The sequence below is a fragment of the Onthophagus taurus genome, chromosome 3 (assembly GCF_036711975.1).
Source record: "Onthophagus taurus isolate NC chromosome 3, IU_Otau_3.0, whole genome shotgun sequence".
In the NCBI taxonomy this organism is placed as follows: domain Eukaryota; kingdom Metazoa; phylum Arthropoda; class Insecta; order Coleoptera; family Scarabaeidae; genus Onthophagus; species Onthophagus taurus.
In genome coordinates this window covers 29661313-29949670 of record NC_091968.1, presented here as the reverse complement: position 1 = coordinate 29949670, position 288358 = coordinate 29661313, and the positions used below count along the sequence as shown (strand labels likewise).

General features: G+C 33.9%; 17 protein-coding genes and 3 long non-coding RNA genes across 35 annotated transcripts; 11 read left to right on the top strand and 9 right to left on the bottom strand.

Annotated features, from left to right (window-relative positions):
- Positions 1 to 14696: 14696 nt before the first annotated feature.
- On the top strand, positions 14697 to 21184 carry LOC111421687 (pancreatic triacylglycerol lipase-like). Its single transcript, XM_071194778.1, has 4 exons — positions 14697 to 14813; positions 14942 to 15697; positions 15752 to 20876; positions 20930 to 21184. The coding sequence occupies exons 1-3, from the start codon at positions 14762 to 14764 to the stop codon at positions 15904 to 15906; spliced, it is 963 nt and encodes a 320-aa protein (XP_071050879.1). The 5' UTR covers positions 14697 to 14761; the 3' UTR covers positions 15907 to 20876; positions 20930 to 21184.
- Positions 21185 to 52599: 31415 nt separating this feature from the next.
- LOC111420022 (acid sphingomyelinase-like phosphodiesterase 3b) lies at positions 52600 to 200526 on the top strand. Its single transcript, XM_071194777.1, has 8 exons — positions 52600 to 52887; positions 141044 to 141112; positions 153120 to 153276; positions 171753 to 171955; positions 172866 to 173020; positions 199198 to 199393; positions 199628 to 199931; positions 199985 to 200526. The coding sequence occupies exons 1-8, from the start codon at positions 52788 to 52790 to the stop codon at positions 200214 to 200216; spliced, it is 1416 nt and encodes a 471-aa protein (XP_071050878.1). The 5' UTR covers positions 52600 to 52787; the 3' UTR covers positions 200217 to 200526.
- On the top strand, positions 191455 to 192746 carry LOC111420018 (isoaspartyl peptidase/L-asparaginase-like). Its single transcript, XM_023052921.2, has one exon. The coding sequence runs from the start codon at positions 191720 to 191722 to the stop codon at positions 192713 to 192715; it is 996 nt and encodes a 331-aa protein (XP_022908689.2). The 5' UTR covers positions 191455 to 191719; the 3' UTR covers positions 192716 to 192746.
- Positions 200527 to 200793: 267 nt separating the features above from the next.
- On the bottom strand, positions 200794 to 201936 carry LOC139429242 (uncharacterized). The gene is made up of 2 exons (XR_011639907.1): positions 201575 to 201936; positions 200794 to 201452 (listed from the first exon to the last, which is right to left on the bottom strand). It is a non-coding gene; the product is annotated as an uncharacterized lncRNA (long non-coding RNA).
- A 2135-nt stretch (positions 201937 to 204071) lies between these two features.
- On the top strand, positions 204072 to 213602 carry LOC111424303 (extracellular matrix-binding protein EbhA-like). The gene is made up of 4 exons (XM_071194776.1): positions 204072 to 204270; positions 207556 to 207864; positions 207927 to 208016; positions 208075 to 213602. The coding sequence occupies exons 2-4, from the start codon at positions 207844 to 207846 to the stop codon at positions 213295 to 213297; spliced, it is 5334 nt and encodes a 1777-aa protein (XP_071050877.1). The 5' UTR covers positions 204072 to 204270; positions 207556 to 207843; the 3' UTR covers positions 213298 to 213602.
- Positions 206233 to 207125, bottom strand: LOC111418458 (peptide deformylase, mitochondrial-like). Its single transcript, XM_023051001.2, has 3 exons — positions 206686 to 207125; positions 206518 to 206638; positions 206233 to 206462 (listed from the first exon to the last, which is right to left on the bottom strand). Exons 1-3 carry the CDS (start codon positions 207067 to 207069, stop codon positions 206269 to 206271), a joined length of 699 nt encoding a protein of 232 aa, XP_022906769.1. The 5' UTR covers positions 207070 to 207125; the 3' UTR covers positions 206233 to 206268.
- On the bottom strand, positions 213346 to 221986 carry LOC111418457 (dual specificity mitogen-activated protein kinase kinase 7-like). The gene is made up of 6 exons (XM_023051000.2): positions 221817 to 221986; positions 221496 to 221758; positions 221213 to 221440; positions 220971 to 221150; positions 214198 to 215267; positions 213346 to 214144 (listed from the first exon to the last, which is right to left on the bottom strand). The coding sequence occupies exons 1-6, from the start codon at positions 221971 to 221973 to the stop codon at positions 214000 to 214002; spliced, it is 2043 nt and encodes a 680-aa protein (XP_022906768.1). The 5' UTR covers positions 221974 to 221986; the 3' UTR covers positions 213346 to 213999.
- Positions 221987 to 222164: 178 nt separating this feature from the next.
- On the top strand, positions 222165 to 223160 carry LOC111418455 (DDRGK domain containing 1). The gene is made up of 2 exons (XM_023050998.2): positions 222165 to 222321; positions 222373 to 223160. Exons 1-2 carry the CDS (start codon positions 222237 to 222239, stop codon positions 223134 to 223136), a joined length of 849 nt encoding a protein of 282 aa, XP_022906766.2. The 5' UTR covers positions 222165 to 222236; the 3' UTR covers positions 223137 to 223160.
- Positions 223161 to 228391: 5231 nt separating this feature from the next.
- LOC111416105 (Sterile20-like kinase) lies at positions 228392 to 249943 on the bottom strand. 3 transcript variants are annotated; one of them, XM_071194764.1, is made up of 11 exons: positions 249798 to 249943; positions 248858 to 249453; positions 242683 to 243137; positions 242570 to 242615; positions 242445 to 242482; positions 242254 to 242329; positions 242100 to 242203; positions 241451 to 242044; positions 238678 to 240483; positions 233722 to 233961; positions 228392 to 229094 (listed from the first exon to the last, which is right to left on the bottom strand). In XM_071194764.1, exons 2-11 carry the CDS (start codon positions 249378 to 249380, stop codon positions 228942 to 228944), a joined length of 4035 nt encoding a protein of 1344 aa, XP_071050865.1. In that variant the 5' UTR covers positions 249381 to 249453; positions 249798 to 249943; the 3' UTR covers positions 228392 to 228941. The 3 variants fall into 3 exon arrangements, with proteins under 3 accessions (XP_071050865.1, XP_071050863.1, XP_071050864.1); XM_071194762.1 differs by lacking the exon at positions 228392 to 229094 and adding an exon at positions 229449 to 233467; XM_071194763.1 differs by lacking the exons at positions 228392 to 229094; positions 242445 to 242482; positions 242570 to 242615 and adding an exon at positions 229449 to 233467.
- Positions 249944 to 250153: 210 nt separating this feature from the next.
- Positions 250154 to 250645, top strand: LOC111416073 (NADH dehydrogenase [ubiquinone] 1 alpha subcomplex assembly factor 2). Its single transcript, XM_023048016.2, has one exon. It carries the CDS (start codon positions 250154 to 250156, stop codon positions 250577 to 250579), a length of 426 nt encoding a protein of 141 aa, XP_022903784.1. The 3' UTR covers positions 250580 to 250645.
- On the bottom strand, positions 250594 to 259239 carry LOC139429240 (Poly(U)-binding-splicing factor hfp). 8 transcript variants are annotated; one of them, XM_071194767.1, is made up of 8 exons: positions 259075 to 259239; positions 258959 to 259022; positions 258150 to 258209; positions 253478 to 253641; positions 253280 to 253326; positions 252077 to 252421; positions 250933 to 251876; positions 250594 to 250876 (listed from the first exon to the last, which is right to left on the bottom strand). In XM_071194767.1, exons 1-8 carry the CDS (start codon positions 259123 to 259125, stop codon positions 250767 to 250769), a joined length of 1785 nt encoding a protein of 594 aa, XP_071050868.1. In that variant the 5' UTR covers positions 259126 to 259239; the 3' UTR covers positions 250594 to 250766. The 8 variants fall into 8 exon arrangements, with proteins under 8 accessions (XP_071050868.1, XP_071050866.1, XP_071050869.1 ...); XM_071194765.1 differs by lacking the exon at positions 253280 to 253326 and adding an exon at positions 252992 to 253050; XM_071194768.1 differs by having other exon boundaries at positions 253478 to 253638.
- A 138-nt stretch (positions 259240 to 259377) lies between these two features.
- On the top strand, positions 259378 to 260443 carry LOC111416076 (ATP synthase mitochondrial F1 complex assembly factor 1). The gene is made up of 2 exons (XM_023048020.2): positions 259378 to 260067; positions 260122 to 260443. The coding sequence occupies exons 1-2, from the start codon at positions 259492 to 259494 to the stop codon at positions 260386 to 260388; spliced, it is 843 nt and encodes a 280-aa protein (XP_022903788.1). The 5' UTR covers positions 259378 to 259491; the 3' UTR covers positions 260389 to 260443.
- On the bottom strand, positions 260375 to 262206 carry LOC111416077 (lipocalin/cytosolic fatty acid-binding protein Karl). Of its 2 annotated transcripts, XM_071194775.1 has the most exons (4): positions 262131 to 262206; positions 261243 to 262082; positions 260935 to 261163; positions 260375 to 260775 (listed from the first exon to the last, which is right to left on the bottom strand). In XM_071194775.1, exons 2-4 carry the CDS (start codon positions 261420 to 261422, stop codon positions 260456 to 260458), a joined length of 729 nt encoding a protein of 242 aa, XP_071050876.1. In that variant the 5' UTR covers positions 261423 to 262082; positions 262131 to 262206; the 3' UTR covers positions 260375 to 260455. The 2 variants fall into 2 exon arrangements, with proteins under 2 accessions (XP_071050876.1, XP_022903789.2); XM_023048021.2 differs by having other exon boundaries at positions 261243 to 262206.
- Positions 262207 to 263451: 1245 nt separating this feature from the next.
- LOC111416075 (transmembrane protein dusky) lies at positions 263452 to 267780 on the top strand. Of its 2 annotated transcripts, none has more exons than XM_023048018.2 (4): positions 263452 to 263646; positions 263712 to 263776; positions 265030 to 265483; positions 266121 to 267780. In XM_023048018.2, exons 2-4 carry the CDS (start codon positions 263732 to 263734, stop codon positions 267257 to 267259), a joined length of 1638 nt encoding a protein of 545 aa, XP_022903786.1. In that variant the 5' UTR covers positions 263452 to 263646; positions 263712 to 263731; the 3' UTR covers positions 267260 to 267780. The 2 variants fall into 2 exon arrangements, with proteins under 2 accessions (XP_022903786.1, XP_022903787.1); XM_023048019.2 differs by having other exon boundaries at positions 263700 to 263776.
- A 6-nt stretch (positions 267781 to 267786) lies between these two features.
- On the bottom strand, positions 267787 to 273379 carry LOC111416093 (zona pellucida domain-containing protein miniature). Of its 2 annotated transcripts, XR_002706478.2 has the most exons (5): positions 273298 to 273379; positions 270117 to 270537; positions 269749 to 269871; positions 268424 to 269685; positions 267787 to 268349 (listed from the first exon to the last, which is right to left on the bottom strand). XR_002706478.2 is itself a non-coding variant. In XM_023048040.2 (4 exons), exons 1-4 carry the CDS (start codon positions 273373 to 273375, stop codon positions 268631 to 268633), a joined length of 1677 nt encoding a protein of 558 aa, XP_022903808.1. In that variant the 5' UTR covers positions 273376 to 273379; the 3' UTR covers positions 267787 to 268630. The 2 variants fall into 2 exon arrangements, 1 of the variants encoding a protein (XP_022903808.1); XM_023048040.2 differs by having other exon boundaries at positions 267787 to 269685.
- Positions 271772 to 274994, top strand: LOC139429241 (uncharacterized). 3 transcript variants are annotated; one of them, XR_011639906.1, is made up of 4 exons: positions 271772 to 271932; positions 272153 to 272375; positions 272479 to 274069; positions 274126 to 274994. It is a non-coding gene; the product is annotated as an uncharacterized lncRNA (long non-coding RNA). The 3 variants fall into 3 exon arrangements; XR_011639905.1 differs by lacking the exon at positions 271772 to 271932 and having other exon boundaries at positions 271939 to 272375; positions 272479 to 273422; positions 273481 to 274069; XR_011639904.1 differs by lacking the exon at positions 271772 to 271932 and having other exon boundaries at positions 271939 to 272375.
- A 502-nt stretch (positions 274995 to 275496) lies between these two features.
- LOC111416089 (methionine aminopeptidase 1) lies at positions 275497 to 277060 on the top strand. Of its 2 annotated transcripts, none has more exons than XM_023048036.2 (3): positions 275497 to 275851; positions 275949 to 276689; positions 276743 to 277060. In XM_023048036.2, the coding sequence occupies exons 1-3, from the start codon at positions 275692 to 275694 to the stop codon at positions 276973 to 276975; spliced, it is 1134 nt and encodes a 377-aa protein (XP_022903804.2). In that variant the 5' UTR covers positions 275497 to 275691; the 3' UTR covers positions 276976 to 277060. The 2 variants fall into 2 exon arrangements, with proteins under 2 accessions (XP_022903804.2, XP_022903805.2); XM_023048037.2 differs by having other exon boundaries at positions 275715 to 275897.
- A 102-nt stretch (positions 277061 to 277162) lies between these two features.
- Positions 277163 to 279429, bottom strand: LOC111416088 (uncharacterized). The gene is made up of 4 exons (XM_023048035.2): positions 279319 to 279429; positions 278470 to 279269; positions 277740 to 278229; positions 277163 to 277680 (listed from the first exon to the last, which is right to left on the bottom strand). Exons 1-4 carry the CDS (start codon positions 279350 to 279352, stop codon positions 277262 to 277264), a joined length of 1743 nt encoding a protein of 580 aa, XP_022903803.2. The 5' UTR covers positions 279353 to 279429; the 3' UTR covers positions 277163 to 277261.
- On the top strand, positions 277624 to 284000 carry LOC139429239 (uncharacterized). The gene is made up of 2 exons (XR_011639903.1): positions 277624 to 277711; positions 283374 to 284000. It is a non-coding gene; the product is annotated as an uncharacterized lncRNA (long non-coding RNA).
- Positions 284001 to 286651: 2651 nt separating this feature from the next.
- On the bottom strand, positions 286652 to 287934 carry LOC111416084 (beta Hydroxy acid dehydrogenase 1). The gene is made up of 2 exons (XM_023048031.2): positions 287647 to 287934; positions 286652 to 287591 (listed from the first exon to the last, which is right to left on the bottom strand). Exons 1-2 carry the CDS (start codon positions 287682 to 287684, stop codon positions 286670 to 286672), a joined length of 960 nt encoding a protein of 319 aa, XP_022903799.2. The 5' UTR covers positions 287685 to 287934; the 3' UTR covers positions 286652 to 286669.
- Positions 287935 to 288358: the final 424 nt, after the last annotated feature.

Sequence of the window (288358 nt, the reverse complement as noted above, 5' to 3'; positions counted from 1 at the left end):
GAAATTATGTTAGTTAGAGGGAAAAATATGAAATAAGAGACCCGCGACCGCAGCGCCTTTCAGGTCACGTGTACCAATTGAAACGTGTCCAGCATTCGAACAGAAGTCGCTCGAGGCGACGACGACGAGTACGACGACTACGAAAGGCTTCAGCATTGGGATCGCCTGCAACGCGAAAGTTGTTCCTCTTGTTGTGTGCAAGTGAATTTCTGGGCTCTTTTTTAAACAACACGTTGCTTCCGGGCTTTCTCGTATCATCGAAAATCACGTTACGAAAGGGATTTTTACCGAATCGACGTCGCCATCCGCTAACTCTCTCCGGTAGCGATCATTCAATACGTCTATCTGATAAATTATTCATGATATCATCTAACAAACCAATGCACAATCAGGGTATACAAATATGCCATCGATTTGTTATCTTGTTAGAATAATTCTGTGTTGATTCATAATTCTGATTCGAAAGAATTTTAATAATCCATGTTCAAGAATGGGTTAAAAAAATTATGATCAATTATGACTTTGATGTTTAAGAATCCGAGCTGATAAATTTTTAATTTCCTTGAGAACAGTATGATATACTATGACTTGCTTGAGATTCGGTTTCCATAATACATTACTAGATATTACTTAGAAAAGAGTATGTAATTGCTGTGAGAAAATTGCTTGCAAAATATAGCATATTGCTTTCAGGAGGCACGATACTGCTGGCAGAAAATTGGATATCGTTTGCAGATGAGTATTTATTAATTTCAGAAGACAAGATGCTGCTGGTAAGAGACTACATACTGTTGGCAAAGGGTTAGATACTGTTTTCAGACTTCTATTTACTGCTTCCAGAAGAGCAGACACTATTGGAAAGACTAAATACCGCTTAGATTCTATTTGTAGTCGACTATGTACTGCTTTTAGATGACTACATACTGTTGGCAGAAGACTAGATTCATCTAACACATTCTCAGTGATTACAACAAAGTTTACCGCAATGCTTTTTATAGAGCGGTGGCGAAGATATCGTTAGATGCTGCTAACAGAAGATTACATGCTGCTGCAAGAAAACTGACACTGCTGGAATAAGACTAAATACTGCCCAAAGAAAAATATAGAATATTAATGAAAAAATAGATAGCATTGTCAAAGGAGGCGATATTGCTAGGATAGGACTAAATAATGATTACAGAAAAGAGAATCCTCGCTTTTGGTCCATAATCTTGCACGGGCTATAGGAAGAGACTGATTTTAGAGAAGAAATGGAACTTTCTTCCCATTCAAAACCAGATGATCAAGTGTATTCTAATTAATAAAAAAAAATGTAATTACGTTTTAAATAAGTCCATTATACGACAATAATAACAGTTACAACTTCTGTATACAATTCCACTTTAGAAACGTTTGAATCCGAAACCGGAGGGTCTTAGTAATCTTGGTGAATCGCATCGGAGGGTGCCGCTGCTATTCATATTTGGGTATTAAGCTTAGCTCACACTCAATTTAGTCGTCATTGTACGGCCGAATGGGCGTTAAATAGTGACTGCCCTTTGCCGCATAACTTCGCCTGTTAAATTTCACTTGAATTCATAACCCTTCACACATACATATATGTATACATACAGAAATTTTTCTTTTAGTTATTATTAAGAGTTTATTGTATACAGTAATTGTTTACAATTCTTTACATTATTCAAATATTACTTTCACTCTCTACCCTCTTCCTCCATTTCCACGCCCTCGGCTCCTCGGCCCAATCATCCCCTCACCCATCCCTTTGTCTCCTCACCCCCATCACCATTCTCATCCATCGTTTCCCCTTTCCCCCCTCTCCTAAGATCTGCCTTCGGTCCATCTCCTCCTCCCTCACCTCACTGCACCCATTCAGCATGTGTTCTAACGTTTCCCATTCCTCCCTGCACAGCCTACACCACCTCTCCTCATCGGCCATCCAGTATTTGTTGGCTCTCTCCTCGTTTCCACAACGGAACCTAGCCACCAACTTTTTCCCTTCCTCATCTCTTTCCAATAACAAGTATCTAGGCAGCTCCCCCGTAATTATGTCCCTGTGTCTTTCGTTATACCTTCCCTCTTTTATTTGTGTCCTTCTTTCCTGTCTCTGCACATCTCGGTCCCTGTCTCTCAACTCCCTCCACATCTCCCTACCCACCCTTCGTCTACTATTTATCTCCGTTACCGAGTAGCCCGCTCGTCTATAATAGTTGTCTCTGTGTCCTTTCCCATATCTGACCTTTCCCTCTCTAATTTCCCTCCAACACTCCCCCAGGATCCCGCAGCTTGGCCTCCCTTCTATTCTTTCTTCATATTTGACTGCCCTCCTGCCCGCCTCCACCCTGACCTTATCCACCTTTACCTCTTCCCTCACTATATACCCCGGTGTTTCTCTCGCCACCCCAAGCACCCATCTCCAATATCTACCCTGCACGTCCTCCAGCGGTCCCTGCTCCCTCCATCCCCATACATCTGCCCCATACATCATCACACTGCTAACCAGACCTTCAAACATAATCTTCCTCGCTGCCACATTCCTTCCAAAGACTGTCTTCCCCCAACCCCATACTTGTCCCATCACCTTATTCGCCTTTTTTGCCATAGCTATCACATGCGACCCCTCCCTGTTATCCTCCCTAAACACATCCCCCAAGTAAGTATACTCCCTAACCTCCTCGATCTCCTTTCCCTCCCATCTCCAGTTTTCTGTTCTTTTTTTATAAATGTTAAAAATTAATTGTTAATTTTTCTTTTAGTTAATATTTTGAGTGTATAAAAAAATGTAATCGAAATATTTCAATATTTGAATAGAGACCAATTTGGACATCGTAAAAGTGTGTAAAAGAGAAACGGATTGATTGCAATTTTAGTTGTTTGTAAAAACTAAAAAAAAAGTGGTCACTAAGCAGTTATTAAAACGTCACAACGTTGGTGGGTTTCCGATTTTTTTTGTTTTCGATTCGTTTCGAAATGGGACGTCAGCACGGGGTAATGGGAATGTCTGAAATAATCAACGGGCCTTGGTGATGAATAACCAGCCCTAAGGGTGGAACGTGCACGAACGCGAACGTCGACCCTATCATAACGGAATTTTCGGCCTTTCGGTATGTACATGTTAATTCGATTTAGATGCAAATTGGAAGGACCGATTCAATTTCACTCCTTAAACGCGCACCTCGAAAACGTGCTAAAACGACTTTTTGGTTCCCTTTAATTTAATGCTAACCTATCTCTATATACTCTATTAGCTTTTAGTACACCTCTATATCTAAAGCGAACATGAAGCAATAATTTCAAAACGATAAATCCCATCGGATGTTAACGCGTTCGAAGCTAACGGCAATTAATTTCTGACACCGTTTTCCGAATTCTATTACCGAACGAACACGAAATACGCAGAAATGGAGAATATCGAACGCAGCGGATACTAAATTAAACAACGTCGGCGTCGGCGGGAGGGAAAACGAATAGGCGCGTGCGAGTCGCGAAGAAATCGCACCGACAGTCGACACCGATAACGTATTTCACATATTTATTGCGAATCCTATCTTCAACACCACCGACATAGATAGCGAAATTGCGTTTTCCGCTTGCAAATATCAGATACGGATTTAATGGATTTTCTCGTGTTACTACAACACACAAATAGATTACAATAAGAATTGAATTATTATTTTTTACTCGATGACTCTGTATATATATTTTAGAGATTATGCCTTGAACTAGGTCTTAAATCAAAAAATGTTTCAAACAATATTTGTTCAAAACTGGATTGGGAACAATTTTTATTAATAAATTTGTTTGATATCTTGCATAGGAGGCGCTGTGTACTGGTATAAAAGCCATACAGGGTGATTCACCTCACGAAATACTACTTATATCAAATTAATTATTAACAAAATTTCTTTAATTATTTCGCGAAATATTAATTATATCAAAAATTGTTTTAAACAATAATTGTTTCAAATTAAATTTAAAAGAAATAGAAATTGAAATTGAAGCTTAATATTTTCGCGTATAACTCGAAAACAGTCAATGTTATCAAAATTTTCAAACAGTGATAAAAGTTTCTAAAATAAATTTTCTATTAAAAAGTACAAAAATAAATGTAGGGTTACGAGCGAACAAAAAAGTTCTGAGCAAACAAATTTTAGGGACAGCCTGTATAGCATGGTTGCCGCCGCCCGATCAAAGTCAAAATTGGTTCAATGATTTTGCTTGATATTTGTTTACCCTCTACCAAATTTCAACGCTCTACCATAAATGGTATTGAAAATATTTAGAAAAATGTGTTAAAATTTCTGAACTTTGATGGCCCATATCTTGGCCATTGGAAGACTTTTATAATATTTTTTTTTCACGAATCGTCATCATTTTTGCTCTATTATATGAGGTTAATTTTATGCCCCGAGTCACCGGAACAGCCTGTATATAGGTATAAAAGTGAATATTTTTGAGGTTATGTTTTTAATTAAGCTTTTAATCAAAAAATGTTTCAAACAATATTTATTCAAAATTAAATTATAAATAATTTTTGTTAATAAAATTTTTTGATGTCTTTTATAGGAGACGCTGTGTACTGCTATAAAAAGCATACAGGGTGATTCATAATTTAAAACAATTTTCTTTAATTATCTCGCGAAATATTAATTATATTAAAAATTGTTTTAAGCAATAATTGTTTAAAATTAAATTTAAAAGAAATTATTTTAATGAAAAAATTAAAAATTTTTGATAGATGTCGCTGTGTATAGATACAAAAATTAATATTTTTGCGATTATGTCTTTAATTAAATGTTGAATCAAAAAGTGTTTCAAACGATATTTATTCGAAATTAAATTATAAACAATTTTTATTAATATAATTTTTTGATATCTTCGATAGGGGACGCTGTGTACTGGTATAAAAGCCATACAGGGTGATTCACCTCGCGAAATACTAGTTATATCAAAAATTGTTTTAAACAATAATTGTTTAAAATTAAATTTAAAAGAAATTATTTTAATGAAAAAATTAAAAATTTTTGATAGATGTCACTATATATAGGTATAAAAGTGAATATTTTTGAGGTTATGTCTTTAATTAAGCTTTTAATCAAAAAGTATTTCAAACAATATTTATTCAAAATTAAATTATAAATAATTTTTGTTAATAAAGTTTTTTGATGTCTTTTATAGGAGACGCTGTGTACTGCTATAAAAAGCATACAGGGTGATTCATAATTTAAAACAATTTTCTTTAATTATCTCGCGAAATATTAATTATATTAAAAATTGTTTTAAGCAATAATTGTTTAAAATTAAATTTAAAAGAAATTATTTTAATGAAAAAATTAAAAATTTTTGATAGATGTCGCTGTGTATAGGTACAAAAATCAATATTTTTGCGATTATGTCTTTAATTAAATGTTGAATCAAAAAGTGTTTCAAACGATATTTATTCGAAATTAAATTATAAACAATTTTTATTAATATAATTTTTTGATATCTTCGATAGGGGACGCTGTGTACTGGTATAAAAAGCACACAGGGTGTTTCAAATATTAAAATATTTTTTTAATTACTTCGCGAAATATCATGATCTCAAACAATAAGTCTTTAGATTTAATGTTTAAGTATATTTTTTTAATAAAAATATTTATTTATTTATTTAAAAAACATATTTTTTTCTTTAAATGCACGTTTTCCCTTTATAAAAAGAACTGCTCAAAAAAGATACATAATATATAACGGATTTGAGTTATTTAGTATTCAAGTGAAGGAACGGCCGCGGGCTTGCAAAATCTTATTGCTGGGCAGAGAGTTTACTGTCGGATTTATTGTTGTTTGAACTCGTTCGAAATTAAAATCAAGCCCGGCATGCGTAATGTGCCCGAAGATGGATATTTGACGGTTTGTTCGTTTTTTTTTTATTTTATTCGTCTAAAATAAATCTCCATTCGAAAGCGATTTTGAACGCGACGAAATTGCGTCTGCGGAACTACCGCACTGTCGAAAACTCAGCCCTCCTCTCCCCTAAAAAGAGATCCAACTCTGTGTTTAAAATTCCACGCGCGACACTCGAAATGAAATTTCGCGTAATGGCACATCAAGAGAATTACATTATGATGTTAATATGATCGCGGGTATGAAACGCGGCGCGAATTTTTATAAGAAGAAAAATATTTCCCGCCCGCCGGTTAGAATCGGTAATTGTATTTGTTAAATTGATTTTTTCGAACCGAAACGATGGTAAACAACAGGGTTTGTAACTATAAATCACGGCTGGACCCAGCGTGCGATACGGATAAAAAGACAAAAGGGCCGCTTAAACCGATTCTAATCAATTCTGATTGTCGATCACGTGGGCAAAACGGGAATAAATATCGAGGGCGGAGTGACGTCGAAAAAGAACTACGTAAACCTCCGAAAGCCGGCTCTGCACTATTAATAACGGACCCGGAGTGAAATAAAAAGAATAAAAAATCCACTACGGGAAAGAGAAAGAGGACGAAATCCATTTATCATTTTGACGAATTATTTGCGTCACCCTGTGTTTTGTCATAACTTTTTCCAAACCAACTCTTTTACGAAAAAACACAAAAGTTTTATGTTTTTAGATAAAATCTAATTTTCTTAAAGAAATTGCGGGATTTCCCAGTTTTTAACTTTTATTCTTTTTCGATGTAGATGGCGCTGCGAATAGTTGTATTTTTATTTTTTGGTAATATAAGAAATAAAAATATCTGCACTTAATAAGAGCAATAAAAAATTTTCTCCTCTCTCTAGAAACGGAATTTTCGAGAGGAAAGCAAGAGAAAATAAAAGTAAAGGAAACAAAATACTCGACCGGCGTTAACGAAGCTTGTTCGAGCTTGCACCTTTTTCACCTGGACGTTTCGTCGGTTTTCGTAGCGGCGTCGACCGCCAACGGAGGCGTCGCGATGCTGCCATTCCCTAATGGCAACCGGAGCAGTCGTGGAAAAAGGAGCACCGAATTGAACCCAACCCAACTGATTATAATTTCAAGCGTATAAGCGTACCTTTAATTAATACCTCTCCGAATACTGTTTCAAGTGCTTCTTTAATTAGAACGGGACAATTATAGGTTTTTCCTCTCCAACTCCACCTCTTCTCTTTCAATTTCTTACAATTAAAGATGTTAAAATCTTAAAAGAAATTGAACATCTATTTTTAATTTTTAATCTAATTAATACAACTTGCGATTGTAAAATTAATATTAATTTAATCGAGATTTTCGTAATCCTCGTAAAAAATCCTTTCAAATGAGACCAAACACGATGGGGTTATCTCAAAAAATAAGCGGGATATTAATATTTGATATGTTGCTAACTTCAGGTTAGTAATGAATTAATTTTTTGTTATAACTTTCTTGTTTTTAGAGATAATATTGTCGTGTTTCGACTCAATTTAAATGTTTTTTTATAAAGATTAATAATATTACAAAATTAAAGTTGACGTTTATAACCGGAAGTTGACCATATCTTAGCCATTTTTAATGTTGGATATATCATGTTTGTACTCATTTTAAAGGATTTTTAATGGAGATTGCGAATCTTGAACTCAAATTAAAGGTTTTTTTATAACGATTAATAATATGTTGATGTTTATAACCGTAGGAATTACTTATTTCTTTTCAAACTAGTAAACACATTATTTCTTAACTCCTAAAAGTAAATGTCTAAGATATTTTTGAACGTATGCAATATTTTTTAATTAATTTTAGTTTTTGGTACCATATTTTTAATTAAAAATTTTTTTTTGAACACTATTCATAAAGTTTTAATGGAAAACTATAGATATACAAATACATTGGTAGTTTTTAACTTGAAATAAACCACGCAGGCGTCGCGGCGCCACCACCAAAGGCCCCACGGTCATAACCGAAGTTGAATTATATCGTGTGGGGTGGGCGGAATGGAAAAACGAGGGGCGTCGCGTACGGAATGAGATTATTACGGATGGTTTGCGGCCCAACTTTGAGCCGAGACCTTCTATAAATATACCTCGTATCCCAATGCAAATATTTACGGCTCGGTCCGTCCCTGTTTTTCTCAATTTTCATTCGCACGCAGATTGAATTATTAATTTCCACGAAACGCTTTGGCGATATTTACCAGGAAATGTGATTTTTGTGAAAAACGATCAATAAATTCAAGAAATACATTATTTTTAATTTCGAAGAATTAATATTATTAAAACCATACTGTATATGAAATGTTTCAAATAAAAGTTTTTTGGAATTAGAATTCTTTTCAATTAGATTTTAAAATACGTCACGAATCAATTTCTATGAGTATAGTTATGATAATTTCATGATATACAGGGTGTCTCAGCGAGACCGGTCATTAGACGTTTCTGGGGTTCTGGCCAAACAAAAAATTTGAGAATGCAGACTTAAGTATTATCAATTACGTTCTCTTCATCTAAAATATTTTCAGATTTCTAGCACTTCCGGTTATACCGGAAGTCGCCACCTACTTTATTTTTTTAAATGGAACACCCTGTATATTTTTACATATTTGGATTTGTCTGTTTTGAAGGTTTATAAATAACTTTACTTTTTGCAATTTGAACCAGCAATTCTCGAGTTATTCGAATTTTTCTAGAAAAATTTGCTCCAGCGGACATTTGTTCAAAAAATCATAGAACACTCAATTTTTGAGATATCAATTTAAGATTCAGAACATGCTTAAACAACATGATGGAGTATGTTTTGGTGCCGAGAACGGCTGTCTAGATCGTTTGGTTACTTTACTATGATACGTTAACTTTTCGAAATTTGGAAGCACCATAACTTCATTTTTTTAAATGGCACCCCCCATATTTTATTACTTAGTCGTCTTCGGCGTCTCATTTTACATCTTTTATATTCCATATGTCCTATGCCTAACATTAATAGTTTGAGAAATAATTAGGGTTTTTTGAAAAATGCTCACATATCATATGGATATTAACCTAGTGTGCCATGGAAAACAAATGTTTAATGACTTATTGATAAACGTCAAAGTCTAATTTAGGTTGTTTGATGCTTGTGAGTCTAAAACCAGTTAAAATCGATATTAATAACGTAAATAATGTTTATACAAATGAAGAAATCCATAATTTATTTTTGTGCATGAAAAGTGCGACAAAGTTCTTAGTAGAACTTGCAGAATGTTTAATGAAAATTATCCACATTTATCTCCGATGACAAAAGGTAAATTTAGAGGAATAGAAGCAAATTTTTTGCATTTTGGACGAATTAATTACGTGTTAAACTGACCAAAAAATGGACATATATTAAGATTAGCTGTCCCTCTTAAAAATCGATGAATTTTTTTTTAATCGGTAGGAAATGACTCAAAAGATGTGTTAATGATAAAAAAAAGTGCGGAAAAGTGTAGTACTTACCGAAAAATCACTTTAAAGTTGCGATTTGACGTTTCTTTTTGGAAGTTAAAAGCAATGTTAAAATTACATTTTCGTATTAAATTCTAACCTGAAATTGTTTAATTTATACCCACGCACAAAATAAAAAGTTATTTTCACTAAACTTGTTGAGATTACAACATATTTTCGGATGAAAACCTTGTTTCTTAGGCTATCGATGCAGAACGACAATTAAATGGCGTTAGATAGAATTGTTTCTACCAAATGTGTATTAATAGACTTTGTGTTAATGGAATGTGTATCAATTGATCTGTCAAATGACTGAAAGCTCTTTGCAATCTTTATGTTGTAAATATAAATGATAAATAAGTATAGTAGCTTATTTAATAGTAGTTTAGTTAAATTAAAATAGTTATTAAAAAAGACATGGTTACAAAATAAAAATAAATAAATAGCCCGTGTGACGATAGCAACAAACTGTGTATTTAACCAAATGACAATTACAACTGACAACACAAGCAATGTTAACCATGTATTTTCTCGTATTAAATCCTAACCTCAAATTGTTTAATTTATACCCACGCACTAAATAAAAAGTAATTTTCACTAAACTTGTTGAGATTACAACATAATTATTCATAATGACACCTATGTGAAGTTAGTCCCCAATTAAACAGAATTTTACATGTATAGTATTTTAATTATAACATGAGAACCAGTGAACCGATTTCGATAAACAATGTCTCATTCGAAAGCTTAATCCTTGGCCAATACGAAAGTAGAAATGCCCGATTGACGATGTGACGATAGCAACGATAGCAACAAACCTTCCAACAACAAATTTTTATCCGCAATTTCCTATCTATTTTATTAGCTGATATCTTTCTTATTATTAGATATAGCAGAACACTAAATGCACCATATGAAAGCTTGATTCTTTCTTTATGAAATCGTCGGTCCTCGTTTGCCGATATGTTAATATTAAAATCAATAAAAGATGAAGAACACCGCTCTGTACGTAAAATAGCTTAATATTACCAAACTTCAAGCCCTTGTGCAATTATTATCAAACCGAATTTTAAAAAACTGTGTTCACAATCAGAAAGAACGCTCCTTCAAATATCTTAATCCGGGTTTTTGTTGGTCAATATCAATTAGCATCATGGTTAAATCACCTTTAATATACATCTCTATATACAGAAACGTTTAATTGCTCTACCTCTAAACAACTTTCTTACATATTTGATATGAGGAAAACTATAGAAGTATATCATGAAGTTATAGACTTACACAAGGACGTTTTTGGTCAAAAAATTACCAAATTCACACGTTTTAGCTACTTTTAAACATTGTTGGGATCAATAACTTTCTTATATTACCAGGAAAAAACTCTATAACCAAGCAGCGATAGCCGCGTGTTATACACCATTAGAAAGAGCAGCAAATTGTAGATAAAATAGATCTATACTTCTATAGTTTTCCCAATATCAAATAAGAAACTTGTTTAAAGGAATAGTAATTAAACGTTTTTGCGTATAGGGATGTATATTAAGGGCGATTTAAGCATGACGCCGATAGACCCATTTACCAACGAAACCCCGGGTTAAGATATAATGAATTTAAAGAGCGCTCTTTCCGAGTGTGATAATAGTTTTCTAAACATCGGTTTGATAACAATTGCACAAAGGCTTGAAGTTTTGTAATTTTAAGCTATTTAATCTAAGTACAGAGCCACCGCTTTGTAGTTTAAGTACAGATTGATCTTAGTATTAACTTATCGACAGACAAAGACCGGTTTTAGATAGAGAAAGAATCTCTAATTATTATCTCGAATTATCTCTAATAATAAGAAAGATATCAGCTAAGAAAGTAGATAAAAAATTACGGATACAAGTTTGTTGCTATCGGACAAATGTGGAGGAGGCTGAAAACTAGAAACATAAAACTAAAGAAAATTCCAATATTTTTTAGCACCACATAAAGACTGAACATAATATAAATTATGGAGGAGTTGAGCTTTTTCATTCGTGTAACAAATTATAAAGATAATAATAACTATCTACTTATGAATGAACAAGTTTAACTTTCTCATAAACCCATCTTACGTCATACACCCTACGTTATGAACTTTTGATGTTAAAACTTTGTAACTACGAAAGGGATTTTCATCAATAATATGTGTTATTAAGTTCCAAAATAACGTTAAACTAACCAATAATTATCCTAATTATAATATTTAAGTGGTTTGAAGTCTTTTAATAACAAATTTTTATTTAACTCTCATGCTCTCTATTTAAATGCGATAACAGATTATAAACATTTCAAAGAGATTTTTAGAATCTATTTGTATCTTATATTCTATTCAATTTCTTTTTTCGAATCTATCTTTGCTCCTATCTGGCGACGCTCTTGTACACAGTTAATAGACACACAGTCTATGTAACGATTGTAACTAAATTTTGAAATCGGGCATTTCCACCTTCGCATTCATTGCAGATCATACTTTCGACCGAGATTTTGATGACTAAAATTGGTCAATTAGTTACGGAGATAATTGATGTGTTTAATTAATTCGTTTGTTGTGTTTTAATCAAAATCCTTAAATATTTCGAATCGGGCATTTCGACAACAGCATTCAGCCAGACACAAACTTTCGATTGAGATATAAAACATTAAAATCCGTCAAACTGTTCTCTAATTATAGTCGATTTAGTTTAAATTAAAAATTAATTAATAGCACGAGCGTTCACACGTGCATAAACAACGAGCCGAAGATGGTGTCATTCCGAGGGCTGTATAAACTTAGCGGGAGAGAATTGAAATCAAGCATTTTGCGATTTCGATAGAAGACACTATGACGAATCGAGTGACGTATAGATTTTGATCATCGGGTACATCGTTTACGAGTTATCACCACTTAAAGAAGGTCAATTTTGTGTTATTTTCGTGTATCTTCGCATTATTTTGACGTTTTAGCGAAATTCGAAAGAGTTTTCAAATTTTCACGGGCATTTCCACTTTCGTATTGGCCAAGGATTAAGCTTTCGAATGAGACATTATTTATCGAAATCGGTTCACTGGTTTTCATGTTATAATCAAAATACTATACATGTAAAATGCTATTTAGTTGGGGGCTAACTTCACATAAGTGTTATTATGAATAATTATGTTGTAATCTCAACAAGTTTAGTGAAAATAACTTCTTATTTAGTGCGTGTGTATAAATTAAACAATTTGAGGTTAGGATTTAATACGAAAATACATGGTTAACATTGCTTGTGTTGTCAGTTGTAATTGTCATTTGGTTAAATGCACAGTTTGTTGCTATCGTCACACGGGTTATTTATTTATTTTTATTTTGTAACCATGTATACACATGTCTTTTTTAATAACTATTTTAATTTAAGCAAACTATTATTAAATAAGCTACTATACTTATTTATCATTGATATTTACAATTTAAAGATATTTTAGTCGTTTGACAGATCAATTGATACACAATCTATTAACATAAAGTCTATTAACACACATTTGGTAGAAACAATTCTATCTAACGACAGGTAATTGTCGTTATGCATTGATAGCCTAAGAAATAAGGTTTTCATCCGTAAATATGTTGTAATCTCAATAAGTTTAGTGAAAATAACATTTTATTTTGTGCGCGGGTATAAATTAAACAATTTCAGGTTAGGATTTAATACGAAAATGCATATTTAACATTGCTTTGAACTTCCAAAAAGAAACGTCAAATCGCAACTTTAAAGTGATTTTTCGGTAAGTACTACACTTTTCCGCACTTTTTTTTTATCATTAACACATCTTTTGAGTCATTTTCTACCGATTAAAAAAAAATCATCGATTTTTAAGTGGGACAGGTATTCTTTAATTATTCCAAAAAATGTAGTAGATAATGCAACGGAAGAGGTGAATACCTTGGTTTATTTCGAGCCCAGTCCCAACACCTCAATTCGAGCTGCCAAAGAAGATCTGGGAATTATACTACGAAATTTGTCGCGCTTTTCGTGCAAAAAAAAATTAATTAAGAATTTCTTGATTTATGTAAATATTACTTTCGTTATTGTTATCGATTTTAACTCGTTTCAGTACTAATATTAAGGGACATAACAGATAATTATTAGCTCACATGCATCAAGTGACGTAAACAAGTGAGTCTTTGACAAGAACTCATTGAGAAGGCTTGTTTTTCATGGCACACTACGCTAAATATCCATATGATATGTGTGCATTTTTCAAAAAACCCTAATTATCTCCCAAACTATTAATATTAGGTATGGGCCGTATGGGATATAAAAGATGTAGAATGAGACACCGAAGACGACTAAAAAATAAAATATGGGGGGTGCCATTTAAAAAAATGAAGTTATGGTGCTTCCAAATTTCGAAAAGTTAACGTATTATAGTAAAGTGACCAAACGATCTAGACAGCCGTTCTCGGCACCAAAACATACTCCATCATGTTGCTTAAGCATGTTCTCAATCCTAAATTGATATCCCAAAAATTGAGTGTTTTCTGATTTTTTGAACAAATGTCTGCTGGAGCAGATTTTTCTAGAAAAGTTCGAATAACTCGAGAACGACCGAATCAAATTGCAAAACGTAAAGTTATTTATAAACCTTGAAAACAGACAAATCCAAATGTGTAAAAATATACAGGGTGTTCCATTTAACAAAATAAAGTTGGTGGCGACTTCCGGTATAACCGAAAGTGCAAGAAATCTGAAAATATTTTAGACGAAGAGATTGTAATTAATAATACATAAGTCTGAATTCTCAAATTTTTATTTTCGCCAGAACCCCAGAAACGTCTAATGACCGGTCTCGCTGAGACACCCTGTATAAAGAAAATTACCTATCTATTTTATCATGGTGAAATCCCAATTTGAAAATTTTAACTACATTCAGAGATAAAAAAAATTTAAACATAATCATACAATTTGAGGTTTCTGATTCAATTACTCTGAAAGTTGGTCTACTTATTAAGAAAAGTGTCATCTTTTTAATGGTAAAACCCGTTTTTGAAAATTACTTTTAGTTTTTGAGTTACAATTTTTTTTAATTTAATTTAAACATATTAATTAATTATTTAACATTAAAGATTACTTTAATGTTAAAGCTAACCTTGATAATCGAAAGTTATATCCCTGTTATTGTTATAAATGAATCTGTCTTGTTTGTGCTCGTTTCAAAGAAAATTTTGTGGGTCATTTAAAACAGGTATTATTTATAAATTATTTTATGCACTTTGAACCGACAACCACATATATATCCATTCCTAATTTTTACGTCACCCGTTGGCCTTCCCCATCTCACCACGATATTTGAATTCAAACAATTTTCATGTCATATCAATTTTGTACCTTAAATAAAAATGTTGGTTTTGTGTTTAACAGTGATTTCAATCAATTTCTACATTTTAAACGGTAATTAACTGCAATTAATTTTTTCTTAAACATTTATTTATAAAAAATAAAAAGAGGATTTTAAAATGACTTTAAACAATTAAATCTAAAATTAACCGAGGTTAATTTTATAATAATCTTTATTTTAGTTGATTCATATAATTTTTCTAAAGAAACGTGTCAAGATGATTTAAATAAACTTTTAACGGAGTTATTAAACCCTTTAAATTTTATACAAGGTGTTGACGTTTACTCAGACGATTTAGAATACATTTTATTTACAAACAACAACCCAAACGAAGAAATTGTTATAAACGAAACAACAAGGCATTTAATTGATCCTACGATTGAAACGAAAATTTTTATATCCGGCTGGCTGGAGGGATATAATATTAAATGGATCCTCGAAATGCGAGACATTTACTTAAAAAAGTCTCGTTACAACATTATAGTGTTCAATTGGGACCAATACTCGTACATGCACTATATTTTCAGTACGGAACTCTGTCGGGAATTGGGTAAGAACTTGGGGGATTTTATTTCCGATTTAGTAATAACCCTTGAGCTCGATTTGAACAAAATTCACATTATCGGGCACTCGCTTGGCGCTCAAATCGCCGGATTTACCGGCCAAAGAGTTATGAAGAGGTTGTATCGTCGAATCGGAAGGATATCCGCTTTAGACGCGGCGGGACCCATATTTAACTTTAACACCGAATCTTATAGATTGGATAGAAACGATGCCAATTTCGTTGATGCTATACACACAAACAATTTTTTTTTTGGTTATTACGGACCGTGTGGTACTGTTGATGTTTTCGTAAACAACGGTATTTTTCAAGAGGGGTGCCCAACTATATACGATATAATGCGATCGATGCGATGCGAAGATATCCATCGATTTTGTAAGTTTACAATTTAAACAATATTAGAGAAAATAATTTAAAAAAATCTTTTAGTGTTTTGTAGTCATTCAAAAAGTATTGAAGTTTGGAAAAGGAGTATTAATGAAAATTTGATAGGAAGACATTTAGTAACAGGTTATCCCATTGTAATAGGGGAAAATGTTAATTTACGTTCGGACGGTTTTTATTATTTACGAATTAATTTTTAAAAATATTAAAAAAATCTTTAATTATTATTAATTAAATAAATCACCCTGTATGTGTTTCTATACTATACTCTGTTTTTAAATCAGGAGGAGTATTTTAAATTTGTCACCAGATTGACCTTGCACGTGATTGGTTGAATGCGAGGAAGGTTCACACACAGGCAATTTTGATTTTGAATTTGAAGGTTAGGTAATTGATAATTCGACAGTTTCGTGTCATTATTGTATATTTTGTGTTCTTAAACCCTTTTTTATTATATTTTGAAATAAATACACTCATAACTTCAATGTTAATTTGTATGTATAGTGTTGACGATAACAAACGAAAATAAATACAATAATAAGTAAATAAATAACTAATAATTATTAATTTAAATTTACCGCCAAAATATCTAGTGATATTTTCTGGTGATTTTTCCCAGTGTAAATCTGACTTTCGCGTTTACTCCTCCTGGTTTAAAAACAGAGTATAGTTCTAGTGCAAGTGTTAGTTCTAGTTTTAATTGTTATTCAGCGCTAAGTTGTATATTTTTAAGTTTCGGGTTTAGGCCTGTGTCTTCAGATGTTGAATGTTAGGTAAGGTTAGTTTTGTTTACAAACATTAATTATACCATGAAGTATTCTTTGGCAATTAGTAATGGCAATTATAGCGTGAAGTTTTCTTTTGTAATGTCAATTATAGCGTGAAGGAATGTTCGGTAAGGTTAGTTTTGTTTACAAACATTAATTATACCATGAAGTTTTCTTTGGAAATTAGTAATGGCAATTATAGCGTGAAGTTTTCTTTTGTAATGTCAATTATAGCGTGAAGGAATGTTTGGTAAGGTTAGTTTTGTTTACAAACATTAATTATACCATGAAGTATTCTTTGGCAATTAGTAATGGCAATTATAGCGTGAAGTTTTGTTTTGTAATGTCAATTATAGCGTGAAGGAATGTGAAGTAAGGTTAGTTTTGTTTACAAACATTAATTATACCATGAAGTTTTCTTTGGCAATTAGTAATGGCAATTATAGCGTGAAGTTTTCTTTTGTAATGTCAATTATAGCGTGAAGGGATGTTAGGTAAGGTTAGTTTTGTTTACAAACATTAATTATACCTTGAAGTTTTCTTTGGCAATTATACTCTGTTTTTAAACCAAGAGGAGTATTTTAAATTTGTCACCAGATTGACCTTGCACGTGATTGGTTGAATGCGAGGAAGGTTCACACACAGGCAATTTTGAATTTGAAGGTTAGGTTATTGACAATTCGACAGTTTCGTGTCATTATTGTAAATTTTGTGTTCTTAAACCCTTCTTTATTAAGTCAATTTAAATAAAACAAAATTTTCCTCTTTCTTGCTATTTATTTTATTATGCTTCTAAATCGATTTCGAGGAAACAATCCTCATCTTCAGTAGAATTGTCAGTTTAGTTGAAAAAATATATTAATCATCAAATTTAACACATCCTCCAAAGTTAACTTCATCTTTTTTATTACTTGAAAATTTCTTACTTTAATAATTGAACAAATATAATAGAATATCAAATTGACAAAAGATTTTTGCCTGCACCTTGGCTGAGTGATGAGATAAGATCTCTTATGCGCCTGCGTAACCGTACAAAGTCCGTAGTTAAACGTACACCCTCTAGTGCTAATCGGGAAAATTATCGAATTTTACGCAATCGCTGTAATCATAAATGCAAGTATGCTAAGAGATCTTATTTCTACCAGAGGCTGTCTGGAGTCGCGCCCAGAACATTTTGGAGGACTATGAGGTCTCTCGGAGTGATTGATTCTCCGTCTGTCCAGATGGATCTTGATTGTGAGTCGATGGCAAACTTTTTTGCAGAGCCTCCCCTGATCATCGATGACGTAACTAAGGCGGCTACAATTAATGAAATTCTTACTTCTCTTAAATCTTGCTCCTTCTCTCTTACGCTTGTGACCGCGATCGAAGTAGGCGATGCTTTGACTTATTCGAAGTCCCCTTGCGCGGGTTCTGATGGTATCGGTCTCAACCTTCTTCTTCCTATCCTGGATATAGTGCTTCCTCCCTTAACTCATATCTTCAACTTTTCTTTTGAGCGGTCTTTATTTCCCTCTGTCTGGAAGGTTGCTCATGTCGTTCCCATACCCAAATCCAAGTCCTCTTCATGTAACACTGATTTCCGTCCGATTTCAATTTTATCCGTACTATCAAAAGCTCTTGAACGCTTAGTTTATTTACAAGTCCAAGGATTTCTAGAGAGGTTTAATTTACACAATGCGTTGCAATCGGGTTTTCGCAGTGGGCATAGCACAACTACTGCTCTCATTAAAGTTACTGATGATATTAGGTATGCCTGCGACAACAGATGTGCTACTGTGTTGGTACTGCTCGATTTCAGCAAGGCTTTTGATTCTGTCGACCACAGCCTTCTTTTAGCGTCTCTTTCTGCCTACGGATTCACTCCCCCCTGTGTTTCTTGGTTTCAATCCTACCTTTCCCATCGCTCCTTGTGCGTACGCGCTAACTCTTCAATTTCTTCTGCTTGTGCAATCAAATGTGGTGTTCCTTAGGGCAGTGTATTGGGTCCGTTATTTTTTTCTTTGTTCGTTAATAGTGTTACTAATTATATCTCGTGTAATTATCATTTGTATGCCGACGACCTGCAGATATATACTACTACTACTGTTGCTGAATTTCCGCCAGCTATTGTGCGACTTAATAACGATCTATCTAACGTCTTGAACTGGTCTCGGAGATACGGACTTAAGTTGAACTCAGTTAAAACGCAAGCTATTGTGTTTGGAACTCGTCAATTACTTGGTAAGATTAATCCATCTGCCTGCAGTGATCTGATGCTGGATGGTTATGTCATACGGTTTTCTAACACACTTGAAAATCTTGGAGTCCTTATGGATTCTGCACTGTCTTGGAAACCGCAAATTCAACATGTTTGCAGAAAAGTCTATGCTTGCTTCCACTCTTTAAAAAGACTTCGCTGCTCTCTTCCTCCTGTGGTGCGTCGTAATCTTTGTTACTCTCTTATATTTCCTCACTTTGACTATGCGGACGCGGTTTATCCCGATCTCTCGGTGACTCTTCTGAGTAAATTGCAGCGGCTACAAAATAATTGTATCCGGTTCATATTTGACCTAAATAGATTTGAGCATGTAACGCCGTATCGCAATTACATTCAGATGTTAACCTGTGAGAGACGTAGATCCTTTCGTTTATTAACCATTTTATTTAAAATCCTTCATAACTGCACCCCAAAGTACTTATCAGATAGATTCCAGCAATTATCAACTCATGAGCTTGCTACTCGTTCACGTTCTGAAATTTATCATAGATCATTTACAGTACAGTCGATTGCGCTGTGGAATGGACTGCCTTCTGAAATTCGTAATATTTCTAGAATTACTAATTTTAGACATGTTTTAAAGAGCCACTTGCTTGCCCTTCAACTGGCTGTTTCCTGATTCTTTGTTCTTTGTCTTTCTCTTTTTTTCCTCTCTTCAACTGCTCTCACTTGTTGGCAACTGATATCCGGCAGATTCTTTTAGTTTCTTTTAGTCGCTCTCTATCTCTCTTTTTGTGTCTTTTCTTTATTTTTCTCTTTGTTTTTCTTTTCTTGCTTAATCTTATTTGGTGATGTTAATAATATCTAATTGTCACTACTTGCCATATTCAGCAAATACTATTTTTATTTTTGTTTGTTCTGTTGGGTCATTTGGCAGAGATCGCTTGTGCGATAACATGATCCATTTGCTGATACTGTTTAAGTTAAGTGTATCTTATGTAATTTTGTATTTTTGTCTGTGGCAATAAATATGATAAAATGTTAAAATGTTAAATTTTTCGCATCTTTTGCAAATGTAAACGCGTGTTTTGTTTTACATATATTATTTTGGATTTTGTTTTAAGTGTATTTTAACTTTTGGTTTTGAATTTGATAATCTATTATATTTGTTCAATTATTAAAGTAAGAAATTTTCAAGTTTGGATAAAAAAGATGAAGTTAACTTTGGAGGATGTGTTAAATTTGATGATTAATATATTTTTTCAACTAAACTGACAATTCTACTGAAGATGAGGATTGTTTCCTCGAAATCGATTTAGAAGCATAATAAAATAAATAGCAAGAAAGAGGAAAATTTTGTTTTATTTAAATTGACTTAAACAAAGCTTGCTAATGGATAATTTAATCAATGAAGAAAAAACCTTCTTTATTATATTTTGAAATAAATACACTCATAACTTCAATGTTAATTTGTATGTTTAGTGTTGACGATAACAAACGAAAATAAATACAATAATAAGTAAATAAATAAATAATAATAATTATTAATTTAAATTTACCGCCAAAATATCTAGTGATATTTTCTGGTGATTTTTCCTAGTGTAAATCTGACTTTCACGTTTACTCCTCCTGGTTTAAAAACAGAGTATAGTATACAGCGACCTCCATTAAAGTTATTAAAAAATGTTATATAGGAAAATTATTCAAAATAACAAAGAAACTTTTTTTTTACAACAATTATTAGCATAACCTTAAAAACATTGTCTTCTTACCTCTAACCTATTCAAAAATCGAGTTTTTTATGATCTTTTTATTGATGAAAGTGTGTTTGGGGATGTAAAGAAACAATTTCAGTTGATATTGTAACATGTAAAAACAATGTTTTAAAATTATATGATGGAAACTAATAAAAAAATTGTAATGTTAGGTATATTAATTTTATAACTAGTTTTATTTCAACTATCATAACATGTTTTAAATTACCACAAAACCGTAAAAGAGTCATTAAAAAAGGTATTTTTTTATAGTTACCAATAAATTTTTGTCATAACTTAGTTTACTATATATAAAAGAAATTTTCTTTGCCAAACAAATCAGTTTTTATCTACTTCAACTAAGATGTTCATTCGTGGAGTTCTTCTTCTCACAATAATAATGGTAATGGTGTGTGCTGCTTGGTCTCAATTACCTGATTTTGGGAATAGTAAGCGTTTTATTTTAAATTTGGTTTAAAATGTAACAAAAACATAATTTTAGATCTTAATAAGTTCTGCAACCCGTTCAATATAACCAATCGTAGCTGCCCTCCAGGTTGCAAAGGATACGTTTCGATGGATAAATTTTGTAATTACCAAAGGCAATGTGTTTGTAATTAAAAAAAAACTGTTTCAAATTAATCCAAAATAAAATTCTAAATGTATACAAATAATGACCGAGTACTTTATTCGTAATTATTTAAATGACGAGACCATCGGGATCATTGTCACACGAGCAATTACCTTATAACGACGAAAATTACTTTGAAACCATTAGCGACATATCGAAATTGACACGTACGCGTCGGCGTCATCGTGAGAACACACAGTTTAGAAACACGCATTTGAGTAATTACTCGAATGGTTCATAGCTTATTTTTTACTACCTCTTTTTCGTATAATTAAATATGAAATATCGATTAATAAAAATGTTTTGTTTATATTTTGCTTGAGATATTATTAAAGTAAGTCTATTAAAATGCCTTAGCATCGTTCCGTTATTATTAAAACCGTAGGAAAAATGGAGTAAAACAAGTTTCGTTTCTCGGTTGGGCTCCATAAATTTTTCCTGATTATCGGGGATAATAAAACGGCGAGGCAGTAGCCAAGGGAGAATTTATACATATAATTAAAACTCTGACCGGAACGGAGATGCCGGTAATCCGGTCTTCGTCGTCTACGTCGCTGATAAACTCCTACTTCTCAGATACACCCCAGGATCACTCGTTTTCCTGTCTTGTTTCAACCCCATCGATTCTCTAGTCACGTACTTAATTGCTTATTGGCTTTTTCGGAAGATTCTTAGTCTAAATCCACACCGTTAAATTCGAATTCTTCACCAAAACTATTTGTCAAAATTCGTTGATATAAATTAAACCATTTCATTAATCTGAGATAACTTAATAAAGTGTTGTCATTGTAACTTGGGATGATCGGATGAATTTGGGCGTTTAAACAATAACGTTCAAATATATATATCACTACTATCCGTGCAAAAAGTCAAGGCCCCTCACTTTAGAGATCGATATCTTCGCAACCGCTCCATAAAAAAAATTGCAACAAAGTTTGTTGTAATCACTGAACATTTCTACGTAACTTATGTTAATCTGAAAATTTTCGGATACACGGTTTTCTTGTTACCGCGAGTTAAATGAAAAATGTACCCGATTTTTTTTCTCGAAAACTATCGTACGAAAAAATATTAATTTTGAACAGGTGGTAGTCTGATGTGTTCTCAATGACTGGCATGTTTTATTTTTTCGATATTTCATACAGTTTCGCGGAAAATCGCGGTTTAGTAAGACGCCGTTATGTCGAAAACGGTTGGGTGGATTTCTTCGCGAATTTGACCAAAATATGTCAAATAATGTTAGTTGTCGGATTCCGTTATCAGTTTTTCAATATTAAGGCTCTCTATTTTTTTAAGAGCGATTTAATGGAATTACAAATTAAAAAGAAACAGAAATAAGCTCTGCGGGGTGACGAGGGTTCCGGCCAATCGGAATAGATGGTGCGTCCCAGACAGGACGTCGCGCCTTATTTCTTTATGTAGGCAAGATAAAGGCGCGACGTACTGTATATGTATTATATATTATTATGTATTATTATTTTTCGAAATAACCGCATCCTACTAAACCGCGATTTTCCGCGAAACTATATGGAATATCGAAAAAATAAAATATGCCCCATATTAAGAACACATCGGTTTACCACCAGTTCAAATTTGAAATTTTTTCGTCAAATAGTTTTGAAGAGAAAAAATCGCAAAGTAGACAAAGTTGCTGGCACTCTCAAAAATCGGGTACTTTTTTCACTTAACTCGCGCTAAAAGTAAAACCGCGGACCCGAAAATTTCCAAATTAACATGTGATACGCAGAAATGTTCACTGATTACAATAAACTTTACAGCAATTTTTTCTATCTAGCGGTTACGAAGATATCGATCTCTAAAGTGAGGGGCCTTGACTTTATGCACGGATAGTAGTAATATTCACTATTTTCTCGATGTTCTTTTCGTTTGCGGTCCTCGCCAACTAAACTACCATAAAAATTCTTCTTTAAACACACTTGATCTTACTATTATTAATTATATCGATGTATATCCAATCTCTATTTGTAGTGATTGGTTACCGAAGACAGTGCGCACTCACTCTTGAGTTTTCATGCACAATTCATTTTGCTCGTTCATTACCTACACGTCATGGTGATGCTTTTTGTTTTAGAAAAGCCTGGTTTCCTGAACTAAATGAGTAGGTACTTTAACGAAATTGAATGGGAATCAGAACTTGGTGGTCGTGATATCAACGACGCGGTTTTTCAATTCTAAGTATCTAATCCATGTTAATTATATGGAGTATGTTAGAAGAGCTGAAAGCAATATCCAATCAGACCCAAAGGTGTTTTGGGCTTAGTCTAAAAAGCGTGCGGATGTCATTCCTTCTACGATGTCATAGAAGTGTTCGCTGATTTCTTTTCTTCGGTTTTTGTTGATCCTTCTCTAATCCAGCAGAATGTGGATTGTGCGAAAACGGATGCCCTTCCTTTGAGTTAGATGCAGTTTGAAAGGTTTGAGGTTGAGGAGGCTCCGGTGGTCATCAGGATTCATTTCAACAATTTTTTATCAACGAATGTTCACACTCTCTGTTCTTTCCTTTAACTATTTTATCTAACGCTTCATTAGTAATGGGTGTCTCTAGTAAAACTTGTATCGGAAGCTTTATTACAATACATACATCAATTACATTACACAATAGTACTAAATCTTACTAAAGACTAAAACTTATCAATCTCTATGACAAGCATGCCCCACTCAGACGACGTAGGGCGAGACATCCGCCCGCATCCTGGTTAAGTGATGAGATAAGATCACTGATGAGGAAGCGTAATCGTAAGCTATTATTTAAACGTATTCCAAATACTATTAATCGTGAAAACTATAGGATCTTGCGTAACCGTTGCAATCACCAATGTAGAAATGCCAAAAAATTGTATTTCTACCGGAGACTATCCAATGCTAATCCGAGGACGTTTTGGAGGTTGATGCGTTCCTTAGGGGCGGTTGAGTCTCCCTCTGTTCGGGCTGCTTGTGATGTGGATTCATTGGCGAGGTGTTTTGCTGACCCACCTCTGCTCATTAGTGGTGGGACTAGGATGACAACTATTTCTGAAATTCTTGCCTCATCTAAATCCTCCTCTTTCTCCTTTGTCCTGGTCACAGCGTCAGAAGTCCGCGATGCCTTGAATCACTCGAGGTCTACGAGTGTGGGAGCTGATGGAGTTGGTCTCAAACTTCTTCTTCCTATATTGGATATATATTTGTCCCTATACCTAAATCCAAGAGTTCCTCAAGTTTAAATGATTTTCGCCCTATCTCCATTTTATCTGTTCTATCTAAAGCTCTCGAGCGCCTTGTTTATCTACAAGTTCAAGAGTATTTACAAGAATTTAACTTGCACAACGACTTTCAATCGGGTTTTCGTAAGGGTCGTAGCACGACAACAGCGCTTATTAAGATTACAGATGATATTAGGTAAATTGCGACAAACGTTGTGTTACCATCCTTGTATTACTTGATTTCAGCAAGGCGTTCGATTCGGTTGATCACGATCTTTTGTACGTGCTGATTCTGCGCTCTCGTCTGCTTGTGATATTAACTGTGGTGTACCCCAGGGTAGTGTGTTTTCGATTTTTATTAATGCCGTCACCCACTGTATTTCTTGTAATTATCATGTGTATGCTGATGACCTCCAAATTTACACTACGACAACTATTGATGATTTTCCGGAAGCAATTGCACGTCTTAATCATGACCTTTCCAATATTTCGGATTGGTCCAAACGTTATGGCCTTAAATTAAATACTGCTAAAACTCAAGCAATTGCGTTTGGCAGTCGACCTTTACTGGCAAAGCTGAATAATTTTTCATCCATTCACTTAATGCTTGACGAAGACATTATTCAGCTGTCAGACACGGTTAGAAACCTTGGGGTGGTTATGGATTCTACAATGTCCTGGAAACCTCAAATTCAATCCGTCTGCAGAAAGGTCTATCATTGTTTCCACTCGCTGAAAAGTCTCCGTTGCTTCCTTCCTCCCATGATCCGTCGTAATCTTTGTTTTTCCCTGATTTTCCCCCATATTGATTATGCTGACACGGCATATCCTGATCTTTCGGTAACACTACGAAACAAACTGCAAAGACTTCAAAACAACTGCATACGGTATATCTTTGATCTCGAGAGATCTCAACACAAAACCCCATACCGCAATTATTTGCAGATATTAAGCTGTCAGAACCGTAGATCGTTTCGTATATTAACTATGTTATATACGCCTGACGGTAGTTTTACGGACTCTAGCAGAGCCTCGTTGGAGCTTCTCATGCAGACTCACTTCCCAGGAAGCCTGATGATGAGGGCCGATAATGCCACAGCGGGCTATTCCTGCAAGGCAAAGCGCCCCTCAAATACGGATTGGAGTGTGGCTAGAAAAGTCGTCACTTACACATCCGTGGACCAGGCAATTCAAACGTTTAAGCCGTTCAAATCGCCTTGAGAAGACAATATCTTTCCTGCTTTGTTACAGCAGGGGAGGTCTTTGTTGTTGCCAATTTTGGTAAAAATTTTCGGAGCGAGTGTCGCCTGGAAATATGTGCCGGCAGAATGGACTAAGGTACGGGTATCTTACATACCCAAAGCGGGCCGTTCGGTCCCTACTCCTAATGCCTTTCGACCCATCAGCCTAACGTCATTTCTGCTGAAAACCCTTGAAAAAGTTCTGGAACGGTATATCCGTACGGTGCCATTGGTATCTGGTCCACTGAGTCGCCACCAGTATGCTTATCAAGCGGGAAAATCAGCAGAATTGGCTCTACACAACTTAGTTGGTAGAGTATCCAGGACGCTGCAGGATAAAGAAATGTTGGTTTGTGCGTTTCTGGATATAGAGGGAGCGTTCAACAACGCAATACCACAATCTCTTGAAAGAGCTGCTCTTGACAGGGGAGTGGAAGCAACTATAGCGGGTTGGATCCGCAATATGCTAGATAGTAGAATAGTTTCTACTTCACTCAACGGTGATACGATACGCTTCAGGCCGGGAGGTGGCTGCCCGCAGGGAGGGGTGTTATCTCCCCTGCTTTGGTCCCTCCTAGTTGACGATCTGATTGCGATAGTCGAAGCCGTTGGTGTGGAAATACAAGCTTATGCTGATGACATTGTCGTTATGGTCAAAGGAACCTGTTTGCCGAGGATATCTAAAGTCCTCCAGGTGACCCTAGATACCATTTGCGCTTGGTGTAAGGGAGAGAACCTCTCAATAAACCCGCAAAAGACAATTGTTGTGCCCTTCACCAGGAAGCGAAAGTTGGATGGACTAATCCGCCTAACTATCCAAGGTGAAGAAATTCCTTTCTCAAAGGAAGTCAAATATCTAGGAGTAATCATAGACAAAACCCTGTCATGGAATGGACATTTGCAGGAAGTTTTGCACAAAGCTAGACTATCCTTGTGGACTTGTCGCAGTCTTTGTGGAAAAAGTTGGGGTCTTACCCCTGAAAGACTGTACTGGCTCTATGTGACTGTGGTTAGACCTATGATCACATACGGAGCAGCAGCCTGGTATAGGAAAGTCCGACTGACCTCAGTTATCAGTAAACTTTCACGAATTCAACGAGTAGCTGGATTGGCAATCTCTGGTGCGATAGGCACAACGCCAACTCTAGCAATGGAGGTTCTGCTTGGCCTATCTCCTCTGCATTTGCATATAGAGAAAGTGGCTAGAACAACCATTTACAGATTTAAGCAATATGCTCAAAACTGTTCCGACATGTCCTACCAATGGGCTGCGGAAGACATTATAAGCACTGATACTGTGCTATCAATGCCGTCACATTTGGCGGTATCACTATCAGTGATTAATGCTCGATACCAGATTGTACTGCCTGAGCGGCAGTCCTGGATCGAAAATGAAAATTCTCTAGTTCGGGCAGACATTTGCTTGTACACAGATGGATCAAAAACGCCTGAAGGGGTAGGAGCAGGAGTATACTGCCAGACACCTCGAATTAAGCAAGCCTACAGCCTGGGTACGTACTGTACTGTATTCCAGGCGGAAGTATTTGCTATTGACATGGGTACTAAAATCCTTCTTGAAAGAGGGGTGAAGAACATGACAGTACGAATTTTTTCAGACAGTCAAGCCGCTCTCCAGGCGCTGCAAGCCGTGAAAACGGTGTCGACTCTGGTTAATGATTGTAAGAGAACATTAGACACACTGAGTTGTGATAACAGAGTCTCTCTGATCTGGGTCCCGGGTCACTCTGGGGTTGCTGGCAATGAAGCGGCAGATAAGCTAGCACGAGATGGCAGCGCTGAAGCGTTTGTGGGACCGGAACCAGCAGTTGGTCTATCATTTGCGATGGCCAAATATAGGATTGGACTGTGAGCTGAAGAGAGACTTCGCCTACTGTGGACCAGTTCTCCTGGAATGAGACCCGGGAATATTTTAGGACTTGCCCGTAGTAGCATAAAAGTTCTAATGGGTGTTTTTACTGGGCACTGCCGATTAAAAGCACACCTCAACTTGTTGGGTTTAGCCGACGATGTTGAATGCCGACTATGTGCGGAGGAAGCAGAGACGGTTGAGCTTGTTCTTTTCAGTGCCGTTAACCGTATCAGATTCTCGATTTTTGGGTCGCAGTTTATCTCCTCAAAAGATCTGAATGACCTTTCGCCGAGCAAGGTATTAATGTTCGTTAAGAGCATTGGACTGCACGGTGAAATTTGATAATGATATCTATCGGGGTACAATAGATCCTTAGGGTCGCGGTGCAAGGTTGGTTGGTCCGCCTACCCGATATGTATTCCATGTAATGTAATGTAATGTAATGTTATATACTGTTCTTCACAATCAAACCCCAAGGTATTTGTATTGTATATTTCAACGCTTGTCGTTGCATGGTTTACCTACTAAATCTCAGTTAGATTCTGTGCTTATGTTCCCGACCCATAGTACCGAGATTTACCATAAATCGTTTGCTGTGCAGGCTGTACCCCTTTGGAATAGTCTGCCTACTGAGATCCGTAATATTCCTCACCTTGTAACATTTAAAAACCACCTCAAACGTCATTTATTGGCTCTCCAAGTATCTTCCTGAAAACTTTTTCTTCTCTCTTTTCTTCTCTTCTTCTACTTTTCTTTTCTTCTCTTCTTCTTTTATTCCAGCAACTATCATTATGCACCGTTTTTGGTGACCATAAGTTTAGCATAGCAGCTTGCCGTTCATTTATTGTGTTTCTATATAACTTAGTATACTGCTGATTGATTGGGTTGTTTGGAAGATATCGCTTATTAAGTTAAATGTATACATTTTCTTTAATTTGTATTTTTTGTTTCTTATTATGGCAATAAATTTATTTATTATTTATTATTATTAAAACACAGACTTTGTTGGAGCAGTTTACTAATTAAGGTTATGTTTTATCATACTTATTGTGTATTTTAGGTTATCTAACGTAATGGTTTTACAATATTAAACGTTAAATATAAAAAGAATTTAATGAAATTAACGTTGTACGTTTAATAAGTTTCGCCCCAATGGAATCAATGTCCTAAAAGTTTTCCCTCAAAGTATTCGCTCTACAGGTAGGGTTGTAACAGGAACAGGAACTGGGTTAAACTGGGTTAGACTTTACGGCTTTCTCGGGACCCCATTCTCAATACGGCACTGTTATATTTCGTTTTCAGAATAATAAATTCGTTTTTTTTTATTTCCTTCAAGAAAAATGTCTTTTTATTTCTTTATTTTATAAATTTATAAACAAAAAAAATTTAGAGATACCGGGAAAACCTAAAACCTCCACGTTAAAATTTCAAACGAAACAAAGCCACTTTGTATGGAAAGGTGGAAAAGAAACCGCAAAGAAATAAATAAGTAAAAACATCGAAGACGAAAAAGATATTTCTAGAGTCAATTTGGAAGATTTCTTCTTCGTCTCAAATAAAGTCGTGTCCGCCTCGGTCGGAAAAGATTGCCAATAAATTCTTGGTGCCCCCCGCTGTAATGGTTTTCTTACTTCGGCACATTAACCCACCCCTCTGAGCCCGCTGCTGAAGCCGTTTTTGTGAGACTAGCACATTGTTTCACTCCACCGACGACGCCCTATATTATTCGTCTCGTAAACCATCGGGTTGCGATTTTATCACGGTCCTTTTGCTTTTACAACCTCCCGCGTTATAGTTATTGGTGTGTTGTGCCTCCGTGTAATTCTCGGTTTTTACTAGTTTTTCCAAACACCCGGTACACCACAACAAAATAATTTTATTAATTTTATCATGTTGTGCAATAATTTTAGTGTTTTTCTTAGAGATTTTGAGGGTGACCATAAAGTGGTGATTTACCGTGCGAATTATTAACAAAACTTTCACGAGGCGACACCTGCGCCAGCAACGCGCTATAATTAATTGTGACCTGCAATGAATAACTTCGGGGGGTATACGAAACACGCGTGCTGAAACAACGGCAAAGATAAATAGTACATTAGAAAGGCTTTTACTTTGATAAATTTAGACGTCTGCCAGAGTGTTGTCATTTTAAATTTGTCACATGAAAGATTGGAGTCATTTAAAATTTTTGATTTCTTTCTCTTCGCCCACTCGCATTCATTTCCTTCGGGAAACTACAGCATAACTCGTTCCCTCCTAATCGATTTTTGATTCGAATGTAATACAACATTTATAGTTGTTTAATTTGACAACTAAATGTATCTTCAGACGGAAAAATAATAAAAAGGGCAACTCCGGAAGTTGGCGTCAACGCGAAATTGGAAAATACCTTTCGCGTTTGACGGGTAAATTGAGGTTCGGTTGGGTTGACAAGACAGGATTGCCGTTGCTGGTGAATTTGTGGATTTTAATAAACAGGTCATAAATAAAGCGTTCCTCGTCGACGACACAACGGTCCCTCGTGCCCCTTTTTCCGACGGCTTATTTTGTCGTCCCCTTCTGAACGATTGCTTGTCGAACTGTTGTTGAACGTCTCCTGCCATCGATAAAGTCGACTTTTCAAATTGCAAATAAGCAAATAAAACGATATACGAAGACAGCTTGAAAATTTAACATTTTAGAAAATGTAGATATTGAAAACTTAAAGTCTACTTAAGTACAGCTCGCAATAGGGTAAACGCACCAGTGTTTGACCTGTTAAGGATTTTTTAATGTCAGTGTGTGGCCGAGCCATATTATTTTTCTTGTAGATCCCTCTGCCTTTACATAAAATGATCAAAATATGATCAAATACACATCTGATTCATTTAAAGTTACTTACCCTACATATAAAATATAACATCATCATGTAATATTTTTTAAAAATTAAAAAGGAAACCAGTATTTCGCATTTAGTGTTTGACCACTTTGATTACATTACTTGACCAATAATATCTAGTCTTTGACCTTAAAACAGTCAATGTTTGACCGATTCTTAATATAATATTCATTTTAATTATTTTTTCATACTATTTTGTTCACAAAAAAATGTTTATATTTTTTGACTCTTCAAGAACATCTTTTAAAACAGGAGCAAAATGCTCTTGACTTAACTTTTCACCCAAATTTTGTGTTTTCCAACTTGGTTTTTGAAACAGGAAAACCCCTATTTGCTAAATGAAACAACCATTCAACCAGCAGTTTTTCTTCATCAGAACTTAAAAATGCTGGTGGGCCCATTTTCCTCTACACTGGTGTTTTTCCTTTTTCTTTATAAATAAAATTTTACTTTGGAACGTTAAACATCTTGGCTGCTTTTTCATAAGATAAACCCCTACTTCTTACATCGAGAGTCTTTTGAAGATCTTCTTCACTATTTTTAATCTTAGGATTCGTTGTCATATTGGTACTGAAGAAATGTTAACCTGATTCATATTTGCTAAATTTTCCATATAGATTTTCCATTTTTTGATAATTGACCACTATAAGAGTCAGCGTTTGACCAACCTTTTATCCTTTTAATTTTACAGACTCATTACTGCTTAAGTGCGGTCAATTACTTTTATTGTTATAAAAAAGGTTTAAAGAAATAGAAAAGTATCAAACATTTACACTTATATTTATATTACGCTTAAATATTTATAAAATTTAAAATCAGTTAAAAAACTCAGTTTTGAGTGTTTGTGTCCTATAAATGACCAAAAGAGGAACCAGTAATTGACCGCATATTTAAACTGTATTTCACTTTTAAAGTATAAAAGTTTTGGTCAAATACTAAACAACTTAAACGGGAAGATATAAGTTTTAAAAACAGGTATTACACATTTTTCCATTTTATTAATCTAATATAAATCCTTGCGAGAGTATAAAACAACCAATTCGTCTAGTGTTTAAATTTAGAACTACCAGTCATTGACCAGCTGTATTTCATCAAACAATTAATTAAAGCGGTATTTTTTAATATAACCAGTAGAAAACATTATTAGATCACTGGCAAACAAAAAAAAACATCATACATGCAAGTACGGCTGAATAGTACTACCCTGTTTGGACGAATTTCTAAACATAAAAATTACGCTTTTTAGCACGATGCGAATAGTTAGCGCGAAATTAAACAATAAATACTCAAGAACGGTATGGTCGTGGACTTTTTGCGTACTAGGGAGTGGAGAGGAGACTGGTGGCTATTTATGGATATATTTATATTTTTTTAGATATTCCTTGGATCCTTATTTTTTACATTGTTTTACAAAAACGGTCAAACACTGACCAACGGTCAATTACTGGCGTTTTACCTTACACTACTGTTGAAATCCGTCCAACTATTTTTATATTTCAAATAATTGTTTAATACTGCAAAACTAAGAATCCTCCAACAAAGCATATTCTTTAATACTCTCCTGATACATAATTGATATTTCATTTAATAGATTTAATGAATATAAATATCTTTTATTATTATAAATACACCACATAGTGTTAGGTGTAAAAGAATAAGTTGAAACACGAAGAAGAAAATAGATTGGTTCAAACCAGTGATAAAAAAAATACTTAAACAATAATTTAAAATATATTTATAGGCATCTAAAAAAGCAACTTAAGAAGGAATATATAGTTCGTTTTTTTTCTATAATACTTGTCAATGTAAATTTTTTAGTGTTTCTGTTGGTATTATCATCTTATAAAATTTATGTTGTTTTCCTGATTTTTAGTAACATTTTCAGTAACTAAATAGTTGAGGTTAAAATACTAATAAATTTTTAGATAAATACAATTTTAACGAAGTACATATTTGTTGTAAAAACGTGCTACAAGGTAATTAAATAGAACAAAACACCTTTTCTAGGTAAATAAATGGCAAACAAACACTCCACATTTTTTATGCACCTTTTCTTTTTGAATAACGAAAGCTGAAACGTCAGTGTGACATATTTATTTCAAAACTTGATAAAACAAAACTCCCTGTTAATTTTGCCAATTTTACAACAATTTGGCAAGTATTATAGAAAGAAAATGAACTATAGTGTTTAATCGATTTAAATTTTACCAATCAGAATCATGAAAAAATTTTTGACCGATATTTTACCGATTTAAGAAAACCAGCACAATACTATAACTTTGAAACACATTAATCAAACATAGAATAATATTAAGAATAAAGAATGTTACCACATTGGATTTAGTAAGAGTCGTAGAGTTTTTTCGAACACATGAAACTAGCACGAGACAACTAAAAGTGATATTTTATGACCACATGTTGATAGAAAATATATCAAAAAGGATGAATTAAAAGAAATTTTGTGGAATTGAAGACAAAAATTGAATATGGAAGCAGATGTTAAAGTGATTCCATAGAAAATGGAAATAATCCGATTTTAATTTCAAAAACATGCATACAATTGAAATAAATTATATTGATAGAAGCGTCTCTGAAACTAAATAGTGTTATATTCATAATATTCATTTTTGTTTTCTTTTCACCTGGGTAATTCAATTAAATAAATTTTGCACTTAAAGGTGAAATGTGTTTATTATCACTCTACCGGTTTCGCTCTTTTCGGAGCATCTTCAGGAGTTCCTAAAGTTATTAATTTTACAACACTTTCTATTATTATATAATTTTACATTTTAACTTACGTCAATTTTTTAAACAACTAAACATGTATGTGATACTTTATTGAATTAATTCACTATTAAAATGTTAATTTCTAAACATGTGCTATTATACATTACTTTTTTATTATATTTTAGGTTATGTTGAAACTGTCAATGGTGTATTTTCTATTTTAATGTTGGTAATCTGTCAAATGTGATTGTCGTGTATTGAATTTAAACTTTCTTGTTTTGAATAGGTTGATTTTCAACAGGTTAAAATGAGGTATTACAACATAAACATATTAACTCCCTACATCAAATACACTGAAAAATATAATGGTACAGAGAGAGCAGCTATTTTTAGAGTTCGGGAGGTTTTCGTGGAGGTGTGTATGGTTGTTTGAGATAGGTATATAGTGGTCTTCTTGTAGGTATAATTTGTTCGTTTAGGCATGTTACATCAGGGCAGTTGTTGAGGAATTTATTAATTTCATAGTTTTCCATTATTTCTAAATAGTAACTTTTATTGATATGATGAAGTATTCTGGAATTTTTATCTTCGTTAAATTCATGTTTTGAGTTAAATGTTAAGTGATTTCCGAAGTTGGAGTTATTTTTGTGTTTATGTTCTCTTATACTTTTTCTAAGGCTTCTGCCTGTTTCTCCAATGTACGCTGTTTTACAAGTGTCGCACTCTAGTATGTACACACCATTGTCGTCCAGTTTATTTATTTTGTCCTTATTGTTTATAAGCATTCTTTCTAATGTTTTATTTGGTTTGAAATTAAGATTTATATTATATTGTTTTAAACTCTGTTTTATTTTATTGGATATGTTGCCTTGGAATGTTATAGCTCTATAATAAATACTTTGATCTTCATTGTGTTGATTCTTTAGAGTGGTACAATTAATCATTTTTTGTTTTTTCTGTTGTTTGTTTATAATATTATTTATTATGTAAGTTGGGAAGTTATTATTTTTCGTAACTTGGTAGATTGTATTTATTTCGGTGGTAAGGTTTTCTGTGTTCATTTTTGAATTGTATGCTCTATGTATGTGTGATCTAAAAGCAGCTAGTTTATGTGCGTTACAGTGATATAAGTCGTAGGGTATGACTGCATCTGTTTGTGTTGGTTTTCTGTATGTGTTAAATATAAAACCGTTATCCTGTGTTCTTTTTATGTTTATGTCTTGGTAGTTTATTTCGTTATTTTTCTCTTGTTCTATCGTAAATTGTATCTTGCTGTGTATTGAGTTAATATATTTATGAATCTTGTTTATAGTGTTGTTGTCTTTAGTATTAACAATGACTAGTATGTCATCTACATACCTTTTCCAAAATTTTATGTTTTCAAAATATGGATTATTATCTTTATTAATTATAAGTTTAGTTTCCATCTCATTTAGAAATATGTCAGAGATCAAACTGCTCAAAGGAGACCCCATTGGTAAACCCTCTTCGTATGAATATATATTATTATTGAATTTGCAGAAATTTTGTTGTAAACTGATCTCGAATAGGTTGAAAATGTTATTACGATCATTTAGGTCTGTTATGTTATGTGATAGAATGTCTTTAATAATGTTCAATGTTTGTTTGGTGAGGATGTTGGTATACAGGTTGACGATGTCGAAGGATAGAATAGTAAAATCTTTTGGCAGTGACATTGTGCTCAGTTCTGTTATTATTTCTGATCTATTCTGAATAGTGTGTGTTGGTTGGAATTTAATATTTGTTTTGAAAATGTCTATTAGAAATTTTGATATTTTGTAAGTACTTGAGTCGATGCTGGTTATTATTGGTCTTATGGGCATGTTCTGTTTATGCAGCTTAGGCAATGCATACAATCTAGGTATTTTCGGGTTCATTGGGATGATTGATCTTACATTTCTGCCATATTTCGTTAAAGTAGTTTTACTATTGTTTATTATTTTCTTGACTTTTTCATGGAAGGAGTTAGTAGGATTTTTTAGGGTTTTTATGAAATTGTTATCGTTAAGGAATTCTTCGGTTTTTTCTATATAATTTGTCTTATCCAAAATGACTAAACCTGCACTTTTATCGCCCTTAGTAAAGATTAAATCATTTTTTTCTATTTTCTCTTTGATGGTTTTCAATGTCTTTTCTTCATTTTTCCTTTTCTTTTCTGTTTTTTCGTTGTTCTTTTTCTTCCTTTTTGTTATTTTAGTTTCTTCTTTCATTAGTATTTGTTGTAAGGTTGTGTGTATTTCTTCTTCTTTTGGCAGTCCTCTCGTAGCTGCTTCTAGTTCTAATGCTGTTTTTCTGAGGTTGGTTGTTTTATATATGGAATATTTCAGTCCTTTTTCTAGTAAATTCATTTCGTTTTGATTAAACGGTGTCTTTGACATATTTGTAACTTTTTTATGAAATTTATGTGTTGTTAAATTCTCTCTTGTTGATGTCGTATTCCTATTCTTCTCCATTCTTTGTTCTTCTCGAAGTTGTTTCAATTTTTTGTCTTTCTTTTCCCATTCTCGGAACAACTTCTCCTTCTGTGTTTGTTCTATGTTTACCATTATTTCTTCTATTTCTTCGAAGTGTAAAGTGATAGTTAATTCTTGGTATGTATAGTATAGTTGGATATTGATGTCGTTAATTATAGAATAATGTTTTTTTATTTCTGTTTTTATATCTTTTGTCATGATTTTCTGAATCAAATCTGTTTTTAGATGTTTTGGAAATTTATGTCTAGCAAATTTTGGTTTCAGTTCTTCTTCTAAACATGTTCGTAGGAATAGTATGTGTTGGAGTTGTTGTTTTAATTTTAGTTTAGTTCTTCGGTACTCTATGATGTTGTTGGTCGTACTAACCATTGTATTAATATTCATTTTTGTTTTCTTTTCACCTGGGTAATTCAATTAAATAATATTATTATATATTATTATATTTATATTCATAAATCTAATAAAATTGCCGCTTAAAGACCGAATTCATTTAAGAAAAAGGCTTTATAGAAAAAAAAGGTAGTATTAAAAGTAAATGAGTGAGAACTAATTAATAAGACAATTTTTATTGTTTTAGTATGAAAGATGACGATTTAGCAACATCATTCAACTCGATTTGGTCTAACAAAAAGAAGTATCTCCGAAAATATTCCAAAAAGAAAATGTGAATATATTTGGTGACATTTCGACGATTTTATTATATCAAGTAAGAACACAATATAGCTTTTAATAAAGTACCTAATAGAAAAAAATTATAAAATGAAATGTCAAAATTAACAAAGAAAAACTAGAAAAACGCAATGTACAGCTAACAAAAGTTGAATGAGCATCCTTTATTATTATAAATGTACCACAATTATTGCTCGAAAAAAGCTCTTTTGGGATCCCATAACGAGTTTTGTGTAAAGCTTGATACCAACGATTATAGCCGTGTGATCTTAGTTTATCCGGCTTCATTACACGTTGCCAAGTCTTGGTGATGTGATTCAATGAAACGACGTCGCTTAATTACCCGCAACACGGGAACGGACTTAATTTTATTACACTCACGCCGGATATATGCGAGAAAGTTTGGTCATTTCTTTTCATTCCAAACGGTGTCCCAACGGGTCGGGGTCACCGCAGCGCCGACCAAAACCCGTTTATTCTGCATATTATTCTGCATAACGTGAATTATGTCGCCAAGTTTATTCATAAAAACGAACCAAAACGAAACGAATGTGAGATGTGTGTGTAACGAAGAGCGAATTTAAACGAATTTCGAAATCCGAGTGCCGACCGTTGTTCTATGATAATCCCAAACTTAAATATTCATCTGTTTCGAATTATAAATTATAAATTTTGGTTCGCTGTCGGAAACTATTCTGGGGCACGATTTTTAGTGATGCTATGAGAAACGTTGATTTAGTTTAACGATTATGTTCCTTAATGAAATCCCACCTACCGACACGCCTTCTCTTTCCCGTAAATCGGTTTACATATACCTACCCGGGGCATTCTAATTTCATTATACGGAAGCTACAGGGTTCTTATTAATACTGAACGAAGCGGGTGGTCCACCCCTTATTTTCAATTTTAATAAACACCTATTTTACGTTCACTATTAAAATGGAATACGGAATAAAAACTTTCATACGAAAATAATTTACTTTCCTTAAATCATTAAATTTCAAACAGTTTTTGATTATAATAAATTTTGATGTCTTTTGAGAAGAATCTTTTATGTTGTTGATGTTTGTGGAGCTTTAATGTCCATTAACGGGGGATATAAAAGCTGCTGAAAAAAAAGGGTGGGCCGTTTCATTACTAAATTGCCGAGATATCGGCGTCCGATTTCCGACTGGCAGCGGCCACACGCACTTTTTGCAAGCCGGCCAGCTTTCGATTGATTTATTCGCACCTATTTCACGGATTCGCGAGCAATTTTCCCGCGTAGCAAATCCGGCGCGCAAACAACGTACCCCCTGCCCCCTTTTTACCTCTCCGAAAACGGGGCAGCTTTAAATTACGATTTTCGATCCTGTTGACCTGCGAATTTTATCACCCTTGCTATTTTTTCTCTGCCTCTTTTGTATTTTGAATCCGATTTCTATTTCGAATTAAAAAAAAAATGTTGAAAAATAACAATACCGGCGCCTCCGCCAATTTTCTCCATCAATTTTTCTCGATGATTTGTTTTAAAAATTGATTTTTTAATTTTTCATCGCTCTTTAAATTATAGCAAATTTAATCTTCTTTAACATCGCTCTCTTTTATTTTTGCTCTACTAGGCTTAGGAGCCGATTTTGGCAGAACGAAATGTTAACAATATGCCACAGAAATCGGAAAATATAACTCGCACAGAAAACGTGTATTAATAAAAGTTGTAGCAAATTTAATCTTCTTTAATATCGCTCTCTTTTGTTTTTGCTCTGTGAAGCTTAGGAACATAGATATTGTGCAAAAAGTACTAAGCCGGTTTTGGCAGAACGAGATGTTAAGAACATGCCACAGAAATTGGAAAATATAACTCGCACAGAAAACATCTTATAATAAAAGTTGTAGTAAACTTGAACCTCTACAACTTTGCTGTCCTCCCTTTAAGCTCTGCGAAGATTCGGATCATAGATATTGTGGAAGAAGTACTAATCTGCTTTTGGAAGAACGAGATGTTAAGAACATGCCACAGAAATCGGAAAATACAACTCGCACAGAAAACATGTATTAATAAAAGTTGTAGCAAATTTAATCTTCTTTAACATCGCTCTCTTTTGTTTTTGCTCTGTGGAGCTTAGGAACATAGATACTGTGCAAAAAGTACTAAGCCGATTTTGGCAGAACGAGATGTTAAGAACATGCCACAGAAATTGGAAAATATAACTCGCACAGAAAACATCTTATAATAAAAGTTGTAGTAAATTTGAACCTCTACAACTTTGCTGTCTTTTCTTTATGCTCTGTGAGGATTCGGAACATAGATATTGTGGAAAAAGTACTAATCTGATTTTGGAAGAACGAGATGTTAAGAACATGCCACAGAAATCAGAAAATACAACTCGCACAGAAAACATATATCAATAAAAGTTGTAGCAAATTTAATCTTCTTTAACATCGCTTTCTGTTGTTTTTGCTCTGCGAGGCTTAGGAACATAGATATTGTGCAAAAAGTACTAAGCCGATTTTGGCAGAACGAGATGTTAAGAACATGCCACAGAAATCGGAAAATACAATTCGCACAGAAAACATGTATTAATAAAAGTTGTAGCAAATTTAATCTTCTTCAACATCGCTCTCTTTTGTTTTTGCCCTACGAGGCTTAGGAACATAGATATTGGGGAAAAAGTACTAAGCCGATTTTGGCAGAACGAGATGTTAAGAACATGCCACAGAAATTGGAAAATATAACTCGCACAGAAAACATATATCAATAAAAGTTGTAGCAAATTTAATCTTCTTTAACATCGCTCTCTTTTGTTTTTGCTCTGCGAGGCTTAGGAACATAGATATTGTGGAAAGAGTACTAAGCCGATTTTGGCAGAACGAGATGTTAAGAACATGCCACAGAAATTGGAAAATATAACTCGCACAGAAAACATGTATTAATAAAAGTTGTAGCAAATTTAATCTTCTTTAACATCGCTCTCTTTTGTTTTTGCTCTGCGAGGCTTAGGAACATAGATATTGTGCAAAAAGTACTAACAATAAGCCGATTTTGGCAGAACGAGATGTTAAGAACATGCCACAGAAATTGGAAAATATAACTCGCACAGAAAACATATATCAATAAAAATTGTAGCAAATTTAATCTTCTTTAACATCGCTCTGTTTTGTTTTTGCTCTGCGAGGCTTCGGAACATAGATATTGTGCAAAATGTACTAAGCCGATTTTGGCAGAACGAGATGTTAAGAACATGCCACAGAAATTGGAAAATATAACTCGCACAGAAAACATATATCAATAAAAGTTGTAGCAAATTTAATCTTCTTTAACATCGCTCTCTTTTATTTTTGCTCTGCGAGGCTTAGGAACATAGATATTGTGTAAAAAGTACTAAGCCGATTTTGGCAGAACGAGATGTTAAGAACATGCCACAGAAATTGGAAAATATAACTCGCACAGAAAACATCTTATAATAAAAGTTGTAGTAAACTTGAACCTCTACAACTTTGCTGTCCTCCCTTTAAGCTCTGCGAAGATTCGGAACATAGATATTGTGGAAAAAGTACTAATCTGATTTTGGAAGAACGAGATGTTAAGAACATGCCACAGAAATCGGAAAATACAACTCGCACAGAAAACATGTATTAATAAAAGTTGTAGCAAATTTAATCTTCTTTAACATCGCTCTCTTTTGTTTTTGCTCTGTGAAGCTTAGGAACATAAATATTGTGCAAAAAGTACTAAGCCGATTTTGGCAGAACGAGATGTTAAGAACATGCCACAGAAATTGGAAAATATAACTCGCACAGAAAACATCTTATAATAAAAGTTGTAGTAAACTTGAACCTCTACAACTTTGCTGTCCTCCCTTTAAGCTCTGCGAAGATTCGGAACATAGATATTGTGGAAAAAGTACTAATCTGATTTTGGAAGAACGAGATGTTAAGAACATGCCACAGAAATCGAAAAATACAACTCGCACAGAAAACATGTATTAATAAAAGTTATAGCAAATTTAATCTTCTTTAACATCGCTCTCTTTTGTTTTTGCTCTGCGAGGCTTAGGAACATAGATATTGTGCAAAAAGTACTAAGCCGATTTTGGCAGAACGAGATGTTAAGAACATGCCACAGAAATTGGAAAATATAACTCGCACAGAAAACATATATCAATAAAAGTTGTAGCAAATTTAATCTTCTTTAACATCGCTCTCTTTTGTTTTTGCTCTGCGAGGCTTAGGAACATAGATATTGTGCAAAAAGTACTAAGCCGATTTTGGCAGAACGAGATGTTAAGAACATGCCACAGAAATTGGAAAATATAACTCGCACAGAAAAGATCTTATAATAAAAGTTGTAGCAAATTTAATCTTCTTTAACATCGCTCTCTTTTGTTTTTGCTCTGCGAGGCTTAGGAACATAGATATTGTGTAAAAAGTACTAAGCCGATTTTGGCAGAACGAGATGTTAAGAACATGCCACAGAAATTGGAAAATATAACTCGCACAGAAAAGATCTTATAATAAAAGTTGTAGCAAATTTAATCTTCTTTAACATCGCTCTCTTTTGTTTTTGCTCTGCGAGGCTTAGGAACATAGATATTGTGTAAAAAGTACTAAGCCGATTTTGGCAGAACGAGATGTTAAGAACATGCCACAGAAATTGGAAAATATAACTCGCACAGAAAAGATCTTATAATAAAAGTTGTAGCAAATTTAATCTTCTTTAACATCGCTCTCTTTTGTTTTTGCTCTGCGAGGCTTAGGAACATAGATATTGTGCAAAAAGTACTAATCTGATTTTGGAAGAACGAGATGTTAAGAACATGCCACAAAAATCGGAAAATACAACTCGCACAGAAAACATGTATTAATAAAAGTTGTAGCAAATTTAATCTTCTTTAACATCGCTCTCTTTTGTTTTTGCTCTGTGAAGCTTAGGAACATAGATATTGTGTTTGGTATCAAATTAAAGCAATTTCTTATCGCGATTTGTTTTAAAAATCAATTTTTAAACTTTTAATTTCTTTAAATCTCATTAAAATAATTCACAAATGTTTTGTATTCACAATTCTTGTCTTGTTGTCTTGGTATGCTGTTAAGTTTGTAAACGCAAGTTCTGGTTTCTTCGTCAGAGAGACGCTATACTAATCAGCAACGGTTTAACTCGATTTGTGGGCCCCGCCGGAAGTGCGACCGCCACCCTAAGTTGATATTAATCAACGTTTCGTTCCGGGCAACGCGCGGAACTCCTCAGCCGCAATTAGCCGCTGTTTGTTTTATTCCGGGCCGTTTTAATACTCTCATTTAATCGAATTTGTATCGCGGGATTTCACGGTTTTGCAACTTGAATTCATGATGAAACTCGTGATGTGCTCAATTTTTGTTATTTTATAAAAAAGGAAAATGTATGTAAGGAGGAAAAGAAAAATGCTTATTTGTATGTAGTGGAGGAAACCGATTGCGATTCAAAAGGAAAGTGCGCGCCTTTCAGGGGTCCTTATGCGCGCTTTCAAAAAGGGTGCTCCCAATGCAAGGATATGAAATCCTATTAGAGGGTGCCCGCCCAAGAGCGACTTGGCGTTATTTTTGCCTTCTGGGCAACCGCACAGCGGGATTTTAGCTCTTTGTCCCATCCGGAAACTGTTTTCCCAGCCCTGATATTTCCCTTTTCCGTGGGACCAATTGATTTTTCCGCGTCGGGCTCTTCTCTCTACACCGGAAACGATGCTGAATAGTTTGCAGCACTTTGCTGTTTACTTTTAATTAAGCAGTGCTAATACTAAACCCCAACTCGGACTCCAGCGAAATCTAAAACACACCCACTCCTTCACATCGAAATTTAACGAAAGATTTTTATAAAATTTATTACAAAATCTTTTTATCTGAATTAAATTTTAATAAAAATTTAGGGCAACTAAAAATAAAAAAACCTTCTTTGTAACCACTTCCCTAACATACATAATACATTATTCCTGAAAACTATTCATTTATTCCGTGTACAGCACAATTCACCACGACCATAAAAGTCACCCCGGGATTTAAAGACCCGCACTTGTTGTCTCCTTGTTCCGTTGAATAATTTAGCAGAGTTTAGAAACGGCAAACTCCGGCTCCACGTTTTTGCTTTAGAACTCTTTTGTAAAACCAACTGCTCCTAGTACTCTCGGAAAACGCGTATATATAGTTATAATAGTATTAAGCGTGAGTTGCGTCCGCCACAAATCGTTTGATGTTCCACAAGCATCGCTGGTTTTCCAAAGATATTCAAACGCACCCCGTCTATGACATTCTAAAACATTCCTCCTTTCATATTATAATTATACAAAACAGAAATTCAAGAAAAGAAAATAAATGCGCTTAAATCTGAAAATTTCACGAAATGGTATAGTTTTAGGAAAGAGAAGACGAGAAACCATTAATGCTTCTAGACACTCGGAATGGAAGGTGAGGGTGCTTTTATTTCTCGATTTCTCCAAGACTAGAGATGTCTGTGAAGTCGGAAGCTGAGCTATGAAATTTTTATTCGCGGGCATTACGAGTTAAAGGCTGAGGGAAACGGTGGGTGAAGGAAGTCGGGGGTTTCTTCAATTGCGTTCTAAATAAATTTTAAAGGGGGGTGAGTTTTGGTTGGTCGTCGAGTTCTTAGGAGTAATGTAAAGATTTGTCTCCACTCGATAAAATAACTTTAATTTTTTTTTTAGATTTTTAAGTGAGTACTATAACGAATAATAATTGTTCTTTTACGATTCTTTATAATATTCCACTTGAAAAATAGCTGTAGTTTTGCGAAAACCCTTATCAAAAAGTTTCCTTCTCCGGAACGCAGTAAAAAACTTCCGGTCCGCTAAGAGTGATAAATCTAGACCTCCAAACACGATTCGAAACTTTTATAGTTGTACAAGTTGTAAAAATATCTAATTCGTACTTAAAACATAAATATATTATTTTCGATTTAAGTCGATTATCCCTTATAAATCGGAAAATATAAGTCGTACATAAAATATGCAATAATAAAAGTTATCGTAAATTTAATCCTCTCCAATTTCGCTCTCTTTTATTTTTGTTCTCTGAGGGTTAGGAATATAAATATTGTTGAAAAAACAGTAAGCCGATTTTGGCAAAACGAGATGTTAACAATATGCCGCAGAAATCGGAAAATATAACTTGCACAGAAAACATATATTCATGAAAGTTACAGCAAATTTAATCTTCTTTAACATCGCTCTCTTTTGTTTTTGCCCTACGAGGCTTAGGAACATAGATATTGGGGAAAAAGTACTAAGCCGATTTTGGCAGAACGAGATATTAAGAACATACCACAGAAATCTGAAAGTATAACTCGCACAGAAATAATGTATTAATAAAAGTTATAGCAAAGTTAATCTTCTTTAACATCGCTCTCTTTTGTTTTTGCCCTACGAGGCTTAGGAACATATATATTGGGGAAAAAGTACTAAGCCGATTTTGGCAGAACGAGATATTAAGAACATACCACAGAAATCTGTAAGTATAACTCGCACAGTAATAATGTATTAATAAAAGTTATAGCAAATTTAATCTTCTTTAACATCGCTCTCTTTTGTTTTTGCCCTACGAGGCTTAGGAACATAGATATTGGGGAAAAAGTACTAAGCCGATTTTGGCAGAACGAGATATTAAGAACATACCACAGAAACTGAAAGTATAACTCGCACAGAAATAATGTATTAATAAAAGTTATAGCAAATTTAATCTTCTTTAACATCGCTCTCTTTTGTTTTTGCCCTACGAGGCTTAGGAACATAGATATTGGGGAAAAAGTACTAAGCCGATTTTGGCAGAACGAGATATTAAGAACATACCACAGAAATCTGAAAGTATAACTCGCACAGAAATAATGTGTTAATAAAAGTTATAGCAAATTTAATCTTCTTTAACATCGCTCTCTTTTGTTTTTGCCCTACGAGGCTTAGGAACATAGATATTGGGGAAAAAGTACTAAGCCGATTTTGGCAGAACGAGATATTAAGAACATACCACAGAAATCTGAAAGTATAACTCGCACAGAAATAATGTATTAATAAAAGTTATAGCAAATTTAATCTTCTTTAACATCGCTCTCTTTTGTTTTTGCCCTACGAGGCTTAGGAACATAGATATTGGGGAAAAAGTACTAAGCCGATTTTGGCAGAACGAGATATTAAGAACATATCACAAAAATCTGAAAGTATAACTCGCACAAAAATAATGTATTAATAAAAGTTATAGCAAATTTAATCTTCTTTAACATCGCTCTCTTTTGTTTTTGCCCTACGAGGCTTAGGAACATAAATATTGGGGAAAAAGTACTAAGCCGATTTTGGCAGAACGAAATATTAAGAACATACCACAGAAATCTGAAAGTATAACTCGCACAGAAATAATGTATTAATAAAAGTTATAGCAAATTTAATCTTCTTTAACATCGCTCTCTTTTGTTTTTGCTCTACGAGGCTTAGGAACATAGATATTGGGGAAAAAGTACTAAGCCGATTTTGGCAGAACGAGATATTAAGAACATACTACAGAAATCTGAAAGTATAACTCGCACAGAAATAATGTATTAATAAAAGTTATAGCAAATTTAATCTACGAAACAATCGAAATTCGATCATTTTAATAATTATGATTCTCAATTGTTTTTTAGGTTATATCTGTTATTTTTAAAGATAACATAGTCGTGTTTGGTATCAAATTAAAGCATTTTTTATCGTGGTTACAATTTTGTAATGTTATTAATTAATTAAATATTATTGTAGTTGCTTTGATTTAACTCTCAGTGTCCGTTTACAAATTTAAATGGGAAATTGTAGAAGAAACATAATACTTCTGTTGAAATTTCGCTTCGCACCAAAGAAATATCCTTCCTTTTTGCAAAATGCACAATCATGTCGTAAATCTGGTGTTGCTTTGTGTGACAGCGACGAGGTCCGGCGACAAATTTTTTTTTCCTCCCTTCCATGGCTCACAAAGCCGTGGCAGCTCTACTACTGAGCTTCGAAAACGGCCGGCAAATGTAACCACTTGTGCAAGAGCGTATTTTGCACTCTTTGTGTCGATCCATTCGTGTGTAAGTACACGCGCGCGTGAACGCGCACGTTTCGTCCGCTTTTCCGTTCCGGATGTCGCTGGAAAAACCAGGGTTTATCGTGAATTTACCAACACAGATGGATCCACGTCCATCCATTTTCCGTATGTCCGGCCGCAAGAGGACTGCAGTTTTCTCTAAAAACCATATTTTCTCGAACGCGTTACAACTTGTCTTCGATTCCGACGAACTTGTTCGGTATTTCACCGAAACACGTCGATTCTTTAACATCTTCCCAATGCGGGAGAGTTGAGGGAGGACAGAAGAGGAGCGTAATGTGCCCCCTGCGACACTCCTAAGACTTCCACGTGCCCTCCGTAATTTGGATTTATTACGCCATCCTGAGTCGCCCGCGCCGTTCCGCTGCGAACTTTGATATACGACACGTTTAAATGTAATAATGGAACAAGTTCAGATGCGTGATTTATAACATTCGAAATTTTCTTTTTCCCCGTCTTAATTTTATGCTTTCCGATGGAAAAATCGAGTTGATTCCTTTTAACGCACGTTTTATGTTTCGAGGAAATTTCTTTTTGATAAAAGCGAAACCGTACCGTCTGTAACTAATGTCTTTAACTAAGTGGTTATAGTCGTTCGCTGCTGGGCGTTAAAATAAAAATTATTAACTACCCTGTTTACATAATTCAAGGGGGATATTAATACGCCGGCGCCGCGGCTATATCTCCTAGAAAAGTAATTTTCCTGAGGGGTGTTCGTCAGACACCCAACGGGATTACCCCGGTGTTTGGATCTCCTCCGCCACCAGGACGACGAAACGACGAGAGAGAGGGATCCTTCGCCTGTAATTCCTTCGGAGCCGAAGTCGTTAAAATGCAAATTTCAGTTAGTTCTAAATTAATTCGTTGCCTCTCAAAGTTTGACAGGGAGTTTTTTTCGTGTAAAATTACTGAATCCCGGACATTCTCTTTAACATTCGCTTTAACATTCTCGTGGGGTGACTTCGAAAATCGACCTAGAATGGTCTCCTCCAGACAGGAAGACGTCCCGGTTGTAGTTACACACGTGTACCAACCCTATAATAATAGTAGTGCGAGGAGGGTGGTTTTGAGGGTGTTAAGTGCCCGTTTTCGTACATTAAAATTTATCGACATCCCGCGTAATTGCTTTAGGTACAACGTTAGTGGTTCACGGAGTGACCTCGTTAAACTTTAACCGTTTGAATTTTTAAACCGTTAATAAATCGATATTACAACCACATTAAACTACCCTATAAACAGGCTGACCACACATTGTTGAAGTTAATTGTAATGTTTTTAGCGATAGTAAATGAAATTTATTGCAATCATAACGACGCAGGTTATTTCATATTTATTTATTTACATAAAAAAATACATATAAATTTAATAGAGATCAGAAAAAGTTATATTTGTTCGCGCCGATGTCACCCCTAGTTTTGTATCTAGATGAAATTTGATCCTAATAAGAAACTTTCGGTGAAACAGGAAAACTTAGTTTGTCTGTTTCGGGATGTATACGTCGTTGTGATATGAATTATTCAAACAAAACTGGATTAAACAAAGGATTTAGTTTGAAAACACATATTATTAAAATAATATCGTATAAATCGTTTGTTTACGTTATTTATTCATGTTTTAATTCGAATATAAAACAGTTATTTGCATCCCATTCTCGGTAATCTCGATTGCACCGCCTCGACCACAAAGGACTAGTTAAAATCGATGGCCAAAAAGATCTTATACAATTATTATAATAATTATTATTAATGATGTAAATTTAGATTTTGCTATTTAATTAACTTCGTATACACTATACACGAGGAAGGAAAAATAGAAATTAAAAATGTATATCTCAAGGACGAAGTAAGATATATATATACAGGGTGTCTCACGTAACTGGTTCGTTAGAACTTTTTTAGGTTCCACTATGCGTAGAGTATGCACAACTTCGTTATTTTAAATGGAATGCTATAGTTTTTATTACACCTTTCAATTATACATAAAAAAATGTGTTGACTTTGATAAAAGTTGTTGGTACCTACCATTTTTTGTTTTCGAGTTATTTTGATTTTAAGCTTTTTTTGGCAAATTTCACCATGCTCTTTAAAAGCCTATATCTCAGTTAACGTTCATTAAAAAAACCTCTAAATTGGCACGATTACTCTTCAGATGTTGCCAAATAGATTGTCATTTCTTGTATCAGAGTATCTTATACAGGGTGGTCAAAAACTTAAATTACCGTTTCTCCACATTCAATAGCTAGAAAGTCGAAAATTTTAAATGGAACGCCCCGTATTTTTTTACCCTATCAGAAAGGGAATTTAATTCTCTACAAATTATCTATAAACATTCCTATACCTATTTATTGTAGTTTTCCTGATATTGGGACATTAATCAAAGCATGCACGGAATGCGAGAAAACGTTTGATGTTTTTATTAGAAGGCAATGGAATTTTAACAGTTTTTGGTCCATATTTGTGTTATTGTTATTGTTACTTACTTTTGATCACGAGTGAAAGTCATTGTATATCATGGCAAATTATTCCAACGCCGATATTTTAAATTTGTTTTATATTCATGGCAATGGCCTCCACGATCTCCAGATTTAACACCATTGGATTTTTATTTGTGGGGTCACTTAAAAAAACCAAGTGTACAATTCACCGATCAACACACAACAAGAGTTGCGTGATAGAGTGATGCGTGCACTACGTACTATTGATGGCGACCAACTTCTACGGGCCACAACCGTTGAAGTCGAAAGAAGAGTTGAAAAATGTTTAATGGTGAATGGTCAGCATATCGAACAGTTTTAATTTTTTTATAATTTTAAGTTTTTGTTGTTTTATATGTTATTCATTCTAATTTCTGTTATTAAATTGTTGTTTTTCATTGTTTCATTTATTCGTTTTTCTGTTGGTTACTTTTGGTAAATAAAAGCGAGCAAGCTAAAAGTTATTCAACCATAGTTAATTGTAGAAATAATACCAATAATAATTTAAATAAATTAAACGATGAACTGTCAAAATGTCTTGGCCTGCTAACAAAAACACAAACGGGGTTTGGGATTCTAAGTCTGATTTTGATTAATTTTCCAATATCAAGGAAACTACAATAAATAGGTATAGGAATGTTTATAGATAATTTGTAGAGAATTAAATTCCCTTTCTGATAGCGTAAAGAAATATGGGGTGTTCCATTTAAAATTTTCGACTATCTCGCAATTGAATATTGAGAAACGATAATTCAATTTTTGACCAGCCTGTATAAGATTCTCTGATACAACAAATGACAATCTATTTGGCAGCATCTGTAGAGTAGTCGTGCCAATGCAGAGCTTTTTTGAATGATCGTTAGCTGAGATATGGGCTTTTAAAGACCATGGTGAAATTTGTCAAAAAACACTTAAAATCAAAATAACTCGAAAACAAAAAACGCTAGGTACCAACAACTTTTATCAAAGTCAACATATTTTTTTACGTATAATTGAAAGGTGTAATAAAAACTATAGCATTCCATTTAAAATAACGACGTTGTGGTCTACTTCCGGTAGACCGGAAGGGGTGGCCATCTTGAAAATATTTTAGATCGAAAGTTTAGAATGAACAACCCATGCTACCAAAATTTCAAACCACTACGAATAGTGGAACCTTAAAAAGTTCTAACGAACCAGTTACGTGAGACACCCTGTATATATATATAATATATAATAATTTGAACGATGAAAGTTGTAAATTTAATCCTCTATCTCTATAACAACGCTCTCTTTTGTTTTATTCTGCGAAACTTAGGAATATAGATATTGTTCAAAATGTAGTAAATCGACGTTGACAGAACGGGATGTTAACAACATCCCTTAGATATCGGAAAATATAACTCACGATGAAAACATCTAAGGATGAAACTTGTAGTAAATTTAATCTACTATAATATCGCTCTCTTTTGTTTTTGGTCTGCGAATCTTAGGAACATAGATATTGTGCAAAAAGTAGAGAGCCGATTTTGACAGAACGAGATGTTAACAATATGCTACAGAAATCGGAAAATATAACTTGCACTGAAATCATGTATTAATAGAAGTAGCAAATTTAATCTTCTTTAACATCGCTCTCTTTTATTTATGCTCTGCGAAGCTTAGGAACATAGATATTGTGGAAAGAGTACTAAGCCGATTTTGGCAGAACGAGATGTTAAGATCATGCCACAGAAATCGGAAAATATAACTCGCAGAAAAAGCTTCTAATTATAAAAGTTGTAGTAAATTTGAACCTCTACAACTTCGCTGTCTTTTCTTTTTGCTCTGCGAGGCTTAGGAACATAGATATTGCTGAAAAAGTAGTAAGCCGATTTTGGCGGAATGAAAGGTTAATAACATACCGGAGAAATCGGAAAATATAACTCGCTCAGAAAACATGTATTAATAAAAGTTATAGCAAATTTAATCTTCTTTAACATCGCCCTCTTTTATTTATGCTCTGCGAAGCTTAGGAACATAGATATTGTGGAAAGAGTACTAAGCCGATTTTGGCAGAACGAGATGTTAAGATCATGCCACAGAAATCGGAAAATATAACTCGCAGAAAAAGCTTCTAATTATAAAAGTTGTAGTAAATTTGAACCTCTACAACTTCGCTGTCTTTTCTTTTTACTCTGCGAGGCTTAGGAACATAGATATTGCTGAAAAAGTAGTAAGCCGATTTTGGCGGAATGAAAGGTTAATAACATACCGGAGAAATCGGAAAATATAACTCGCTCCGAAAACATGTATTAATAAAAGTTATAGCAAATTTAATCTTCTTTAACATCGCTCTCTTTTATTTATGCTCTGCGAAGCTTAGGAACATAGATATTGTGGAAAGAGTACTAAGCCGATTTTGGCAGAACGAGATGTTAAGATCATGCCACAGAAATCGGAAAATATAACTCGCAGAAAAAGCTTCTAATTATAAAAGTTGTAGTAAATTTGAACCTCTACAACTTCGCTGTCTTTTCTTTTTGCTCTGCGAGGCTTAGGAACATAGATATTGCTGAAAAAGTAGTAAGCCGATTTTGGCGGAATGAAAGGTTAATAACATACCGGAGAAATCGGAAAATATAACTCGCTCAGAAAACATGTATTAATAAAAGTTATAGCAAATTTAATCTTCTTTAACATCGCCCTCTTTTATTTATGCTCTGCGAAGCTTAGGAACATAGATATTGTGGAAAGAGTACTAAGCCGATTTTGGCAGAACGAGATGTTAAGATCATGCCACAGAAATCGGAAAATATAACTCGCACAAAAAGCTTCTAATTATAAAAGTTGTAGTAAATTTGAACCTCTACAACTTCGCTGTCTTTTCTTTTTGCTCTGCGAGGCTTAGGAACATAGATATTGCTGAAAAAGTAGTAAACCGATTTTGGCGGAATGAAAGGTTAATAACATACCGGAGAAATCGGAAAATATAACTCGCTCCGAAAACATGTATTAATAAAAGTTATAGCAAATTTAATCTTCTTTAACATCGCTCTCTTTTATTTATGCTCTGCGAAGCTTAGGAACATAGATATTGTGGAAAGAGTACTAAGCCGATTTTGGCAGAACGAGATGTTAAGATCATGCCACAGAAATCGGAAAATATAACTCGCACAAAAAGCTTCTAATTATAAAAGTTGTAGTAAATTTGAACCTCTACAACTTCGCTGTCTTTTCTTTTTACTCTGCGAGGCTTAGGAACATAGATATTGCTGAAAAAGTAGTAAGCCGATTTTGGCGGAATGAAAGGTTAATAACATACCGGAGAAATCGGAAAATATAACTCGCTCAGAAAACATGTATTAATAAAAGTTGTAGCAAATTTAATCTTCTTTAACATCGCTCTCTTTTGTTTCTGCTCTGTGAAGCTTAGGAACATAGATATTGTGGAAAGAGTACTAAGCCGATTTTGGCAGAACGAGATGTTAAGATCATGCCACAGAAATCGGAAAATATAACTCGCACAAAAAGCTTCTAATTATAAAAGTTGTAGTAAATTTGAACCTCTACAACTTCGCTGTCTTTTCTTTTTGCTCTGCGAGGCTTAGGAACATAGATATTGCTGAAAAAGTAGTAAGCCGATTTTGGCGGAATGAAAGGTTAATAACATACCGGAGAAATCGGAAAATATAACTCGCCCAGAAAACATGTATTAATAAAAGTTATAGCAAATTTAATCTTCTTTAACTTCGCTCTCTTTTGTGTTTGTTCTGCGCGGCTTAGTAACATAGATATTGTTCAAAAAGCAATAAGTCGATTTTAACAACGTAAAGACCCTTCGTATACAATTAGTTCTTAAACTATTTCCGGTTTTGTTTTTTTTTAAATATGTACACTGAAATTGTCGTATTAACTGAAACGATGGAGGTAGGTTATTAAATCGGCTATCGCCTCGTTTTATTGGTCCCAGTGTTCTCTTCTACTTCCCCTTCATCGCCGTCGTCGTCTAGAATTTTACGATGACGCCGTAAAACCGAAAAGCGAAATGCCCCCGCCGTTACCGTTATTATTATCCGAATATATATGGTGAGGGCGTGGTCCCAATAGGACGTGTACCTCAAGAAACTCTTTAACAGCTACGAAATAACTATAACTGTAAATTTTTACCGTTTTACGTTTTATCGATTATGAGTCAGGCGAAGATAAAAATTGGAACAGCAAAAAAATGTTATGAAAAGGGTATTAATAAAGATCTTTTCTCATTTTTCTTTTCGTTTTTTTTTTTATTTTCGGTTCGGTTATAATCATTACATTATCTGGTACCCTCGAGCGTAACAAAAATCCCCTCTTTTTTTTTCAGTAAATAAAGTTTCTTGGCGAGGTGAAGGAGGTGAAGAAGGTGAGGGATGAGAAACTCCTCGTACGTCATGGTCTCTTCTCCTTCCTGGCGAAACAGAGGGAGGAAGCGAGGTTTTATGTTTTATGGGGATCCATAAAGTATCTTTTGTTGGGTTGCTCTCGCATGATTACCAACTGATAGAGCTTTTATCCACGTTTTTTCCTCTTTTTTTTGCTCGTTTTTCCTTGTTATTTACACCTTTTAGGTATCTTACTAAAGTTATTAACACAGAAAAGAAGTTGGAAATATAAATACAAAAAGAAATCAATAGGAAGCGGTTAAAAAGAAAAGATAGAGGAAATCAGAAATATCTTAATTGAACGAATGAGCACTTCTTTTATTCCGATTAAATTCCCCCGACGTAATCGTGAACAAGCCACCGACGTTATTTTACAAAGGGATAAGGAAGAGAATAAGCGTGCACACGCGAAATACTTGCACATAGAAAAGAATAGACGCGAAAAAGAGAAGGAAAATCGCGATTCTATGGCACAAGCGCAATAACTTCGGACCGGATGGAAATGGAATTTCCACACGCCAGTTGCGTCGCGACGTTCTCCATCAGCACGACGTCCTAGAAGACCGGAAGTTCCCTCGTACCATAGCGTTATCGTCTAGCTACAACAACAAAATAAAGCAATACAAGAAAATTAAGATCATTTATAAACTAGAAAAATTTTAACAATGATTTTAGTGGTTTAATTTAAATATTAAGAATTAAAGAAAAACTTAAAAATGTGTATGAAAAATCGAAATAACTGTAACATGATGTGGATTTTCCTACTGATGTTTAGTATATTAGATAGTTATTGTGCACTTTCTTATGAGATGATTGGTAAGTGATTAAGTGATTTAAGTAAAGTTAAAAAGATTAAAGTTAAAGTAAAAAATTAAGATTGAAATTAAAAAGTTTTGAGTGTAGATAGAAAAAAATAACTTTTTCTCTATTGAAAGTAGTTGGAGGGAACGGGTAAAAGAAGGTTTCTCTGAGAGAGCGTCAAATTAAAAGTTAATGACGAGACGACAGTTCGCTGGACCTAGAACCGCCCCCTTTTACTCCCCCGAGATTTAATTGCAGCTGGCAAAAACCGGGTAAAAGTGTCCTGCAATTAAAATTACTTGGGAAGTATGCGCTAGAGATTTTTTCATAATGAGATTTTAATCGATCAATTTTATTTTAGACTAAAAAAAATTATTCTATGAATACATTAATCACCCTGTATTACATTGATGGCGGTACGCAGCGTCTTCTGAAAATTTTATTTGAAACATATTTTGAGAAATAATATTTATTAAGAAAAATCATTCGTAATCTAATTCTAAGTAAATATTGGTTGAAAAGTTTTTTGATAAGACACATAATTATTGATATAACCTCAAAAACATTAATGTGCGTACCTATACACAATGATATCTACCGGAGATTTTCAAAATTTCTAATTGAAAAAATTATTTAAAATATAATTCTAAACAATTATTATTTGAAACAATTTTCAATTTAACCATTATTTAGCAAGTTAATGTATAAAATTACGAATCACCCTGTATTTCGTTTTATACCAGTGTACAGCCTTCCCTAGCGAAGACATCAAAAAATTTTATTAAGATAAATCATTCGCAACCTAATTCTAAGTAAATATTGTTTCAAAAGTTTTATGATACAACTCATAATTATTGACATAACCTCAAAAATATTGATTTTTATACCTATACATAACGATATCTAGCGGAGATTTTCAAAATTTCTATTTCAAAAAATTATTTAAAATGTTATTCTAAACAATTATTATTAGAAACAATTTTTAGTATAATTCGTATTTATCAAGTTAAAGTACAAAATTGCGAATCACCCTGTATTTCGTTTTATACCAGTGTACAGCCTTCCCTAGCGAAGATATCAAAAAAATTTATTAAGATAAATCATTCGCAACCTAATTCTAAGTAAATATTGTTTCAAAAGTTTTATGATACAACTCATATTTATTGACATAACCTCAAAAATATTGATTTTTATACCTATACATAACGATATGTAGCGGAGATTTTCAAAATTTCTATTTGAAAAAATTATTTCAAATGTTATTCTAAACAACTATTATTAGAAACAATTTTTAGTATAATCAGTATTTATCAAGGTAAAGTACAAAATTGGGAATCACCCTGTATTTCGTTTTATACCAGTGTACAGCCTTCCCTAGCGAAGATATCAAAAAATTTTATTAAGATAAATCATTCGCAACCTAATTCTAAGTAAATATTGTTTAAAATGTTTTATGATACAACTCATAATTATTGACATAACCTCAAAAATATTGATTTTTATACCTATACATAACGATATCTAGCGGAGATTTTCAAAATTTCTATTTGAAAAAATTATTTAAAATGTTATTCTAAACAACTATTATTAGAAACAATTTTTAGTATAATCAGTATTTATCAAGTTAATGTATAAAATTACGAATCACCCTGTATTTCGTTTTATACCAGTGTACAGCCTTCCCTAGCGAAGATATCAAAAAATTTTATTAAGATAAATCATTCGCAACCTAATTCTAAGTAAATATTGTTTAAAATGTTTTATGATACAACTCATAATTATTGACATAACCTCAAAAATATTGATTTTTATACCTATACATAACGATATCTAGCGGAGATTTTCAAAAATTCTATTTGAAAAAATTATTTAAAATGTTATTCTAAACAACTACTATTAGAAACAATTTTTAGTATAATCAGTATTTATCAAGTTAAAGTACAAAATTGCGAATCACCCTGTATTTCGTTTTATACCAGTGTACAGCCTTCCCTAGCGAAGATATCAAAAAATTTTATTAAGATAAATCATTCGTAACCTAATTCTAAGTAAATATTGTTTAAAATGTTTTATGATACAACTCATAATTATTGACATAACCTCAAAAATATTGATTTTTATACCTATACATAACGATATCTAGCGGAGATTTTCAAAATTTCTATTTGAAAAAATTATTTAAAATGTTATTCTAAACAACTATTATTAGAAACAATTTTTAGTATAATCAGTATTTATCAAGTTAAAGTACAAACTTGCGAATCACCCTGTATTTCGTGTTACACTAGTGTATTAACCAGTGTACCAGTCTATTAAAAAAAAATTACTTCTAATTCAATTTTGAGCACCTATTATTTAAACATTTTTTTAATAGAATCATATATTAACAATAATTATCGAAATAATCACAAGAATAGCTTTTTTAACGTACAATTCAACTGAGAAGTTTCTTGAATATGAACTAAGAGATGTAGAGGATCTCGACAAATCTGAAAGTTCTTAAACAATCCCTAGAATTTGGCGACCGGCATTGTTAGGGAAACACAGTGGCTGTTCAAAGTTCGCTCCGGCAAAGCCGGTCAACAAAGGGGTTCGCGGACGAACCTTATGAATAAATTATAAATTTGCAAAATCCAGGACGGAAAGGGTCATTAACTCCGCCCACAATTACCGAAGGCGGTAGAATGTAAAATCATATTCTAAACCTCTCTGTTTTCCCTCCCTTCTCACCTGATGTGATTAAGTGTCTCTTCGACTTCCGGAAGAGGGGAAACCCAGCGAAAGCTATGTAAAACCTCGAAAGCTGTGTTAATGACTGCCGAATTAAAACGTTTTTTCGTCCGTGATTAAGTCTTTGATTACGTAGGCGCCGCTTTGTGTTAATGAATCCCGAAAAGGAATAAATATGAAATCGAAACGAAACTGAATTTAAATTTTGTGAAAGCAGTGCTAATTAAAAAGCGAGATAACCCAAACGCAAATAATGCAAGTTTTAACATTTTAATCTGGACGTTATTTGTTTTTGGAACCGTGATTATCAGGTCCAAAAACAGAATAAACTGGTAAACATGTTAAGCTGTTACAGGATTTTAGAGTCAGAGTAAATACAATTTCCGAAATTATTTTATGCTGTTTGTGATGTTTAAACCAAGTTTTCTAAAAGCTCATTTAATTAACGATCGGATTTTGAATTAAAATGGTTCTCTATAGTCGATAAATCCATCAATACTATTTTACAAATATTAAAACTTACAAGGTGAATATCTTAAAAATGGGGGTTGATACGAAAAAACATTATTCTTCTTTTTCGATTTAAAAATAATTTTTCTATGTGATCAATTAATTCGTTTTTCTTTTAATATCTTATATGTTAACAGAACATAATAAATACTATTTTTTATACCAGTGTACAGCGCCATCTAGGAAAGATATCAAAAAAAATTATTAAAATAATAATTTTTAAATTTAATTCTAATCAATTATTATATGAAACATTTTTTGATATTCCCAATACTTTTTGGGTAAATCCTTAAAGAATTATTTTTTTGGTACAGTTCCATGCAAAAGTTTTAAAAATCATTTCTTTTTTGTTGCAACTGAATTTATTTAAAATTTAAATACAAATTTACGGAAATAAAAGATATTGATTTATTTATTTAAACTGTTACAATTTTTTTTTGAACGATTTTTTTATAACCGACTGCTGTAAATCTGTAAACTCAAAAACCCGTCGACTGGTTTAACCGAATCAGTTCGAAAACCCTTTCAGTCTTTTACATTATTCGTTTCGTAACAATTACAATGACAATTCAAATGTGAGAGAAAAACAATGATAAAAAAAGGTCGCAAAAAAAGGTTAGAAAAAATATTGATTCTATAAAAAAAGAAATATGGAAAACGTATTTTGTTGATGCAAATTTCATATAAACCCGCCCACCGATTGACGGTTTTATTTTGCATTTTTAAATGCTAATTGGAATTTCACATGGAAGTTATAAACAATACATCGATTTTGAATGTATATATATAATATTTTTTATTGTTAACCGTTTTAACTGGAGAATCGAAATAAATTATCGGGATACATACCGGGAATTTCATAATTCTAGTTTTCGTTCAGTAAAAATATACCACAATCTAACGCTGAATAACAATTAAAACTAGAACTAACACTAGAACTGGAACTAGAAACTTTCTAGTTTTAGGTCTAGTGTTAGTTCTAGTTCAATAAAAATATTTTTTGTAATTCGCGACGGTAATGAAAGCTATTACAGTACTCAAACGGGTGCTGTAATGACACTCTTTACAGCATCCGATGCTGTAATGAGATTTTAGTAACATTTTATGGAACCAGTTCAAGTTGGTGACATTGGGTCATTTTTCTAGTTGTCAATGTGACAATTTTTGTCTATGGATGTTTAAACACGTTCTTAGCATCAAATACAAGGTCCACAATGATGAGGACATGGACTCTGAGCAATTTCTCTTATTTTGGGAGGTGTACAGGGTGGTTCAAATTCGATGTCCGAATAGGCTAACTCGGAAACTATAAGAGTTAGAAAAAAAGTAGCTTCCATGTCATGATCTCGTTTTTCGAGAAACTGCTAATGCCGAAAACCTCATAGCGCTATCGTCTTTTGTTTTTCCCCTAGAGGCCAAAATTGAAAATATCGTAAAACCAGCAAGTGCAATTATCTTCGTTATTATTCTAGGTGGAGTATTATAACTAAGACATTATATGGACACTTTTTTACAGAGAATTTGATGATGTAGACAAAAAAATTTTTAAGGTTTTAGATTTTGAGATATCATGACAATTTTCATTTTTTTAAATGGAAACAACCACTGATTATTCGTTTATTAAATTCTTTACTTTTTTCTGATTACAAAAATATAGGGTTCGAAAGGTCTATTTCTTATTGTTTTAGAATAAAGCTAAAAATAAACTTTTTTTATAAAATTTCCATCTAGTGTCGTCGACGAAATTAAATTTACAGTTTCCTGTAAATTACGGTATTATAACTAAAAATTATTCTACTAAAAATTTATATAAAATTTACTTTATTTTCTAATATGTAACATTCTAATATGTTAAACTTTTCGTAATCCATCTTAAAAAACAGGATTTTTAAAGTGACACTTCAGAAAATTTTTGTATACAAATGTTGCTGTTTATTTGAATTAAGAAAAAACATATGGCGCCATCTATCAATAATTTATTAAGTCATTTAAGAATAATATTAAATATTAATAAAAAATGTGAAATAATGCAATCTATTTCAACTTTTGCATAATTACATATATAAATTAAATAGTTCAACAAATATATTTGTTTCAAATATCAGAAATATGTTTTTTTTTTTCATTTTTAATTATAGTACCGTAATTTACAGGAAACTGTAAATTTAATTTTTTGGAAGACACTAAAAGAAAAGTAAATTTTTAGCTTTATTCTAAAACAATAAGAAATAGACCTTTCGAACCCTATATTTTTGTAATCAGAAAAAAATAACGAATTTAATAAGCGAATAATCAGTGGTTGTTTCCATTTAAAAAAACGAACATTGTGATAATATCTCAAAATCTAAAACCAAAAAAATTTTTTTGACTACGTCATCAAATTCTCTGTAAAAAAGTGTCCATATAATGTTTTAGTTATAATACTCCAGCTATAATAATAACCAAGATAATTGCGCTTGCTGGTTTTACGATATTTTCAATTTTAGCCTCTAGCGGAAAAACAAAAGACGATAGCGCTATGAGGTTTTCGGCATTAGCAGTTTCTCGAAAAACGAGATCATGACATGTAAGCTACTTTTTTTCTAACTCTTATAGTTTCCGAGTTAGCCTATTCGGACATCGAATTTGAACCACCCTGTACATCAAACATTTTTTTCAGATGAATATATTTTGTTTTAACAGTTTCTATTTTCAAGTGTTCCGGTGTTACCAACTGCTACATACCTGTTTCCCTACATTGCCAAAATTTACTTTATTTTTGTTAAAAAAAAGTATAAAAACGCGAATTACAAAAAATAGCATAAAAAACACGTTTCATAAGACTTAAAGCACTCATTCATTAAAAATTCAAGTACTCATTCAAATTGAATTCGTGCATTTCAAGCGTGTCTTACGAAACTTGTTTTTTAATATACTATTATGCTAACTCGCGCTACCTACCACCTACCAGCCGTCTTAAGAGAGGTACGGCTAAACGGAATGTTTCAAGTTGTAGGTCGAGTGTTAGTTCTAGTGCTAGTGTTAGTCTAATTTTATTTGTTATTCAGCGCTAGATTGTTGTATATTTTTATTGAGCTGTAACGGACACTGCGTTATCAATACGGGCATATTGATCCGTTATATCGAGGTTTTACTGTAATGTTAAATTATATTGACATGTTGCTTTTTATATGGGACAAAGTAAGTAGGTACGCCCTGGTTTTTATGGAAATATATTTTTGTATAGTGCATCTTAAGCGAAAGTCACTACTGTATTGATTCCTGCTTAATTTATCTTTGTGTCACAAAGTTTAAAAAATCTTTTAAAAATTGCATTTACGATTGAGTAATTTTTCAGTTTATAACACGATAAGCTTCAAACTCCAGATGTCTGAATTTAAATTAACGCCCCCAGATCACGCTACGATCGTGCCATTTACTTGTTAGTGAGTTAAGTTATACCATGTAGGGAGCCGCAAAAATTGTGTATCGAGCATTTTCAAGATCGTAAATTTTCCGTCTTGAAGAAGGTGACTTCGTTTCATCGCCCGTCGTATCTAAAACGTCTCCTCGTATATCTTACTGTGTACATCGTCGTAACGTTAAACTGACACATACACAGCGTTTTACGTTTTTTACTTAACATCAAACGATAACGTAACGTACAAACTTATGGTTTCAATGTTTTCAACGTCTTTTAATAAGAATATTGAAGTACTCGTGTTAAAAGTTTGTGAATTGGGGCTAAAAAACTTCGTACGCATCTTCAAGGGGGGATGTTTAAGCGAGTTAAAGCCCTTAAGGGAGAACTCATCCTTCCCTCTACATCCAAGTTTTGGAAACTTCCGGAAATAAATACAATTTTAGGGAGTGGTAGTATTTCGTTGTTAAATCGAGGGGTTGGTAAATGGAGCTTTTATGTTTAAATTTTTTAAATATATTTATTAATAAATTTAAAATAATTATTTCATTAAAAATCTGTTTAATATCGTACAATTAAAAAGTTGTTTTGTTCAATTTACCAATTATTTTTAAACTGATTTTTCGATTTATAAACGTACACACATCGGTTGTATGATCGTTAGTACATCGAATAAAATATCATCGAAAACCCCCCTTAACAAATCCAACCGGCAAAGCTAATTAATAAATAATTGGCAGGGCGTAAATTAAATTTAAATTGGATTTGTGCGATGCGGATTTATTATTAACTCTGTTCGGGTTTGGCGGTATCCTGGGTTTAACATGTAATTTTTTTTTACACAAAGTACAAATTATATTATTAATGCATCCGATTTGCATAAAGTCATATATTTATACCAACATAAAGCATTTTTAATGTATTTATCTATTCAAAGAATAAATCTTTATTCAAACAGAAATTTTGAAAATTGCTAACGTCGCTGTTTCAACTATAAATTTATGTATTTGAGGTTATATCAATAATTATGGGTTGTATCAGAAAAATTTTCAAACAATATTTATTTAAAATTTAGTCACGAATGATTTATCTCTATAACATTTTTTGACATCTTTACTAGGGAAGGCTGTATAGGGTGGTTCAAATTCGATGTCCGAATAGGCTAACTCGAAAACTATAAGAGTTAGAAAAAAAGTAGCTGACATGTCATGATCTCGTTTTTCGAGAAACTGCTAATGCCGAAAACCTCATAGCGCTATCGTCTTTTGTTTTTCCCCTAGAGGCCAAAATTGCCAATAAGTGCAATTATCTTTGTTATTATTATAGGTGGATTATTATAACTACGACATTATATGGACACTTTTTTACAGAGAATTTCATGACATAGTCAAAAAAAAATGTTCGGTTTTAGATTTTGAGATATAAGGAGAATTTTCGTTTTTTTAAATGGAAACAACCACTGATTATTAGTTTATTAAATTCGTTATTTTTTTCTGATTACAAAAATTTAGGGTTCGACAGGTCTATTTCTTATTGTTTTAGAATAAAGCTAAAAATAAACTTTTTTTATAAAATTTCCATCTAGTGTCGTCGAGGAAATTAAATTTACAGTTTCCTGTAAGTTACGGGGCGGTAGGTAAAATCTAAAAAGTTAACAATTAAATACGAAGATAACTTCTAGTATTTAAAAACAAATAATTTTCTAATATGTAACATTCTAACATGTCAAACTTTTCAAAATTTTCGTAATTGATCTTAAAAACAGGATTTTTAAAGTGACACTTCAGAAAATTTTCGAATACAAACAAATGTTGCTATGTTTATTTGAATAAAAAAAAACATATCAGCGCCATCTATCGATAATTTATTAAGTCATTTAAAAATAATATTAAATCGTAATAAAAAATGTGAAATAATGCAATCTATTCCAACTTTTGTGTAAAACATATATAAATTAAACAGTTCAACAAATATATTTGTTTCAAATATCAGAAATATGTTTTTTTAATTTTTAGTTATAATTTACAGGAAACTGTAAATTTAATTTCTTCGACGACACTAAAAGAAAAGTTTATTTTTAGTTTTATTCTAAAACAATAAGAAATAGGCCTGTCAAACCCTATATTTTTGTAATCAGAAAAAAATAACGAATTTATTAAGCGAATAATCAGTGCTTGTTTCCATTTAAAAAAACGAACATTGTGATAATATCTCAAAATCTAAACCCGACAACATTTTTTTGACTACGTCATCAAATTCTCTGTAAAAAAGTGTCCATATAATGTTTTAGTTATAATACTCCACCTATAGTAATAACCAAGATAATTACATTTGCGGGTTTTACGATATTTTCAATTTTGGCCTCTAGCGGAAAAACAAAAGACGATAGCGGTATGAGGTTTTCGGCATTAGCAGTTTCTCGAAAAACGAGATCATGACATGTAAGCTACTTTTCTTCTAACTCTTATAGTTTTCGAGTTAGCCTATTCGGACATCGAATTTGAACCACCCTGTACATTAGTATAAGATGAAATACAGGGTTGTTCGCAATTTTTTAAATAAGACACATAAATATTAGTTATACTGAAAATTGTTTCACATAATAGTTGTTTTGAATTAAATTTTAAACAACTTATTCAAACAAAAATGTTGAAAATCTTCACTAGAAGTCGTTGTCTAAAGGTATGCAAATCAATGTTCTTTAGATTATGTCAATAATCATGAGTTGTATTAAAAAAAAATTCCAACAATATTTACTGAAAATTACGTTTCGAATGATTTATCTTAATAATATTTTTGAATATCCCCACTAGGGAAGGCTGTACAGGGTGGGCAAATTTGGGTGTTATTATAGGCTATCTCAGAAACTATAAGAGATACGAAAAAAGTAAGTGCCATGTCCCGATCTCTTTTTTCGAGACTAACCCAATCCCACAAACACCAAACCTCTATCTTCTTTTGTTTTTAAGTTATAGCCAAAAAGTCAAATTTTAGTGATTTTAAAAAATGCTCATATTTCGTTTATTTTTGAAATTAGAGAAATGGGGTTGATACGTTCTTAAGACACTTTTTTAAGTAGATTATACTGCCGTTGAAAAATTTTAAAAATATTTGATGATTTTAGAGATACAACACAAAGATGTATTTTTTTAAATGCAAACTATAGTAGATTATGGTGTTACTGAAAAGAGCATATTTTTAGATTTCCAATGATGTATTGCACGCATGGTGTATATGGGGAAAATAAGCGTTATTTTTTAATTCTAAAATATTAAAGGTTAATATTAAAAATTTTAATTATAGTAGGCGAGGAAAACGTTAAATGCCACTTAGTTACTATAGTAACGTGAGTTTACTGATTATTTAATTCATGAATTTTTCGAAACGAGTTTCCCGCTTAAAAATTCCTCATTATCTTTAAATACATAAAGCGATAAAATTAAAAAATGACTCTTTGAAAATGATAGATAAGGCTCCATATCCCATATAAACATCGTTTTAACGGAAAGTCCACTGCCCAATTTATGATCCCTAATCTTCCTCTATCTCACCCAATTTCAAAAGAAAAGGTTGCTAATATGAAAAAATTTGTAAATCTCATGGTTGGGGAAAACTGGGAAAATACTACCGAAGATTTCATTCATTAATACCCAACTGTTCTAACTTTACAACCAGTAAGTGTAGTAGAAGAAGATGACACAGTCTGTGATTGTTTAGTTCCTGAAGTTGTTGTTCATATTTAATTATTCATTAATTAATACGTTTCTTGTATTTTTAATAAACAAACTTTATCTACAAATAATATTTTATTGGTGAACAAAGTCAGGGATAAGACACTGAAAAATTTAAATCAACTATTCAAAGTTTTTATTCGTTGGTACAAAACCAACTTTATCCTGCATAATGGTACAAGACCAACATTCTGTCATATTCGTGCAAAACCATATAGCAATTAGGTAGTAATTACTGTCCGAACCCGCCTACTATAATCAAAATTTTGAATTGGAAAGCTAAAAATATGCTCTTTTCATTAACATCATAATCAAGTATAGTTTGTATTTAAAAAAATACAACTTTGTGTTGTATCTCAAAAATCATTAAATATTTTTAAAATTTTTCAACGGCAGTGTATTCTGCTTAAAAAAGTGCCTTAAGAACGCATCAACCCCATTTCTCTAATTTCAAAAATAAACGTAATATGAGCATTTTTTGAACTCACGAAAATTTGACATTTTGGCTATAACTTAAAAACAAAAGAAGATAGAGGTTTGGTGTTTGCGGGATTGGATTAATCTTGAAAAAAGAGACCGGGACATGACACCTACTTTTTTTGTATTTCTTATAGTTTCTGAGATAGCCTATAATAACACCCAAATTTGCCCACCCTGTACACTGGTATAAAATGAAATACAGGATGATTCGTTATTCATTACATAAGATTCATAAATATTGGTTATATTGAATATTGTTTTAAATAATAGTTGTTTTGAAATAAGTTTTAAACAACTTATTCAAATAAAAATTTTTAAAATCTCCACTAGATGTCGTGTAAAAGTATGCAAATCAATGTTTTTTAGGTTATATCAATAATTATGAGTTGTGTCAAAATATTTTTCCAACAAGATTTACTTAAAATTAGGTTACAAGTGATTTATTTTAATAACATTTTTTGATATCTCCACTAAGAAAGGCTGATATAGACTGATATAAAATGACATATTGATTTACATTTTAGTACACAAAATTTACTTCAAGTTACTTCAAACAATATTTACTTATAATTATATTTATCTTAACAGTTTCATAGTTTGATGTTTTGTTCTTTTTCTAGAACGTTTTATTAATTTTTCGTTTTTAGATAACCCATAAAATGTTTTTTCTATACAGTAAATCATAGAAAACGATATTTTGTTATACGTTTCGTATACGTGTGTATATACATAACACACACGTTCTGATTTATCGCAGGAACTTTCGCAGTCCTGCGTCACGTAGTGACACCGGCGATAAATTTTAATGTTTGTTGTAAACCCGAGCGATATTTGCCGAGAGCCGGGCCGGCGTTTAATCCGCACGTTATTGTACAATAAATGCAAATGGCTCCGGTTTTATTGTCTAAACATTGCCGGGCGCAAGAACCCGCCTCGGAACAAAATTAATAATTTCGTGTTGACGTTAATTATGGCACACTTCGTTAGCCCCCCCATTCCGCCCATTCAACCCCATCGATTTCGAATAGCAGATTGAAAATTCGAATTTAGTGAACAAATTTTTTTTTGAATTCCTTTTTTCTTCGGCACGATTTGAAGGAAACGAAAATTGATTTACAATCAGTCATAATTTTCGTCCGGAGCATTAAAAAGCGATAACAAGTGACTGACAGTATCGGAAATCAGGTCGGGTCGCGACTTTTGAACCGGCCTTAAATAAAATATGACTTGGGAAGGTTAAAGCTAGCAAAAAATATAAATAGAGAAGAAAGAAAAACGAACTCCAAAACTGAAGGGTTTTATCGGGATTCTTTGACCTTTTACTTCATTTTGCATTTACTGGACTCGAGACGATCAATAATTTCATAAATAAAGTTTATGTATTAATATTTAATACGTTTTCAGATAATCCTAAAAAGAATGATAATAAAAAAATTACTAATAAATTTCATCACCCTGTAGAGTTATCCGTACATAATATTTGTAAATATTGCTTATATTGAAAATTGTTACAAATAATAATTGTTTAGAATTAAATTTTAAACAACTTATTCTAATAGTAATTTTGAATATCTGCTCTAGATGTCGTTGTGTACAGGTATACAAATTAATGTTTTTGAGGTTACGTCAATAATTATGGGTTGTATCAAAACATTTTTCCAACGATATTTACTTAAAATTAGGCTACAAATAATTTATATTAATAACATTTTTTGATATCTTCACTAGGGAAGGCTCTACACTGGTATAAAATGAAATACAGGGTGATTTGCTATTTTGTACATGAAATTGGTTATATTGAAAATTGTTTCAAATAATAATTGTTTAGAATTAAATTTTAAACAACTTATTCTAATAGTAATTTTGAATATCTGCTCTAGATGTCGTTGTGTACAGGTATACAAATTAATGTTTTTGAGGTTACGTCAATAATTATGGGTTGTATCAAAACATTTTTCCAACGATATTTACTTAAAATTAGGCTATAAATGATTTATATTAATAACATTTTTTGATATCTTCACTAGGGAAGGCTCTACACTGGTATAAAATGAAATACAGGGTGATTTGCTATTTTGTACATGAAATTGGTTATATTGAAAATTGTTTCAAATAATAATTGTTTAGAATTAAATTTTAAACAACTTATTCTAATAGTAATTTTGAATATCTGCTCTAGATGTCGTTGTGTACAGGTATACAAATTAATGTTTTTGAGGTTACGTCAATAATTATGGGTTGTATCAAAACATTTTTCCAACGATATTTACTTAAAATTAGGCTATAAATGATTTATATTAATAACATTTTTTGATATCTTCACTAGGGAAGGCTCTACACTGGTATAAAATGAAATACAGGGTGATTTGCTATTTTGTACATGAAATTGGTTATATTGAAAATTGTTTCAAATAATAATTGTTTAGAATTAAATTTTAAACAACTTATTCTAATAGTAATTTTGAATATCTGCTCTAGATGTCGTTGTGTACAGGTATACAAATTAATGTTTTTGAGGTTACGTCAATAATTATGGGTTGTATCAAAACATTTTTCCAACGATATTTACTTAAAATTAGGCTATAAATGATTTATATTAATAACATTTTTTGATATCTTCACTAGGGAAGGCTCTACACTGGTATAAAATGAAATACAGGGTGATTTGCTATTTTGTACATGAAATTGGTTATATTGAAAATTGTTTCAAATAATAATTGTTTAGAATTAAATTTTAAACAACTTATTCTAATAGTAATTTTGAATATCTGCTCTAGATGTCGTTGTGTACAGGTATACAAATTAATGTTTTTGAGGTTACGTCAATAATTATGGGTTGTATCAAAACATTTTTCCAACGATATTTACTTAAAATTAGGCTATAAATGATTTATATTAATAACATTTTTTGATATCTTCACTAGGGAAGGCTCTACACTGGTATAAAATGAAATACAGGGTGATTTGCTATTTTGTACATGAAATTGGTTATATTGAAAATTGTTTCAAATAATAATTGTTTAGAATTAAATTTTAAACAACTTATTCTAATAGTAATTTTGAATATCTGCTCTAGATGTCGTTGTGTACAGGTATACAAATTAATGTTTTTGAGGTTACGTCAATAATTATGGGTTGTATCAAAACATTTTTCCAACGATATTTACTTAAAATTAGGCTATAAATGATTTATATTAATAACATTTTTTGATATCTTCACTAGGGAAGGCTCTACACTGGTATAAAATGAAATACAGGGTGATTTGCTATTTTGTACATGAAATTGGTTATATTGAAAATTGTTTCAAATAATAATTGTTTAGAATTAAATTTTAAACAACTTATTCTAATAGTAATTTTGAATATCTGCTCTAGATGTCGTTGTGTACAGGTATACAAATTAATGTTTTTGAGGTTACGTCAATAATTATGGGTTGTATCAAAACATTTTTCTAACGATATTTACTTAAAATTAGGCTACAAATGATTTATCTTAATAATATTTTTTGATATCTTCACTAGGGAAGGCTCTACACTGGTATAAAATGAAATACAGGGTGATTTGCTATTTTGTACATGAAATTGGTTATATTGAAAATTGTTTCAAATAATAATTGTTTAGAATTAAATTTTAAACAACTTATTCTAATAGTAATTTTGAATATCTGCTCTAGATGTCGTTGTGTACAGGTATACAAATTAATGTTTTTGAGGTTACGTCAATAATTATGGGTTGTATCAAAACATTTTTCCAACGATATTTACTTAAAATTAGGCTACAAATGATTTATCTTAATAATATTTTTTGATATCTTCACTAGGGAAGGCTCTACACTGGTATAAAATGAAATACAGGGTGATTTGCTATTTTGTACATGAAATTGGTTATATTGAAAATTGTTTCAAATAATAATTGTTTAGAATTAAACTTTAAACAACTTATTCAAATAGAATTTTTGAAAACCTCCACTAGATATCGTTGTGTGAAGGTATACAAAACAATGTTTTTAAGATTATATCGATAATTATGAGTTGTATCAAAAAGTATTTGAAATAAAAGTTGTTTAGAATTAGATTAAGAATGATTTTTCTTAACAACATTTTTTGATATCTTCGCTAGGGAAGGTTGCAATTTATAATTACTAATATAACTTCAAACATAGCAATTTATCTATAACAATTTTCAATAATTATTAAAGTAATCCAAAAAAGAATTTTTTTTAAATGTCTTTGTAGGCAAATTTCTCTTTTCTTATATAAACGGCTATTTGTACTATGTGATGGTTGTTGGAAGGATGGATGAGTGTAAGAGGGAGTTAGAAAATTATTCATAGCCCTCGAAGCGAGGGCATAAATTCCGCATTCAATTTTGGCACCGCAGTTCTGTCTGTCCGAATCCGCGTTCGTTGGAAAATTTACGGTGGGGCGCGCACGGCGGCGACTTATTCCGGTCCGCATCTGCAGATATTAAAAACGGTACGGAATTTATTCAATGTACAATTTAATATCGCGGGAGTAAGCGGCGGGTGGCGCGTCCCGTGAAAAATTTATTAAAAAGACACCCCCCTCCCACTTTTCACGTGCGAATGTAAAAAAAAACTAAACAGTTAAACTTTATTCGTTTTTAATTAATAGTGAACCGATGTTAACGATGCTTGTTTTTAATTTCTAGTTTTAATTTTCTAGTTTGAGTTGTCGTCACGCGATTTTCTCATCGATTTAACCTCTAGTATTTTCTTTGGGATAACGGACGCTGACAACGTTGTGCTCGTTGTCCTGTCAAGATCGAACACGCCACCACGTTAGTTCCATCACTCAAGTAGTGTAAAGAGTGAGAGAGATCGCGCAGTTAATCTATGCAAAGTAGCTTAAGTGACGGCATAACTCACTCTGTGTTCGATTACTATCTTGAAGCAATTTGTTTTTTTGGTTGACTTCTTTGCTTAAACCCCCGTCAAATCCGATTTTTCCAATTACCCTCCTGGATGACAAACAATCCAGAAATTAAAACGGCTCTTTTACTCCTACGGGATCCAATTTCGGGAAGTGCATAAATCTCTCCCCCTGTCCCCTCGGCTTTTGGGGACCGTTGGGCAATATTGTGGTCTACGCGTTGTCCCGCGAGTGATTTAGTGGTTTTGTGGGGCTAGTTTCGATTTTACTTTCGTGACAATATACTGGAAACCGATAAAAATTCATAACAATCAATTAGAAATGTAACCGTATTTTTAGGAGTTATGAAACGATTTATCCATTAAATTGAAGCCGAAACCTTCCCCTTCAAGGTGGTATATAAACTTAAATACTTTTGATTATAAAAATCTTGAGATAAAAATTAAAAAGTGAAGTAAGAATTTTTAAGATAACCTAAAATGAATAAAAATTCAAGATTTTCAAAAAATCGTCTTAACCTTATTTTTAGGAGTTATGAAACGATTTATACATGAAATTGAAGCTGGAACCTTCCTCTTCAAGACGGTATATAAACTTAAATACTTTTGATTATAAAAATCTTGAGATAAAAATTAAAAAGTGAAGTAACAATTTCTGAGATAACCTAAAATGAATAAAAATTCAAGATTTTCAAAAAATCGGCTTAACCTTATTTTTAGGAGTTATGAAACGATTTATACATTAAATTGAAGCTGGAACCTTCCTCTTCAAGACGGTATATAAACTTAAATACTTTTGATTATAAAAATCTTGAGATAAAAATTAAAAAGTGAAGTAACAATTTCTGAGATAACCTAAAATGAATAAAAATTCAAGATTTTCAAAAAATCGTCTTAACCTTATTTTTAGGAGTTATGAAACGATTTATACATGAAATTGAAGCTGGAACCTTCCCCTTCAAGATGGTATATAAACTTAAATACTTTTGATTATAAAAATCTTGAGATAAAAATTAAAAAGTGAAGTTACAATTTCTGAGATAACCTAAAATGAATAAAAATTCAAGATTTTCAAAAAATCGTCTTAACCTTATTTTGAGGAGTTATGAATCGATTTATACATTAAATTGAAGTTGAAACCTTCCTCTTCAAGACGGTATATAAACTTAAATACTTTTGATTATAAAAATCTTGAGATAAAAATTAAAAAGTGAAGTAACAATTTCTGAGATAACCTAAAATGAATAAAAATTCAAGATTTTCAAAAAATCGTCTTAACCTTATTTTGAGGAGTTATGAATCGATTTATACGTTAAATTGAAGTTGAAACCTTCCTCTTCAAGACGGTATATAAACTTAAATACTTTTAATTATAAAAATCTTGAGATAAAAATTAAAAAGTGAAGTAACAATTTTTAAGATAACCTAAAATGAATAAAAATTCAAGATATTCAAAAAATCGTCTTAACCTTATTTTTAGGAGTTATGAATCGATTTATACATTAAATTGAAGTTGAAACCTTCCTCTTCAAGACGGTATATAAACTTAAATACTTTTGATTATAAAAATCTTGAGATAAAAATTAAAAAGTGAAGTAACAATTTCTGAGATAACCTAAAATGAATAAAAATTCAAGATTTTCAAAAAATCGTCTTAACCTTATTTTGAGGAGTTATGAATCGATTTATACGTTAAATTGAAGTTGAAACCTTCCTCTTCAAGACGGTATATAAACTTAAATACTTTTGATTATAAAAATCTTGAGATAAAAATTAAAAAGTGAAGTAACAATTTTTAAGATGGCCTAACATGAATAAAAATTCAAGATTTTCAAAAAATCGTCTTAACCTTATTTTTAGGAGTTATGAATCGATTTATACATTAAATTGAAGTTGAAACCTTCCTCTTCAAGACGGTATATAAACTTAAATACTTTTGATTATAAAAATCTTGAGATAAAAATTAAAAAGTGAAGTAACAATTTCTGAGATAACGTAAAATGAATAAAAATTCAAGATTTTCAAAAAATCGTCTTAACCTTATTTTTAGGAGTTATGAATCGATTTATACATTAAATTGAAGTTGAAACCTTCCTCTTCAAGACGGTATATAAACTTAAATACTTTTGATTATAAAAATCTTGAGATAAAAATTAAAAAGTGAAGTAACAATTTTTAAGATAACCTAAAATGAATAAAAATTCAAGATTTTCAAAAAATCGTCTTAACCTTATTTTGAGGAGTTATGAAACGATTTATACATGAAATTGAAGCTGGAACCTTCCTCTTCAAGACGGTATATAAACTTAAATACTTTTGATTATAAAAATCTTGAGATAAAAATTAAAAAGTGAAGTAACAATTTTTAAGATAACCTAAAATGAATAAAAATTCAAGATTTTCAAAAAATCGTCTTAACCTTATTTTTAGGAGTTATGAAACGATTTATACATGAAATTGAAGCTGGAACCTTCCTCTTCAAGACGGTATATAAACTTAAATACTTTTGATTATAAAAATCTTGAGATAAAAATTAAAAAGTGAAGTAACAATTTTTAAGATGGCCTAAAATGAATAAAAATTCAAGATTTTCAAAAAATCGTCTTAACCTTATTTTGAGGAGTTATGAATCGATTTATACATTAAATTGAAGTTGAAACCTTCCTCTTCAAGACGGTATATAAACTTAAATACTTTTGATTATAAAAATTTTGAGATAAAAATTAAAAAGTGAAGTAACAATTTCTGAGATAACCTAAAATGAATAAAAATTCAAGATTTTCAAAAAATCGTCTTAACCTTATTTTGAGGAGTTATGAATCGATTTATACATTAAATTGAAGTTGAAACCTTCCTCTTCAAGACGGTATATAAACTTGAATACTTTTGATTATAAAAATCTTGAGATAAAAATTAAAAAGTGAAGTAACAATTTTTAAGATGGCCTAAAATGAATAAAAATTCAAGATTTTCAAAAAATCGTCTTAACCTTATTTTGAGGAGTTATGAATTACGATTTATACATTAAATTGAAGTTGAAACCTTCCTCTTCAAGACGGTATATAAACTTAAATACTTTTGATTATAAAAATCTTGAGATAAAAATTAAAAAGTGAAGTAACAATTTTTAAAATAACCTAAAATGAATAAAAATTCAAGATTTTCAAAAAATCGTGTTAACCTTATTTTTAGGAGTTATGAAACGATTTATACATGAAATTGAAGCTGGAACCTTCCTCTTCAAGACGGTATATAAACTTAAATACTTTTGATTATAAAAATCTTGAGATAAAAATTAAAAAGTGAAGTAACAATTTTTAAGATAACCTAAAATGAATAAAAATTCAAGATATTCAAAAAATCGTCTTAACCTTATTTTTAGGAGTTATGAATCGATTTATACATTAAATTGAAGCTGGAACCTTCCTCTTCAAGACGGTATATAAACTTAAATACTTTTGATTATAAAAATCTTGAGATAAAAATTAAAAAGTGAAGTAACAATTTTTAAGATAACCTAAAATGAATAAAAATTCAAGATTTTCAAAAAATCGTCTTAACCTTATTTTGAGGAGTTATGAAACGATTTATACATGAAATTGAAGCTGGAACCTTCCTCTTCAAGACGGTATATAAACTTAAATACTTTTGATTATAAAAATCTTGAGATAAAAATTAAAAAGTGAAGTAACAATTTTTAAGATGGCCTAAAATGAATAAAAATTCAAGATTTTCAAAAAATCGTCTTAACCTTATTTTGAGGAGTTATGAATCGATTTATACATTAAATTGAAGTTGAAACCTTCCTCTTCAAGACGGTATATAAACTTAAATACTTTTGATTATAAAAATCTTGAGATAAAAATTAAAAAGTGAAGTAACAATTTTTAAGATGGCCTAACATGAATAAAAATTCAAGATTTTCAAAAAATCGTCTTAACCTTATTTTGAGGAGTTATGAATCGATTTATACATTAAATTGAAGTTGAAACCTTCCTCTTCAAGACGGTATATAAACTTAAATACTTTTGATTATAAAAACCTTGAGATAAAAATTAAAAAGTGAAGTAACAATTTTTAAGATGGCCTAACATGAATAAAAATTCAAGATTTTCAAAAAATTGTTTTGGAATTTAAATGTTTCAAATAGTACTTGTTTAAAATTAGAATTGAGTATGTTTGGGGTAAATTATTTGTGATGTTGGTGACCTACTAGTTACATTATGAATGTGAGTAGCGTACCGTCACCGGACGATTAAGTCCGGACGTAATTTTACAAGTTAATGCATACGAAATAACCTGTGAGACCGGAGACGTTGTCGACGTTGGTGCCCCCGTTCGGGTTGAATTTTCCGCTCGGGCTGCGTGCACGACCGCGCGCAAGTTTAATTGAGCGTTAATTATTTACGTTTTGTCGTTAAGTGTCTCGGGATCTGGCGCACCTGGAACTTCGCAAAACCATTCTCCATCGTAGAATCTCAACGAAAGATTGTGTTAACTTTTATCTAACTGATGTGAGATGGTAGTTTTTTTCGAAAAAAATTTCAGAAATCGCTGAATGAGGTACAAAACTTTATCTGGAAAAGTTGAAATAGTCGACTTTTTTGGGGGGAGACCTTTATTGGAGGAGAAAAGTTGGAGGTTTTAGTGTCAGCGATTTAAACTTTGACAGCTTTATGGATTCCGAAAGGAAATTTAATAAATGTTAAACTTTCCCAACACAATTTATATCATTATTATTTTTTGTTTCGTTCGTTTTCGTTAATCCATCCGTGGGCGTAAAAATAACACTCAGCCGAGTCCGTCCGTTCAAATCCATTTTCCAGCTTTTATTCCACCTGAAAAATTCGTCCTCACCCATTTCCATACGGCCAACGCTTTCTTATTGCGATACTTTCCAATCTCTTTAAGAGCGCCCGCCTGAAAATTCCGGTTTAATGGCGCACTTATTTCGTCGGAACGCGGAGGACAACGCCGTCGACTAACGAGTCCTGCGGAAAGAAAAGGGGCCTCGCAATCTGTCTTCCTGCAGGACCTTTTACAGTTATTGCTCTTCTCCGGGAACCCCCGAGGCAGAATCATCTCCTTACTTTTCTCTCTTTGCGCCAAAGGGGAAGGGGGTCGTAATCAAAATCCCACCGCGGACAGAACCGCGAATCGTTCCACTTTTATGACCGTCCCGTATAAATTAGGAGCAATTAGGGAAAAATACGAATGGAAGGCCGAGTTTTAATTGCCCGATGATTAAGATAATGAAATCTCTAACTTCTACTTTTATTTTTAATCGTATCCCATTAAAATTCATTTTCATATAGAACATTCAAAGAAAACAACGTTAAAAATTAGAGAGGTTAACGAACACCAGAATTGAAGGGTTTCATCGGGATTTTTTAACCTTTTACTTCATTTTGCATTTACTGGACTCGAGACAATCAATAATTTCATAAATAAAGTTTCTGTATTAATATTTAATACGTTTTCAGACATTCCTAAAAATAATAGAAAAATCACTCTGTAGAGTTATTCGTATAAAATATTTGTAAATATTGGTTATATTGAAAATTGTTTCAAATAAAAGTTGTTTAGAATTAAATTTGAAATGAAATATTCTAATAGAAAATTTAAAAACCTCTGCTAGATAGCGCTGTGTACAGGTATTCAAATCTATGTTTTTGAGGTTATGTCAATAATTATGAGTTTTATCAAAAAACCTTTCAAATAATATTTACTTAAAATTAGATTACGAATGATTTATCTTAATAAAATTTTTTGATATCTTCACTCAGGAAAGCTGTACACTGGTATAAAATGAAGTACAGGGTGATTCGTTATTTCGTAAATAAGATTCGTAAATATTGGTTATACTGAAAATTGTTTCAAATAAAAGTTGTTTAGAATTAAATTTGAAATGAAATATTCTAATAGAAAGTTTAAAAACCTCTGCTAGATAGCGCTGTGTACAGGTATTCAAATCTATGTTTTTGAGGTTATGTCAATAATTATGAGTTTTATCAAAAAACCTTTCAAATAATATTTACTTAAAATTAGATTACGAATGATTTATCTTAATAACATTTTTTGATATCTTCACTCAGGAAAGCTGTACACTGGTATAAAATGAAGTACAGGGTGATTCGTTATTTCGTAAATAAGATTCGTAAATATTGGTTATACTGAAAATTGTTTCAAATAAAAGTTGTTTAGAATTAAATTTAAAATGAAATATTCTAATAGAAAATTTAAAAACCTCTGCTAGATAGCGCTGTGTACAGGTATTCAAATCTATGTTTTTGAGGTTATGTCAATAATTATGAGTTTTATCAAAAAACCTTTCAAATAATATTTACTTAAAATTAGATTACGAATGATTTATCTTAATAACATTTTTTGATATCTTCACTCAGGAAAGCTGTACACTGGTATAAAATGAAGTACAGGGTGATTCGTTATTTTGTAAATAAGATTCGTAAATATTGGTTATACTGAAAATTGTTTCAAATAAAAGTTGTTTAGAATTAAATTTGAAATGAAATATTCTAATAGAAAGTTTAAAAACCTCTGCTAGATAGCGCTGTGTATAGGTATTCAAATCTATGTTTTTGAGGGTATGTCAATAATTATGAGTTTTATCAAAAAACTTTTCAAATAATATTTACTTAAAATTAGATTACGAATGATTTATCTTAATAACATTTTTTGATATCTTCACTCAGGAAAGCTGTACACTGGTATAAAATGAAGTACAGGGTGATTCGTTATTTTGTAAATAAGATTCGTAAATATTGGTTATACTGAAAATTGTTTCAAATAAAAGTTGTTTAGAATTAAATTTGAAATGAAATATTCTAATAGAAAATTTAAAAACCTCTGCTAGATAGCGCTGTGTACAGGTATTCAAATCTATGTTTTTGAGGTTATGTCAATAATTATGAGTTTTATCAAAAAACCTTTCAAATAATATTTACTTAAAATTAGATTACGAATGATTTATCTTAATAACATTTTTTGATATCTTCACTCAGGAAAGCTGTACACTGGGATAAAATGAAGTACAGGGTGATTCGTTATTTTGTAAATAAGATTCGTAAATATTGGTTATACTGAAAATTGTTTCAAATAAAAGTTGTTTAGAATTAAATTTGAAATGAAATATTCTAATAGAAAATTTAAAAACCTCTGCTAGATAGCGCTGTGTACAGGTATTCAAATCTATGTTTTTGAGGTTATGTCAATAATTATGAGTTTTATCAAAAAACCTTTCAAATAATATTTACTTAAAATTAGATTACGAATGATTTATCTTAATAACATTTTTTGATATCTTCACTCAGGAAAGCTGTACACTGGTATAAAATGAAGTACAGGGTGATTCGTTATTTCGTAAATAAGATTCGTAAATATTGGTTATACTGAAAATTGTTTCAAATAATAGTTGTTTAGAATAACATTTTAAATAATTCATCTAAATAAAAATTTGAAAAATCTCCACTAAGTATCATTGTGTACAGGTATGTAAATCAATGTTTTTGAGGTTATATGAATAATTATTGTTAATATCAAAAAATGTTTCAAATAATTTTTATTTAAAATTACACTTAAAGTAATTTTTATTTACAACATTTTGGGATATCTTTATTAGGGTGCCCTGTATACTGGTATAAAAGATCAGTTTTATCTATTATTTAAAATTTTTTAGTAACAGCGTAGATTTCATCGGTATGATACACGCGTATTCACGTGGTTTTATATCCTGAAAAAGCTCTCGTCCGCGACACGAGTCCGACATTCCCCAGTAATGTAACTGTCCGTTGTACCAACTAAACTGAAAAAAAGAGGTGGATTGGTGGGAAAACCGAGGGGAAAAGCGGAAAAAACGCGCTGCTGGTGCCGTCCGAAAAACAAAGAACACTGACTGACGCAACGGCCGCGGCTCCCGGATGGCGGCACTCAAAAATGGCCCTATTTTTCAGCGTGTCGAGCATTTTAAATGGCTCGTGTGCTCACGCGAGCCCCCGTGCAAGTATTATAACAGATTTACGCTTTGGGTCCAAAAACGGGCAAATCCTTCGGCTAAAATATAACCCGCCTTCCCTGTAACAGCTCCGTTTGAACGGATTTCAAACGATTTTTCTTTTTTTTATTGTTGCATTTTTTCCTCTCTAACATTTTCAAAATACTTTCGAAATAAAGTGTTTTGTTAAAAACATTTTCAAAAGAATACGTTAATTAATTCTAAATTAGCTAATTCTGATTCATTGTTGATTCGAAGACCTGTTCTGTTTTGGGTGTGTGTTCGATGCAATGTGTGTTCGATTCCAGTCATCGACGTGTCAATCGTCGATGCCATTAAATTAAAGCGCGAGCTTACAGCGCGTATCCAAAATTTGGAACCCGGGGCGGCGTCCTAACGCGATTTTAACCTCGTACCGTGCGAATCCAATTAAGGGTGGCGAACGATTTCCTGCAATTAAATTAGCGGGGGGACGCGCGCGCGAGTTTCCCCCGCAACCTCTTTTTTTTGCTTTATCCAACTACGTTCGTACGCCGGAACGTTAATCGTATGCGAAGGACATAATTTAACGCGGCCCGGTTTTAATTGCGCACGTTTAATTGGTCCCAAATGCAATGTTTCTCTGGGCAAAAACAGAAAATAGGGCGTTGTGTTAGAGGAATAAATAAAGATTCGAAATTAAGGGCACCTGTCGCGTTTTACCCCGGTTGTTGGTTGGGTCAAAGGTAAAACTTTACGCCCGGAGACGAGGGGAGAATTTCCGGTATCGGGAGAGTCGAGGCGTCGTTTGACGTCACGCCCACGGGCAATAGCGTTATCTCTAGCGCCATCGCCTTGTTCCCCGGCTATTTACATACTAGATGCGACTTCATAAAGCTTGAAAGGGACTGAAACGCTTTGAGCTACCGTATGCTTGCTGTATTCGATGCACTGAAAATTTTAACAAAAAAAATACTACGTCAATATACGTGACGTTAAAAAAATGTCCGCTAGGAAAATTATTTTACATACTTTTTTTTTGCTATCTATATGCTCGTCCCGGAAACGTCGAGGGGAGATGCTTATCCTTGTACGCAGAGACACAAATTTGGTTATCTCGCGACCTCGCTTCGAAATAAGGGTAAATAACGCTCGTTCTACCCCTGTGTAATTGCGGGGTGCCCTTTGTACGAAGACGTCACTACAACCCAACGTTTTTACGACAAGGGAGGGCGTTATCCAAACCCCTCCGGTGAGAATGATGAATAAATTACGGAGAACGCGTTGATAAACTCATCGTACACAACGTTTAACATTCGAGCGGGCGCATGTCATAAATTTTATGACATCGCGAAAAAAATAAAAATAAAATACACTTTTTTGTAATTCGCGACGCTAATGAAAGCTATTACAGTACTCAAACGGGTGCTGTAATGACACTCTTTACAGCATCCGATGCTGTAATGAGATTTTAGTAACATTTTACGGAATTAGTTCAAGTTGGTGACATTGGGTCATTAATTTTTCTAGTTGTCAATGTGACAATGTTTGTCTATGGATGTTTAAACACGTTCTTAACATCGAATACAAGGTCCACAATGATGAGGACATTGAACTCTGAGCAATTTCTCTTATTTTAGGAGGTGTACATAATAATAATAATGATAATAATGCCTTTATTAATAAGTTGCAAAAAAAAGGAAAGAAAATAATAATACACTCTTAGAAAATAGACTTATTTTCTGGACGAAGTTCAGTTTGGTTATTAACCAACTGCTCTTCCACTTAATCCAGAATATATAGAAAATATATATATAAAGCAAAAATGAGAATGTTTTTAACAATACTAATAAACAAAATGAAAAAAAAAAACAAAATACGACGACATGCCAGTATAAAGCGATACATTAGTAACTCAGAATATAATAAAAAAAAAAAATCATGATGACTCAAGCAGGAGGGAGGATTTTAATTTACTCTTGAACGAAATACAGTTCAATCCTATAAGGTTCATAGGTAGATCATTGTACGTTTTAGCTATCTGGTAGGAAAAGGATCGGTGCGAGGCGCGGCGTGGTACTGTCAATACATCTTTCCTCCTTATATTAATGTTATGGACATCGCTTCTGAAAGATAGGCGTTGCATCAAGTAAGGAGGCCGGTGACTTTTAATAATTTTATAATAAACGCAAGTTGCATGCAGTTTACGTCTGTTTTTCATGTTCAACCACCCAGTCTCTGCCAACTTATGACTAATATGGTCATATTTACGAATTCCGTAAATAAACCTCAGACAACCGTTCTGAAGGTTCTGGATACGACGCCCACTCGCCTCCGTTAAATTTGGACCATAAACAACGTCGCAGTGATTTAATTTGCTTAGAACCACAGCATAATTTTTAATTTTTTACTTAAGACATCCCTATGGGCATACAAGAGACGCAGGGCGCCATACCCACCTCTCAAGCACCTGGCCACATGCTCCTCAAACCTCAACTGATGATCCAATGTGACTCCTAAAATTTTTATGTCATCAGAAACAGTAAGAGGTTCGCCATCCACCACCAATTGACCGGATATCAAAGGCTTAATCGCTCTCCTTGTGACACTACCGCAAAACAGAAGAACAGAAGACTTAAATGGATTTAGCACAAGTTCATGGCGTTTCGCAACATCAGAAAATAATGCTATATCTGAGTTAAATTTTATGCAGGCGTCAACCCAATTATTTGGATTAAAATTCAGCAGAAGCTGTGTATCGTCTGCATACAACCAAGAACCTGGTCAAAATCAGATGTATAAATAGAGAACAATAGTGGCCCCAAAATGGACCCCTGAGGGACTCCACAAGTAACTCGACACTTGACTATTAATCTTCACAACCTGAGACCTGTCCGACAAAAATGACTTTATTAAAATTGCAGCTTGATTTCCAAGACGAAAATAATTAAGTTTAGACGCAAGTATATTATGATTTATTGTATCAAATGCTTTGGTGAACTCCAACGATAACAAAAGTGCGGCTTGCCCGGCCTCTCTAGAAGCAAATACATCATCAGTAAGGTTCAATAAAGCTGTTGCGCAGCTGAAACCCGAACGAAACCCAGATTGTTGATCTGGCAGTATACTATACCTTTCGCAGTGTGCTCTAAGTTGCTTTTCCAAAACTCTCTCTAAAATTTTTGACATTACTGGGAGGATACTGATCGGTCTAAAATCCCTTAGGGCAGAAGGGGAAGATACTTTAGGTAATGCAATTACTTCAGCCATTTTCCAGGCATCCGGAAAAACTGATTGATGAACAGCAGCGTTTATTACGTGAGTAATATAAGGAATGAGAAAAGGAATACACAAGTCAATCATCCAGATTGAGATACCATCAGAACCCACCGCTGCAGTTTTAATGTTATTAATTATTATAGATACTTCATGTTCATCAACAGGCATAAAAGCTTGCATTATCTGCACTCTAGGGTTTACATTATTTTGATAAAATATGGGTAATTCGGGATCAGTCTGGATATAAAGTGAAGAATCACCGTGAACAAAATAATTATTTAAATCGTTTGGAAGTTAGGCACTTTGTTATCGATTTTTTTATTTATATTTAGAAGTTTAATCTTTCTCCAAAGAGCCTTTGGATCTTTACTACGTAAGGCGTAATCATAGTATGCCTTCTTTTCAGCCCGCACCGTTGATGTTACCAGATTGCGATGCAACTTGTATGAAACCCAGTCTTGAGTTAGCTTTTTGAATTTTTTAAGCGCATCATCTCGAATAGACATTAGTAGTTTAGTATTATCTGTTAGCCAGGGACTGGGAGGCTTTGTAAACCGTCTAGTTTTTAAAGGTGCATGCAAATCCATCAGAGTAAGTAAACAATTATTGAAAAAAGTTATTTTATCATTCACATTTTCTTGATCATATATGTTTCTCCACGGAAGTGATTTCAGATCGTTCAAGAATTGTGGATAATTAATGTTTTTCACATCCCTGTATGTACGATAAATTGCAGCAGGCCTACCGATATCAAATGCCAGCTCACACTTTACTAGTTCATGATCAGATATATTAGGTACATTTACAACATCAATACTAGTAAACAGCTTATCATTTGTTGTAAAAACTGGATCGAGTAAAGTTTGTGAATTTTGTGTAATTCTTGTGGGTTCGGTGACTAACTGATGTAAGCCAATAGAAGTCGCAAATGAGTGAAGAAGTGTTGTTGAGGGAGAATCAAGCTTAAGAAGATCAACATCAATATCGTCCACGATAATTGTCGAGTGAGATGTAACAATACTCTCACAAAGGGTACTCTGCAGTGTTTCGATAAAAAGAGGAAGATTAAAATTAAACATGAAACATTTTTATGAGGTGAATACGTTTTGTGTTTTGACAGTTTCTAATTGTCAATTCAAATTTCTATTTTCAAGTGTTACAGTGTTACCAACTGCTGCATACCTATTTCCCTACATTGTCAAAATTTATTTTATTTTTGAGAAAAAAAAGAGGATAAAAACGCGAATTACAAAAAATAGTATAAAAAACACGTTTCATAAGACTTCATTAAAAAAATTCAACTTGAATTCGTGCATTTCAAACGTGTCTTACTAAATTTGTTTTTTAATATACTATTATTTCGAATTTTTTTTCGAAAAACTTTGAAATCAATTGAATCGACGGAAGACGGTTTAAAGTTTAATTCGCAAAGTAGGGAGCGTTCGTTTTTCGTTTAATGTCGCGTGCAGAGGGGCTTCTCGCGTGTCGCTCGGCAATACATATCCCCTCTACCAACCAGTTCGCACTTTGAGTCCGAGTCCATCTGAATCACGATTATTGTTGTCACGACACGAGCCGTTAGGTTTTATTGTAGTGGTACCCCCGTTCCGCATTCTTGGGTTTAATACCGAAACTGAATCGTAACAAATGTCGTCTTAACAACTCTGATCTTGTTAGTAAAAAGAAATTAATTTTTCATATTTAATTGGTGAAATAATTAAATTAATAGTGAAGCTATTATTTAGCAATTTAAAGATTTTAATTGTTCCTACAGTGAATTTCACTTAATATGGACTATATAAAAATATATTTCCATAGAAACCCGTGCGACAATAGCAACAAACCTCCCAGCAACAAACTTTTACCTGTAGTTTCCTATCTACTTTCTTAGCTGATATCTTCCTTATAATTAGGGATAGCGAAAAACTAAATGCACCACTTGAAAGCTCGAATCTTTCTCTATCTAAAACCGGGTTTTCATCTGCCGATAAGTTGATATTAAGATCAATAAAAAATGAAGAACACCGCGCTGTACTTAAAATAGCTCAAAATTATCAAACTTCAAGGCCTTGTGCAATTGTTACGAAACCGAATTTTAAAAAACTGTTATCACAGTCAGAAAGGGCGCTCCTTCAGCTATCTCAATCCGGGTTTTCGTCGGTCAATATCTATCGGCGTCATGCTTAAATCACCCTTAATGTCCATCCCTACACGCAGAAACGCTTAAATACTCTTCCTCTAAACAACCTTCTTATTTGATAGGGAGAAAACTCTAGAACCATATCTATCTTATCGAAAATTTCCTGCTCTTTCTAGTGATGTATAACACGCGGCGATCACACGTTTGCACACGTACATTTTTTGCTAAAAACTGTTAAATTCACACATTTTAGCCATTCGTAAACCTTGTTCGGGTCGATAACTTTCTTATATGAGCAGGAAAAAACTCTAGAACCATATCTATCTTATTGAAAATTTTCTGTTCTTTCTAATGGTGTCTTTTAATAACAATTATACACTTTAATTTAACAACAATTATTAATTAAAGTTATACGGGATGGTCAGAAATGTGCGTCAAATTTCCGTATCTCAAAAAGTTTATTTTTTTAAATGGCAACTCTACTTTTTTACCTCACCACCGTATTATATGCTGAAAAATCAGGAGACTTTGTGATTACATCCCATACTAGTAAACATACTAGTAGACTTTAAATTTAGTTACTTTAATGTAGACTTTAAAATGCGCACACCCAATATCCGCAAAAGATTTGAGGAAACCTTAACTGGAAAGACATGTTTAAATTTTTGAAAACTGTGCTATTCCTTCCATCCCGCTAATTTTGACCCAACTCAATTCCAACGGCAGTTATTCCAACAAGATGGCGCGCCACCACACCTCAAGAAGCTACTAAATCAGTTTTTGACAAACAGGGAATTGTTAAAAATTATTGGTTACCATAGTTACTCATGGCTACTGCCATTTTTATCATTTATTTAAATTTGAAATAATTAAAGTTTAAACTAATTTTTCTCGAAAATTTTCTTATGTAACCAATATTAATATTGAATGTACTATACTCTGTTTTTAAACCAGGAGGAGTATTTTAAATTTGTCACCAGATTGACCTTGCACGTGATTGGTTGAATGCGAGGAAGGTTCACACACAGGCAATTTTGAATTTTGATTTTGAATTTGAAGGTTAGGTAATTGATAAATAATTCGACATTTTGGTGTCATTATTGTATATTTTATGTTCTTAAACCCTTTTTTATTATATTTTGAAATAAATACACTCATAACTTCAATGTTAATTTGTATGTATAGTGTTGACGATAACAAACGAAAATAAATACAATAATAAGTAAATAAATAAATAATAATTATTAATTTAAATTTACCGCCAAAATATCTAGTGATATTTTCTGGTGATTTTTTCCTGTGTAAATCTGACTTTCGCGTTTACTCCTCCTGGTTTAAAAACAGAGTATAGTTCTAGTGCAACTGTTAGTTCTAGTTTTAATTGTTATTCAGCGCTAAGTTGTATATTTTTAAGTTTCGGGTTTAGCCCTGTGTCTTCAGACGCTGAATGTTAGGTAAGGTTAGTTTTGTTTACAAACATTAATTATACCATGAAGTATTCTTTGGCAATTTGTAATGGCAGTTATAGCGTGAAGTTTTCTTTTGTAATGTCAATTATAGCGTGAAGGAATGTTCGGTAAGGTTAGTTTTGTTTACAAACATTAATTATACCATGAAGTTTTCTTTGGCAATTAGTAATGGCAATTATAGCGTGAAGTTTTCTTTTGTAATGTCAATTATAGCGTGAAGGAATGTTAGGTAAGGTTAGTTTTGTTTACAAACATCAATTATACCATGAAGTTTTCTTTGGCAATTAGTAATGGCAATTATAGCGTGAAGTTTTCTTTTGTAATGTCAATTATAGCGTGAAGGAATGTTAGGTAAGGTTAGTTTTGTTTACAAACATTAATTATACCTTGAAATTTTGTTTGGCAATTATACTCTGTTTTTAAACCAGGAGGAGTATTTTAAATTTGTCACCAGATTGACCTTGCACGTGATTGGTTGAATGCGAGGAAGGTTCACACACAGGTAATTTTGATTTTGAATTTGAAGGTTAGGTTATTGACAATTCGACAGTTTCGTGTCATTATTGTAAATTTTGTGTTCTTAAACCCTTCTTTATTGTTAATTTGTATGTTTAGTGTTGACGATAACAAACGAAAATAAATACAATAATAAGTAAATAAATAAATAATTATTAATTTAAATTTACCGCCAAAATATCTAGTGATATTTTCTGGTGATTTTTCCTAGTGTAAATCTGACTTTCGCGTTTACTCCTCCTGGTTTAAAAACAGAGTATAGATTCAGAAAAAAATCTTCTTTTGTATTCCGTAATAAAAATGGGGGATTGCCATTTGAAAAAAATATCGATTGCGTCATAACTCGTTAAACCGTTTAACGGGTAAATTATTTTTTCGTTTTTAGAAACGATTTAGTTATGGTAATGCAACTATTTGACCTTATTGACAAGTGGTCTCTATAAAAGCCGCTAACCGTTAAAGGGTTAAAAATGAGGGAACAATTTTGAAATCTATACCAAAAAATTGCACAAAAGTTAAATCTTTAGACCGATTTCAGGGATTTTTCCATAAATCGTTTATAATGATTTTCACTCAGGTCGTCGTGACAGACTCTGTCACAAATGGGAGTTAACTAGAAACAGAAAAATCCACAACGTTAGTAGTTTTTGGCACAAAACGTGTTTGTGTAAGCGCGTGATCGCCGCGTGTTATACATCACTAGAAAGAGCACGAAATTTCCCATAAGATAGATATACTTCTAGAGTTTTCTCCTGCTCATATAAGAAAGTTGTTTAGAGGAAGAGTACTTAAGCGTTTCTGCGTGTAGGGATGGACATTAAGGGTGATTTAAGCATGACGCCGATAGATATTGACCGACGAAAACCCGGATTGAGATAGCTGAAGGAGCGCCCTTTCTGACTGTGATAACAGTTTTTTAAAATTCGGTTTCGTAACAATTGCACAAGGCCTTGAAGTTTGGTAATTTTGAGCTATTTTAAGTACAGCGCGGTGTTCTTCATTTTTTATTGATCTTAATATCAACTTATCGGCAGACGAAAACCCGATTTTAGATAGAGAAAGATTCAAGCTTTCAAGTGGTGCATTTAGTTTTTCGCTATGCCTAATTATAAGGAAGATATCAGCTAAGAAAGTAAATAGGAAATTACGGGTAAAAGTTTGTTGCTGGGAGGTTTGTTGCTATCGTCGCACGGGTTCCATAGAAACCTTTCTTACTTACTTTGTCCCACATAAAATGCACCATATCAATATAATTTGACATTACAGTAAAATCTATATTATTCAATATTTATCAAAGATATACAGGTCGTCTTTTCATCTTTAGGGAAATAAAAGTTAAAATATCTGTATGAAGGCGTAAACAAAATAATGCTAATATGAAGGTGAATCCCAATCTATTGATCACCAAACCGAAGATGTGGAAACTCTAAATAAGCAAGCAACAGGAACAGGCGATTCATATTAATACTCAATTGAGATAGAATATATATCACAAACGGGAATTGTCAAAATTGACCATCTTTGATAAAAAGTATTGGAGAAAGTTAATTATAAGTTACATATATGTATACAAAATTGAATTAAAACCAATTTTGACGGTTTGCTTTGTCGATGGTGGCGAAGCAATCATATTTGCTGTGAAAATATTGGTGTACGCGTCCCCATCGATTGGTACCGGTTTCGTCGTGTTTGTGGACGAATCGATACATACCGTACGTGTATGAACACGACTCCAAGCCGCGATATCAATGTCTGGCAACGGGCGACGTCCCGTCAAATGGTAAGTGACGTAACAAAATGCACCGTCATGTCTTTCCTGAAGGAAAACGCACTCGAGTTCATCTGCTGGTGAATTTCCCCCCGATAGATATACATATCTTGAATACACATCATTCTTCGCGCAGAATTTTAAACCAGCTTAATACAGTGTACGAGTAAAATTCCTTATTTGAAAAAGTGGGTGCTCTATTACACGGTGTTGTTTGACATCAGCTCGGAATTTTTATATTACATTGGACACATGGTGCAAGAGAACAGTAATTTCCCGCAGTGGAGGTTTTATCGTTTCTTTTTTGTGCTCGGATTTCTCGGCTCATTTCTTATGTGTATTAAGGTGTCATATTAAATTCTTGTCGTCTCGCAAAAAAGAAATCTCACCTTCCGAAAGGGAAAAAAAACTTGAAAAGCGAAGCTGCGATGTTTACGTAAAACCGCTTCCTCGCGGGAGAAGCGGTTCAAAGCGTCTTCTTATCGACCGAAAATTTCCAATTTCGCACCGCTTTTCCTTTGCTACTTAATAGAGATGTTAGGTTGGTAGTAAAAATGCAAGCGTATGTAGCAAGCAACTCGACCACTATGATACTTTTTGTACGACGTCGTAAAACCGCGATGTATAAACCGGCCACAGCAAAAGCCGGCTTTAAAATTCAGAACTTAATTCATATTTTATTAAAGACTCGGTCACCGTAACGAGAATAAACCCGAGGCATTGTGTTCTTTCCAACCAAGTTTACTAAAAATATTATGTCAATCATTTTAGTATTAGAATCTCCATATAAAACCGCTGGTATCGTGTTACATTTCATCTTGTTATCGTTTACTCTTTCTAACAAACGTAAATCGACACGATCATGCAGATAGGTTGGCGAAACGGGCGGATAAGAAGTCGCTTTGCGATAGATGGGATTAGACTGCAGTCTAATATAATGCTATTTTTGCAAAGAAAACTCTGCTCTACCATGACCGGAAGAGATCTACTCAATTCCTGGGAAACTAAAAAGATTGCATAATTCAAGAAAGATTTTGGAATTACACTAGTTTACCTCTAAGCTCTAAGAAATCTGGAATTGTGTTGGATAAATTCCGGAAGCAGTTTGGAATCACATCATACATGCCATAATACAAGAACATGTCTGGAATTGCACCGGCTGAAACCTAAACTCCAACAAGAGTTTTGGAATCACACTGGTTAAGTATCAGAAGTACTCTGGAATCATACTACACAGATTGGACGTTCTAAACTCTAAGAAAACATCCTATAATCTCACTGGCTAGACTCTAGAGCAGTGTTTCTCAAAGTTTTTTCTCTCGCGGCACATTTTCGAAAAAAATTTTTATTGAGGGCACACCAACTTTTAAAAAATTACTTTTAACTATAAATAAATAAATAGAAAAGAATTTAAAAGAAAGATTTATTATAATATGAATATAAGAACAATATAGAAACATTTCCTATAATAAAATAAAAAATGAGTAATAATTAATAGTATAAATACAAAATAAAGAAACCTGTAATAAACATGTATTTTAGTGAGAAATATGTGATTGACGATGTTTTGTTATCTCTTCTATATTTGGTTTTATTGTTGAGAGAGCAACTCTCAATTCGTCCTCAACATTTTTCAATTGTGATCGTTTATTATTTTTTATGGTTGTTAATGTTGAAAATCCTAATTCGCACAAATAGGATGTTGAAAACTGGAGCAAAATACTTATTGCTCTTTTAAATAATTTTGGATATTCATCATGAATTGATATCCAAAATGTATCGAGTGGAAGTTCTGAATATTTTAATTTTAATGTTCGGTCAGAAGAGAGGGAGATTAGTTCTTCCTCCTCTTCAAGACAAAGATTGCTGTCTGACGTATTACCAGTAAAAGGGTTTCGAATCCAGTCATGTTTTTCTATATGGATGGATGGAAAATATTTCGCAACTGCTTGCTGAAGAGTGTCTAAATGACTTTTCACCAAAGGTGCCAGTAAATTTCTCTTAGCGTCAGGAATTTTGGCAAACATCTCTAAATTGTTCTCGCCGACTTTTTTTGACCATAAACATAACTTATTACTAAATGCAGTTAATTTGTCCGTTGATGTTAAAATATTTTCGTGTCGTCCTTGCAAACTTGAATTTAAATGGTTAAGATGTGAAAAGATATGTTCTAGGTAACACACCACAATTCATTGCTCAAACAGTCATAAAATTGTTGTGTTTTCAAAATTCTTCTTTTCTCCTTTTCTCCCATAGTCGTTTCTTCTTTAAAGAATACACAAAGTTCTTCTCTTAACTCATACACACGAGCTAAAACTCGTCCTCTAGAAAGCCATCGAACTTCACTATGCAATAATAAGCAATTGTAATTAGCTTCCACATAATTCTTTGAATAACCGTGATTTTAATGGTCTGCTTTTAATATAATTGACTATTTTTATCACATCTTCCAAAACAGATATTAGTTCCGTAGGAAGAGTTTTGGCTACTAAAGCTTCTCGATGTATAATACAATGAGTAGTAATAATATCAGCATTTTTTTGTTTCGCGTACGTCCAGAACTCTTTCTCATTACCGACCATTGCAGGAGCACCGTCTGTACAAATTCCTGTACAAAAGTTCCAAGAGAGATTGGAATTTTTGAAAAAATTGTCGACGCAATCAAATATTTCTTTACCCGTTGTCCTCCCCGACAATTCTTGACAAAATAAAAATTGATTTATAATTGAATCCCCGTTAATTAAGCGTACAAATCCCATTAATTGTGCTTTTCCGCTAATGTCTGTTGATTCATCTATTTGTAGGGCAAATATTTTATTGTTAAGTTTTTGGTGAACTATGTTTTCCGACATATCAGCAATTCGTCGACTAATGGTGTCGTTGGAGAGAGGGATTTTGTTTATTTCAGTTTCTGTTTCTTTCCCTAACATACATTTCACCATTATTCGACAAGCAGGGCCAATTAACGTTTCCCCAATTGAATGAGGTTTCATCTTCTGTGCAATAAGTTGGGCTACCTCGTAAGACGCAATTTGTGCTTTATCTGACACCCTTACTGCTTTTTCGAATTTTTGGGATTGTTTGGCACTATTAGTTATTAATCGTTCAAAATAATTTTTGCATTTGGACACCAAACTTGGGTGAACTTTTTCCAAATGCCGTTTTAGTTTGCTAGGAACCATTGCTCCGTTTGTTTTTGTATTCCCACAAACAACACATAAAGGCAATGGGGTATCTACGCTTCCTGTCCATGTAAAACCATAATTAAGGTAATCTTCACTATACTTTCTTGAATTAATTTTCGCCTTTTTTGCCGGAGGTTCATCCATGCTGGAACTACTACTAAAATTAGCCTCGTCAGCAGCTGTAGTGGATGCACTATTAACAGTTAAAAATTTTCTTAAATCCATTTTTGATAAGCTAAAAAGAATATGTTAAAATTTATTAATTCTAATTATTATTATTTCATTAATTTTAAAATTTTATTATAAATTTTTGCTTATTGACTATTAGTACAGGGTGTCCCAATTTCGATGTCCACATAGGCTATCTCCGAAACTAAAAGAGATAGAAAAAAAGTAGCTTACATGTCATGATCTCGTTTTTCGAGAAAATGCTAATGCCGAAAACTCCGAACAGCTATCGTCTTTTGTTTTCGCCCTATCGGCAAAAACTGAAAATTTTGCGAAAACGACAATCGCGAATATCTCACTTATTATCAAAGATGGAGTATTATAAATAAAACATTATATGGGCAACTTTTTACGAAGAATTCAGTGGCGTAGGTAGAATTTTTTTTCCATCTTTTATTTTCGAGATTTGAGACATAACTTTATTTTTTTAAATGGAAACCATAGTTGGCTATGACCTAAAATAATTTGTTATTTTCTTCTGATAACAAATATATATAGTTTGTGGGGCATATTTCTTATAGTTATTGAATAATTAACAAAAATTCATTTTGTTCTATCTAAACATAATGTATGTATTTAAAAGTTAATGTTGCTATGGTGATAACCATACATACTATGATGGAACATAATGTATCAATTTTTTTTGTTCTTTCTAAAACTATTGTATGTATTTAAAACTTAATGTTGTTATGGTGATAACAATGCCACGATGGAAAACATTGGGTACGTTCAGCAGGTGTCAACAGTTGAATTAAATCAGTCAGCTAGTTGTATGAGCTTTAATACAGCGGAACGAAATCGGCTGAACAAGCAATTGAGAATTAGCAGTTCAGCATAACCTAAAACTATGGCCAACAATAATATTTTTGAAAATTTTGTGTTATTACAAGAGATAATGGATGATGATGTTGATTTTAAGGCTCATTTCATTTTATACAGTTCTGCCAGTTTTCAAAATTAAAGGGGAGAAACAAAAAATATTAATCCTAACCTAGAATTTCACAACCGCTGACAAACTAAGCGCAGATTACTTACGCTGAGATATTTACTAAACTGCTGCGTAACAGCGCTGACTTAGCATATCGTTCAGCCGCGACTGTTAATATAGCAACTTAACAGTTGACACCGGCTGAACGTGCCCATTGTTTCCAATTATTGCCAAAGTTTGTAGTAGTATTTAAAAATTCACTGACAACTCTGGCATTATGTGCTGGTGCTCCGTCATATTGAAAATATATCATTTGAGACTTATTTAATGGCAAATTGTCGACCAAAGGCACAATGTGCTGCCTTGATATATTGAGGTATTACCTGAGTTTAAGTTTTTATGGTAGATACTATATGCCAACATTCTATTATCTAAAAGGGCACACCATACATGGAACCTCAACCTTCTTTGAACACTCAGAGACTTCATTGGTCCAGATGACATTTTGAACAAACAGCAGATTATTTAATTTTTCTAAATATCATCTACAAAATTCTAATCTTAGATTGACATCTCCTGCACGTAAATAATGAGTTAGGCCCGCTTTGTATGGTTTATACATATTTTTCTTTCATATTCGGAAGCAGCGGTTTTTGGGTCAGACGTCTTGTTCAATTTCTCTGCCAGATGTTGATGGATTTATCGCAAGTGAAGCCAACACATTGACTTCATCCTCTTGCAGGCCATTTTGGTATGTTTTTGCACGTGGTTTGGGGATGGACCAAAAATCTATTAAATTTTCTGCTAACCGGCTGAAGGTTCTTACGTGCGGTTATCTTCTTTCTGAATACCTTGTGAAATATAATTCCGCGGCTAACGTCGCATTCTTATCTGATAACATATAGCATTCCATCATGTTACATTTTCATAATTTTCGAAGTTCATTGTAAAGTTTTATTTAGTTTTGTTATACTTTGACACCTAACATGCTGGTGCATCATACCAGCTCATAATGCCAAAGTTGTTATCGAATTTTTAAATACAAACTTTGGCAATTATTTGATACATTATGTTCCATCATAGTATGTATGGTTATCACCATAGCAACATTAACTTTTAAATACATACATTAGTTTTAGATAGAACAAAATGAATTTTTATTAATTATTCAATAACTATAAGAAATATACCCTACAAACTATATATATTTGTTATCAGAAGAAAATAACAAATTATTTTAGGTCATAGCCAACTATGGTTTCTATTTAAAAAAATAAAGTTACGTCTAAAATCTCGAAAATAAAAGATGAGAAAAAAATTCTTCCTACGCCACTGAATTCTTCGTAAAAAGTTGCCCATATAATGTTTTATTTATAATACTCCATCGTTGATAATAAGTGAGATATTCGCAATTGTCGTTTTCGCAAAATTTTCACTTTTTGCCGATAGGGCGAAAACAAAAGACGATAGCTGTTCGGAGTTTTCGGCATTAGCATTTTTTCGAAAAACGAGATCATGACATGTAAGCTACTTTTTTTGTATCTCTTTTAGTTTCGGAGATAGCCTATGCGGACATCGAAATTGGGACACCCTGTACATACAAGATTCCGATATAAATCCGATACCCCTCATCTGTTTTCGTGATAAAATATATATATTTTTTTACAATAAAATGTATAAATAAAGGAAACCTAGACTATATTAATTTTTTAAGTAAATTGGATAATTACATTATTTGTCAAAAATCTGCAAACTCTATAACAGTTCTAAGTTATAAAACATGTAAAGTTCGTTAAGATCGCATTTATGTTATTAATATAAACAATTAAGTAAATAAATAATCTTACCTTATTTTTCCTGAGAAATCCTAATTATTCAATAAATAGCACGAAAACACAATAACAATTGAATAACATAAAGAAAAGCCCAAAACGTTTTACAGTCCTAGAGGACCTAACCTAGAGAGGATATACAGTATTTTCGGGGAATAACCTAATACGCTTTACCGATGGTTTTTCGGAAACTTCCTCTTTAGTCAATAGATGGCTTTACGAGAGTATCACGGCACACTAATGTGCCGCGGCACACCTTTTGAGAAACACTGCTCTAGAGTCTGTAGACATTGATCTTAATCTCTTTCAATATGTCCATATCTTTATGAGCATGAGGGAGTACCATGCCATGTACTTCGTACATTCTGTTTTTATTGTGTGAATGGAGTCGCAATCATCACAATGTAAATTTATGGGCCAATACCGCGCAGTCCGCAGATAACAACTTGGGATACTAATGCTATCTACTAGTCTACTACATGGTCGTAGTTACTTTAGATGGTAGAGCATCTGCATCGGCGCTCTAGACAGTAAGAGTAAGTTCACCTACTCGAGGTAACGGTGGTAACAATTCCCACCTATCCATTTTATCACTCGTGTCTTAACTATCAAAAAATATTGGCTTTTTGTGCTGATCACTTTGACGCCAATCTGTTCATTTTCTATTTTCTGACAAAATGTCTGGATTATCTTTTAATCGCTTTGAATGCCATCCAACGATATTGAATCCTTTACCAACCAATTGGATTTCACAAATTTATTTATTTCCTTTTTACTTTGAAAATAGTTACTTTAGACATTGAAAGGTTCCCTCGCGTGTGTATCGCTTTGTTTCGGCAGTTTTCTCGTTAGCGATTTCCCTGAGTGCCCCGGCCTCCCCTGTTTGATTTACTTCGTGTTTGTTTTCAGGAGAATTCGAAATTGGATTTTGTGTCAACATGACGGAGAAACCGACCGTTCTAATAGGAGTCCGGCGAACCCCGGCTTAATTAAACGGCGTATTACGACGCGACGCGGATATAAAATGAAAAACGGGGCGGTGGGTGTTGCGAGAGGGGGCGATTTTCGTTGCGGTGTTATTATTAGTGTAGGTTAGCGTTAAAACCTTAGTGCAAGCTGACGCGTAAATCACCCCCTCTAAAAAGATGGTGGAGGCGGCATTTCACGTGTGTTTCCAACTGTGCTAATTAAGCTTATAAGAACTTTAACTGCAAAGTGGGTTTTTTAATCATTAAAAAATTTATTGTGATAATCAGTGTGTTATTAAGGCGTAATAAATTTGGTGAAACGACCTTAACGTTTCTAATTTTCAATTCAAACTCCATTAAATAGACCGAGATAGTAGTTCGGACGTTTTGTTTCTGGCGATATCAAAGGAGCGCGGGCAGACGTTCTTGCAACCATTCCATTAATGGCCACGAAATTGAAATTATGTAAACCTTACTTGTTGCCGACGCCCATTTAGTTCTGACCCTTATCGCGTTAGGGCTGTCGGCCGTCGTCCCGATGGGGCCCCCAGAGCTTTGTCTTAAACGCCCACGAAAGCAATTACCACCAACCGGTCGGAGGTCATCGATTCACAATTCCCATCAACTTTTTTCATCTCAATCAGCTAACGGGACGGTTTTTAATAAAGCGTTGTTGGTTATGCTTTGGAGTGGCATCCTTTTAACCCAATAATGTGGTTCTCGTGGGCCACCTTTCGTATGTAAATACGGCTAGGCACGGATTACAATTACAAACAGGTCGAAACCACGCCCAGTCCGCCAGGAAAGCTCCAGCCGGGCTCTGTGTGCAATTAAGACTTAATTAAATAATTTGGTAAATGATGTATAATGCACTGCGAGCGGAATGGCGAACGACTTTATCGTACAGCTCACACTCGTAGCGTTTCGACGTCCGAATTACTTTGTATGCAAATGGATTGTTATTACTTGCGGCTTAAGTGGACTGATGGTACAGTTACAAACATGAATTATTAAGTAATCTTAATATTGAATGTTGCTAATTTACCACTTTAAAGGAATATCTTCTCCATATTGTTCTTAGAGCTAAACACGCATTGTTCTCTGTCATATTAAGGGGGCGAGGTTGTAGAACAAGACATCAATTAAACACCGGGCTTGATAGGATTATTTGATGTTTAATCAGCCCGCCGATGTACTCAGAATTTAACGTAGCCCTATAGCTATTCCATGTTGTAGTAAATTTCTATTGTCTCGAGAGTTGTGTTCGTTGTTAACAAGCAGGTATAAATGTTCTCAAAGTTTCCAGAAAAAATAAGCAATTTTTAAGCTTTTTGAGGAATTTAATTATTTCGGAATAACTCCAGATAGATAAATATAATAAACATTTTTCAAATTTGATAGTGTTTTCTTTAGTACCGTTTTTCAGGAAATTTTATTAATATTATCATACAGTTTTTATATCATATCATAAACTAGAGTCTTCAAGTTCTCCTCAAATTCTTTTTGAGGAATTTAATTATTTCGGAATAACTCCAGATAGATAAATATAATAAACATTTTTCAAATTTGATAGTGTTTTCTTTAGTACCGTTTTTCAGGAAATTTTATTAATATTATCATACAGTTTTTATACCATATCATAAACTAGAGTCTTCAAGCTTTAATTTAACATATACATCATATCATTACTATTAAAAATAGAGATGATATGATTTTTTGAAAATTTGACGTTATTTTCTTTTTCAAATTTGATAGTGTTTTCTTTAGTACCGTTTTTCAGGAAATTTTATTAATATTATCATACAGTTTTTATATCATATCATAAACTAGAGTCTTCAAGCTTTAATTTAACATATACATCATATCATTACCATTAAAAATAGAGATGATATGATTTTTTGAAAATTTGACAGTGTTTTTTAGTACCGTTTTTCAGGAAATTTTATTAATATTATCATACAGTTTTTATATCATATCATAAACTAGAGTCTTCAAGTTCTCCTCAAATTCTTTTTGAGGAATTTAATTATTTCGGAATAACTCCAGATAGATAAATATAATAAACATTTTTCAAATTTGATAGTGTTTTCTTTAGTACCGTTTTTCAGGAAATTTTATTAATATTATCATACAGTTTTTATATCATATCATAAACTAGAGTCTTCAAGCTTTAATTTAACATATACATCATATCATTACTATTAAAAATAGAGATGATATGATTTTTTGAAAATTTGACGTTATTTTCTTTTTCAAATTTGATAGTGTTTTCTTTAGTACCGTTTTTCAGGAAATTTTATTAATATTATCATACAGTTTTTATATCATATCATAAACTAGAGTCTTCAAGCTTTAATTTAACATATACATCATATCATTACTATTAAAAATAGAGATGATATGATTTTTTGAAAATTTGACGTTATTTTCTTTTTCAAATTTGATAGTGTTTTCTTTAGTACCGTTTTTCAGGAAATTTTATTAATATTATCATACAGTTTTTATATCATATCATAAACTAGAGTCTTCAAGCTTTAATTTAACATATACATCATATCATTACTATTAAAAATAGAGATGATATGATTTTTTGAAAATTTGACGTTATTTTCTTTTTCAAATTTGATAGTGTTTTCTTTAGTACCGTTTTTCAGGAAATTTTATTAATATTATCATACAGTTTTTATATCATATCATAAACTAGAGTCTTCAAGCTTTAATTTAACATATACATCATATCATTACCATTAAAAATAGAGATGATATGATTTTTTGAAAATTTGACAGTGTTTTTTAGTACCGTTTTTCAGGAAATTTTATTAATATTATCATACAGTTTTTATATCATATCATAAACTAGAGTCTTCAAGTTCTCCTCAAATTCTTTTTGAGGAATTTAATTATTTCGGAATAACTCCAGATAGATAAATATAATAAACATGAGTAATTATTTATTCATTAAAATTAAATATTAAAAGGTAATAATATATGTATTACAATTATTGCAAATGTTACACGGATATTGGAGTGACGTTTATTGTTTGGGCTAGTCCCATCGAAATGTATTCAATATCGTTCGCAGTTCAGAAACTAATAAACCTGGAAACTCAAAATTTACTGAAAAAAATCCGTTGCCAATTTCATATATACAGGGTGATATATATACAGGGAAATTAGCACTAAAATGGTTTTCACGACAATAAATGTTCAAAATGTTCACCATTAACTGCAAGGCAGTGGCCCAATCTATCATAAAAGGCTTGAAAAGAATTTCTTAGCGATCTGGGAGAAATAGCTGCAGCTTCATCTTTTATTCGTTGCTCTAATTCTGTCAGATTTTGAGGTCGGTTTACATAAACTTTAGATTTTAAATATCCCCAGAAGAAGAAATCGCAAGGTGTAAGATCCGGGGATCGGGGTGGCCACTCTACAGACCCTCTTCTGCCTATCCAACGGGCCGGAAATACCGTATCTAAATATCGGCGTACATCTAAATGATAGTGGGGCGGTGCCCCATCTTGTTGAAACCAAAGATCATCAAGATTTTCTTGGCAAGCTGGGATAATTTGCTGTTGCAATAATTGTAAATAACGGTGACCATTTAGAGTACCTCGAATAAAGAAAGGTCCAATTATGTGATCTGCACAAATTCCCACCCATACGTTTAATTTCTGTGGTGTTTGAGTATGATTTTGAATCATCCAATGGGGATTTATAGCGGCCCAATATCGAAATTTTGCTTATTTACATTACCATTTAAACAAAACGTAGCCTCGTCAGAGAAAACCATATTATTGAGAAAATTTGGATTGCTGTTGATTCGCTCCATCATAAATTCACAAAATTCAACACGTCGACCGTAGTCATCTTCGGATAATTCTTGCAATAAAGTCGGTTTGTACGGATGTAAATTTTCTGCATGTAATATTTTGTGTATTGAACCTTTACTTAGTGCATGGTTTAAACATAACTGACGAGTTGAAATGTTTGGATTTTCTTCGATTTCTATGAGAATATCGATCTTTTTATCTTCATCTGTTGCAGATCTCTGCGGACCAGTCTTTGGCAGATCTTTAACGTTACCAGTTTCCCTAAAACGTTTCGAAGTTTTGCTAACTACTGATTGAGTGATTGGTTCTCGATGTGGATAACGCACATTGAAAATTTCAGATACTTCTAATTGTGTTCGTTTGCGATCCCCATAACCGACCATAATTAAAATTTCTATGCGTTCAGTTTCTGTTAAATGAACCATTTTTCTTTTTTGATCTACCAACTTATTTAAATAAACAAGATTCTGTCACATTCAATAGCTTACATTCAATTGTTAGGTCAAATAAGATTTCGGATATCTAGATTCATGTTATTGGCAAAATTAACTTAATAAACTGTTTTTACATTTTTTTCAAAAATTTTCTAGTATAAGGGTACTAAAATTTTACGTCATCATTAGGGCACGGAACTTTTGTAATAGAACGACACGATTTCCCCCCTCCACTCGTTCTCAGCAGAAAATTTCATACAAAAGTTGTTCTAAATTAAATTCTAAAACGATTTTTTCAATAAAAATATATATATAAAATTTTTTTGAGGCTATGTTCTTAATTATTGATCAAATCAAAAATTTTTATTAACAACATTTGTTTAGAATTACTTCAGGAACAGTGTTTGTTAATACAATTTTTTGCTAACTTGAAATTTTAATTTCCCTCTGAATAGTATGCTATCAAAATTAATTATTTCAATAATTATTGTTTTTATCAAAAAATGTTTTAAATAAAATTTGTTTCAATTTCGATTTTGAATCAATTATCTTAATAAATTTTTTTTACATCTCTATTAATTAAGCATCTAAGTATAATTATGTATAAAAACGGAAAAATTATTATTTTGAGGTTATCTTCTTAATTATTGATTAAATCAAAAAAATTTGTTAACAAAATTTCTTTAGAATTACTTCAGGAACAGTGTTTGTTAATACAATTTTTTGCTATCTTGAAATTTTAATTTCCCACTGAACAGTATGGTACAAAAATTAATATTTTTGAGGTTATATCCTTATTGTTGATTTAATTAAAAAAATTTGTTAACAAAATTTGTTTAGAATTACTTCAGGAACAGTGTTTGTTAATAAAATTTTTTGCTATCTTGAAATTTTAATTTCCCTCTGAATAGTATGCTATCAAAATGAACTATCTCAATAATTATTGTTTTTATCAAAAAATGTTTTAAATAAAATTTGTTTCAATTTCGATTTTGAATCAATTATCTTAATAACAAAATTTTACATCTCTATTAATTAAGCGTCTAAGTGTAATTATGTATAAAAGTGGAAAAATTATTATTTTGAGGTTATCTCTTTAATTATTGATTAAATCAAAAAAATTTGTTAACAAAATTTCTTTAGAATTACTTCAGGAACAGTGTTTGTTAATACAATTTTTTGCTATCTTGAAATTTTAATTTCCCACTGAACAGAATGGTACAAAAATTAATATTTTTGAGGTTATATCCTTATTGTTGATTTAATTAAAAAAATTTGTTAACAAAATTTGTTTAGAATTACTTCAGGAACAGTGTTTGTTAATAAAAATTTTTGCTATCTTGAAATTTTAATTTCCCTCTGAATAGTATGCTATCAAAATGAACTATCTCAATAATTATTGTTTTTAACAAAAAATGTTTTAAATAAAATTTGTTTCAATTTCGATTTTGAATCAATTATCTTAATAACAAAATTTTACATCTCTATTAATTAAGCGTCTAAGTGTAATTATGTATAAAAGTGGAAAAATTATTATTTTGAGGTTATCTCCTTAATTATTGATTAAATCAAAAAAATTTGTTAACAATATCTTTTAAGAATTACACCAGGAACAGTGTTTGTTAAAACAATTTTTTTCTAACTTGAAATTTTAATTTCCCACTGAACAGTATTGTACAAAAATTAATATTTTTGAGGTTATATCCTTATTGTTGATTTAATCAAAAAATTTTATTAACAAAATTTGTTTAGAATTACTTCAGGAACAGTATTTGTTAATACACTTTTTTGCTAACTTGAAATTTTAATTTCCCTCTGAATAGTATGCTATCAAAAGTAATTATCTCAATAATTATTGTTTTTATCAAAAAATGTTTTAAATAAAATTTGTTTCAATTTCGATTTTGAATCAATTATCTTAATAACAAAATTTTACATCTCTATTAATTAAGCGTCTAAGTGTAATTATGTATAAAAGTGGAAAAATTATTATTTTCAGGTTATCTCTTTAATTATTGATTAAATCAAAAAAAATTGTTGACAAAGTTTGTTTAGAATTGTTTCAGGAACAATTTTTGTTAAAACAATTTTTTTCTAACTTGAAATTTTAATTTCCCACTGAACAGTATGGTACAAAAATTAATATTTTTGAGGTTATATCCTTATTGTTGATTTAATCAAAAAATTTTATTAACAAAATTTGTTTAGAATTACTTCAGGAACAGTATTTGTTAATACACTTTTTTGCTAACTTGAAATTTTAATTTCCCTCTGAATAGTATGCTATCAAAAGTAATTATCTCAATAATTATTGTTTTTATCAAAAAATGTTTTAAATAAAATTTGTTTCAATTTCGATTTTGAATCAATTATCTTAATAAAAAAATTTTACATCTCTATTAATTAAGCATCTAAGTGTAATTATGTATAAAAGTGGAAAAATTATTATTTTCAGGTTATCTCTTTAATTATTGATTAAATCAAAAAAAATTGTTAACAAAGTTTGTTTAGAATTGTTTCAGGAACAATTTTTGTTAAAACAATTTTTTTCTAACTTGAAATTTTAATTTCCCACTGAACAGTATGCTGTTTTTTTAATCAGAACGAGTGGAGGGGGGAAATCGTATCGTTTTGTTACAAAAGTTCCGTGCCCTAGTCATCATAAAGAGAAAAGAAATCTCTATCAAATAAGCCTAACGAAAGGGTACATTGCCATTTAAAATAATTAAATGTTATTCGTTGCTCATTTGTTTTCTGAAATAAAAACAATTGAATGGTGTCTTATTATGGCAAATCAAATATTAAACAACTTTTGTATAAAATGTTTTTTTGTAAAGTTGATACTTACCAAGATATATACTATATTCCATACATAATGGGCACCCTGTATAGTTTTGGAGATGCAAAAAATTTATTAACCTCACTTTCAAAAAACGTCAAATTCGAACTGACAATTTATTATTTATTTTATCAAAAAACTGTTCAGCCTGGAAATTAAAATTTAGTACAAGCTAAACTTAAACATTCTTCAATAAATTCAAGAAGTTTTGGTTTTTATTTTCAAACCATCTTTTTTTAACATCAAAAAATGCCAAAAACTGACGATTTATAAATATAATGCTGTCAGATGAAACGTCAAAGGTACACGGTTACATCAAACATCACGCATTTCGATTGTAGTCCATAAAGTAAACCTAAACACTACACAATGAAACATCAAATGTAAAATTTTTCGGAAATGTGCTTTGTAGCGGAATGGTATTGATTAAAACGCCTCAGCCGCGAGCGACCTCGACTTAATCACTACGAATTGTGCATTTAGCATCCTAGAATGTTAAGTGCATGGATAGAAACCAATGAAAACATGTTTATACTATCATGCTGGCAGATAAAATGTCAAAGCTGTCTCATTTTGTATCGACGTAGTATTGATCTCGGCGGAAGAACACGACACTATCCATTTAGTGTCTATCATTTACCTGAATTGAGACGAATCAATAATCCATTAAGCGACAACTACTTAATGGAACTAATCGGATAAAATATTAAAATATGAAATCAAGAAAATCAAATGTATCTAAATACAGTTAAACTTCGATATAACGGACTACATTTATATTTACATAAATCGAGTAGCCGGAACAACCAACCTTGCACCGCGACTCTAAAGACGGGTAAACCTGAATAATTGTAGTTCTTGGTTTAGCGTTGCATAGCAAGTAAAACTAGAACTAACACTAGACCTAGATCTAGTTTTAGTTCAATAAAAATATGCAACAATCTAATAACAATTAAATCTAGAATTAACACTAGAACTAACACTATACCGCACTTGTCTAAAGACGGCTAAACCCAAATGATTCTAGTTCCAGGTATACAGTCTAGTTTTACACTAGAACTAACATTAAAGCTAGAACTAGAAACAATGCTAAGCTAGAATTGAATAAAACTATTCAATGTATATATTCGGAATGTCTTAACAAATTTAGAGTGATTTCTTCTTGAGATAATATTACTTGGTATTGTTAATTTTGAAGAATAGAGTAAAGTTTACAATGGTAGTGCTAATTTTCTCAACTAACCCCATAGAAATTAGTAGTCACGTAGCTTTCCCTACATCGCTGGCTGTTGGTAATTGTTGCGCACGTCACAGTGTGCGGTTCCACGTGACACGACATAATGCTTAATTAGCGCGGAATACTTATTACGTCCTCGCATGTCGAGTTTGTTTGTGGAATGGAGAACAAGCTGAAAAAAAAAGAGAAAAGGTAACAAGGGACCCTTATTGTAGGTTGGTAATTACCCGTGTCTCGGACACCATCGTCATCCATTAACGTAGGGAAATTTCTAACTCTCCCTTAGTATAAGCGAAAACGTAATGCGAAAGAATAGGATAATAAAAATTGGATGAATGGAATGAGAGAGGAAATTTAAAGAGAAAGAGTGTTAAGTTTGAGATATCGCCCAATCTTCCGGTCCCGATGCGGTCTATTATTCAATGGGTTTCTCGTTTGATTATGCAATATAGTATAAAGCGGATGTTGGCAATTTTTCTACCGGTAATACGGGTCTCTCTGCATGCAGAAAACTCAATATTGCCACGATCGCAACGTCTGTCTATACATTTGCAATTTATATGCTTTTACGGGATCGTATTTTCGAGTAATATTTGGGATATCATTCCAATAATCGTATACGATTTTGATTTGAACAGTAAATGTGGAAAATCTACATTTTGAACATAAATATGTTGTATTTGTAAAAATTAATTACTTTCATTGGAATTAAAAAATTATTTACCTCCAACAATCAAATTCTATTCATTATTAAACATTCATTGTTGAGATATTTATATCGAAATTCATTGACAATAAAGTAATAAAGTAATAAATACGAGAATATAGGGTTGGTGAAATTGTTTAGGGTTACCTGCTCAAATTCTTACATCCCTCTTAGCCCGGAAACTCACAACCCTCCGACCTGACCCTTGTTAATTCCGAAGCGTTTGTACTCAAATTAATTTAGGAAGGTGCTCGGACAATAGCCTTGTCCTTATAAATTTCGCAATACGTTGAGGTGAAGCAACGATGGTCGCGGGGGTGCCGTAAAAGGGGTAAATGGGGTGAAGGGGGCTTGGTTCCGTCCCGCTATTAATTCTGGGGCACTCTCCGAGTACCGTTACTCAGGCCGCGGGGCGCATGCAAAACAGAAATCTGCATTTTCAGAGGTGTCGGCTCGTAAACAGCGAAGGGCTACCGTTTTTAATTAAGTGGCCAACGAGTGCGGCTTAGTAACCCTCGGAAAGGAATCGATCGATTATGGAGAAGGGATTTGAACCATCGTAATACGTTTGTACACACAACATCGAAATTTGTTGCTTAGCTCAGCATGGTTGTGACAAAATATTTGCAGTGGCGTAAATTTCAATCGAATAAATATCGGAGGCGAACTCCAGGGCTGCCTTCAGGTTTGTGTACGAGGATCCGCTGACCTCGCGTTGTGCAAACATCCACAACCGATCCAGGCCATTCTCCATTATCCCCGAATCCGATAGGGTTTGATTTTTTTTAACTTTATTTTTTTCCCTCGTTTTGTTAAAAGTGAGATTTGCAAGAACTACTCCCCATTGCGCTGATTGAAATTCCAGGTTTTAATTTCTATCCCGACGTTCCTCGGGAATCATGTAAAATAGAGTTTCCGTTAAAGGGTCCGCGGATTAGGGGCATTATTCTTGGCCATGGAAGTACTTAATTTCCGTCGAAATATTGCTTTAATATCGTGTGATAAACGCGGGAATGTTTCGCAGGATTAACTTTGAACATAAATTGTTATAGTTCCACATAAAAAAATCATTTATATGGCTTTCGTTTTTTCCACCTTCAAATATGCGTTAATTGTCAGATCAAAAGAACTTCGTTCATATATTATGAAGTGAAGATGTGTATTTTCGTATTCTCGAAGAGGAAACCTTTAGTTTAAGCCTAACTCGGCGTATTTATTTTTAAAACGGTTAAGAAATGTCAAAATTGTTAGGCGCCATTTTGAATTTTTTCAAAGAATCGACATAACCTAATCGAGTGACACATCAAATTAAAGGATTTATAACTTTGATTATACAGGGTGTCCCGTTAAGCGTACTGAGCGGCTGTATCTCTAGAACGGTAAGGCCAAGAGGTTTGGGAAAAAAATCCTTATAAGCAAAGTGACCAAGAGAAATAGCTGGAAATTATTTTGAAGTTCGTAATTCGACCGCTAGGGGGCGTAACTACCATTGAGAAACATAAAGTTGCCGCTATCTCAGAAACTTAGACGATGAGCTATAACTTTGACAACATCATTTAATAGCTTGGATAATACCGCATCGCTTTTATTTTGCGATATTTCTCATATCTGTCATACTAAGGGAGGGGGAGGCCAATGCGTTTTCATATATTTACATTTTAATATCTCCTAGACCATTCAACCGATTTCAATGTTTTCGGTGTTGTTTGAAAGAGCATTTTATGCTCTTTTTAAAGATATTTTCAGTAAGACCGTCTACTTTAAAACAAATGAGCTAGAGGACGTTATCTGCAGCGATTACATATTTTTGTGATTTTTGAAGAAAAGTTAAATGGAACGATACTATTTACTTTACAGATCCTTAGTCACCTTAAAATTTGCTAAATTTTAGTGAAAACCGCATCTCGATATCGCCACCCATTCTCGAGTTATAGATGAAAATGTTAAAAACTCGAGTGCCATCAATCGGATTCAGTTACCTCATCGAGAAAAGCAAATCACATTACCATGGTAACTGTAAACATGTCATTTACTAACGCAGAAGCGTATGATAGAGCGTATGATGATTTATTTTCAATGTTTCGAATACGATGCAACTGCATGGCAAAAATGTGCAATGCAATTACGACAAAGAAAGACATTTTCCTCTAGAAGTGTTTTTAAGATTGACTTAGCGATTACGGAAAACTGGCAACGTGTAGCCCATTCAGACATCTCTATGAATTCGTAAATCATATTGGTGGGCAATGTGATCCCACATAATCTGGGAACTCCGAAAACAATTGTCCACAAGAGTTCTCAAGAGAATAATATCTCCACCACGTTGTTTTACATCAGGCCTTAACAGATACCGATTATGATAACAGACGGAACTATTACCATTGACTTTTAAATATGATTTGGGCAAATCCAAACCTTTTATCACAAATGCTATGGATGCATGAAGCATCTGTCCACAAGCTGATGTAAACTTGCATAATATGCATTCCTGGTTCGAGAAAAACCCACATTGCTTTCACCCCTTTATCTATTGGGTAGACTAAACGACCTGACTTTTCAAGAAAAACCAATAACCAGGGAAAATATGACAAAACACTAAATACTAGTAAAAACGTGTCCAGGGCCGAGACTTAAGCAGCGCTTTTTTTTCGTCGAAACTAGATTAAATAAATGCATCGAGGTTTATGGAAGGCATTTCGCACATTAGTGAGTTATTTTTGCCAAAAATTTAAGTTATTCTAAGTGTTTTGGTTTATTTTGTTTTATTATCATTGTTGATGTTTCATTGATCCGTTGGCTTTTCAACACGCCAGTTTTGAAGCAGTTCTAACCTTGGATAAAGTGTGAAGGAAGGTTCTAGATAATAAAATTTTTGTTCTCTCTTATTTGTTTCCTAAGGTAACTTGATCCGATTAAGATACACGAATTTTTAACATTTTCTTTTATAATTCGAGAATGGATGGAGATATTGACATGCGGTTTTCACTAATATTTAGCAAATTTTATGGTGATCAACGGTCTGTGAAGTAAATAGTACCGTTCCATTTAACTTTTTTTCAAAAATCACTAAAATATGTAACCGCTGCAGATAACGCCCTGTAGCTGATTTGTTTTAAACCAAGCGATCTTACTGAAAATATCTTTTAAAAGAGCATGAAATGCTCTTTCAAACAAGACCAAAAATATTCAAATCGGTTGAATGGTCCAGGAGATATTAAAATGTAAACATTTGAAAACGCATTGGCCTCCCCCTCCCTTATTATGACAGATAGGAGAAATATCGCAAAACAAAAGCGATGCAGTATTATCCAAGCTACTAAATGATGTTGTCAACGTTATAGCTCATCGTCTAACTTTCTGAGATAGCAGGAATTTTATGTTTCTCAATGGCAGTTACGCCCCCTAGCGGTCGAATTACGAACTTCAAAATAATTTCCAGCTATTTCTCTTGCCCACTTTGCTTATAAGGATTTTTTTCCCAAACCTCTAGACCTTACCGTTGTTGAGATACAGCCGCTCCGTACGCTTAACGGGACACCCTGTATTATGAAGTGAAGATGTGTATTTTCGTATTCTCGAAGAGGAAACCTTTAGTTTAAGCCTAATTCGGCGTATTTATTTTTAAAACGGTTAAGAAATGTCAAAATTGTTAGGCGCCATTTTGAATTTTTTCAAAGAATCGACATAACCTAATCGAGTGACACATCAAATTAAAGGATTTATAACTTTGATTATATATAATATGGATTGAGCTAACTGAATATATCTACTAACAAGAATGTGGCTCAAGCTGAATAGACGCAGATGGAAAGCGATAATGTGAAAGTGTAACAAAGATAGACATAAAACGGTACTAAACAGACGGGCGCATGCGCACAAAAGTGTCAAACCTCTTCCATTTGACGTTTATCGTTTTGTTGTGTCACAGCCGTTATGTTTAAAAATGTATTGTTTCGTGTGCAAAGTTCGCGATAATACAGTTTCACATCACCTGTAAGTATTATAAATATTACTTCTAATTGATAGTTTTTTATCTTATAAATTAGCGCACGCCCATTATATGTCAGTACGCTTCTATGTCTATCTCGGTTCGATCACCTTGCGCAAGCTATCTCTCTCGTTGGCTCAATTCATATTATACAGGGTGTTCCGGTGACTCGGGGCATAGAATTAACCTCATATAGTAGAGCAAAAATGATTCGTGAAAAAAAATTATTATAAAAGTCTTCAAATGGCCAAGATATGGGCCATCAAAATTCAGAAATTTTAACACATTTTTCTAAATATTTTCAATACCATTTATGATAGAGCGTTGAAATTTGGTACAGGGTAAACAAATATCAAGCAAAATCATTAAACTAATTTTCACTTTGATTGGGCGGCGACAACCATGCTATACAGGCTGTCCCTAAAATTTGTTTGCTCAGAACTTTTTTGTTCGCTCGTAACCCTACATTTATTTTTGTACTTTTTAATAAAAAATTTATTTTAGAAACTTTTATCACTCTTTGAAAATTACTAAAAAAATACTAAAAATACTAAAGCAGATGTTCAAAAACACTGCCTGATATCGCCGTCTTAAATTAAAGCGCACTCTGCGGAGACCATGGATCTCAGTTCGAAGTTGATCAAATGAATCAACAAATCGCAACCTCAGTTGATCAATGGGTGCACCTACTCTTCGTTCAATCCACCGTCCCGGAAAACGTTCCCTCAGAAATTCTTGGACAGCCTGTGTGGTATGCGCAGGAGCACCATCATGCATATACCACATTGCTTGCCTTGTGTTTAAAAGAACATCATCTCAAAAATCATCTAATTTCTCTAAATGTCGCCTGTATGTATGTCCATCCAGCTTTGATGGTAAGAAAACGGGTCCAATAATTACATCGCCCACAATGCCAGCCCAAACGTTATGAGAACATCTCCATTGTGATTTCCAAGTTTTCTTAAATCTTGGATTTTCGTCTGCCCAACTATGTAAATTTCTCAAAGTGATGATTCCATCTTTAGAAAAAGTGGATTCATCTGTAAAAAGTACTTTTTCTAAAAACTGATCATCAATTTGGATTTTGTGCCGCATTATTTAGCAATATGCCAATTGCCCACTGCGACTGCAATATGCATTGACATTGCCCTAATGTCAAAATGATGTCAGTTTGTTCACTAAATGTGTAACTCTCCATTTTGAACACTTAAAATTAATAATAACTAACTAACAGAACTATCGTTTGTGTTTAAACGACATAAGCAAGTTGTTTTTTTTAATTGCCATGGCCAACCTTGACTTTTTCGAAGACTTCGTTTTTTTAGTGTTACCATTGAAATTGAAGCTTAATATTTTCGCGTATAACTCGAAAACAGTCAATGTTATCAAAATTTTCAAAGAGTGATAAAAGTTTCTAAAATAAATTTTCTATTAAAAAGTACAAAAATAAATGTAGGGTTACGAGCGAACAAAAAAGTTCTGAGCAAACAAATTTTAGGGACAGCCTGTATAGCATGGTTGCCGCTTCCCGATCAAAGTCAAAATTGGTTCAATGATTTTGCTTGATATTTGTTTGCCCTCTACCAAATTTCAACGCTCTACCATAAATGGTATTGAAAATATTTAGAAAAATGTGTTAAAATTTCTGAACTTTGATGGACTATATCTTGGCCATTTGAAGACTTTTATAATAATTTTTTTTCACGAATCGTCATCATTTTTGCTCTACTATATGAGGTTAATTTTATGCCCCGAGTCACCGGAACTCCCTGTATACAGAGTGTCCCGTTAAGCGTACGGAGCGGCTGTATCTCAACAACGGTAAGGCCTAGAGGTTTGGGAAAAAAATCCTTATAAGCAAAGTGGGCAAGAGAAATAGCTGGAAATTATTTTGAAGTTCGTAATTCGACCGCTAGGGGGCGTAACTGCCATTGAGAAACATAAAATTCCCGCTATCTCAGAAAGTTAGACGATAAGCTATAACGTTGACAACATCATTTAGTAGCTTGGATAATACCGCATCGCTTTTGTTTTGCGATATTTCTCATATCTGTCATAATAAGGGAGGGGGAGGCCAATGCATTTTCAAATGTTTACATTTTAATATCTCCTGGACCATTCAACCGATTTGAATATTTTTGATCTTGTTTGAAAGAGCATTTCATGCTCTTTTAAAAGATATTTTCAGTAAGACCGCTTGGTTTAAAACAAAAAAGCTAGAGGGCGTTATCTGCAGCGGTTACATATTTTTGTGATTTTTGAAAAAAAGTTAAATGGAACGGTACTATTTACTTCACAGACCGTTAATCATCATAAAATTTGCTAAATATTAGTGAAAACCGCATCTCGATATCTCCATCCATTCTCGAATTATAAAAGAAAATGTTAAAAATTCGTATATCTTAATCAGATCAAGTTACCTTAGGAAACAAATAAGAGAGAACAAAAATTTTATTATCTAGAACCTTCCTTCACACTTTATCCAAGCATAGAACTGCTTCAAAACTACTTTTGAGGCGTGTTGAAAAGCCAACGGATCAATGAAACATCAACAATGATAATAAAACAAAATAAACCAAAACACTTCGAATAACTTAAATTTTTGGCAAAAATAACTCACTAATGAGCGAAATGCCTTCGATAAACCTCGATGCATTTATTTAATCTAGTTTCGCCGAAAAACAAGCGCTACTTAAGTCTCGGCCCTGGACACGTTTTTACTGGTATTTAGTGTTTTGTCATATTTTTCCTAGTTATTGGTTTTTCTTGAAAAGTCAGGTCGTTTAGTCTACCCAGTAGATAAAGAGGTGAAAGTAATGTGGGTTTTGCTCGAACCAAGAATGTATATTATGCAAGTTTACATCAGCTTGTGGACAGATGCTTCATGCATCCATAGCATTTGTGATAAAAGGATTGGATTTGCCCAAATCATATTTAAAAGTCAATGGTAATAGTTCAATCTGTTATCATAATCGATATCTGTTAAGGCCTGATGTAACAACGTGGTGGAGATATTATTCTCTTGAGAACTCTTGTGGACAATTGTTTTCGGAGTTCCCAGATTATGTGGGATCACATTGCGCACCAATATGATTTACGAATTCATAGAGATGTCTGAATGGGCTACACGTTGCCAGTTTTCCGTAATCGCTAAATCAATCTTAAAAACACTTCTAGAGAAAAATTTCTTTCTTTGTCGTAATTGCATTGCACATTTTTGCCATGCAGTTGCATCGTATTCGAAACATTGAAAATAAATCATCATACGCTCTATCATACGCTTCTGCGTTAGTAAATGACATGTTTACAGTTACCATGGTTATGTGATTTGTTTTTCTCGATGAGGTAACTGGATCGGATTGATGGCACTCAAGTTTTTAACATTTTCTTCTATAACTCGAGAACGGGTGGCGATATCGAGATGCGGTTTTCACTAAAATTTAGCAAATTTTAAGGTGACTAAGGGTCTGTGAAGTAAATAGTATCGTTCCATTTAACTTTTCTTCAAAAATCACAAAAATATGTAATCGCTGCAGATAACGTCCTCTAGCTCATTTGTTTTAAAGCAGACGGTCTTACTGAAAATATCTTTAAAAAGAGCATAAAATGCTCTTTCAAACAACACCGAAAACATTCAAATCGTTTGAATGGTCTAGGAGATATTAAAATGTAAACATATGAAAACGCATTGGCCTCCCCCTCCCTTATTATGACAGATATGAGAAATATCGCAAAACAAAAGCGATGCGGTATTATCCAAGCTATTAAATGATGTTGTCAAAGTTATAGCTCATCGTCTAAGTTTCTGAGATAGCGGGAACTTTATGTTTCTCAATGGCAGTTACGCCCCCTAGCGGTCGAATTACGAACTTCAAAATAATTTCCAGCTATTTCTCTTGGTCACTTTACTTATAAGGATTTTTTTCCCAAACCTCTAGGCCTTACCGTTCTAGAGATACAGCCGCTCCGTACGCTTAACGGGACACCCTGTATAATCAAAGATTTATAAATATTGCGAAAATGATGAAAATTATTGAAAAGAAAATTTAAATATAGCCTAAATCGGTTATTTGTTAGAAATGCCATCTATAATTTTAAAAATATGTAAGTATTTTCGTATTCTCGGGGAAGAAACCTTTAATTTAAGCCTCACTCAGCCTACTAATTTTAAAAACGGTTTTTATTTAATAATGTCAAAGTTGTCAGACGCCATCTTGAATTTCTAGAAATACTAACATAACCTAATCGAGTGACACATCAATTTAAAGGATTTTTAGTAAATATTAAGAAAATAATAAAAACTATTGGACTTAATTCCGTTGAAATATTGCTTTAATATTGCATAATAAACGCTGAAATGTTTCGCAGGATTAACTTTGATCGTAAATTATTATAGTTCGATATAAAATAATTTTCTGTTAATTATAACTATAATTAATATATGAATCTTATTGAATCTTTAATGAACAAACCGAAATGATTATGAAATTATTAATTACGTATCCTCTTGAATTTCTAATTGCAATAAGCGAAGCATGGATATACAATATCCGAGTTGATGAGGAAACCGAAACGCACAATTCGACGCATATCCATTCAAAGTATACGCTTGTTTCATGCGGTAATTACACAGTCGTTGATCTGTATCGATTTTGGTTCCGTTGCGTGGCTTGTACGCTGAAAATTTAGCGGTCCCGCATGCAATCCTGGACCAAATGCGTCAACGCGAACTTCCAAAATTAATACTCCTCCAACCGGACGAGCAATTACCCGATCCCGATGGAAACCAGTTCAATTTCGACCAATTACTTCGACCGTTTTACCCCTCAAGTTTCGTTGAACCTTCACAATAAAATTTATATATATCCTAGAAGGAACCCCACATATCCTCATATCACATTCAACCAAGTACGGTGTAAAACTTTTATTGCCACATTTAAACCAAGATTGATTCAAAGTTATTCGATTTTTTTTTAATTAAAATTATAGTCGTAATCAATAAAATTAAAAGGATTTTCAACGTGACGTTTAAGAGGGTTCAAAATGAGCAATTTTTGTAAGGACAATCAAACATCCCGAAAGCCGGAGGTCCCTTGGGATAGGAATTCTGTCGAATCCCTTCGGTCCCTTGTGGCGACAATCGGGCATCCTGCGGGAAGAAAATAGAGGGTGAAAAGAGGACGGGTTGTTTGTCGTCGGGACGCCCTTTGGGACGGAATGAATGAAGGCCACTTAATCCCAGATGACAAGTTTGATGTTCCCTCTCGTTGGGACGAAAGATATTTAAGGGTCTAACTCCAACCGTAGAAATAATAAATTCTTGACGATTTTTTTTAGTCGCGTCACGCGATCGTCTCGTTAAGCATCACGTGCAAAGATCAGATAAGTCACTTTTTTTGCTTTCATTGCAGTTGCAAAGTACCCAAGAAGGGTGAAGGGAGATAAGGAAATTAACTCGCATTCTTTCTTCCGAGACTTCGGATAATTTCCAAACAGATAAATCGATACAAGGCATTTTTTGCGCTTTCGTTATTTTGCCATAAAATATTACAAAACACGTCTCGTTGTCTCCGTGACGGCGAGAAACCAATCATTAGTCGACCACATCTGCCCGGACGCTAAATCATTGTCCACCGGCACACAAATCATAGTAATTGACAAGTGACATTCGACGTGTTTCATTCCGAACGCGTAGAATATAGTACGAATGCGTCAATACGTCAGACAATACGACTCTAATGCGCTTGTCCTTTGACGTTCACCATATACAATTCAAACGGAATTATATTTTAAACCCATTACGAATGGATCTATTTCAGTGCAACCCCATTAGTAAACTAATAATTGTGTTATAGTGATAAACTCTATTGAAGGGGTACTATTTTTCTATTTCAATTCAATTCAATTTCAAATTTACTTAGAATAAATGTATTTCCATAGAAATCGAGGACAAATCCTCGTGGATATGTTACTATATTACACTGAAATTGATGGATCTAAATTGTGATCCTTTTTGGCGCAATCATCACAATGTCATTTTATGGGCCAATTTCGTGTAATACCGCAGATAGCAACCTGTGGTACTAATGCATCTAGTACTACATGGTCGTAGTTTCTTTAGATGGTAGAGAATCTGCATCAGCACCTTACATAGCCCTCGTAGACAGTAAGAATAAGTTCGCCTACTCGAGGTGACACTGAAAACAATCATTCCATTTTATCACTGAGGTTCATTACCAAACTTTTCAGTTTTAGACAGACCTCCGCAACTTCGTTCGTGTCTCAACTATCAAAAAAATATTGGCTGTTTGTGCTGATCAATTTGATACTAATCTGTTCATTTTCTATTTTCTGACAAAGCTTAGTATGTGTTGTGATATTGCAAGCGTTTTGCAGCTTAGCTTCTCCGGATTGTCCCTCAGGGTAGCCACCTCGGACCCTTGCTATTTAATCTTTATGTTAACGATATTTTCAAGGTTGTGAAACATTGTGAATGTCTAATGTACGCAGATGATCTCAAGCTTTATCTGCGTATCTCCTCTCCGTTGGACTGCTCTAGACTGCAGACTGACCTTCTCAGGATTTCTGACTTTTGTACTAAAAACCACTTGACCCTAAATCTGTCTAAATGTAATGTTATTTCTTTTTCGAGAAGGAAGAATACTGTTCATTACGATTACAACATCGCTGGCGTAAACTTAACACGCGTCTCCTTTATTAGAGACCTTGGAGTGACTCTAGATCCCAAGCTTCTCTACGCACAGCACATTGACACTACTGTTAATAAGGCTTGGCGTATGCTCGGTTTCATTATGAGATCCACCTCTTCCTTTGTAAGCGTTGACGCGATTAAAAATTTATATTTCGCATATGTTTACAGTATTCTTAATTTTTGCACTGTAGTTTGGAATCCCCAATACCTTATTTATATTGACCGAATTGAAAAAATTCAATCTAGATTTTTGAAATATCTAAACTTTAAATCTTCCATACCTTATGTTAATTATCATTCGTCTTGCAGATCTTTTCGGTTAATGCCCCTTCGACAACGTCGCCTGTGTAACGACATATTATTCTTCTACAAGGTTTTACACAATATGTGTGATTCCACAGTTCTTTTGAATTCGGTCAATATTCATGTTCCTCCCCGTCTTCTTCGTTTTAATTTCTTGTTCTGTACGCCTATTCCGCGCACCAATGCTATTCGAAACTCCCCTATGTTGCGAATGGCTCGTCAGGCTGATAAGCTCGATATTGATTTGTTTCAGCATTCATTTTTTACGTTTAGGCGCTTACTTTTTAATGCAGTCAGCGAATTGCCTCTTTCGTTTTGGTAGCTCGTTGGTTCTGTTTTTGTATAATGTTTAATTTCACCGTTACTATTGCTATTAGGCATTGTTTTATTTTATTTTACTTTTTGGCTTTTTTGCTTTATTGTATTATTATTATTGTTTTATTTTGTTTTATCTTTTTTTTTTGTATGTACAGGGTGTCCCACCTAAGTTGCCTCGGTCCATAGCCGAATTATGATTGAGTTTTTCAAAAAATGTTTCAAATAAAAGTTGAATTGAATCATATTGTACATATTTGAAAATTAGTTTCAGTAATGGCGGACTTCCGCTTCTACCGGAAATGGATATCAACTTTGTTATTTTAAATGGAACATCCTGTATATTATTGCATTTTTGGATTCCTCGTGAAATTTTAATGGTACTTTGTTAAGGATAGCTTAGGTCTAACTGGTATCGTTTTTGAATTATATGACGATTTTAGAAAAATATGACATTTGCAGCGTCTTATAAATTTGGCAATATTGCCGAAACTGTGAAAGCTAGAAAGATTTGGTTTTCTGTTTTGTATTAACAATAAAAGAGCACACGTTTGCTAATAGAAAATTATGCATTTATATTACGGAGTTCTTAAGTAGGGATCTGTAATTTTCGAACTTTTTAATCATGGATAACTTAATTTTTTTTAATGGAACAATATACCAGTTTTTGCATAACTGGATGTAAAATTTAATTTCCTTTCAGTTTTATGCAGGTATCATGGTGTCTATCTTCAACGGTTTTGGAGATATTCTCGATTTTTCAGTTTTTAACGATAGATACTTATTTCGCAGCGCCGCGCCGGCCACCTTCCCCTCGCATTTTACCAGGCTTGGGACTGGCAGAAATATTACTGGCATGCTTAAAAAGTGGCCAACAAAACACAACAAGATCACTGGAAACAAAACACAAATAAAGAAACACTATTGCATCAAATGTTCAAAATGTTGTCCGTTTTGTTCACTACATAATAGAAATCGTTTTTGTAAGGAGTTTTGAACATTTCTGAGCATTTCTGGTGTGATTTCTTGAAAAGCTCTTACAATACGTTGACGCATATCGTCAGGAGTAGTTGGTGATGTCTCATAAACCTTGCTTTTAATGAAACCCCATAAAAAGAAATCGCAAGAGGTAAGATCTGGCGATCTCGGAGGCCATCTAACAGGTCCTCCTCGTCCTATCCAGCGGTCCGGAAAGGACACATCCAAATACCGACGTACTTGGGCGGTATTGTGCGGTGGAGCACCATCGTGTTGGAACCACATCCACTGACGAATAGCTAGTGGAATATTTTCCAACAGAACGCCCAAACTATTTTCTAAAAATTCTAAATAAATCCTACCCGTCAAACGTTGATTATGAAAGAAAGGGCCTATGATATGCGTTCCTATGATACCTGCCCACACGTTCACTGACCATCTGTACTGGCTATGCGTTGCAAGGAATCGATGGGGGTTTGTTGTATCATAATAATGACAATTATGACGATTCACAAACCCATTTTTGTGAAAGGTAGCTTCATCCGAAAACATCACCTGTCCGAAAAAATTCGCATCAAGATTAGTTCTTTCAATTACCCACTGACAGAATAACAGCCTGCTTTCGAAATCGCCTTCAGTAATTTCCTGGTGCAACTGGATTCGATACGGATGATAATTATGTTTTCTTAAAATCCTGTGTACCGAAGATTTACTGATGTATGTCCTCCTACTTATTTCACGCACACTAGATTCTGCATTTTCTTGCAAAGCTAACAATACGTGCAACTGGTTTTCATCCGTAAGTACGGAGTTATTACGGTTGCGCTTAGTACGTTTTACGGATCCAGTATTTGTAAATCTTTCCAGTAAGGACAGAAATGCCCTCCTATTTGGATGCCTCCTATCTGAATATTGTTGTGCGTAAACTCTTGACGCTAACAAAGCGTTTTTGTTACATTCGCCGAGGACGAAAACCATATCGACTAATTCTTTCCGCGTAAGTGACATTCTTAATTATTATGATAACAAATAATACTTTGAAAACCAGTTCGAATGCGTAGAACACTAATGACAGTTCTAATGCGTGGAACAATAATGACAGTTTACCTAATTTGTTTTCCAAGCCTACTTCAATTTTTAATAGTATTGCAAAGCGTCAACCACCTTCCATTTTACCAGTCCTAAGCCTACTTCGCAATACATATCTATCGTAAAAAACTGAAAAATCGGGAATATATCCAAAACCGTTGAAGATAGACACCATGATACCTGTATAAAACAGCAAGGAAATTAAATTTTACATCCAGTTATGCAAAAATTTGTATATTGTTCCATTTAAAAAAAATAAGTTATCCATGATTAAAAAGTTCGAAAATTACAGATCCCTACTTAAGAATCCCGTAATATAAATGCATAATTTTCTATTAGCAAACGTGTGTTCTTTTATTGTTCATCCAAAACAGAAAACCAAATCTTTCTAGCTTTCACAGTTTCGGCAATATTACCAAATTTATAAGACGCTGCAAATGCCATTTTTTTCGAAAATCGTCATATAATTCAAAAACGATACCAGTTAGACCTAAGGTATCCTTAACAAAGTACCATTGAAATTTCACAAAGAATCCAAAAATGCAATAATATACAGGATGTTCCATTTAAAATAGCAAAGTTGATATCCATTTCCGGTAGAAGCGGAAGTCCGCCATTACTGAAACTAATTTTACAATATGTACAATATGGTTCGATTCAACTTTTATCTGAAACATTTTTCGAGAAACTCAATCATAATTCGGCTATGGACCGAGGCAACTTAGGTGGGACACCCTGTATATAATATCTGAATTCCGGTGTTTTTAGTTTAAGTTTAATTTTATTTTTAATTGCTCGCCTTAATTTTGATAATTTTGATTTTGTCTTTATTCATTCTTCCTTGGTACACGTTTTCTTTTTTTTATTGTAAAATTTTTTTTTCGTGGTACAGATCATTTGGGTTTGTCCTGTTTCTGTACCCATAAATTATAAATAAATAAATAAATAAATAAATAAATTATAGATAAGAGATTTGACCGTCCTTGTATATTTATATGGACCGGCAGAGGAAAGGCACTAATAAATTAAAAAGGCAAGAAGATCTGATGTGCACTGTGTCCTTGGGGATAGAAATAATCTAGAGGTTTCCTCAAATTATCAGAAAATATCTACAGAAATAGCCCGGCTACACTCCAGAAGTAGCTTGTAATCGCACTAAATCATTCGTGGGAGAAGAAGACTTGGCATAATGCCAGTTATGCTCCAGAAGACGACCGGAATTAATGTTTAGACCAAGGAAGATATTTACCAAGGAGATACAGCAAACGTAAAGAAATAACAAAAAAACATGTCTTAAGCTTCTCTCTTTCCAAAAAGGACGGAAATCAAAAGATTTAATGAAAATCACGTCTATCTGATACAGTGTATCATCGTTACACTAATAAAGTTTTGAACTGCACTAAAATACCTACTCCAAAAATGTTAGAATTTATTTTCTCGAACACAATCTTTTTATTATCTTTAAAACCTCGTAAATCATAACACGGACATCATATATAGATAAAAGAAGAAGTAAATAATTCTTGAACGTTATAACCTTAAATTTTTTATCCTAAACGTTCAAGACGTGTTTCAAAACAAGTTGAAACTATCCCCTATTTAGATAAGGATACCGGAAAGTGTCAACAAGCTCCGTACAGAAGTCCAGAATTGAACAACGAGGCCCGAGAAAGTTTTCCCAACCCATCGCCAACCCGACCTTCTCCATTTCGGCCCCCAAGGGCTCGGTTTATCTCGCCTATTGCCCTATTGCCCCCCCGTTCTTGCTGCTTCCGTTTTACGCCATTTCCGCGGAACCGTGCAAACACTAAACGCCGATTTCTGTTGCAACCCCCATTACATTAGGGAGTCGGTGATGTATATGGTGGTGAAGCTCAAATGTTAGATTGTAAGAAAGTTAAAATGATGGGATTTTTTCAATCAAGATTAAGTTGGGTTACTATAATATATTATATATAAAATTTTTTTGTACTTCCGTTTGGTGTTGACAGTTGAAATACGTAGTTTTGTATATCAATGGCCATTAAAATGCCATTGTGGCCTCTCCGGTTGGCTTTTATATCTCCGCTTCGAATTCAGCCGCGCTTCGAATTTTTTGTTGGATTGGCAACCGCAGTGGAACCACAACGAGTGACAATGGAACCTGCTACATGGTGCTTTTAATTTCGAAATTGGAACTCGTACAATTTACGTGTGCCTGCATAAACCACTTGTACGCTAATTAAATTTACTAACCTGTTCACAAAAGTTCCGTTAATATATACGCATATTATGTTTAATTTGGGTGAATTAAGTGTTTTGGTTTAATTTGTTGTTTAAACGAGTATTATTATGATAAGGTTATAGAAATGTTGGGTTAGTAATATGGGGTAAATCTATTTTCCTTGTCCCTCCTTTATTTCTCAACGTATACATCGGCCGTTTCGCTGCTTGCAAGCTCCAACAGACTCCATTTCCAAATTGTCAATTTGTCGCGGTTGACCGGACCCTTTAGAGGCGTCGCGACGCTAGCTTTCCCTTTGACACAACCCCACAACCAAGCTGCGGAACCGAAACTAGTTCTCATGGAAATACCTCTTGGTAAATCAAGCGGTTTACCGAATACAAAGAAAAATAAAAATTGTAAGAATGGAATTAGATTTCCAAGAATTTTCTCCTAATAATGTGAGAAAGGTAGCTTGGGCTAAAGTTTAAATCCCTATTCAAGAGTCTTGCGAGTCGTCTCTTATTTCTGTTTCTCGCGGAATTAGTGGAATTAGTACTTCCCGAGGCCCCGACAAATCAATTTGGCAAACTGCGCTCGCGTATGGAACCCGTGGCGGCGGCACAAATTCCAGGTTCCATGCAAGGGAATTTACCGTTCTTCCTACGATTAACGGTCGGTTTCCTCCGGAAGTGTGTGCGTCCCGGAGAGTTTGCGGCCGCGCTTTTATCCTTATTGCAGTACCAATATTTCGTAGTAGCACACCGACTTAAAGCCGAGACGGGAACCCCGCCACCGTTGCGCCGCCGGAATTGATGTTCCACTTTAAATTATCTACATATGCATGAACGGGGCATCGTCGAGGGAGAACCGGAAGTGTAGAGACGGTAGGCGAAAAAACGGGGAATATGTAAAGTAAGGCAGATCGTTCGGTTAAGGACAGCGGCCCGTCTCTCTTCCAAATTAATGACACGTATAAAGCCCGAGCGCAATTTGAAAGGCACCGGACGGAGGTTCCCCCACCTCCAAATGCCACACGCGCCGTCCGGATTTGCATTTAATCACTCTCCATTTGCATGATTGCCAAATGGACGACAAGGGTCCACAACCGCTTTAGTTTTTTCGCTTCTTCCACCATCAAGTATGCGTTAATTGTCAGATTATTGAGAAGCATTTTGTTCCTATATTCTGTTTCACCGCAACTCAATTATAAATTACTGACTATTTCTATTTATCAGCTATACACAACAAATATTGTCGTATTCTCGACGAAGAAACCTTTAATGTAAGCCGGAACTCTTCATATTTATTTTGAAAATGGTTAATAAATGTCAAAATTGTTAGGCGCCATCTTGAATTTGTTCAAGAAATCAATATAACCTAATCGAGCGACACATCACATTAAAAGATTTTTAAAAAATATTGAGAAAATGATTAAAGTTATTTAAAAGAAAATTTAAATATAACCTAAATCGGATATTTTTGAGAAACGCCATCTATAATTTTAAAAATATTAAAAATGTGTATGTATTTTCGTATTCTCGAGGAAGAAACCTTTAATTTAAGCCTAAACTCGGCATATTTATTTTGAAAATGGTTAATAAATGTCAAAATTGTTAGGCGCCATCTTGAATTTGTTCAAGAAATCAATATAACCTAATCGAGCGACACATCTCATTAAAGGATTTTTAATAAATATTGAGAAAATGATTAAAGTTATTTAATAGAAAATTTAAATATAACCTAAATCGGATATTTTTGAGAAACGCCATCTATAATTTTAAAAATATTAAAAATTTGTATGTATTTTCGTATTCTCGAGGAAGAAACCTTTAATTTAAGCCTAAACTCGGCATATTTATTTTAAAATCGGTGAAGAATTGTCAAAATTGTTAGACGCCATCTTGAATTTTTTCAAAAAATTAACATAACCTAATTGAGTGACACATCAAATATAAAGGATTTTTAATAAATGTTGCGGAAATCATGAAAATTATTGAAAAGAAAATTTAAATGTAACCTAAATCGGTTATTTTTAAGAAACGCCCTCTATAATTTTAATGTTATTAAAAATGTGTATGTATTTTCGTATTCTCGAGGAAGAAACCTTTAATTTAAGCCTAAACTCGGCATATTTATTTTAAAATCGGTGAAGAATTGTCAAAATTGTTAGGCGCCATCTTGAATTTTTCAAAAAATGAACATAACCTAATTGAGTGACACATCAAATATAAAGGATTTTTAATAAATGTTGCGGAAATCATGAAAATTATTGAAAAGAAAATTTAAATGTAACCTAAATCGGTTATTTTTAAGAAACGCCCTCTATAATTTTAATGTTATTAAAAATCTGTATGTATTTTCGTATTCTTGAGGAAGAAACCTTTAATTTAAGCTTAAACTCGGCATATTTATTTTAAAATCATTGAAGAATTGTCAAAATTGTTAGGCGCCATCTTGAATTTTTTCAAAAAATGAACATAACCTAATTGAGTGACACATCAAATATAAAGAATTTTTAATAAATGTTGCGGAAATCATGAAAATTATTCAAAAGAAAATTTAAATGTAACCTAAATCGGTTATTTTTCAGAAACGCCCTCTATAATTTTAATGTTATTAAAAATCTGTATGTATTTTCGTATTCTCGAGGAAGAAACCTTTAATTTAAGCCTAAACTCGGCGTATTTATTTCAAAAGCGGTCAATAAATGTCAAATTTGTCAGGCGCCATCTTGAATTAGTACAAAAGCAACATAACCTAGTCCAGTGATTCCCAAACCGGGGGGCGTGAAGTAACGTTAAGGGGGGCCCGTGAAAATCCAGAAAAAAATCTTAATACTGGATAAAAATTATTTCTTTTAACAAAGAAGTATATTTAATTTTTTTATATTTATTTAGACTTTAGAGTTACTAGTAGTATTTAGTACTGCTATAGATATAAGTACTTTTTCTTCATTGTCAGGGAGGCGCGAGCATTATACATATGATGCCAGAAAGGGGGCGCCATAGTAAAAAGTGTGGGAACCACTGACCTAGTCAAATGACATAAAATTAAAGGATTTTTAATAAATATTAAGAAAATTATTACAACTTAGAAAAATTATCCTTTTTTTAAATCAATGTTTGACGTTTCAGACGCCATATAACAACCTAAGCGACAAGTGACATTTAAAGTGTATAGTAAATATTTTCAAGGAAACATTAATATCATTTACTTTTAAAATAAAATATGTATGTATTTGTCTACTTTAACAGTTGAATATATTTAGAAATTTAATTAAAAAAAATTGGGACTAACCCCATAAATAAAATCCGCAAAAAAAAATAATAAATTATAAACAACACGATAAGTTTAGATATACGTTTATCACTATTTCATCATACCATTAAATTATCAATACTCATTCGAGTTGGAAAATCCATGTAACTCGGTTGCAAACAGGTAGACTTTGTAAATAGGGATTTTTCCATGAAAATCCGGGTACGTCCATAAATCGTGTAGAATCAAACTGTAAATTATTCACGGTCGAATGCTCATTGTCGACGATAAATAATTGCGCGCGACGGTCACATCGTCATAAATGGATGCTTCACGATTCTCATTATCCTTCGTCACAATTGATGTGGGGCTTCTCGTATTCCCTTTTTCTTACCGCTTTCACCCCACGGATTCGAGGTGCTAAGAAAGCGAGTTCTCTTGAAAAATACATAAGGAGGTTCGTTGATTAATTGTGGACATCGTAACTGGGGACAAAAGCTTTTTCCCTTGGGTGGCGGATTTCTATCTTACGCGAGATGTAACGGCCTCGCTAAATGAGATCCCCGACGTCTCGTTTAATTTTGTGTACCGAAAAAAAAAACAAGGCTGTGATAACTGGACGAGGGGGAAAATGGATATGGCTTGAAGGATGGTAGTAAAAGTATATTACATGATATTTGCTGGAAGGAAGCTTATCTTTATGAAAAAAGAACAAGATATTTTTGGGATGTTTATCTTTTCTTTTTTTTTTTCGTGCAGTTTATATCGATTGTTGGTTGGTTGGCATGGTAGTTATATTAACTTTAAATTAAGTTATCTTGGACAGCGGAAATTCGACGAACCGGCACAATCCTGAAGTTATAACTCGATTATTATAATAACCTCTGCCCGGTAATTACTCTCCCGGCAAACTCCCAAAGGATCATCTCGCTTCGCTCACCAAAAATGTTACCTAACCTTTGTCGTTATTTTCCTAGTTTTGAACCCAGTAAATATTTACCAAGTTGTGTTCAAAGAGCTGCTGTTATTCTTGTATAATAACTCCAGTATGGGCGGAAAAAGTTGGAAGAAGACGAGTGTTCAGATGATACAAGGTAAACGTTCCAAGCCATGTTTTAATCATTTTCGACGTCTCGCAATCAACGTTTCGAGTAAAAATTTATATGCGACGCTGGTCGTGAGGCACTTCAGGTTTGCTCTCGGTTCATAAATATTCATTCGTTCATGGCACGACCGTCGTTGCAAGCACACGCCACATCACGCGCCCTAAATTTGTGGCCCACATTGTTTTATCCAGAACGAAAGCTGGATTATTTCGATCCAGGAATTTGAGTTTCAAACAAAAAATATTCAATTAGAAGATATCTTTCCCATCTTTATAATATATAATCTCACGTCGTATTTTCTTATTTAAATGCAAATTGTGATCAAATGTGACATAACAAATTTTCTTTGATTTTCAGTACTGAATTACTGTTTGATGTGGAATGGTAACATTTTCCCCGTTGAAAATTAGGGTCGAGAGTGATTGTCTTTGACAAGTCGCCTTTGTCGACAACGTCAATACTGGAGAGCGGCGGTAGCAGCAGCAGCAGTGGTCAGTCGGTCAGCGTAATTGCGATTGCTTCGTTTGCGGGAAGCCGTTACCAGCCGTTGGACCCATCCCGGATTTTCCCTTTCGACCTTCCCTGTGAGATCGTCCTTTTTTTATCGGCATCGGGGAAATGAGGTTTGGCGGTCTCTCGAACAAATGGTTTTTCTTCCAAAGACAGTTCTTCTCCTCGTAGATGTTCGTTCCTTCCTTTTACTCCAAATCTAACGATAACTGGAATTGTATTGCTTTTATATTTAAGGAGCAAATCAAAAGTTATAACTTTAAAAGATAAAAGTGCTGACAACTTTTAAATTGGCTTTAACTTTTAAAATTTTACCATTTTAGAGATTTTAATAATAATAATAATAAATTCAGAACAAAAATAAGGGACTTCTAGGGCAGGTAATACATCAAAAATTAAGATGAAATGTCTTAATATACATGGGCTCGGAAATGCCACCTTAACGAGATATAAGGGTGTCAAAGTTTCTTTAAAATTAAACATTATCTGCAATGAAAAACCCTTTTTTTAATATATTTTCAACGCCACTGCTAATTTTGTCAAACGGGCAGTATTTTCGTGTAAAGTGATCAATTATCTATCAATTATTCTCTTACAAAACTTTGATTAAAGCAACAATTTTTGATTGGATTAACAAATTTTCTAGAAACGTGTATTTCTTAAAAACTATTGCTTTGATCAAAGTTTTGTAAGAGAGTTTGACAAAATTATAGTCTGTTTTCAAACCAGGAGGAGTAAACGCGAAAGTCAGATTTACACTAGGAAAAATCACCAGAAAATATCACTAGATATTTTGGCGGTAAATTTAAATTAATAATTATTATTGTTTATTTATTTACTTATTATTGTATTTATTTTCGTTTGTTATCGTCAACACTAAACATACAAATTAACATTGAAGTTATGAGTGTATTTATTTCAAAATATAATAAAGAAGGGTTTAAGAACACAAATTTACAATAATGACACGAAACTGTCGAATTGTCAATAACCTAACCTTCAAATTCAAAATTGCCTGTGTGTGAACCTTCCTCGCATTCAACCAATCACATGCAAGGTCAATCTGGTGACAAATTTAAAATACTCCTCCTGGTTTAAAAACAGAGTATAATTGCCAAAGAAAACTTCAAGGTATAATTAATGTTTGTAAACAAAACTAACCTTACCTAACATTCCTTCACGCTATAATTGACATTACAAAAGAAAACTTCACGCTATAATTGCCATTACTAATTGCCAAAGAAAACTTCATGGTATAATTAATGTTTGTAAACAAAACTAACCTTACCGAACATTCCTTCACGCTATAATTGACATTACAAAAGAAAACTTCACGCTATAATTGCCATTACTAATTGCCAAAGAAAACTTCATGGTATAATTAATGTTTGTAAACAAAACTAACCTTACCTAACATTCCTTCACGCTATAATTGACATTACAAAAGAAAACTTCACGCTATAATTGCCATTACTAATTGCCAAAGAAAACTTCATGGTATAATTAATGTTTGTAAACAAAACTAACCTTACCTAACATTCCTTCACGCTATAATTGACATTACAAAAGAAAACTTCACGCTATAATTTCCATTACTAATTGCCAAAGAAAACTTCATGGTATAATTAATGTTTGTAAACAAAACTAACCTTACCTAACATTCCTTCACGCTATAATTGACATTACAAAAGAAAACTTCACGCTATAATTGCCATTACTAATTGCCAAACAAAATTTCATGGTATAATTAATGTTTGTAAACAAAACTAACCTTACCTCACATTCCTTCTCGCTATAATTGACATTACAAAAGAGAACTTCACGCTATAATTGCCATTACTAATTGCCAAAGAAAACTTCATGGTATAATTAATGTTTGTAAACAAAACTAACCTTACCTCACATTCCTTCACGCTATAATTGACATTACAAAAGAAAACTTCACGCTATAATTGCCATTACTAATTGCCAAAGAAAACTTCATGGTATAATTAATGTTTGTAAACAAAACTAACCTTACCGAACATTCCTTCTCGCTATAATTGACATTACAAAAGAAAACTTCACGCTATAATTGCCATTACAAATTGCCAAAGAATACTTCATGGTATAATTAATGTTTGTAAACAAAACTAACCTTACCTAACATTCAGCGTCTGAAGACACAGGGCTAAACCCGATACTTAAATAATGACACGAAACTGTCGAATTATCAATTACCTAACCTTCAAATTCAAAATCAAAATTCAAAATTGCCTGTGTGTGAACCTTCCTCGCATTCAACCAATCACGTGCAAGGTCAATCTGTAAGGTTAAAACTTTGACCCGCTATATCTCGTTAAGGAGGTACTTGCGACCCCATGTATATTAAGACTATTCATCTTAATTTTTCATGTATTATCTACTCTAGAAGTCTGTCAGCGGTTTTTTGAATCAACCTGTATAGTTTAAGTGATACCTTCATTATTTGCGTTCCGTGCCATAGATTTTCACTTTATTACAAATGAATGGTTGCAGGTACATTAAAACTTTCTTATAAATTATTTTTTATTACATCGCTATGAACAATTTTAGTAAACAATATTTTCCTCTATTTTAATTTCTACGTTGATTAAGATTTTTTGAAATACAAACCATCAATTTTGACATTGTGAAGATTCTCACTTTATTGCTAGAAAATAGTGATAGCTAGGAATAAATTTTCTTATGGATAATTCTTTATTGCTTCATTATGAACCATTTTCATGAACAATAGTTTCCTTCACCTATTTTAATTTCTAAGTTGTGAGACATTTTTTAATGCAAACCATCAATTTTGACATTGTGAAAATTCTCACTTTATTGCTAGAAAATAGTGATAGCTAGGAATAAATTTTCTTATAGATAATTCTTTATTGCTTCATTATGAACCATTTTCATGAACAATATTTTCCTCCACCTATTTTAATTTCTATGTTGTGAGACTTTTTTTAATGTAAACCATCAATTTTGACATTTCGAAGATTTTCACTTTGACGTTAGAAAATAGTGACAGCTAGGAAAAGATTTTCTTATAGATTATTCTTTATTGCTTCATTATGAACCATTTTCATGAACAATATTTTCCTCCACCTATTTTAATTTCTATGTTGTGAGACTTTTTTTAATGTAAACCATCAATTTTGACATTTCGAAGATTTTCACTTTGACGTTAGAAAATAGTGACAGCTAGGAAAAGATTTTCTTATAGATTATTCTTTATTGCTTCATTATGAACCATTTTCATGAACAATATTTTCCTCCACCTATTTTAATTTCTATGTTGTGAGACTTTTTTTTAATGTAAACCATCAATTTTGACATTTCGAAGATTTTCACTTTGACGTTAGAAAATAGTGACAGCTAGGAAAAGATTTTCTTATAGATTATTCTTTATTGCTTCATTATGAACCATTTTCATGAACAATATTTTCCTCCACCTATTTTAATTTCTATGTTGTGAGACATTTTTTAATGCAAACCATCAATTTTGACATTTCGAAGATTTTCACTTTGACGTTAGAAAATAGTGACAGCTAGGAAAAGATTTTCTTATAGATTATTCTTTATTGCTTCATTATGAATCATTTTCATGAACAATATTTTCCTCCACCTATTTTAATTTCTATGTTGTGAGATATTTTTTAATGCAAACCATCAATTTTCACATTTCGAAGATTTTCACTTTGACGTTAGAAAATAGTGACAGCTAGGAAAAGATTTTCTTATAGATTATTCTTTATTGCTTCATTATGAACCATTTTCATGAACAATATATTCCTCCACCTATTTTAATTTCTATGTTGTGAGACTTTTTTTAATGTAAACCATCAATTTTGACATTTTGAACATTTTCACTTTATCGCTAGAAAATAGTGATAGCTAGGAATAAATTTTCTTATAGATAATTCTTTATTGCTTCATTATGAACCATTTTCATGAACAATATTTTCCTCCACCTATTTTAATTTCTATATTGTGAGACATTTTTTAATGCAAACCATCAATTTTCACATTTCGAAGATTTTCACTTTGACGTTAGAAAATAGTGACAGCTAGGAAAAGATTTTCTTATAGATTATTCTTTATTGCTTCATTATGAACCATTTTCATGAACAATATTTTCCTCCACCTATTTTAATTTCTGTTGTGAGACTTTTTTTAATGTAAACCATCAATTTTGACATTTTGAACATTTTCACTTTATCGCTAGAAAATAGTGACAGCTAGGAAAAAATTTTCTTATAGATTATTCCTTATTGCTTCGTTATGAACAATTTTAGTAAACAAAATTTTCCTCTAGCTGTTTTAATTTCTGAGTTATGATTGTTTTGCTTACATACAATATCATGTCCCATAAATTCCTCCTTAATTACTCATAAATTAAGTGGAACAAATAAAATAAGTTTATGTTAAGGCTTGAATCTGTTAATTTCGGCGATAAATGCAAGTTCGAAATTTGCGAATAAATTCTGGTAATTCGATATAAGCGAAAATTATCGAATAAGGTACCAGCTGTTGCCCTCAGTACAGTACGTGTACAAGTTGGAGGGCATAGGGCCTTCACCTGCTTCCAAATACACCCCTAACTTACTAAGCAAAACTTAATACCTGTCGATAACATATTTCTCATAATTCCGGTCAGGCGGGTAAACACACGAACTTCGAACGATGTTAGCGAGGGGCTTTTGTCCCAAACCCCCTTCTCCAAGTATTAGCAGCTCTATTGTTTTGCCCGCTTTACAACCCACAAATAATTTACTATAGTGAGGTAATACGCACAACGAGTTCGCGTTAACGTCGAGGACGTTAATTGGAACCCGACGGTTTAACGTTTATAAGAAGGCCACGATTTATAAACTGAAACGCCTTATTACGTACCGTTTAAACGTAGTCGTTTTATCGCCGGTCGCGTGTCTCATGACTATTATGATATCGTTGATAATTTATTTTCTACGCTACCCCGCGATAATTTGCGTATAAAAAAGAATGAAAAAGGGAAAATCGGTTGTTTTCGTTTTCCTCGTTCGCCCTCTCTAAGGGAATATCATCGATGCGACGCTAAATCACGACGACGCCACCGCTTTCCTTAAAATAAATCATCAATATTAATACACACGAGCGAACTTGGTTTTATAGCCGACCGTATATCAAATGATCGAGACCCTTTTGGTACACCAACCGTGAGTTTCCTGAATATTACTTTACTAATACAATAAGCAAACCTAATAAATTTACTTGCTTTCACACCACATCGATTATAACACCATTATTAAATTATTGAAATATAAAGATTGTTTTTTTTTTTAAGTTTTCGTTGCAATTAAAAATGTTAAAATTGATGTAAAAAGTGGGGTGGTTACATTTACCCTCTTTGGTTTTGTAATCGAACAAGAGCGCTACATTGAGGAGGCACGCGTCGGTTGGCAAGCTCTCGCTTGTTCGGAAAGCGATCCAATCGATTAGCGGGTTCCATTAGGAAACGGAGGGGATCGCCCGTTGCCGTTGCTACCATCTGAAGCGAGTCGGCTCAATCCTCCCGATTCTAAGTGCACTCGGCCCCCGTATTTATTCGAATAACAGCCGATGGGGCGCGATCGGTCGGGTTGCCCCTACGACCCGGTTAATGGACGACCCAGCGGTGCGCTCTATGAGCAAAATGCCACCGCTCCGTTTAGCAGAAGTTATCAAAGAACGGGTGAGCATTTCAACCCACTGTAAGGGGTGAAAAGCAACGTTGCAGCTCCGGAAATCTGGAAAACATTGTGTTTTCTACCACGTTAATTGACTTTGTAATCATCTCCTTTGTTAATGTTAGGTGGTGACATCTAGAAATGGTAAAACTAAATAAAAAAGGAAATCATATAAAATAATCTAGGAGAAAATTTTTTTCTAGCTGTCACTATTGTTTCTAGTTTTAGATCTAGTGTTAGTTTTAGTAACAGTGGTAGGTAGCGCAGTTGGCACTAGATAGTGCTAGGTTGTGTATTACTAGCAGTGTTGTTAAATACCCGGATATTTATTTTCAAGGGAAAATTCCCTGGATATATACCCGGAGGTATTTACCCAAGATGGGTATTTAGAGGTATTTATAAAATTTGATTTAAATTGAGTTGATGGCAGTTTTGCAAGTACTTCAAGAATGCAGAGTCCATTATCGATACACCAAACTTATTTATTACATTTAAAGGATTCCTACAATGACGGTAAAATTGCATGAAAGTACTGGCCGAATACTCATTGGGCGTGGGGTAAGACAAGGCAATATTATGTTGAACCCAAATTGTTCATCACAGTCCTGGAGAGTGCATTTAAACAACTGGATTGGACCCAAAAAGGTATAAACATTGATGGCAATACCTAAGTAATTTGCGCTACGCGGACGATATAGTCCTTATTTCGGATAGTCTTGAAGAGATGAAACTGATGCTGAACGTATACAGGAGGCGTGTGCAAGAGTCGGGCTAAATATCAACAAAATTTAGGACAAATCTTGTTCCAAGCTCTAACATCAATATTGGTGATAATGAATACTTCTATTTTGAATACTTTCGATGGTATGTCATTAATCCCTGATGCCTTTCCATGTTTTGACGCAGTGATTGCGTTTTGGACCTCACTAATTGATATAGGTTCCATGACACTATCCTTTCTTTGGCGTGACGGACTGCTGTCTATTTCCAAATCAGTTTCTATGCTTAACAAGTTTTGGAAATAATTTTTCTAAATGTAATTCATTTCACTATCACATATTATTTTTCCTGTTCCATCTCAGCATAGAGCTACGTACGATTTGTGCCTTTGTGTTAACTGTCTAACAAATTTATACACATTCCTGGTGTTATTAGCTTTAAGTGTACAGGGTGGTTCAAATTCGATGTCCGAATAGGCTAACTCGAAAACTATAACAGTTAGAAGAAAAGTAGCTGACATGTCATGATCTCGTTTTTCGAGAAACTGCTAATGCCGAAAACCTCATAGCGCTATCGTCTTTTGTTTTTCCCCTAGAGGCCAAAATTGAAAATATCGTAAAACCAATAAGTGCAATTATCTTGGTTATTATTATAGGTGGAGTATTATAACTACGACATTATATGGACACTTTTTTACAAAGAATTTCATGACATAGTCAAAAAAATTTTTTTGGTTTCAGATTTTGCGATATCATGAGAATTTTCGTTTTTTTAAATGGAAACAATCACTGATTATTCGTTTATTAAATTCGTTATTTTTTTCTGATTACAAAAATATAGGGTTCCACGGGTCTATTTCTTATTGTTTTAGAATAAAGCTAAAAATAAACTTTTTTTATAAAATTTCCATCTAGTGTCATCGAGGAAATTAAATTTACAGTTTCCTGTAAGTTACGGGGCGGTAGGTAAAATCTAAAAAGTTAATAATTAAATACGAAGATAACTTCTGGTATTTAAAAACAAATAATTTTTTAATATGTAACATTCTAACATGTAAAACTTTTTAAAATTTTCGTAAACAAATGTAGCTGTTTATTTGAATTAAAAAAAAAACATTTGAGCGCCATCTATCGATAATTTATTAAGTCATTTAAAAATAATATTAAATCGTAATAAACAATGTGAAATAATGCAATCCATTCCAACTTTTGTGTAAAACATATATAAATTAAACAGTTCAACAAATATATTTGTTTCAAATATCAAAAATATGTTTTTTTAATTTTTAGTTATAGAACCGTAATTTACAGGAAACTGTAAATTTAATTTCTTCGACGACACTAACAGAAAAGTTTATTTTTAGTTTTATTCTAAAACAATAACAAATAGACCGGTCAAACCCTATATTTTTGTAATCAGAAAAAAATAACGAATTTATTAAGCGAATAATCAGTGGTTGTTTCTATTTCAAAAAACGAAAATTGTGATAATATCTCAAAATCTAAAACCGACAAAATTTTTTTGACTACGTCATCAAATTCTCTGTAAAAAAGTGTCCATATAATGTCTTAGTTATAATACTCCACCTATAATAATAACCAAGATAATTGCATTTGCTGGTTTTACGATATTTTCAATTTTGTCCTCTAGGGGAAAAACAAAAGACGATAGCGCTTTGAGGTTTTCGGCATTAGCAGTTTCTCGAAAAACGAGATCATGACATGTAAGCTATTTTTTTTCTAACTCTTATAGTTTTCGAGTTAGCCTATTCGGACATCGAATTTGAACCACCCTGTACATATATTTCGGAAAAGTTTATATTTTCACTACCGACCACTCTCCTTTACGTAATACTCTTCGAAAATATTTAACGATTTCTTTAATCTTTCAAGCTTATCTTTAAGCTTGAAAAACAACTTTGAATGTCCTAAATTGAGTATCAGTCTAATATTAATAACTAAATTCAGTTTTTGTGCTTCATTAATTCTTGTTGTTTGATTCTTTTCTAGTCATATTGCACTTCCATCAAATCCATGAGATTGTTGATTTCCAATTGAAAATTAAGTAGTTCGTTTATTAGTTCTTCTTTTATTCAGGTTGTAACCTGTTTTTTACGCATCATTCATGGTGTTTCATTAGAGCTGGAAATCCAACTTCCTGGTCTCCCGGGATCTCTTAGCTAATCTTTGGTCTCTTGCTGTCTTAATCAGCCAGGTTTCTTCCATTCTTTGGAAGTATTCATTAAATTTTTTTATTTTTCCCCTAGCAAATCTCATGAGATCTCCGAGTCCACAAAATTCTTTTACAATTTTGTTCCTTACTCTATATCTTCTTGTCTTTTCCACTATTGTTCTTAAAGTACTCATCTCTGTTGGTTCGCATCGCAGCCATATATCTTGGCCATGAGGTTCGTGTATCGAGAGATAATAATCAAACAAGCGAACTAAACAGAAGGATGATACTCGCATGGGCTGCCTACAGGAAACTTAGAGACATCTTCATGAGCGATATTCCTGTATATTTGAAAAGAAAGGTTTTCAATCAATGCGTGCTTCCTTTGGTTATGACATACGGTTCCGCAACTTTAACATTAACGGTGACCATTACCAGGAGGCTCAAAGTAACGCAAAGAAAGATGGAGAGGTCGATGCTGGGTGTAACCACATACGAAATGAAGACCTACGAAGAACTGGCGTAAATGATGCGGTCAACATTGTGGCAAAGCTCAAGTGGAACTGGGCGGATCATCGTCGCAAGAATGTAGAATGAGCAGTGGTTACCTGATAATAATACGTCTTCGATCGTTGACAATTCCTCGTCTTCAACGCTCATTTCATCATGTTTCTCTACATTTTTGTCCGAATCTGTTATATTTTTACTTGTATCACTTTTATATGTACTGTTTGGGTATTTACCCTGAGCCGGGGTAAGTACCCAGATAAATACCCATTTTATAAATACCTACCCGCCGGGTATTTACCCAGCGCCCATCACTGATTATTAGTGACCTAAAACGTCTGAAGAAATCTCAAATGATGCCAACTAGCGCTACCTACGCGAAATGCACCGTCATTAGAACTAACATTAGACCTAGAACTAGTAACATTCAGACATGTTGCATTTAATGTGGGAGAAAGTAAGTAGGTACGGCCGGATTTATATTTTTGTATAGTGCATTTTAAGTGAAATTCAGTGTATTTTGTTATATCGAGGTTTTACTGTATTTTAGAACTAATAGAATACGTTATTAGTTACTTTTCATCCCCGATGTTGCTTTCACTATGGTAGACTAAAAGGAGGAGAACATTTAGAAATTCCCAGCAGGAGTTTTGAGACGGGTCGCTATTAAAAACGAAACTTTCCAACGACGGCGTGGCCTCGATAATTTGGCAACGAGCGTAGCGGAAGAGAAGCGGAGACGGCGAGGGTCTAAATTGCATCCAAAATTTGACAGCTGTTGGCGTAGTGCATCTCGCAGGGACAGCACGTGCCTTACAGTTCCTGAAACTTTCTTAATGCACGCAGATGTTGCTGCACCCCTTCAAACGAAAATCCCCGACGTAATCCACACCAAAACACAGTTCGATCATTTATACTCGTGAATAATTTAAAAGTTTCAGCCGGTTGATGGACGAGTACACATACAGATAACAGATATAGAGAAAGAGTCGACATGACGACGTCCGATTTTCCTAATACGACGATTTATCGGTGTCCCGACAGCATAGCGGGAGAGAGAACCGAATTCCGGGTTTCGTGTAAATCAACTCGGTATTAGGCGAGTACAAGAGCTTTCGTCTGGTAACCGACTCGAGGGAAGGCAATTTAAATGGTTTTCGGACGAGGTGGAGAGACTGCGGAATTAATTGCCGAGGGACGTCGGCGAAGAAATATGAACTTTTCGGTCGTTCCCTTCCAACCGGACGTGTATATTGCCGAAGATTTATGAGCGTCGGTTAAGAAATGTCCAATGCAACGTCAGAAAATCATTTAAATTTTTTCAAAGCATCCTAGCTTAATTTACCCACCTAATAAGCTGTTGTATGATTTAGGAATGTTTAATAAGCGGTTTCTCCAATTAGTGTTATAATAACGTGCCAATGCTAGCTTAAGATAATAATTTCATGGTGTGAGGTATTCCGGTGGACTCAAATGCACGAGGATGTCTAGGAGGTGAATCGAGAGGAGGAGTCTCGAGGGGGCCCCTAATATCCTTCCAACGTAGCGTGCATTATTAAAACCGAACCCTAATTAGAGAACGTGCTGTACGCTGTGTTTAAGTTATTAAGAGCCATTGAACATGTAGTTTACATACATTAGCCGTGGGTCCCGATGAATAAGTACGCGAATAAAGGTAGCGTGGTGGCGTGCCCGAACCTGTTTTGATACCGCGTTTGTAAGATCCATAACGGAAATCGGATAAGAGGTTCCTTTCGATATATATACATATTTTTTTGCTTATTTTTCGTGCTATATTCCATGTAAAAGTGTGGTAAGGTGAAAGGCGGCGAGGTCGATATGGACAAAGTGCTTACCAAAAATCCCAAATCCCGGAGAGCATCGCGTATTCTAAACACACGCCCGGCGTAAGGCTTACGTTGGATGCCGCAGTGCCTCTTCCGGGGAGGATTTATGTCCAAAGATGCAATTCCGGAAATTTATAGTCCGCCGGAAAATTTTCGAACGTCCGCGAAAAGTGGAATCCCGTTTTCGTATTCAACCGATAAACCCTTGTTTCGAGGTTTTGTTACATTTTTCATCTTCAAATTTAACCCACTTATCTAAACAATCACCTTGAACAAAAAATTCTTGTAATATCTAATTGGCAAGAGTCATTTTGAAAAAGATCTTAGTGAGGTGTTGAAGTTCGGTATCTCGGTAAACAGGCGCGTTCCCATGCGGCGCTGTAACGGAGCCAAACACAGTTCAGAACTCCTGTATTATTGAATTTCCGGCACGGTATAGGGCGCGGGTCTCGAGTCGGTCCCAGGATGGATATGCGGGATATCCGAGTCGCAGCGGGGGGACCCCAAGTAGCCCTCCTGCGCTCCGCCTGCAACTTCCTTCCGTATTGTATTATGAAAGTTGGCGAAACTTGCCCAATTGCAGATAAATGCGTCTGATATTGTTAAAGTAGAGTTCTGCGCGGCGTACGCCCAAACTTTTACCACCCCAGTAGCACCAGGAAGACGCCATCTCTACCAACTAGAAACACCCTTTCGCTACTACCTTATCAACTCCGACAAGACCCCGTTTCTCGTTTTAAATGTTGTACCCTTTCCAACAAAATAAAAAACCTAGATTAAATTATTTGTAGTTGTTCTTTTAAAGTTCCATCCACATAATACCCCTTTAGGTTTAGGCTACATTAACCACGCAGTCTGAGGCAATGGCAAATTCCTAACCTCCCAAGCGTTTTGGCTCAGGTAAGAGCAGCCATTGCCCGGGCAATAACGCTGGAACGCTTTTATATTTAGATTAGTTCACCCCCCGGCCCCTCGTTCGCTCTGCCCTGGGGTTCGCTTTTACCACGCGAACCGCGGCTTTATAAAACGGTTATTACGCACTGAATTTTAAACCCGCCGTTTCGCAAAAATAAACATCGGCAAGTTTGCAATAACTTAATAACGAACAATTTTATTAATTAAGGAAAGCAAATATACATGCATACGTTTTTATTATTTTATTATTATACTCAAATTTTTCACCAGAACGCAATGCCATTTTTATTTTGACATAATATGATATAATATATGAAAATGACAATTCCAACTTGACATATGACACTCAATCAAAAGATATATCTAGTTTTAAAATAATATTTGTAACTTGATATGGAACACTAAGAATAAAAAGAGTTATTCCCAACTTGACATATGACGTATAAATCTGAGAAATGACATTTATAATTAGCAATATGACATTTCTAACTTAGCACATCACTTTTATATATACTATAAAAATAACATTTTTACTTTGAAAATTACATTTACAATCTGACTTAAGATATTTAAACCCTAAAAACAACATTTGCAGCTTGACATACGACAGTTCTGACTTGACAGATGACATTTACAGTATAAAAATGACATTTCAACTTTGAAAATGACATTTCCAACTTAACATGATACTTACATACCCTAGAAATGATATTTATAGCTTGATATACGACAGTTCTGACTTGACACATGACATTTACAGTATAAAAACGCCATTTCTGCTTTCAAAATCGAATTTCCAATTTGACATATGACATTTAAACCTTAGAAATGACATTTCCAACTAGACATATAACACTCAAACTATAAATTTGATTTTAAACATATTTTTAACGTAACATGTGACAGTTTAAGAATAAAAAGATGCATTTCCGACTTGAAGAACGGTATTTAAACCATATAAATGTCATTTCTAACTTGACACATATCATAAGAAAGCCGCGATTGACATTTTACTTTGACACTGTGACACAAAATGATATTTCTACTTTGAAAATGGCATTTTCAACATAACATATATTATTTAAACCCTAGAAATAACATTTACAGCTTGACATACGACAGTTCTGACTTGACAGATGACATTTACAGTATAAAAATGACATTTCAACTTTGAAAATGACATTTCCAACTTAACATGATATTTACATACCCTAGAAATGATATTTATAGCTTGACATACGACAGTTTTGACTTGACACATGACATTTACAGAATAAAAACGCCATTTCTGCTTTCCAAATCGAATTTCCAATTTGACATATGACATTTAAACCTTAGAAATGACATTTCCAACTAGACATATAACACTCAAACTATAAATTTAATTTTAAACATATTTTTAACGTAACCTGTGACAGTTTAAGAATAAAAAGATGCATTTCCGACTTGAGGTACGGTATTTAAACCATATAAATGTCATTTCTAACTTGACACATATCATAAGAAAGTCGCTATTGACATTTTACTTTGACACTGTGACACAAAATGACATTTCTACTTTGAAAATGGCATTTCCAACATAACATATATTATTTAAACCCTAGAAATGACATTTACAGCTTGACATACGACAGTTCTGACTTGACAGATGACATTTACAGTATAAAAATGACATGTCAGCTTTGAAAATGACATTTCCAACTTAACATGATATTTACATACCCTAGAAATGATATTTATAGCTTGACATACTACAGTTCTGACTTTACACATGACATTTACAGAATAAAAACGCCATTTCTGCTTTCCAAATCGAATTTCCAATTTGACATATGACATTTAAACCTTAGAAATGACATTTCCAACCAGACATATAACACTCAAACTATAAATTTGATTTTAAACATATTTTTAACGTAACATGTGACAGTTTAAGAATAAAAAGATGTATTGCCGACTTGAAGTACGGTATTTAAAAAATATAAATGTCATTTCTAACTTGACACATATCATAAGAAAGCCGCGATTGACATTTTACTTTGACACTGTGACACAAAATGACATTTCTACTTTGAAAATGGCATTTCCAACATAACATATATTATTTAAACCCTAGAAATAACATTTACAGCTGACACATGACATTTACAGAATAAAAACGCCATTTCTGCTTTCCAAATCGAATTTTCAATTTGACATATGACATTTAAACCTTAGAAATGACATTTCCAACTAGACATATAACACTCAAACTATAAATTTGATTTTAAACATATTTTTAACGTAACATGTGACAGTTTAAGAATAGAAAGATGCATTTCCGACTTGAAGAACGGTATTTAAACCATATAAATGTCATTTCTAACTTGACACATATCATAAGAAAGCCGCGATTGACATTTTACTTTGCCACTGTGACACAAAATGACATTTCTACTTTGAAAATGGCATTTCCAACATAACATATATTATTTAAACCCTAGAAATGATATTTATAGCTTGACATACGACAGTTCTGACTTGACACATGACATTTACAGTATAAAAATGACATTTCAACTTTGAAAATGACATTTCCAACTTAACATGATACTTACATACCCTAGAAATGATATTTATAGCTTGACATACGACAGTTCTGACTTGACACATGACATTTACAGTATAAAAACGCCATTTCTGCTTTCCAAATCGAATTTCCAATTTGACATATGACATTTAAACCTTAGAAATGACATTTCCAACTAGACATATAACACTCAAACTATAAATTTGATTTTAAACATATTTTTAACGTAACATGTGACAGTTTAAGAATAAAAAGATGCATTTCCGACTTGAAGTACGGTATTTAAACCATATAAATGTCATTTCTAACTTGACACATATCATAAGAAAGCCGCGATTGACATTTTACTTTGACACTGTGACACAAAATGACATTTCTACTTTGAAAATGGCATTTCCAACATAACATATATTATTTAAACCCTAGAAATAACATTTACAGCTTGACATACGACAGTTCTGACTTGACAGATGACATTTACAGTATAAAAATGACATTTCAGCTTTGAAAATGACATTTCCAACTTAACATGATATTTACATACCCTAGAAATGATATTTATAGCTTGACATACGACAGTTCTGACTTGACACATGACATTTACAGTATAAAAACGCCATTTCTGCTTTCCAAATCGAATTTCCAATTTGACATATGACATTTAAACCTTAGAAATGACATTTCCAACTAAACATATAACACTCAAACTATAAATTAGATTTGAAACATATTTTTAGCGTAACATGTGACAGTGTAAAAATAAAAAGATGCATTTTCGACTTGAAGTACGGTATTTAAACCATATAAATGTCATTTCTAACTTGACACATATCATAAGAAAGCCGCGATTGACATTTTACTTTGACACTGTGACACAAAATGACATTTCTACTTTGAAAATGGCATTTCCAACATAACATATATTATTTAAACCCTAGAAATAACATTTACAGCTTGACATACGACAGTTTTGACTTGACAGATGACATTTACAGTATAAAAATGACATTTCAACTTTGAAAATGACATTTCCAACTTAACATGATATTTACATACCCTAGAAATAATATTTATAGCTTGACATACGACAGTTTTGACTTGACACATGACATTTACAGTATAAAAATGCCATTTCTGCTTTCAAACTCGAATTTCCAATTTGACATATGACTTTTAAACCTTAGAAATGACATTTCCAACTAGACATATAACACTCAAACTATAAATTTGATTTTAAACATATTTTTAACGTAACATGTGACAGTTTAAGAATAAAAAGATGCATTTCCGACTTGAAGTACGGTATTTAAACCATATAAATGTCATTTTTAACTTGACACATGTCATAAGAAAGCCGCAATTGACATTTTACTTTGCCACTGTGACACAAAATGACATTTATACTTTGAAAATGGCATTTCCAACATAACATATATTATTTAAACCCTAGAAATAACATTTACAGCTTGACATGCGACAGTTCTGACTTGACAGATGACATTTACAGTATAAAAATGACATTTCAACTTTGAAAATGACATTTCCAACTTAACATGATACTTACATACCCTAGAAATGATATTTATAGCTTGACATACGACAATTCTGACTTGACACATGACATTTACAGTATAAAAACGCCATTTCTGCTTTCCAAATCGAATTTCCAATTTGACATATGACATTTAAACCTTAGAAATGACATTTCCAACTAAACATATAACACTCAAACTATAAATTAGATTTGAAACATATTTTTAACGTAACATGTGACAGTTTAAGAATAAAAAGATGCATTTCCGACTTGAAGAACGGTATTTAAACCATATAAATGTCACTTCCAACTTGACACATATCATAAGAAAGCCGCGATTGACATTTTACTTTGACACTGTGACACAAAATGACATTTCTACTTTGAAAATGGCATTTCCAACATAACATATATTATTTAAACCCTAGAAATGACATTTACAGCTTGACATACGACAGTTCTGACTTGACAGATGACATTTACAGTATAAAAATGACATTTCAACTTTGAAAATGACATTTCCAACTTAACATGATACTTACATACCCTAGAAATGATATTTATAGCTTGACATACGACAGTTCTGACTTGACACATGACATTTACAGTATAAAAACGCCATTTCTGCTTTCCAAATCGAATTTCCAATTTGACATATGACATTTAAACGTTAGAAATGACATTTCCAACTAGACATATAACACTCAAACTATAAATTTGATTTTAAACATATTTTTAACGTAACATGTGACAGTTTAAGAATAAAAAGATGCATTTCCGACTTGAAGTGCGGTATTTAAACCATATAAGTGTCATTTCTAACTTGATACATATCATAAGAAAGCCGCAATTGACATTTTACTTTGCCACTGTGACACAAAATGACATTTCTACTTTGAAAATGGCATTTCCAACATAACATATATTATTTAAACCCTAGAAATAACATTTACAGCTTGACATACGACAGTTCTGACTTGACAGATGACATTTACAGTATAAAAATGACATTTCAGCTTTGAAAATGACATTTCCAACTTAACATGATATTTACATACCCTAGAAATGATATTTATAGCTTGACATACTACAGTTCTGACTTGACACATGACATTTACAGAATAAAAACGCCATTTCTGCTTTCCACATCGAATTTCCAATTTGACATATGACATTTAAACCTTAGAAATGACATTTCCAACTAGACATATAACACTCAAACTATAAATTTGATTTTAAACATATTTTTAACGTAACATGTGACAGTTTAAGAATAAAAAGATGCATTTTCGACTTGAAGTACGGTATTTAAACCATATAAATGTCACTTCCAACTTGACACATATCATAAGAAAGCCGCGATTGACATTTTACTTTGACACTGTGACACAAAATGACATTTCTACTTTGAAAATGGCATTTCCCACATAACATATATTATTTAAACCCTAGAAATGACATTTCTAGCTTAACATGCGACATTTCTGACTTGACAGATGAAATTTATAGTATAAGAATGATATTTCTGTCTTGAAAATGACATTTCCAATTTGACATATGACATTTAAACCTTATAAATGACGTTTAAATATTGACATATGACATTTTTAACTTGACACATAACATTTTAGATATAAAAATGACATTTTTACTTTGAAAATATATTTTTTTTGGTTTGATTTTGTGTATATCATGGTAAGCGAGCGAATGAACCCCGACACGGTGGCATAAAAAAATTTGTTCCGCGGAAGCAATATTTATTTATGCGATAAACCGAATATATTTGCACGCTTAACAATATGTAACGAAACGTGAATGTTTTCGTGTCATCGAAGCAATCTGTTATGTGAATCAAAAACAGCACGGAATTTCAATCAAATCGCAAAAAAAAAATGGTTATAAACTACCAAACTAGTATCAATTAAAAAGGAACACAATGTGTTCAGGGAAATTATAACCAGTTTATTTTCAGTCGATTTTATTTTATCATTGTATTTATTTATTTAAATAAACTCTTAATTGCGTTTTAAAATATTAAAACGTTATATATATATATCGGATTATGTTCTATTATGGCTTATTAAGATTTAAAACATTTTTTTTGATGATTCAAGGATAATTTTGACCTAAGGGGTTATCTCACGTGGTTGTTAATCAGTTTGGCAGATAACAGGCAGCGCCGAATTTATCAGCAATATCCGGACGCCATATATCCATCCCCATTATCAGGCGGAGTGCAATTTGTAGTGTCAATAATTCGCCCCCGTAATTGCCACCGGTATCATCCCCTAGTTACTTGGTCCGTGACGTTTTCAGAACCCCCCCTATATGTACCTTCAATTAAACCGCACTCAAAAACCAATTTGAATTTTAAACCAAATCAAATACACAATACAATTTCTATATATTATTTAAAATGTAATAAATCAGAAAAGTTTAACTAAATCCTTTGAAATTTCAATTTAGTATCAATCCCCACATGGATTTGCCTAGTTCTAATTGCTAGATAGAGTTGGAAACTGTCCGAAACCATTTTCGGAATACGTCGTCGTCGTCCTCGTTGTTGTTTGTAATTTATGGGTTAACCGCGCACGTTCGCGAATAATTCAATAGTAAAATTTCTGTTTATTGTTTTGCAGGTTACTTTTGGCACGTGACGGATTTCCACTTCGACCCGCACTTCGCACAACACGGCGACGTCAGAAAAGGTGAGTAAATAAGCTCCCGTAGCCGTGTCAAAGTGGGTTGTTTACTCGGCATCAACAAGAAAGAAAAAAAAACCGGGGAAAAAACTCAAAACCTTTCTGAATTAAGGAGACATACTTTATTCGTGAATCCAGAAGTATACGAACGCCTCAGGAGCGAAATTTAAATTTTCTCTTGTTTTTTTTTAAAGGGATATTGTGTAATTCTGGGATTTAGTTTATATAGTAGAAACCATGAGAGCTGGCAGTGACAGATCGCTTAAAAATGGTATGAATCAAGATATGGACGTACGACTTAGATTATTTCACCACATACATTTAAATGAAGGTTATGTTAGTAATGGAGGGTATATGTCAAACATTGTCAAAGATATTGTTTAATGATTTTCCTTTCATAGAAAACATTTTCGGCTTGTAAAAACACTAACAGAGTCATGACAATGCTCACAAGACGTTTCGATTTGAGGTTATAGTTATAGAGTTACATCCCCTAGAAAAACAGACGTACTTTTCGACGCGACCATTTGAATTGTACAGCAGACATATTAAACTAATGCTATCTCTTTCTAACACACATTACTCGCTAGCGGTTTGTGAACTACGTATGGCATTTGTAAGAGCGGAAAACGATGATTTACTGCCAGCTCTCGTGGCGTCTACTATAGTGTTATTATTATTATTATTATTGCTGCCGGGCTGAGGAGGGCGGCCCCTCTCGTTACCGCGACCTATAAGATCTATTGTAACTTTAGCCCTCCAAAGGTTTAGGGCAAATGTAGGTCCTTAATGAACCTTAGTATTGTCCTGAGGTCTTGAACCTTTATGTCGGTAGGTAACAGGGGAGTTTTACCGAAGACGTTGTGCCTTAGACGGCCTCTGGCGACGCAATTGCACAGTATATGTTCAGCAGTTTCTGACTCGTCGTTGCATAGTCGACAAGTTTGATCCTCAGCTTGTCCAATGTGGAAGAGGTGGTATTTTAGGGGCACATGGCCGGTTAGGTAGCCTGAGAGCGTTCTTAGATCCCCTTTGCTGAGGCATAAAACCTCTTTGGTTTTGTTTTGCGACGGAGTTATCATACTCTTCGCTTGTCTGTGACCTGGAAGTTCTTTCCAGCGTAAGGCTATCTTTGAAGCCTCCCAATTGTTGATTATTTGTTTTAGGTGGCTTTTTTGTAGTCCACATCCAGGTTGGGGTCCAATGAAGGGCGTGTGTGCTGCCTCTTTGGCCAGCTCATTGCCCTCAATGTTCCTGTGACCTGGAACCCACCATAGGGTAACATCATTGCCCCTAGCGAGTTCTCTCAGGTTGTTGGTGCACTCTCTGATCAGTGCGGAGCCACACGTGTAGGCCTGAATTGCCTTTAAGGCGGCCCGACTGTCTGTGACAATGTTTATGGATGCACCTTTTTGTCCCTTCTGTAGGTTCAAAGCGGTGCAGAAGTTTATAGCAAGAACTTCTGCTTGGAAAATTGTTAAGTCCGAGCTGAGGGGCACTTTGATGTGGCTATTTGGTCCACTGATGCCCATGCCTACTCCAGATCTTACTGTCTTTGAATCAACTTGAGTGAAGAAACTGTTTTCAGTGATAAGGCACTTAAGGCTGCCTCCTTTTGTATATATATGTGGAGCGGTGTGAGACCGAGTAGGGCTTCCAAAGCAGCCGTCGGACAGGATCTCATTGCACCCGTTATGTTAAGACATGCTAACCGCTGGATTTGTGCCAGCTGTTGTTGAGCTGTCTTATGTTTTGTTTTTGGCCACCAAACCAATGAGGCGTAGGCGACCATGGGTCTGATTATTGCTACGTAGGCCCAATGAGCCATTCGTGGTTTGAGACCTCAGTTCCTTTCTAGGAGCCTGCGGCAGATCTGGTTTGCCATGATGGCCTTTTTCCTCACCTTATCTAAGTGTGAGTTCCAGTTTAGTTTACTGTCAAGTATTACCCCTAGGTATTTAGTTTCTGTTTTGAGGTTAATAGTTCTGCTTTCAATGGAGGGTGCTTTTATTTGTAGCTTCCTTCTCCGAGTGAAAGGGACTATTTCGATTTTATTGGGATTGATGCTGAGCCATTGCTTCTGCACCAAGTACTGGTGAGTAGTAGGGCTTTCTGCATTAGCTGACTTATGATTGAATCATATTTACCTCGGATTGTGATTACCAGGTCATCAGCATACCCTTGTATCTTAAATCCGTTTTTAGTTAGGGTGTTCATCAAGTCATCAGCTCCCAGGCACCATAATAGAGGTGATAGCACTCCCCCTTGGGGACATCCTCTTAGCGCCTTTATAGTCAGCGACTCGCCTCCCAGACTGGCTGTGATCTGCCGACTTTTCAACATGGCTATACACCACTTGATTGTCGACGGATGTATGTCTTTTACGTTTAAAGCCTTCTCTATGGATTCATATGAGGTGTTATCAAACGCACCCTCTATATCTATGAAAGCACAAAGGGCTATCTCTTTGGTTGCAATTGCCTCCTCTAAGGTGCTAGTCAAAGCATGGAGAGCGGTAATTGTTGATTTTGCTTTCTGGTAAGCATGTTGGCTAGGGTGGAGTGGATTTGTGACAAGCACTCCATTCCTTAGGTATTGATCGATTACCTTTTCCATCCCTTTGAGGAGAAATGAAGTTAGGCTAATTGGTCTATACGCCTTGGGGTCCGCGTTTGAACGCCTACCACCTTTAGGTATGAAGACCACCTTTACTTTCCTCCATAGAGTGGGTATATAGCTAAAGCTGTAGCTAGCTATATATAGGGATATTATGATTGGGAGAAGGTCTTCTAAGCCTTTTTGCAGAAAGATAGGCAGAATTCCATCTCCTCCAGGTGATTTTAGGGGCTTGAAATTCGATACTACTACTATAGTGTTAGTTCTAGTTTTAGTTCCATAAATGCCGATGAATAACAATTAAAACTAGAACTAATACGGGACCTAGATTTCTACTTTGAAAATTTCCAACATGACATATGGAATTTAAATCATATAAATGACGTTTCTAACATGATACATGATATCCTAAGAAAGTCGAAGTTGAGGTGGGTTGATTTGGATTAGGTTGTATTTCAAATATAAAACTGAAATTTCAACTTTAAAAATGACATTTCCAACATTACGTATGTCATATAAATCTTAGAAATGACATTTATAATTAGCAACATGACATCGCTAACTTAGCACATGACATTTATACTATCAAAATAACATTTCTACTTTAAAAATGACATTTACAACTTGACTTATGATATTTAAAGCCAAGAAGCGACATTTATAGCTTAACATATGACAGTTCTGACTTGACACATGACATTTACAGTATGAAAATGACATTTCTACTTTAAAAATCGAATTTCCAATTTGACATATTATGATATTGAAATAACACTTACAATTTGACGTATAACGCTCAAACTATAAAAGTGATGTTTCTAATCTAAAGTAATATTTGTAACTGACATATTATGACACTTTTATAAATTTAAATGCTTGTTTAAATGAAATCATTGTATTAAGAGAACCTAACACATCAATTTAAAGACTCATATCCTTTTCAAGGTAGGTTGTTTACATGGTAGAACGGACGTCAACAAGAAAAGAAGGGAAAAGAATTCGAAACCTTTTTGAATTAGAGGGACATGCTTTATCCTCAATTCGGAAGCCGTGCAAACGCCTCCGGGTGCCTTTTAACCCCCACTAATATACGGTTGGTCGCAGTGGGGAAAATTACAGGAACGTTCAAACAGCGATACCAAGAGAGAGAGCTATTTATATCGATTCATTTTACTTACACCCGGAGAATCTAAATCTAATGCGACACCGCTTAGAAAAATATATAGCACGGTTATTCCGTTTATTTTCCAACCTTAATTCCACTTAAATTACCCTATAATTTTTGCTATATACTCTGTGATTACGATTTACTCTTGTATTAGGTAAACTACCGGGATTTAAATTTAAAGATTTTTTTAATCTCCATAAATGATTTAAATTTAAAAACGTCTTTAATTAAGAAACCATCTCAGATTTAACCGAGTTCCTTTTCGATCCCGATGGATTGCTCTTTAAGAGTTCTATCTATTAACTCACTGAAGAATCTTACGGGCAATTTACGGGAGTAATGTCTCAGATTAAGTTAACAGGTAAAAAGTAAATGTTGAGAAATGAAGAAATATCAATCGACTAATATAAGAATCGATTAAATTGAATAAATGATATTTGAGATTAACCCCTCGTGTGTTTTTGGTGGCGCTGAATTGATAGACACGATCGCTCCATTAAGTTTTTGCTTTCCCCGTTGGCGAAAGAAAAAAAAATGTGAAGCGGGTGGAAAGAATGCGTTTCGGTGGTCTGCCGAAGAGCAATATTGATGATTTGTTCCGGGGCGACGTTCATTAATCTTGAACGGCGTCCGTCGCAGCACCGGGACGCGTCTTTTGGCCCTCAGCCAAGCAAAGTTTTCCACCACCGCGAAATTAATTGCACCCAAGCTTTTCGATACGGCTTTACTAAGTAGAAAAATTCCGCAACTTCGAAAGGCAAAATCTTTCCCCTCAGAAGACGCCGCGAAGAAGTATTAGATCCTCCTCGGCATCAAAAGATAAAAGGTGAACCGGCGGTAAAGGGTCCCGTAGAGTGGTTATAAATATTAAAAATTCATATTCCCCGCGAGTAATATACCTGGAGTTAGTTGGTGAATATAAAGTGGCTTGAAAAGACTGCCCTTGCCGTCTCCGCTACCGCCTCCTACTAGTCCTAGTTCCTAGTGGTGCTTCGTCTCGTTGCGAAAATATTTAATTAATTTCTACTATGAAATAGACAGTTCATAAGGTAGTTTTACTAAAAATGGGAGGAGTTTGTGTCATACTATTAAAAGAATTTAAATTTACGTAATTTAAACTTTCTATACTCTATTTTTTAATTCGCAAGAGTGTTTTCAAATTGAAGCGCCAAAAAGAAGGGTTGCTATTGGTCAGTTTTAAGCAAAATTACACTAGGAAAGTTCGAGATGTTGCCGGCCGCCTAGAAACATAGTGTTTGCTTACTACTTAGTAGAGATGAGCTAAACTGCGATTGGTTAATCATATGACACATTGCTAATGCTACTACCAAATAGCAGTGATTGTAAACTGCTAAACTGCTAATAAGCACTTTTAGATTTTTATTAATATAAACGTTGTATAAACAGCGTATATATTTATTATTATAAATTTTAAACAATATACAGGGTGTCCCGTTAAGCGTACGGAGCGGCTGTATCTCAATAACGGTAAGGCCTAGAGGTTTGGGAAAAAAATCCTTATAAGCAAAGTGGGTAAGAGAAATAGCTGGAAATTATTTTGAAGTTCGTAATTCGACCGCTAGGGGGCGTAACTGCCATAGAGAAACATAAAATTCCCGCTATCTCAGAAAGTTAGACGATGAGCTATAACTTTGACAACATCATTTAGTAGCTTGGATAATACCGCATCGCTTTTGTTTTGCAATATTTTTCATATCTGTCATAACAAGGGAAGGGGAGGCCAATGCGTTTTCAAATGTTTACATTTTAATATCTCCTGGACCATTCAACCGATTGGAATATTTTTGGTCTTGTTTGAAAGAGCATTTCATGCTCTTTTAAAAGATATTTTCAGAAAGACCGCTTGGTTTAAAACAAATAAGCTAGAGGGCGTTATCTGCAGCGGTTACATATTTTTGTGATTTTTGAAAAAAAGTTAAATGGAACGGTACTATTTACTTCACAGATCGTTAATCACCATAAAATTTGCTAAATATTAGTGAAAACCACATCTCGATATCTCCATCCATTCTCGAATTATAAAAGAAAATGTTAAAAATTCGTATATCTTAATCGGATCAAGTTACCTTAAGAAACAAATAAGAGAGAACAATAATTTTATTATCTAGAACCTTCTAGAACACTTTATCCAAGCTTAGAACTGCTTCAAAACTACTTTTGAGGCGTGTTGAAAAGCCAACGGATCAATGAGACATCAACAATGATAATAAAACAAAATAAACCAAAACACTTAGAATAACTAAAATTTTTGGCAAAAATAACTCATTAATGTGCTAAATGCCTTTCATAAACCTCGATGCATTTATTTAATCTAGTTTCGACGAGCGCTGCTTAAGTCTCGGCCCTGGATACGTTTCTACTGGTATTTAGTGTTTTGTCATATTTTCCCTGGTTATTGGTTTTTCTTGAAAAGTCAGGTCGTTTAGTCTACCCAATAGATAAAGGGGTGAAAGCAATGTGGGTTTTTCTCGAACCAGGAATGCATATTATGCAAGTTTATATCAGCTTGTGGACAGATGCTTCATGCATCCATAGCATTTGTGATAAAAGGTTTGGATTTGCCCAAATCATATTTAAAAGTCAATGGTAATAGTTCAGTCTGTTATCATAATCGGTATCTGTTAAGGCCTGATGTAAAACAACGTGGTGGAGATATTATTCTCTTGAGAACTCTTGTGGACAATTGTTTTCGGAGTTCCCAGATTATGTGGGATCACATTGCGCACCAATATGATTTACGAATTCATAGAGATGTCTGAATGGGCTACACGTTGCCAGTTTTCCGTAATCGCTAAGTCAATCTTAAAAACACTTCTAGAGAAAAATGTCTTTCTTTGTCGTAATTGCATTGCACATTTTTGCCATGCAGTTGCATCGTATTCGAAACATCGAAAATAAATCATCATACGCTCTATCATACGCTTCTGCGTTAGTAAATGACATGTTTACAGTTACCATGGTAATGTGATTTGCTTTTCTCGATGAGGTAACTGAATCCGATTGATAGCACTCGAGTTTTTAACATTTTCTTCTATAACTCGAGAACGGGTGGCGATATCGAGATGCGGTTTTCACTAAAATTTAGCAAATTTTAAGGTGACTAAGGGTCTGTGAAGTAAATAGTATCGTTCCATTTAACTTTTCTTCAAAAATCACAAAAATATGTAATCGCTACAGATAACGTCCTCTAGCTCATTTGTTTTAAAGCAGACGGTCTTACTGAAAATATCTTTAAAAAGAGCATAAAATGCTATTTCAAACAACACCGAAAACATTCAAATCGGTTGAATGGTCTAGGAGATATTAAAATGTAAACAAATGAAAACGCATTGGCCTCCCCCTCCCTTATTATGACAGATATGAGAAATATCGCAAAACAAAAGCGATGCGGTATTATCCAAGCTATTAAATGATGTTGTCAAAGTTATAGCTCATCGTCTAAGTTTCTGAGATAGCGGCAACTTTATGTTTCTCAATGGTAGTTACGCCCCCTAGCGGTCGAATTACGAACTTCAAAATAATTTCCAGCTATTTCTCTTGGTCACTTTGCTTATAGGGATTTTTTTCCCAAACCTCTTGGCCTTACCGTTCTAGAGATACAGCCGCTCCGTACGCTTAACGGGACACCCTGTATATTGTATATTGGTAGTGGACACAAATAAAACATTAAAAAAACATAAACATGTATTGAACAAACTATGTAAAATATAATACGTTAAAAAACAAAAGTAAACTCTTGGCAACTTAAAAATAAAACTCTTGGGAGTCTTGGACGACAACGAAACAACTATTGGCTTACAAGTGAATTCCATTAACATTCAAAAATAAAATCATGTTGGCTTTTGTTGTACTTAAACGACTTCTTTTGTCTGTAATAACCAAGCCTGCTTTTGAAAATACCCGTTCACATGGTACTGAAGTGCATAAAACACTGAGCTTTTCTTGGGCAACACGTTTTAGGTAAGGATATTGATATCCATTGATCCTCCACCATTTTAACGTTTCTAGGAATTAATCCGCATTCGAGAAATCTCTCGATTTCAATAATAGCGCGTGTTGATGTTGAGGAAGTTTCTTGAGGAACAGCTTTATCGGATGTATTTTTGTCAAATGCGGACCACACCGAAAGTTCATCATCATTCACCTCTTCTGAGGAATTTATGCGAATATTTTGATCTTGTGTACCTTCATTCGAATTCGATACCTTAACAATCATGTCAGTCACAGCAGATATCATTTGTTCCTTAACCAGCCCTTGTGCTGTTTGATTTGTAAAAGCATGTAACTTAAATCTAGGGTCGCAGAAACTGGCCCCACAAAGAATTCTGTTTTCATGGACTTTTTTTGAAATATTTGTAATACTTTTTTATACAATCAGATAAATCTTTTTGTAGCAGTTTTGCACAGATATCAGTTAAACCATTGACGACAGGTATAACAATTGCTGCAGTTCCGTAAGTGTCACCACTAAATATTTTTGTGGCCGACTCAAACGGTTTTAGAATTTGTACCAATTCTTTCAGAATTTGCCATTCTTTTTGCTCTAAAATCGGCAGATTGGTACTTAGTAGCGCTGTTGTTGCCTTTACAGCTTCTTCAAGTTGTATAAATCTTTCGAGCATATATTTTCAGCTTCTAATAGCCAAGCTAGTCCGTTATGAATGTAAAGAAGACGTTGTACATTGGTTCCAGTCATATCTTGTGAACAGATCTCAACATACAAAGATTAATGGTAATATATCTAGCAGTATCCTAGTCAAGCAAGGTGTTCCACAGGGAAGTGTTTTGGGTCCTATATTATTCAACTTATTTACGGCAGACATGCCAAATGTAGGGACGAGCTGTTCGGTTCATCAATACGCGGATGATGCGCAGATTTACATCTCTTGTGATATTATCAGTGTTGATGACACGGTGCGCTTGCTTAACTCTGATTTAAAGAATATTTGTGAGTGGTGTTCTGTTAACGGGTTAATTGTTAACGCGAAAAAAACTGTATGTATGTGTGTCGGGTCGGCCAACATTCGCAGAAGAGCAATCGATAATTTATCGGTTCCTATACACCTCAATGGAACTGTCTTAGCGTTCTCTGAATCGACCAACAACTTAGGTCTTACTGTCGACAGTAATCTTAATTTTGCAGAACATGTAAATAAGAAAATTGGTGTGTGCTACTATAAGTTAAAATCGTTATATAAATTTAAGTCATTGTTGTCACCACAATTGAAATGGAGACCTGTTAACTCCTTAATTCTAAGTCAACTTGATTACTGTAGTAACGTTTACTACAATTTTCTATCAGCTACTTTAAAAAATCGTATTCAAATACTTCAGAACAGCGGACTTAGGTTTTCATACTCGATTGATCGTAGAGAACATGTTACCCCCTATTACATAAGATATTCTATCTTAAAAATGGAACCTAGATGTACACTCTTGCTAGCTGTTATGTTATACAATGTAATATTTTACAAATTGCCTTATTATTTATATTGTATCTTAGTACCAAGATCGCAAATACATAATGTTAATCTAAGACAAACGAAGTTGTTGACGATTCCCAAACATAAATCTGCTAAATTTTGTGGTAGCTTTGCGTACAGAGCACCTACAATTTATAATTGCTTTTCAGATGTTTTTCAGTTGAAATCTAATAGATCTTTTAAATGCACCTTGAAGCGCAGGCTTCTTGAGGAACAAGAATCAAAATGTTAAGTTTAATTATTTTTATTTTTATTTTGTTGGTTATTCCTTTGATATATATGTATTTATTTTTGGTTTTCTAGTTTTCTAGTAATCAGCTATGCTGTACCCTATATATATATATGATATGTATATACTTTATATGTATATTTCTTTTTGGGCAAATTAAATTGAAATTGAAATATAGAATGTGCTATTCCATCTCGTAGGGATGTCTTGCAACAACTTAAGTGGATTATTATTGCCATTGTTCCGCTGATACGTTAAGAATTTTGCACTACTTGTAGTACACAATTTTCTTAACTTTTTCTATTATGGATACAATATTATCGTCACATTTTAGTCCAGCATTGACTATTAAGTTTAGGGTATGCGCCAAACAACCAAAGTGATTCCACTTTAATCGGGTTTCCATCGCATTAACAATATTATACGCATTGTCGGAAATTCCTAATAATACCTTCTCTTTGATGTTCCAATCTGTCACTACCGTATCAAGACATTCGGCAAGATTTGCAGAGGTGTGGTTTCCTGGCAAATTCTTGCATTCTAAGAGAAGCGATTTTCAGTTAAATTTGTCGTCAACATAGTGTGCAGTCACTGCAATGTAAGCCTCATTATTAATTGAAGTCCAGCAATCTGTGGTTATGCAGATCCGCTTTGCTTCTGTAAGTAATTCTTTTACTCGTAACCTACATTTTTCAAATAATGCCGGAAGCATAGTACGTGATATAAAATGTCTGCTTGGTAACTGATAACTCGGATTAAGTTCGTGTATAAAATCACAAAACGCTTGTTCTTCGACCAATTTGAAGGGTTGGAGAGATTTTGTAAATAACAACATGAGCTTACTATAGTGGGTTTAGTAGTTGAGATTCACTCTAATAAAAGTTGAAAGATTGCAATAAAAAAATCGGCAAAACATACTTTACTAATTAATATTTAATATTAATATTATTATTTTAATATTAATATTTTTATTTTAATATTAATTATTACCTGTTGTGAGTTAGAAGATGTACTATCTCTTCTAGCTGTCGAAGTACTGGAACTTGGTATGGATACAGTCGGATGTTTACATTCCAAATGTTTTTTTAAATTGGTTATGCTTGTTTTGTACGAAAACACCCTTTTGCATAAGTTGCATTTGGCAAAAAATTCATCTACCTGGTCGTAAAACAACCATATTTCACTAATTTTTCTTCTTTGTGTTGACGACATTCTTTTTTATTGCACAAATTCGTGAATATTTTACAACAACACGCTTGTTCAAGTTTGTTTACGAGTTTGTGAGCACATGGCACGAAGTGAATACATTTACCGAAAAAATCCGAGCTCTTACGATAAGAGCTCGGTTGAAGTAGCAATAGCAATGCTGGCACGCACTAGATCATATGATGATCTGCGATTTTTCGTTCACAGTGATCAAATCACAGGTTGCTATTTATTGCTCATCTCTACTACTTAGTACTTGTTACTACTTGTTTTAGTTCAATAGAAATATACAACATACTGCCATTAGAACTAACACACGACCTAGAACTAGAATCATTCGGGTTTAGCCCTCTTGAAAGACGTGCGGCTAAACCAGAATGTTTCTAGATCTTGGTCTAGCGTTGCATAACAATTAAAACTAGAACTAACACTAGACCTAAAACTAGAAAGTTTCGGGTCTAGATTCAAAAAAATTACGTTCCTAACTATACATATGACATTAAAACCCAAAAAATGACATTTCTAATTTGAAAATGACGTTTGTAACTTCACATATGACGTTTAAACAACTTTTAAATAATTATTAATTAATATTTCGACACATAACTCTTAATGGAAACCTAATGTTTGGATAAGAACCTTTAAGATTCGTATTTCTGGGCCGTTTACCCTTTTGTACTAAATCGACCCGAACACCTGCAACTCACGATGAAATTCAAAGGGCAATCGCTCGTGATTGATATGCCAAAATACCTCGCCCTACTTATGCAGAATGCAAATGTACAAGACGCCTGCTGGAAGAATCCTTTTTTTATCCTCTTTTCAACTTCCCCGTTTCGCAATTTAAATGATAAATACCGCATACACTCAGCTCCCGTATTAGCGATTCAAATTGCGTAGCATTCTTAAAGAAATTTATAAATTTTCTCTTCCACTCTTTATTCGCATAGTCGCCGAAAGAAAAGTTGTCCCCTCAGCGACTAATAACTCGTAATTGAGGGGAACTCGTACAACTTTCTTGACTACCTAAGGGACCCGGAGCAAACAAAACTGCGGCCTAGCAAAGGATAGTTCTCGAGACTTTCGTGGAGAGAAAGTAAACATAGAATTCGTGGGGGAAGGAAATATCTTCAGCTTCCGCCAACAACGGCAGACGCACACACGAAACCACTATTCAAATTCCAAATTCAGAATCGCAGCTTTACTTTGCTCATTCGAAGTTTCATTCTAATCATCTTGATATCATCTCTAATTAGAAATCTTATTAGTAAGTTTTTGTCTTTTTTTTAGGTTGTTGGAAACCAAATGGATCTCGAGAACCGCATAGTAGGAGTGTAGGAAAATACGGAGATTACTCTTGCGACGCCCCTTGGGATTTGATAGAATCGGCAACCAGAGCGATGGCGTCCAGGCAGGGTGACAACGTCGAATTTGTATTGTGGACGGGGTAAGAATATGTAAAGATATAGAAAAGATTGAAAATGAAACGTTGAAATGGAAATGTTAAAATCGAAATGTTTGGTACGAAAGTAAATCCAGTGTAAATCGAAAATCGTATCGACGTATTCGTCCCCTTTTATCATGTCTTTCCCTTGAATCCGAATCGGCATTAAACATTTACGGTAGTTAATGTTCCAGAAACGCGTCTGGCGCCTCCGCCGTTCATGCAATATTCATCCGAAATAAATACGCGGATCGGCGGCACCGCGTCACGTCGGAATTTAGCGTCGGCCGTTTCGTGGAAGGCCGTAAATACGTCCAGATGGAACGGATGGAATGGCGGGCATAAATTCGCGCCGACGCGCATCGCGACGCGACGCCGAATGCGGACGGCTTCCGTTTTCCGGACGCGCCCCTTAATGAAATCTTTTGAGCCCTCTCTTTCCCTTACTGAGTTATCGTACACCAAAACCCATTTTACGTTTCCTTTAAACTAGATTCATGACATCTACATACATGAAAATTAACCAAATCTCACTCAACAAAAAGAAATTAAGTAGACAATCCCTAATAAATAGCTTCTTGAATTATATAAGGCATAAAACTATGACTACACGGCTTCCTCTATATCTGTTCTAAGCGAGCGTTATCAATGAATATATTAGTTCTTATTAGTATGTGACATTTAAGCTATAAAAATGACATCTGATTTGACAGGTGACATTTAAAGTTTTGAATTTTACGTTTCCTTTAAACTAGATTTATGACATCTACATACATGAAAATTAACCAAATCTCACTCAACAAAAAGAAATTAAGTAGACAATCCCTAATAAATAGCTTCTTGAATTATACAGGGTGTCTCAGCGAGACCGGTCATTAGACGTTTCTGGGGTACTGGCGAAAATAAAAATTTGGGAATTCAGACTTAAGTATTATCAATTACTTGCGATGTCTTTAATTGTCTTTTTAATTTTTAATTTAATTGTCTTTTTAATTGTCTTTAAGATGTCTTTAATAATTACGATGTCTTGCACTTCCGGTTATACCGGAAATCGCCACCAACTTTATTTTTTTAAATGGAACACCCTGTATATTTTTACATATTTGGATTTGTCTGTTTTCAAGGTTTATAAATAACTTTACTTTTTGCAATTTGATTCGGCCGTTCTCGAGTTATTCGAATTTTTCTAGAAAAATCTGCTCCAGCAGACATTTGTTCAAAAAATCAGAAAACACTCCATTTTTGGGATATCAATTTAGGATTGAGAACATGCTTAAGCAACATGATGGACTATGTTTTGGTGCCGAGAACTGCGGTCTAGAACGTTTGATCACTTTACTATGGCACGTTAACTTTTCAAAATTTGGAAGTACCAAAACTTCATTTTTTTAAATGGCACCCCCCATATTTTATTTTTTAGTCGTCTTCGGTGTCTCATTCTACATCTTTTATATCCCATATGACCCACACCTAATATTAATAGTTTGGGAGATAATTAGGGTTTTTTGAAAAATGCACACATATCATATAGATATTTAGCCTAGTGTGCCATGAAAAACAAGCCTTCTCAATGAGTTCTTGTCAAAGACTCACTTGTTTACGTCACGTGATGCATGTGAGCTAATAATTATCTGTTATGTCCCTTAATATTAGTACTGAAACGAGTTAAAATCGATAACAATAACGAAAGTAATATTTACACAAATCAAGAAATTCTTAATTTATTTTTTATGCATGAAAACAGCGACAAAGTTCGTAGTATGATTCCCAGATCTTCTTTGGCAGCTCGAATTGAGGTGTTGGGACTGGGCTCGAAATAAGCCAAGGTATTCACCTCTTCCGTTGCATTATCTACCACATTTTTTGGTCAGTTTAACACGTGATTAATTCGTCCAAAATGCAAAAAATTTGCTTCTATTCCTCTAAATTTACCTTTTGTCATCGGAGATAAATGTGGATAATTTTCATTAAACATTCTGCAAGTTCTACTAAGAACTTTGTCGCACTTTTCATGCACAAAAATAAATTATGGATTTCTTCATTTATATAAACATTATTTACGTTATTAATATCCATTTTAACTGGTTTTAGACTCACAAGCATCAAACAACCTAAATTAGACTTTGACGTTTATCAATAAGTCATTAAACATTTGTTTTCCATGGCACACTAGGTTAATATCCATATGATATGAGCATTTTTCAAAAAACCGTAATTATTTCTCAAACTATTAATGTTAGGCATAGGACATATGGGATATAAAAGATGTAAAATGAGACGCCGAAGACGATTAAGTAATAAAATATGGGGGGTGCCATTTAAAAAAATGAAGTTATGGTGCTTCCAAATTTCGAAAAGTTAACGTATCATAGTAAAGTGACCAAACGATCTAGACAGCCGTTCTCGGCACCAAAACATACTCCATCATGTTGTTTAAGCATGTTCTGAATCCTAAATTGATATCTCAAAAATTGAGTGTTTTATGATTTTTTGAACAAATGTCCGCTGGAGCAAATTTTTCTAGAAAAATTCGAATAACTCGAGAATTGCTGGTTCAAATTGCAAAAAGTAAAGTTATTTATAAACCTTCAAAACAGACAAATCCAAATATGTAAAAATATACAGGCTGTTCCATTTAAAAAAATAGAGTAGGTGGCGACTTCCGGTATAACGGAATTTGACGTATGACATTTATGTTAAACTCTGCGGTTACCTCTAGTGAATTGTTTTTGAATGATTACCGTGTCTTGAGGGCTGATCGAAGTTCTGATTTGGTTGGATGCTATAAGGTGGGAGGTGTTCTGATAGCTTTATGTAGTGGATTTGTAGTGGAAGTCATCGATATCTCGGACACCCCTGTAGGGTTACTTTCTTTTCAGCCACCATTTACGTCGTCGCTTTGTATATCCCTCCTGATACCCCAAAGCCTGATTTGCTTTCTTTCTTGGATACAACATAGACTATTGATCTTCCCTGTACTTATTGTAGGAGAATTTAATTTACCTGAGTATGTTAAGCCTCCTGGTACCACTGTCGGTGATAAAAGAACACAAGCATTTCGAGGTGTCTACGATTTTTTAAACCTGTGTCAACTGCATCATGTGCTGAACTTCTCTTGTATTTGAAGATTTGTATCATCCCGCCTTAAATATTACCATAAACTTATGTAATCATCAATCAACTTTTTCAGCTTGTGGCAGTCGCTATAATTTTCACAAAGCTTTCATGGCTTGTATGGTGATTTCCGCGAAATAAATTGGTCCCTTGTTGATCAGTTCGTAGATGTTGATGATGCTGTGCGGATATTTTACATGAAGATCCATGAATTCCAATTCAGTCAGTTGTTTGATCAATTTGGTACACTCCTGAAATTAAAAATCTTTTAAAGTTAACAAACTTCTATAGAAGAATGTGGAAGAGCACTTTATAGTCTTCCAAGAGAAAGTGGATTTTTATCATGCAGAGTTTGGAAGATTGAGATATTTGCCTAAGCAAAAGATCTCTAATTCGTATATAGTCATTACAAGTAAAGCTAAGCAGTCACTGCGGTCTGATCGTCTTAGCTTCTTGAATTATATAAAGCATAAAACTATGACTACACGACTCCCTCTATATCTGTTCTAAGCGAGCGTTATCAATAAATGTCTTAGTTCTTATTAGTATGTGACATTTAAGCTATAAAAATGACATCTGATTTGACAGGTGACATTTAAAGTTTTGAAAGTGACATTTCTACTTTGTAAGTGAGGAGATGGAGTTGGGGGGAATTTTTCCGGATGGGCAGGCAGGCTTTCGGAAGGGAAGGGGAGCAATCGACAACGTGTACGTGTTGAAGCATCTGGCAGATAGAGAGCTGGATAAGAAGGGAGGGAAACTGTACTCCCTGTTTATAGATTTGAAGGCGGCTTTTGATAAGGTGGATAGGGGAAAGTTGTGGGAGGAGATGGGGAGGAGGGGGATCACGGAACACTTAATTGCGAGAGTGAAGGCAATATACATGGAGACTATGGCTAGGATAAAAGTGGGAGATAAGCTGAGCGACGTGTTTTGGACGACGAAGGGACTGAGGCAGGGATGTCCGCTGAGCTCAAGTCTGTTTGCACTGTATACGGCGGACCTGGAGGATAGATTGGGGAAGGGGCAAATGGGAGGGTTGGTGGTGGGAGGTAGAAAGGTGCATATCTTAGCATACGCGGATGACATCGTGGTCATGGCGAGAGAAGCGGCGGAGATGAAAGATATGATAAAGACATTGGAAAGATATTTTAGGGGGAAGGGGCTGGAAGTGAATGTGGGGAAGACAAGGATGATGAAGTTTTGTAAGGGGGGGAGAAAAAAAAACAGAAAACTGGAGATGGGAGGGAAAAGAGATCGAGGAGGTTAGGGAGTATACTTACTTGGGGTTTGTGTTCAGGGAGGACAACAGGGAGGGGTCGCATGTGATAGCTATGGCAAAAAAGGCGAATAAGGTGATGGGATAAGTATGGGGTTGGGGGAAGAGAGTCTTTGGAAGGAATGTGACAGCAAGGAAGATTATGTTTGAAGGTCTGGTTAGCAGTGTGATGATGTATGGAGCAGAAGTATGGGGATGGAGAGAGCAGGCCATGCTGGAGGACGTGCAAGCTAGATACTGGAGATGGGTGCTTGGGGTGGCGAGAGAAACACCGGGGTATATAGTGAGAGAAGAGGTAAAGGTGGATAAAGTCAGAATGGAGGGGGGCAGGAAAGCAGTGAAATATGAAGAAAGAATAGAAGGGAGGCCAAACTGCGGGATCTTGGGGGAGTGTTGGAGGGAAATTAGAGAGGGAAAGATCAAATATGGGAAAGGAGACAGAGACAACTATTATAGACGAGCGGGCTACTCGGTAACTGAGATAAATAGTAGACGAAGGGTGGGTAGGGAGATGTGGAGGGAGTTGAGAGATAGGGACCGAGATGTGCAGAGACAGGAAAGAAGGACACAAATAAAAGAGGGCAGGTATAACGAAAGATACAGGGACATAATTACGGAGGGGCTGCCTAGATACTTGTTATTGGAAGGAGATGAGGAAGGGAAGAAGTTGGTGGCTAGGTTCCGTTGTGGAAACGAGGAGAGAGCGAACAGATACTGGATGGCCGATGAGGAGAGGTGGTGTAGGCTATGCAGGGAGGAATGGGAAACGTTGGAACATATGTTGAATGGGTGCAGTGAGTTGAGGGAGGAGGAGTTGGACCGAGGGCAAATCTTAGGAGAGGGGGGAGAGGGGAAACGATGGATGAGAATGGTTGTGGGGATGAGGGGAGGATTGGGCCGAGGAGCCGAGGGTATGGAAATGGAGGAAGAGGGTGGAGGGTGAAAATAATATACTAATGACAGTAATGACATATATTATATTAGGATGTATTAAGGGGAAAATTGTAATTATCAAAAACAATAAATGCTTATTATTACTTTGTAAGTGACATTTCTACTTTGTAAGTGACATATAACTTGACATATGATATAAACATCAAAGATGTAAAAATTAAGATCTAACATAGTGGTACTATGATGTACCACGCGATACAAGGACGATAACATTTTATAGAGTGTAAAATAGTCCCGAGAGATAGAGAACACGTTTTCGCGTAAAAAACAGTCCACAATTTCGAATTATCCACCCAATTATCACGGTTGGTCATCCCTCGGGTTTGCAAACGCAAAATCTACCCATGAAAGGGTTAGAAAAACCTGGATTCGTGGGGGCAAATATATGGGAATAGTTGCGGCCGAAACTAGGTTTTATCAGGGATGGGGGCGTCGCGACCCCGGAACTGGAAGAGTACAAACCGCGCTTTGTTTTGTCCGGCGCGACGCGACGACAAAGAACTCGAGCGAGGGAACGAGACTGGTTCTCTAAAAAGGGCACTAATTCATTCTGGCGCGTCCTCCGGACCGGAAGTCGGCACGGTTTCGGAAATATCGCGGTGGAAATTTAAACGGTGTGGATGAAAACTCAACATGAAAAATACATAGTTATAAAAAAAGCTTATGTTGTATGACGGTAGCTTAATTTAATTCTCTTTTTTTTTCAACTTTTCAATTTAAACGATCAAACAAAAAAAAAATTAGCTCCGATTTAACATTATTACGAATCACTCTCCTCAATTACTAGCCATTGTAAACCCATTTAGTGGTCTATGGGTATTAGCCTTTCGACGAAACGTCGAGTTAATACCGAAATCAATCGGGTTCGATGGGGTAATTCGCGAATGGTGGGATGAGGGGTGCCTTTAACGGAGTACAAAGGGATCTAAAATGCGAAAAGATGGTGGCTTCTCCACCGGGGGGAGAACGATCGACGTTAAAGCAGTAATTCGATTCGAAGGGAGGGGGGGAATAGGCGATCGCGTGCCGGTTGCTCCAATTCAGGGTAACAGCATTAAGGTTCCCCCCTAACGACCGAATCGCTTGAGGCAGGTCCCAATACAAACCAACCAAAAATGTATACTAACCCAATCAATTTAATTAGGCATAAAAGAATATTGTACCAACTAAAATTTTCAACTATGTAAGTTTGAATATATCTCGAACAGATGTCTTGGGGATATCGAACGTAATAATTTTAGTCTTCGAAGTGGACAAAGAAACGAAATGGTGGGATGGTCGTAAAGAAACGAAAGGTTCTCGGAATTGAATATGCGAAAGAGACGACGGGCGTCGGTTTGTCCCATGGGAATGGCTATAACGCGTGACGGCGACATCTCGGCGTCGTCGCCTCGTCTTCGGCATCTCCTCTCTGATTTCATTACTCCCCAACGCCCTCGGCGACGTCTCTCGGACGTCCAAGGAATAATGATGCTCGTCATCTCTTTAGAAAGAAAACTGGCGGAAAATCGATCGTCCAAACACTAACCATAAAAAAAAAAGATTTTTTCCAAAAAATGGGCATCGCGTTGGTTGCGAACGTGTTGACTTTGAAGTTTTTTGGCAAACATCACGGTTTGTTGGTCACAAATTTTCCACTGCATCAACCTTCCACTTTACCTTTGTTTATTTGTCGTAATTGGTACGAATCGACTGTAGTACGAATGATTTATTTTTTAGGTTGAACAAATGTAATAGAAAATGAGAATTTTGACAAAAAAGAAGCATTCTACGTGGAAACATAAAATTTGATGCAAAGTAATCTTAAACAATCCTTTATAATCATATAATAATTTTATTTCTCAACTCCAAACCACTTTGCAGAAAAGAATTAGAATTATTTACATAACTTTAAAATATATACTGCCAAGGAAAATATCAATTAATAGAATAATTAGTTACTATTAAATACTCATTGACTTTATTTATTGGATTTAAGAAACGATTTATATCATAAATTGAAGATAAACGATGCTGTTTTCAATATCATATAAAAATTGATAAGTTAATACCCTACGATCAAAGAGATGATCAAATTAAAGCAAAAAGCTTACCAAAAGTTTTCGCGTACTGGTAGTAGCAACCACAGAAGGTACTATACCGATATCAGAAACTATGTCACTTTGGCAATACGTAACGAAAAGAAAGCTTTTTTTGAGGTAGAGATAAATAGTAACGTCAATAATCCCTCAAAATTGTGGCACTTACTGCACACCAATCAGGTGCACTCAAAGAACACCAAGACAATCGACGAATCACTTAAAGATCCAGAGCTAATAAATGATTATTTCGCTAATATTATTCCTTCACCTTTTTTGTCGTTGCACAACCTTGATTCTAATAAACCATATATTTTGGGTGGCAACGACTGTTTTGGTTTCGATGTGGTGAACGACACAGACATCAAAAATAAGCTTAGCACGATAAAATCAAATGTATGTGGTTTGGATGCAATCGATCTGAAAATGATAAAACTTGTATTGGAGTACTGCCTCCAAGAAATCACTCACATAATAAACTTCTCACTAATATACGGAGTTTATCCGAAACAATGGAAGATCGCTCTAGTAACACCTCTACCTAAAGTGAGCCATGCTACGTCACTAGGAGACCTACGACCGATTAGTGTGTTACCTATCTTATCTAAAATATTAGAGAAGATTGTTGCTTCACAGCTAGTACATCACCTGAATCATACTAATTTACTCCCACGATGCCAATCTGGATTTCGGGAGAAGTATAGCACAACGACCGCGTTAACTAAAATTGTGAACGACTGGTGCTGTGCCATTGATGCCTCAAGAGTTACCTTCGTTGTATTCCTGGACTTTAGTAAGGCTTTTGATATCATCAATCATCAGCTTCTAATAGCCAAGCTAGTCCGTTATGGATGTAAAGAAGACGTTGTACATTGGTTCCAGTCATATCTTGTGAACAGATCTCAACATACAAAGATTAATGGCAATATATATCTAGCGGTATCCTAGTCAAGCAAGGTGTTCCACAGGGAAGTGTTTTGGGTCCTATATTATTCAACTTATTTACGGCAGACATGCCAAATGTAGTGACGAGCTGTTCGGTTCATCAATACGCGGATGATGCGCAGATTTACATCTCTTGTGATATTATCAGTGTTGATGACACGGTGCGCTTGCTTAACTCTGATTTAAAGAATATTTGTGAGTGGTGTTCTGTTAACGGGTTAATTCTTAACGCGAAAAAAACTATATGTATGTGTGTCGGGTCGGCCAACATTCGCAGAAGAGCAATCGATAATTTATCGGTTCCTATACACCTCAATGGAACTGTCTTAGCGTTCTCTGAATCGACCAACAACTTAGGTCTTACTGTCGACAGTAATCTTAATTTTGCGGAACATGTAAATAAGAAAGTTGGTGTGTGCTACTATAAGTTAAAATCGTTATATAAATTTAAGTCATTGTTGTCACCACAATTGAAATGGAGACTTGTTAACTCCTTAATTCTAAGTCAACTTGATTACTGTAGTAACGTTTACTACAATTTTCTATCAGCTACTTTAAAAAATCGTATTCAAATACTTCAGAACAGCGAACTTAGGTTTTCATACTCGATTGATCGTAGAGAACATGTTACCCCCTATTACATAAGATATTCTATCTTAAAAATGGAACCTAGATGTACACTCTTGCTAGCTGTTATGTTATACAATGTAATATTTTACAAATTGCCTTATTATTTATATTGTATCTTAGTACCAAGATCGCAAATACATAATGTTAATCTAAGACAAACGAAGTTGTTGACGATTCCCAAACATAAATCTCCTAAATTTTGTGGTAGCTTTGCGTACAGAGTACCTACAATTTATAATTGCTTTTCAGATGTTTTTCAGTTGAAATCTAATAGATCTTTTAAATGCTCCTTGAAGCGCAGGCTTCTTGAGGAACAAGAATCAAAATGTTAAGTTTAATTATTTTTATTTTTATTTATAATTATTTTTATTTTTATTTTGTTGGTTATTACTTTGATATATATGTATTTATTTTTGGTTTTCTAGTTTTCTAGTTTTCTAGTTTTCTAGTTTTCTAGTAATCAGCTATGCTGTACCCTATATATATATATATGATATGTATATACTTTATATGTATATTTCTTTTTGGGCAAATTAAATAAATAAATACCGTATTTTCTCGAATGTAATCCGCACCTTTTTTACAAATTTTATGTGCTCTAAAATCAAATGCGGATTACAATCGGGTGCGGATTAGATTCGCAGTCGTATAGTTGCAATTTGGAAAATAGTAAAATAAAATCACATTATAACAATAATACTTTATTAAGGGTTTTAGAACGATATTTACATTTTTATGTATCATTTTCTTCCCATATTACGTCATCTTCGGATCAATACGGATCAATTCGGATTATACAAACCTTCTTAAATGATGTTATAATATTGTTTTCAGGGATCGTTTTCCATGTCGCCTACACTCACTGAACAAGTTCAGAAGCTCCTTTAATTGCTCCCGGTTTTGTTAATTCTCGAGTTTGTTAATATACATATACATACACAGGTTGTAGTATGGATGTTATTCCACCAGGTATTATTATTATGACAAGAAGTCTAAACCAAGGGCAATCAGTCTATGATTAATTAATATCCTTATTTAATAATTCTCCTGGTCTATGACTCCATACTTGTCTTAATCATTCCATCATCAGCTTTTCCATTATCCATTCTTTTAGTTGTGCCCTAACTAGGACGTCATTCAGGAAGTCTTTCAGATTTCAGAATGGTTTTTTTCTCAATATTAATAATGTCGACAATTTTTCCCTATCACTTGTTACTGCTAGCATCAATGTTATGCGCAATTTTTCGCAACCACTCGTTTATAAAGAAATTTCCCACACACCTGTTCTTTCTAGTGTGTAATTTGGTGGCATATCCAGATATGAAAATCATTAGGAGCTTTTGGGAAGTTGTAGTTCTGCGCCTCAACGATAACATCATTCGGCGCATAAATCCCACAGTCCAACCTTAGCTAGTATTAAAAATTTTTTAGTCCCTCCTTTCGTTTTTCTTGAGAGAACTAGAAAACTGCCTCGTCAATTTCATGAAATCATCTCTTCTTCGGCCCGGTAAATTTTTTGCACGATGCCTCACAGTCTACAATAGCTACCTTGTCTTTCCGCAACAGCCGCAACGTTACTCTCATTAACAGCAAAAATTGTACCAGCTTTTCGATTTCCTTAACGCTAACTTAATAACATCTCTTTAAACTTTGTTGTATAGAAGAACCTTTTAGAATTTTGCTACTTTTTTTTATAATTACGCTATTATATGTATAATTAAGCACACACTACGTTCGAGCTACTACGAGGGTAGTATATGAACGGAATTCGTGCTAGGCATTACTATTTATTTTTAAAATTATATTTATTTTCCAATTTTTTCTGGCTTGGTAAATTTAAAGTCTAGTCTAATAAAAACTCGTCGTAAGCAAGGTTTCTTTAGGTGCATCAGCGTCAGTCAACAGAAAAAATATATATTTATGGTTAACAACAAGCATCGCATCGTTTTTGTGTTGTCGAATTGCTCAAAGAAAGATGCGGATTACATTCGCAAACTAAATTTTTTTACCACTATGCATTTTTTAAATTGGGGTGCGGATTAGATTCGAGTGCGGATAAGATTCGAGAAAATACGGTAATAAAAATATGTATGTAGAGAAAAGTCTTTAAAAGGAATTAAGTTGAATGGTCGAAAACGTCGAAATTTAAAATATGTAATCTCAATAACTTTATTTACGAGAGTTGAACGAACTGGAGAAGAAACGATTTATATCACAAATTGAATATAAAAAACGATATTTTTAATTATAAAATTCTAAAAATTGTAAAAATTATTCTTTAAAAGGAATTAAGTTGAATTAGGTTATGTTGGAAACGTTAAAATTGTGATTTAGTGTACATAATCACATTCATCAACACTTCTATTCTTAACCTCGCCATAATCGCTGAAAAATTCCTCATCAGATAGTCTCAAAATAATTTTCATTGAAATTTTCAATGAATTTAATTCTGACATTTTAAGTTAGCTTACTGCGTTTGACACCAAATGGTGTCAAACAAAATGTCAAAAATCTTTAAACGTCAACATGTTTTCTTTCGTGCAAAAAGTTGAGTCCTATTCTTTGAATATTATAAAGATTCTTAAATTTGATTTTATTTTTATTGAACTTTTTGTTATGTCGAACAAATTCGATTGTCAGGATGTAGAATATCTCCAAGGAGGAGTTTAATGAAACCCAGCGCGCATGTTAATGAAGTCCTTAGGACGAATTTATGGACTTGACGGAGTGAGGCCAGGAGCTCTGTGCCAATTTATTGTCCCGACTGAGGCATAATTGAACGATCCTGAAAATTTACGATAGTCGTTCAGGAGTGTCCCCAGAACCTGGGACGATATCGTTTCCCATCCCGGAATATTCACATCCCCCCGAAAACCGGGTTATGTCCCTAAGGATCCGCGCGCACTCTGAAAACCAAATCGTATCGCGGCCCGTAAATCCGACGATCTTTAAACGCGTGTTTTCAGGTTTGAACACGCTTAACAGAGCTGGTTATATATCTCAACGCGCTACCGAGCAAAACTATAAAGTGCTCTTCTATTGGACCCGTTCTTTTGTCGGCTTGAGCACAATTGGAAAAATATCCCGGGAAAAGCTCGTTATAAGATTCCCAGAGAAATACGTGTACATTTATTACGCTGCTCTCGGATTTTCCTTCTTCTCTCTCTCTGTTCCCTTTCTCTCACCCCCAACCCGACGATATTGGAGTCGGCTGATTTAATATTTTCCTAATATAGCGACGCTATGTGCAAGGTTTTATTGCGCAAAATTGAATACGAAGCAAATTGAGTAGGAATGCTTTTTTCAAATTAAGCTTAATTTTCATACAAAATCGTTTCAAATACGAATAGATCAAAAAACATTTTATTCACTAACAAGTATTAATAAATACACATGGATGTCCATAACCTTTGTTCCATATATTACTAGTTGGTATCTAAACAAAAACAAAACATCAGATTTCATAATACAATGAGCAACAGGTTTTGACGTCGTTCTCCTCTCTATACATATAATTTGATACAACTTTTCAAATTGATTTCTATAAAAACTCAATTACCCATATGTCTAGAACAAAGGTTTTATTTTAAAATTGCATGTTGTGTTATAACTCAAGCGTTATTGATTTAAGTTTAATTTTTTATTCCGTTAAAATTAAATTTTTAATATTGTACCAATTTGTCGAAACTACTAATTCATGTAACTAATTATTTTGATCAAATGGATAATCATATTATACCTGTTGAAATTTGGTGTAAATCGATCTACATATCTCTCTGTGGATATAATTCGGTCGATTAAATGCTTGAGTTGAATATCTCGGTATGTTAGAGGACACCGAGCTCGGTACAATACAATTACTAGATTGATTGACGTTCACAAACGGTCGCTTGTCCCAACGTAACACTCCGGTTCTTAACGCGGATGACTACGTTTCCCTTGGGAAATCAGGATTCTCAGCGCGGTAAAAATCGCTGCTTCCCTAATTTGGATGCAAATTTCATCCGCCTGATTATATCGCCAGGAAAATTGGATACTTATCATTGAACGAGGGAGAGACAAAACTTTCCAAAAAAAAATTAAAAATAAATAAACAGATAAAGTGAAATTGTTCGCATTAAAAAGGGTTTGCGTGTTGAATGGGAAGTGTTTGCTGTAGGTGAGCTTTCAACTTTAGACGTTGACGGAGTGTTGAGCGTTCTTGTTCGAGACTAAACGTGGCCGGAAATTAGGCCGCGATATCCCCGGCAAATTGCCTGTGTGTTACATCTTCTTGACTGTGTTCAACGTTCCAGCCCATCATTAGGCCTTTACTGGACACGCCACTGGTTCGGTGAAATCCACAGAAATTCCAATATAAACCTCTATACACAAACACACCAAAATGGTACTTGATACTCTAAAATGTCAACAACAATCAATTACAATAATTAATTTTACCACCAACAATTTCTTGTTGTAATTTCAAACGATATAGTTATAAAGGAGAGTTTTATTCTTCATCGTTGGGAACACTCAAATACCACTTTTTCTTTAATTAAATCCTTTGAAGATCCCCTCTAATTATCCTGTTCCGAAGTACTACAATGAAGGTCATTAGCTGGTTATAACCCGGGGGCGAGCGAGAAAATAATTAACTTAAAAGCTGTCGCTTATAGCGGTTTATTTTAAAACATCACAAGCTGTATCGACGATCTTATAAATTGTTCTTCGATAAAAACTTTTTATTACCTTTATGTTATAATAAGCGAGAGAAATGAGTAATAAGTAATAAGTGAAGTAATAAACGAGTTTTAACACTTTTAATTTTTGAATATGGTTTAATTAGATGAAATAGAGACGATCTTATATGTATATTTAGACAATGACGTTTAATGATTTCAAAGTAAATCAATAGATTTATTATTAAACCATTTATAATAATTATTAATCATTTTATTTATTTATTATCATATATACTTTCTGGGAAATTATATAAAGCGTATCACAAAATTAATTCAATTTAAATTTAAAGTCCCTAGATTTACAGAGTACCGCGGTTCATGAAGCCTGTTTTCGAGCCAAAATGGCGGTTTGACAGCTTGTCGCTGTATCTCACCAGTTATTTACAAAAATATTACCGTCTTGTTGCCTTTGAAGTTGCAAAACAAATGGGCATATATAGTAGAAACCACGAGAGCTGGCAGTGACAGATCGCTTAAAAATGGTATGAATCAAGATATGGACGTACGACTTAGATTATTTCACTACATACATTTAAATGTAGGTTATGTTAGTAATGGAGGTTATATGTCAAACATTGTCAAAGATATTATTTAATGATTTTCCTTTCAAAGAAAACATTTTCGGCTTGTGAAAACACTAACAGATTCATGACAACGCTCACAAGACATTTCGATTTGAGGTTATAATTGTAAAGGCACATCCCTTAGAAGAACAGACGTACTTTTTCGACGTGGCTATTTGAATTGTACAGCAGACATATTAAACTAATACTATCTCTTTCTAACACACATTACTCTCTAGCGGTTTGTGAACTACGTATGGCATTTGTAAGAGCGGAAAACGATGATTTACTGCCAGCTCTCGTGGCGTCTACTATATTAAGATTAGCTGTCCCTCTTAAAAATCGATGAATTTTTTTTTAATCGGTAGGAAATGACTCAAAGGCTGTGTTAATGATAAAAAAAAAGTGCGGAAAAGTGTAGTACTTACCGAAAAATCACTTTAAGGTTGCGATTTGACGTTTCTTTTTGGAAGTTAAAAGCAATGTTAAAATTGCATTTTCGTATTAAATTCTAACCTGAAATTGTTTAATTTATACCCACGCACAAAATAAAAAGTTATTTTCACTAAACTTGTTGAGATTACAACATATTTTCGGATGAAAACCTTGTTTCTTAGGTTATCGATGCAGAACGACAATTAAATGGCGTTAGATAGAATTGTTTCTACCAAATGTGTATTAATAGACTTTGTGTTAATGGATTGTGTATCAATTGATCTGTCAAATGACTGAAGGCTCTTTGCAATCTTTATGTTGTAAATATAAATGATTAATAAGTATAGTAGCTTATTTAATAGTAGTTTAGTTAAATTAAAATAGTTATTAAAAAAGACATGGTTACAAAATAAAAATAAATAAATAGCCCGTGTGACGATAGCAACAAACTGTGTATTTAACCAAATGACAATTACAACTGACAACACAAGCAATGTTAACCATGTATTTTCTCGTATTAAATCCTAACCTCAAATTGGTTAATTTATACCCACGCACTAAATAAAAAGTTATTTTCACTAAACTTGTTGAGATTACAACATAATTATTCATAATGACACCTAAGTGAAGTTAGCCCCCAATTAAACAGAATTTTACATGTATAGTATTTTAATTATAACATGAGAACCAGTGAACCGATTTCGATAAACAATGTCAAATTCGAAAGCTTAATCCTTGGCCAATACGAAAGTGGAAATGCCCGATTGACGATGTGACGATAGCAACGATAGCAACAAACCTTCCAACAACAAATTTTTATCCGCAATTTCCTATCTATTTTATTAGCTGATATCTTTCTTATTATTAGATATAGCAGAACACTAAATGCACCATATGAAAGCTTGATTCTTTCTTTATGAAATCGTCGGTCCTCGTTTGCCGATATGTTAATATTAAAATCAATAAAAGATGAAGAACACCGCTCTGTACGTAAAATAGCTTAATATTACCAAACTTCAAGCCCTTGTGCAATTGTTATCAAACCGAATTTTAAAAAACTGTGTTCACAATCAGAAAGAACGCTCCTTCAAATATCTTAATCCGGGTTTTTGTTGGTCAATATCAATTAGCATCATGGTTAAATCACCTTTAATATACATCTCTATATACAGAAACGTTTAATTGCTCTTCCTCTAAACAACTTTCTTACATATTTGATATGAGGAAAACTATAGAAGTATATAATGAAGTTATAGACTTACACAAGGACGTTTTTGGTCAAAAAATTACCAAATTCACACGTTTTAGCTACTTTTAAACATTGTTGGGATCAATAACTTTCTTATATCACCAGGAAAAAACTCTATAACCAAGCAGCGATAGCCGCGTGTTATACACCATTAGAAAGAGCAGCAAATTGTAGATAAGATAGATCTATACTTCTATAGTTTTCCCAATATGAAATAAGAAACTTGTTTAAAGGAATAGCATTTAAGCGTTTTTGTGTGTAGGGATGTATATTTACCAACGAAAACCCGGGTTAATCCAGATTGATCTTAGTATTAACTTATCGACAGACAAAGACCGGTTTTAGATAGAGAAAGAATCTCTAATTATTATCTCGAATTATCTCTAATAATAAGAAAAATATCAGCTAAGAAAGTAGATAAAAAATTACGGATACAAGTTTGTTGCTATCGGACAAATGTGGAGGAGGCTGAAAACTAGAATTCGTAAACATAAAACTAAAGAAAATTCCAATATTTTTAAGCACCACATAAAGACTGAACATAATATAAATTATGGAGGAGTTGAGCTTTTTCATTCGTGTAACAAATTATAAAGATAATAATAACTATCTACTTATGAATGAACAAGTTCAACTTTCTCATAAACCCATCTTCGTATAATTTTACAATATACATGTTGATTAAAAATCGTCAATCTTGCTTTTATCGATGTAATATCGCCCAAATAAGAATTTTGTGTAGAAATTAGATTTTGAGTTAGGTTAATTTACGTTTAAACTAGCGAAAATTTCCCAAATGTTGGATTAGATATGGAGAAGGGTGTGGGTCAAATATAAACGCCAGCTATAAAAATAAGAATAACTATTTATAGGAACTCAATCTGTTTTTACAATTGATGACTATTGTTTATTCTGTTCTTAAGGTGGTCCCACACGACTGGTGTAATTGGCAAGTACGCAAGTAGACAAATATTTGTGTAAACATTGGCCTTACATTGTTAATTCACGTGTAACATAAAAAATACCTATAACAATGTGAGCTCCCAGACGCTACGCAAGTGTATCCGAGTAGACGAATATATATAGACGGTTCGTTATCGGATTTCTACTTTCGTATTGGCCAAGGATTAAGCTTTCGAATGTGACATTGTTTATCGAAATCGGTTCACTGGTTCTCATGTTATAATCAAAATACTATATGTACATGTAAAATGCTATTTAATTGGGGGCTAACTTCACATAGGTGTCATTATAAATAATTATGTTGTAATCTCAACAAGTTTAGTGAAAATAACTTTTTATTTTGTGCGTGAGCACAAATTAAACAATTTGAGGTTAGGATTTAATACGAAAATACATGGTTAACATTGCTTGTGTTGTCAGTTGTAATTGTCATTTGGTTAAATACACAGTTTGTTGCCATCGTCACACGGGTTATTTTTTTATTATTATTTTGTAATCATGTACACGTCTTGTTTAATATTAATTTTTAATTAATTAACTATTTTAACTTAAGTAAGGTACTATTAAATAAGCTATTATACTTATTTATCATTTATATTTACAATATAAAGATATTTCAGTCGTTTGACATATCAATTGATACACAATCTATTAACATAAAGTCTATTAACACACATTTGGTAGAAACAATTCTATCTAACGACAGGTAATTGTCGTTATGCATTGATAGCCTAAGAAATAAGGTTTTCATCCGTAAATATGTTGTAATCTCAACAAGTTTAGTGAAAATAACTTTTTATTTTGTGCGTGGGTATAAATTAAACAATTTCAGGTTAGGATTTAATACGAAAATGCATATTTAACATTGCTTTGAACTTCCAAAAAGAAACGTCAAATCGCAACTTTAAAGTGATTTTTCGATAAGTACTACACTTTTCCGCACTTTTTTTTATCATTAACACATCTTTTGAGTCATTTCCTACCGATTAAAAAAAAAGTCATCGATTTTTAAGAGGGACAGGTATTCTTTAATTATTCCCAAAAATGCATAAAATGCAGAAGCAGTAAGAAGGACTTTCGACTCTTCAGAGTACCACAAGAAAAAAAGAAAGGAAATTTGGCGTAATGTTATCAATAGAACAGTTTTAAATTTCCCACTTGACTTTCGAGCCAAAATGGCGTCAAACCGCGGTACTTTGTAAATCTAGGGACTTTTAAATTATATCGTTAGTACCATCTAACAACATTAACTCCAACTATATGCCTTGGCTATGTTTGACATAATTTGGATGTAGAGGTTATGTTTCTTTCTTCATTTAAAAATTTAAAAGAAAAAGTTTAAAAAAGCGTATAAAGTTCCTAGTGGTTTTAAATTGCCTCATAATTGATTTGAGTTATCATCAAAGAGTTTGTAAGTAAAAACTGCGCTTTATTTACCTTTGATTTACTAATTTCTATTTACAATTCTTCATATCTCTAAAAAATTACTCTCTTTATAGGTTAAAGCCGGATATGTTTTAACATACTTTTTTTAATTTTTTTTAGGGATAGTTTATCACTTAAAAGGCAAATACCGGAAACGAAACAACTACATCTTCTACATAACCTCACCGATTTGATGTTACAAACGTTTAACTCTCAATTTGTATTTCCTGCTTTGGGTCATGATGATCCATCATCCCGCGAAGAATTAGGGAAAATGTGGAGTAGATGGTTGCCTCCGGATACCATAGAAACGTTAGAAACAGGTACGAAAAGTTATTTTATTTTTTAGGTTATATAATGTCGAGGTGGCAATTACAAAAGACACCGTCACGGAACGTCAGGTAATTTTATTAATGGAATTACCCCGAAGAGAGAAGTGTAAAGGGAAGGGGAGTTTGGTAACGGGTCACGTGACGTTCACTCGAAAGGCTCATCTCTCACGCGAGGAAAATGACGCTTTCCCGGCGCGTCGCGGCGTCGGGTTGAATAAAAGACACGTCCGTGCGACGTGAAAAATGCATTACCTTTTTTTTTATTTTATTTTTCGGATGAAAACGCCGGATACAATGGGGTCCGTTATACTTTGCGAGAGGCATTAATCCCTCTGTGCCCGAATCTGGACCGAACCGCCCCCTCATCTCTTTTAGGACACCGCTAGAAATGACCTTTCTGTAATTTTCGACGTGACATCGTTTTTATTCGTACGTTTTTTGTAAAGCTGGGTTATTAACACTCTTTTTCCCTATTAAAAATGACATGACATGGTTTTTATAAAACGAAAAAAATGTTAAATGAGTTTTTCTGTACGGAAATTTAATGCAAATCATTTTTTTTTGATGCCTTTTAAAAAGATTCCCTTGGTTGAGATTTCGATACCCAACATTCTAACCGAACGATCGTCGAAGGCACCGAGGAGGGCCGTTTGGAAATTAAAGAAAATTGCACGACGCCGGTCGAAACGTTTTGTATAGCGATTGAATCGTCCTCCCTTGAAAAAGGTAATTTGGAGACGTAGGGAGGCGACGACATCCGGCGTAGCTGATCTAAGCCAAAAAGAAAATAAAAACACACTTCCACCAACCTCTCTCTATATATATATCCTTTTATTTTTTTTCTTTTTATTTCCTTTATATTTCCCTTTTTCGTCTTGTAATTTCTTTTTTGTTGTTTTAGGGGGTTACTACATGATCGAAAAAACCGATTTCAAGAGACACATAATTGTTCTTAACACGAATTTGATGGTAAAAGATGAGGATGATGTTGAAGCTATAAAACAATGGGATTGGTTGAAAGATAAGTTGCAGAAAGTTTATGAAAGGAAAGAAACGGTGAGTTTAGTAATGTTAATAGTAATTTTTTTCTTTTTTTTTATCGAGTTAGTAGAAAGAATCGTAACCATTAATTGGATTAAGCGGGAAAATTTTCGTTCCGTTATTAGGTAATGGGGTGTAAAATCGTTATGGCGCCATCTAAACGCGGGTTTACAATCATTTTTTATGGTGGTAGTAAATTTATGGTGTAGTTACGGTATCTTAATTACTAACGCAGGAGTTTCAGCTGTATTAACCAAATTATTTTTCCAATTCCTTAATAATACAAAGTAAAATAAACGTTTAAGAAAATATTTCTATAAAAATACGAAAGGAGGGGAAAATAGAAAAAAATGGGATCTTAAATTTTTTATTCCACCCCCGCTCTTAGTACGCGTATTCGTTCGCATTTGTTTTGAATACAAATTCTTTTGTGGAAGGGCTCACGATCGATATAGGGTGAAGGGTGCGCAACCCCTCGTTCTGTATCTGACTGCGTAACGAAGATATATTTTTATCTTTTTACGATTTTTTCCGAGGGAATACTAAAGAAGATGTATCTAAGTCATCTGGTGCAAATGAAGTGGAATCCTTATCGGTAAAAAATTCTAATACAGTAAAATCTCCATAAAACGGACAAAATATTTTTAAGTTAATATTACCTATTTAATACACAACACTATACCTATATACAGGGTGATTTATAACATACGGAGCAGATTAAAAGAGCAAGTACTAGGGGCCAAACTGAAGATATTTTCTTAATAATGTTTTGACTACAACGTAATAATCACAAAGATATAGAGCATTAAAGTTGAATTAATTGCCCAGCATTTCTTACGATATACGGTATTACACTACGTTTAAATTCAAACTGCGAATATTTCGGGGTTACTTAAGCAATGCCTGATTAGCACCAATAATAAAATCTTTGTAATATGGCAGTTACGGCTATTTAAAAATTTGTTAAATCACTCAAAAACTGGTGTTTGTTTTTTGAGAACCGCTGATACCATGTTTTTATTGCTGTCAATCCAGTTGACTTGGTTACCTAGCAACGGACATGTCATTTAATTTTAATAATCAATGTCATTTAACGTCAAAATTAGAATTTTTACTAATCAAAAAATACAATGGTAATGTACAGGGTGTCCAAATTTCGATGGGTTTGCAGGGTATCTCAGTTATTATGAAAGATAGAAAGTTGCGGTTTTCGCGAACCTGAGCTATTTTTTTGTGAAACTTACAATGCCGCAAACCAAATTTTCATAGACCTCTTCGTTTTTGATATACAGGGAGTATTTCAAAATTTACGATTTTCAGACTCCCCCCGTATCTCGGCTATCCGGAAACTTAGTACAAAAGTAAAAACGGATTCTAATAGATTTTTTCACGTAGAATCCAATGATGCACGTAGAATTTTTCTAGACATTACAGTTTTTGAGTTATAAACACAACTTAGGTTTTTTTAAATGGAACCACCTATATTTTATTTTTTTATTGAACTAGAATTTTTTCAAGCTTTTCAATGATATATAATACTTTATACTTACCTTTATAATGAACCTCGAAATTAAAAAAACCACATTATTTTATAAGTAGGGTATGATAAATTAAGTGATCGCGTTGCTAGGATACCAGGATAAACAAAGAATTTTGAAAATACTATAATATTAATTATTGACTTATTAAAAAAATGTATCTATTAAATTTTGTTTGCTAAAAACGAAAAATTATTAAAAACTAAACATTATGCAAATATGGCTTGAAGTTACAAGAATTGTTCAAAGTTGTTACCATTTTGATGCACACATTGTTCACAAAGTTCAGTAATGCGTTTAATTGCATTTAGAATAGTTATGGGATGTTGCTGTAAATGTGAAAAAGCATCAGTTACAGCAATTTTCAATTCCAATTTTGTTCGATTCTGGGTACTATATACCCGATTCTTGATATATCCCCATAAAAAGAAGTCCAAAATAGATAAATCAGGTGTTCTTGCTGGCCATCGCGTTGGACCATGTGTGCCTATCCACCTACCAGGAAATTCTGCAGTTAGGTAGCGACTCACTAACTGCGCATTATGAGCGGGAGCTCCGTCCTGCTGAAAATAAATATTATTTAGCCGAATAAGAGGAATATCATCCAAAATCTCTGGCAAAGCCTCTTGCAAGATGGTCAAATAGCGATTAGCGCAAAGGTTTCCTTCAAATATTTTGTAAACAATTCGTGGCCCAATAATTTTGAATTTGGTTGCGCTCTTTCTGGATATCTGAAGTGAAACAATCTGCTAATAAAATGTTATTGCTGATAAATGTTGCATTCTACCTATTTATGTATAATTCAGCAGCTTGATTAACATTTTCATTTGCATGAATGTAACATGCTAGCATGTCATATTTTTCATAATTTTCATAGCGCTCCATTTCAAGAAAAAGATAATTAAGTTAAGTTAATTAAAGGTAATTAAGTAACACACGACTTATTGTTAGCACAAAATTCAAAATTAAGTTTGACAGTAATTAACTATATTTACTTTGTTTATTCCGGTATCCTAGCAACGCGATCACTTAATAGACAACCTAAGCCTTGACGTAACAGAGATGGGCGGAGCTTATATCGACTCCAAACATTTTCATAGCTAAGTGTGTTGCTAACGGTAAATCACCATATACAATTTTTCAATTAGTGTTAAAATAAAATAAACTAAGTGACTTTTTATGACATTTCAAATGACATTTTTATTACGGTTTATCATTAGCAACTGTGGTTAGCAACGAAATTGTTTGGAGTCGATATAAGCCCATCTGTGACGTCAGGTTAGGCAGTCTGTTTATCATTGCCTACTTATAAAATAATGTATTTTATTCAATTTCGAGGTTAATAAATTATAAAGGTAAGTATAGAGTATTATATATCATTGAAAAGCTTGAAAAAAATCCAGTTCAATAAAAAAATAAAATATAGGTGGTTCCATTTAAAAAAACCTAACTTGTGTTTATAACTCAAAAACCGTGATGACTAGAAAAATTCTACGTGCACCATTGGATTCTCCGTGAAAAAATCTATTAGAACCCGTTTTTACTTTTTTATTAAGTTTCCGGATAGCCGAGATACGGGGGTGTCTGAAAATCGTAAATTTTGAAATACTCCCTGTATATCAACAACGAAGAGGTCTATGAAAATTTGGTTTGCGGCATTGTAAGTTTCACAAAAAAGTAGCTCAGGTTCGCGAAAACCGCAACTTTCTATCTTTCATAATAACTGAGATATCCTGCAAACCCATCGAAATTTGGCCTTTACAGTAACGAAGAATACGTAGATATGCTTATTATTTATGGAGCAGCTGGAGAAAACGCTGCACACGCAAGACGTCTGTATTTAGAACGATATCAAAATTGACAGATCCCTTCTGAAAACACTTTTCTTCGGTTAATCCAGCGGGGAAGAGAGAGGAAATTTGCAACCTAAGAAAGGTCTTGGTGGCGGTAGACTAAACAGACATGGAGTGAATGTGGAAGAAGAAATTCAAGAAATTGTGGAAGCGGATCGAAGCACGAGTACTCGTCAAATTTCTCACCAACTCGAGGTATCCCAGAATTTTGTTTGGCGTACGTTGAAAAGTAACGGTTTACACCCCTATCATTTTCAAAAAGTGCAAGGACTGACTCCCGCTGACTATCCTTTGCGGTTGCAATTTCGTACCAACAGAGAAGCAGATTTTGCGGACAGTATACTGGTAACGGATGAATGCTGTTTTACCAGAAATGGTGTTCTAAATGTTCACAATTCCCATGTGTGGTCGGACGAAAATCCACACGTTATTCGTCAAGGCTCTTTTCAACAACGATTCAGAGTGAATCTATGGGCGGGAATTGTGAACAATACGTTAATAGGACCTTTCGAATTACCAGGAACTCTTAATGGAACTTCTTATATACAGTTTTTACAAGAAAATCTGCCAGTACTCCTGGAAGATATTCCGCTACTTATGCGACGTGAGATGTGGTTTATGCACGACGGTTGTCCTGCACATTTTAGTCGTAATGTACGAGATTTCCTCGATAATGCTTTTCGGCAAAAATGGATTGGTCGAGGTGGACCTATTCCATGGCCACCACGTAGTCCCGATCTTAACCCATTGGACTTTTTTTTAAGGGGATTCATGAAGGATAGAGTATATGCCACCGAGGTTAATACAATCGACCAACTACGACATCGCATCACTGCCGCTACAGAGGACATACGTCCACGATTTCCACGATTATCGTTAAATTGGATTCGTCGTGCGCAGTTGTGCGTCGAAATGCAAGGACAGCACTTTGAACATATGTTATAAAGAGATTATTATTATTATGTTATTTTCTTGTTTTAGAGATTTTGTAATTTTGCATTTAAAACATTATTTTTATCCGTTTCATAAATTAACATCTATTATTTCTTTTCATAAATTACGTATTAAAACTAAACAATTAAATTGTCTACTTTGACAGCTCCTTCAAAAATGAGGATGGCGTTGACAAGTATTTTAATTGTTCTTTAGTGAATATCAGCGGTTCTCAAAAGTTGACGCTAACTTATTTAAAAAATTAACATGCGATATCTATGTAACTATTAAGATTTTAACAAAACATTATTAAGAGAATCTCTTCAGTTTGACCTCAAGTACCTACCCATTTAGTCTCCTCCGTATGTTATAAATCACCCTGTATAGAACTAGCTTCGAGTTTAACTGTGTGTTAATTCTAGTTATAGTGTTAGCTTTAAGTTTATGGATTTAAAAATTCCACAACAATAATAAGAAATAATATCGACGTCGAGACTCCGACTGCAGCTAACCGGAGACTGGATGATAAAATAGTTCTCTCTTAAATTAATAGGGGAATCACCGTCCACTGATATCGATTGATTAACATCACTCTTTAATTCAAATCCAAAAAAATTGATAACTTTTACTGTATTTTTTATTTTTTAGGGAGGAAAATTCTTAAAACGATTATAATAATGATGGATTTTTCCATTTTTACTCTTCTGTTACAAACGAGTTACATTCTCCTTGGGTTCGTTCAAAAGCATTATGGAAATTTTGTAGGTGAGTGGGGCGTTGAACGTTCTAGCTAACGACCCGTTCACCACAAGAAATTCTCCCCTAAGCTCCTTATCAGGTTATCAAAGTCGCATCAGCTCTCCCCCTCATCCAAAGCCACCATCTGCGGACTTCGTGCCGAAAATTCTCTACTATTTGTTCTAAATTTTAATCGGAAACGCAAAATTTTTACAAAATCTCACCATGTACTCAAGTTAATTACCTAACTTTGACATTACAAAAAAACGTTAAAAGGATTTTGAAGTTTAAGTAATGATTTTGGAGTCATCCATGTACCTTAAAGCAAGATGAGAAGGGTGGGGCGTAAGTTAAATTTCTCGCGAACTTATCGGAATCCCCGCTATTAATATTGCGCCGTCGTAAAGTTTGTTAATTATCCGACATCGAATAGCGCCGCGGCACGGTCTCGCCGTTATACTGCCGTACATAATTCATTACTCAAGCGTGCATGTGCACCCAACTTTAGGTTAGTCCAACACCAGCAAACCATTTGTTCCTATACATTTCCGTCCATCAGATCATGTTTCAAATTAACATTAAGAAATAACTTAACTATAATTTTTTTTTAGAAAGACGTTTTTATTGTTACCGATTTATGATTGAGATTTTAAACGATCCGATTATAGATGAAGACGAGAGATCCCCCGCGGTAATGACATTACAAAAATAATGCGATTTCAAAGGGGGTCGACACAAAGATCACCGCTAAGCCGCTCTTTGTAAACGATTTAAACCGATTAAATCTCATGCGTACTCTATTCTTTGTTGAAAACACATGCAATGGGGATTTAGTTCTTGACAAAATAGGAAAAAAGAAAACAAATTAATCCGTGGTATTGAAATCTTTTGAATTTGTTTCAACAAAAAAACTACTTAAAATTAAATGATGTGGTTTAGTTTTTACATAAAAAGATTTTATTCATGGAAAATTTAATTAACAAAAGTGCAGTAATTTTAAATTATTTTCATAAATATTTATCGCTTACACAATTGGACTGAATGGTAATATGTTAATAACTAGAAACATTCGGGTTTAACCGTACGTCTCTTAATACAGGGTGTTCATTTCAAAACTTTCCACCTCAATATCTGTAAATCCGGAAGTTTAAAAAGAAAATCGCTGAAATAGGTAAAGAATAAAACCAAGGGGGACAACTTTTTATGCAAAAATTGACTCACTTCAACCCCCCGCCGCCAGAAACCACCAACCCCTTAAAAATCTTAAATGGAAAGGGATACCTCATTTTAAAGGTCTTTTAAGGTACTACATGTTAGTATTTATTTTTTTTAAATTGATCGATTCGTTTTCGAAATTTCCCGCTTTAATTAATATTAAAAACTTTAATCACCTTCTTAAAAGCAAGAATAAGTAATCTTTTATTATTAATTTATAAAATTAAATTACCATGTTCGTTTTTACAACGACCATTAAACCTTTATTATTTCGGAGCAATCCGAAATCTTTGATATTTAGGTTATTTTGACAATGATATACCTACGTTGGCTAGCTCGCCTGGCGTCTGTCAGAGATATTTAGAAAAAACGATTTCTGTTTAATTTTTCTTTTCTTTTAGGTTTATTTAGTTATTACTTAAACAACTTTTAACTGCTTGAAACGTTAATAATAATAATAATAAATGTCTTTATTGCACATACCAGTGTATACAACAAAAGAAAAAATATATATAATAATAACAAAAATTGTATCTATAATGTAGATATATTCTAAACTAGAATGTTTAAACAACAAGAGACCAAAAAACTTAGTACCTAACACTACAAAAAAAGAAAAGAAAAAAAAATGGCATTGTGCAATAGGCGGGCTCCAGATAAAATCTGTTCAACCAACCTTACCACATACATAAACTTAATATTATACTACACGCGTCCCACGACAACGACAATACAATTTCTTGAATATTCCTCCTCTCCTGCTCTGAACGTTAAAAAAATGCATTCAAATGAATAACTATGACAAGGCTGCACTTTGCTCCAAAAATTTATCTTTATATAGTGTTTTTTTGAAATTAATGATATTTAGTTTTTTGATCATAGGCGGTAGCGTTCCATATGACTTATATATGTGATACGTAAAAGACCTGTGAAACAAAGAGGTTCTGTATTTTGGTTGATATATGCCATATTTTAATCTCGTTTGTAGAGCATTGTTAGCCCTTTTAAAAGTAATCCTCTCATACAAGTATGTCGGTATATGTGTTGTGACGATTTTATGAAACAAAACCAAACTGCGCAACTCCCGGCGGATATCCATTCTATGCCACCCAACATCTTTCAGTTTGTGTGAGATTCTGTCATACTTCCGGATTCCAAAAATGAACCTAAGGCAACTATTTTGAACCTTTTGTATGCGATTCGATGTAAGCACATCTATAGCGGGATGATACACAGGCGCCATAAAGTTGAAGTGAGACAGCACAAGAGAACCACATAACTGTTTTTTTAATTTTATCGAAAGAACGGATCGGTGAGGATAAAGTTTTCTTAAACATGAATACGACCTTCTCATGTAAATATTAATTTGAGCTTTAAATCTGAAGGTGTTATCTATTGTTAAACCCAGGCATTTTGCTTCCTTAACAACATTGATTCTTGTACCATTTATATGAATATCAAGATCCAAGTTCAGCCCTGTGACCCCTCTCCCTCTCCCGAAACATACACACGCAGACTTATCAGGATTAATCTTTAGTTTAAGAAACGTCGCAATATTAAATATAGTAGACAAGTCCTCATTAATACGTATCTGTGCTAGATTCTTATCATTTTCATGAAAGGACAGATAACACTGTATATCATCAGCATACATATTGACTTTACAATGTTGTACCCGACTACTAAACCGCGAAGTGTACAAAGAGAACAAGAGAGGCCCCAACACCGAACCCTGTAGTACACCATTCAAAACTCTAATTGTGTGAGACAAATCATCACCGATCCTTACCCTTTGAGACCTATCGCAGAGGTAGTCACCCAACAAAGATACCGCCTCTGAACTCAGCCCCAAATCATACAGAATCTCACCCAAAACTGCATGATTAACGGTATCAAACGCTTTAGAAAAATCCAGGAAGACTACAGCAGTGTACAATCCATTGTCCGTGTTCGTAAGAATATCATCAGTTAGGCGCAACATTGCAGTTGTACAACTATAGCCACTTCGAAAGCCAGATTGCTCCTGAGGCAGCAAGCAATTACTCTCCACGTAACTCACCAACTGCTGCTTCATAATTTTTTCAAGCACCTTAGATAACGTTGGAAGAATACTTATTGGTCTCAGATCTTTCAGTTGCTTGGGATCATCAACCTTTGCCAAAGGAATAACTATCCCTTGCTTCCAAAGCACAGGAAATTTACTCTCCGAAAGACAGCAATTGAGAAAATGAGTCAGATACGGCAAAATCAACGGACAACAGAGACGTATCATTCCTATGGAAATACCATCACACCCAACTGAAGCGGATGTGATAGAAGCCAGAATAGACCGCACCTCTGCTTCATTTATATTTTTAAATACAAATTGATTTTGACATGCATTATGCTTATAAAAATCCAAATTAACAGATGGCAAACTATCCACAAGCTCGTTTACACTATCTACAAAATAACTGTTAATACGGTCAGCATTCTGCATATGCGACGGTAAGGACGACGCCCTGCTATCCGTCATAATTCCAAGTCCTCTAACTTCATTCCATATCTGTTTAGAACTTCCTATAACGTTCTATTTTATTTTCAGTTATTTAATTATGTACAAAAACTTTTGCAGAGAAAATCAACTTAATAATTGTTCAAAGTGTTGTCCGTTATTAGCTAAACAATGGTACAACCGTTGTTCAAACCTACGGCGCACATTTTCAAAAACTTCCCTTTGAATTCCACGGCAAGCTTACTGCAGCTTGCCGTGGACGTTCTCTGACGAAGTTCTTCTAAATTTTGAGGTTGAGGGGTAAATACAACAGACTTTAAATGACCCCATAAAAAAAAGTCTAATGGCGTCAAATCTGGTGATCTGGCTGGCCATTCTATAGGACCTATCCATCTGTTTGGAAACGTATTATCTAACCACTGTCGTACTGGGAGAACATAGTGAGGAGGAGCTCCGTCTTGTTGAAAATGTAATTCATTCTCATCAAGTAAGGCATTTTCTTCTCTATCCAACTGATTCTCGAGAGCTTCCGTAATTAGTGGATTGATAGTATTTTCTAACATATCCAAGTACACTTCGCCGTTTAAATTTCCATCGATAAACACTGGACCAATCACTTGGTCTCCCAAAATGCCGGCCCATACATTAACTTTTTCAGGATATTGTGTATGCCCTTCTACAGTCAGATGAGGGTTTTCATTACTCCAATATCTGCAGTTATGTTTATTTACAAATCCATTTAAAGAAAAAGTGCATTCATCATTAAAGCAGATATTTTTCACAAAAACGTTGTTATTATTAATAATAGTGGTCACTTCTTCACAAAACTGTATTCTCCTGTCAAAATCTTCTTCAGTTAGCTCTTGATGTATTTTCAATTTATAAGGATGGAATTTGTGAAGTTTTACAACTTTATGAACAGAACCCAAGGATATACCAGTTGCACGAGATACCTGACGCAATGAAGTATTGGGGTTGATACCGAAATGACCCAACACTTCCAGTTGAGCGGTTTCATTCAAAACTCTCGACTCATTATGTTTTATGTTGGCAACGGACCCAGTCTGAGTGAATTTCTTCATGATCTGGATGCCTTTCATTAAAAACTGCGGCAGTTCGTCGAGCACATTCCAATCGATCATTTTAAAAAAAAATAAATACTAACATGTAGTACCTTAAAAGACCTTTAAAATGAGGTATCCCTTTCCATTTAAGATTTTTAAGGGGTTGGTTTCTGGCGGCGGGGGGTTGAAGTGAGTGAGTGAGTCAATTTTTGCATAAAAAGTTGTCCCCCTTGGTTTTATTCTTTACCTATCTCAGCGATTTTCTTTTTAAACTTCCGGATTTACAGAAATTGAGGTGGAAAGTTTTGAAATGAACACCCTGTATATTCATTGCCAAGCTGAAAATTGAAATTTTGTTTGGTAGCCAAATTCTTTTTATTTTCTTATTTAGTTGTGATTGTGCGCAACACACTGTACCAAAACTCAACGTCAAGCGGACACCGGGTGAGATGCCAACGCATACCTGTTCTGGTAAAAATTAGAAAAAAATTCCATGTATCTTAGTTAAGTGGTAATAGACATATTTTTGAAAATGTTAAAAATCGTTCCCGTACATCATATCACTAGGTAGTACGGTCAGAAATGTTCGCAATTTAATAATGATTTGTTTAATAATAATATAAATAATAATAAATAATAAAAAGGAGTAGTACAACACCGGGGTACCATTATATTTAAAAAAAAAATAGTTTTGTAAACATTAATAACAAGTTGAAACTGTCGAAGAGATTTTATATTACGAGGTCTTCGGGCTATTCCCAATTTAAAGTTGTCGCATAAATAGAGGGGTTGGGAGGAAAAAGATTTCGGGTTGGGTTGTAAAATATGGGTGGTTATTCGGGAGAAGAAGCTAAATAGCGAAAGAGTACGAGAAAGAAAGAGTGAGACACCCGATTTTGCCTTTTATCTAGATTGTTTCCTTATTTAAATTCTACGGGTTCCGAAAGTTTTTAGCCCCTCTGGTACGAAGTGGGTGGGTACGCTGGGTCAACCCGGGGCGCAACGTTTAATTCTTTCGAATTGAACTGTTTATCTCGCGCTTCCATCGTGTTTTATTCATGGCTGCTCGTTCCGATTGTACTTTTAAGTGGGATTTGTCGGTTTACGTGAATCTAATTCCTAAAATACAACTTAAAAAAAGAAAGAATAAATAAAATTAGACGCATACAAAGAAAACTTACCCCATTCACATTCATCACGCGTTTAGTTACGAGTTTATTTGACAGACAGTCAATGGTGGTTCGTCTTCTAAAGGGTCTCCTTCGAATAAAGTTTTCCGATAGACACGCCCTCTAGCGCCTTGTAAAAATGTGCACGCTGAATAATTTATTCCCAGTATTGATTCCCGGGATAAAGGGGGATTCCAACGAGGAGTTGCGACGTTTCTTTTTAGTAGAACCATTACGCTTTTGACAGCATCTAGCGAGAGTACCCAGTTCTAGCGCAAAATGCGTTACTCCCATCTATGTATGTATGCTTACGTATTTTTCAACGACGAAAGGCGACAACGTAAAATTGCCTACGATTTGTTTCCAATTTACACCTGTCGTAAAATTGAAAAATACATGATATAAAAATATTTATGGATAAAAATCGCTTCATTTTAAGATTAAATCGCGGATTATTTTAAAATAGCGATTTTGACTTTTAACATATGTCTCAAACTTATTAATACTATTCTAAAAAGTCGAGTGTTTGTTCTAGTTTTACACTTGCACTGTCACTAGAACTAACATTAGAACTAGAAACATTTGTGTTTAGCTGGACATCTCTTAAGACGGCTAAACCCGAATGATTCTAATTCTTGGTCTAGCGCTGCAGAACAATTAAAACTAGAACTAACACTAGACCTAGAACTAGAAATATTCGGGTTTAGCCGAGCGTCTGAGGACCGAAACTTTCTAGTTCTAGGTCTAGTGTTAGTTCTAGTTTTACACCAGCACGGTATACTGTTACTATGTCGAACTAACAGTATACCTACCTAGAACTAGAACAATTTGGGTTTAGCCTAGGGTTGCCATCCGTCCCGGTACACCGGGACATGTCACCTGTTTGAAACTTCTGTCCCGGTCGTCCCGGTTGAACTACAAAATGTCCCGGTAGATGGCGATGTTAGTTCTGTTCCAACACACGAAGAAAACCGTTCCAGAATCGTTTATTATAATAGACCAACTATTTTATGAACAGCACTGCGTATATGAATTACATCTCAGAATACCCTGCTTTGTTATAAAAACCGTTCTGGGACGGTTTTCTTGGTGTGTTGGAACAAACCTGTTTTAATAGATTTAATGACAACGAGTGAACATGCGTGCGCGCCCATTTCTACAATTATTCCCGAGCGTTCATTGACGCACATTCAGTAATATTTAATCGAGCAACCTTGACGTTATTGTTTATAGTATTGTGCAGCGATTAGGATATTGTCTCAACGACGTCTGATACCAAAGGACTAGGTGTAAGTTTATAATTATAATGCCAAAACGCAAGTGCCATTTCTCGGATAATTACACGAAAGAGTGGACGTTTATAAAGAAAGGTAGAAGTGAATTCGAAGCGCACTGCACAGTATGTAATTTATTTATTTCCGTGAGCCATAGTGGTAAGACTTCGATAGAAGATCACATCAAATCTAATGGGCATAAGTCTAACTTGTCGGCAGCTTCTACTTCACGAGATATTTCATCATTCATGATTAAAGAAAACACTCCAGAAGATACTTTAGTGTGTGCAGCAGAATTAACAACAGCTTACAAAGTTATTAACCATCATTATTCTTTTAATTCATTAGACTGCAACACTAAATTGAACGCGATCTTATATCCTGATTCTAAAATTGCTGCGAAACGGTCAACTGCACGAACAAAAGCTACAGCAATAATAAGAAACATATTGGCACCACACTCTGTACAAAAAGTAAAAGAAGAAATTGAAACAATTCCTTTTTATGGAATTTTAACCGATGCTAGTAATCATAACGCTGAAAAGTTGTTTCCTCTTCTTATACAATATTTCTCAGAAACCAATGGTATGCAGCTGAAATTAATTAAATTAGATACTTTAGAAAATGAAACTTCAGATACAGTAGTCACCTTCTGCATAAATACACTTAATAATTTAAATATCTCATTAGAAAAACTAGTGGCGTACAGCGCTGATAACACAAATGCAAATTTTGGGGGACGAGAGAGGCACGGGGTGAACTACGTATACTTTAAACTGAAATCAAATCTCTCTAAAGACATCGAAGGCATAGGTTGTCCAGCTCACATAATACATAACACAGCATCCACATCTGCTGACGTACAGTCTATTGATGTGGAATCAATAGTACTGAAGATTTATAAGTATTTTTCTATATTTACAGTACGCAATGAACGTCTCAAATCGTTTTGTGAAGCAGTTGATGTAACTCATGCTAATTTACAATCTCACTCAAGAACTAGGTGGTTGTCATTGTTACCGGCAATTGAGCGTATTTTGAAGCTGTGGGAACCATTAAAAAATTTTTTTTTGGCAGAAACCAGACCGCCAAGAGCAATAGTCGATTTCTTTAATCACCCATTGTCACAAGTTTATTTTCTGTTTTTACACAGCCAATCATTTTTATTTGAAAAACAAATTAAAAGAATAGAAAAGTCAAATATAACAGTTATTGAAGTTAAGGAACTCATAAACTGTCTCGAAAACACACTTTCAGAGCGAGCTTCATCTAAATTTTTAGGAATATGACAAGATAAAAAATATTCCTTAGCATTCAGATTTAATAAAATTGTGTGACGAAGAAATTGATAATTATTACAAAACGGCTTTGGAATATTTACAGCGGTGGAGTCGTCCACTCACAAAGTATGAAGTATTTTCATGGATGATTCTTGCTGCTCCACCGCAGTGGCATGATGTTGAAAAAACGGCAAACTATTTACAAGAAAAGGGAGTAATTATTGGCGATAACGTATTTGAAGAAACGTTATACTTGAAAGATTTTATACAAAAACGTAAAGGTAATGAAGATTGGCAAACAAAAGACACGCATGAAAAATGGTTAATTTTCTTCCAAGAAACAGATGTGTTAGAATGGAAAAAGACATTATTATTAATGTGCTAAAATGTGCTGTATTACCTTTACGCCATCCCTGGACATAACGCCAATGTCGAAAGGATATTTTCTTTAATAACTACACAGTGGACGAAAGAACGTAATCGGCTGCAAATAGAAACTGTCGAAAGTATAATTCAATGTAAATACAACTTTAAAATGAGCTGCTCAGAATTTCATAAGTATGTAATGGGTAAGCCGGACCTGTTAAAGCAAGTAAAAAGTGTGAAAAATATAAAAATAATTAATATTTGTTGCATAATTATTTAGTTTTTTATCGTTTAAATAGTCATTTAAATCAAAACTTTCGTTGTACGTAATTATACGTAATTGTAAGCCGATTTATTAGTCATTTAAATAATAAAAAAAAATGAAATTGCCGAGTTTTTTGAATGAAATGTCCCGGTCAGTACTTACACTATTATGGCAACCCTAGTTTAGCCGCACGTCTCGGTTGGGTCTAAACTTGGATTAACCCCTCACCTACCAGAATTTAATTTATAAAACGTCATTTATCACCCAGCGGTACTTTTAAGTCTCACTATTCTAATAATAATCACGTTAGCTTTGATTAGCTGGACGTATAGTTCGTTTTTTTTCTATAATACTTGTCAATGTAAATTTTTTAGGGTTTCTGTTGGTATTATCTAGGACCCTTATAAAATGTATGTTGTTTTCCTGATTTTTAGTAACATTTTCAGCAACTAAATAGTTGAGGTTAAAATACTAATAAATTTTTAAATAAATACGATTTTAACGAAGTACATATTTGTTGTAAAAACGTGCTACAAAGTAATTAAATAGAACAAAATAACTTTTCTAGGTAAATAAATTTCAAATAAACACCCCACAACATTTTTTATGCACCTTTTCTTTTTGAATAACGAAAGCTCAAACGTCAATGTGACATATTTACTTCAAAACATGATAAAACAAAACTCCCTGTTAATTTTGCCAACTTTGCAACAATTTGACAGGTATTATAGAAAAAAAAAATGAACTATAGTTCGTTTTTTTTCTATAATACTTGTCAATGTACATTTTTTAGGGTTTCTGTTGGTATTATCTAGGACCCTTATAAAATTTATGTTGTTTTCATGATTTTTAGTAACATTGTCAGTAACTAATTAGTTGAGGTTAAAATACTTATAAATTTTTAGACAAATACGATTTTGACGAAGTACATATTTGTTGTAAAAACGTGCTACAAGGTAATTAAATAAAACAAAACACCTTTTCTAGGTAAATAAATGGCAAATAAACACTCACATTTTTTATGGACCTTTTCTTTTTGAATAACGAAAGCTCAAACGTCAATGTGACATATTTACTTCAAAACATGATAAAACAAAACTCCCTGTTAATTTTGCCAACTTTACAACAATTTGACAGGTATTATAGAAAAAAAAATGAACTATAGTTCGTTTTTTTTCTATAATACTTGTCAATGTAAATTTTTTAGGGTTTCTGTTGGTATTATCTAGGACCCTTATAAAATTTATGTTGTTTTCCTGATTTTTAGTAAGATTTTCAGTAACTAAATAGTTGAGGTTAAAACACTAATAAATTTTTAAATAAATACGATTTTAACGAAGTACATATTTGTTATAAAAACGTGCTACAAAGTAATTTAAATAGAATAAAATACCTTTTCTAGGTAAGTAAATGGCAAATAAACACCCCACAACACTTTTTATGCACCTTTTCTTTTTGAATAACGAAAGCTCAAACGTCAATGTGACATATTTACTTCAAAACATGATAAAACAAAACTCCCTGTTAATTTTGCCAACTTTACAACAATTTGACAGGTATTATAGAAAAGAAAATGAATTATAGTTCGTTTTTTTTCTATAATACTTGTCAATGTAAATTTTTTAGGGTTTCTGTTGGTATTATCTAGGACCCTTATAAAATTTATGTTGTTTTCATGATTTTTAGTAACATTGTCAGTAACTAATTAGTTGAGGTTAAAATACTAATAAATTTTTAGATAAATACAATTTTAACGAAGTACATATTTGTTGTAAAAACGTGCTATAAGGTAATTAAATAGAACAAAACACCTTTTCTAGGTAAATAAATGGCAAATAAACACTCCACATTTTTTATGCACCTTTTCTTTTTGAATAACGAAAGCTGAAACGTCAGTGTGACATATTTATTTCAAAACTTGATAAAACAAAACTCCCTGTTAATTTTGCCAACTTTACAACAATTTCACAGGTATTATAGAAAAAAAATGAACTATATACAGGGTGCCCGGAAGTTGCGTTCATATATTTAAAGGTGTGATTCTACATAAAAAATCATGAAGAAAAGTTCATATAAAGGTGTGTCCTAAAATGCTTCCTAAGGGAGGTAGAGCGGTTTGAAGAAGACGTTCAATATGTGGTTATTTCTCATTATTTCAAAAACTACTAGGGTTAGAAACACGAAATTTTGCATATCTAGCTATTTTTACGGGGCGAATACGATAATCGAATAAAAAATTAGAAGGAATGTGCAGTTGCGGAAATAAGGGGTAGGGGGCGCAATTTATTTCCCATATTTCTTTTTTGCTTTGATCTTTTCACTATTTTAACCTTAAAATTAGAATCTACGAAAAAAAATACATAAAAAATGTTCTGCTTATAAAATGGTCTACGACCACTCGTTTTCAAGATAAATAATACTAAGTAAAATACTGCACATAAACATGTGTATTAAACTATCACTAAAAATCTTAGTAGGCTCCTTTCATTTGTTGATCTTTGCTGTCAAGCGGTCGATAAAAAATTATTTTAGTGCAACAACCACTATACATAATTTACGTTTAATTAAATCAAAATGGTTCAACACTCAAACGAAGAGATGGCAAACATTCACTTTACGTACGGTAGAGCTGATGGAAATGCCAGAGAAGCACGAAGATTGTACGCAGAACGATCTCCAAATCTACAACTTCGCTGTGAACGATTCTATTCATGAAAGATTGTGTTAAACTGGGCGCTTTAAGGAAAATCGTTACGACTGTGGAAGATCTTGCACTACGAGGACTGTAGAAGTGGAAGAAAGGGTGCTCGATGCAGTAGCTATCAATCCTACGGTAAGCACTAGGAGATTATCGGTACAAGAAAATGTGCCGAAAACTACCGTTTGGGAGGTATTTAAAGATCAGCTACTGCATTCATATCATTACCAAAAGGTGCAGGCCTTAAAACTCACCGATAGCATCCCAAGACTACAGTTCAGTCGTTGGATTATGGAACAATGGCGCCATGACAAAAATTTTCCGGAAAAAGTGTTGTTTACCGATGAAGCTGGATTTACCCGAGGTGGCATCATTAACTTCCATAATATCCATGTTTGGGCCGATGAAAACCCATACAATGTTTTAGCCACGAAACATCAAGAAAGATTTTCTATTAATGTATGGGTTGGTATTATTGGGAATCATTTAATTGGTCCGCATGTACTTGATAACCGTCTCAACGGTACAACTTATCTTAACTTTTTGCAAAATCCCTTGTTTGAACTGATGGAAGAAGTGGTGTATCAAACACGAAGGGAAATGTGGTTTATGCATGATGGGGCTCCTCCTCATTTCAGCGTTCAAGTACGGCAATATTTAAATGAAACCTACCGTGAAAGATGGATAGGTCGAGGAGCGCCCGTAGCATGGCCCGCACGTTCGCCGGACTTGAATCCCATGGACTTCTTTCTCTGGGGCTACCTTAAATATTTAGTGTATGCAACACCAGTTAACAATGTCGAAGAGCTAGAACAACGTGTAAGGGACGGTTGTAACACTATTCGAAACAAACAAAGTATTTTTTGGAAAGTAAGACGTTCATTAATTAAACGAGTGAGATGTTGCATTGACATGGATGGTGGAATTTTTGAACAAATCTTATAACTTTTTTTGGTGTTATTCGTTAAAAATTTAAGTGCTTTTTGTTAATGTTTTAAGTTAAACTTTTTATTTTTGTTAAATTGTTACTACGTTTTGTTTAGATTGTTTTTATTAAGGTTTTGGTAAAATTTTAAGTTATTATGAAAAATTAGTAACAATCATCTTTTGAATCATTTTGATAAAATTAACCATGATTCGCAGACATTTTTGTAGACAATGTACGAAGTAATTTTTTATCACCCATTTGACAGCTTAAATCAAACCAATGAAAGAAGCCTATTAAGATTTTTAATGATAGTTTAATACACATGTTTGTGTGCAGTATTTTACTTAGTATTATTTATCTTGAAAACGAGTGGTCGTAGACCATTTTATAAGCAGAACATTTTTTATGTATTTTTTTCCGTAGATTCTAATTTTGAGGTTAAAATAGTGAAAAGATCAAAGCAGAAAAAAATATGGGAAATAAATTGCGCTCCCTATCCCTTATTTCTGCAACTGCACATTCCTTCTAATTTTTTATTCGATTATCGTATTCGCCTCGTAAAAATAGCTAGATATGCAAAATTTCGTGTTTCTAACCCTAGCAGTTTTTGAAATAATGAGAAATAATCACATATTGAACGTCTTCTTCAAAGCGCTCTACCTCCCTTAGGAAGCATTTTAGAACACACTTTTATATGAACTTTTCTTCATGATTTTTTATGTAGAATCACACCTTTAAATATATGAACGCAATTTTCGGGCACCTGTATATGTATATTTTGCGAGATTTTTAAGTACCGCTGGTTTTGACATTTAACAGATGTCATTTAGAAAACGTCAATTTCAAATTAAATTTTAAACTTAAAAAAAAATAATTAAATAATAAAATTCCCGTGTATAATGAAACTTATTAATGCTATTTTAAAAAGTCACACATCACACCAAAAATATGAAATTAAATTCGAATTAAAAAAAAAGCATATTATACCAACCTTAATAGTTCATGGAGGTGTTGGTAACAATTTAAGCAGATTAGCTCCTAATAAAATGGAAGAAGTTAAACGAGCTGCAATGGTCGGTTATAAAGCAATGACACGAAGCGGAAGTGTAATTGGTGGTATTGAGGAGGCGATGAATTACATGGAAGAATGTCCTGAATTTAATATCGGTGTTGGATCGATGATTAACGATGAAAATGAAATTGAAATGGATGCGAGTATAATGGATGGGAGAGGGTTAAGGGTCGGTGCGGTTGGTTGCGCAAAAAATATTTTACATCCAACCAGTTTGGCACGAGGAGTTATGGATTTCACACCTCACGTCCTTATCAGTGACGAAGGAATCAAGTATTTCGCGAAATACGCGAAAACTCGATTTCTAAATAACGACTTGTTAATCACCGATTTAGCAAGGGATTTATTTCAAAACCCTTACGATAATTGTGACGTTGGTAACGCTGGTGTTATCGCAATTGACCACGATGGACATTTAGCTGCCGCCACCGGAAACGCTGGTCAACCCAAAAAACCAGCTGGGTCTTTAACGGAAGCCGCGCGAGTTGGATGCGGAATTTACGCCGATAATAATATCGGCGCTGTGGCCGTTGCCGGAAATAGTCAACATTTAATGAAATTTCTTTTAGCTTTTAAAGTGTACAAAAGCATGATGTACGGATTAAATCCAAAAGATGCTTTAAAAGAAAACCTCCTCTATCTTAACGCAAAATTTTCTTCAAACGGAGGTGGAATTGTACTTTCAAAATGGGGGGATGTCGCTATTCATTACACAACTCCTCAAATGGCCTGGGCTTTTCAAAGGGGTGATAAAGTTTATTTCGGATTGAATAAGGGCGAAATGTTTGTTGAAAAATCTTGTTATAATAAATCAGCATATTAAGTTTAAATAAAGAATTGATTATGCAACCCAATACGCAATGTCGATAAAATAGAATTTTTTTACAACAAATATATTTAATTACAATAAACACGATTACAAAAATTGTAAACTTTATTTATATAGTGAATTATCTTTATTTTATAAATCATAAGTAAACCAAGATTGAATTCATCAAATATAAATTTAATATAAAAAATAAATTTGGCATATATTAAGATTAGCTGTCCCTCTTAAAAATCGATGAATTTTTTTTTAATCGGTAAGAAATGACTCAAAAGATGTGTTAATGATAAAAAAAAAGTGCGGAAAAGTGTAGTACTTACCGAAAAATCACTTTAAAGTTGCGATTTGACGTTTCTTTTTGGAAGTTAAAAGCAATGTTAAAATTGCATTTTCGTATTAAATTCTAACCTGAAATTGTTTAATTTATACCCACGCACAAAATAAAAAGTTATTTTCACTAAACTTGTTGAGATTACAACATATTTTCTGATGAAAACCTTGTTTCTTAGGCTATCGATGCAGAACGACAATTAAATGGCGTTAGATAGAATTGTTTCTACCAAATGTGTATTAATAGACTTTGTGTTAATGGATTGTGTATTAATTGATCTGTCAAATGACTGAAAGCTCTTTACAATCTTTATGTTGTAAATATAAATGATAAATAAGTATAGTAGCTTATTTAATAGTAGGTTAGTTAAATTAAAATAGTTATTAAAAAAGACATGGTTACAAAATAAAAATAAATAAATGGCCCGTGTGACGATAGCAACAAACTGTGTATTTAACCAAATGACAATTACAACTGACAACACAAGCAATGTTAACCATGTATTTTCTCGTATTAAATCCTAACCTCAAATTGTTTAATTTATACCCACGCACTAAATAAAAAGTTATTTTCACTAAACTTGTTGGGATTACAACATAATTATTCATAATGACACCTATGTGAAGTTAGCCCCCAATTAAACAGAATTTTACATGTATAGTATTTTAATTATAACATGAGAACCAGTGAACCGATTTCGATAAACAATGTCTCATTCGAAAGCTTAATCCTTGGCCAATACGAAAGTGGAAATGCCCGATTGACGATGTGACGATAGCAACGATAGCAACAAACCTTCCAACAACAAATTTTTATCCGCAATTTCCTATCTATTTTACTATAGTAGACGCCACGAAAGCTGGCAATAAATCATCGTTTTCCGTTCTTACAAATGCCATACGTAGTAAATTAAAATTCACAAACCGCTAGAGAGTATTATGTGTTAGAAAGAGATAGCATTAGTTTAATATGTCTGCTGTACAGTTCAAATAGCCACGTCGAAAAAGTACGTCTGTTCTTTTAAGGGATGTCACTCTACAATTATAACCTGAAATTGAAACGTCTTCTGAGCGTTGTCAAGAATTTGTTGACATTTTTAAAAGCCGAAAATATGTTTTCTTTCAAAGGAAAATCATTAAATAAAAAATCTATGATGATGTTTTAAATTGTTTTCGGCATACATACGCGAATGAAGGAGAAACTAGAAACTTAGAGAAAAGTGCTACTGCTTGCGGAATTTCCGTAAGAACCACTTATCGAATCAAAAATCGAGTTAAAACCGCATCATTAGAAGGATCCTCTGTATCCTCACCCCAAAAAACACGTAATAGGCAAAAAGTAAGGTCGACTGATATTGATGACTTTGTGAAAGACCCCATACGTCGTAAAATTTATATAAACCACAATAAACTACTTCCTGTTACTGTAAAATGTCTCAAAGAGGAGCTTCGTGAAAACAATGTCTTCAGTTTTTCAGCTACTAACCTAAGACGGTGCTTGAAGTCTATAGGATTTACATATACCATTGACAATAATAGAAGAGGTTTGATGGAGCAACCGCATATTATGTCTTCTCGTGCAAAATTTTTGAGACTATATATGGAAAATAAGACTGAGGAATAAGACTTCTTGCTGAAGGTTCAGCAAGAAGAAGTTGGCATGATGACAATAAAGAATCTATTAGAAGAAAAAATATTAGTGAAGGAAAAAGATATATTGTTCTGCATGCTGGTAACAGCGAAAGATTTATTGAAGGAGCAAATTTATTGTTTGTACCTACTTCAAAAAAAAAAAAGTTGATTATCATGATAACATGAACGCTAATTTATTTAAAAAATAATTTACAGAACAATTGCTGCCAAACTTAGAAAATCCTAGTATAATTATCCTTGATAATGTATCTTATCATCCAAAATTAATCCAAAGAATACCCGCTACTACATGGCGCAAGGAGGAACTTCAAAGTTTTTTAAAAGCTAACAACATTGCATATAATTCTAATATGCTTAAAATGGAACTATATGCGTTAGCTAAAGATGCCCAAGTTACCCAAACGTATGAAATTGATGAATTGGCGAATGAGTGGGGCCATAAAGTGCTTCGATTGCCACCTTATCATTGCCAATTCAATCCTACTGAATTAGTTTGAGCAAAATGTAAACTTTTTTACAACCAGCATAGTGATAGAGATGGATATGGTGATGATAAGGTTTTGGCAATGTGGTCAGAGGCTTTGTCACACGTAAACGCAGAGGAATGGCGTCATTAGATTAATCACGTTGAGAAAGAAATGGAGTCTTTCTTGGTATTAGAAATCATCTGGAAAGAGTGCAGGCGCCATTAATTATTAATTTAAATCAGGAGAGCAGTGATGATGAGGATGATATGGACTAATTATAAATATTAAATAAAAATTATTAAATATTAAATATGAATTAAATATTAAATTAATGTATTAAATATTAATTATTATTAAATAAATTAATAATTACATAAACTTTATTATAAATTAATATAAACGCTTTTTCGCTGGTTAACCTCTCCTATCTTTGACAATGTTTGACATATAACCTCTATTACTAACATAACCTACATTCAAATGTATGTGGTGAAATAATCTAAGTCGTACGTCCATATCTTGATTCATACGATTTTTAAACGTCAAGTCACTGCCAGCTCTCGTGGTTTCTACTATAGCTGATATCTTTCTTATTATTAGATATAGCAGAACACTAAATGCACCATATGAAAGCTTGATTCTTTCTTTATGAAATCGTCGGTCCTCGTTTGCCGATATGTTAATATTAAAATCAATAAGAGATGAAGAACACCGCTCTGTACGTAAAATAGCTTAATATTACCAAACTTCAAGCCCTTGTTTGTTGTTATCAAACCGGATTTTAAAAAACTGTGTTCACAATCAGAAAGAACGCTCCTTCAAATATCTTAATCCGGGTTTTTGTCGGTCAATATCTATTAGCATCATGGTTAAATCACCTTTAATATACATCTCTATATACAGAAACATTTAATTGCTCTACCTTTAAACAACTTTCTTATTTGATATGAGGAAAACTATAGAAGTATATCATGAAGTTATAGACTTACACAAGGACGTTTTTGGTCAAAAAATTGTAGATAAGATAGATCTATACTTCTATAGTTTTCTCCCTATCAAATAAGAAAGTTGTTTAAAGGAATAGTAATTAAGCGTTTTTGCGTGTAGGGATGTATATTAAGGGCGATTTAAGCATGATGCCGATAGACATTTACCAACGAAAACCCGGGTTAAGATAGTTTAAAGAGCGCTCTTTCCGAGTGTGATAATAGTTTTTTAAAATTCGGTTTGATAACAATTGCACAAAGGCTTGAAGTTTGGTAATTTTAAGCTATTTAATCTAAGTACAGAGCCACCGCTTTGTAGTTTAAGTACAGATTGATCCTAGTATTAACTATCGACAGACAAAGACCGGTTTTAGATAGAGAAAGAATCTCTAATTATTATCTCGAATTATCTCTAATAATAAGAAAGATATCAGCTAAGAAAGTAGATACAAAATTACGGATACAAGTTTGTTGCTATCGGACAAATGTGGAGGAGGCTGAAAACTAGAATTCGTAAACATAAAACTAAAGAAAATTCCAATATTTTTAAGCACCACATAAAGACTGAACATAATATAAATTATGGAGGAGTTGAGCTTTTTCATTCGTGTAACAAATTATAAAAATAATAATAACTATCTACGTATGAATGAACAAGTTCAACTTTTCTTGGTATAATTTTACAATATACATGTTGCTTAAAAATCGTCAATCTTGCTTTTATCGATGTAATATCGCCCAAATAAGAATTTTGTGTAGAAATTAGATTTTGAGTTAGGTTAATTTACGTTTAAACTAGCGAACATTTCCCAAATGTTGGATTAGATATGGAGAAGGGTGTGGGTCAAATATAAACACCAGCTATAAAAATAAGAATAACTATTTATAGGAACTCAATCTGTTTTTACAATTGATGACTATTGTTTATTCTGTTCTTAAGGTGGTCCCACACGACTGGTGTAATTGGCAAGTACGCAAATATTTGTGTAAACATTGGATGGATACTCATTTGCGATTTCCTCGAGGTCCCGTTGCTCAGCTGGCTTCATAGGGTCGTACTTACATAATCGCAGCTATTCGATAAAATTCCGCCGCCTTATCAAGCTTCTTCGCTGTGCACGATTTGTGGAAAATATATCTGGCAAGATTCCCTGGGAGATGACTTTTAGTACGGCCAGATCATGACATATGTACTACTCTTCGCATGATGCTAGGTGGATTCGATGGATTTGTAACTTAAAATATGCAAAAAAGTTGCCTTTTCGAAACGATACAACCTTACAGCACCTTCCATCTTTTTTGTTTCCGAGTGGAAACGTGCCCATTACACACCCACAAGTACCCATCAATTGCGTTTCTACTTTAATCTTTTGAATTTCTCCCAAATAAGGTTTATTATTCTTCTCTTTCAGATTTGACGAATATTTCACCCTACGTTATGACCTTTTGATGTTAAAACTTTGTAACTACTAATGCCCGACTCGAAATCTCTCGCGGGGTAATTTCAATGGTTGTACGCACATAATTAGTAAATTTTGAAATCGGGCATTTCCACCTTCGCATTCATTGCAGATCATACTTTCGACCGAGATTTTGATGACTAAAATTGGTCAATTAGTTACGGAGATAATTGATGTGTTTAATTAATTCGTTTGTTGTGTTTTAATCAAAATCCTTAAATATTTCGAATCGGGCATTTCGACAATAGCATTCAGCCAGACACAAACTTTCGATTGAGATATAAAACATTAAAATCCGTCAAACTGTTCTCTAATTATAGTCGATTTAGTTTAAATTAATTTTTTAGCACGAGCTTTCACACGTGCATAAACAACGAGCCGAAGACGGTGTCATTCCGAGGGCTGTATAAACTTAGCGGGAGAGAATTGAAATCGAGCATTTTGTAATTTCCATAGAAGACACTATGACGAATCGAGTGACGTATAGATCTTGATCATCGGGTACATTGTTTACGAGTTATCACCACTTAAAGAAGGTCAATTTTGTGTTATTTTCGTGTATCTTCGCATTATTTTGGCGTTTTATCGAAATTCGAAAGAGTTTTCAAATCGGGCATTTCCACTTTCGTATTGGCCAAGGATGAAGCTTTCAAATGAGACATTTTTTATCGAAATCGGTTCACTGGTTCTCATGTTATAATCAAAATACTGTACCTACATGTAAAATGCTATTTAATTGGGGGCTAACTTCACATAGGTGTCATTATGAATAATTATGTTGTAATCTTAACAAGTTTAGTGAAAATAACTTTTTATTTTGTGCGTAGGTATAAATTAAACAATTTCGGGTTAGGATTTAATACGAAAATACATGGTAAACATTGCTTGTGTTGTCAGTTGTAATTGTCATTTGGTTAAATGCACAGTTTGTTGCCATCGTCACACGGGTTATTTTTTTATTATTATTTTGTAACCATGTACACGTCTTGTTTAATATTAATTTTTAATTAATTAACTATTTTAACTTATGTAAGGTACTATTAAATAAGCTATTATACTTATTGATCATTTATATTTACAATATAAAGATATTTCAGTTGTTTGACATATCAATTGATACACAATCTATTAACATAAAGTCTATTAACACACATTTGGTAGAAGCAATTCTATCTAACGACAGGTAATTGTCGTTATGCATTGATAGCCTAAGAAATAAGGTTTTCATCCGTAAATATGTTGTAATCTCAACAAGTTTAGTGAAAATAACTTTTTATTTTGTGCGTGGGTATAAATTAAACAATTTCAGGTTAGGATTTAATACGAAAATGCATATTTAACATTGCTTTGAACTTCCAAAAAGAAACGTCAAATCGTAACTTTAAAGTGATTTTTCGGTAAGTACTACACTTTTCCGCACTTTTTTTTTATCATTAACACATCCTTTGAGTCATTTCCTACCGATTAAAAAAAAAATCATCGATTTTTAAGAGGGACAGGTCTTCTTTAATTAAATTACGTCATTATGACATTTAATTTTTTTTTAGATATTTAAATTTTGATTACAAAAATTCTTTTTCTAGGTTTACATCGTAGGTCATATGCCCCCGGGGTTAGATGAACGTCAAAGGGGTGCCTCCCATCACGAACATCTCGCATTCACCGATCACAACAATCGGAAATATTTAAAATTAATTCGAAAGTATTCGAGTATAATACAAGCACAGTTCTTCGGACACCTTCATTCGGATTCATTTAGAGTTATTTACAATGAAAAAGGTAATTAAGAATTGGTATTTGTTTGTTACTGAAGCAAAAAGTGCACCCACAGTATTAAATTAATTAATTTTGGAACTAAGCATTCTCCCTGTTTCATAATTGGAAAAGCAATTCAATTAGAGATCCTCGTTTCGACGTTTGTTTGGTAGAATTGTTTGTCGTAGTGAGTGGCACTTGCTAAACAGAATACGAAAACATTTACTGCAAACATTGTTGATTTCTTTGTGTTACCAGGTCATCCTGTTTCTTGGATTATGTTATCGCCCGCTGTTACACCTCGGAGAACCACCGACGGAGCTAATAATCCTGGGTTGAGGTTGTATAAGTTTAAGAAAGACACCGGACAGATTTTGGATTACACTCAATACTATTTGGACCTTTCTCAAGCTAACGAAGATCAAAAAATCGAACCCGAGTGGTTAATCGAATACAATTTTTCTTCGTATTATGGAATTTCGAACATCACACCACTTAGTTTGCACACTTTAGCGGAACGATTGACTTCGCAATCAGGAATTTACGACTCAACCTTTAAAAAGTATTTTTTTATATTATGTTAAATGATAAATGATTAAATGTAATTGTTTTTAGTTATTATCGAGCGAATTCAGTGAAGATGCACAAAGATCATCATAATTGTGACGCAAATTGCGCCCACATTCATTTTTGTACGATAACAAGGGTGGATTATGAAGAACACGAAAATTGCATGAAATTAGCTCCCAGTGCTTTAGCTTCAGCATCAGGATCTCAACAAAACGTACCGAAAATGTTGTTAATAGATTTATTTATGTTTTTTGTAGCTTTAATAATTTTTGTGTGATTTATGAATGTTTTAATTCGATGATTTTGAGGTAAAAATAGCTCGAAATTGATTTCCTTTAATTTAAATATTCGAGCATGCTCAGTATGTAAAAATATTTTTGTATATCATTCGATGAACCCTGTGTAAATAAAGATACGATTGTGATTTTACTTTAAAAGAAAAAAAAGACTTAAAAATAATAAGGAAGCAAAGAAAAATGTATGTTGTGTAAAAAAATTATGAAATAAAAATAAAAAAACGATTATCTAGCTTTACATGTGGATCGATATTTAACAAGACGTATTTACTGTAAATATTTAAAAGGAATCGTAAAAAACAATTTATGGTGCACTTTGTAAATGTAAAGAAGTAAAAAAATATTAAAACTTAGGTAATAAAGTTTTTTAAAAAGATGCACACCAAAAGAAGATTTTAATTTTTAAGAGATCTAAAAGAGTACTCCTGCCACAGCAAAAGACGGAATTCACAAAAAATGAATGAAATGGGAGATAATAAAACATAAAAAAATATATCCAAAGAATTAAAAAAAAAAATGTAAGAAAAAAACATTGTCTTGTGTGATATATAAAAAAAATTAGGTATAAACGACTTTATTGATAATATCTGTATTTTTATATCGTTGGAGTGAACCTTGTACCATTAAAAAAAAATTAAGACGAAAACTTGGACAAAAACTTTTCGAAAAAACTTCGATTATAGTGTACGTATACCAAAAAAGTGGTCGACCAAAAAGATTCTTTCCCTACTTAAAAAAAATCGTGAAAAAAGAAGCAGTAAGTTAAGCGATGTATTAAAAAAAATATAACCGATTACTGTTGTGAATTTTTTAAAAAAACATATAAATAAATGTGTTTTTGTGCGTTTTTATTAATTATTATACGAAGACGTGTTATTGCGACCGATTGTGTTTATAAAATGAAACTTTTTTGAAAATAAATGAGAATAAATAACGTTGCTATATTATTAGTTTAATTTCAATTTTCTATTTGAATCATTCAATTTTTATTAACTATTTGCATGTTCACAGAAAATAACTACTATTAAGTACTCAAGTAATATTATCTCAAGAAGAAATCACTTTAAATTTGTAAAAACATTCCTACATTGAATAGTTTTATTATGTAAATAATAAATTATAAAAATTGTGACATCATTCCCTCCTTTATTTCTAAAACTCCAATTATAACGACGTTTCGGGAAATGTTCCCATCATCAGGTTAATAATACTCTTATCTAAAGAAACACGAATTACTAAACTAAAAATAACATAATTACTATTACAAACATGAAAAACAATCTACATACACTTAACTCACAAAAGATTTTTTGTTTAGTTTATAGAATATGATTCTTACCTAAGACTATTATCAATTTTTATCACTAATTGTTTCTTAAATTTATTCCGATACATCTTATCATGCTTACGAATCAAGTCTAAGAGAAATTTTCATACAAGGTCAGATAACAATTGTATTCCTTTGTCCGAAACCTGTTTTCTCTCCCATATTCTATTATATCACTAATTTATTTAAAATATCCGCATAATGTGCCCCTATTCTTCCTACATCGGTTTTAAAATTAACTGTTTTATTATTATTTTTTGTTATGAAGATTGACTCTAAATTTTTCCTTATTTGTATGCTTTTATTTGTTGTTAATATCTTAGGATTATCGAAATCAAACTTATGACTTAAAGTTACAGAATGTTGGCACAAAGCTGTTTTGTTTTGAATTTTGTCTAAAAATTGGCTTATTCTTTTTGTTCATATCTCCTTTCCCATTTTCTGCATCTGCATTACCGGCTTTTTGATGATTATCTTGTGGGGTTGTGTTATTTGTTGTGACTTCTAGTTTTTGTATATTATTTAATATCGTAAACCATGAGTTATTGATCAAGTGCTTGGGATAAAAATTATTTAACAAAATATCATACATTTTTTGTTTTATTTCTTTCAAAAAGGGTTTATCTGTCCATTTTATCGCTCTATATATGAGTTGTTTGGTTTCAAATACCCTTAAGTCCAAATTTTTCGATTTTGAGAAAACGGCAAAAAGTATTTTGGGATGATTTTGGCGTTATTAATTCAAACATAATTTATTTGTTATTAGAAGACTTACTGTAGTTTCAAAAATTCTATAACCACGTCTTTTGAAATAGATATAAAAATCACAAAGTGGATTTAAAAATGGTGTTTGGTTGCGTTTGCTACCAAACTGTGGATTAAAGCTCATTTGAATCTGAACAAAATGGATTAGGCATGAATTGAAAATGAATCAAATCTCTTTGTAGCTAATAACAGGAAACTTTATTTTTTGAAAGATATGTTATTTAAAAACTGTACTTAAAAAATTCTTAAACTCTAACATCAGGTATATTTTCGGTTGATTCACATAAACTAGGCTCTTCGTCCCCACTGTCTTCTCGGGAATCGCCAGGAATATTATTGTTCTGAAATTTTCCCAACACATCTCTATAATAAGCCAAATTTTCTACCGCTCTCCAGTTCCTTCCATAATGTTTGCTTAACAAGTTATTTACATCTCTCATTTTCAGATCTTTTGGTTTCACTCCGGTAGGAATTTCTTTTGGCTGGATATTCATGGCGGTTTGGTTTTTCCTAAAAACTCCTTTGAATGTTCCGGTGTCTGAACGGTAAGATAACTCACCTCGAATGGTGATGGCGTTTTTGTTTCCACGTCGTATAATATATCTCTTACATTGGTTAAATTTAAAATGCCACTGAGACACTGGCTTAAGGATTTTTTGACCAGCACCTTTCCAATCACTATCGGGAACATCTTTTCCAAGTTTAAAAACAGTAGCATGTTCTTGAAAAATATTTATGTATTCTTCCGGCATTACAATTTCTTCTTTCTTTCTTATTTCTTTTTCGATAGTAGCAAAAACCCTGTCAGGTGGAATGTAGGAGTGCCCAACCACTGGGAATACCAGCTCGATTGTTCTAATAGAACTGCTTATACTGCTTAGCCATTTGAACAACATACATATCATAATGGTATTTTTATGTTGGCCGCCGCATCCATCGGCGACCAATCAAAGTGTATCTATTCCCTCTAAGTTACTATTGTTTAAAGTGTAAAAGACGCAACTTACGATTTCGTTGGCGCCCTTGGCATGTTCATCTTCAGTCCACGTGAAAATTTTAACATTATCTTTTGTTAACGGAGCATGTGAGTGCCCCACTACAGTAGTGAAGTTGTAAATGTACAGTTGTCTACTATAATAGGTACTTTGATCTGGTATTTTGGGCAATACCAAGTTTTTCTGACAATCAAAAGAAATTGTCAGAAGGCCGTCCCGTTTCTCTTTTAGCTGTTCAAAAAATGCTTTGGCCCTGAGCTTATGTATTCGGTATTCTGTAGTTAGCACTGTTATAATTAAAAATAAATCGAAAGTAGCTCTCTTTAATATCTAAAGGCTGTCTATTTGATTTGAATTTTTAAGGGATTCGCGCGTTTTTTAATACAAATCATTGAGTATTTTATAGAAAACAACTTTTTCTAACAGATATATCTCATTTTTGCCCAAAAATGGATTTAGGGGATATTGAAACCAGACAACTCATATATAATTGTTCATCGTGTTTATAATTTGCGACTTTGGGTGATTACTATGGTAATTCAATAGTCTATCACTGCTTTTATCTTTTTTATACCATTTCGTCCTTATTATGTTATTGTCATCGTAACTTTAAGTCATAAGTTTGATTTCGATAATCCTAAGATATTAACAACAAATAAAAACATACAAATAAGGAAGAATTTAGAGTCAATCTTCATAACAAAAAATAATAATAAAACAGTTAATTTTAAAACCGATTTAGGAAGAATAGGGGCACATTATGCGGATATTTTAAATAAATTAGTGATATAATAGAATATAGGAGAGAAAACAGGTTTCGGACAAAGGAATACAATTGTTATCTGACCTTGTATGAAAATTTCTCTTAGACTTGATTCGTAAGCATGATAAGATGTATCGGAATAAATTTAAGAAACAATTAGTGATAAAAATTGATAATAGTCTTAGGTAAGAATCATATTCTATAAACTAAACAAAAAATCTTTTGTGAGTTAAGTGTATGTAGATTGTTTTTCATGTTTGTAATAGTAATTATGTTATTTTTAATTTAGTAATTCGTGTTTCTTTAGATAAGAGTATTATTAACCTGATGATGGGAACATTTCCCGAAACGTCGTTATAATTGGAGTTTTAGAAATAAAGGAGGGAATGATGTCACAATTTTTATAATAAAATATACCAAAGCCTCCATAAACTAAAAATTATAGTAAATAATAAATATAATAAAACCTCGAGCACCCACCTCAAGTTGCTCTATTCCATGTTCGTAGATAAACTTGTCTTGTCAATTACTCAAAAAGTAGAATTAACACTAGAACTATAGTTCATTTTTTTTCTATAATACCTGCCAAATTGTTGTAAAGTTGGCAAAATTAACAGGGAGTCATGTTTTGAAATAAATATGTCACACTGACGTTTGAACTTTCGTTATTCAAAAATTCTTTATTTGGCAAATCGTTTATTTGCCATTTATTATACCTAGAAAAGGTATTTTGTCAAATATGTACTTTATTAAAATCGTATTTATTTAAAAATTTATTAGTATTTTAACATCAACTATTTAGTTGCTGAAAATGTTACTAAAAATCAAGAAAACAACATAAATTTTATAAGGGTCCTAGATAATACCAACAGAAACCCTAAAAAATTTACATTGACAAGTATTATAGTAAAAAAACAAACTATAGAAACATTTGGGTTTAGCCATGTGTCTCTAACTGTAAGTGTTTCTAACTCTAGTGTTAGTTCTATTTTTAATTGTTATGCAAAGCTAGACCAAGAACTATAATCATTCGGGTTTAGCCATCTTTAGAGACGGGCGGTTAAACCCAAATGATTCTAGTTCTAGGTATTAGTTAGGTTAAGAAATTAGTATATTAAAAAACAAGTTTCGTAAGACACGCTTGAAATGCACGAATTCAAGTTGAAAAACGAGTGGCGAAGCCACGAGTTTTTTAATGAATGAGTGCTTTAAGTCTTATGAAACGTGTTTTTTATGCTATTTTTTGTAATTCGCGTTTTTATACTTTTTTTTAATAAAAATAAAGTAAATTTTGGCAATGTAGGGAAATAGGTATGTAGCAGTTGGTAACACCGGAACACTTGAAAATAGAAACTTTGAATTGACAATTAGAAACTGTCAAAACACAAAATATATTCACCTGAAAAAAAATGTTTGATGTACACCTCCCAAAATACGAAAAATTGCTCAGAGGCAATGTCCTCATCATTGTGGACCTTGTATTCGATGCTAAGAACGTGTTTAAACATCCATAGACAAAAATTGTCATATTGACAACTAGAAAAATTAATGACCCAATGTCACCAACTTGAACTGGTTCCATAAAATGTTACTAAAATCTCATTACAGCATCGGATGCTTGTCATTTATTTACCTAGAAAAGGTGTTTTGTTCTATTTAATTACTTTGTAGCACGTTTTTACAATAAATATGTACTTCGTTAAAATCGTGTTTATCTAAAAATGTGTTAGTATTTTAACCTCAATTATTTAGTTACTAATAATTTTACTAAAAATCAGGAAAACAACATAAATTTTATAAGGGTACTAGATAATACCAACAGAAACCCTAAAAAATTTACATTGACAAGTATTATAGAAAAAAAACGAACTATATGTATTCTATTTTATTAATAGAATTAATTAATTACTTTTTGTAAATAAAATTTCCTTTTAATACTTCACCCATCAACATCACTTTTGATAACTAAAATAGTTGACCTCTAATAAATAAACAAATTTGCCGTTTTCGGCTTTTTTCCCGTTATCAAACTTTTTTTTAATCATTACTTCCTTTATCACAAGCAAGTAAGTGGTTTGATTAAACCAAAGTTCATTTTATTTCAACGCGATAGATCCGGCTTCGTTAAAAAACCAAAACAAAAAAAATTGTTTCAACTTATTTATTTACAAGGTTAAAAACACTTAATCGGGACTATAAGGCAACACAACTTTTCCACGATTTTCATTAACAGCCTCCCAACAACTACACGCTAAAGTATCCTTACTCATAATATCAGTGTAAATTTTTCCATTTAAATGATCAGTTTCGTGCTGGATAATCCTTGCGAGCCAACCGTTTGCTTCCATTTTAAGGTTTTCCCCGTTCTCATTATACCCTAAATAACAAAAATAAATATAATTAACTGATAAATGCGAAATATTTATATTTACCAGTTAATTCGATTGATTTATACCTAGGAACATCACCGCAAAATCCTTTAACACTCTCACAACTCTCCGAAAACACAATTTTATTAAAATCAACTATTTTTACACTTGGATTAATAACAACCTAAAAATCTAAATTAAAAACTTAGTAAATTATCAACAATTTCTCACCGTTAATGGAAAAACTTTAACATCCTTAGATTTTATTTCACTTTCTGAAAAATCTTTTAATTGTTTTTTGGATAACTCCATAACAAAAACTTGTAAATCAACACCAATTTGAGGTGCGGATAAGCCAACGCAATCATACCGCTTTAAAACGTGTTTAAGATGTTTTATTAAATATTGTATTTCGTTCGATTTAATATCTTCAACAGGAATCGGACTACATTTAACTCTTAATCGAGGATCTCCAATTTGCACAACATGGTTATAAGGTGGATTTCCCGGTTTTCGTTTCCATAATTTAGCGTACCACGTTCTAAACGCCCAATAACCAATCGATCTTGAATAGGGTTTTGTTAAAATTTCGAATTTCTTCCAAGATATTAACATTCTTATAGAAAATATTTTTAGGTTATATTAATGACATAACCTATCTTTTAAACGTCAAAATTTAATATGAAAATTAATGTTAAATGAGTTAATTTGCAATTAAATTATTATTAAATTTTAATTTAAGTTAAAGTATTTATTTAGTAGTTTAAATTAAGAGTTTATTTATATTTTATATTAATATAAAATTATTTTTTTAATAAAAAATAAATTCCCTAAAAAATCACCAAAATAATTTAAAAATACGTCAAAATTTTAATTAATATGAATCTTCTTTGCTTTAAAAAAGTAAATAAACAAATTTAAGTTGATAATCGAATATCCTGTTCGAAATGGCCTGATTTTCTACGTAATTACGATAAAATGTTAAACTATGAGACCACAATTTAATTCGTATTCCTTAAATTTGATATACAACGCAATGGAATCAATGTTCATTTTCAATCAATATTAGCATAATTTAGAAGATTTATTATTAACTTTTAGGCGATTGACCTTACACAGTAATACATAATAATCGTTATCATCCAGAAAAACGTTATTTACATAAATCGTACGATGGCTTAAACCGTCTGGGAGAATACAAACATCTGGAGTGATGACGCTGGTTTTTGGAATGATGTGGAACTGATATCAGTCCGCGACCAATGAAGTTGAAGAATTCTAACGAAACAAGGAAGTCCTCAACATATAAATATCGAAGAAAACTTTACAGGACTTATTACTTTCTCTATTTTGTGGTGTCAAGTGATTTCCGTTCGATTTTGAGTCAAAATGCAGATTACTTTGTTCCATGTATGTATTCGAATTACGCCTGATCTAAGATTATTTTATCACTACTTGAATTAATTTTATAGCAAGATTACGACTTTTTGGATTTTTCCGAAAACGAAAAGGAAAATGTCTTCAAATTCGCTGCATGGATCATGGACTTGAAAGCACAAGAAGTAAGTTTAAGAGACTTTAATTCTTGATTTCAAATAAGTCTTTGTTTTAATGCTTTAGGAGAAAAATGATGAAGATGTTGAACAAGGTAAGAGTATTGATCAAGGAAAAAGTATTGAACAAGCCAAATTTATTGAACAAGGAAAATCTATTGAGCAAGGCAAAACTGTTGAACAAGCTAAATATGTAGACCAAACTAAAACTATTGATCAAGCTAAGACTATTGAACAAGCCAAATATATTGAGCAAGCTAAAACCGTTGATCAAGGAAAGACTGTTTGCCAAGCTAAATATGTAGAACAAGCTAAGACTGTTGACCAAGCTAAAACTGTTACTCAAGCTAAATGCATTGTTCAAGCTAAGACCATTGACCAAGCCAAGACAATTGCTCAAGCTAAATATGTCGAACAAGCCAAAACCGTAGACCAAGCGAAAACCATTGCCCAAGCCAAATACATTGAGCAAGCGAAGACCGTAGACCAAGCGAAAACCATAGATCAAGCCAAGACCATTGCCCAAGCTAAATACGTCGAGCAAGCCAAGACCATTGCCCAAGCTAAATACATTGAGCAAGCCAAGACGGTAGAGCAAGCCAAGACCATTGTCCAAGCTAAATATATCGAGCAAGCCAAAACCATTGATCAAGCCAAGACCATTGCCCAAGCTAAATACATTGAGCAAGCAAAGACCGTAGACCAAGCGAAAACCATTGCCCAAGCCAAATACGTCGAGCAAGCCAAGACGGTAGACCAAGCCAAGACCATTGCCCAAGCTAAATACGTCGAGCAAGCCAAAACCATTGATCAAGCCAAGACCATTGCCCAAGCTAAATACATTGAGCAAGCAAAGACCGTAGACCAAGCGAAAACCATTGCCCAAGCCAAATACGTTGAGCAAGCCAAGACCGTAGAGCAAGCCAAGACCATTGCCCAAGCTAAATATATCGAGCAAGCCAAAACCATTGATCAAGCCAAGACCATTGCCCAAGCTAAATACATTGAGCAAGCAAAGACCGTAGACCAAGCGAAAACCATTGCCCAAGCCAAATACGTCGAGCAAGCCAAGACGGTAGACCAAGCCAAGACCATTGCCCAAGCTAAATACGTCGAGCAAGCCAAAACCATTGATCAAGCCAAGACCATTGCCCAAGCTAAATACATTGAGCAAGCAAAGACCGTAGACCAAGCGAAAACCATTGCCCAAGCCAAATACGTTGAGCAAGCCAAGACCGTAGAGCAAGCCAAGACCATTGCCCAAGCTAAATATATCGAGCAAGCCAAAACCATTGATCAAGCCAAGACCATTGCCCAAGCTAAATACATTGAGCAAGCAAAGACCGTAGACCAAGCGAAAACCATTGCCCAAGCCAAATACGTTGAGCAAGCCAAGACCGTAGAGCAAGCCAAGACCATTGCCCAAGCTAAATATATCGAGCAAGCCAAAACCATTGATCAAGCCAAGACCATTGCCCAAGCTAAATACATTGAGCAAGCAAAGACCGTAGACCAAGCGAAAACCATTGCCCAAGCCAAATACGTTGAGCAAGCCAAGACCGTAGACCAAGCCAAGACCATTGCCCAAGCTAAATATATCGAGCAAGCCAAAACCATTGATCAAGCCAAGACCATTGCCCAAGCTAAATACATTGAGCAAGCAAAGACCGTAGACCAAGCGAAAACCATTGCCCAGGCCAAATACGTCGAGCAAGCCAAAACGGTAGAGCAAGCCAAGACCATTGCCCAAGCTAAATATATCGATCAAGCCAAAACCATTGATCAAGCCAAGACCATTGCCCAAGCTAAATACATTGAGCAAGCAAAGACCGTAGACCAAGCGAAAACCATTGCCCAAGCCAAATACGTTGAGCAAGCCAAAACCGTAGACCAAGCCAAGACCATTGCCCAAGCTAAATATATCAAGCAAGCCAAAACCATTGATCAAGCCAAGACCATTGCCCAAGCTAAATACATTGAGCAAGCAAAGACCGTAGACCAAGCGAAAACCATTGCCCAAGCCAAATACGTTGAGCAAGCCAAGACCGTAGACCAAGCCAAGACCATTGCCCAAGCTAAATATATCGAGCAAGCCAAAACCATTGATCAAGCCAAGACCATTGCCCAAGCTAAATACATTGAGCAAGCAAAGACCGTAGACCAAGCGAAAACCATTGCCCAGGCCAAATACGTCGAGCAAGCCAAGACGGTAGAGCAAGCCAAGACCATTGCCCAAGCTAAATATATCGAGCAAGCCAAAACCATTGATCAAGCCAAGACCATTGCCCAAGCTAAATACATTGAGCAAGCAAAGACCGTAGACCAAGCGAAAACCATTGCCCAAGCCAAATACGTTGAGCAAGCCAAAACCGTAGACCAAGCCAAGACCATTGCCCAAGCTAAATATATCGAGCAAGCCAAAACCATTGATCAAGCCAAGACCATTGCCCAAGCTAAATACATTGAGCAAGCAAAGACCGTAGACCAAGCGAAAACCATTGCCCAAGCCAAATACGTTGAGCAAGCCAAGACCGTAGACCAAGCCAAGACCATTGCCCAAGCTAAATATATCGAGCAAGCCAAAACCATTGATCAAGCCAAGACCATTGCCCAAGCTAAATACATTGAGCAAGCGAAGACTGTAGACCAAGCCAAGACTGTTTCGCAAGCCAAATACATTGAGCAAGCCAAAACCATTAATCAAGCCAAGACTATTGCCCAAGCCAAATATATTGAGCAAGCGAAGACCATAGACCAAGCGAAAACCATTGCCCAAGCCAAATACATCGAGCAAGCCAAGACCATTGCCCAAGCTAAATACATCGAGCAAGCCAAAACCGTAGAGCAAGCCAAGACCATTGCCCAAGCTAAATACATCGAGCAAGCCAAAACCGTAGAGCAAGCCAAGACCATTGCCCAAGCCAAATACATTGAACAAGCCAAGACCATAGACCAAGCCAAGACCATTGCCCAAGCCAAATACATTGAGCAAGCCAAGACCGTTGCCCAAGCTAAATACGTTGAACAAGCCAAAACCATTGATCAAGCTAAGACCATTGCCCAGGCCAAATACATCGAACAAGCTAAGACCATTGATCAAGCCAAGACCATCGCTCAAGCCAAGTACATTGAACAAGCAAAGACCGTAGACCAAGCAAAGACCATTGCTCAAGCTAAATATATCGAACAAGCTAAGACTATTGCTCAAGCTAAATACATTGAACAAGCCAAAACCATTGAACAAGCCAAAACCATTGAACAAGCTAAAACCATTGCCCAGGCCAAATACATCGAACAAGCTAAGACCATAGATCAAGCTAAAACTATTGCCCAAGCGAAATACATTGAGCAAGCCAAAACCATTGCCCAAGCGAAATACATTGAGCAAGCCAAAACCATTGATCAAGCCAAGACCATTGCTCAAGCAAAATACATTGAGCAAGCTAAGACCGTAGACCAAGCCAAGACCATTGCTCAAGCTAAATATATCGAACAAGCTAAGACCATTGATCAAGCTAAAACCATTGCCCAAGCTAAATACATCGAACAAGCTAAGACTATTGAACAAGCCAAGACCATTGCCCAAGCCAAATACATCGAGCAAGCCAAAACTATTGATCAAGCCAAGACCATTGCTCAAGCTAAATATATCGAACAAGCTAAGACTATTGCTCAAGCTAAATACATTGAACAAGCCAAAACCATTGATCAAGCAAAGACCATTGCCCAGGCCAAATACATAGAACAAGCTAAGACCATAGATCAAGCTAAAACCATTGCCCAAGCGAAATACATTGAGCAAGCCAAAACTATTGATCAAGCCAAAACCATTGCTCAAGCAAAATACATTGAACAAGCGAAGACCGTAGATCAAGCCAAGACCATTGCTCAAGCTAAATATATCGAACAAGCTAAGACCATTGCTCAAGCTAAATACATTGAGCAAGCCAAAACTATTGATCAAGCCAAGACCATTGCTCAAGCTAAATATATCGAGCAAGCTAAGACCATAGATCAAGCAAAGACCATTGCTCAAGCTAAATACATTGAGCAAGCGAAGACCGTAGACCAAGCCAAGACCATTGCTCAAGCTAAATATATCGAACAAGCTAAGACCATTAATCAAGCTAAAACCATTGCCCAGGCCAAATACATCGAACAAGCCAAAACTATTGATCAAGCCAAGACCATTGCCCAAGCTAAATACATTGAACAAGCGAAGACCGTAGATCAAGCCAAGACCATTGCTCAAGCTAAATATATCGAACAAGCTAAGACCATTGCTCAAGCTAAATACATTGAGCAAGCCAAAACTATTGATCAAGCAAAGACCATTGCTCAAGCTAAATATATCGAGCAAGCTAAAACCATAGATCAAGCAAAGACCATTGCTCAAGCTAAATACATTGAGCAAGCGAAGACCGTAGACCAAGCCAAGACCATTGCTCAAGCTAAATATATCGAACAAGCCAAAACCATTGATCAAGCTAAAACCATTGCCCAGGCCAAATACATCGAACAAGCTAAGACCATAGATCAAGCTAAAACCATTGCCCAAGCGAAATACATTGAGCAAGCTAAAATTATTGATCAAGCCAAGACCATTGCTCAAGCTAAAACTATTGATCAAGCCAAGACCATTGCTCAAGCTAAATATATCGAACAAGCAAAGACCATTGCTCAAGCTAAATATATTGAACAAGCTAAAACCATTGATCAAGCTAAAACCATCGCCCAGGCCAAATACATCGAACAAGCAAAGACCATTGCTCAAGCAAAATACATTGAGCAAGCCAAGACCATTTCCCAGGCCAAATATATCGAACAAGCCAAGACCATCGACCAGGCCAAAACAATCGCTCAAGCCAAATACATTGAGCAAGCTACAACCATTAATCAAGCCAAGACCATTGCCCAGGCTAAATACATCGAACAAGCGAAGACTATTTCCCAAGCAAAATACGTGTCACAGGCTAAATACATCGAACAAGCCAAAACCATTTCGCAAGCAAAATCAATTTGGCAAGCCAAATACGTCGAACAAGGAAAAACTCTTGACATCTGCCAAGGTAAAGTGTTTGAAGACAACTACGAGAAATATGTCAACCAAGGAAAACGCATTGAAATTAACGATTACATCAATTACTCCTTTTCTGGAAACGAAGAAAAATCCCAACACATCGCCAACAACGAATCCATGTTTGATGCGATCCAACGATCGAAATTCTGCACTCCATTCGTTGTTAAAAATAAATTCACCATCAACAATAACATGGTTGCTGCGTATTAATTAATTTTAAGATTTACAATCAAGTTAAATGAATAAAAAAAACCAATAAAATAAAGAAAAGTTGTTTTTGTGTGTATTGTTCCTCTGCTTTTTCGAGTTTTTGATAGAATTTATTTTTCAATTTTCGGGTATATTTACAATCGGGCTTAAATACAAACGGCGCTATACAATAATAAATTTTTTTACGACGGTTTCGCTTAATTAATCAAATTAATTTAAATTAATTCATTTAAATTACAAGAGTATGGCATTGTCTTTGATTCTATTAAAAAAAATTCTAATAGTTTTAATTAATTTCCCAATAAATTTAATTGTGCTTTTTAAAACTGTTAAAAATAGAAAATAAGTTTTACGTACTCACTTTTTAATTAAAAAAATATTTATAAACCATAAAAATAATTAAAAAACAAAAAAAAAAAGTTTCGACGGAAACAAGGACTAGTTAGGGTAGTTTTTGACGAACCGATCTCTTTTTTTCTTCTTTTTTATATCGAACACAAATTGCAGCAAGCAAACCGAATTTTTTTTCGTTCATTTATATCGAATTATTATAAAAAAGAAAAAAGTAGAAACTTATTAAATAGTTTAAAAGCGCAACAGCCATTTTATACTTATTTTTATTTAGTTAATTATTTATTTTTTTTTAAGTCGGTTCGATCCGATTAGCTTGCCGTTTTGACTCTTTGACCGCATCTCAAAACGTTATGAGACGTCATGGGGATATGGACGCCTTTGGGGTTCCGGTGTGTAATGTATTCTCGCCCTAAGATGTTGTGGGGATCCTGGTACCGATGTGCTTTCCGATAAACGTCTCGGAGGTGGTACAGGCGGTGTCGGCGAGATATATCTACAATTAAGAATTATTTCATTTCTTTTACATAAATTAGTTAATAATTTTACCGTCTTGATAAATTAGGAGATGCTGAAGTTTCAGAATAATTTCTCCTCAATGCCAAAGGACTTTGATCACCACTAATCGTTCTATTTAATCTAGGGGGTGGTTCGGGGCTTTGATGCCGTGAATTTCTTCCAGTACGATCGTTACTTAAATGTAATTTCATGTAAGATCCGAATCGTTTTTTACCACCCCCGCCGTTTTCTTCTTCTTTAGCTTGTTGTTGCTGCTTTTGTTGGTGATAAAACCTTTGTAACACAATGGGGCTATTATTTTCACTATAAACTACCCCTCCGGCGTGTTGATGATAATCATCGCCACTACTTTGTGATCGAAGTGGAAGCGGTGACCCAATCGGGCTCCTTTCTACGTTTTTCCTTTGGAAAAACGGCGAAGAAGCTAATCTCCCACCGTCAGGTTTTCTTTGTAAAATAGGACTAGTTCCGGGACTTGGTAAAAATCGCGATTCTTGATGCGATTTAGTGTAAGACATCGGCGAAAAACTTCTATGCCCATTCGGAGAACAAGAACTTTGGCTTTGGAATGTTGATAAACGAGAAATATGTCCGGCTCTTCCATCCGGAGGTAAACTACCACCTCCGTTTGCTATCGATTGATTTAGCGGAGGTGGTGAAAGTTGTTGGTAAGGTTTATTCCCCAAAACTTGTACCCCCCTTTTTTGACTCGATAACTCAGGGGTATGCCTCGGAGTTGATTTATTAGCGGTCGCAATCGTTTCCGCTTGCTTAATCGCATCTTTAAACCAATTATTCGTGGATTGATCACGCTCATATTTTTTTATAAACGAATGGGCTTTTAATTGAGCGTACTTTGGCCTATTTTCTTTGTCTTTTATTAAACACGATGAAACGAAATCGCGAAACATCGGACTAAAATATTTGTCGGTGGGTAACGAGGGGGGATCGTTCACTATCACTCTACTGAGTACCTCAAAATCGTTTTTACAGTCTTGATAAGGCAGCACTCCCGTTGCTAATTCAATCAACGTTATCCCCAAAGACCAAACATCAGCTCGTATATCGTAATCCGGGTTATGTAAATCTATTCGTTCAGGCTAAAAATATAATCATTAATTTTTATTAAACAGATGGAAAGAAGTAGTAATGTACAATATACCGATAAACTTCCCGACAGCGTTATCTGGCCGATAAGTTAGTTTGTGCTGTATTACAATGTACGGATATTTTTGTTGGTGAGGTTATCGGCAGGATAACTTATCGAGTACTCAGCGGTGCCGATAAAACAATTATCAGCCAGATATATATGTTTACCAAAGATTTTATATAAACACTTTGTATGGTTACTGCATAGGTTAACCTATAACATCCTATATGGCAGTTGTGTGTCGTGAAAAAATGTCATTATTATCAAAATCATAGTTAAAATTTTAAAGAAAGACATTAGCGTTACCAACCTATGGCAGAAATGATTAGATATGGGGAAAAAGTACTACCAACCAATTCTTATTTCGCCGATAACAGTCCTACCGATAAAAACAGTATCTTTATCCTCCCGATAAGGTTATCGGCCGGATAGTTATCAGGTAGATTTATTGGCATATTGTACAACCGGCCCTAAATCTGAACAATGTACATCATAATATCTATGATTTTAAAGTTTATTATAGAATGTTTTTGATGCTGAAGAATGTCAGAGTGGCGGCGCAGCAGTTATAGTCTCCGATTTTTCTGGTGGTTTTTATGACTTAATTACAGTCATATAACGAACAAAGACGGGGTTGTAAACAGGTAGTTGACGAACCCCAAACTTCGGCGTGAGTTGTTCAGGTCCGCATTAACGGAAATTACAAAAGCATAATATTTAAAAACATAAATACCATTCCTTTGTGTGAAAATACAACAATTTATTTAAAATTTGTATTTTTTGAATGTAAACAATAATTAGTACTCTAAATTCTATTTAAGTGTTTTCTTTTTTTAAGGCTTACATAATTTTATTCTTTTCAATGTATTTCAAATTTATATTTTTAAAAGTGAGTCCCTGGACCTAGTTCGCTAGGAGGGCCTATCATAAATCACGATCAGGTACTTTTTCGGGGTGATAATTACTGCCGCTACTGTTTCTGAGGGTCATAAAAACCACCAGAAAAATCGGAGACTATACTTAATGTCGGCTCCTCGGATTTGCGCTGTGCAACGCTCAGGTCGCTCTAATTAACTGAAATAAAAAAATAAAGTTTTTTTTGTTAAAATGCGTTCATATGCTTTGCATGAACCTAAATTTGAAAAAAGATAAATCAAAAATTAAAAATTCATGGGCACTTTATTTTTTAATTATAAACAGCTGTCCTTGCCTCTTTTTAACGTACAGTGTGTTAATTAATTATAATACCCGACGTCATCATTGCAAGTATGCAACCAATATCACAGTATTGGTATTGCAAATCGCGTACACTGTGATATTGGTTGCATACTTGCAACGATGACGTCGGGTAATTAATTAACACAATGTACTTTGGGTGCGGCGGTCCACGCGGTGTTTGTCGTACGCGTTAGCGAATTGTTTGCAATGCGGACCGATTTACAGTTGCACATCATTCATAACTTGTAAAATGAATGTATAGCCATCGTTAAATTTTTGAGCCAGAGTTTAGATGCTTAGGGGCCAAACGTCATAGCGTAGCATTGAAGGATTCATTTGCGTTCTCGGTGTAGCCACCCAAACATCTCTTTAATAATAATATTTGCTTCGCCACGGCAGTATGTAATGGAGGAGGATGAGTATAAGACTCTGCAGCCGCGGCTTCCTCTATTTCCACCACGAGTCTACGCCCGGAGGGCAGTTGTGAAGCTGCGGTTCCATGTCGGTTGAAATTAAATGTAGCCATAATCGCTTTTTTCATTTTATCCACTGAATCGACCTTCCTTCGAATAGTCATTTACACTATACAGTACAATACATACAGGTGTATCTGAATGACATGCCCAAACTTCAGGGGGTGATTCTTTAGGCAATTTTAAGGGTACTTTGATATATAAACCATGGGCGACTTGGGCTCCCCTAAGGAGCTACACCCCTCTAAAAATTGCGGAAAATTTTGGTTTAATTTTTTTTTTCTCAAAAACCATAAACGCTAGGACAACGAAATTTGGGGAATATGTTTAACTGGTAGTAGGGCACGTTTTCACCCTATTTTTACTTTCAACCTATCCTTCTAAACTACTAAACGTAACCACCCCCTTTACATTTTTGCTAATATTTTTTTTATGCAGATGATAAATACATTAAAAAAATTGTATCTAGGTAGATGAAAGTATCCTAAAACTTTTTTGTCTCTTTAAAATTTTTCCAAAAACCACTAATTTTTGAGAAAAAAAAATTTAAGCAAACACTAACTGTTAAGCTGTAGGGTTGTTAATCGAAAGTTGGAATAAATTTTTAATGAAAAAATCTTACTAGGCTTTGCAATCTTTGTCAGAAATATTTTTGACGTTTAAATGTCAGTGGTTTTCTTACTATTATTATTGTTTTTCAAATTAATTTATGAATAAAGTTCTACCGCATTTACGCTCGTTCACTCGACGTTTCAAAATTTTAAATAAAACAATAATAATAGTAAGAAAACCACTGACATTTAAACATCAAAAATATTTCTGACGAAGATTGCTGAGCCTGCTAAGATTTTTTCTTTAAAAATTCTATCCAACTTTCGATTAACAACGCTACAGCTTAACAGTTAGTGTTTGCTTAATTATTTTTTTTCTCAGAAACTATTAACTTTTCGAAGAACATTAGAGAGGCAAAAAAGTTTTAGAATATTTTCGTCTATCTAAATAAAATATTTCCAATGTATTTATCATCGTCATAAAAAAGATCTAGATAAAAATTGAACGGGGGTGGTTATGTTTAGTAACTTAGAAGGGAAGATTGAAAGTACAAATAGGCTCGAAACATGCCCTATTATAAGCTAAACATATTTCCCAAATTTCGAAGAAGTCGAAATCGCTGATAGTTTATATGAGAAAGTACCCTTAAAATTGCCTAAAGAATCACCCCCTGAAGTTTGGGCACGTCATTCAGATACACCCTGTATATATACACCCAAATCCTCTACCCACCTCCTCCATCACCACACCTTCGGCTCCTCACTCCAATCACTTCCCTCATCCATCTCTCCCAAAATCTGCTTCCTGTGCATCGCCTCCTCCCTCAGCTCACTAGACCCTCTCAGCATGTGTTCTAGCGTCCCCCAATCCTCTCCGCACAGCCTACAGTGCCTACACCACTTCTCCACATCGTCCACCCAGTACCTGTTCCCTCTCTCCTCATTGCCACAGCGGAATCTAGCCACCAATCTCTTAACTTCATTATCCCCCTACATCAACAGATACTTTGGCAGTTGCTCTGTCACTATCTCACCATACCTTTTATTATATCTCCCTTCCAGTATCTGTGACCTTCTTTCCTGCCTCTTTATGTCTCTGTCCCTATCTCTCAATTCTCTCCACATTTCTCTTCTCTCCACATTTCTCTTCTCTCCACATTTCTCTTCTCTTCACTCTTCTATTTTCGATCCCAGTTAGATCTATGAGCATAGTGTCGCACATGCATTTTACAGATATTTTCTCTCCGGTTTGCATGAATGATAATTTTTGCTTATATCTGCTAGAAACAGCTATGTCAGAAACAGCAGAAAACACGGTCATAAATTCTATAATCCGGTAGCAAAAGCTATAATTCACGACGCTCCTTTTTTTTGCTGAGGCACTTGTTATGGAACTATATTCGGTACCTCCTCCTTTTCAGGGTTTTGTACGTTAGTATATTAATTGTTACCATATTGCCGACGACGTGGACGGCTTGAACGATAATTGGGTTCATTTTCACTCACTTTTCTAATCATTTTTCAAATATAAAGCGCAATAACGATGTAAAACGATTTCACGGTATAAAAATGGACAATGCCTCTCAGTTGAAAGGTAAATTGTGTATGCGCGCTCTCGTACACGTATGATTTCAAATCATTTGGGTTTACCCGCACGTCACTAAAGACAGCTAAACCGGAATGATCCTAGTTCCAGGTATAGCGTTAGTTCCAGTTTTACACTTGCACTGTGACTAGAACTAACATTAAATCTAGAACTTGAAACATTTGGGTTTAACCACCCATCTCTAAAGACTGCTAAACCTGAATGATTCTAGTTCTAGGTATAGCGTTAGTTTTATATCTGCATTATTACTATGCAGAACTAACACTATACCTATAACTGGAAGGTACAAAACTAGAACTAACACTATATACCTAGAACCAGAATCATTTGGGTTTAGCCGTCTTTAGAGACGTGTGGCTACAATGTTAGTTCTATGTAGTAACAGTGCTGATGTAAAACAAGAACTAACACTACTATCCGTGCAAAAAGTCAAGGCCCCTCACTTTAGAGATCGATATCTTCGTAACCGCTCGATGGAAAAAATTGCTGTAAAGTTTATTGTAATCAGTGAACATTTCTGCGTATCACATGTTAATTTGGAAATTTTCGGGTCCGCGGTTTTACTTTTATCGCGTGTTAAGTGAAAAAAGTACCCGATTTTTGAGAGTTCCAGCAACTTTGTCTACTTTGCCATTTTTTCTCTCCAAAACTATTTGACGAAAAAATTTCAAATTTGCACTGGTGGTAAACCGATGTGTTCTTAATATGGGGCATATTTTATTTTTTCGATGTTCCATATAGTTTCGCGGAAAATCGCGGTTTAGTAGGATGCTGTTATTTCGAAAACGACCTGGCGAATTTCAACGCGGTTTTTACCAAAATATGTCAAATAACGCGGATTTTCGGATTCCGTTATCAGTTTTTCAAAAATAAGGCTCCCTAATTTTTTAAAAGCGATTTAATGGAATTACAAATTAAAGAGAAACAGAAATCAGCTATACGGGGAGAGGAAGGTTCCGTCCAATCGGAACAGATGGTGAGTCCCAGACAGTACGTCGCGCCTTTATCTTGCCTACATAAAGAAATAAGGCGCGACGTCCTGTCTGGGACGCACCATCTGTTCCGATTGGCCGGAACCCTCGTCACCCCGCAGAGCTTATTTCTGTTTCTTTTTAATTTGTAATTCCATTAAATCGCTCTTAAAAAAATAGAGAACCTTAATATTGAAAAACTGATAACGGAATCCGACAACCAACATTATTTGACATATTTTGGTCAAATCCGCGAAGAAATCCACCCAACCGTTTTCGACATAACGGCGTCTTACTAAACCGCGATTTTCCGCGAAACTGTATGAAATATCGAAAAAATAAAACATGCCACTCATTGAGAACACATCAGACTACCACCTGTTCAAAATTAAAATTTTTTCGTACGATAGTTTTCGAGAAAAAAAATCGCAAAGTTGATAAAGTTGCCAATTCCGTAAAAAATCGGGTACATTTTTCATTTAACTCGCGGTAACAAGAAAACCGTGGATCCGAAAATTTTCAGATTAACATAAGTTACGTAGAAATGTTCAGTGATTACAACAAATTTTGTTGCAATTTTTTTTATGGAGCGGTTGCGAAGATATCGATCTCTAAAGTGAGGGGCCTTGACTTTTTGCACAGATAGTAGTATGACATATGTACAGAACGCGTTACTGAGCAACTTGTTTCGACTTGTTACCTTAAAATGATGAATATTATGATGTACAGTTGTTAAATAAATTTTCTAAACAAAAAAAAATGATAAAAATGACCATTTACTTAAAGGGAAGTCACCCCCTTAAAAAATAATTTATTTTTTTCATTTAAACTAACCGCCATATATGCTGCACATCCAGCACTACGTGTTTTAGCCCTAGAATCAACTAATCGACCGCTAATTCCAAAATCACATAATTTAACATTTTCTCGTTCGTCAACTAAAATATTTGAGGGTTTTACGTCTCGATGGATAACCCCGTGTTTATCCTTTAAATACGCTAAGGCATTTACAGTCTAAAAAATAACAATCAAAAAAATAATTGTGGTTAAAGTTATTAATTATAATTATAACACACCGCAACAACAACTTTTCCCAAAACGGTTTCAGGTATAGGCGTTTGCAATCTTTTTAATAATTTATCGAAACACGTCGACATCAATTCCATGCAAATCCAAACTTCGCTATCGGTTATAAAACAACCTAAACATTGCACGATATAATTGCAATCGTAAGATTTTATAACAACTTCTATGTCCATCACAATCCTTTTATTTTCTTCTGTATTTACAGACCTACGCATTTGCTGTTAATCAAATAAATAAATTAATCAGTATTAAGAAACGATTTTAATTATTTACCTTAACAGCGATGATTTCACCGCTTGGTTTATGCCTCATTTTAACAACATGCCCACAAGTTCCACTTCCCAAATCCTCGAGATACTCCATCTCCTTAATATCCGTATCATAAACGACGTTGTTAATTTTTAACTTACCGCTGCTTTGCATGATTTCCTTAAACCTCCGGTCAATGTCGGAGGTGTCGGGTTGTTTCTGGCGAATATTAAGATCGTTGGGGCGTTTCATTTGGGGTGGTGTCCTCGGTATGTTGAAATTGCCCACTTGGAAAGATCATGTTAAAATTGGTTCGTCAAAAATGTATGATAAATAAATATTTACGGTTGCTAGGTCGGGCGGGCGGGTTTTGATGTTGAGGGCTCCTCCCTGCCGCGTCCACATGGTTCACGTTAAGTTTTTCTAATTGCAATCGTTGAAAGAGGCTGTTTATTTTGTTATTTGTATTATTGGTTACCGAAGACATGTCCATAATTGACATATAAGGGGATAACTAGCGTGAAGTTAACATCGAAGCGTGAACTGTCAATTATCATATTATATCGTAATTTTATTTTTATTTATTAAATTCTTAAAGAATAATCTAATAAATTATAAAAACTAAATTAATTAATTAACTAATTATATTAATAAAATTCTTTTTAAAATAATTTAACCTCAACACCAAAAAATGACATCTGTCAAAAAATCTAAAACGTCGTTTAGGTAAAGATTATTAAATAATTAATTTATTTAACAAAAAAAATGCTTATTTACGGAATATTATTAAGCGTTTTAATCCTAATATTATCAATCATCTTTTATTTAAGAAGTTCAACCCCCACAAAGAGTAAGCGATTTAATCGAAAACATATGTTTTAAACAATTAATTAATTTTTAGATAACCAAGAAAATAGACCAAGACCTGTACCGAACAGGCTTCGAGATGGGGCACCTCGCCGAGCTCAAATGGCTCGAAATAGAGGGGCTCGATTACGTGCGAATACTCAACAACAAGAAGATGAAGTCTCCGATAACGAATTAGAAGTGGACGATGAAGAAAAAATTGATCTTCCCGAAGGAAAAATTGGGGCGAAAAAGATGGCTAAATTACAAGCGAAAGCTAAAAAGAAAGCCCAAAGGGAAGCCGATGAGCAAATGCGACAAGAAAAAAAGAAAAAGGATCAACAAGCGTTGGAAGAGAAAAAGAAGCAAGATGAAAAGGAAAAAGCTGAAGAATTAAAACGAGAGGAAGAAGAAAAATTGGCTCGGGAGGAAAAAGAACGTAAAGAATACGAGGAATATTTAAAAATGAAGGAGGCGTTTACGGTTGATGAAGAGGGATGCGAACATGAGGAAGACGAACAGAATTTATTACAAGAATTTGTGGGGTATATTAAATCGCAAAAAGTGGTTGTTATTGAAGATTTGGCTGCTAAATTTAGGTTGAAAACTCAAGCCGCTATCGATCGATTAAAAGATTTACAAGCCGATGATATTTTAACTGGTGTAATTGACGACCGAGGGAAGTTTATTTATGTATCGCAGGAAGAAATGGATGCTGTTGCCAAATTTATACGACAAAGAGGGAGAGTTTCTATTACTGAATTAGCAGAAAATAGTAATCAATTGATTAATTTAATTCCTACAACACAAATTACGTAATAAATAATACAAATATTTTAAAAATTTGTTTTTATTTAAAGGTTATATGAATTTATTGATAGTTATGCTAGTCTTAATTGTTATGCAAAAGTAGACCATGAACTGGAATCATTCTTGTTTAGCCCTCTTTAGAGATATGCAGCTAAACCCAAATGATTCTACACTTCCACTGCTACTATGTGAAACTAACATTATACCTAGAACTAAAATTATTCGGGTTTAGCCGTTTTTAGAGATGTGTGGCTAAACCCAAATGATTCTAGTTCTAGGTATAGTGTTAGTTCCACATAGTAACAGTGCTGGTGTGAAACTAGAACTAACACTTGAACTAGGGCTATAACGTTTCGGGTTTAGCCGTGCGTCTTCAGACGTCGGTTTTTAATAAAGTTCATATCTAGTCGTTTAGTCGTGTTTTAACTTACAGAGTGTTAAATTGTTCCCTTCACCAGCAAGCGAAAGTTGGATGAACTAATCCGCCCAACTATCCAAGGTGAAGAAATTCCTTTCTCAAAGGAAGTCAAATATCTAGGAGTAATCCTAGACAAAACCCTGTCATGGAATGGACATTTGCAGGGAGTTTTGCACAAAGCTAGACTATCCTTGTGGACTTGTCGCAGTCTTTGTGGAAAAAATTGGGGTCTTACCCCTGAAAAATTGTACTGGCTCTATGCGACTGTGGTTAGACCTATGATCACATACGGAGCAGCAGCCTGGTATAGGAAAGTCCGACAGACTTCAGTTATCAGTAAACTTTCACGAATTCAACGAGTAGCTGGATTGGCAATCTCTGGTGCGATAGGCACAACGCCAACTCTAGCAATGGAGGTTCTGCTTGGCCTATCTCCTCTGCATTTGCATATAGAGAAAGTGGCTAGAACAACCATTTACAGATTTAAGCAATATGCTCAAAACTGTTCCGACATGTCCTACCAATGGGCTGCGGAAGACATTATAAGCACTGATACTGTGCTATCAATGCCGTCAGATTTGGCGGTATCACTATCAGTGATTAATGCTCGATACCAGATTGTACTGCCTGAGCGGCAGTCCTGGATCGAAAATGAAAATTCTCTGGTTCGGGCAGACATTTGCTTGTACACAGATGGATCAAAAACGCCTGAAGGGGTAGGAGCAGGAGTATACTGCCAGACACCTCGAATTAAGCAAGCCTACAGCCTGGGTACGTACTGTACTGTATTCCAGGCGGAAGTATTTGCTATTGACATGGGTACTAAAATCCTTCTTGAAAGAGGGGTGAAGAACATGACAGTACGAATTTTCTCAGACAGTCAAGCCGCTCTCCAGGCGCTGTGGTTAATGACTGTAAGAGAACATTAAACACACTAAGTTGTGATAACAGAGTCTCTCTGATCTGGGTCCCGGGTCACTCTGGGGTTGCTGGCAATGAAGCGGCAGATAAGCTAGCACGAGATGGCAGCGCTGAAGCGTTTGTGTGTTGGTGTATCATTTGCGATGGCCAAATATAGAATTGGACTGTGGGCTGAAGAGAGACTTCGCCTACTGTGGACCAGTTCTCCTGGAATGAGACCCGGGAATATTTTAGGACTTGCCCGTAGTAGCATAAAAGTTCTAATGGGCACTGCCGATTAAAAGCACACCTCAACTTGTTGGGTTTAGCCGACGATGTTGAATGCCGACTATGTGCGGAGGAAGCAGAGACGGTTGAGCATGTTTTATGCCACTGCCCTGCCATTAACCGTATCAGATTCTCGATTTTTGGGTCGCAGTTTATCTCCTCAAAAGATCTGAATGACCTTTCGCCGAGCAAGGTATTAATGTTCGTTAAGAGCATTGGACTGCACGGTGAAATTTGATAACGATATCTATCGGGGTAAAATAGATCCTTAGGGTCACGGTGCAAGGTTGGTTGGTCCGTCTACCCGATATGTATTCTATGTAATGTAATGTAATGTTAAATTGTTCGCAAAATTGCATCAACGTTTGTCGGTAGTGGGTTCTTTTAAAACAACTCACTACGATGCTGGCGAACGCGATCTGAGAGTACTCCTGCAGTAGAAGGAAATGTTTTGAGAAGGGTTGAAGAAAATTCAGGTAGGAGTGCAAGATCTGCTGCTGTAAACATTAATGGCTCTCTAGTTTGGAGAATTTTACGTCAGCAACAATTGTATCCTTTCCTTTCCTACAAAAGAAAAAAAAATAGTAAAAAAAGTACGGTTTAACCACTCACATGAATTAAATAACCTAAAAGATACTTTGGATGCTTTACTCACTATAGCTCAAAAGACTAAAGATGCTGAAGGCTTTCGCCTGTATAAAAAATATAAGACAGAATATATGAACAAAATCACTGAAAACAAGAAAAAAGCTTCCGGTAATTATATTCTGAACACAAACAATAAAATCAAGGCCATGTGGGATGTGATCAATAATGTGTGTCAATCTAAACGTAAAACCACAACTGCCACCAACATTGACGCCGCAGACCTGGGAAATTATTTCAATACAATCGCAACCAACATTTTGAGAGATGTAATTAGCACTAGTTCTTATGAGGTTTACCTCAGGGATAGTAAAATTGATAATTTAAATCCTTTTACTTTGAACCTATAACTGTCTTCGAATTAATTGAAGTTGTGAACAAAATGAAGAATAATAATACAGCTGATAAATATGGCTTGAACACCAATATTCTAAAGAAAATCATTCAACAGTGTGTGGAACCACTAACGTTTCTCCTCAATCAATGTGCGTCTGAAGGTGTTTTTCCCGAAGAAATGAAAATAGCGAAGGTTCTACCAGTCCACAAGAAAGGTGATGTTAACGACTGTGAAAATTATAGGCCGATTTCGATTCTGCCAGTTCTCTCAAAGGTCTTTGAAAAGTTAATTTTAAACAGATTAGTAAGATATTTAAACCGCAATGATTTTTTAAATAATAACCAACATGGTTATCGTGAAAATAGATCCACAATTTCTGGGATTATGAAGGTAATGGAATTTGTATTGAATGGTTTGGATGAGCAGCAGCTGGTGCAAATCAATCTATTGGACCTAAGCAAAGCGTTTGACACGGTGTGTCATGAAGTACTGTTGGGTAAACTAAGTTTCTACGGAATTAGAGGTCAACAATTAAATCTGATTAGATCCTATCTGCATGGAAGACAACAATATGTCTTCTGGGCAAATCAATCGTCTGAAATGAAGGAAATAAAATATGGAGTACCTCAAGGGTCAATACTCGGCCCTCTGCTGTTTTTGATATACATCAACGACTTACCGGTGCATGTCAAGGAAGATGTTTGTATTTATGCAGACGATACTTCAATCTTGATCAAAGATAGAGATCATCAGGCGTTGCGGGAGCGGTCCACGGCTGCAACCAAAAGAGCTAAAGAATGGTTCTCGAACAATAAGCTAAAACTGAATGAAAACAAAACTGAGAAACTTGTCATTGATTTTAAGAAACCCAACAACTCTGAAGCTGTTAAGTTTCTAGGTTTAATATTGGATGTTAAGCTGACGTGGTGTCCTCACATTGATGCCATATGTAAAAAATTGTCAACGGCTGTTTATGTTATCCGACGTCTTAAAAAAGTTGCCTCTCATGAAGTTGCAAAAATTGCCTACTACGCGAATTTCTATACGATTGCGACGTATGGCATTGTTGTTTGGGGCCACTCGTCCAACATTGGAAGAGTCTTCGGATTGCAGAAAAAGGCAGTTCGTGCACTGTGTGATCTGGAATCGACCGAAAGTTGCAAAGAATCGTTCAAAAGAGAAAAATTACTTACCTTATTTGGGGCATACATATTAGCAACTCTACTATACGTACATTAAAATAAGATCAAATTTACTGAAAATGTATATATCCACTCACACAACACCAGAGAAAAAGAAATGTTGAGACCGCCACTACACAGAATTGAAACTACTAAAAAATATGCTGACTATTGGGGAGTCAAATTCTACAACAAGTTACCCGAAGACGTCAGAAGTAAGAAAATTTTGAGTTTTAAAAAATGGGTGAAGGACTATTTAGTTGCCAAGTGTTACTATTCGTGGTCTGAATACCTTCTTGATTAGTCTTTTAAATAATCTTTATAATAAATAATCTTTCTTTTTTTGTATGACGATTTCTATGTGATTAGTGATATTACATGAATAAATTATTATTATTATTATCCTTACCATGTTCAACGAGTGAAGAACTTGTCGCTCCTGACTACGTTTCAAGAAGAGCATTTTGTGAAGTGATGTTGCAGAAGCTTGCATAAAATCCCATATTTCAAGCTAGTGTTTTATTCACTGACGAAGCTGCTTGTACAAAAGACGGAATTTTGAATTTACATAACAATCATGTTTGGGCGGATGAAAATCCTCACGCTGTTGTGCAATCAAGAAGCCACTATAAGATTTCTGTAAATATTTGGCTTGGTATACTTGATGACCGATTGATAGGACCAACAATTCTTCCTAATCACTTAACTCGTGAAACTTATTTGAACTTTCTGCGAAACATTTTGAAAACCTAAATATAGTTCATGCATAATGGCGAGTCTGCACATTTTGCGATCATTGTTCATAATTATCTTAACTGAATTTTATGGAAGATGGACAGGAAGAGGAGGTTTAATAGTTTGGCTACCTAGATCACCTGATTTTAATCCACCAGACTTTTTGCATGGGGTTACTTAAAATCATTAGTGTATTCAGCACCTGTTAATAACTTGGAGGATCTCCAGCAAAGAATACAAAGCAAATGAGAGACTATTCGCCAATTTTCAGGAGTTTTTGAAAGAGTGCGCGATCCTTTTGTACGAAGATGTGAAGTATGTCTTCAAATGGAGGGAGATCGTGTAGAGCATTTACTTTAAGCATTTTATGTTCTGTTTGTATTTTTCCCAATTAAATAAACATTTGATGACCAAGACGCTTTACACTGGAACCGTTTATTATCTTGATGAGAACTATAAGTGGGCAAAATATCCGAACACAATTCTTAAACACCTGGTATATAGCAACAGTGCTGGTGTAAAACTAGAACTAACACTTTACCTAGAACTAAAATCATTCTGGTTTAGCCCTCTTTAGAGATATGCAGCTAAAACCAAATGATTCTAGTTCTATAGCGTTAGTTCTAGTGCTAGTGTAAAACTAGAACTACCACTAAACCTAGGTCTAGAAAGATTCGGGTTTAGAAACACAAGTTACGTAATAAATAATAAAAGTATTTAAAAAATTTGTTTTTATTAAAAGGTTAAAGAAAAAAATAAATGGTATATATGAATTTATTGATGTAAGTAGTAATGCACAATATATATACGGTATAGACAATATATATATATATGGTACTATAAGTAGAAAAAATATATGTATAAACGCATCACTCACTCCGAGTCCTTGTTGTTGGGGTATAATTGACTAAATGCTTTCCGCTATATAAATCTAAATCATATATTATTATATTATAGCAGTATTTATATTATGTACATTACACGACAAAAAAATCTAATTCAATTTCATTCTTTTCGGACGATTGGCTAAGTATGGCCAAAAATAGGCACTTTTTAAACCAATTCTTAATTTTATCTTTTTTTTTACAATCGAATCTGAATGTTAAATTCTACTTATAAAGTGTTGGATAAAAATACTTTTTTTTAATTCCTTTATACAAATAATTTTAAACGCTCAGTCAGAGAATCAAAAAGAAACTTTAATAAACTAAATATAAATCATTATCTCTTAAATGGCTACGTTAAACTCGATAAATCAATATTTTTTATATACACGTTTTAACGAGAGTATTTAATTTTTTTTTAATTAATTAACCTTCCGAAACCGATGAGAGGCTGCTACGTGTCGATCCAAGCCCCTCGGGGTGAAAATCCGTTAAATCGGAAGGTAAACACAACGGAGAAATCGGCCCGTAAACTCGTTCTTGTTCCTCCAGTTGGTATTGGAAAGTTTCTTCGATTTTCTATTCATTAAAAAGTGATGTAAGATTTATTTATAAAAAATCAATAACATAAACTACGTTTAAAGCAACCAACCTTTAGCTTTTCGGTGATTCAAGACGAAGACAGATGTAGAAGAAAAAAAAAGGAAAAATTTTAAAAGCATTAAAGACAAAGACACAGAAAATAATAAACGAAAGAGAAAAGCTAAGGAAAAAAGGAGATTTTGTTAAATATAAATTTGTTTTAAAAAGAGGAAAAATTAAAATGGTTTAGTAATAAATTAAAGGAAACGAAAATCACATACATAAATTTGTTTTGAACCCTTTTTTGCAAAAAAAAACGAACCAAAACATGTATAACATATAAAAAGTGAATAATAAAAATATATTTATTTTTATAAGTCACGTTATTTAACTCTTTGTTAACTGCCTGAGTATCCAACAAATAATCACTAAAGGTTTTTATTTTAAGCATTCAATAAATTTCACTTAAGATGCAATATACAAAAATATATTTCCATAGAAACCTTACTTTGTCAAACATAAAATGCAACATGTCTGAATATTTCTAGTTCTAGGTCTAATGTTAGTTCTAGTGACAGTGCAAAACTAGAACTAAAACTATACCTAAAACTAGAATCATTCAAATGTTTCTGGTTCTAGGTCTAGTGTTAGTTCTAGTAACAATGCTAGTTTAAAACTAACACTAGGCCTACAGCTGGAAACATTCGGATTTAACGGTGCGTCTCATAAAACGGCTGAAAACTCAGAGTTATGATAAGGATGTTACTTTTTTCCAAACAAAACTTTTCCTTTGCAAAACTACCCAATGCCTGTACTATTAAGCTGTGTTGCATTTTATGTGGGACAGTGCAAGTGCGTAGTAGTTTCGTAACTATGGTTACTGCATTCATATATTGCGAATTATAGTAGACGCCACGAGAGCTGGCAGTAAATCATCAGTTTCCGCTCTTACAATGCCATACGTAGTTCACAAACCGCTAGAGAGTAATGTGTGTTAGAAAGAGATAGCATTATTTTAATATGTCTCCTGTACAGGGTGGTTCAAATTCGATGTCCGAATAGGCTATCTCGGAAACTATAAGAGCTAGAAAAAAAGTAGCTTACATGTCTTGATCTCTTTTTTTAAATAAGTTCCAATTTCGAAAACCTCAAAACGCTATCGTCTTTTGTTTTTCCCCTAGAGGCCAAAATTGAAAATATCGTAAAACCAGCAAGTGCAATTATCTTGGTTATTATTATAGCTGGAGTATTATAACTAAGACATTATATGGACACTTTTTTACAGAGAATTTGATGACGTAGTCAAAAAATTTTTTTCGGTTTTAGATTTTGAGATATTATCACAATGTTCGTTTTTTTAAATGGAAACAACCACCGATTATTCGCTTATTAAATTCGTTATTTTTTTCTGATTATAAAAATGTAGGGTTCGACAGGTCTATTTCTTATTGTTTTAGAATAAAGCTAAAAATTAACTTTTCTTTTAGTGTCTTCCAAGAAGTTAAATTTACAGTTTCCTGTAAATTACGGTACTATAATTAGAAATTAAAAAAACATATTTCTGATATTTGAAACAAATATATTTGTTGAACTATTTAATTTATATATGTAATTATTCAAAAGTTGGAATAGGTTGCATTATTTCACATTTTTTATTAATATTTAATATTATTCTTAAATGACTTAATAAATTATTGATAGATGGCGCAATTTGTTTGTATTAAAAAATTTTCTGATGTGTCACTTTAAAAATCCTGTTTTTAAGATGAATTACGAAAATTTTGAAAAGTTTAACATGTTAGAATGTTACATATTAAAAAAATTATTTGTTTTTAAATACCAGAAGTTATCTTCTTATTTAATTATTAAATTAAAAAGCTAAAAATAAATTTTTTTTTAGTGTCGTCAAAGAAATTAAATTTACAGTTTCCTGTAACTATAACTAAAAATTATTCTACTAAAAATTTATATAAAATTTACTTTATTTTCTAATATGTAACATTCTAACATGTTAAACTTTTCGTAATCGATCTTAAAAGAAAATTTTTGAATACAAATGTCATTTAATTTTAATTTTTTTTTAATTTTTATTTAATAATAATATTAAATATTAATAAAAAATGTGAATTAATGCAATCCATTCCAACTTTTGTGTTAAAACAAATATAAATTAAATAGTTCAACAAATATATTTGTTTCAAATATCAGAAATATGTTTTTTTAATTTTTAGTTATAATTTACAGGAAACTGTAAATTTAATTTCTTTGACGACACCAAAAAAAGTTTATATTTAACTTTATTCTAAAACAATAAGAAATAGACCTATCTAACCCCATATTTTTGTAATCAGAAAAAAATAACGAATTTAATAAGCGAATAATCAGTGGTTGTTTCCATTTAAAAAAACGAAAATTGTCACAATATCTTAAAATCTAAATCCGAAAGAATTTTTTTGACTACGTCATCAAATTCTCTGTAAAAAAAGTGTCCATATAATGTCTTAGTTATAATACTCCACCTATAATAATAACCAAGATAATTGCACTTGCTGGTTTTACGATATTTTCAATTTTAGCCTCTAGGGGAAAAACAAAAGACGGTAGCGCTTTGAGGTTATTGGCATTTGCAGTTTCTCGAAAAACGAGATCATGACATGTAAGCTACTTTTTTTCTAGCTCTTATAGTTTCCAAGATAGCCTATTCGGACATCGAATTTGAACCACCCTGTACAATTCAAATGGCCACGTCGAAAATGTACGTCTGTTCTTCTAAGGGATGTAACTGTATAATTATAACCTCAAATCGAAACGTCTTGTGAGCGTTGTCATGAATCTGTCAGTGTTTTCACAAGCCGAAAATAGCTTTGTTCGTTGGGACTGCACTACTCTGCACGACATGGCACTCGTATGACGTCATAGTGCAATGAAGTGTAAGTCAGTGCAATGTCATGTCAACTTAGTGCAGGTCAGAAAAGTGTATAAACCGTGGTCCCAACGAACAGATTTTTATAAAAAAAGTGTATAATATTTGAAATGGACTAACAGGAGATTGTCAGCGAAATACTCGTGGAAAATGAAATCATTGCAGAATGTTTTTTAGTAGCGATTCATCAATTATTATTATATTATTATTTTTTTCAATTATTAGCGAAATATATTTTCTATACCAAACTACTAACCCTTATTAGTTCTTTCAAAAGTACTACTTAACGTATAAAGAAATCACATGCTAAATTGCACCAAAATTGATAAACAGTACTTGCAAAAAAAAATTTGGGGTGGTGAGGGTAGTTAACACCAGCCACCCCTAAATAAGAAAAAACACAATATTTTTAAATGTACTATAAGTGTATTTAATGCCGCCAAAATCGACAGGGTAGTTTTTAAATTATTCCAAAAAAGTAGGAGTAGTTTTCTACTGCCTCTACTGGGATTGAATATACTGTGTTCTCTAATACAACAAATAATAAGTTAATTATTACAAAACACGTTTTCAAATATTCCGCCATTTTAGTTACACTCTGCACTTATTGAACTTAATCGAAAGCAGGTGCAACAAAATCTGCACTAACTTGCACCGGCTGCACTAAATTGCACTGCACCTGGCCCAACGAACAGTATGAATTCAACTGCACTAAACTGCACTTTCCCCAACGAACACACAACATCTGCACTAAACTGCATAGTGCAAGTGAGTGCAAGTAGTGCAGTCCCAACGAACAAAGCTTATGAGTGCAACTGCACTAAACTGCACTGTCCCCAACGAACACACAACATCTGCACTAAACTGCATAGTGCAAGTGAGTGCAAGTAGTGCAGTCCCAACGAACAAAGCTAATGTTTTCTTTGAAAGGAAAATCATTAAATAATATTTTTGACAATGTTTGACATATAACCTCCATTACTAACATAACCTACATTTAAATGTAAATATCTTGATTGATACCATTTTTAAGTGATCTGTCACTGCCAGCTCTCGTGGTTTCTACTATATATGAAATTTCCGGTATATCTATTGAATACATACACGATTAACGTAGAGTTAAAAAATAATAAGACAAATGACACAAAAAAAATAATATAAATGACTATTAAGCATTGGAATCTCGGTAAACGGGATAATAACTGCTAGAAGTCGGATCCCTATCGACGATAATGCTAGTGCTCCAAGATCGCTGATGTCCCCAACTAAGCCGTACCGCCTCGGATAAGCACGGAGTGTTGGGGGTTGATGAGGGCGAGGACGGTTGTTCGTCGCTCGTTTCCGTACAACTAGATTCGCCAGGCGCGGGGCCGCGCAAAACGAATGGAGGTAAAAATCGGTTACACTCCGCCGACAAAAATTCTTTTCGTAACTCCTCTTCAACACGCTATAATTACAAGTTTTGATTTCGATTACATCTTCTTCTTTTTATTCAACAAAAAAAAATTTTGTGTCTTGCTGTTTGTTTCTCTTCCACAAATTCTTTTTTAATTTTTTTAATTAATTATTTAATTGATTAAAACAGAAAAAAAAAAAACAAAATAAGCGCGATTTTAATAAATGAGATATTAAAAAAATAAAAATAGATGTGTTAACGTGAGAAAGATAGTTAAAAGTAAAAATAAATAAATAATTTTTTACCATTTTTCGTGGTTTTAATTGCGCCTTCCATTCGCGCAATTCTTTTGTAAACGCCTCTTCGCGTTGTTTTAGTTTTAACGTTTCGTGTTCCATCAACATTTTTCGTTTCTCGTTTTGAAGCTGTTCCAATTCTTTTATTGTAGCTTCGTTCATCGCTCGGAGTTCTTCGAGTTGTCGTTGATGTTTTAATTCAAATCGTTGTTGTTCAGCTTGGTAACGCCTTTTTTCTTTCTCTTGAAACTACAAAACATTATTTTAATTAATACACTTAGCGTCATTAAAAAACGCATCACCTAAAATGATGACAACTTTCAAACTGCAATAACTGTTGCTCACAATATGCGAATGTTTCGCAATTATCAACATTTAGCGAATATTTCTAGTTCTAGATCTAGTGTTAGTTTTAGTTTGATAAAAATATGCAACATAGTGATAATGACATATAATGATATAGCTAGCGCTACCTACCACTGTCACTAGAACTAACATTAAGCCTAGAACTAGAAACATAACAACAATAAAAAGTTGAACAAAAAACAGAAGTGATCATAACTTTATGTTTAAAATTAATATTAACCTTCCGGCGGGCGCGCTTGTGTACAAAGTACACACAATTGTGTTTAAGGGGTAGAATGACGTAATTTCCGGAGAAATAAACCTTTCTTTAGCAGGTATTCCTTTAGAGTTAATTTGTCTTTTGAAGGCTACGTTTGAAAATTTTTTGAGAGGCTTAGAAATTACAAAAAAAAATAAATTAGTGAGATTAAGTGAGTTTGTGTACAAAATACACGTACGCGCCTGTTCGTGTTATTGTTAATTAATTAAGGTAGGTTAATATTTTGAAATCTTTATTTTTAAAACACGAAATTAACGCTGAAAACTTAGGATTTATTTAGTTAATTTTTACCTGAATGATCTCTTTATTTTTATTCAGAATGTCAGGAAATGATAATTTGAGAGATGGCTTGTTAGATTTTTTGGAAGAGGAACCTAAGGAAAGTATCGACGATAGCGATATATCCGATAAAGAAGAAGAAATTGTGCAAAGTGAACATGATAGTGACTCAGAGCAGAGTGCCAATGAAACAGAGGAAGCACACACAAGAAGTGGTGACTTTTTTCTAGGAAGAGGAAAACCGAAAGTAATAAAAAAGACAAGTTCGGCGAGCAAGTCTGAGGTAAACCAACAAGATGACGAATCATTGAAATGGTATAAAAATCCTAATAAGCGACCTTCGAAAATTAGGGGTAAAAATATCGTAACGAAATATCGTGACGAAATAAGTGCATTTCAAGCAATTATTACTCCAAACATAATCAACGATATTGTCCGATATACAAATAAATACATCGAATCCAAACGTAATACGATTTCATATTCGAGGGAACGAGACTGCCAAAATACAACAATTTGCGAAATATTAGCTTTATTTGGAACTCTTTTCTTGATTGGTACGAAGAAAGGATCTCATGTAAACGTGATGGATCTGTGGAATAGTGATGGCACCGGCATTCAAATTCTCCGAGCAGTAATGGGTTCCAAGCGATTTTTATTTCTGTTGAGAAGTCTTCGTTTTGATGATAAATCAACAAGGAATGAAAGGAAGAAAACAGATAAGTTGGCTCCAATCAGATCAATCCTTGATTCCTTTGTCAATAATTGTAAAAACAGTTATAACGTTAGCGAATATGTAACCATTGACGAAATGTTGCACTCGTTTAGAGGTAGATGTAGTTTTGTGCATGTGCGATGCCAAATCTTTTTATACCAGCAACTTTGAAGTTTATTGTGGGCAACAACCAAATGGAATTTATAAAGTTTCCAATTCACCCATCGACATTGTGAAACGGTTAATAACACCAATTGAAAATTCTGGTAGAAATCTAACGACGGACAATTGGTATAGTAGCTTAACCTTAGCTAAATATCTTCTAGAAAAAAAAATTACTTTCATCGGAACATTACGTAAAAACAAACGTGAAATTCCTCCGGAGTTTTTGCCAAATAAAAATCGTCAACCTCAATCATCTTTATTTGGCTTTCAACAAGATACTGCATTAGTCCTTATGTCCCAAGAAAAAACAAAGCCGTTATATTATTATCAACGATGCACGACTTACCGGAAGTTGACGAAGAATCTCATAAACCCTTTGATTATATATAATATGGATTGAGCTAACTGAATATATCTACTAACAAAAATGTGGCTCAAGGTGAATAGACGCAGATGGAAAGCGATAATGTGAAAGTGTAACAAAGATAGACATAAAACGGTACTAAACAGACGGGCGCATGCGCACAAAAGTGTCAAACCTGACGTTTATCGTTTTGTTGTGTCACAGCCAGTCACACCGTTATGTTTAAAAATGTATTGTTTCGTGTGCAAAGTTCGCGATAATACAGTTTCACATCACCTGTAAGTATTATAAATGTTACTTCTAATTGATAGTTTTTTATCTTATAAATTAACGCACGCCCATTATAATATGTCAGTACGCTTCTATATCTATCTCGGTTCGATCACCTTGCGCAAGCTATCTCTCTCGTTGGCTCAATCCATATTACCGTATTTTCTCGAATCTTATCCGCACTCGAATCTAATCCGCACCCCGATTTAAAAAATGCATATTGGTAAAAAAATTTAGTTTGCGAATGTAATCCGCATCTTTCTTTAAGCAATTCGACAACATCAAAACGATGCGATGCTTGTTGTTAACCATAAATATATATTTTTTCTGTTGACTGACACTGATGCACCTAAAAAAACCTTGGTTACGACGAGTTTTTATTAGACTAGACTTTAAATTTACCAAGCCAGAAAAAATTGGAAAATAAATAGTAATGCCTAGCACGAATTTCGTTCATATACTGCCCTCGTAGTAGCTCGAACGTGGTGTGTGCTAATTACTAAGCAAAAATCTAAGAGGTTCTTCTATACAGCAAAGTTTAAAGAGATGTTATTAAGTTAGCGTTAAGGAAATCGAAAAGCTGATACAATTTTTGCTGTTAATGAGAGTAACGTTGCGGCTGTTGCGGAAAGACAAGGTAGCTATTGCAGACTGTGAGGCATCGTGCAAAAAATGTACCGGGCCAAAGAAGAGACGATTTCATGAAATTGACGAGGCAGTTTTCTAGTTCTCTCAAGAAAAACGAAAGGAAGGACTAAAAAATTTTTAATACTAGCAAAGGTTGGATTGTGGGATTTATGCGCCGAATGGTGTTATCGTTGAGGCGCAGAACTACAATTTCCCAAAAGCTCCTAATGATTCTCAAGAAAATTTCAATTTGTCTGAAACTGTAAATGTCAACGAAATGGTAGTATATCTGGATTGCCACCCAATTACACACTGGAAAGAAGAGGTGTGTGGGAAATTTCTTTGTAAATGAGTGGTTGCGAAAAATTGCGCATAACATTGATGCGCAGTAACAAGTGATAGGGAAAAATTGCTGTCATTATTAATATTGAGAAAAAAACCATTCTGAAATCTGAAAGATTTCCTGAATGACGTCCTAGTTAAGGCACAACAAAAAGGATGGATAATGGAAAAGCTGATGATGGAATGATTAAGACAAGTATGGAATCTTAGACCAGGAGGATTATTAAATAAGGATATGAATTAATCAGAGACTGATTGCCCTTGGTTTAGACTTCTTGTCATAATAATAATACCTGGTGGAATAACATCCATACTACAACCTGTGTATGTATATGTATATTAACAAACTCGAGAATTAATAAAACCGGGAGCAATTAAAGGAGCTTCTGAACTTGTTCAGTGAGTGTAGGCGACATGGAAAACGATCCCTGAAAACAATATTATAACATCATTTAAGAAGTTTTGTATAATCCGAATTGATCTGTATTGATCCGAAGATGACGTAATATGGGAAGAACATGATACATAAAAATGTAAATATCGTTCTAAAACCCTTAATAAAGTGTTATTGTTATAATGTGATTTTATTTTACTATTTTCCAAATTGCAACTATACGACTGCGAATCTAATCCGCACCCGATTGTAATCCGCATTTGATTTTAGAGCACATAAAATTTGTAAAAAGGTGCGGATTACATTCGAGAAAATACGGTATATATAATCAAAGCATAAACCCGAAATAATTTTAAGTTATAATCAAACAAAAGGAGCAGTAGATACGGTTGATAAGATGTGCGCTGCCTACTCTATTTCGAGGGTCACTAGACGATGGCCATTAGCCCTGTTTTTTACGCTGCTAAATATAGCGGGAATAAACTCGCAAATATTGTATTTTACAAAACATTCTACTGGAAATCAGTGTCGTCGAAGAATTTTCTTAAGTAATTTAGCAATTGCTTTAATGAAAGAGCAACTAATTATGAGAGCTCAAATAATTTCGCTGCCAAAGGATATTCGAGCGTTTTTGCAAATATCCTACATGGGCGCTGAGTGCGGGACGTCGGAAACACAACCAACTCAATCTAAAAAACGAGGGAGGTGTAAATTGTGTACAAATACAAATACTACACAAAAATGTTGTAAATGTAAGCAATTCATATGTAAAAAACACTCAAAAACTATGATAACTTGCTCGACTTGTGAAATGCATTCAGACTCTGACTCATAATTGATTTATTAGTTGTTCATTATGTTATTATGTTATTGTAAACACATAAAATATAACAATAAAGTGTCGTGTATTCTGTGTATTGTTTTTTTTTTGTGAATTAACATGTAAATTTCCCCCAAAAGAAAAAATTTTCCTATGTGTACATTGTACACTACGCGCCTGCTCGTGTAATAAAAATAGGCGCGCCTGCCGAAAGGTTAAAAACACGCATTAGCGTTATTCACCATTGCTGAAATTGAAGAGCGCCAAAATGGGGCTTTCAAATAAAAAAAAACTTATTGAAATCGAGCAATATGTTCAAAAGTTATTGCAGTATATTAAAATTAACAGTAAAATAATAACCAACCTCTTTTAGTTTACTTTTTTCCATATCACTATCGGTAGCGCCCGATATCGAAATCCTCATCGATTCCCTAAACATTAACTCCCTAGCTTTCATTTCCTGCCGAATCCTTTTCGGTAAATTCCTTTTCTCAATGTTTTGTTTTTTCGTTAACTCCTCCTCCTTTCGTTGTGATCTTCGTTTAACTTGATCCATTTCTTTATCGTGACGCACCAACATTTGATGCCGTTGTAAAAAGAAGATATCTTTTAATTGCCTTTTCATCAATTGGTGTTTTTCGTGAATTTGTTTCTCTTCAATCTCCCAAAGTGCGGCCTCTCTTGTACGCGTTAACTGTTGCTTTTGTTGTAAAAATTGTCGCTCCATCAACGCAATTTTCTCCCGGTGGGAATCGGAGAGTCTTCGAAGGGAACTTTCGTGGTTTTCATTTAACTTTTCTAAAAATGATTTTTCCCGGTCGAGATGTTCCGCGTCTAATTTCTCCCTGCGCAATTTAAACTCGTTTTTACGACTGTCTTTAGGTAACCGATCGATTTCGGCTTTTAATAATCTCAATTCTTGTTTTAAACCTTCTCGGAATTGTTTTAATTCGCGTTCTTGTTCGGCGCGAATTTTTTTCGATGCGGCTCTCATGTCGGCGTCTTGTTGAGCTTCCGCCCTTTCGACTTGCATTTTTTGTTGACGCGATAATAATTCTAAATCATTTTCGTAAGTTCGTTCCAAACTTTGACGTTCCTGTTCGAAACGTTTATCTTGTTGTTCAATCGCGATGTTTTCTTTTAACGCTAATTCTTGAAATTGTTTCTGTTCTTGTTTTTGAAGATATTTTAATTCCCTCAACTCTTGTTTTCGATCGGCTTGAGGGTCAATACTCAAATTATCTTCATCGCCATAAATAACTTTAGACGTTGTTGTTGTAATCAAAACCCCATCAACCATAAATTTTCGCGTACGTTTTCGCGTTTTTCTATTATGTATGCTAGCACTGTCTTGTTCTTTTTGATTGTGGTTATGATGGTGGTGACTTGGCGCAGGCTTTTTTCTTAAAATAACCGCTTCTTCTTCAGTTTCCCCCGATTCTGATAGTTGCTCTTTATCTTTGCTACTTCCCCTACTATCGTGACTAGCCAAAGAAATACTTTCAATATCAGAATTTTTTGAGACCGAAATCGGTCTCCGATTTGAATCACTACTCCTTATAGAACCACAATCACTATGCGATCTCGAATCAATCGTGTTACAATCAATGTTGTGATGGTTTCCGTTTAAATGTACAACTTGTCCGTTGATTTTGTTGATTAATTTCGGTGATGAAGTCTCTAAAATAATCTCATTATTACTTCTGGTGCTTAATTTTCCGGAACTAGAATTTGATAAATCACTCGTTGAACCTCGTTCCTCATTAAAAACACACGAAGAACCCGAATCTTTAACTTGAACTTTCTCTTGATCAATTTTTACTACGGAAACATGACTGGTATCAAGAAGTAAACGTGAAGAATTGTTTTCATTGTCTGCGGACACATCTAAACCAGAATCGTTAACGACATAACTCGAATCGACGATTAAAACTTCGCTTTCGTCGAGTTTTTTAAGGGGTTTATCGCGAAATTCACTTGGCGGGGGATACTCTAACGAATCTAAAGCGTGACTACTATATTCGTCGTCTGACGATTCGATGTGCGTTTTATTCGTTTCATTCGCAACGATTACTACTTCATTTCCACTGTGAGTTGAAGATGCGGAAGAATGTGATAAACTTTGTAAATTGTCTATTATTACTGGTGGGTGAGTTGTAACAACAGTAACCTAAAAAAATTAACAAATTAATACAATATAACCACAATACCTCGTTAGAACGGATTTCATCTTATCAATTGTCGCCAACTTCTCGACAATCTGAGAGGTAATGGTAATTTATAAGTGACAGCAGTAACGTAAGGTTAAGCTAACCTTAAATGTAGGAATTAAATTCTTTTTTTTAAGTTTCAATAAAGAATACTTTGAGCTATCTGATGATGAAGAATTTTTGAGCGATTATGATGAGGTTGAAAATGAAATTGATGGTGAATCAATCCTCTGCGACTATGTACACTAAATCACAATTTTATAAAATAATTATAAAATTAATGTCAGTTTGACGTCTATCAAATGTCAATGATAGACAAATTCACAATTTTGACGTTTTGAACATAACCTAATTTAACTTCATTCCTTTTAAAGAACTTTTTTTACAAAATTTTATCATTAACAAAACAATTTTTATATCATACCTTAAAATATTGTCTTTTATCTTCAATTTGTGATATAAATCGTTTCTTAACTACAAAAAATAAGGTCAATGAGATTTTATAATTTTGAGGTTTTCCAACATAACCTAATTCTCCGTAATAACAAATTTTTATAATTAATTCAGCAATTTTTATATAATATTGAAAATAGCGTCTTTTATCTTCAATTTGTGATATAAATCGTTTCTTAAGTCCAATAAACAAAGTCAATAAGATTTTTTAAATTTTGACGTTTCTGAACGTACCCTAATTCAACTTAACTCCTTTCGATCAAAATCTTTATATTATATTATGAACCATAAGTCTCAAAGTAACAACATTACAAAACACGAATAGAATAAATTAAGCATTTGCTAATTCAAATTGTGAAATTAGTAGTTGCCTACTCATGTGTGATGTCACGAACAAATATATAAATGTGGATAGAATTTCTGTCCCCATATTAATCCGTTATATCGAGGTAGTTTAATTTTATATATTTTTACCTGACTTATATTAGAAGCTAAACTATTAGACGGATCACTGCTATCACTAATAATAATAGTTGAAGTATTCATTTTCCCCCGGCTTTCTTGGGATGTAGAAACAACAACGAAACTTCCATCATCACTTCCACTACTAACAACAACTCCCTCCATTTTTTGCCCCCCAATACCAGCATCGAGTTCCTCTTTACTCCCTGATAATAATTTATGAAACACTGCTTCTTGAAAATCTTTATCTTTGCTAACTCGTTTTTCAATCGCCTCAATTTCCGCTTTAACTGATGATTGTGGTTTTTCTTCTAAAAGCGGTGGAGGGGGTGGGGTTGGAATAGGAAGTGGTGGCGTTGTTGGGGGGCTTAAAGGAGAAATTGGGGGTGTTGGTAAAGTTGATGGTGGAAGTGGTGGTGGAGGAGGAGGTTCTTCTTGGATTTTTAATGGTTCCTCTTCCTGAATTTTTGGAGGTTCTTGTGGTATTGGTGGAGCTGGAGGAGGGGGTTCTTGTTCTACCGGGGGAAGTGGAATTTGAGGAATTGGTGGTAGTGGTGCTGGTCCTTTTTCGCGCGATGTTTTACGATGAGTTTCGGATTCTTTCTCCTTAAAAATAACGAACAAAATTAATTTTTATATTAATAATTTTATTAATAATTACCTTTTTATCACTTTCCGTAGAAATTTGACTGGTCGATGATTCCACCGAGATCTCCTTCTTCAATTTCTTTGAATCATCCCCGATTATTTTTACTTCTTGATTACCTAAACATTAAAATAATAAATATTTTTGATTAAAATTAACTAAAAATTACCTTTAGCTTCAACTTCACTACTTTGTACGGATGCTGTATCATCTTCGATTTCTGGTAACTGAGATGTACGATTGTCCTAGAAATAAATTAACGAATAAGAGGGAGCTTAAGAGTGATGACTCAAGAAATCAATTGAAGCAATTAAACCCATTAACCTTGATTATAGAGGTCAAGGTTACATTTTTTCTTACCTTTTTAACCGACTGAATAGGAGTACCAGGTGAGCCGCATGCACAATAACAAAGCTGTGATAATATATGACGCATTTTGCGCGAATTTTTTTAATTTTTTAACTTTATCAGTTTACTAAACTTACCAACTCTTTGGTATAAACCCTTATTTTTTTTAGATTTTTTTCCGCGCTGCTTACAAATAAATTCATAAGTTTACAAATAAACAACCGCAACAAACAAAATTTAAAACAATTACCTCCGAATCTTCATCAGTAACTTCTTCCTCAACAACCTCGGCTTTATACTCCAATAAAAGATCTCGAATCGGTTTCGAATCAAGCGTACAAGAAATAAAACTATGCCGTAACAGATCTTCGCAATTCGGCCGCTTCTGGGGATCCTTAATCAACGATTTCGCGATAAAATCCGCAAATTCCTTGGACCATTTAGACGGTTGCTCCAATTTGGGGGGCTCGCTTTTTTGAATCTTAAGTAGAACCCGCATCGGCGACATCTCGTGGTTAGGCGGTTCCATTTGGGCGAATTCAATCAGGGTTATACCCAACGACCAAATATCCACTTTAAAATCGTAGGGGTTATCGCGAAAAGTCTCGCACATTACCACTTCCGGTGCCATCCAGTACGGCGTCCCGATGAACGTATCGTGTTTTTGGAGGGTATTTTTATTTTTTGCCGATACACCAAAATCAGCTACAACAAATTATTCTTTGAAATAATTTTTATTTCATTTTTTTTAGGTTATGGTTTTTATTAATTTGGCGAATAATTTCTTTTCAATCAAAATGGCGGATGGTGTGCGGTAACCTAGCAACGCATAGGGTGCCGATAACATCATTCATCGGGTTTAAATTTAACACAAAACTTTGAAAAAATCGGCTATTTACTTAAATAAAACGAAAGCGAAGGCTGAAATCGAAGCATAAAGTGCTTCAGAACAACATTGATAAAAAAAATTGTTTAAAATTTGATTTAAAACCAAAAGTAAGTGTAAACAGCGCCCTCTGTTGCTCGATTAACTTATTAATTTAAATTTATGTTTATTTTAGATAATAAGATAATAAATAAGACAAACTGTTCTAAGTTAATGGACATCGTAGCCAAGACGCATTAATAATTAATAACATCAAAATGTCTTGATTTATTCGCAACTAATATACCACACTGATTAGTGGACCCTATGTATACAGGGTGATTCATAACTCGTGTCTGGTGATCCACCTTGCATTAAAATGCTTGTTTATTTATTTTATTTATTTATTTATACAAATGGATACAGAACGGGACAAACCCTATAATACTGCATCACAACATTGACATAAAGAAATCAAACAGAAATATCAGCGCAATATAAGCCAGAAAAAATACATACAGAGACGCAAACCAAATGAAAATTATACAAAATGAATAAAAAAAAAAAATATATATATATATATATGTATATGAGTAACAATTGACGAGTGAAATTCGATTAAATTTCGATTAAATTTAATGTAAAATTAGACAAACTATAATCAGACCAGTCCGGTCGGCGAGGCCAGTGCATCAGTCGTTACTATTGCAGGTGCGACGCTGATGGAGGGACAGAAACCGTAAAGAAGCACAAGTAGAGTCGTAGTCATCATACACTAGATGAGATTTATAACACAAGTACTTCAAAAATTTTCTCTGAACCCGCTCCAATCTATCGATATGTATGTGGTAATGAGGATTCCACACAACGCTACAGTAGTTTAGAATACTGTAAACATAAGCAAAATACAGTGTTTTAATTGCATTTATGTTAGAAAAATGCTCAGTAGACCTAATAACAAACCCCAACATGCGCCAAGATTTATTAACTACTCCATCAACGTGCTCTCTGAATAACAGTTTCTCGTCAAACATGACTCCCAAGTCCCTAATACAGGATACTCGTTGTATACCATCCCGATCAAAGTTGTAATCGAAATGAATGACATTTGATCTTCTACTAAAAGTAATAACATTGCATTTTGATCGGTTAAGCGTCATGAAATTAGCTTCGCAATACTGTTGCAACTCAACTATGTCCAACTGAAGCTTCGAGCAGTCGCGCGGCGACGTGATACGCAGAAAAAGTTTAAGGTCGTCAGCATACATTAAACATTGAGCATGTTTAATAAATAACAGAGAAGATATCGTTAATATAAATAGTAAAAAGTAGCGGACCAAGGTGACTGCCCTGCGGGACCCCAGATGGAACCTGAATAGGGTCGGATAGATAACCACTCACTGATACAATCTGAGTTCTGCCCGGATATAAGATGCAATCCAACAAAGTAAATTGCCATTAATTTCAAATTCTGCCAGCTTGTTCAGCAGAAGTTCATGATTCACTCGATCGAAAGCCTTGCTGAAATCAGTATAAATAGCATCAACTTGGTATAGTTGTTCAAGTGAGTTAAGAATATAATCCGAGTATAGTAACAAATTGCTCACGACCGAGCGACCAGCGTGAAACCCGTGTTGTCTGGGGTCAATCATACTCTTAACAGCAAAAAATAAACGTTTATATACAAGCCTCTCGAAAACCTTACTGAACTGTGGCAAAAGAGATATTGGTCTGTAATTGGACGCATCATTACGGTTACCAGACTTGAATATTGGTATAACGTGAGCTTGCTTCCAGGCAGACGGGAAAACACAAGTACTTAAGGAGACGTTGTACAAAATAGTAAGGGGAAATGAAAGTGACTTGTAACAATTTTTTTATCAAGAAACCAGGAATACCATCCGATCCCGATCCTCCGGTCCCGTCAATCTCCCACAGTGCCACCTCCACCTCCGCGCGATCAAAACATAAGACTCCAGAACAACCCACAGCAAATAAAAGCACCCTCCATTGAAAGCAGAACTATTAACCTCAAAACAGAAACTAAATACCTAGGGGTAATACTTGATAGTAAACTAAACTGGAACTCACACTTAGACAAGGTGAGGAAAAAGGCCATCATGGCAAACCAGATCTGCCGCAGGCTCCTAGGAAGGAACTGGGGTCTCAAACCACGAATGGCTCATTGGGCCTACGTAGCAATAATCAGACCCATGGTCGCCTACGCCTCATTGGTTTGGTGGCCAAAAACAAAATATAAGACAGCTCAACAACAGCTGGCACAAATCCAGCGGTTAGCATGTCTTAACATAACGGGTGCAATGAGATCCTGTCCGACGGCTGCTTTGGAAGCCCTACTTGGTCTCACACCGCTCCACATATATATACAAAAGGAGGCAGCCTTAAGTGCCTTATCACTGAAAACAGTTTCTTCACTCAAGTTGATGCAGGGTAATCTCAGAGGACACCTCGAGATCCTCAAAGATCCATGTCTAAATCACCTGATTGAAATTAAAACGGACCTTATACCGACGGAATACAATTTCAACCAACCGTATAAGGTCATATTTAGTAGCAGGGATGATTGGGCGAAAGGAGGGCCTCAACTAAAAAGAGGAGCCCTAGCCTGGTACACCGATGCTTCAAAGACAGTAAGATCTGGAGTAGGCATGGGCATCAGTGGACCAAATAGCCACATCAAATTGCCCCTCAGCTCGGACTTAACAATTTTCCAAGCAGAAGTTCTTGCTATAAACTTCTGCACCGCTTTGAACCTACAGAAGGGACAAAAAGGTGCATCCATAAACATTTTCACAGACAGTCGGGCCGCCTTAAAGGCAATTCAGGCCTACACGTGTGGCTCCGCACTGATCAGAGAGTGCACCAACAACCTGAGAGAACTCGCTAGGGGCAATGATGTTACCCTATGGTGGGTTCCAGGTCACAGCAACATTGAGGGCAATGAGAAGTCCGACAAGCTAGCCAAACACGCCCTTCATTGGACCCCAACCTGGATGTGGACTACAAAAAAGCCACCTAAAACAAATAATCAACAACTGGGAGGCTTCAAAGATAGCCTTACGCTGGAAAGAACTTCCAGGCCACAGACAAGCGAAGAGTATGATAACTCCGTCGCAAAACAAAACCAAAGAGGTTTTATGCCTCAGCAAAGGGGATCTAAGAACGCTCTCAGGCTACCTAACCGGCCATGTGCCCCTAAAATACCACCTCTTCCACATTGGACAAGCTGAGGATCAAACTTGTCGACTATGCAACGACGAGTCAGAAACTGCTGAACATATACTGTGCAATTGCGTCGCCAGAGGACGTCTAAGGCACAACGTCTTCGGTAAAACTACCCTGTTACCTACCGACATAAAGGTTCAAGACCTTAGGACAATACTAAGGTTCATTAAGGACCTACATTTGCCCTAAACCTTTGGTGGGCTAAAGTTACAATAGATCTTATAGGTCGCGGTAACGAGAGGGGCCGCCCTCCTCAGCCCGGCAGCAATAATAATAATATAACCCATAGCAATATCACAACGAGCCGGCCCAGCACCCGCCGAAGCAGTGAAAACTGAGCCGAAGCAATCTGAAAATAAAGAGCAAATGTCTTCACCGACCGTAGCAACAGAGTCACCCAGTGTCATCACCGCTGGAACACCACTTGCACCCCTCCTACGCCTAAGGAAAGACCAGAAGTGCTTAGGATTACTTGTAATATTTGATTCTGTACGTTGAATGTAGTTATTATAATCGGTATTAATAAGATGTTTAGCGCGACCCCTCAACAATGAGAAAGACAAATAATCGATCCGGTTCCCATACCGCTTCCACCTCCTGTGGGCCTTTTTTTTCTCACTGAGAACCCTTATAGTGCTAGGTGTAAACCACACTGGGTATCCCCCGGGTCGTTCTTTGAATTTAGGTACATGTTTTTCAATTGCGTACCTCAAATGAAAATAAAAAACATTCAAGAGACGTTCAATGCTGTCATGCCGCAGTTCAGAGTTCCAATTTATTGATGTCAAATATTGGTTAAGTTCATCAAAGTTTGCCTTACGATAGTTATATGTAACATTTGATCTATTATTTAAATTAGGTTGATTAATTGCTGTGCATGAAAATTCGAGGGTTGTGTGCGCTATGTCCTCATGAACCAATGGGTTATCACTCAAAGATATGTTTGAGATCAGGGGAAAATTTGTTAAAATTAAATCAAGCGTGTTATCGAACGCGTTGCAATAATGATTGTATTGATTAAGGCCACACAGGGAAATCGGACGATCGAGCACTGTCGGTACCGATACGAGAAGCCACGCACGAGCGATAAGTGGCATCAAGCGACCAGGTAATTTCTGGTAGATTGAAATCACCGCAAATCAAAAATTTATCGTCAGGACGCTGCTCAATAATTGAGACAAGTTGCTCAATGAAAGAGGCAAGAGCTACATTATCAGATCACATCTTGTTGTCTTAACCAGGCAACAACTCTTCTAGCTGTGTGTGGAGGAGCACCATCATGTTGGTATCAAAGGTCTCTCAGCTGTGACAACTGAACTTAAACTTTGATCAATGAACACAGGTGGCAATAAGTTTCTATTGAAGACCCGAATACCGTTCCGAATGCTGTGCGGATTCTCTACTGAGTACACGCGACTGTTATGCACGTTATTGACATTTATTCGTCAGACGAAACAAATAAATTTAAAAAAAAGGATTTTGCCTATGCTGCTGTAAGAATCAACATAGCAGAAAATAAAATAGGCGGTATAACCGGAAGTGCTAGAAATGTGAAAATATTTTAGTCGAAGAGAACGCAATTGATAATACTTAAGTTTGAATTTTCAAATTTTTATTTTGGCCAGAACGTCAGAAACGTCTAATGACCGTTCTCGCTGAGACATCCTGTATAACCTTATAAACCACAAAATCTCAGTGTTGTGATAATTAAAACCTAAACTAAACGATTACGCTTGTAACAATGCAAATAAACCAGCGTTAATAAACGCTGTGTTTGCGAAATAACGTAATAAAGAGATTAATGTAAACAAAAAGAAATGAATTCCATAAATAAAACATGAAGCGTGTATATTAAGGTCGAGAGAGCTATCCTTATTGACATAACAGTTTTCCTCGAACGGGGTTAGGAGTGAAACTTCAAATAGCCAAGAGAGGCGCGGCTTTGAGATCGGCGAATACCTGTAAAGTCTCTAAAAAGCACGTGGTGTGAGTCAATGTTCAAGGTGGGCGCGTGTGAAGTTAGATGAAAGTCGTACAGGTGTGAGGACGCCTTGAAAATGATGTCACCGATTTTATTACGAATCCGGACATCGTGTTCGCGCGCACTTCCTGTTTAAAGCTGATAAAACGGATTGAAATCATGTGGAAAAAATAGATGAAATAGAAATAAATTTTTTTTTTTTTTATTACTTTGACGCTAATTTTTTATCTAAATATAGGTGTGACCTGTAAGGTTTTGTCATTCAAATATTTAAACCTATTTTTATCTTGGTTTAAATGATTTAAAGGAATTAAAAAATAAATTTTAACTCACCCAATTTAACTCCCCCCGCCATGGTTAATAAAACATTTCCAGCTTTTAAATCGCGATGAATAATATGTGATTTATGTAAAAATTGTAATCCTTTGCACATATTTTGACAAACATAAGCAATTTGCGGTTCCGTTAAAGGTTTTTCAAGTTCAGTCATAATACTGTCAACAGCCCCACCATCACAATACTCAATCAACATCCATAATTGTTGTTCGTGTTGGAATGCTTCGATTAATTCAACAATATTAAAATGTTTACACTCGGTTAAGATATCAATTTCAATCATAAAATCGGAAAGATCATCTTCTCCATCTAATCGACACATTTTGGCTGCAGCAAGCTGACCGGTTGTTTTATGTTGGGCTTTGTACACTTTACCATATGCTCCATCTCCTAGTTCGCCGATCATGTCCCAAAACTCCTCCGGATCCGAGTCCATTCGGACGTTATTAAAAACTTTTTTCTTTTTGGCATCGTTGCCCCCAATGTGTAACACTTTCTTTATGTTACTTAAAAAAGACATTTTGAGTTCGTTGTGGGGTTTCTTTTTGAGGTTATTTTATTATTTTTAGTGCCATTTGAACGTCTCGGTGGATCTATAAAGATTTAAGCTTGATTTTACTTCTTGTATTAAATTAACACTAAATAATCGTTCTTTTTAAACAAACCCCTAAGATTCATCCCATTTTTTTTCTAAAAATTTACGAAAAAAATCTATTGACTACTTCTACTAATACTCTGAATTGATTTAATTAAGCGAGGATATTCGATTAGCACAGGAGTTATTTACGTCGAATCGGGGGGCTCCGGGGTTTAGAAATTTAGATTTTGAGAACGTAGGTTCGATTTTTAATGCAGTGAAAGGAATTTGCACGTCAGTGTATGCAAAATCGCTACAGCTAACATCGGCCGATTTTACATTTCAAGAGTACAAACTTACATTTTTCTAATTGGCACGGAATCCACACTCAACACTGGATTTAAATTACACCTTTTCTACACGAAAACACCGTGTTTTTATCACATTTCATACACACTTAGGCGGCCATATCATTTTTTACTAGTTACTAGTTAGCAGTTACCTTTACAGTGTTGCCACGCCTCTACTACATTTAAAACGCAATATCACAACGAATTAAATTAAAACATCTAACAAAACACGTTCACAAACTATATTTACACCCTCTATTTAAATATAATTAATAAATTAATTTAATTTATTACAAAACACAGCTTTAAAATCCACAGTTATTTTTGTATTTAATGTTGGTGAAGTTGATTGTCAAAGATAAAAATATGTCAAATCAACCGCAATCCAGAAGTATTCTCGCTAAAATCTTAAAAAATTTCATAAATTCGATAAAACCGAGGCAATGGTCAGGAGATTTAATTGGAAAAGATTACCACGGAACGAAATATTTTGAAATTCCAGCCGATCCATCGCTCGGTAGACGAAGAGAACGATGGTTTGAACCTATAAACAAGGAGAATTTCGAACAAGAATTACCCCCCGAGTGGCAAGCATGGCTTCGAGGGAAAAGACGGGAGCCCCCCACAGAGGATGAAATCGACCGTAATTTAGCTCTTATCCATATGAAGAAAATAAACGCAATAGAAGTGGATAAAAAAGGAGGATTAATGACGCCCGCCACGAAAGGGTTTGAATCATTTCCAAAACGAACTGAATATGAGCTAACTCCAGGAAAAGATCGAAATGAATAAATAAAATAGTTACAATAATTTTAGTAATTTATTTTTTTAGAAATAATAAAAATACTTGACAATGAATTAATTTTATTTACATCTTAAGATCGATAAACAAGTTTATACATGCAAAAAATGCGTCTTACAAAATAATTACGATTATTTTTCCTACACAGTAGAAATAAAATATGTTATCAAATCTCTTTTATCCAGAAAAATCACTATGATCAAATAACGTTTGGTCATAAAGTGATGCTCGTACCATTCGTCCACCAAAATATCTTCCATTCAGCGCATCTCTTGCTCTTTCAGCTTCTATTAATAAAGAAATATATTTAATTTAAGTAAAGTTAAAAAAAATTTAAAGTTACCTTTCGTTTCTGTAAACTCCACAAAAATCTTCACAATAACATCAGTATCATCATCTTCAGATTGCTTTTCATTATAAATAATAACTCTCTCAACATTCCCAAATTTTGTACACTCCTCTTCGATTTCTTCCTGAAGTGTTTGATCAACATCTTCAGGTCCTACCATATTTCTTAAAATTACCACCTTTGAATCAACCTTTCTCATCAATTTTTGCATCACCAAATGTCTTGCATTTTGACCCTTAATCGACATATTTTCTTGTTGCTGTAACGTTTGAGGTTCGTTTTGATCTAATAATTTCTTTTGTAACTCTTCTTGTTGTTTTAACTGAGCTTCTTGGGCCCTCTTCATAGCTTCTTGCGTTGAAGCCGCGTTAACCGTTGTTGTTTGGAGATTCGTAGTCCCGACATGGGGCGTCGTCGTAGCGTTAATATTCGTTGTAGCCGGCGGTAAATTAACTTGAACCGCCGCTAATTGAGGAATCGCAACTCCCGGAGGTGGGATATACCCTGGAAGCGTACTTTGAACTATTTGATTTTGAATTGTGGGAAGTGTGGTTATCGCAGCGGGTATTGCGGGAATTTGAGGTACAACTGTTGGTATACTTGGTGTTTGGCTGAGTTTTGATAATCCTAAAGCTACCGCATTGCTTGCCACCGCATCCATCGCTTGGATTTTAGCTGTAGCTGCAGCTGCGGCAACTGCAGCCGCTGTTGGCATTGCTGTACTTCCCGAAGAAGGTCCCATTAAAGCGTTTGGAGGTGTTATTGCTCTTCCTACTCGTAAATACTGTCCACCTAAATCGAATAAATTCATACTTGCTATTGCTTCGTTTGCTGCTTGTGCCGTTTCGTATTCGATAAAACCATAACCTTTATGTTTATGTGCGGTACTTCCTTGAGCTAATTTACAGTATATTATTGGACCAAAAGCTTCAAAAACACTATTATTGAAAAAAAATATGTTTTTAGAATACAATTTTTCTTTTAAAATTTAATTTTTTAATAGGTTATGTTTATTAACCAAAAATAAAAATCGATAACTACATTACCGACGAATTTGCGCCATCTTTCTTATTTTATATTATTTATTAATTAATTTATTTAAATTCTAAATTCAATTTAAATAAATTTGAATATTTACCTTTTAATATCATCTTCAGTTAAATCTGGATGTATACTAGCAACGTATATGCGATTGTAATTTTTCGCTTCCTCTTGAATTTCATCGATGACAGCTTGCGCTTGGGGCATATTACTCGGTCTTCCAACAACCTTAATGTTTCTTCCGCCGATCATAACGCCGTTCATTTGTTCCAAAGCTAATTGGGCGGCTTCCGGAATTTCATATTCAACGAATGCGAAACCTTTGTGTTTTTGCGTAACGGGATCCCAAGACATGTTAATGGATTTTATGGGGCCGAATGGCAGAAAAGATTGTCTTATTGTGTCCTCTTTCAATTCGAAACTTATACTTCCAACGTAAACTCTATTTTTAATTATTTTATGTAGCCGTGGGTTGGAGTTGAAAAAGAAAAATAAAAAAAAAATATGTTAGTAAAATTGAATTCTTTCCATATTACTATACTCTTTTAATAAAGCAAAAATTAGAAGTTGTAAGTACATATAATCAGATCTTATCAGCTTTTTTGGTTAATTTTCATGAGTTGGAGTAATTTTTAAGGTTATATTAAAAAAAATCTCGACAACTTCGCTTAAAATTATCAAAAGTGATCATCATTTTTGTACATACATGCAAAAGAAAGGTCGTTGTATAAAGAGAAAGATTAATTTCGAATATAATGGTTAGTATTCAACAATTTGTAAATAATATCCATTATATTAATCTAAAATCTTACAAATTGTCTCATTTTTTAACACTTAAATAAGACATCTTGTTGATTTAGATTCTTAATTCTATTTAACCCTTTAACGCATAAATATTTATTAAAAAATCGTTTAAAATAATACAATTATAATGCGTTGAAGTGTTAGAACCTAAAAAGATGATTTTCGACCATTTCTTTTATTATTTTTTTGTTTTTTTTTAAGGGCTAACCTGCACATTAGGGCGAGAGCCTGTTGGCGTTGTACTTGCGTCCTCTGACTAGCCATTTGCTGTAACAACAGAGGGGCATACGTTTACAATTCACTTCTTAATTTGTTTTTTTTTTGTAACATTTTTTTTTGCTTTTAGTTTGCTCATTTTTTTACAATATTGAAAAGGAGTTAATAGTAAGCTCAATAAGAGCATTATTTTTCTTATAATTGTTGGTCCGCAAGGAGCTCTCGCCCCGCGGGCGGGCTCGCCGTAAAAACGTCTACGCAACAAACGTTAGACACTAACCTGCACATTAAAACCAATACTTGGTGTCGCTGGAACGTTTTATGTTTCTGCGGAGCAAATTTAAACAGGGTTTTAAGAGAAATTTAACCTAAATTTTTTGACCAATTAAAATAAAACCAATTAAAAAAAAAATAAGTTAAAAACAAAAAAATTAAATTATAAAAAATAAATTTTAATAACAAAATACTCTTTATTTACCTGTTGTTGATGAGCTAACGTTTGTTTCATTAAAACCATTTTAATACTTTGTTCCATGGCATATTTCTTCGCCTTGCTAACTGAATCGGTTTGTTCTGTTGATAGTTTTGGAAGAGCACCACCCAAAATCCCAGCCAATGTATTACTTCGAGCCCCAGGTCCTACTTAAATATATTGATTTTATTAAAATAAACTATTTAGGACGCATTTTTTTAAGCTTTATTAGCATCAAATTTTTTTATCCTTGTTTATAGAATTTTATAGAATCAAATAATTTACTTAATCACAAATACAGACTCCAGCAGAGCCTTGTTAGAGCTTCACATGCAAACTCACTTCCTAGGATGCTTGATGATGTGGGCTAATAATGTCACAGTGGCCTATTCCTGCATGGCAAAGCCTGGTATAGGAAAGCCCGACAGACTTCAGTTATTAGTAAACTTTCACGAATTCAACGAGTAGCTGGATTGGCAATCTCTGGTTTATCGCACAACGCGAAAACTGTTAGATAATACAAAAAAAAGCTTATTTATGATGATGATATTCAGAAAATAAAATAATTGCTGCCTGGAATATAGTGAAACAAGAAACAAGGCGCAAGAAAGAAAATAATTCTCTCAGTGATAAAACTCAAACTATCAATATGAAGAAGATAATCAATATAAGATGATCAATATAAGAAGAAGTGGAAAAGATAATCAAAAACTTGAATAAGACAAATACAAAAATGTTTACAGGATGACAACGAAACTAATTCAGAACATAGATCCAACAATAAGAGAAGTATTATGTATATTATTAAACAAATGCTTAAAAGAGGGAATATTTCCAAATGAATTAAAGTATGTTAGAGTGCAAATGATAAAAGCTTACTGTAATTCAAAACATAATAGCTGCTTGTGATATGCAGCGTTACACGCAAGTAACCTTCTGGGAGAAATATAAACAAGCTCTAACGAATTACACCAAAAACATACGTAAGGCAAAAAGAGAGTCTTGGAGGAGGTTCTGTGAGGGAGTGAAAGACACACCCAGCAGTGCAAGAATTCACAAGATTCTCGCTAGAGATCCGGCACTACCCCTGGGCTCACTTAGGCGGCCTGACGGTAGTTTTACGGACTCTAGCAGAGCCTCGTTGGAGCTTCTCATGCAGACTCACTTCCCAGGAAGCCTGATGATGAGGGCCGATAATGCCACAGCGGGCTATTCCTGCAAGGCAAAGCGCCCCTCAAATACGGATTGGAGTGTGGCTAGAAAAGTCGTCACTTACACATCCGTGGACCAGGCAATTCAAACGTTTAAGCCGTTCAAATCGCCTGGAGAAGACAATATCTTTCCTGCTTTGTTACAGCAGGGGAGGTCTCTGTTGTTGCCAATTTTGGTAAAAATTTTCAGAGCGAGTGTCGCCTGGAAATATGTGCCGGCAGAATGGACTAAGGTACGGGTATCTTACATACCCAAAGCGGGCCGTTCGGTCCCTACTCCTAATGCCTTTCGACCCATCAGCCTAACGTCATTTCTGCTGAAAACCCTTGAAAACGTTCTGGAACGGTATATCCGTACGGTGCCATTGGTATCTGGTCCACTGAGTCGCCACCAGTATGCTTATCAAGCGGGAAAATCAGCAGAATTGGCTCTACACAACTTAGTTGGTAGAGTATCCAGGACGCTGCAGGATAAAGAAATCTTGGTTTGTGCGTTGGATATAGAGGGAGCGTTCAACAACGCAATACCACAATCTCTTGAAAGAGCTGCTCTTGACAGGGGAGTGGAAGCAACTATAGCGGGTTGGATCCGCAATATGCTAGATAGTAGAATAGTTTCTACTTCACTCCACGGTGATACGATACGCTTCAGGCCGGGAGGTGGCTGCCCACAGGGAGGGGTGTTATCTCCCCTGCTGTGGTCCCTCCTAGTTGACGATCTGATTGCGATAGTCGAAGCCGTTGGTGTGGAAATACAAGCTTATGCTGATGACATTGTCGTTATGGTCAAAGGAACCTGTTTGCCGAGGATATCTAAAGTCCTCCAGGTGACCCTAGATACCATTTGCGCTTAGTGTAAGAGAGAGAACCTCTCAATAAACCCGCAAAAGACAATTGTTGCGCCCTTCACCAGGAAGCGAAAGTTGGATGGACTAATCCGCTCAACTATCCAAGGTGAAGAAATTCCTTTCTCAAAGGAAGACAAATATCTAGGAGTAATCCTAGACAGAACCCTGTCATGGAATGGACATTTGCAGGGAGTTTTGCACAAAGCTAGAATATCCTTGTGGACTTGTCGCAGTCTTTGTGGAAAAAGTTGGGGTCTTACCCCTGAAAGACTGTACTGGCTCTATGTGACTGTGGTTAGACCTATGATCACATACGGAGCAGCAGCCTGGTATAGGAAAGTCCGACAGACTTCAGCTATCAGTAAACTTTCACGAATTCAACGAGTAGCTGGATTGGCAATCTCTGGTGCGATAGGCACAACGCCAACTCTAGCAATGGAGGTTCTGCTTGGCCTATCTCCTCTGCATTTGCATATAGAGAAAGTGGCTAGAACAACCATTTACAGATTTAAGCAATATGCTCAAAACTGTTCCGACATGTCCTACCAATGGGCTGCGGAAGACATTATAAGCATTGATACTGTGCTATCAATGCCGTCAGATTTGGCGGTATCACTATCAGTGATTAATGCTCGATACCAGATTGTACTGCCTGAGCGGCAGTCCTGGATCGAAAATGAAAATTCTCTGGTTCGGGCAGACATTTGCTTGTACACAGATGGATCAAAAACGCCTGAAGGGGTAGGAGCAGGAGTATACTGCCAGACACCTCGAATTAAGCAAGCCTACAGCCTGGGTACGTACTGTACTGTATTCCAGGCGGAAGTATTTGCTATTGACATGGGTGCTAAAATCCTTCTTGAAAGAGGGGTGAAGAACATGACAGTACGAATCTTCTCAGACAGTCAAGCCGCTCTCCAGGCGCTGCAAGCCGTGAAAACGGTGTCGGCTCTGGTTAATGATTGTAAGAGAACATTAAACACACTGAGTTGTGATAACAGAGTCTCTCTGATCTGGGTCCCGGGTCACTCTGGTGTTGCTGGCAATGAAGCGGCAGATAAGCTAGCACGAGATGGCAGCGCTGAAGCGTTTGTGGGACCGGAACCAGCAGTTGGTGTATCATTTGCGATGGCCAAATATAGGATTGGACTGTGGGCTGAAGAGAGACTTCGCCTACTGTGAAATTTGATAATGATATCTATCGGGGTACAATAGATCCTTAGGGTCGCGGTGCAAGGTTGGTTGGTCCGCCTACCCGATATGTATTCTATGTAATGTAATGTAATGTAACCTTCTGTGATCTTAGCAAGACTTTTTATTCTGTAGACCATAATTTTCTCTTGAAGAAAATAGAAAAATTTTGTATAAAAGAAAACGGAAAAAAAGTAATCAGTTCTTATCTTCATGATAGACAGCAACAGGTTTATTGGAATCAAACAACATCTAATTGGAGCAAGATTAAAATGGCGATTTGCCTCAAAATATAGAGGCGGACATGACACCTCTTTTATAAATACTTCAAAGGATTTTCAAGACCTGGATCAAAAGACAAAAACCATTAGATACAGCCAACAATTGGTTCAAATTGAATTAACTATTTACACTTAAACAGGGAAAAAGCTCATATACTACCTTTTATACAAGAAAAACACAAAAGCTAAAAAATCAAACAAGATTTCTAAGTGTAACATTATCTGAAACCCTTTCTTGGGGTCACCACATAATAGAATTAGAAATTAGCGAGTTCGCCATATTGCCTGCGAGTGGAATCAAAAATATTACTTGCAGAAGAACTAAGAAATGTGTATTTTGCATACTTTCATGGTATCTGAAGAGATTTTTAAATTGCAAAAAAAGTTAATAAGGATTTTGAAGCAGCTAGGATACAGGGAAAGCTTTACAGGACACTTTAAGAGTATAAATGTTGATTGGTCCAGCCACCCCCCAATGTGTATACTCTTCCACATCCAGATCGGTTTTTATGACAGTCATAAATAAAAGCCTTGGTAATTTTTTCCCCCTCGAGTACCTGAAAAGACTTATGACAGTCATACAAGGACAGGGTAGAACTTAAATTTTTTTATACTAAAATTTAATTAAAAACCAAAGTTTAGTTATAACAACTAAAATTTAATTATAAAAACTAGTATAAAAGTCTTAGAAAAAAATATTACTTTTAGGAATGTCTAAATAATAGAATAACAAAATTTTAAAGAATCTAATTATTCTCCGCCCTCTTTTGTAAGTAGACAATGCATGCCTCCTCAAAACATTTCTTAGAAAAAATATGTACTTAATATTAGAAACACAACAAATAAGAGAATAATGAGTATTTATATATGACCCTATTATTTTTCTACAATTTGCCAGTAAAGTGTGGTCCTTAATGCCGCCCTGAGTGAGGAATCCCAGCATTTTACAATGGGGAACTACCTGTTACAACCCCGTCTTTGTTAGTTTTACAACTACAGTAGGAAAGTGACAGAGTCATAAAAACTGATCGCCATGTGGAAGACTATACTTTATGTAAATGTAATGTAATCACAAATAAACTAAATTCATTGTATTATTTATAAACAAGGATTTTTATAATTTGATAAAAATTAAATAAACTCTCACCTGTAAGAACCTCCCCGGTTTGAATAAGATCATAAAAGTATTCAACACGTTCACTTTCATCTAAAACAAAACGAAGTGCAATAAAATGTAATCGATTAAGTTCAATTAAAGTTAATCAATCATCTTATTTTTTTATTGTTTTAATTTTTTATATTTATTTTTTTTTTAAGACATGGATAAGACATCAAAAATTGATGATAAAATTAGCCTTAATTCAAAAAAAAATCAGGACACAGGTTCAAATTATGAAGGATTGTTTTTTTTTTCTTATTTTTGATCACGTAGAACCACCCATTGGACACAACGTCACCTAATTGTACTCTGTATCTGGAAACACAAAGAGAAAATAGATATGTCTAAACACACAACCCCTATTTTTTTTATTTTATTTAATTCTTAGTTTTTTTTTTACTTCAAATCTGAAATAAATTGAACTAAATAAAGTTAAATGAATCGAATGAGTACATGTTATAAACTAAAAAAAAATAATAAATCACTTTCGTATCAAATAATTAATAAATAAAATTTTTAACATGTACTCAAACTGTTTAAGAGCTTTTTGTTTAATTAGGTCATTTAAAATTAATTTTTTGGTTCCATTTATAAGAATCCTACCATGTAACCGCGCAGGAAACGGTTACAGCTTAACAGACAGACGACTCCGGGCATGGTATACGTTTTAGACCCAGTCGAATTCACATTCTGCAACATCTCAAGCAGACCGAAATATCGCGTATTAGTTCAAAAATCGTGAGCAGGAATCCAGCTAAAAACGTTTGCGATCGCTATAAGCTACATTTTAAACTTACCGGCTTGCCGGAGTTGTTTTAAAGGCGGCTCCTCTGTTCCCGGTACGGGGGGCTCCGGTTCACTCTGTAATTGAGGACAATTGGTAATCGAATCAAACTGATATTTCAAAACTTACGATATTACTGTCACCGTTTAATTGGACGGGCTCTTCTTGAAACGTCGTCATTGTTATTAATGTTTATTCAAATTGTTATAAAGAAGACGACACTAAACACAAACCACACAAACGGTTCGGATTGCAGCAAAAATGGCGGTTAAAGGGGTTATAATAGCACACCGGAAATAATGTTCCGATCAATATCACTGTAACTAATTTCACGTTAGTTAACAATTTTATCGTAGGCGTTTTTATAATATTACCCCAACGTGTTTATCAACATTTTATTAATAAACCGAAAAAGAACGTTTAATAATCTACAACAAATATTAATTTAATTAAATTCAAAAACAAATAATCTTTACCTCAGTAACAAAAAAAATCCCTAAAAGTATAACCTCAAAACCAAATTTACACCAAGTGTTACATTAAGTTATGAATTTTTCTTTAACTCGCAAATTCGCGGTTAGAATCTTACACAACTGCGTATTTCGAAAGTCGATATTATCCAGAAATATAATGAACACGTCCGCGGCTCTCCAAAAAGCCAACGAAGAATTGGAAGATAATCCGTACTATAAAAAGTATGCTGATAAAATCGCAAAATTACAACAAACATCGCCGGAGGAGTTTTTGAATAGGATTGAGAAAAGAAAGGATGTTAAAGAGGCCGAAAAACCGAAGGAGAAACAATTTTCCTCATTATTACAACCGAAAAAAACAATTTCGGAATCAAAACAAGTTGAAAATGAACCTTTGGATAAGATTATGAAGGTGGATTTGATCAAAGATAAAACTGCCGATGAGATCAAAACAATTTGGGAGGCCTATCATATTCAAAAAGATGTTATAGCGGCCACAATTCCAACAAAAGATTTTAATACGATTATTGAGGAATCGAAAAATTGCCCGATTTTTTTATTCCCAATTCCGAGAAGTCAAGGATTTGAATTTATAATGTGTGAATTTCAGGGAAACTCAGTTCATTTCACACCATTAATTTGCTACCAAGTAATTTGATATAATATTTGATATTATGATTACAACTTGATTTTGTGATTTTAGGTTCATAAAGAAAATTCGCCGGAATGTTTAACGATCAATCACTACACTGAATTTAAAGATGAAAAAGGGATTGTTTTAATGCGGGGTGAATACGATAAAAATGTTATTACCGGGAAAGAAGCGCAATGTTTAGCTAATCAGTTACAGCTTTATTACGATAAAAGGGATCCAGAAAAAAGCAAATTATTGAAAATTTTTAGTCAAAACCCTGATGAATTTAAACATACTGATTTAATAAAACAAATTGAAAATATTTCGTTAGGTTAAATTGTTTTATTTAAAATTAGTTTAAAAATACTTAATATATTGAAATATTAATTAATACACGTTGTATTTATTTATGGTGACTTTTTAACGGATGTTTTCGAATATAAATCGGTTTTCTTTCAGGTATTAACGATTGCGGTATATTTAATTCAAATTGTGAAATATCGCAATCATTTTGAGACATATCAAACATATAAGTTAAATCAATATCGTATCTTGGTAATTTATCTCTTAAATAAGAAATAACATTCACGCCTAAAACAGCTTCTCTACTCATAATAAAACTGGATAAATATCGGGGACTTTTCGATTTTTCAGCACAATGTAAAAGTAATGCCCAGGAATCGTAATCCGAATCGAGAACGAACGTGTTATAGACGCCCTCATCTGTAAAAAATAGAAGAACAATATTTAAGAGGGAAGAGTGAGAGAAGAAAAGGAGGTGAACCGAATAGTTCTTCTGGTCTAATTCACTTCTCTCTCTCTCTCTCTCTGTTTCTCTAAAGCGGTTCTTGATATGCAGAACTAATTGATTTTAATACTCACATATGTTTTCTGAATGGGTCCAATGACTTGGAATTTTTTTGTTTGGTATCGTCCACGTTATGTTGCCCATTAATTGTTCATTTAGAGGGTCGTCGGTGAAACTGTATGTGAAATTCATTGTGACATCGACTATGTGGGGCGACATCGTGAATTCTGCTCTCATACATCTATAAGGAAGTGCTTCTTCCGATGTTGCGAAATATTGAATAACATACCATTTTCCTAAAAGCTACAAAATTTTTTGTTTTGACATTTAAAATGTCATATCAAACGTCAAAATTGATATTTTTGAATTTATTTAAAATTACTTTATGTAAATCGAAATGATTGATTGGTTTAACTTTCGGGCAATGTTTCTTGTCTTCAACACGTCTTCGAGATTCCGAAACCACCAGAAATAGCGCAAAAATTAACAAAATCAATTTTTTATTCATTTTGCTTATTTTGAGTTGTTGTTTCGTTTCTAGTTGATAAGAAACTAAAATCATGTCGAGAGTAATAATCGTTATCTGTTAAAGTGGGTGTTAAATTTCCTCTTCGTGATTTCCTTTATGAAGAGCACGTTTTGGTCGTTTTATTAAATATTCATTTAAAATCTAATTGTTTCTTAGAAAATCAAATCAAATAATTTAAATTTCAAAGTATGACTAAGCCGGTACCTATTATTGAGTTAATTTATGTTTGAGAATAAAAAGGATTTAATATGTTTGCGTGATCGAAACGTGCACATCTCTTCTTGCGCTTCAGCCAACAATAGCTCGAAGGCACACTTCTACTTGACATATTAACATATATGCTTCGGTCTGACAATCGTGACACCATGTGTTCGTGTCAGTAAGAGTTCTTTATTTATTAATTTATTTTGTATTCAATAAACTCTCACAGTACGTGAAAAATTTGTTTCAATATCGTTATTATTTCTAGTTTGATAATTGTATTAATCGCTCACTTTACGACATGAGGTTGGATTATTTTTAATGTATTGTAGACATTCTAGAATATATCGCTGGTGCGCGTGCAAAGGGGTATATGTCAAAAAAAATCATTTCAAGGAAAAGTGGATAAATCATTTCAAGCCAAACGTAGTTATTTGACTTAAATGATCACCGATGTTATCTATCGCTTTCAACCAATTCTTGATGGAATAGCTAAAAAAAATAATATGTTTTATTAACATCTTAAAATAACTTAAATACATTTCAATGAAATTCTTTTGAACTTGTCCTTGAATCCATACATTGGTTTTGACCTAGTATTTTTACTTCCTGCTGCGGTGACTGTGTCAGACTTGTCGACGTCGTTTGACCACCAGACAGAAGAAGACAGATTTTTCGTTAAGAACCAGGTAATCATTCACCGAGGACGATCCTCTTTCTCTACCACTTCCTTCATCTTTGGTTTTTTCATCTTTCTTTACCATTTTTCTTCATCCTTCTCTATGACTTCTTTCTTTTCGATCCTCAATAAGCTCTCCGACTCTCAACCGTCCGAGTTAATTGGTTTGACCTAAATCCTCGGAGACCACAGAATATGAAAGTATTGCATCACGAGTAATCGCTTTTGTAAGATCTTTTTCTTACTTCTTTTTCTTATCTAACGACTCCTTATGGACCTTGAGGAATCTACTAGTATTTATGTTCATTATTAACTTCCTTTTAATCTTCAATTTATGTAACTTTTTTTATGGTCTTTTTATATTTATTTTTTTTTTGTTGGTGAAGAATCCAGAGGTCACGGGCGTGTCTTTGAAACCTTGACCTTGTTTTCAGGTCTTTTTAGTATTCGTTTTAGGAACCGGGGCCGAAATCCGCTACGGCATCATCATTTACATCGAATTAGCGCCCAAAGAAGTCGGTCTTCTACGCGAAGGAATCGACCTGCAAGAGAATTGACCGTATTGGCGAGTTGTCGTACCCCAGATTTTTACGATAATTGTCACGGATTCTTTTCAACACTCCTCAATTCGATTTGGCACGTAAAAACACTATAATAATAAATCTTTAACCGCAAAAATTTTTGTAATGTGATAACAACGCCATGTCATAATTTTTTTTTGATTAATTGTCAAAAAATAAAATTTTTCGAAAAAAAATTAATTTTTAATTTATTTATTTACTATATATTAAAAATTAATGATTTAAATATAAATATTATTACATAAAAAATGTTATTTCAATAATAATCTAAATTAAAAATAAATAAATAACGCCATCTCTTATTAATTTTTAAAATTGGTTATTTAAAGAAACGTCATTTCAAAGTTATAACCTCAAAAAATTTTTTTTATATTATTTATTTATTTTGCTCTAATTTTTTTCTCATTTCGTGTCTATTGGACGTCTGGAAACACGGAGACGCTCCTCTTCTGTAGGCCACGAGGCCCATACAGGCTGCGGGGCGTCGCATAACTGTATGGGGACCTGAATCTTTACCGTCTTTAGGTCACCGGTGCTCGGCTGGTGGGGCCCGGAGAAGCCCTCCTGCGAAGACAGGTGGAACACGCACTCGATCTTGAAGGCTCGCGGTAACCTGCCGGTGCAGAAGAAGTTTCGAAACACTTCAAAAAAGTTTAATACTTTATTTTTTGGAGGTTAAGTTTTATTCTTTTTAAGTGGAGTTTTATACCTTTTTTTACAAGTGTTATTAGAAAGACAAACTTAAAATTAAGTTATCTTTGGGATTAATATTTATTTATAAAAAAATTAACAATTGGTAAGTCAATTTATTGAAACAAATTTTTTTTTAATTATTTTTTTTTTATCTAGAATTATTTTTAGTTTTTTTTGGGGTGCTTAAAATGAGGATATCACATCTGCTTTTCGCCGGGCTATTTTTACAAAATGTAAGTAATTTTTGATTTGACGTTAAACGTCAATGTCACTAAATTAATATAGTGTATTCGAAAAGGGAGGACTGTACTTCGCATTTAACGTCATTAGATTAATAACCCTCTTTTTTTAAATTCACTGTATGTACCTGAAATGTTAACCTAAATTTTTTGTTGAAATCTTATTTCGATCTAATTGTAAGAATATTCCCGTAAATTTATCAAAAACGTGTTAATTACCCAAATTACCCATACGCAACGTGTCCGTCATAAACCATTTAAGGTCTAAGAATCCCGTCCAAGTCGTTCTTTGACCATGTATAGAAGACGTTGGAGCGACGAAAGAAATTGAGGATGCTTACAGGATACGCTGCGAACAGTTTGATTGACGTATTACTGTTAGCTCGGTCCAGTTCCATCGTGGTGTTGAATTTTTCATTTTGCCACTCCAATACGTTCAAATAAACCTTGATTTTTTGGGTGGTTAAAAATCGATTCGATTTCGGTTAGGGTTCAAACCTGGAAATGAAAGGATTGTATCTTCAAATGCAAAACGGATGCAAAATCGAGAGTAAAGTGCAAGTGAAATGAATCGGAAAGAACGTTTCTCTTCTTATTCTTTTTATTTGGTGTAATAAAATGAACGTGATGAATTATTATGATTACGTGGTTTAAATTATTATTTTAATTATCATTTTATTTATAATTATCTTTTTATTTATTTCCTCAATGGAAAAGAAATACCTTTTTAGAGGAAATAACAAAAAAAAAATAACCTAAAAATGTCAAATAAACGTCAAAATTTTGATATTTCCAAAAAATTTTAAAGATTTATTTTAATATTAATAATTAATAATAATAATAGTAAACTTTTATTGCCTTTTTTGTATACTTATTAAGTGATAAAAAAAATTGGAATGGTCGTTTGACCGATTGACCTTGTCTTGAAGAACATCCGTGACCCCCTCCGCTTCGATCGCTTTTTACCACTTCTTCAGCAGCAGAGCATCGCTCTTTAATGGTAGAAGAAAGCGTTCGCCGGCTGATGATATTCGGGTCGACGACTATATGAATTCAGAATCAGCATAATTCGGGGCCGGGAATTGATATTTAATTAACTCCGACGATGTGGAGCAGACCATCGTCCTCAAGACCATAGCCCCCGGCTTCCATCCACTTCTTTTAACTGTTATTTCCTGCCTCCGGTCATTTCTTGACCCCACGCAAAAAAAAACAAATTTACCTTTCAAATCATTTTTCTTTTCCAGCTTTTTTATGTAACCCTTGCAGAAGATGTAGAAGTCGTTGAGGCCATTCCCAGTAAAGAAGAACTTAACGAAATCCCTTTAGCCACCGACCGTGAAGACAACGAGCAAAAACCCGACCAAGTCGCGTTAGAATCGATGGAACAACAATTAAAAAACCATCAGTTTAATGGTGGCGGTCCAGTTCGAAACGGATTTCCACCAAGAGGAGGAAAACCTTTCGGAAAACCTCAATTTGACAAGGAAATTTATAACGGACCTCCACCACCTTTACCACTACGACAACACGCAATGGATAAACTCGGAAGTGTAGTTGGGGGCGGCGGAAATGATCTTTGGCCGAAACCCGTCTTGGATACACCAAGAGTTATTTCTTTGGATGCTAAATGCGAGAAGAATTTAATGAAGGTTTATTTGGAATTTGATAAACCTTTTTATGGAATTGTTTTTAGTAAAGGTAAATAAAATTTGAATTAACTTTTTTCTAAATGATTAAGAACTGCTCCAGAGCTATTCCAAATTGTTCAAAATCATCGAAAGGTGATTAGTTGGAAACTTATGCTAAGTTATCCTAAGAATGTCTAAACTTGTCTAACTTAGTAACAACTGATTTATGGAAACTTCAAGTTGTTCAAAACGATTGGACGCTATTTCGACATCATAAAAGGCTAGTCTAAATGATTAAGAACTAGTTCATAGCTATTTCAGGTTGCTCAGAATCATTCAAAGCTTGTCTAAATGATTAGGAAGTAGCTCATAGGTATTTCAAGTTGTTCGTAATAATTAAAACTTGATACTAATTATTGAAAGTTTATCTAAATCATTGGGTACAAGTTTATAGCTATTCCAAGTTGTTCAAAATCCTGGAAATATGATTGTTAAGCATTGGAAAATTGTCCAAATGACAAAGAAGTCCTCCACAGCTATGTCAAGTTGTTTAAAATGACTAAAAACCAGATGGTAATAATTGAAAGGTTGTCTAAATGATTAAGAACTGATTCATAGTTATAACTTTATCTCTTTGAATGGCAGAACTCAAAGTAGCTCTGACATTACATATTATTTAATATTTAATAATATAAATTTTGTTTTAGGTTATTTCAGTAATTTACATTGTATTCACGTCCCAGCTGGTTTAGGAAGGACAAGTGCACAATTTGAAATTGGAATACATCAATGTGGGACTTTAGGAAACACCGAAAATGGTCTTTATGGTTACGGAGCCGATTCAGGTTCCGGTACATTTTTCGAAAACATCATAATAATTCAATACGACCCTCAAGTACAAGAAGTTTGGGATCAAGCTCGAAAGCTTCGTTGCACGTGGCACGATCAATATGAAAAATCAGTAACGTTTCGACCATTCCCCGTTGATATGATTGATGTGGTTCGAACTGATTTCGCTGGGGATAACGTTGGTTGTTGGATGCAAATTCAAGTTGGAAAGGGACCGTGGGCTTCGGAAGTTTCCGGTTTGGTAAAAATCGGTCAAACGATGACGATGGTTTTAGCTATAAAAGATGATGAATCTAAATTTGATATGTTAGTGAGAAATTGTATGGCGCACGATGGTAAGCGAGCGCCGATTCCTTTAGTCGATCAAAATGGATGTATAACTCGCCCGAAATTAATGTCCAAGTTTACAAAGATTAAAAATTTCGGTTCGAGCGCAACCGTTTTATCTTACGCCCATTTCCAAGCATTCAAATTCCCAGATTCAATGGAAGTACACTTTCAATGTACGATACAAATTTGTAGACATCATTGCCCCGATCAATGCATTGATTCAAACAATAATAATTATAACGATATTGAAGCGGAATACGGCCCACCATCGTCTCATCAACTTCCTTTAGATGCTTTCTTCCACGCAGGATTACAAAAGCGCGAAGATAGAAGAACGAGGAGATCTGTAAATCCAGAAACGGAAATTGGAGTTAATAAAGTTATTAGAGTTGTGTCAACGGGTGATTTAACATTTGCTTTGGATGAAAATTCGACGGCCACGGTGGCTCCGCCAACGATTATTTTCCCAGCTAAGGAAGAATTAAGTAATAATGGATTAATATGTATGACAACGCCCGGTTTTGCGGCTACTTTAATTATTTTATTGGCAATTTTAATCGTTTCTTGTTTACTTTCGGCGTTTTTGTGCGTTAAATTAAGGCCGAGTATTCAAGGGAACGGGTTATATGTTGGGGGGAAGAAATCAAAAAGTTGCTTTTATTCATAGGATTTAATGTAATTAATTTTTTGTAAACGCATAATATTCAATGACACAAAAATGTTTGAGGTTAGTTTTTATTTTGTTGAATATTATGATTGTTAGCTCTTTAAAAACAATTCTTTTGGTATTCTTTAAAAGAAGTTTGGATATTTTTATTCAAAATGTATTATTACCTGTTTTTTTTACCTTTTTTTGGAAAATATTTTCTTGTAGATATTAATAGATGTACATAGGATTTTTGAATAAGATGGGAAAGACTTTTTTAGAGTATTTAATTATAATTTTAAGTTGTTTTTTTAATTAAGAAGCCGAAAATGAAGGATTTTTACTCTTAATTAAAAAAAATTACAAGGAATAGATATTTATTTATTATTTATTTACGATTTGAAACTTTTAATTCAGCAGGACACCGAATTTTTTGTTCTCCTGGATTTGAATGATTAAAAATTAATTAACATAAATCCAAGTCATTTTTTGTAGTTGTATTAAAAAAATTTATAAATAAAAAATGTCGAAAACAAAGAAAACTGCAGTTTCCATTTTGATCATTTTATTACAGGTTTTTTGCTATCGATTAAAATAAACAAAAAATAATTATAAACGTGATTATAATAACTGCAATAAATACTATCTCGAGAAAAGAACGAAATTTAAATAAACAAACGTAATACTGTGATATGTTTTTTATAAAAAAAATTAAGCAGATTAACTTTAAATCCACGTTATCTCATAAAAATCTTACAACCTACTCTAATCTAATACATTTTAATAAAAATATCTTTTAATTTAAACATCTTAAACTTTAAACAATGAGGTGTAATGTCTTTTAACTCTTTTTAATTAACAAAAAAAAACTTAAGCAAAAATACAAAATACAAGTAATACTATACAAAAAAGTACAATATGTACAAGTCTTAAATGAAAGTTTTCGAAATTAAACAACGAAAAAATTAAAAATAAAAAGAGAAATTGAAATAATCTTTTTTTTTGCGTAAAATTTCTATTTACAACAAGAATTAGGAACTGGAGATGCGGAAAAGATAAAGACCAAGATTTTCTTCTTATTTCTACCATATCCCGAGTTTAATCTAAAATTCTAAAAACGAAAATGATTAAAACGAAATTAATTATTGAAAAAAATAAATTAGGTATTTTATTTAATTTTTTTACATTGTCATCTTCATTATTGCATTTTTGCCCACATTTTCACCTAAATCCTATAAAATTAAATTATTAAAAAAGATTTATTCAAAATTAAACAATAAAAAAATGGTTAACCCAAAAACTAATTTTAGGTTATAATTTACGTCATTAATGTCAATAATAAACATGAAGTTAGCTAAATAATATTTTTAGGTTAGCCATTTAATAATTTTTTTATTGTTCAATTTCACTTATTTCTTGTTTAACCTTCCCATTTTTAAAATCTTGTAAATTAACCCCATTCTTATTATTATTATCGTGTTTAAATAATTTCATAACATTCGTAAACGTCGATAATTGCAAAGTTTGACTTTCAATTATTTGTCTCCCCGATGTTGAATTTTCTTTTTGGAGTTGATACCGATAGAGTAAAGACACAGCTACTAATGTACTAACGGCAGCAGAAATCGCAATCATAACAAATAATGCACTAAAACCGGGAACGGGCATACAAATTCCATAAATAACTTCTTCGCGAATTTTTCCTTGAAATATCGTAACCGATTCAGTTTTAGCATCGGGACTGAAAGCTAAATCCGCTTCGGATATAACTTTGTAAATACCGGACACTCCAACATCAGCACTTCTCGTTTTCCTATCTAAAATTTGATGACGTTTTTTACGAGATTTAATTTTTTCGTTAATTGTATCTTCTTTTATTGTTGTTGTATCAGATAAATCCGATAAACTTCTTGGTGTTCCAATTTGTTGTTCTTCTAATTGTCGGGGTCCATGCGGAAATGGTCCTTTAAATGGAAGTGCAGCAATTTCATTTCCTACATCACTCGAAAATCGTTTATTTCCATTATTTTTTTTATTACTTTTTCCATTCGATGGAAAACCAGCTCCAATATCAATAGACGCCACATTATTATTATCGTCCTCAATCTTTTTGTTATTATTATTCGTATCTTTTCTTTCAATCGAATTAAAATGATCCTCAAAATCATTTCCCACACCATTTATTAATTGATCTTGACAATGATCTAAACATCCGTGACGACAAACTTCCACTTTACACTTGATGTGTACGCTAAGAGTATCGGGAAATTTAAATGCGTGAAAGAAAGCGTATGTAATTATTGAGGCTCTATCATCGACTCCTCGCGCTTTTAAGAACCTGCTAATCATTTTCGGGCGTAAAACGCATCCTTTATCGTCGGATAATTCGATTATGTGGTTATCACCATCGGATGCTATACAAGACTTTACTCGCATATCAAATTCTCCTAAAAAATAACATAATCAATTAAAAAATATTTAATTTTTAGGGTAGGATTTTTTTTAATTACCTTTATAATCGTTTATAGCTACAACTAAAGTTAAAGTTGATCCTAACGGAACTATTCCAGTTACTGGTGGAGCCCACGGACCTTTTCCATGTTGGATTTCCATCCAACAATCAACATTATCCCCTAAAAAAAATAATCATTATTCATTTTACGGGATATACAGGTGTTTCATTCATATTTCATTTCAATTTAGTATTCATAACATTCCTTGAACACACATCAAACAATCAATTAATACGCCACCATACTCATGTTAATGCGTACTTCCCGTTATTTTCAACGTTTCTAAACTTGCATACAAATCAACCACACGCTCCTTCTTTCCTTTCTTTCTTCACAAAAAAAAATTTACATAAATCAATAAGCACCTTTAAAATCCAATTGGATAACATCTAAATCGGCAATAACCATCGGTGGTTTTGACGCTGTTTTCTCGTAATCATTGAACCATTCGCACCTCAGTCTTTTCGCTTCATCCCATACTTCCAATAAATCCTTATCGTATTGAACGACAACGGTGTTTTCGTAAAATTGACCGTGAAGATCCGGTTTTGTTCCGCATCTTGTGTACGCGATTCGGAACGAAAATGATGATTGCCCGGTTAATGGAGGCACGTAAACACACCGTGGGTCACCGTGTTGTCCTTTTGATGATACAATCCCTTCGAATGGATGTGAAAATGTTAAATGAACGTCCATGTGATCTTTTCCGCACATTACTTCTAATGATTGAATTGATGGCATATCTTCCGGTTTGTCCATTGGCCATAAATCTCCACATTTTATTAACTAAAAATAAAATTATAAATAAATTAAATGATTAATCTAAAAACATATTATGTAGCTAACTTCACATTTATTATAAGTACGAAGGCTTTCACGGACGGTGGTAATTAAACTAAAACTAGAACTAACACTACCACTATCAGTAGAACTAACACTAGTTCTAGGTCTAGTGTTAGTTCTAGTTTTAGTGCAATAAAAATATGCGACGTGTCACTTTGAACTTCTTTCTGAAGAAGGTTGCAACATGGCATCCGAAACGTCAAACATTTTTTCAAAAGACCCGAAAGTTTCTAGTTCTAGGTCTAGTGTTAGTTCTAGTGATAGTACTTATAATAACTATTAATAACTTTTTAGGTAATTCTAAAAAAGTAAAATTTTTTATGATCTTATTTTCCATACAATTCTTTTTTTATGAGTTATTTTAGCAAGGCGTGTTTCTACTCCGTTAAATTAACATCCACGCGATAACCAAAAGTGATTAGCATAACGAATACGTTAATACATAATCTGAAATCTCAAGGAAGAATGAAAAAGAATATAGTAAAAAAATGGGCCACGTGGATCATCTTTTGAAAACTCTCGCCTCTCGATCTCGTCCTAATTCGCAACGTATCGCTTGCCAAGTGGTCCATACACGATGGTGAGCAATACAATGCCCTCGCAGCCGTATTCTAATAAGACTCGCGCGACTAATTGTACTTCACGTAATTAATCGTTGCGGTTGCGATGGAGAAATCCTTACGGTGGCGGACGTAAAGTCGACCCACAAACGGTTGCTCCGCAAGAAGTTCGCGCAGCCGAGTTTAGAGATAAACGCGGCCCATTGTCTAGCCGGAACCGTTAATAAACAAGCGGTTAATTGGACGCGAGCCGCAATTATCAACGCTCGGTCTGCGATCACCAACTGGTCTTTTCGGTATAATTCTATTTGAAAAAATTGTATTTCCTTGAAACCAACAATTCTAGACATATTTTTAAATAATAATTAAATTTTTATATTTAAGGTTATTTCTTATGTCAAAAATTTGTAATTTTATTTTTAATTTAAGTTGGTATTAATAATTTAACTTAATTCGAATAAATTAAAAGTTTTAATTAAAAGACATTAAATAATTAGTGTAATTACTAAAAATTAATCATGTTTTAAAATAAAACATAAAATATAAAGCAAAATCGTTTTAATCGAATCGTTTTAAAATAATTTTATTATTTAGAGGTTGCAATAACTGACATTTCTATCAATTTCGATTTTATTTATGTCATTTTGTGTTTCCCAATTTATTTCAATTTCATAATTTCCATTTTACATTAAGAAAAGACTAGTTCTTGTTACGTCTAATTAATTTAATCAACTTATTTACGACGATTTAATGTGGTTATAACTAAAACTATTTTGAGGTTATTTTTTTCTAGTTGTCACTAGAAATTAATTTATGAGAGGCACAAGTTTTAATTTGTACTTAGTAGTTTTGTATCGATTAATTTAATGATAAATTCCTAGAAATTATAATCGAATGTACTTCTGAACATGTTAATTCGTTAAAATTATGAAACATGGAATTCTAAAAGAGAACTTTTTGTAAGTCTGTGTACTCTTATATAACCTGATTTTTTTTAGGTGTCTGGTTTATTACCCCATAATTTTACTCTTTATGAATATCCCATTGAACATTGGAGAGTATCAGAAACCCTATCGAATATAAATGGATCACCAGATTGACAAACATGTGATGAAGGTTCCAATTATCTCAAAACTCGATCTGTTTACAGCTTCATTAGCACCAGACACAAGAAATTGTGTTTTAATAGATCCTGGTGGTTTTCTTGCCTATTACACAAAGGTACCTTTATAACATTGTTCTTTTCTGCTTTCACTTGACAACTATTTACCTTTTTTCTATTTATTTTCAAACTTTTAAACTTAAAATATTACTTGTTTTTCAGCTACTCTACATATGGAGACGTGAACATTGTTAGCCCATAGCGTATAAAATACAAGAATTAATGATTAAGGTGTTACCTGATCATCAACGTTTTGTGCACAACATTTTCTTTCCCCAAATAACATTGCAAAGTGCTTCATCATCGACAGGAAACACTTTTTTGTCGTTTCCAACTACCTCCATTGAAGTTAAAATTGAATATGAACAAGAAGTTAAGATTATATAAACGTCTATAAGACTAGTTTAAAACCATTTATCTTTACAACGGAAGTAGGAAGAGAAATGAGCTCATGTTAACCGGAAATACTGTTAGATCGTTATATTATTACACCATCCGGTATGGTTTAGTAATCGACAACAAAAAAAAAGAACTTAGTTAAACTTTATTCAATTTCATTTGGAATTCAAATCTTTTCCTTTTTGTTTGTGAAGAAGGTTTTAGGTTGGAATTGTCGCCTTCGTTTTGGTCGTCGTCGTGTGAGATATGTATGTTGGACCGTTAGAAATTGTTGGACGTCGACGCCAAGACGCGTTTGACCGATGACCTACCGCCGGTTCTGCGCAAGAAAGCAGCAGCGCGGTCGCGAGAACATGATGAAATAGCGCAATCCTGACGGATTACCAAACGATTAACAAACAGGAAATAATACTATTAATACCCCGTAATTAATTAAATCAATTTTTGAAATTAAAATGTAATAAGGTTGAAATGGATCGTTACAAATGTGGTTATTGTTTGGTCTGTGATCTGCATTTCAATTAAATTGGACTAAATAATGTTACCGTTAAATGATAAATAAAATAACTTTGTGTTACTCACCGTAAATAAACTAACGAAACACGACCAATACAGAAGACAAAACGTATACCTTCGAAGTCCTCGTGATGAATTTCGCATTTTTTTCTTTTACCCTGAAACAACCAAGGAAGAATTTAGTAAAATTGGTAAAAAAAATGTAATTAAAAAAGAAAACCGCATCTTTAAAATAAAAAAAATTTCAAGTTTAAGTTTTCTCGAAGTAAGATCTGAGATCATCATCCCGTTGGATGCCACACTCATTTTAAAGGCAGCTCTGCATTCGCACACGTGCTGCCACGCGTTAAGAAAGGCAACAGACACCATAGCACTGGCGACACACGATCGCCAATCCTGTTATTTTAATTAGTAACTGTGTATTAAGAGAGGCTCCTAAACGTCTTCCTCGTACCTCTGCAGGATGTTCTTTGCGTAATCTCCAGAACACCAAAATAGGTTACCAGGACAACGAAGAAAGAAAGAAATAATCTTTTCAAATTCGTACGATTTTGTTCGCGACCGATTAATTAATCGGTTAATTTGCATGTCTGAGAGATTGCGAGAGTGAAAACGACTCGAATGACGAGATCTGATCTTCGTTTTTGGTGGCGTTTTACGACCTCAAAGTGAACGAGATTGCTTTAAACCGCGGAAAGGTTTCTATGCAAATTCAATTTCCCTTTCATTTTAACAATTATATATATATAATTTTTAAATAATTATTTGAAATAGAAAAAACTGTGCCGGGATTTTATCTAGATGGTCTTTTTGCCTTCCTTCTGTCGACGATAAAACGGTAATTGAATTCGGATAAAGTGAAACGCAATATTAATAACGGTATAAATTGGTTAGGATACCAACAAGACGAAGAAGCAGGAGGATCTCGGACATCTTCTCGATGTATATAGAAAATTTCCGGAAATAATAAGAAAAGCCGTCGGAATGTAAAAGACTCGTACCGTCTTCGAGCCAATGCCATTTGCGTCGGGTTCCAGCCACAGCTGTCCGTTATGTCAACGCCGTACCCTGTATAATGGCTGAAGACAAGAAAAAAAAAAGGGAAAGAAATAAAAAAGGGAAAGAAAGAAAAAGACGAAAAATGCGTGACCTTTAATTAATAGAAGATAACATTATTTTTTTGAATAAAATTCAATCTTACCTTCCAAAGGTCGTCCGTAACCCAGGATTTTTTCTTTAAATTCAGATCATATTTATCAAATCAATTATTATCGTGGGTACATCACTCTGCGCTAAGAAACCGACGTCGCGACGGCCAACAACGTGTGATTCAATGCTCAACAATACTCTACGTCCGGCAAAGAAGAACTGCCGAGCAGACTGATGGTGTCCAGTTATCCCGGCGACTTCCTTGGCCGTTCGGTTACGTCAGGCCGTCGCCGAAGAACGAGGAAAGAAGAAGGAAAAGGTGACGGTGATGACGAGGAAGATGAGAGAGAAGGTGGCCCCATCGCCAGTCTGCCAACAGACGCACAGACTGGTAAAGGCCATCGACATTGCCCACTTTAAGCTCTTGAGACTCTTAACGTACGTCGACCGAATTTCGAGACGTACCGGTTCGAGTTTTCGGCCAGAATTGATTATTGTAACCGGGCGTGTGTGTGCGTGAGTCTGATGTAACCGCTCCGTTTTTATATTCGATGAATAAGAATAAATTTATATCGAATTATAATTGAATCAATAAAAATCTAATTTAAATGACATTAGCTGTCATTTTAGAATACATAACCTAAAAATATCCAATAAAAAATAATTTATTATATCAAATTATTGAAATAATATTCACCAAAAAAAATTGCGCCAATCTCTTAATAATATTATTCAATATTTTATGATTAAATCCACACAATATCAGGATACTTTTCAAATTTGACATTTCTAAAAAATAATTACCGACAATACAGATTCCTAATTTATAACAACCAAATTTATTTTCTCGTCCAAATTCTAATAACTAAATCGCCCTTTATATCATTATTTGTACAACAATACATTTATTATAACATTTTTAATTAAATTTCTTTTACTTCAGATTTTAATTATTTCAGTAGTACCAACATAAACTTCCTTTTTAATATTGTTTAAATTTTTGCATTTAAAATCATTTTTCTCATAAAAATCCAAAATCCCAAATCATTTCTAATTTTAAATAAACGTTCTGTATTTTTTTTAATAATTATTTAATCGGCCACATTTTTCTTTAAAAAGTTACCTAACCTCAATGCGATAACTTCCTCGTTAAAACCAATTATCATAAATCGGATTAAAAGAATAAATAAATAAAGTGCAAAAGATCATCAAACTTTAATTTTTAATGTTACGTGTACTTTTATAAATAGAAATATCTGAAATCGTATAAATAGCACTCTTAGCCAACATAACCTCAACTCGTTAAAAAAAATGTCAAGTTCGAATTTGTGCGAAAGTCCGGGTTGTAATTTGCCGGCGAAACTTCAATGTCCCACGTGTAGACAGTTGGGTATTCAAGGGTCGTTTTTCTGTAGCCAGGAGTGTTTTAAGGGCAACTGGAAAACTCACAAGATCATCCACGCTTTAGCTAGTAAGTAAAGTGATGCTGTCTTGGCTCCTCAAGCAGATTCGACCAGGTATTGTCAACCAGATTTGGATGTATAGAGCGTTGCGTTATTAATTTTTAGAGGGTGAAGCCGTTGATGGGAAAAAAGAAAATGGGTATAATCCATGGCCCCATTACAATTTTACCGGAGAATTAAGACCGTTTCCTCAAACTCCTATAAGGACCGTACCCGATCGTATCCCTCGCCCAGATTATGCTGATCATCCAAAAGGTTTCCCATTATCTGAACAAGCTGTTAAAGGATCTAGTCAAATTAAAATACTAGATGATGAAGAAATTGAGGGAATGCGAGTTTCTTGCAAATTGGGGCGTGAAGTACTTGATGAAGCTGCAAGGGTTTGCGATGTGGGTGTAACAACCGATGAAATAGACAGGATTGTTCATGAGGCTTGTCTCGAAAGGGATTGTTATCCATCTCCGATGAATTATTACCAATTTCCAGCTTCTTGTTGTACTTCTGTTAATGAAGTTATTTGTCATGGAATACCCGACACTAGACCTTTAAAAGATGGGGATTTATGTAACGTTGATATAACTGTGTATCATAATGGTTTCCATGGGGATTTAAATGAAACGTTTTTTGTTGGAAATGTCTCTGAGAAACACAAAAATCTTGTTAAAGTAACCCACGAATGTCTTATGAAAGCCATTGAAATGGTAAAACCGGGAGAAAAATATAGGGAAATTGGAAATGTTATACAAAAACACGCTCAAGCTAATGGATACTCAGTTGTGAGGAGTTATTGTGGGCATGGAATACATCGTTTGTTTCATACAGCCCCGAATGTTCCTCATTATGCTAGTAAGATAATTTTTTATAACCATTATAAATTATAATTAATTACTGTTTAATAGAAAATCGAGCAGTTGGAGTAATGAAACCAGGACATTGCTTTACTATTGAGCCAATGATATCTATGGGAACTTGGAAAGATGAAATGTGGCCTGATAAATGGACTGCGGTTACTGCAGATGGACAATTCTCAGCTCAGTTTGAGCATACTTTATTAGTAACCGAAACTGGGTGTGACATTTTAACAAAGCGTAGAAATGAAACGGGTTTACCACATTTTATGGATAAAATGTGATTTTATTAAAAACGAAAATATGTATCCAAACCAAAATGTAACGATTCAGTGCCTAAATAAAGAATTAAAAAAAATTTAATTTATTTAATGAGCTCCATCTATCGGAATTTTGGACAATTAAATGTCAATAATACAGATTTCAACTGATTTTTAGGTTAGAATGAAGAAAAAATTTTAATTTTAAAAGTACGTATTAAAAAAATTAAATTATATTAAAAAATATCACTATTAAAAAAATAACTAACATTATAAATTATAAAAATAGAAAATCATTTTCCTTTTTTTTTTAAATTCTAACATCACCAAAAGGAACGGCTTTTTCCTCATTTTTATTCTTGTTAATTTCCTTTTCATATTCTTTATCATCCATAACTGAAATAATTTCGTGTTCTTTTAGGCCACTATAATCATTTCCTGGATGTTTTCGCCACTCAACATTTCCAAAACCAACAACACTATGCCGCTCCGGTGGTTGAGGAGATGGTCCCTTACCATAGTAAGTTCCTTGAGGAGGAACTTGATCGTTTAAGTCTTCCCGTGATGCTTTAAAAACCTTGCTATTACGACCACTTCCCTTTGGAGAAGCACCACGGGATTTGATTACACGCTCTTGGTAAGGTTGATCGGGATTTCGAAGAAAACGTTCACAACATCGACCAGCTGGTTTCGATAAGATACATATACCTACTATTAAAATAATGATACCTAGAAAATCGGGGAAATAAAAACAAATCAGGTGAGATTATAAATTAATTTTTTCTTACATAAAGCTGTTGGAAGTGTTACTGAATATAAATAAGTATTGCTTTGTTTTTCATGATTCCCTTCCGGTGGTGATTCACCGTCTTCTTCGTAATCGTCCGGAAATAAAGTTGAATTTGAGGTTGCATTATCACTTTTTTTCTCTTTTGATCTCGGAGGTGCTTCTTCCTTTTCTTTTTGTGTTGGGCCAGTTTCATTATCATCTCGTTTAATAATATTTAAGATTACATTTTGATCGTTATCGACCATTAAAGGGTCGTAATTAACGTTTTGTAATTTTCTTAAAAAATTTGCAAATTCAAAACCGATTTTTGGGTCGCGTTTGGAATCATTTTTATTAGCGGTGGTACGGTTTTCGGTACCACCGCTATAGAATAAAAAATAATACCCATCATCGTCGACTTTTTCAGTGGATTCGTTCCGTTTTTCTTTTACATCTTTTTGATACGAAAATTTTTTTAATTCTTTTGGCGATTTTAAACTCTCCAGCCACTAATAAAAAGAAAATTTTGGGTATTACGTTACAACTGTTTTTAAATACGGTGAATTTCATTGTTTGTAGACGCAAGGCTGAACCCGAATGTTTCTAGTTCTAGGTCTAGTGTTAGTTCTAGTTTTACACCATCACTAGAATTAACACAAGACCTAGAACTAGAATCGTTCGGGTTTAGCCGTCTTGAGAGACGTAATAACTCATTAATAATAACTATTTAACTTTAATAATAAACTCACAGGAGGTGGCCCCCTCTCCGCATTACCCCTTTTTTTCAACGCTTCATCTCCACTTTGAGATGTACGTTGTAACTCCAAAATCATTTCGTCAAAATCATCCCCAACTTTACTTAAATTAGAAAAATTTCCATTTATTATATTCCCCTCGGTAGTTTTTCCAATTTTTTCATCTCCATCTAAATCGGAAACCCTCAAGATCCTAACGGCGCCACCAAATGATGTGTTTTGAGTAGAATTTTCAAAATTAACCTTCACTCCTTCATCCATGCCCTTTTTTATTCTGTTAGCGTTCTTTTTCTCTTTTAAATCATCACTTTTTATTACTTTTTCTCTAGTTATTTTTGGATGTAAAATTGGTTCGAAGTGGTGATTAGATCTCGTCCGGATAATTCTATTAAAACACATGCAAGTTCCTTCTTGCGACATCGGGTGTGGATGGATCTCTAAATCCGTGAAAGTCTCGCGAGGGGATCTAAACGTTTCATCAATCCTTGAAAAAACACCCTTACTTCCGTTAACTAAATCTCCTAATGCGTCCGAAAAGATATCCGGTGATCGTTTTCGCTCACTTTCTCTCGGAAAATCTTCATCATCAATTTCTTTTCCGGCCGAAAGTAAGATGTAAAGGAGAAGATTTTCCATGGGATTTATTGGAGACATAAATCCGGGACTTGAATGATAAATGTTACTAACAATTCTTGGTTTTGAATATTGCCTTTTTATTATTAAGCTGGTTGAAGGATTTTTCGTTGTGTTTGAGATATTAAAAGTCGTTTCAGTGGGGAATCCATGTGATAAAACTAAAATTACAACTTTTTTTTTAAAGATTAGAACCATTTTAAAACTTACCTATAAAAGAAAATATGTAAAATAGTTTATTCATAGTTTTTTATTAAAAAATATTGTAAATAGACATTTCTAGTTTTATTGATTTTTCTTTGTTTCTAGCCTTCTTTATTTATTTATATCGGGATTTTCGTATAACTCGGAATATATGAATGTAGTACCATAGTTACGAAACTACGATGTGCTTGCAATATTCCACATAAAAAGCAACATAACTTAATAGTACAGGCATTGGGTAGTTTTGCAAAAGAAAAGTTTTGCTTGGAAAAGGTGACGTCCTACGGCTAAACCCGAATATTTCTGGTTCTAGGTCTTGTGTTAGTTTTACTTTTTGTTCAATAAAAATATACCACAATCTAACGCTGAATAACAATTAAAACTAACACTAGACCTAGAACTAGAAAGTATTGGGTTTACCCGTGCGTTAAAGAATGCAACATAGTGATTCTTATGCTAACTAGCGCTACCTATCATTGTCACTAGAACTAACATTAGACCTAGAACTAGAAACATTCGGATTTAGCCGTACATCTTTCAAAACAGCTAAACCAGAATGATTCTAGTTCTAGTGATAGTGTTAGTGTAAAACGAGGGGTAAACCGTTGAACAAAATTAGTACACTAATTCCCAGATTTGTTATTAATTCCTCTAATTCTTCACTAATTCCCTTAATTCCTTACTATTTCCCCTAATTTTATTAATTTCCACTCTAATTACCTAGTAATTCACCAAATCTATCAAGTGAACTACGCCACAAAATGGTGTAAAATAAATCAAGCATATGTGTTTGTAGTATACGAATTAAAATAAAAGAAGTTGGTAAAAAAGCTAGAAAAAATAAACAGTTTATTTTTACATAAAGATACAGGTTATTTATAATAAAACTAAACATAATTTTTCTAGTGTATAATATTATTGAACAAAAATAAAAAATTACTGTTTTTTAAACGCTTTATATCTGCCCTTAATGTTAAGTTGGTCTGCCCGTTTTATTTGAAATGGGCCGCCACCAATTAAATTAATAGGACCGTAAAAAATAAAATCTTTATGAACGGTATCAATGTCTTCTTTTCGGGGCCAAATAAATGTGTCAAGCTCTGCTTTCAGAAACTTTATTTTATAATGTGCGTTTCCTCTATCTTCAATTATCCGACCTATAAACTACGATTGGTCATAGAAAATCGCGTAACAGTTTTCTAAGAGTATCTCAAGTCCGGCAGTTTCCGATACATTTTCTGATCTACACGATAACATCTCATCTGATAACTCCTCCATATCATCGAAGTCATCGAGTTCCATCACGTCTGAGTCAATGGATGAGTCACTGCTTGTGCCACTAGCCTGATCCATGGGTAGCTTCTGTTTAGTAGAGGTCGGCAGGGAATTTTTGAAAGGTGTTTTTCTCGGTATTTTTCTTGTACTGTCTATAAATCTTTTTAATCGGTCAGTACTTAGTCTACCGTTAGACTGATCTAAAAGCCAGCAGTACGATGACTTTTTAATAATTGAAGAATTTTTACCGACAATGAGTTTTACATATGGTGATTTTACCGATACATTTTGCACTTTTTCGGAAAAGTCTTTTAAACTTATAGCATTCGTTCCCAAACTATCACATTCGCGATCTTCATTAGAACTCTCGTTAGAAATTAAGTCCATAACCTCGTCCATAACTATATCGTCATCATTACTGATATTATTCGTTTTTGCCACATCTTGGTCAATTTCATTTTTTTCGGGGTTTTCGTCAGCTTCAACGTCGTCTTCGTCAATGTCTTCATTCTCCTGTGTTACTTCGTTATTTTGTTTGTGTCTTATTAACGGTACTTGCATATATTTCCAATCATTTTCTTGTGCATTGATTCCAAATTGTTTCATGCCCTCTATGACATTTTGTAAAGCTTCTTCAACTGTAGCTTTGATATCCAAATTGAGAATTTCTTTTTCACGTGGTAAATTTTCTTTCTTCAGGCTGTTTTGTAATCTTTTGTCTTCCCTTGGAAATGTAAAAGTTCCCCTAAGATCGTTTATTGTATCAATTGTTGTCTTAATTCTCTCAACTCGGTTTAGCATATCCTTTGTACTAAAATCTATTATTGTTGGTCATGGACCTGGCAGCCCGAAATAAGGATTCACATGCTTGGCTACCAAAAATACCGATACTGAACATCTCTAGTTTTAACTCACCGCTTTTAAGCTTCCATATTAGTTTAATCAAAACGTGGGCGTTCATCTCGATACAAAGGTAACAATTACTGGTTAAAAAGTTATCTGTTATTTTATATTCTTTTTTTCCTTGAATCCAGGCTCTCTAGATCCTAGTAAAAAATACAACATACCAGATGCGATATAATCTAGTACCCAACTCAGTGCTGGAATTTAAGAACGACGATTCGATGTAGTACATTAGCTTAAGATACGCCACACTACCTTCACTTTGCGGAATTTCCTTATTCAGTTGTTCAATTACTATCAAACTGCACATTTTTTCTGCGGATGCAAAATTCATCTTGTCTTCACTTTTGAGATCAGAATCTGTCAAGAGATGTTTGTCTTTTGGAACCTTTAAGATCAATTCCCTGAGATGACTAGAGGTGGCAGTGTATTTCCCAATTGGCAAATTTATTCCTGATTTTAGGAAACGAGTACGCATTTTTGTTAAAATATGGGTGGTGTCCTGTACATAACATTCATCATTTTTTTCGAAGTTGCAGTGGAGTAGCTCAGAATCTTTTGGGGTTGTTTTGTTATTTTTTTTATATTCAGGTGCTAAACGAGACTTCAAAGTATTTAAATGCATAGCTCTTAAAAGCCGAGTATCGCCGTCTGAGGAAAATCCCATAATTCTGATGCCAAATTTTTTAGCTTCCTCCTTCATCCATCCAGGTTTAAGTATTTTGGGAAGTTTGTATGTCGCGTTGCAGAAGCAGGTTACTTTGGAGAAGATACTGTCATGTTGGTCCAACGAAGTTACAACTTTAATATCATCAAATTTATGCTGAAGCTTTTCCCATAAATTAGTTTCTGCTTTCGATTTTGCCCACGCCTTCAAATTTCGAAAAATTAAAGCATTTTCATCTGTTAAGTTCACGGCTCGGTTTACGACAGGTCTCTGATTAATAATCCCCCTGGGATTATCCTGGGGATTGTCTAATTCATCAGGAGATTCTTCATTTAAAAATTCTGAATTTTCAACAGAAGTTTTAGCCCTCTTTTTAGGAGCCCCTTCTTGATTACTAGACACAGATCTCGGCACAGATGCTTGAATTTCTTTTTTGTGTGATTTTCTTTTCTTTTTGAAATATTCGACCATCCAAAGTAGGACCTGTTGGTGTGCTGGTAACATTTTGTAAATTTTCGGATTTCACTTAAATTTCACGTAAATTTTCGGTCACTTCTCACTTGTGATATACCACTATTCTCGATTTATTTATGCAAACAGGGAAATAACTACACCCATGCGTTTGTAGAACCAAAATCAAAGAGGGCGATCACGCGTTAACAGTTTTATGCTACACGACGCCATTTTGCGCAATCTTTTTTCTAATTCCATACTAATTCCCCACTAATTCCCTACTAATTCCATTATTCTCTTATTAATTCCCCTAATTTCCAGAGTAATTCCCCAAATTCCCCACTAATTCCTCTAATTCCACACTAATTCCTTTAATTCCTTACTAATTCCTGAAGATTGTACACCAAAATTCCCCTGCGAAATACCCCTCGGTGTAAAACTAGAACTGAAGACGCTCGGCTAAACCCGAATGTTTCTAGTTCTAGGTCTAGTGTTAGTTCTAGTTTTAGTTCAATAAAAATATGCAACATAGTGATATTTTATACTAACTAGCGCTACCTATCAGCCATCTTAACAGAGATATGGCTAAACGGAATGTTTCTAGTTCTAGATCTAGTGTTATCTAATTTTATTTGTTATTCAACGATAGATTATTGTATATTTTTATTGAGCTATAATGGACACTGTGTTATATCCGTTATATCGAGATTTTACTGTAATGTCAAATTATATTGACATGTTGCATTTTATGTTTTTTGTACAGGGTGATTCACATAAGAACCGGAACAGAGCAGGGACATGTAGAGGACAATAAATTAAGATGATTTAAAGTAACTTACCTCTATACTAAGTTGTACACCTGAGGAGTTATAGGACTTCAAAGTTGGCTCTTAAATTTTTAAAAAGTTCAATATCTTCGTAATAAATTAAGCTAGAAAAACCAAATTTGGTATACGTTATGAGTGTACCAAGAGCATTAATTGGTAGCAAATTAAAATCAATTGAGGCATTTCAAAGTGTTGATTAAAGCCCCCCATCGACGGTCGAACATGTTGGCCAACTTCCAACCCAACATGTTGGGTGTGTCCATCCACGATCGAACTTCACATCGAGCATGTTGGGACGACCTCATTTGTGCGATGGATCTTGAATCGGTTACAGCTCTATGCGCGGGTGTTATATGTTTAAATAGAAAGAAAAAAAGGAAACCTCCACGTTTGTGGGCCAAGAAGTGGCTATTAGAGCGAAATAGTTTCAGCCACATGTCGTTATTGACTGAAATAGCTACCAATGAGCCACAAGACTACAGAAACTATTTACGCATGAATGAACAATGTTTTGAAGATCTACTTGAACGAGTTTATAATCTTCTTAAAAAAAAAAAAAAGAATATGAGAGAATCCATTTCTGTTAAGGAACGCCTTGTTGCCACACTTCAATTTTTAGCAAGTGGTAGAAGCTATGAAAACCTGAAGTTTAGTTGAGCGATATCGACACAAACGCTTGGCAGAATTGCACAGCTATTTTTGATGTTCTCAGAGACGACTTCTTAAAGGTAAGCACACCATGATTAACATAGATTCGTAGACAAATTACAGATATAAGGTTAATTAACTACAAAAAAATATAACTATAACATCGATAAATTCGCTCCAAAACTTCTTATTATCGTTAAAAGAGATTTTAACCCAATGTAACTCCAATGTAGTGTAAACACTATTAAAAGATGTCTAAACTGACGTCATTCTCGTCGAGCCGCTCGACGGTTGACCATCCACGATCGAACATGCTCGGTGTTGGGCTCGAGTTGGCCATAGCTGTCGAGCCGAGCGCCCAACCCAACAAATCAGTCGAGCATGTTGGAAGCGCGTCCATCGACGGTCGAACATGTTGGCCGAGCCGCTCGGACCCAACATGTTCGACCGTCGATGGGGGGCTTAAGGGTGATGGTACCTTAAATTTTGACAGATCTTTTTAACCTGTTGACGGATTTTATACATTACTACTTCATTTCATGTGGAATTTAATTCTAAAACTTTTTTTACTCTTACTATTTTTTAAAAAACTTTGTCGTTTTCATAAAAAACTTAAATAACTAAAGACACTTATTTCGTAATGTTATTTAAAATAAGCGAAAATTCAGTAGTCGGCTATGAAATTGTACGTCAAACTTGACAAATAGGTTATAAAATTATTTGACAACAAGGTTTTATAACCTATTTGTCAAGTTTGACGTACAATTTCACAGCCGACTACTGAATTTTCGCCGATTTTAAGTAGCATTAACGAAATACGTGTCTTTAGTTATTTGAGTTTTCTATGAAAACGACAATGTTTTTTAAAAAATAATAAGAGTAAAAAAAGTTTTAGAATTAAATTCCACATGAAATGAGGCAATAATGTGTTAAATCCACCAAGAGGTTAAAAAAATCTGTCAAAATTTAGGAGACCATCACCCTTAATCAACCCTTTGAAATGCCATAATTGGTCTCAATTTGCTACCAATTAATACCTTCAGTACACCCATAACGTATACCAAATTTGGTTTTTGTAGCTTAATATATTATGAAGATATTCAATGATTTCAAAATTTAAGACCTTTGATTATACAGTGTGTCCCCGGATAGGTGAAACGACTCTTATAAAATGTAAATTTTTTCGATATTAACTGTCATCTTTTGGGGTTCAGGCCTGCTTGATTAAAGACTGATTTTGAACATATTTTCAAATTTTAAAAAACAAGTGAGTGTTGATACTGAAGCTAAAACTTCTTGTGTGTCAGGTAAAGTACCTTTTCTGTTTACAGTATGGTAAAATGTTACTAAGAAATTTTATTCAGAATGAAAAATTATGGCCATATGCAAATTTTCATCAGCCTACTTTGATAAAACCTATTGTTTATTATTTTCGTCAATAGTACCTTATTACGACTTTTTGTTTTGAGATTCAGATTATTAGGGAGAAATAAACAAACCGTTCTGAAAATGTTCACAAGAAATTAAGTGTGTGTTCGCCCACAAAGGAAAACAGTTGATCATAGTTAATCATAGTAAGAAATCTTTTGATTAAACGCCAACAAGTACTTCTTTTAATTGCAGTATTTGGAAATTTTTCACAAAATAAAGCAATAATCGGTTTTTTCCCGGTTCCATAACACTGAATCACGTAAACTTTTTCCTGTAATGTTAACATTCTGTTTAAAAAACACTTTAAGTTTACTAAATTACAGTTTGAGAGATTAACAGTGACAGGAAAGCAATTTTGTTTTTCCATGGCAGTCTTTGTTAGAAATAAAATTGTTTGATAAGGATTTTTTCAAAGTGGGCCGATCAATCCGAAAATTTGCATATGCCCATAGTTTTTCATTCTGAACAAAACTTCTTAGTAACACTTTCACGTACTGTAAACAGAAAAGGTACTTTACCTGCCACAAAAAGAGTTTTTCTTTCACTGTCAAGGCTCACTTGTTTTTTAATAATTGATAATATGTTCAAAATTAGTCGTTAATCAAGCAGGGCTAAACCCCAAAAGATGACAATTAATATCGAAAAAATTTTACCTTTTATAAGAGTCGTTTCACCTATCCGGGGACACACTGTATATAATATGGATTGAGCCAACGAGAGAGATAGCTTGCGCAAGGTGATCGAACCGAGATAGCATAGAAGCGTACTGCCATATAATGGGTGTACTGATAGAAGTGAGATAGATATAGAAGCGTACTGACATATAATATATCTATCTTTGTTACAGTTTCACATTATCGCTTTCCATCTGCGTCTATTCACCTTGAGCAACATTTTTGTTAGTAGATATATTCAGTTAGCTCAATCCATATTATATATAATCAAAGTTTAAGACCCAACTTTGAAGGCCTATAACTCCTCAGGGATACAACTTAGTATAGAGATATATACTCTGTGTCGGTTCTTATGTGAATCATCCTGTATATTGCATTATAAGTGAAATTCACTGTTTTTATAAATCTTTTAATTATCATTAATCATTAATAAACAGCTTAGGCAACACAAAATACTCAAAATTATTAATATATTTTTATTAATCAGTTTCATTCATTTTCTTTTTTAATTGGCTCAACTTAGTTAGACAAGCATCCCTCCAATTTCTCCTTTCTTGTAATTTTTCCAACGGAATTTCCTTTTCAAGCTGTTCGGCAATTTCCCCAACTAATACCCCCTCAAATTTCGGTAAAGGTTTAAACGTTTGACTAACGGCATGAATCGTATTCGAATAACGTTCGCAATAGTTCTTAAATCCCTCCGCGTTTAAATGAGTCGTTTCTAAAGTCCCCAAAAAGGCGTATCTCATCCCCAACCCATCGGACATAACCTTATCGACATCTTTAACGTCTAGAATCCCATCGGCAACTAAATTCCACGTTTCGTTTAATATCGCGTATTGGATTCGATTCAAAGCGAAACCTTCGATTTCTCTACTTAAACTAACCGGACTTTGGCCGATTTCTTCCATGATTTTTCTCGTTTTTTTTGCAATATCGGGTTTGGTCCACGGTGCTGGAACAATTTCAACCAAAGGAACATAATAAGGTGGATTAACGGGATGCGAAACGATTATATTTTGCTTATTTATTAAATGTTCGCTGAATAATGATGGCATAAAAGTCGAAGTAGATGAAGAAAGAATCGTTTCAGATCCAATGGGAAGTAAATCATCGACACCTTTCCATACTTTTCGCTTTAATTCTAAATTTTCCGGGACACATTCCTGTACGAATATAGCATCTTTTAAAGCTTCCTGAAGATTTACAGTTGCTTTTATACAATCGAATTGTTCAGATGCGTTTAATTTTCCACGTAAAAGTCCGGAGTGTTGAAGTGTTTTGAGTTGTTGCTCTATATCCTTCAAGGCCGTTACTATTTGCGAGGTTTCTATGTCGTACAAGGTTACTTTATAACCCACGGCTGCGAATAACATTGCCCAAGAACGACCGATTAATCCGCTATGAACAAAATTTTTAATAAGTACAAGTTTTATAAGAAAGTTTTAAAATTTACCTTCCTACTATCGCAATCTTTTCATTTCGTTGAGACATGTTTAGACCTTTCTCTTTTAGCGTTACAACAACAACTAACTTTTAATTCCTTTTTTTTATCTTATATAATGTAGCTTCGGGGAATTTAACACAACAACAACCAATCAGATTAAAAGATAAATCTTGTTTTGGAGTGTTAATTTTAAATGGGTTGAATTTTATCTCAATCTATTCGTTTTCATTTATAATTAAAATGGGTTATTAACAGAGATAATCGAGTTTAACTTTGTTGTGTTTGCGTAGTGAGTGTTTTTGCTGGTTATTAATGTTATTTAAAAAGAATGTTTTTATTTAAATTATTCAAACAATGTTTCTCAAAGAATTTATTTTATCGTAATTTATTTAAAAAAGTCAGATAATAAACATGCTTTCGTAGATTCATATTAATTCATACGTAATAAAGGTATTAAATAATATAACCTCAAATTTATCTGCCAACAAATTTAAGTTATGCAACCATTTTTTCTAGGGGGCAAAATAAGTTGCCTATATATTGCCCAACCTAACCCGATATTTTCTAGTTCTAGTTTTAATTCGATAAAAATAAGCAACCTAATGATAATTCTAGTGTAAAGCTAGAACTAACACACTAGACCGAGAACTAGCAACGTCTCTTAAGACGACTAAACCCGAATGATTCTAGTTCTTGGTCAAGTGATAATGTTAGTGCAAAA

What these genes read in the sequence shown, in the direction of transcription:
- LOC111421687 (XM_071194778.1), top strand. Translation starts at nt 14,762, where the DNA reads ATGTTGGTTTTGTGTTTAACAGTGATTTCAATCAATTTCTACATTTTA. An exon ending in CAATTTCTACATTTTAAACG is followed by an intron (nt 14,814 to 14,941) that starts GTAATTAACTGC and finishes TCTTTATTTTAG; the next exon opens with TTGATTCATATAATTTTTCT. An exon ending in CGAAGATATCCATCGATTTT is followed by an intron (nt 15,698 to 15,751) that starts GTAAGTTTACAA and finishes AAAATCTTTTAG; the next exon opens with TGTTTTGTAGTCATTCAAAA.
- LOC111416076 (XM_023048020.2), top strand. Translation starts at nt 259,492, where the DNA reads ATGAATTTTTCTTTAACTCGCAAATTCGCGGTTAGAATCTTACACAAC. An exon ending in CACCATTAATTTGCTACCAA is followed by an intron (nt 260,068 to 260,121) that starts GTAATTTGATAT and finishes TTGTGATTTTAG; the next exon opens with GTTCATAAAGAAAATTCGCC.
- LOC111416088 (XM_023048035.2), bottom strand. Translation starts at nt 279,352, where the DNA reads ATGAATAAACTATTTTACATATTTTCTTTTATAG. An exon ending in TTACATATTTTCTTTTATAG is followed by an intron (nt 279,270 to 279,318) that starts GTAAGTTTTAAA and finishes TTGTAATTTTAG; the next exon opens with TTTTATCACATGGATTCCCC. An exon ending in CGGAGAGGGGGCCACCTCCT is followed by an intron (nt 278,230 to 278,469) that starts GTGAGTTTATTA and finishes TCTTTTTATTAG; the next exon opens with TGGCTGGAGAGTTTAAAATC.
- LOC111418457 (XM_023051000.2), bottom strand. Translation starts at nt 221,973, where the DNA reads ATGTCAATTATGGACATGTCTTCGGTAACCAATAATACAAATAACAAA. An exon ending in GCCCGCCCGACCTAGCAACC is followed by an intron (nt 221,759 to 221,816) that starts GTAAATATTTAT and finishes GATCTTTCCAAG; the next exon opens with TGGGCAATTTCAACATACCG. An exon ending in TCTCCTAATTTATCAAGACG is followed by an intron (nt 214,145 to 214,197) that starts GTAAAATTATTA and finishes TCTTAATTGTAG; the next exon opens with ATATATCTCGCCGACACCGC.
- LOC111418455 (XM_023050998.2), top strand. Translation starts at nt 222,237, where the DNA reads ATGCTTATTTACGGAATATTATTAAGCGTTTTAATCCTAATATTATCA. An exon ending in AAGTTCAACCCCCACAAAGA is followed by an intron (nt 222,322 to 222,372) that starts GTAAGCGATTTA and finishes ATTAATTTTTAG; the next exon opens with ATAACCAAGAAAATAGACCA.
- LOC111416073 (XM_023048016.2), top strand. Translation starts at nt 250,154, where the DNA reads ATGTCAAATCAACCGCAATCCAGAAGTATTCTCGCTAAAATCTTAAAA.
- LOC111416084 (XM_023048031.2), bottom strand. Translation starts at nt 287,684, where the DNA reads ATGTCTCAACGAAATGAAAAGATTGCGATAGTAGGAAG. An exon ending in AAGATTGCGATAGTAGGAAG is followed by an intron (nt 287,592 to 287,646) that starts GTAAATTTTAAA and finishes TTTTGTTCATAG; the next exon opens with CGGATTAATCGGTCGTTCTT.
- LOC111416093 (XM_023048040.2), bottom strand. Translation starts at nt 273,375, where the DNA reads ATGCGAAATTCATCACGAGGACTTCGAAGGTATACGTTTTGTCTTCTG. An exon ending in GTTTCGTTAGTTTATTTACG is followed by an intron (nt 270,538 to 273,297) that starts GTGAGTAACACA and finishes TTTTATTTTTAG; the next exon opens with TTAATAAAATGTGGAGATTT. An exon ending in TATCCAATTGGATTTTAAAG is followed by an intron (nt 269,872 to 270,116) that starts GTGCTTATTGAT and finishes TATTTTTTTTAG; the next exon opens with GGGATAATGTTGATTGTTGG.
- LOC111416075 (XM_023048018.2), top strand. Translation starts at nt 263,732, where the DNA reads ATGAGGATATCACATCTGCTTTTCGCCGGGCTATTTTTACAAAAT. An exon ending in CCGGGCTATTTTTACAAAAT is followed by an intron (nt 263,777 to 265,029) that starts GTAAGTAATTTT and finishes TTTCTTTTCCAG; the next exon opens with CTTTTTTATGTAACCCTTGC. An exon ending in TGGAATTGTTTTTAGTAAAG is followed by an intron (nt 265,484 to 266,120) that starts GTAAATAAAATT and finishes ATTTTGTTTTAG; the next exon opens with GTTATTTCAGTAATTTACAT.
- LOC111418458 (XM_023051001.2), bottom strand. Translation starts at nt 207,069, where the DNA reads ATGTTAATATCTTGGAAGAAATTCGAAATTTTAACAAAACCCTATTCA. An exon ending in TTAAAGTTTTTCCATTAACG is followed by an intron (nt 206,639 to 206,685) that starts GTGAGAAATTGT and finishes TTAGATTTTTAG; the next exon opens with GTTGTTATTAATCCAAGTGT. An exon ending in TAAATCAATCGAATTAACTG is followed by an intron (nt 206,463 to 206,517) that starts GTAAATATAAAT and finishes TTTGTTATTTAG; the next exon opens with GGTATAATGAGAACGGGGAA.
- LOC111416077 (XM_023048021.2), bottom strand. Translation starts at nt 261,422, where the DNA reads ATGATTTTAGTTTCTTATCAACTAGAAACGAAACAACAACTCAAAATA. An exon ending in ATCATTTCGATTTACATAAA is followed by an intron (nt 261,164 to 261,242) that starts GTAATTTTAAAT and finishes AAAATTTTGTAG; the next exon opens with CTTTTAGGAAAATGGTATGT. An exon ending in GACCCATTCAGAAAACATAT is followed by an intron (nt 260,776 to 260,934) that starts GTGAGTATTAAA and finishes TATTTTTTACAG; the next exon opens with ATGAGGGCGTCTATAACACG.
- LOC111416105 (XM_071194762.1), bottom strand. Translation starts at nt 249,380, where the DNA reads ATGTCTTTTTTAAGTAACATAAAGAAAGTGTTACACATTGGGGGCAAC. An exon ending in GGGTTTATACCAAAGAGTTG is followed by an intron (nt 242,483 to 242,569) that starts GTAAGTTTAGTA and finishes GTTATTGTGCAT; the next exon opens with GCGGCTCACCTGGTACTCCT. An exon ending in CTATTCAGTCGGTTAAAAAG is followed by an intron (nt 242,330 to 242,444) that starts GTAAGAAAAAAT and finishes ATTTATTTCTAG; the next exon opens with GACAATCGTACATCTCAGTT.
- LOC111424303 (XM_071194776.1), top strand. Translation starts at nt 207,844, where the DNA reads ATGCAGATTACTTTGTTCCAT. An exon ending in TGCAGATTACTTTGTTCCAT is followed by an intron (nt 207,865 to 207,926) that starts GTATGTATTCGA and finishes TTAATTTTATAG; the next exon opens with CAAGATTACGACTTTTTGGA. An exon ending in TGGACTTGAAAGCACAAGAA is followed by an intron (nt 208,017 to 208,074) that starts GTAAGTTTAAGA and finishes TTAATGCTTTAG; the next exon opens with GAGAAAAATGATGAAGATGT.
- LOC111416089 (XM_023048036.2), top strand. Translation starts at nt 275,692, where the DNA reads ATGTCAAGTTCGAATTTGTGCGAAAGTCCGGGTTGTAATTTGCCGGCG. An exon ending in GATCATCCACGCTTTAGCTA is followed by an intron (nt 275,852 to 275,948) that starts GTAAGTAAAGTG and finishes ATTAATTTTTAG; the next exon opens with AGGGTGAAGCCGTTGATGGG. An exon ending in GAATGTTCCTCATTATGCTA is followed by an intron (nt 276,690 to 276,742) that starts GTAAGATAATTT and finishes ACTGTTTAATAG; the next exon opens with AAAATCGAGCAGTTGGAGTA.
- LOC111420022 (XM_071194777.1), top strand. Translation starts at nt 52,788, where the DNA reads ATGTGTATGAAAAATCGAAATAACTGTAACATGATGTGGATTTTCCTA. An exon ending in ACTTTCTTATGAGATGATTG is followed by an intron (nt 52,888 to 141,043) that starts GTAAGTGATTAA and finishes ATTGTTTTGCAG; the next exon opens with GTTACTTTTGGCACGTGACG. An exon ending in ACACGGCGACGTCAGAAAAG is followed by an intron (nt 141,113 to 153,119) that starts GTGAGTAAATAA and finishes TCTTTTTTTTAG; the next exon opens with GTTGTTGGAAACCAAATGGA.
- LOC139429240 (XM_071194765.1), bottom strand. Translation starts at nt 259,125, where the DNA reads ATGACGACGTTTCAAGAAGAGCCCGTCCAATTAAACGGTGACAGTAAT. An exon ending in ACTGAAGATGATATTAAAAG is followed by an intron (nt 251,877 to 252,076) that starts GTAAATATTCAA and finishes TTTCAATAATAG; the next exon opens with TGTTTTTGAAGCTTTTGGTC. An exon ending in GGAGTTTACAGAAACGAAAG is followed by an intron (nt 250,877 to 250,932) that starts GTAACTTTAAAT and finishes CTTTATTAATAG; the next exon opens with AAGCTGAAAGAGCAAGAGAT.
- LOC111420018 (XM_023052921.2), top strand. Translation starts at nt 191,720, where the DNA reads ATGAAACTTATTAATGCTATTTTAAAAAGTCACACATCACACCAAAAA.